This window comes from Hydractinia symbiolongicarpus, chromosome 11 (genome assembly GCF_029227915.1).
Source record: "Hydractinia symbiolongicarpus strain clone_291-10 chromosome 11, HSymV2.1, whole genome shotgun sequence".
Classification (NCBI taxonomy): domain Eukaryota; kingdom Metazoa; phylum Cnidaria; class Hydrozoa; order Anthoathecata; family Hydractiniidae; genus Hydractinia; species Hydractinia symbiolongicarpus.
In genome coordinates, this window is record NC_079885.1 from 6364560 (window position 1) to 6652917 (window position 288358).

At 34.2% G+C, this 288358-nt stretch overlaps 18 protein-coding genes and 1 long non-coding RNA gene across 26 annotated transcripts; 5 read left to right on the forward strand and 14 right to left on the reverse strand.

The window, feature by feature from the left end:
- The first annotated feature begins 19286 nt into the window (after positions 1 to 19286).
- LOC130614653 (uncharacterized) lies at positions 19287 to 35483 on the forward strand. 2 transcript variants are annotated; one of them, XR_008975930.1, is made up of 5 exons: positions 19287 to 19521; positions 30947 to 31140; positions 31432 to 31618; positions 34597 to 34693; positions 34820 to 35483. It is a non-coding gene; the product is annotated as an uncharacterized LOC130614653 (long non-coding RNA). The 2 variants fall into 2 exon arrangements; XR_008975929.1 differs by having other exon boundaries at positions 19290 to 19521; positions 30963 to 31140.
- Positions 35484 to 35567: 84 nt separating this feature from the next.
- On the forward strand, positions 35568 to 86095 carry LOC130614650 (uncharacterized). Of its 3 annotated transcripts, none has more exons than XM_057436086.1 (5): positions 35568 to 37243; positions 37319 to 37452; positions 37876 to 37955; positions 81637 to 85239; positions 85312 to 86095. In XM_057436086.1, the coding sequence occupies exons 4-5, from the start codon at positions 81668 to 81670 to the stop codon at positions 85316 to 85318; spliced, it is 3579 nt and encodes a 1192-aa protein (XP_057292069.1). In that variant the 5' UTR covers positions 35568 to 37243; positions 37319 to 37452; positions 37876 to 37955; positions 81637 to 81667; the 3' UTR covers positions 85319 to 86095. The 3 variants fall into 3 exon arrangements, with proteins under 3 accessions (XP_057292069.1, XP_057292068.1, XP_057292070.1); XM_057436085.1 differs by having other exon boundaries at positions 35569 to 37243; positions 37788 to 37955; XM_057436087.1 differs by lacking the exons at positions 35568 to 37243; positions 37319 to 37452; positions 37876 to 37955 and adding an exon at positions 72927 to 73189.
- Positions 46632 to 47138, reverse strand: LOC130613381 (uncharacterized). The gene has a single exon (XM_057434736.1). The coding sequence runs from the start codon at positions 47136 to 47138 to the stop codon at positions 46632 to 46634; it is 507 nt and encodes a 168-aa protein (XP_057290719.1).
- Positions 56533 to 59342, reverse strand: LOC130613382 (uncharacterized). The gene is made up of 6 exons (XM_057434737.1): positions 59295 to 59342; positions 58489 to 58597; positions 57718 to 57723; positions 57091 to 57140; positions 56738 to 57034; positions 56533 to 56628 (listed from the first exon to the last, which is right to left on the reverse strand). The coding sequence occupies exons 1-6, from the start codon at positions 59340 to 59342 to the stop codon at positions 56533 to 56535; spliced, it is 606 nt and encodes a 201-aa protein (XP_057290720.1).
- Positions 57731 to 64395, reverse strand: LOC130614651 (tigger transposable element-derived protein 4-like). The gene is made up of 2 exons (XM_057436088.1): positions 61770 to 64395; positions 57731 to 61037 (listed from the first exon to the last, which is right to left on the reverse strand). Exons 1-2 carry the CDS (start codon positions 62249 to 62251, stop codon positions 60389 to 60391), a joined length of 1131 nt encoding a protein of 376 aa, XP_057292071.1. The 5' UTR covers positions 62252 to 64395; the 3' UTR covers positions 57731 to 60388.
- Positions 86096 to 95899: 9804 nt separating the features above from the next.
- Positions 95900 to 108698, reverse strand: LOC130614073 (RNA-binding protein 28-like). The gene is made up of 7 exons (XM_057435471.1): positions 108503 to 108698; positions 101056 to 101214; positions 99953 to 100678; positions 99645 to 99704; positions 99032 to 99271; positions 97962 to 98430; positions 95900 to 97030 (listed from the first exon to the last, which is right to left on the reverse strand). Exons 1-7 carry the CDS (start codon positions 108651 to 108653, stop codon positions 96283 to 96285), a joined length of 2553 nt encoding a protein of 850 aa, XP_057291454.1. The 5' UTR covers positions 108654 to 108698; the 3' UTR covers positions 95900 to 96282.
- A 5897-nt stretch (positions 108699 to 114595) lies between these two features.
- On the forward strand, positions 114596 to 119524 carry LOC130614189 (60S ribosomal protein L13-like). Its single transcript, XM_057435602.1, has 3 exons — positions 114596 to 114729; positions 114869 to 115284; positions 119279 to 119524. The coding sequence occupies exons 2-3, from the start codon at positions 114871 to 114873 to the stop codon at positions 119498 to 119500; spliced, it is 636 nt and encodes a 211-aa protein (XP_057291585.1). The 5' UTR covers positions 114596 to 114729; positions 114869 to 114870; the 3' UTR covers positions 119501 to 119524.
- A 2771-nt stretch (positions 119525 to 122295) lies between these two features.
- On the reverse strand, positions 122296 to 124894 carry LOC130614513 (transcription factor Sox-18A-like). The gene has a single exon (XM_057435941.1). The coding sequence runs from the start codon at positions 123685 to 123687 to the stop codon at positions 122575 to 122577; it is 1113 nt and encodes a 370-aa protein (XP_057291924.1). The 5' UTR covers positions 123688 to 124894; the 3' UTR covers positions 122296 to 122574.
- Positions 124895 to 125036: 142 nt separating this feature from the next.
- LOC130614514 (uncharacterized) lies at positions 125037 to 129138 on the reverse strand. The gene is made up of 6 exons (XM_057435942.1): positions 128981 to 129138; positions 128499 to 128557; positions 127131 to 127226; positions 126570 to 126618; positions 125549 to 125643; positions 125037 to 125265 (listed from the first exon to the last, which is right to left on the reverse strand). The coding sequence occupies exons 1-6, from the start codon at positions 129063 to 129065 to the stop codon at positions 125137 to 125139; spliced, it is 513 nt and encodes a 170-aa protein (XP_057291925.1). The 5' UTR covers positions 129066 to 129138; the 3' UTR covers positions 125037 to 125136.
- A 7244-nt stretch (positions 129139 to 136382) lies between these two features.
- On the reverse strand, positions 136383 to 137463 carry LOC130613647 (coiled-coil domain-containing protein 103-like). The gene has a single exon (XM_057434959.1). The coding sequence runs from the start codon at positions 137157 to 137159 to the stop codon at positions 136515 to 136517; it is 645 nt and encodes a 214-aa protein (XP_057290942.1). The 5' UTR covers positions 137160 to 137463; the 3' UTR covers positions 136383 to 136514.
- A 415-nt stretch (positions 137464 to 137878) lies between these two features.
- LOC130613650 (N-acetylglucosamine-1-phosphodiester alpha-N-acetylglucosaminidase-like) lies at positions 137879 to 149775 on the reverse strand. Of its 3 annotated transcripts, XM_057434962.1 has the most exons (7): positions 147943 to 148136; positions 147467 to 147543; positions 143989 to 144781; positions 143671 to 143799; positions 142425 to 142504; positions 142047 to 142077; positions 137879 to 138149 (listed from the first exon to the last, which is right to left on the reverse strand). In XM_057434962.1, exons 3-7 carry the CDS (start codon positions 144750 to 144752, stop codon positions 137945 to 137947), a joined length of 1209 nt encoding a protein of 402 aa, XP_057290945.1. In that variant the 5' UTR covers positions 144753 to 144781; positions 147467 to 147543; positions 147943 to 148136; the 3' UTR covers positions 137879 to 137944. The 3 variants fall into 3 exon arrangements, with proteins under 3 accessions (XP_057290945.1, XP_057290947.1, XP_057290946.1); XM_057434964.1 differs by lacking the exons at positions 137879 to 138149; positions 142047 to 142077; positions 142425 to 142504; positions 143671 to 143799 and adding an exon at positions 148143 to 149775 and having other exon boundaries at positions 144656 to 144781; positions 147943 to 148071; XM_057434963.1 differs by lacking the exons at positions 137879 to 138149; positions 142047 to 142077; positions 142425 to 142504; positions 143671 to 143799; positions 143989 to 144781 and adding exons at positions 145340 to 147057; positions 148143 to 149771 and having other exon boundaries at positions 147943 to 148071.
- Positions 149776 to 149906: 131 nt separating this feature from the next.
- On the reverse strand, positions 149907 to 155985 carry LOC130613649 (N-acetylglucosamine-1-phosphodiester alpha-N-acetylglucosaminidase-like). The gene is made up of 5 exons (XM_057434961.1): positions 155152 to 155985; positions 154880 to 155008; positions 152704 to 152867; positions 152475 to 152496; positions 149907 to 150529 (listed from the first exon to the last, which is right to left on the reverse strand). The coding sequence occupies exons 1-5, from the start codon at positions 155895 to 155897 to the stop codon at positions 150328 to 150330; spliced, it is 1263 nt and encodes a 420-aa protein (XP_057290944.1). The 5' UTR covers positions 155898 to 155985; the 3' UTR covers positions 149907 to 150327.
- A 1763-nt stretch (positions 155986 to 157748) lies between these two features.
- LOC130613648 (U3 small nucleolar RNA-associated protein 4 homolog) lies at positions 157749 to 161706 on the reverse strand. Its single transcript, XM_057434960.1, has 2 exons — positions 161630 to 161706; positions 157749 to 159759 (listed from the first exon to the last, which is right to left on the reverse strand). The coding sequence occupies exon 2, from the start codon at positions 159749 to 159751 to the stop codon at positions 157793 to 157795; it is 1959 nt and encodes a 652-aa protein (XP_057290943.1). The 5' UTR covers positions 159752 to 159759; positions 161630 to 161706; the 3' UTR covers positions 157749 to 157792.
- A 1858-nt stretch (positions 161707 to 163564) lies between these two features.
- On the forward strand, positions 163565 to 174432 carry LOC130613902 (glyceraldehyde-3-phosphate dehydrogenase-like). The gene is made up of 6 exons (XM_057435261.1): positions 163565 to 163686; positions 170932 to 171160; positions 172939 to 173159; positions 173344 to 173482; positions 173595 to 173953; positions 174228 to 174432. Exons 2-6 carry the CDS (start codon positions 170939 to 170941, stop codon positions 174295 to 174297), a joined length of 1011 nt encoding a protein of 336 aa, XP_057291244.1. The 5' UTR covers positions 163565 to 163686; positions 170932 to 170938; the 3' UTR covers positions 174298 to 174432.
- Positions 174433 to 175811: 1379 nt separating this feature from the next.
- LOC130614485 (cytosolic iron-sulfur assembly component 2B-like) lies at positions 175812 to 180246 on the reverse strand. The gene is made up of 4 exons (XM_057435915.1): positions 180090 to 180246; positions 179299 to 179500; positions 177455 to 177500; positions 175812 to 176449 (listed from the first exon to the last, which is right to left on the reverse strand). Exons 1-4 carry the CDS (start codon positions 180206 to 180208, stop codon positions 176349 to 176351), a joined length of 468 nt encoding a protein of 155 aa, XP_057291898.1. The 5' UTR covers positions 180209 to 180246; the 3' UTR covers positions 175812 to 176348.
- Positions 180247 to 192533: 12287 nt separating this feature from the next.
- On the reverse strand, positions 192534 to 193815 carry LOC130613761 (uncharacterized). The gene is made up of 2 exons (XM_057435101.1): positions 193143 to 193815; positions 192534 to 192931 (listed from the first exon to the last, which is right to left on the reverse strand). The coding sequence occupies exons 1-2, from the start codon at positions 193286 to 193288 to the stop codon at positions 192757 to 192759; spliced, it is 321 nt and encodes a 106-aa protein (XP_057291084.1). The 5' UTR covers positions 193289 to 193815; the 3' UTR covers positions 192534 to 192756.
- Positions 193816 to 219028: 25213 nt separating this feature from the next.
- On the reverse strand, positions 219029 to 222361 carry LOC130614436 (uncharacterized). The gene is made up of 3 exons (XM_057435865.1): positions 221333 to 222361; positions 219630 to 219689; positions 219029 to 219370 (listed from the first exon to the last, which is right to left on the reverse strand). The coding sequence occupies exons 1-3, from the start codon at positions 222074 to 222076 to the stop codon at positions 219314 to 219316; spliced, it is 861 nt and encodes a 286-aa protein (XP_057291848.1). The 5' UTR covers positions 222077 to 222361; the 3' UTR covers positions 219029 to 219313.
- Positions 222362 to 225692: 3331 nt separating this feature from the next.
- LOC130614013 (uncharacterized protein KIAA0513-like) lies at positions 225693 to 241702 on the reverse strand. 3 transcript variants are annotated; one of them, XM_057435395.1, is made up of 12 exons: positions 241606 to 241702; positions 239626 to 239694; positions 234310 to 234403; positions 234138 to 234186; positions 233828 to 233872; positions 233247 to 233320; positions 232975 to 233060; positions 232708 to 232762; positions 232186 to 232263; positions 231589 to 231666; positions 226435 to 226529; positions 225693 to 226265 (listed from the first exon to the last, which is right to left on the reverse strand). In XM_057435395.1, the coding sequence occupies exons 2-12, from the start codon at positions 239681 to 239683 to the stop codon at positions 226222 to 226224; spliced, it is 756 nt and encodes a 251-aa protein (XP_057291378.1). In that variant the 5' UTR covers positions 239684 to 239694; positions 241606 to 241702; the 3' UTR covers positions 225693 to 226221. The 3 variants fall into 3 exon arrangements, 2 of the variants coding, with proteins under 2 accessions (XP_057291378.1, XP_057291377.1); XM_057435394.1 differs by lacking the exons at positions 239626 to 239694; positions 241606 to 241702 and adding an exon at positions 236585 to 236723; XR_008975795.1 differs by lacking the exons at positions 225693 to 226265; positions 239626 to 239694; positions 241606 to 241702 and adding exons at positions 230862 to 230962; positions 236585 to 236726.
- A 4687-nt stretch (positions 241703 to 246389) lies between these two features.
- On the forward strand, positions 246390 to 250219 carry LOC130614561 (probable serine/threonine-protein kinase DDB_G0267514). Its single transcript, XM_057435985.1, has 2 exons — positions 246390 to 247710; positions 248887 to 250219. Exons 1-2 carry the CDS (start codon positions 246535 to 246537, stop codon positions 249937 to 249939), a joined length of 2229 nt encoding a protein of 742 aa, XP_057291968.1. The 5' UTR covers positions 246390 to 246534; the 3' UTR covers positions 249940 to 250219.
- The last annotated feature ends 38139 nt before the right edge of the window (positions 250220 to 288358 follow it).

Below are 288358 nucleotides of genomic sequence, written 5' to 3' on the forward strand. Positions count from 1 at the left end.
TCCTTGATATCAAGTTTTGCCAGATACATGTCCTTTTGGATTAATCGAAGAATGGACGTTAAGGTTTGCATCTTAAACTTTCTTTTCTCAATGTGTACATTGAGTTTTTTGAGGTTTAGGATGAGCCTGAACCCACCGTCTGATTTCTCGGTGACGAATATGGGTGAGATAAAGTCGCCTGGTTCGCGACTGCTCAACCTTATTACACCTTTCCCCAAAAGGCTTTGTATTTCTTCGTCAATGAAGAGTTTCTTTTTTCTATCTAGGGGGTATGTCCGATATGGGGTTTGGGGCATCTCGTTTACTGGAATTTGCAAACCAGACACTGTCTGGAGGATCTCCCCATCGGTAGTTATGTCTTTCCACTGATCAAAATGAAACCTGAGAGAACCGGGTTTAATATATTTGACTTTTGACCTTAGAAAAGCTTTTAGGGTCTCAGTATCGCTTACCTCAGGGATTAATTTTTCCTGTTGGTGTGCTTGGAAAAGTTGCTGTTGTGGCTGCGGTACGGTTTCTTTGATTGGGATTGCCCATTGTGGTAGTTGGCCCTCTTTTGGGGCTTGTAAGAGGGCCCTTTGTTTGATGAAGGCTCGAATCTTCTTTTTTGGCCTCTTTCCAGGAGTGATTTGAGCTGGTTCTCCTTTTTCAGCTTCTCAAGCCTTTCGCAGACGGAGGAACCAAACAGCCATTCGGAATCCTCTTCCACTTCTGTAGCTAAGGCTACGTACTCTTTTGGCAAGGAAGGCTTAATTAAGTCTCGCCTGACCTGATTTAGCAGCTGGGAGGTCTTACCAGCGAGGGTCATGGCGTCCTTAAGGTCGTTTAACGGACCCTTTGTGTCTGCGTTGGCATCACCGGATTTCTCCACCAACGTGGATGAAGCTTTCAGAAGCATAGCAACCGACGCTGAGTGCATGTTTTGGATGTCCTGCATCTTAACGTCAGTGGACCTGTGAAAATTGGAAAGTGTTTTCCAAATTTCGGTGTTTGTTCTCTTTGGGAGTAGAAAGTTGCAGTTTGATGGAATTGCTGCCGTTTCTAACTTCCGCTTGAGAACATCGGCCTTGAGCCTTTTTTGCCAAAACACTTTGGCGGCACATGCCACTGATGACGTGACTTCTGGTCCCGAGGCCTTGCTGTCCTCTTCATAGTCATCAGTGGACTGTTGCCAGTACTCTTGGGCTGGCTCTTTGGTACCCTTTTTAGAATGCTCTGGTGCTTCATCTTTGGAAGAAGGCGATTCTGAGCGCGTGGATCTAAACCAGAGGTTTGAACCAGTGATAGATATTCTTTCTTCCTCCTGTTGGGTACTGGATTTGCTAGCCAGAGTTCCATCTGGAACATTGGGGCTAGGATTAAGACTAGACCGGGTCCCCTCTGGGACAATAGGGTCTGACAGGTGGCTAAGTCTTGCCATAAAGGTGTTCATGCTGGCCAGTGTGTCGTGTATTCGACTTAGTTCGGCCTCTTGTCGCTCGGATACGATGGATACGACTTGGTCTACGATACCTGTGCAGTCCACGGGGATAGGAACAGGGTGTTCGGGGTCCTGTAAGGTGAAGTCATGGTCGCCATTTTTGCTGTGCTGTGGGAGCATGGGATCGTCGCTTTCGTGTTGCATTATTCTTAAACCGAATAATTAGTAAAAAGAATAAACACTAGAGGAATTATCCTAACCTAACACCAGCACTATAAACTCATTTAGTTTATATCACTTAGCTATGTATCAATACAAAAGATACCTAAACGTGTCTACTCGAGAGCACTTGGCACTTCGCGTCCGTTCACATTTGTTTACGAAATCGAAAGAGGAAATTTACGGAAGCCGAATCTCATTTGAATACTTACGATCAGAGGCTAAATTATTATTTGCAAACACAATTTCTGTTACTTTGTGCTAGAACTTCATTTAACAAACCACACAAAACTCGCGGCTTTTCACGACAAAGAAAGACATATTTGTTTCGGCGACTTCAAAGATTTTTTCGGCAACATCAAAGGAAAATGACGATATCAACTTTGCCTGTCACAGAGACACGGAACTGGCTTATTATTATATAGATAGAAGACACACCTAGCGTATTATTATAGAGATTAAATTAATGAAGCCATTACAGTGCATCTAAAACTTGAAAACGAGTTGGTGACGTCAATGTTTTTTCACCGCGTGGGTAACCAGGGACCAATTTGGGTAATTTTCCAAACCTGGGTCGACAAATCCGTTTCGTAATGGACGTCTTCAAAAAACCTTTAAACCACAATATTTCCGTAACCGTTGGTCAAAAGTACATGATCCTATATATTTTCTTGATCAGCGTTTCAAGAGCTATAACATGAAGGCAACTGGTATACAAATTTCAAAAAAATTTTCTGTACATATAATAGGGACTTTGCTGACGTCAGCAAAATTTTTAAACCCGTAAATCTCAATAACCATTCATCAAAAGCACGTGATTACATACATTTTCTTGATCAGCGCTTTAAAGTCTACACAATAAAGGCAACGTAAGAACAAGGTTCTAATTTTTTTGCAGATGGGTTGCTGACGTCATCAAAATTCATATGACGCTTATTTTTCAATTTTATCCTGCTTCAGTGGATTTTTCCACGGGCTTTATCGACTAGTTGAATATAATTCAAACGATCGTAACGTAACAGATGTAAACATTGATTTAAGTTTAGGTTTTAGGTTTAGGTTTTTTATAACGACATCTACACTGAATCACACAGTCTGTAGTGTTAAAAACAGTAACAACGGAAAAATTACTTTTTATAGTTTATGTAAATTCTTTTCTAGGACATACACGCTGTTTTTATAAGAATAGTGTGATTTAGTTTCAGCCTCTATGTTTTTAACTTTTTTGACAAATGGTATCCTTATTACTCTCTATGTAATTGCCAAAGTTATGTTCTTAACATAACTATGGCAATTTTGTGCGTCATACAAATGTTCATATTTAAACTATCAAGCTCAGACATATTCTTAGCATATTCTAAACTTCTGACCCATTTTTCAGAGTATATACTTACAAAATAAGTGCTTAAAGAACACATTTTCCGGCTCAAAACACAACAAGAAACTTAATATTTAAGGAAAAATTTAGCTATGGAAGAAACGGCTAAGAAATCGTTATACACCCAAATTCAATTCTCTATCAAATAATTTAGAGAACACACCTGCTTTTCCTTTTGCTTTTTCAGTAGTTCAATCAGTTTTTTACTTCGATTACTAAATTTCGCTTCATCCCAAAGAGAATTGAAAATGTATAGCTACAACTGTTTGATGCATTTCCAATTAATTCTTTTTGTGATGCTATATCATCGAACGTTTTTCTTTCGTTTTAAAAAATATTTCTGACAACAACATTATTAACTTCGTTCGACAACAACAATTTGTTTTTTGCATTTTAAATTCGAATTACAGTCATACTCGAATGCGATACAACCTTGGTTCTAGAACACAAAAATGTAAAATATGGAAAAACATATAAGCCTAATGAGTAAACATTGGCATGCTTTGTTTGAAGTAACTTTTTTCAGGATTACCTTGAAAAGCAGGCAACCTTTTTCGCTTCGGTTTCTTTTTCAGTTGATAACTTGTTTCCATGAGATACGACGCGCACATGGTAAACCGGGGGTAAAATGAACATATTTCAATCGTAACGACCGAGAACGGCGCTATAGCATAAATGACAAATGGACCCCCTGTTTTCTCATTGAGCGGCTTACTTATTTTTATAGTACATTTTAGCGCACAACCACGCCATAAGAAAGTGACCCGTGAGTTGCATGTCGTGGACTCGCAGTTTTACTCACATAAGGGAATTAGATTTAGGCTGACATTAGGCTGGGATCATAGTAACACTATATTAAGCTTAGCAAAATTTACGAAAAGAAAGCAACGTAGGGTGACCTCGCTTTTTTGCAAAAGACATATATGTAAGAATAATGATCGCATTTTTACAGCCATATCTGGGTTAAAAACTAAAAGCTGTAAACAGATTTCGAAAATTTAAATTTGACACTCTCTTACGCTTTTAAAGATAAATAAAAGAAAAATAATAATAGAAAAAAATTCAGCAAAAATTAGTACACTCAGCTTCAGCGATTTTATAAAAAAAATATATGGTGAGATCAAACAAAATTCACGAAGGAATAAATTCGAAATTATACTGAGTAAATATAAATTCTTTTTTAGAATTTATTGTACTATAAGTATTATAAATACTTTATTAAAAATAAAATAGTCAACAAACAAATAATCCACTTACAAAACGCCTTTAAATAAATTTGTTAATTTCTTAAAAGAAGCGCGAATTAAAACGTCTTTAATGAAATAGACAACCAAAGGTAATTGTCTGCAACTTTGACCGTGTAGTTATTTATAACAAGGAAACTGCATCAAAGGCACAATTAAGTTAATTACCCAATTTTGTATAAATAATTTTTAAATTAAACGACGGCTATTATTAAAGAGACTGGCCGGGTAAAACCGGCGTCGAACCGCTGGGTTAAGCCATAAGTCAAGGTGTGATCCGGCATTGGACACTCTGTGGAGCGCTTAATAATAACCGCAAACTGTGCCACACGATTAGGTGGACCGCTTCAGTACAAGTATACAGTGTGTTGTAAATCAAGTGAAGCGCATGCACCGTTTTACTGTCGCAACTGTAACATATTTTTTATAAAATAACTTCCCGCAACGATAGCTGAAATAAAAGCAGAGCTTACAAACCGTTGTTACTCCATAATTGGTCAATGTTATCTTATTTTGCTGGATAAGTTTTTGTAAAAGTTAAAAAATTAATCGTGACACCGGGCTCAGCGCTTACTACATTTAAACGGTGTTGTACAGGCGTATAGGGATAATACCTTTTTGAAAAAGACTTTCTCGCAGACTCTGTTTAAATAAAAACATAAGAAACTGTCCATTGCTAAAACAGGGTTGAGCAGTTAGTCCAGGTAAGCAGTGCTGCACATTCGTACAGACAAATTCCCAAGAAAGTTTAAAAATTGTCACAGTTGGCTGCTCATTTATTACAGATAGCTAAACAATGTTGCACATGCGCATAGGCGATACAGCTATTTCAAAAAACAGTCCACTGTTAACAGTGGGCAAAGCGCTTAGCACAATTAAACAGAGTTAAACAGGCGTATAGGCGTAATATATACCCTTTTCCAAAAAACTTCACTGCAACTACGGTTCAAATAAAAACACACGGAACAGCCTGTCAGTTACCCGGCCAGCTACAACTATCGCTCAGCCATTTCATAAAAAGTTTTCAGGAAAGTAATAAAAGATGTAACTACCTAGCTAAATGCATTTAGCATAAGAACTTTTTAAGGAGCTAGCTAAATAGCCACAGCCTAAACATAAAAATAAATGTTGGCAAGGATAAAAAAGGTCTAATAACAAACAGAATAACAGTAAGTTAGGTTCTAGCTAAGCTAGCTAACCTTCAAAATCTTTGTTTCTAGCCAAACATCCTAAAACTGGTACGTTTAAGATCTGTACGTGGCTAAAAAACGTGACAATATATTTATCCTAACATTGAAAACAAACAGAAAACAAATAATACAAAAATATAAAGCTTTCAGAAGATGAAAAAGTTAAACGAATCTTATAGCCTGACCATACACGACCATTTTTAAAATCAAAATGGCCTTCGTTCATTCAGCGGCAAAAATCTTGGATAGTTTTGTTAAGAATCAAAATAACCTTTGTTCAGTCAGCTGCGAAAATATATTGAATTGTTTTTTAAGCGAAAATCTTGGATTCTTTCTGGTCGCAAAAATCTTGGATTGTTTTTTTTAAAGAGTCAGGCGTCGTGATTAGTATACTACTCGCGAGCGGTGAAAACAAAGTCGGCAAAAATATATCGCATTTGGTATTGGTGTGCATTTTAAAAATTTTGTATTTCCGCCACGGGACGCGGTTTTCGCGGACACGCAGACAAAATAAGGCTATTATTAAAGAGACTAGCCGGGTTAAGTCACAAGTCAAGGTGTGAGCCGGCGATGAACACTTTGTGGAGCGCTTAATAACAGCTGTAAACTGCGCCACACAATCAGGTGAATTGCTTTAGTACAGGTATACAGTATGTTATAAATCAAGTAAAGCGCATACACCATTATAGTGTTGCGACTGTAACATATTTTAAAAAAAATAACTAATAGTAATAATACCTGACATAAAAATAGAGTTTACAAACCGTTATTACCTGGTCATTGCAAAAATATTCGGTCAATATTATTTTATTTTTGAGGAATAAGTTTTTCTGAAAGTTAAAAATTTAATCGTGACACTGGGCTTACTGCTTAGAACAGTTAAACAATGTTGCACAGGCGTGTAGGGATAGTACCCTTTTGAAAAAAACTTTCTTGCAGACTCTTTTTATAAAAAACACAAGAAACAGTCCATTGTTAACACAGAGCTGAACAGTCAGTCCAGGTAAACCGTGGTGCACATTCGGACAGGCGTAATACACTTTTCAAAAATATATATAAAAGCTTCGGTGTAAGTAGAAACACAGAAAACAGTCTGTTGGGGGATCCGGCGTTGAAATGCACAGTAAACACCAACTAACTGTGTTACACAGCATTGAACGCCCTATGGAGCGATTAATAAGAGCCAAAAACAGTGCCACACATTCAGGTAAAGTGATTTAGTACAGCCATATAGTATGTAGTATATCAAGTGTAGTCCACACAACTTTATGGTGTTTCTGGTGTCATATATTTTTCAAAAATAAACTTAGATAAAAAAAAATACTCAGCAATTTTATTTGACAGGAAAACTTTTCATAACAGTATTAAAAGTGGTAGCTGCCTAACTGCATTTATATGCTACTTTCACTTTTTAGCCAGAGGTAGCTAAAAAAAGCTAGCTAGGTAGACCCAACTTCAACATAAAAATAATAAACAATATAGCAAACAGAATAAAAACTATAGCTAACTGCCTTAAAAGCAGGATGCTTCCTTAAAATCTACGTTTATAGCTTGCTAGCAAAAACTTAAAATTGGTTTGTTTAAGATTTATACATGGATAGAAAACGTAATAAAATATTTACCTTTACAGGTGAAAACATACAGAAACTAAATAAAACTAATAGGATAGAAAGTACTTAAAAGAAAAAAGGATTGAAAGCAGATCTACAAACAAAACCAAACCAAAATGGCCTTTGTAAGGGTAGCATGTTCCCTCCGTCGGTATGTTGAAACCGCGAAGCACTTGGATTGGTCTATAGTGAAAATCCAGCCCCGTGATTGGTCTATTATGCGTGAGCGGTCCAAGGGCGGTAAAAAGAACGGGGTCTGCCGGGATGCAAAATAAAGCTACAGGGCCGTGGAGATTTTCCGCGGTTCCCGCCACTTAGGACGCCATATTCCGCGCAGAGACTGACAAAATACGGCTATTATAATAGAGACTAGCCGGGAGACCCGGCGTTAACTGTTGTTGAACCCTCTGAGGAGCGCTTAATAAAAGGTGTAAACTGTGTTACACGATCAGGTGGAGCGCTTTAGTACAGGTATAGAGTATGTCGCAAATCAAGTGAACCGCAAACGCCATTGTAGTGTTGCAACTGTCACATATTTTTTACAAGCCGTTGTTACTCCGTCATTGCAAAAAAAGTAGTCAATATTATTTTATTTTGCGGAATAAGTTTCAGTAAAAAAATAATCGTGACATCGGGCCAAGCGCTTAGTACAGTTACACAGAGTTGAACAGTCGTGTAGGGACAATATCCTTTTGAAAAAACTTTCTTGCAGACTCTGTTTAAATAAAAACACAAGAAACAGTCCATTACCAACACGGGGTTGAGCGGTTAGTCCAGGTAAACAGTGTTGCACACCCGTGCAGACATGATTCCCGAGAAAGATTAAAAAGTAATTGTCACATTGGGCTGACCCCTTAGTACAGGTAAACCACATCGCACATGCTCTAGGCGTAACAGCCTTTTCCAAAATTGTTAACACTGAGCTTAGCACTTAGTACAGGTAAAATGTGTCGCACATGCCTATAAGCTTAATAGCCTTTTTCAAAATACCTCAGTTTAAATAAAAACACAGGACACAGACCGTCGTTTAACAATACGGGATAGGCACATAGCACAGGTACTCTGTGTCTCATTAATAAACTTTTGACTTTTGCTAAATTTTATATTACAGTAAAGTGGTAGCTAACTACTTAATTGCATTTAGTATGAAAAAGATTACTTAAAAATTCTGTTTCAGCCAACGGTATTTGGTTACTTTTACATTTTATCTAGAGGTACCTAACCCCAGTTCACAACCAAGTAAAAATCAGATTGGCAAAGTTAGCACAAAAATCAGAAATGTTAGCTAACATCTACGTTCGTAGCCAGAATCTTAAAATTGATTTTGTTTAACATTAATATATGGCTAGAGAACGTGACAGTAAGAGGCAAATAAAACTAATACAAATCTTTAGGTGGCTGAATAGGTAGCTTAGCTCGTAGCTAGCTAGCTAACTATAAAATATAGGTAAATAAACATGTAAACAAATAAAATAAAAATACCCGAAAGTAAAAGAAACTGCAATCTTGTTAGAATACAAATAGAAGTATCAGAAAGAAAAATTAAATTAAACAGTTAAGAAACTTTTCTTTCTCCAGCAATGAATTGGTTCAATTTGCTTGCCAAATTTCGGACCGATAACTTAAAAATCGTTGCTAAGAAATATAAAGAGCTTTAGTTTCTGATTGGTCATTTATATAAAACTCCGCTCCGATTGGACCTTTATTTTAGCGGCATTTGTCCCTGTGCCGGTGGGGGCCCGACGGGTTTCTTGTCCCTGCGTATTTTGTATTTCGTGCGTGGTTAAAACAAGTCGCTTTTGATGCACGAACAGACAGACGGAATACGGCTATTATTATAGAGATAGCCGGGAAACGCCGGGGTAAGCCACAAGTGAAGGTGTGACTCGGCGTTGAACATTCTGTGGAGCGCTTAATAAGAGTCGCAAACAGTGCCACATGATGAGATGGAGCGCTTTAGTACAGGTATACAGTATGTCCTAAATTAAGTGAAGAGCATACACCATTGTAGTGTTGCGACTGTAACATATTTTTCAAAAAATAACTTTCCTGCAACAAAAGCTGAAATAAAAACAGAGCTTACAAACCGTTGTTACACTGTCATAGCAAAAACAAGCGGTCGATATTATTTTATTTTGCGGAATAATTGTCTGTGAGAAGTTAAACGATTAATCGTGACACCGAGCTGAGCGCTTAGTACAGGTAAACCGTGTCGCACATGCGTTTAGGCTTAATACCCTTTTTTAAAGAACTGAATATATTGCAGCTTTGGTTTACAAAACACAGGTTAAGCCACAAGTAACTGTGTTACCCGGTGTTGAACACCCGAGTTATTAATTTTAAAAATATTAGAACCCGAATTAATGATTAATAACCGTCAACTGTGCAACACATTCAGACAAGTATGTAGTAAATCAAGTGAAGCGCACACAATTTATGGTGTTTCCGGTGTAATAAATTTTGCAAAAAATAACTAAAAACATTTTAAGCTGAAATAAAAACACAGATTAAAATCTGTTGTTATCCCGTCACAGCAAAAACAATTATATATTCGACATAATTTTTTAAAAACACACGAAACAGCCCGTTATTTACACTGGACTGAGCGCTTTGTACAGATACACTGTGTCGCACAGGAGTATAGACGTAACACCATTTTTCAAAAAACTTTATCGCAACTTTGGTTTTAAAAGAAATCGGTGAACCGCCTGGCGTTAACCCAGGGGTTAGTTAAAAAAAATACTCAGCAAATTATACTTTGCAGAATAATTTTTTATAACAGTAGCTGTAGCCACCTGACTGTATTTAGCCTAATTATTATTATGAATTTTGTTGGTAGCCAAACTGTATTTGGCTACTTTCATTTTTTAGTTAGAGGTAGCTAAAGAGGTAATTAGATAGCCACAACACCAAATACGAATGAATAAAAGTATCCCAAACTGAATAAAAACGTCAAAAGAATAGCAATAAGTAAAGATAAGCTAGTTAGCCAAGCCGAATCAAAATCTACGTTCCTTGCCAAACTCTTAAAATCGATGATTTAAGATTTGTACGTGGTTAAAAAAACGTAAAAGTATATGTGCCTTAACATGCTAAAAATTAAAAAGCTTAGGGAAGATAAAAAGATCAAAAAGATCTGCAAACTTGACACCCCCACTTTCAAACTTAAATGGCCTTCGTAGCATGTTGTTTATCCGGTTCTGGCGTGATTCCAAAATAATCCGAAATTAAGCTGCGTCCAACCGAGAAAAGGAGGTCCGTAAAAATTGGACCACGCGCTATTTTTCCGAAAAGCATGCGCGAAACCATTTTGAACAGACAGAATACGGCTATTATTAAAGAGACTAGTCGTTAGCCCGTGGAAAAATCCACGGGTTCGCCCGTCCTTTATATTTACTCGTCACAACAAAGTGGAAAAAAATATATCGCATTTGATATTTGTGAGCAATTTAAAAATTTCGTGTTTCCGTTACGGGACGTCGCTTTCGCAGACACACAGACAGAAAAAATACGGCTATTATTAAAGAGACTAGTCGATAAGGCCCGTGGAAGAATCCACTGAGGTAGTATAAAAATGAAAAAGAAGCAAAAAGGTAACGTATAGGTCCTTAAACGCTGATCAAGAAAATGTATAGGATCATGTACTTTTGACAAACGGTTGCAGAGGTATTAGGGTTTCAAGGCTTTTTGATGACGTCATCAGCCCGTTTATTCCAAAACGGACTAGGGGACCCAGGTTTGGGAAAATAACCCAAATTGGTCCTAGGTGGTCCCTAGTTACCCACGCGGTGAAAAATCATTGACGTCACCACCTCGTTTCCTAGTTATTTGGCCTCAAAGTTTTAGGTGCACTGTGATGGCTTCATTAATTTATTATAGGATATTGACGTTAAAGTAGTGTTATTTTCGTCGCGCCGTAACGTCAGAAAATTTGACATATTAGAGTTGCATTTTTCGGCAACATCAAAGGAAAATAAAGACATTCACTTTGCCTGTCACAGAAACACAGACACACTTAGCGTATTATTATATAGACTAGCTGTTTCCCGTGGAAGAATCCACTGTATTCTATTTAATTTATGTAGCAGATATATGTCCATCAAAAAACAAACAATACAGCAGTGCGCATCTTACATCTGCATTATTATATAAATGACCAAAAAAATTAAAGGTTTTCAACAACTGCAGTATTTATGTGACATTTAAAATCTAAATCTACTAAAATTACTTGCTCTGACCATCTGACAAATGCGAAAATTATTCGGAAAGAAGTTTCCAAAAGCATTTCAACATACATCTCACCCATAAAATTTAAATCACTTAAAACGCCACATATATACAAAAAAGCTGATCAATGTCAAACACAAATCTCTCTCATTGTATATGTTAAAATCAGTTAGTTTATTGCAAACCCTGCCAAAGGTTGACACACAATGTGAAAAATAAACAATAAATTGTGCCTCTGACAGAATTTTTTATCTAAGGTGTAAAAAAAGGGATTTGCAAGGACAAATTATAATGCAATAAAACATTATTTGATATATTGCATACAGTCCCTCCTCACCAAACTTTAGACAAAATGCCAACAAAATAACGGTGTTTAAACCTAAAATTAATAAAGTCCTTTTAGCAATTTGCATGCTGTTTTACCATCAATAAAGTAAACAAAATTTCAAATCTCACATAGTATTCTGTCACAAATTTTCATAAAATATATATATAAGTCATAATGAGTCATGTTAAACAACAGCAATCAATCTGTATATAAGTTCATTTTATGTCAATTTTTGCACCAATTTTGCAACACAAAATACAAATTCTAAATAATACTAAAATCTCTTATTTTGGTCCTTCGCATACCGACGGTCTCCCACAAAAGTTTAATCAAAATGTAAAAAATGAGAGGTAACGACAAAATCAAAGTTTGCAAAATTTAACTATTTCAGTACATATATCTACTGCATATGCCCTCTAAAACAATATTTTAATCCAAAATGTCAAAGAAAAACAGTTTGCAACAAAAATCAGTTATTTCGATAATATTGCATACACTCTTTCCTCACAAAAGCTTCACAAACTGTAAAAAAAAGAATGGTTGTAGGGAGTGCTTCTGATTCAACAAAAAAAGTTTTTTTGACATATTGCATCTAGCCCTTACCCATTAAATCTTACACAAAATTTCCAAAACTATATACGATTTAGAACACATCAAATTTAAATCGAGAAGGATCAGTCATTTCGATATATTGCACGGAGTCCTCCCCAGTAAGAATTTATACAAAATATAGAAAAACAAAGCTTGCAAGGTGTAAAATTGAATTCTTCTGTGTATATATATATGGTCCTTCCTCGCAAAATTAACATAAAATGTCAAAAAGGTTCAGATATAACATCTAACACAACAAAAATCAGTTCTATCAGTATATGTCATGCCATTGTCTTCCACCAAATGTTCCCCTTAAAGTTTCACAGACACAGCCTGTAAATTAAAAACAACTAAGATCAGGTATTTTGGTCTATTTCATACCATTCTGTTCCAAATAACTTATAAAATGTAAAAATTGAGTGGTAAAACAGAAATCTCAAAAAGAAGAAAAAAATAGCTTACAAAGAGTATAAAATTGAAATCAACAAAGTAGCTCTTTTGGTGTATTAAATATAAGCCATACGCACAAAAGTTTACACTAATTGTAAGAAAATGGTTGTGTTTAGTAATTCTAAATTAAGAAAAGTCAGTTCTTTTAGCATGCTGATTAAGGTTTTTGCCCACAATTTGAAACAAATTAAATTTACATTTTAAAAATAAGTAATTTCTGAACTTTATTTTCAGAATATTTGGAGGAAAAGAACTTCGCAACCAAAAAAAAACCCAGGAAAATGTTTAAAATTTTCAGGGTTAATAACGTTTGATGTGTTTTGTGGGAATATATATATACTGGGAATCTTTAGTTTAAAGCTAGCATTAGCTAGCTACAGCAGCTAATAGCTAGTCACTTAAATATAAACTGGAGACTTAGCTAGGTATAAAGAACATGGCTACATATATATATATATATATTCCTAGCTAGCTAGCTAGTTGTTGGTGGTATGTATGTATGTATCAGCTGTCTTCGCTTCTATCATCTACTGTAAGGTTTTCTTCAGTATAAGTAGTTGCTTCAGCTGCAATATATATATGTGTCTTGAAAGGGACTTCCATGTACTTCGATCTTCAGCGATTACCCTTAAGACCTTTAGGTCATGTTTCGAAATCAATTGCGAGACGCCAAATTTTATTGCAAAACTGTTATCAGATTCCACTGCTCTTCTTATATCATTGTTTAAACTGATTGGTAACGTAATTCGTTGACGACCTTTGAATTTTGATACTTGCGATTGTTCAAAATAGTGATTTATAGCCAGTTGAGCGGGTGTGTCTTTCTGTAATCTGAGAACATGCCCAAATAACCTCCATCGAGCTTGGATTATATCCAATGTAATAGGTCTTGTTTTTGATATTTCGTACAACTTCTTGTTCCTTATTGTTACTGGGTATTTGATGTTTAATACTTGACGAAGTTGTCGACGATGGAAGGAATTCATGTTCTTTTCTTCATTTTTGTTCAAACCCCATGTGCCACAGTTGTATAATAATATGGATTTGACTACAGTTTGATAGATTCTGATTTTTAGCTGAGTACTGATTTTATCTTTCTTAATCCACACATCACTTATTTTCTGTAGGGCAGCTGTTGACAGTGCTTTTCTGTTAGCTATATCTTCATGGATACCTTTTTATGATGCTAGGTATAAAACATGTCTGGCAACAATAATATAATCAAAACTGAAAATAAAACATGAAAAAACCTTACAGAACCTTGCTATGATTAATTTATAAAACCATGCTCTTCTTCAAGTGTTTTTTTAAAGATTTATTTTGAATGAAAGAGTAGAGAATACTCAAAAAGAACAGCCATCTTTTTCGTAAACACAATTTCCGTTTTATGCTAGGAACTTCATTTAACAGTCCGTATGCTTTGTGAATATCTAATACCGTTTCATATGTAGTGATACCTATATATATATGCTAACATAGAGTTTTTTGGCATAAGGGTATATATATTTATATCGTTATTAGCAGCGAGTTATATATTTACACCTTATGTGCGATTTCTATGCAGTACTTCCCTAATTTTTTTAGTTAAATTTTAGCGTACGGCCACGTCATAAAAAAGTGACCCGTAATTTCCGTGTCGTGGACTCACAGTTTTACTCACGCAAGGGAATTAATATATAAGATTACAATCTTCACAGTAATCATCTGAATATTTACTATCCATTCTATGTAACTGCGCAATAGAAAATATAAATGTTTTAAAACAGACTATTTAAAACGAATACGAAAAGATTTAATTAGCTAAAGTCAGCTGGCTAATTGTTGTTTTGATTGAATAAATTTTTGTCATTGTGGAGGAGATCATTGTCAATTAGTATTTGTGTTCTTACTAGAAGCAAGAACTTGACATCTAGATAAGTAAGGTCTGATTGTTCAACATAGGAACCCTTCTCACTTGTCTGCGTTATGTTGACTCAAATTTAGATGTGCATGAAGTTTTTAAGGTTTTCTTTTTGTGAAAAGGGTTTAACTGGAGAAAAATTGGCCCCCACAATTTTTAAGTGCATTGTCAATGACCTTAAATTGGACATACAAAACTGTAAAGGTCAAGGCTATGATAGTGCAGGGCCAGTGGCAGGCCACATAAATGGTGAGGCTGCACACATTACTGCAAAACATTACTTTCAAAAGGTAAAGCTGTTTATGTGCATTGTAAAATTCACAGACTAAACATTTGTGTTGCAGAAATCCTGCGCAATTGATTTTGTTCACAAAGCTTTGGAACGTGTGCAAAATATATCATTTTCAATTATTCACCTCCTCGTTTAAAGATGCTATTTTGTGGGTTACAAAATGCTGGAACAGATGGACCAGAATTTACATAAACAAATAGGTATTAACACCCAATTAAAGCTGGACCATAACTTCTCTCTCGTAAGTAATTTAAATTAAGAATCAAATAAAAGAACAAGTATCGATTACACATTTTTGCTGAATTTCACATAAAGGATTTACCAAATCCAAGAGGACGAAATAAAGTTATGGCGGCAATATTAATCTGATTATGATCGTTGCTTACCAGACAATGTTATTAAAACGTTTAAATACGTCAAATTTGTTGGCGTTGAAAACATCAAGGTTACTTTATCCGTTACTTTACCTGTTAATGTAAACGTTCCTTTTCTTCTTTAAGTAGACTTTAAGACTACACCAGGAGTACCATGGTTTAGGATCGTTTAAATGGAATTGCACTCATGTACAACCATAAAGAAATCCTGCCAAACATAGATGCTGTTATTGATCAGTATGCAATGAGAAACTAAAGGCTAAGTTTTTGATAACCCTATTTTTCCATGTAATTGGCCAAGCTTTTTCTTTTTCTTATTCCTTTTAAATAAAATGAATAACAAAGTATCGTTGAGTAAGTCCCTAATATAGTGATTAACATACATTCTTTATCATACTTTATCCGCCTTCTTATTATATACAGCTAGTTCCAGTGTATCTCAACAAATACATGGGTTAAGGTATGTATCATATCACTTGTATGTACATTTCATCTTCATTATCCTGATCTTCCCATATTCTTACTGTTTTTATTATGATTGTGTTTTATTTTGCTTTCCATGGTTGGTGTGATTATTTGATTCACCTAGTCATGCTGATGAAGCTTGATATTGGCAGAAACACCAAGAGTTTATAAATTTGAAATATATTCACATTTGTCTCACTTTATTGTAGTCAATCCCTGTTAATCTCTGTTGTTGTTGTTTTTTATTGATAAACAGTTTAAGTTGTACATGTTAGCACAGTTCTTTGTGAGATTAGTGCTTTTGTCTATCCAAAATATGACATATAAGACAGAGATTTGTTTCTTATAAAAAATGTTCTTAGGAGATTTTCTTATAGCTTAGCGTTTCTTTGCGTCAATTTTAATGACACTAGATAATTTGGAAGACAATTTTCTGCGATTTTTATACCCGTAAAGCTCAAATTGGCGAAAGTTTAAGATCCCCAGCTGCTAAACTCAAGCCTTAGTCTAAATATTGCTGGATCCACCCCTAATATACATATGGTGGAGAAAATATATAATTATTTGTTCTTCCTAGTCATGACGTATGTATAGATTAAAACACCCATGCCTGTAAGAAGTGTCCATACATTTTTTGATAGCAATCCGACAACATCTTTTGCTCTCTTTAGTAACCATGCGACTACTGATCCTATAATTCCATGTAATACTGCTGTTGCTGATTTTCTTGCTAATTTACTCAATAGGCCGGCAAGTGCTTTCAATTTGTTCTTTATCCATCCTTTGGCACCACCGGGTGCAGCACTTCCTATTTATGCTGCTGTAGATCCACCACCTGGTAATAATGCTACAACAAAAGCATTAATTTTTTCAGCTATTATATTAATCTCACGTAATAATATTTTACCCTCTTTGCCTTCAAATCTATTAGATCTAGCCGATTCTTCTATATCATCCATTGTTTAATTAATTTTATCAATAGTTTTTTATTGATCATTTTTTTTGCTTTACTAAGATTATCCATAAGTTTTTTCATTTGTGTTTCCTTTTTATACGTATAGCTGATATTAATCTTCCTACGAATACTGAGATAATTAAAAAAATCCATTTTTAGGTGTAGCAGCTGAACGATATTCTTTGGTTTGATGATTGAGAATATTAAACAGATTACCATTTTCATTTTTAATATAAACATTATCATGTGTAACAATCAAACACTCATAAAATTCTTTTGGCAACCTCGTTACCATTCACCTATCATATATTTTTAATTTTTTCATATTTTGATATTACTATGTTGGTGATAATCTTTGATATTGTACTTTTGTATCTTCCTATTTTATCCAATGTTTCCATATATTTTTCACTCAAATCAGAAATTTGGGCCTTTGCTTCTGGAGTTTCTAATCCATTTAAATTTCTAAATCTTACTGCTACTTCATTTTGTGTTTTAAGTGTATTGATTAATTAATCACTATCGACATCAACATCAATATCACCACCATAATATTTATTTACATAATCTGGTACATCTGGTAATTCTACTAATTTTTTATAATCTATATATATCTGACCGAAAAAATATACCCTACATCAGCTATCGCTCCGTCAATGAATTCACCTGATCTATTTCACCATGACACTGTGAGAAAGTATCATGAAGACTTGATAAATTCAAAAAACAAGTATGAGAACAAGCAAGCCAAATATTCAAGAGAACGTGAAAGGTTAAGGCCTTTAATTTGCAAACGAGGTGGTGACGTCAGTCATTTTTCACCGCATGAGTAACTAGGGACCACCTGGACCAACTTGTATAAGTTTACTAAGCCTGGGTTCCTGAATCTGTTTCGGAATGGACGGTTTGATGAAGTCATCAAAAAACCTTTAAATCACAAATCACTGCAACTGTTTGTCAAAGATACATGATCTTATACATTTCTACATCAGCATTTCAAGATCTATGCAATGAAGGCAGCAGGTATACAAATTTCTAAAAAAAAATTGTGTTTTGACGGGTCCATGCTGACGTCAACAAAATTTTTAAGCCCTTATATATTTATTCATCAAAAGTTTATGATCCCATACATTCTCTTGATTTGCGCTTTAAGTTCCACACAACAGAGGCAACGTAAAAACTAGGTTCTAACTCTTTGTGGATGGGTTTCTGACGTCATCAAAATTCAAATAACGCCTCTATCATTTTTATCCTGCCTCAGTGGATTGAGGTCGTGCCGTAACGTCTAGGCAGTTTTTTTTTGAGTTAAAGGTGAAATGAAATACTCCACCTGTACTGAGTATCAGCCCGGACTGAAATTCTTCAAATAATCACGACCTAAAAGGGTGATCATATAAAGCAAGCAAGCCGGTTTTTCCGCCTGTTCAGCTACTTTATTAAACCTTCACGCCCGTCTTGCCGAGTCCTACGTAGGCAAGATGGTTTTTATGTTGACATAGTTAATTTCTCTAGTTTGTTGTTATCTCTATATGTTATTTCTCTTCTGCATTGTTTGGGTAGGTTTTTTGTTTATAAACACACAACAATACGAAAACATTATTCCTATGCTTTTTGTCAACCTCGTTTCCAGGGCATTTTACCTCAATGATGAACGAAATGGCTGCGCCGTCATGAAGGCTCAGGGGCGATACTAAAGACAAGGTGGGCTTTTTGTATTAATTTTTGTTGATTCTTGATCAGTTTTAAGGCTCGTCAAAGTATATTTTGGCTTCATTGACGGCAATCTTGGCGCTTATCATTTGAAGGAAACGACAGATATCATTATGCTTTATCGCGATTGTTAGTGCGTGCGGCGTCTTCTTCATTATGCTTTATCGCGATTGTTAGTGCGTGCGGCGTCTTCTTGTTTTTGTTTTTTTACTCTTATTTCTTTCTTGTTTTTTTTTTTTTTAATTTTTAAAATTGGATAAAAATAGAAAAACTATTCAGAACTTCGATTAAAGTTATAATCGATTAAAGAAGTCGCGGCTAATCCTTTTGTACCTGACATATGGATCGATTACATATTTTTGGCGATTGGTGAATAAAGGTTCATATAAAATCATCGTTATAAGAACAACCATATAAGGATATTAGGCTTGGGCATGCTTTATAACGAAAACATTGTGTGGTCGCGGTAATATGCTGATGTTTTAAAAATTTTCTTGCAGTGAGATCTTTAAAAGTGACCACCATCAAGACTTTTAAAACTGTTCGCTATCGAAAGATTACTGCTCCATAAAAATTAGCTTATTAAATGAGCTTGACTGTAATTGTATTGAAATTGACTGTAAAGTGAGTCAAGAGAATGGTGTTGGGAGACGAAGGAACAAAATCTTGTTGAGTGAATTTTAGTTACGTGACTTTACCATGGCTAAACCTTTTATTCATCGCGTAAATGTTTGAATAGCAGCCAAAGAGGATACGTTCTTTTTCTTTAAAATACCTCCGGTTCCAGGAAGTTCTTGGGTCTTTTTATAGGGCTTTTTTTAATTAAATGACCCACAGTTTAATATACTGTGGGTCATTTAATTAACCAAGCTTTATCAAGTTATTTAATCTTGTTGTCTTAGAGACTAAGCCGCGTTGAATTTTATATTTAAGAAAAGTAATTAAAAACGAAAAACAAAGAAGGAGAGTGTATGATGTAGTCTACTGTTTGGATACTCAACGACAAAAACATGTTAAGCGAAAAAATGACGCCGAAGAAAGAGTTGTTGTTCTTTCCATCACAACAACAACAACGACCAACTTAAGAGGAATATGATGTAAGATATCTCTATTAAGAGTCATGGAGGTAGAAATAGAGAGCGAAGTCCTTTCTTTTAAACATTTAAAAGTAAGTAAAATTTTAACTTTTATTTTTGTTTTTTGGAAACTTCGACACCCTTTTAACGTTGAATCCAGGATTGTTTTAGAACGATGACACACAAACCACAAAACGCATTGTAATGTCATTTAAGATTTTAGAGTTATAGTTTTTGTTAAAGTTAAAACATTGTTAAAACGTTAAAGTAAAAACATTGTTAAAGTTAAAACATATTATTGATATTTTAAACCGATGTTAAAGGCGCGTAATCACCCTTATCAAAAATATGCAATGTCTGTTCTTGAAAATTTGAAGATCTAAAAGTCACTAGAACTGGAGATAATGGTAGCTTCATTTTTAAAGTTTCTATTTGTTGTTTTTTCCAGTCGCCATATTTAACATAAATAATTGTTTTTGGTCGTGGATAAACAGACGGCCTTGTCTTTTATGAGCACTGAGGCTTATCGACACTATTTGTGATAAATAATGTTTGTCATGAGCTCTTCCATTTATTAAAATGTTCCAAGCAGTGTATAGATTTATTAATTATATCTCTAATTTTTTTATTAGAAATTTGTATACCTGCTGCCTTCATTGTATAGGTCTTGAAACGCGGATCAATAAAATGTCCATTCCCGAAACGGATTCGGGGACCCAGGTTTGGGAAACTTACCCAAATTGGTACCAGGTGGTCCCTAGTTACCTACGCAGGAGATGACGTCAGTTATTTCCACCCGTTTCCAAGTTATTTAGCCTTAAATTTAAAAGTGCAATGCAATGGCTTAACTAATCTTAATATACTTTCCTTTGACGTCAATATTGCTTTAACGTCAAAGTTTGCTGATTTAAAGAACAAGTTTATAGACGATGTTTTATAGACTTTATCAAAGAAATTTTATCCACTTTGCAAAAGTCACAGACAGACAGACAGAACTGGCGTATTATTATATAGACTAGCCGGGAGACCCGGCGTCGAAACGCAGGGTTAAGCCACAAGTAACTGTTGTTGAACGCCTTGAGGAGCGCTTAATAAGAACCGCAAACTGTGCAACCCGGTGAGGTGGAGCGCTTTAGTACAGGTATGCAGTATGTCGTAAATCAAGTGGAGGGCACACACCATTGCATTGTTGCGACTGTAAGATATTTAAAAAACAATAATTTCCCGCAACAAAAGCTGAATTAAGACAGTTTACAAACCATTGTTACTCCACCATAGCAAAAACAATCGGCCAATATTATTTTATTTTGCGGAATAAGTTTCCATAAAAGTTCAAAACTTAATCATGACAGTGGGCCGAGAACACATAATACCCTTTTCATAAAAAACTTTACTGCAATTTCGGTTTAACTTAAAACACAGGAAAAATCCAGTCGTTACCCCATAAAAAAACTAAAAAAACTCCATAATTGGAGTGCTCTAGTACAGGTATGCAGAATATGTCGTGAATTGAGTAAAGCTTACACAACATTATAGTGTTTCGGTTGTAATGTACTTTTTAAAATATATGTATATATATATATACCTTTACTGCAACTTCAACCGAAATAAAAACACAGTTTACAACCTGTTGTTACCCCGTCATAAGAAAAGAAAATAGTCAATATTATTTTATTTTGCGGAGTACGTTTCAGTAAACCTTAACAAATTAATCATGACACCGCACTGAGCACTTAGTACAGGTAAATGGTGTCACACATGCGTTATAGCCATAATAGCCTTTTCCCAAAAAAACTTATCGCAACTTCAATTTAAATAAAAAACACACAAAACACCCTGTTGTTAACACCAGGTTGAATGTTTATTGCAGGTAAAAAAACTTTATCACAACGGATTAAATAAAAACACGGAAAAAGCACGTCATTAACACCAGGCTGAGCACTTAACATGTAAATTGTGTCATACATGAGTAACAGGCGTAATAAAATTTTCCAAATAAAATTTATCATAACGGTTTAAATAAAAACACAGGAAACAGCCCGTCGTTAACACCAGGCTGAGCGCTTAACAGGTGAATCGTGTCATACATGAGCATAGGGGTAATACCATTTTCCAAAAATCCTTATCGCTTCGGTTTTAAAAGAAATCAGTGAACAGCCTGGCATTAACCCGGTTCAGTTTAAAAAATTACTCAGCAAATTTATTTTGCATAATAAATTTTTAAATCAGTAATAAAAGTGGCCACTGCCAACTGCATTTAGCATAAGAATTGTTAAGAATTGTGTTGCAGCCAAACTGCATTTGGCTACTTTCACTTGCAGCCAAACTGCATTTGGCTACTTTCACTTTTTAGCAGGATGTAGCTAAAAGAGGAGCTAGCTAGGTAGACCCAACTTCAACATAAAAATAAATAATAATATACCAAACTGAATAAAAACTTTAAAAGTATAGGAATAAATAAAGCTAGCTATAGCTTAGCTGCCTCAAAATGTACGTTTTGTAGCTAGCCAAAAACTTAAAATTGGTTTGTTTAAGATTTATACGTAGCTAGAAAACGTGATGAAATATTCACCTTAACATGTGAAAACAAACTAAATAATCCTATAGGATAAAAAGTACTCAGAAGAAATAAGGAGGATTGAAAGGAAACCTACAAACTTCACACCATCACTTCCAAACCAAAATGGCCTTCGTAGGGGTAGCATGTTTCCTCCCGTCGGCATGTTGAGGCCGCGAAGCACTTGGATTGGTCATTAGTGAAATTGGAGCCTCGTGATTGGTTTATTACAATGAGCGGCAAAGCAAGGCCGGTAAAAAAACGGGGTCTGCCGGGGATTCGAAATAAAGCTGCAGGGCCGCGGGGATTTTCGGCGGGTCTCGCTACTTGCTCCGCCATGTTGCGCAGAGACAGACAGACGGAATACGGCTATTATTAAAGAGACTAGTCGATTAGGCCCGTGGAAAAATCCACTTAGGCAGAAAAACAATTGAAAAGTTCTGTCATTTGAATTTTGATGACATCAGCAAATATTTCAGTATATTGAATATGCCTTTTACTAAAAAAAATAATCTGAAAATGCATAAAAAGAAAGTATATAAGTCATAATTTAACAAAAAAGTTCTTAAAATCTAACACAAAATATCAAATGTCAAATCGCATGAAATCCTCCCAACAAAACTTCAGACAAAATATGAAAAACAACGGCGTGCAAGGTGTAAAATGTAGTTAGTAGAAAGTTACAACATTGACAGTCACAACCCAGACAGTTACGACAACAATAAAAATAATGTCAGAAATAACACATCTAAAATATGTATACATGTTATTATGTGATTATGTTGAAAACCTTCAATATTTTAATCTGAAGTGTCGAAAAGAAAGGCTTGCAACAGTAAGCACAGATCTATGAAATAAGTTCTTTACGCATTTTAAACATTGTCTTTTCCCTAAATGCTTATACAACTATACAACCTGAACAATATCAAAAAGCCAAACTTAAACAAACACAAAACACCTAAAAACAAAAAGTTAAACTTTGAAAAATCATTTATTCGGTTGCATACCAACCTCTCCCGCAAAAATATGCACAAAATGTAAAAATTAACCGGTTAACAAAACAATTTTTTGTCTAATGATCCGTACTGACTTTACCAAACATTTTAACCTGAAATGTCGAAAAAGCAATGAGCAAGGAGTAAATTTCAAATCAACAAAAATCTTTATTTTGAAAACATTGTATATATATATATGGTCCTTCCTCACAAAAGTTTACAATAAATGTAGAACACAAAGGTTTATGAGGAGCAAATCAAAATATGAACAAAAATCAGTTCAATTGGCATGTTCTATATTGTCTTCAGCCATAAAATCTTCCACAAAATTGATATGAAACCCATCAAATTCAACTCAGAAAAAGCAGTCATTTAAGTGCATACAAAAATACAACTTGTAGAATATCAAATTATTATTATTGTTAGTATATATAATTGCATATGGTCCTCCCTCACAAAAGTTAAATTTTTGCACTAAATTTGCAACACAAAATACAAATTCTAAATAATTCCTATGGTTTTCCTCAAAAGTTTAATCAAAATATAAAAGATGAGAGGTGAACGACAAAATCAAAGTTTGCAGAATTTAATTATTTTGGTATATATATGTCTATTGATATATGCCCTTTATAACAATATTTCAATCCAAAATGTGAAAAAGAAAAACAGTTTGCAACAAAATCAGTTATTCTGATGATATTGCATACACTTTTTCTCCACAAAAGTGTAAAAAAAGAATGGTTGTAGGAAATACTTCTGATTCAACAAAAATCAGTATTTGCATCTTGTACTCATTAAATATTACCCAAAATTTCAAAAAACTGTGATTTGGAACGCATTAAATTTATAAATAGAGAGGGATCAGTCATTTCGGTATGTGTACAGAGTCCTGCCCGGTAAGAATTTATACAAAATATTAAAAAAAAACAAGTTTTTTCGGTGTTGTACTCCCTCAAAAAAGTTGAAACTTTTCTTAATTGAGACAAAATGCCATAAACAAAAACGTTTTAGTCAGAACATCTAGAACAACAAAAATCACTACACTTAAGGTACCAGAATTACTACATGTTAAATAAAAATCGTTTCGTCATATTGCATGTAACCGATGTATATAAGTTTAGTTACACAAAATGTGAAAAATACATTATTTGCATACACAAATTGTGAAAAATACGTTATTTGCTTAAAAGCAGTCCTTAAACTCTTCCTAAATATTATGTAATACTTTTTTAAAAGTTGTTGTGGCTTGTTAATTTAAGCTTAAAATGTCAATTAAAATAAGTTACAGTCACATTCTTAGCAAAGACCACTAAGATTAGCTTACATGTAAAAAGCAACATAAAACTGAAGCTAACATAAGGTAGCTACAGCAGCTAATAGCTGGTCACTTAAATATAAACTGGAGACTTAGCTAGGTATAAAGAACATGGCTACATATTTATAAATTCCTAGCTACCTAGCTAGTTGTTGTTGGTGTGGTTGATGCTAGCTAACAAACATGTCTCGCATCAATAATATCATCAAAACTTTAAAAAACATAAACAAACCTTACAGAAACCTTTCTATGCTTCATTTATATACCATGCCCCTTCTTAAATGCTTTTGTAAAGATTTATTTTGAAGGCAAGAGAAGACAAATGCTTAAAAAGGACAGCCATCTTTTTTGCAAACACAATTTCCGTTACTTTGTGCTAGAACTTCATTTAACAAACCACACAAAACTCGCGGCTTTTCACGACAAAGAAGACATATTTTTTTCGGCAACATCAAAGATTTTTTTTCGGCAACATCAAAGGAAAATGACGATGTCAACTTTGCCTGTCACAGACACACGGACACACTTAGCGTATTATTATATAGACTAGTCGATAAAGCCCGTGGAAAAATCCACTGAGGCAGAATATAAATTTTGATGTCGTCAGCAACCCATCCGCACAAAAAAATTAGAATCTTTTTTTTACGTTGCCTCTATTGTGTAGAGATTAAACTGCTGATCAACAAAATGTATAGGAACATGTACTTTTGATAAACAATTGCAGAGATATTAGGGTTTGAAGGTTTTTTATGACATCATCAACCCGTCCACTCCGAAACAGATTTGGCGACCCAGATTTGGGAAAATTACCCAAATTGGTCCTAGGTGGACCCTAGTTACCCACGCGGTGAAAGATCATTGACGTCACCACCTTGTTTCCAAGATTTTGACTGAAAGTTGTAAGTGCATTTTAATGGCTTCATTAATAATGAAAGTTATTGACGTTAAAGTAGTGTTACTGACGTCGCGCCGTCACATCAGAAAACTTAACATATTAGACATGCATTTTTCGGCACCATCAAAGGAAAATGAAGACATCCACTTTGCCTGTCACAGAGACACGGAACTGGCGTATTATTATATAGATTAGCTTAAAAAATATTGGTTCGAGCAAACAGCCTGATGGTAAACAATACTAGAAATTAAAAAAAAGGTTGCGAAGCATTTCGCAAGTTGCAAGCAAAATTAAACTATCCAATACTTTGTCCCTAGCGCTTCTTGTTTCTTTGGCGCTTACATCTTCCCAAATACATCAAAATTGAATATCATATAGAAGAACCTTGGGGAGGAGGTAGGAAAATGAACGCTCTGCAGAACAATTCGTTGCGCAAAAACAGTTTTTTTTTTGCGAATAGGCTGCTCGAGTATTTGATGTGTGTGGGATACTCTTTTCAAAATGTGCGAGAAAATTAGATTACGCGAAACTAACAAAAACGAATAACGCATGTTAAAATTTTGTACCGCCTTTTCCCACAGAATGATAAAATAAAAATAAAAAAATAAAAAATAAAATAAAAAATTACACTTTTAATGTATAACATAGATGTGTAATACATCGAGTTGTACAACCCGCAGAAGTTAGTCCTAACGTTAACGATTTCGAAAATGACCTTACAACAAAGCAGTATTTTTTTCACGTAAAAATACCGGCACTAAAAGTCACAGAATCTGCTGGAACGAATTTCGAAAACTCACGGGAAACAATTAAATCAAAAACAAACAAATCAAAACAGTTTTTTTAACTTTATCAATATTTATTAAATAGCTTCAATTTTGGGCAGAAAAACAATAACGGTTTCGCCTTCTTTTTACCACACGCATTGGAAGATTACATCACTCACTCCCATTGTACACAATCTAAAAGAAAAAGAAAACATTTTCATATAGTGAAGCTTCCAGTGCTTTTAAGGGATGACCAAGTCAATGGAATTAAAAGTGCTGTTTTTCATCTCATAAATAATTAAGGCTAATTCGGAAAAGTGTAAAAGAAAAAAACTAAACAATTTGGCAACTTTACTAATTTTTTATGCAAAGTTCCAACCATACCAACAGTTTCCAAATCTGACAAAATCATTTTAGAAGTGTTTATTTTTTCAGAATTTGATTAATGCAAGGCCAAGGGAAATTAAACAAGTTTATTGTCCTAAGACCCATTCAAAAACACATGCTTCTCATCATTCAGGTTTTTTTTCAACCAACATTAATGTAATCACCCAGAGGAAATTATAATGTCTTTTGTCTGTGTTTTAGAAGCTGAGTACACAAATACACAAATATTACAAGTGCTGAACTTTGGCAATCATATTTTGCAATCGACCCTTTTAAAAACTATGCTGAATCATGTCAATTATTAAATTCAGCACTAATAGAAAAGCACCTTGGATAGGATTCTTTGTTGGATGAATAAAATGACTGACAAATGGTTTATCGTGAATGAAATAGTAATTTTTACACAAATAATTTAAAAAATAATGAACTTTTTTATGTGGGTTGTTCTCAAACACACGTGGGCGGTGGACAAGAAACTGTGATGTAATTTCTCTTGGTCTATTATTCCTGAGAATATTCTAAAATACGACGGTATCAATAAGCTGCAAACGGCCACATATATAAGGCCGAGTTTGGACAACTTTTCGAATTAAATTAGTGGTTGTCTTCCAAAACTGCCCGCACTTTCCCGAACTTGCCTGGCGCATTTCCAAAATTCAATTCCTTGTAACATACCTTGTGGACAATAGTTGGAAAAAGGTGCTTTAAGAGAAAGGAGTTAATAAAGTTTAAAAGTTATTTATCAAGTAAATTTTATCAAAAACCATCAAAAACAGTTCTTTTAAGAACTTTGCTACCACAGTTTATTTTATGGTCTACGCTGGTTTTTTTGGGTGAATACTTCAATTTTTTTGCAAAACGCTAAACTTGCCCAAAAACGCCTGCACGTTTTACAGCATATGCAGCTTATCCGCACCCTTGTTCTAAAATTACAAGCAGTTTTGAAGATGCCCACGCCATTTAGAGGGCGTGTGCGGCTTGGGCATCCTTGGAGTTCTGTTTAATGACAGTTTAATGTTGTTTTAAACCTTGTTCTCAGGGAGGGTGTACGGACAACTAATTCCTATTGACAATTACATTGCTGTTGGTTTGATAGCAAAAGTGGATATTTGTTTCAGAGCTATTTGTTTTGTCTGCGCACTAGCTACAGGTTTTCCTATATCTGGCTATCAGTTAGGTAGTAATACAGCTTCTCCATATGTATTCTACAAATTACTTTCAATTCTTTTATACAAAACAGAGCTCTACCTTGATTTGGATAAAACCAATTAAAATTGATAATATTGTATTCTTACATCTTCTTCAATAAAATAAAACACAGCTCGGTGCGTTATAATTGTACAAATTACTTCAATATTTCTTTAGAAAAGCGTACCTTACAGAGGAGCTTTCCAATCCAACTCAAATCTCCAGAAAAAGCACAGATACAAAAAAGCTTAAAATACACAAGTAAAGTCGATTAGAAACAGGACTAGCAATAAATTATTTCAAAAGAAGAAAACCGTTTTAATACTATTACTTTTCCTTAAAATACAACTATAATAGTATTAGAAGCAAAATTGCAAAATAATTAATTAATTATTTATACAATAATTAGCTATAATAGAAAGAAATAAGCATATTTTAGGTCTGTAAAATATACGTGTCTAAAATGCCGACTACCGTTTCTTGTTCACGGCATATTCCTCTTTGTGCGTTCAAGTTCGGCGGACGTATAATCTGGCTCAAAAGACGGGGGGGTCAAAATCCGGGGGTGGATGGCTACGAGCCGTACTTATTGCATTTTTTACTAGACTTATACTTTAACCCCTCGGTCCAAACTTATTTGTTTTATTAGAAAAAAAATACCCTAGCTTTATGTGCAAAAATATCAGTCCTATTTCTTTACGCTGATTTTATATGATTTTTTTTCTATTGAAATTTTGAGAATCTCAATAATTCTCTTGGTATACCTCGCGTGTAGCAAACGTGCTCCACATTACAAACATTACACAATCTCCTTCTACTAATAAGCCATCCATCGATAAAAACGTTCACCAGAAAATAGTATTCTTAACGCCTTTTAAAGTAAACCATTCTTTTAAGCTAAGATCGTTGATTTAAAAAGAGCAGCTTATTTCACTTCACATCTACTTTTAATTCGAAAATTCGCAGTGCGAGGCACAACAACTTTCTTTATGCAAAACACTGTTATCAATGTGGGTCCTTTGTTCGGAATGTATACACTAAATATAAACCGGCATTCCTTACCCAATTTCCCTCACATGGCATGGGTTGACCCGTAGCTGTGGTAAAGACATTTCCTAAACATTCTTAATGAATAGCCCTTAATGAATATTCTCGACGCACTTCGACGTATTCATGTCAAAATTACGGGGGTTGTCTATGCTTTTTACGGTCACGTGTTAGCATTATTTATATTTTTCACTCCCTAATATAACAAGTAAGTCGAAGTACGCCGAGAATAAATTAGGGGGTATATGCTACAATTTTTACAATGAATTAAACCAAATAAGTGAATTTTGTGCCCCTAATTAAACAACATGCGAAGTTAGTCGCAGGATAATTAAGCAATTTCTTACGTATTGCACCATATCATTGATGAATATGCACTCAACAATATAACACATGTATGTGTGTATTATGTGTGGATATTCTATAAAAATTCAGCCGAGAGCATATTACGAAAGTAACCTTGGAAAATTTTTGTGCTTAAGCGAAATACTTTTTTGAAATTGCAACAACAAGGTTTTGACGAAAGTTAAGTACGCCCAGCCCGACTAGCTTGTCATAACTAAAAACCACTACTGAGAGCAGGCAAGGTCAGCTAATAGCAACAGTGGCTTACATGGTACAGGAAAGACAAGTTTAGCTTAATATTGTTTTTATGAGTACGGGGAGGTGTACGATAATAACGTTGTATGGATTCATGCAGATACCTTAGAATCATTAAAAGCATCGTTTTTTAGGCTTGCCCAGTGTTTAAAGATAATGGATGAAGGGAATTGTGAAAGATAAGTAGGTGTGACGTTGTTAATTACTAAAGTATTTAAATTCTTTGTAGACAAAACATGTCTTTTTGTATTAGATAACGTAACAGATTCGCAATTCATCTAAATAATAAAGTGTTTTTTTTATTATTAGTTATAGATCTGTATATTTTTTGAATAAAGGATGGATGACCCACGTGTAAAATTGTGAATTAAAATATACACGTGTCCACGGGTTAACGACATCTCTTTCAGATAACCTTAAACTTAATATAACTTACTGAAGAAGAACTATTTTGTTCATCACTAACATACTGCCAAGCAGTGAGCTGGATTCGATCCGCGGTCCCCAGAACTGGGAGCCGCACCCACTACACTACGTGCGGCAATATGTTAGTGATGAAATCAGATAGTTTATCCGGATGGTGTGTATACATATAGGTGAATATTTATCATAGCACATCCGTATTTCATTCTCAACAGAGAATGGTATGACTTACACAATATTGACTTTAAAAATACTTTAGGTTTGCTCTTGATACGTGTACATAAGAATCAAGTTTACTCTGTGTGGACATTTATGTATTAAGTTTCTAATGTTGAAGATTTCTTGCTCTGCTTATGTTTCTTAAAATTTGGAGGGTAATTGAAAACATAGATAATTGAAGTAGTGTTTTGGGTTGGCTCAATTTGAAGTTCAAAGTGTCTTTTTTAAAAAAAAAAAAGGCAATACAGATTGTATTTTATTGCAACACCATAGAAACACCTTTATCATTCCTTCTTAAAAGTGTAGCCCTGCAATTTTTAGATTTTAGACCAGATTAATTTGCAGACCAGCTCCCCCGTGCCACTTCACTTCGGAAACTTAGGCGCTGTGCAAAATTAACAACTTTGTGTAAAATAGGCAAAGTTGTATGAAAATGAACCTATAAGAAGGTTTCTATATATAATTTATTATAGCCTCATTTCGATGTTTGCTTGACAACTATATAGGGAGAAAAATATAGTGGTATAATCTCGCTTACAAGTTATTTACATTTAAAGGTATCACTAATAGAAACCATCCAGTGCAACCGCTATTGGACGGTTACCACTAGCCTAATAAACAGTTTTTAGTGTAATCATTTTTTTCTTTTTGTCCAAAAAAATTACGTGCAACTATTTCAAAATTACAGATGAAAGTTCTACATACACAGAAGTAGAAACACAAATCGTTCTTGTAAAATGGCCGTTATTTGACTTATCGGGTGACTTATTGTTGCCACGTTGCGTCTATTGTTGTAGAGCTTAAACTGGTGATCAAGGAGATGTGTATGATGATGTGCTTTTAATTAACAGTTAATGAGACATAACACAGTTTAAAAATTTTGCTGATTTTTTTTAAAAATAGTGTTATTTGTTACTTCTGCAGGGGCACACATGTGTATATTAAAACCTTTTTAACTTGAATAGATACTTTTTGGTTGTTGGTGTGAAATTCATGTGGGACTTAAAATTGGACTGATAAATTCAGACTAATTTTTTATATATTTCACATGCTTTTATATTGTGCTTTTTTATACCCTGAGTAACATCCATGCATATTAGACACTGTGAATTGTGAATTTTTAGGTGTGTTAATTTTCAGGTACACTTGCTACTTTGGAAAAACTGTTACCTTCCAAGCTCAATAAACACTAAACTCCAAGAACGTTTGAATATAGACGATCCTCGAATACAAGCAAAAGGATATACAAACTGAAAGTTCAACCAAGAAAGAAACATAAAAAAAACGACTGGAAACTTGCATATTTCATCAACAAAAGGTATATATACATTATATATATAAATAATTTAAAGTTAATGCATAAAATGAAAATTCATTTCATGAACAGATGTGAAAATGACTGTACTAAGATTTTCTTCCTTTCTTTCTGTCTGATGATGAAAATTCTTTATTATGAGAAGCGGAAACTGATGGAAATATAGATTATTTAGTTTCAATCGATAATAATAAAAAATTGGTGAAAGATAATGGTATGTATCAGAATTGAAGTATACACCGACTTCTTTTGCATGTTCTTCTGCATGTATTTATGTATATTTTCTTCCTTTAGCTAAACTTAAATCTGTGCACTAATGTTTAAAGACGTTAAAAAGACTTCTTCCTGTACAAAAAAGCGTCATAAGAAATCATGGTTTCATCGTGTAATCACAACAGCAAGGATTCGTCCAGTGATTAAGGATGTAATACTATCTAGGGACGTCCCAAAAGGTGTTTGCAACATCTGCAAGGAGCAAAAGGTAGTTATCAAATGCAATATGTGCTTAGAAAGTTTCCTTTGTTACGTATGTGATAATATTATTCGCACATCCAATCCTGTGCATGACAGATCATTTGTTAGCAAGGGAATTACAACTACTTTATCGCCGTTAGAGAAATTGTAGATGACAACTTCGAAATCGTGCAAACATATTAATTTATATATTTTTTAATTTTCTTATGCACATAATTGGTTGTGTGGCGGAATTCACATTTTTATTTATTGCAAAAAATGGAATGAAATAAGTTATTAGATATACACATTATAGGAATACACCAAAATGTCTATAAGTCCTGAATTTTGGCATATTAAAATTATTCATATTTCTGCTCTACATGTTAATCATTCTAGAAAGATTCCCAAAAATAAAGTTTTCCACTTGTTTTAGTTGTGGCAGTAAAAACGTGGTAAAAAATGCAGTAAAGCATGGTACATATAGTCTATCACTTTCTCGCTTATCATGGCAGCGTACACACTCCAACACATTTGAGTTATAAGAAATTTGTTAGAGCAAAACTTCCAGTTATTACTTATAATATAAGAAAAATTGCGCGGGTATAAAGTTGCAATTACAATCAGAAATTTTTATACATATATACTTAAAGAGATTCCTTATTTAATTTCAGGAAGGTTTGATTTATTCAAGTTTTCCCAATTCTGTGAAGATTGCAGAAATATCATGGATCCATTCCATATTGAGTGCCTGCTCAAATGTGGTTACTGGCCTAGAACACCTCTGCCATCACCAATGGATTTATTGTCTGGGATTCTTTTCGAAAACACATGCCAGGCATTTCTGAAAAATGTTTCCTCGTGTGCTTATCTGATCCATCGGTAGAAAATGGTCGGGTGAGAAAGTTCTAGCGGTAGTTATTGCACCATTTATTTACACATTTCGATTCCTTCATTGTTGTTTTAGTTCAGATTGTGTTAAATTCCAAGTTATATATAGAGTGGTGTCATTAGCCACACCACTTTTTTAATGTGTTTCAAACAGTGAAGCTTTTGGATTGACGAGAGAGATATTATAGAAGGAAAAACTGGGTTGAGTGTCCATCTTGTGAAGTGAATCAACATAGCTGCCATGTAGATGGCAATGCAAAATTGTACAGATACAGTTTGTGGCGTAACGAACTATTTTCAATTTCAAACCTTTTATACTAACAGAAGAAAAAAGCCGTCGTTCTATGTCGATGGATTGGGCTCATCTAATGACAAAGTTGAGAAGTACATACGAAAAACATATGGCAAAAAAAGAGGCACAAATGAGGCAATTTTGGTTCACATTTTCAGTATTATATATTTACTAGCCGGGAAACCCGGCGTCGAATCGCCGGGATGAGCCACAAGTAACTGTTGTTGAACGCCTTAAGGAGCGCTTAAAAAGAACTGCAAACTGTGCGACACAGTCAGGTGGAGCGCTTTAGTGCAGGTATGCAGTATGTCGTAAATCAAGTGAAGCGCATACACCATTATAGTGTTGCGACAGTAACTTATTTTCAAAAAATAACTTTCCCGCAACAAAGGCTGAGATAAAAACACAGTTTACAACCGTTGTGACTCCGTCATAGCAAAAACAATCGGTCAATATTATTTTATTTTGCGGAATAAGTTTTTGTAAAAGTTAAAAAATTAATCGTGACACTGGACTGAGCGCTTAGTACAGTTAAATGGTGTTACACAGGTGTATAGGGATAATACCCTTTTGAAAAAAACTTTCTTGCAGACTCTATTTAAATAAAAACACAAGAAACAGTCCTTCGCTTCTTGCACAGGTCTAAGCTGTTAGTCCAGGTAACCATTGTTGGACTTTCGTACAGGCGTGATTCCCAAGAAAGTTTAAAAGTTAATTGTCACAGTGGGCTGACCCGCATAGGCGTAACAACCTTTTCCAAAAAAACAGGCTATTGTTAACACTGAGCTGACCGCTTAGTACAGTTAAACAGACTTGAACAGTACCCTTCTCCAAAAAAACTTTATCATAACTTCAGTTTAAACGACAAAACAGGAAACAGCCTGTCGTTACCCCTACCTAGCTAAACTGCATTTAGCATAAGATTTATTGCTGAGAATATTGCGATATTGATAGCCAAACTGAATTTTTATACTATCACTTTTTAGGTAAATATATGAGATAGCTAAATGGTTATATCCTCGACATAAAAATAAATGTTGGATTGGAGAAAAACCTCTTATACCAAACAAAATTAGTAAAAAGTAAGGCTATTAGCTAGTAGCCTTCAAAATAGTCTTTCCTAGCCAAAAATCCTAAAACTGGTGCGTTTAAGATCTGCATGTAGCTAAAAAACGTGACAATATATTTATCTACACATTTTAGAACATAAAAAAACAAATATTACAAATATGAAAAGCTTATAGAAGACAAAAAGGTGAAACAGACTTAGAAACAACACTGACCACCATTACTTTTTAAAAACTAAAATGGCCATCATGTTTCTTCGTTGGCATGTCTAGGCCGCAAAAGTCTGGATTGGTTCTTCAAAGAATCAGGCGTTTTGATTGGTATACACGTGCGAGCGGTCAAAACAAAGTCAGTTAAACTGTCAGTAAAACCATCCTATTTGTTTTCTGTGGCTCCTGGGCGGAATCGGCGATTAAGGTCACGGGGGTAAATTATTATTAAAAACGGCGCAATAATGAATTCATTTTAATCACTTAATTTTTTTTTTCAAATTAGAGGTTTATCAATTAAATTAATTTAATTATGTAAGGAAATAAATTAATTTTTGTAGTTTATTTTGATAAATCATAAGATTTCCAATTAAACAACCCCCTGGTTTCTAAAAATTCGCGGAAAGATCAAAGGAATATCGGTATACCTTTTGAACAGACAAAAGACGGGTATTATTATAGAGAAGATTTATTATTTTATGGACATAAAAATTGATTTCAGGATCTTTATTTTTATTTTAATCCTCTGTTCTTATATTTCCATAGATTGAAACTGATTACCATTGTGGTGGTGTTTGAAATGCAGCAAAAAAATACGAAAAAGAAAGACCAGCCTTATCAGATATGCATGCGAAGGGTCATGGTATGGCCAGATAATTTTTAATGAAAATTCATGTTTTCAATTTACTACTGTTATGTTAAAATATCGTTGGCATTAGCAATGTTAAATTACTAGTTGTGAAGTTAAAGTAAAAATATTTGTAAATAGATACTGTGAAGTGGTAAATGGTTAGAAAGCACCGAAAAGTCGGCTGGAGAAGAAATTGAACAAGTGTTTGGTTATCTGTCAAGACGCTAGATCAGGGGCGGATACAGGATTTTTTTCTTCTTAGCTTAGGAGCCGCTGTTACCCTCCCCCTTTCCCCAAGTGTGGTCTGGGGCGAAGTCTAAGAACCTATAACTTATTTACTTATTTCAGCACTTTAAAATGCAGCAGACAGGACCTTTAAAACTCCATTTCTTGCATGTTATTTGAAAAAAAAGCAATCATAAAATTCTTAAGTGAAAGCCACAAAATGATTTCAGACGAATTAAGGCTAAAATTAACTAGATAGCAAAACTTCTTCTTTCTTTCACATCCAGAAAAACATGTTATGGGTGAATATGATAACTTTTGAGGTTATAAATTTTCGGAAACTAGATTGAGTAAAAAAGACATAGATAATTCTTATATTTTGGTAATGCAAAACAGTATATATTGCTTATAAAAATTTTCATATTTAATCTATTCAAAACATTCAATAACATGAAAAAGGAGACCCTGGAAGAAAAATAAGCAACAAACAACAACACAAAAATGCATATGTAAATACACTTTATTTGCATTATTAGATCATAGTTACAAAAACATAGACAACAACAGATAAATACAATAAAATAAAAATGGCAAGATCATATTGCTAATTAAAAACAACTTTACAACACAACCACCTACAAAAGTCACTGTTTTTCTTTCGTTTTGTAGGTGGTTGTGTTGTAAACTTGTTTTTAATTAGCAATAAAATCTTGCCATTTTTATTTTATTGTATTTATCTGTTGTTGTCTATGTTTTTGTAACTATGATCATTTAAGAACAGATATCTTTACTACATTATTACACATTTTTGTGTCCATCTGGATAGGGTTGTAATAAGTATATATGGTAAATCATTTTTGCCTAGTTGAAAGAACCACAAACATTTTCCATGTCTATCAGCATGACAACTTCTTCAGTGAAAATGTAAAAAACTTTTGTTATTTCACCCATTAAATAAAACCATGCCTTCTTGTTATTCGAACTGTATGTAATTAGCACCATTTCCAGGAATTATTTTGATACGAGGCTAGAACTTTTAAACCAAAACATCATCAAGTCTTGTCAAAATCTTCCTCTCAAGACTAGTGTTCTCTTCCTTGGCCTTGTGGCATGTTAAAAAATCGTTTGGAAAGTGTCTATTGCTAGCTATTGCTTAGACGCTTTAAATCTACAAAAGTAAGGTCAACAAATTGTTACATACATTTACTAGCTACAAAAAGCAACCAGTTGACTAGCTATTTGACTTACTGTGTTGCTATAAAATGTATTGTTACTTAAATAAAAAAGAAATCCCAGACAACATAAAGCTCTTTTGAATTTAACACAAACGTCTTTCAAATTCGTTAAAAGTGAAACTATAAACAGTCTCATGTTCACACTTGCTAGCACAGCAATACAAAGCAATGCAAACAGATGTACCTGAAAGCGTAGTCATTGAGTTAATGCTATTATTCTTGTTAAATCAAAGGCTGCTTTTCTGTCAATCAGCATTTCTTTTGCAATCACAGGCAACACAACAAACAAATGTTTCCAGTGATGTTTCTTCTCAGTAACATTACTCAACTTCATTCTGCAATCATATATTCAAAACTTCCCTTTACTTGCTGCAAGTCAATACAAAACAATTCCTTAGGCTTTTTTCAATAGACATGTTGAATTAAAAGCAAGCTTCGAAATTGCAGCTCGCTGAAGTTGGCTGAACCTATAAAACAGAGCGGCTACCGCAAGGCAATAAAATTGGTAGAGTAAATTATTCCTACGCACCCATCCCCTACTATATCAAACTTTCTTTTACCGTAAATTTCGACGACTTCGGCGACATTCTTCTTGACGTCACAGATTCTTTTGTTTTAAGGAGAATCCAAAAGTCCACACTTCGGCGAGATTTGTCTTGACGTCATAATTCTTTTTTTTTTTTTTTTTTAATAGGGTCCAAAAGTCCACACTGTTTTAAGGCAGAAAACAAAGGAATAGAGAGTAACACAATCAGCGAAATGCGGCAAAATGTAGTTCCGTTACCCTGAAAACCATGGTACTTCGGTAAAGCACATCGAAGGAGAGTCGAGCCTTGGCAAACACTCCTGAGTGGAGTTAAAATTTATTAACTCGGATCCTGGGCGCAAAATGATCTTATTAAACGCTTACAATAAAAATTATGCGTTGCTTTAAATCGACAACTACATTTAGATACACATGATTTTCTCATTGGAAAAATTTCTCCTTAGGCGAGTGCCGAAGTGGCCGAAGTCTAAATCCGCTCCTGCCGGGTTATATGAAGTGGAAAAAGAGGTGGATAAATGGATAAATTGATCAATGGCATGAAAGTATCAGCTTCTGGTAGCGTACTGTTGTATCGCGCGAATCAAACTGGTCAGTTTCTTTCAGAGAGTTAAACTGTTTTATCTCGTTTAGGTTTCTTATCAAATGCCGTTCACCGAAATCTAACCTCCAACGAAAAGTTTATTTTGTTGCTTTATGATTTGCCCGCTGCTGCTCCATTTCTTGTACTTCTTGATGGATTGCATTTTCCGAAGACCATAAAAAAGGTATATTACTATCGATTTCTTGAGTTTGAACTGCGAAAAAAAAGCTACAGAAACTTCAAAGTCTCCTGAATATATCAGCTTGTATAGAATCCATTCTGGAATTGTATTTACTACTTAAAAATGATATATTGAAGCCGATTTCAAAGAGAAATTGATAAAACTTTGATGGCTTCTTGGTGAATGCAATCAAAAAATTGCAGATTAATTAAACAAATTTATTGTTAGTATTATGTACACAAGAATTAGTGGATTTCTCTAAAAAATAGGAAAGTTCTTGTTCATATTAAGAACATATGGGGCTCTCTATTTAAAGTCACATGACAATTAATATTTAGACACGAGTAAAAAACGCTATGTTGTTACAGCGAAGTTTGGTATTGCTGATAAGGCATTGAAGGAATTAATCATCGATTACTGCCATAGAGAACGTGGAAAGGTTCTTAGATGTTGTGAAACTGGAGAATTTCCTTGAATTGGTATCTAATACAGAGGCGAACCTTCAGGTATTATCTGTTAAACTCAAAAATTTAAGTCAATTGACCTTTGCTTAATCGTACATTCTCAATTTATCGCCAACTGTGTTCGGAACTTACACAAAAAACACGTCGTCTTGTGAAAGAACATTACGACGTTTTGGTTGCATTGACTGTATTTCTTCCGTCAAAGACGCTTCCTGTTGTGGAAGCACGAAATTTTTAAAACGCGCACCAATACCAAATGCGATATATTTTTACCCTTAGTTGTGACGGGTAAATTTAAACGACTTTTCTTTATAATAATAGCCGTCGTCTGTCTGTATGTCCACGAAAAGCGCGTCCTGTCACGGAAACACGAAATGCGATATATAAAGGACGGACGAGTCCGTGGATATTTCAACGGGTTAATGACTAGTCTCTTTAATAATAGCCGTATTTCGTCTGTCTGTCTGTCCGCGAAAACCGCGTCCCATAACAGAAACACGAAATTTTTAAAATGCGCACCAATATCAAATGCAATATCCTTTTGTCCACTTTGTTGCGACAGGTAAATTTTAAGGATGGGCAACCTCGTAGATTTTTCCACGGGCTAACGACTAGTTTATATTATAATACCCGTATACGTCTGTCTGTCAGGCAAAATGGTAACCGCAGTAGCGAGACACGCAACATGTGGTATAAAAAGACAGCGAGCCCGTGGATTCTTCCACGGGCAACCGACTTGTTTTATATATAAACATATTGTATTTGCTACATGACTTAAAAAAAATAGAAGCAACAGGTCGTAAATTATTTCAGCTGTTCAGTAATTTGTTAAAAGTAACATCAACAACTTTTATGTTGTTATTATTGTTCTGGTTATCAATTATTCTGATTAGAATGTCCTACCTTTCGAGAGTAATACAAAAGCGTGTTACATATCAAAGCAATTCTAAAAATTTAAGTGATGACGTAAACAACTACGATCGTGGACAAAAATATTGAGACTAATGCAGTTTTTTACTAATTATCCAAATATGTACAAAAAAAAACAGTCAAATAGTCAATACTCTGCAGCTGGCAGGCTACAAAATCGCTACTTTGGCACACAAGTATGCCAGGCAGAGAGCGTTGAAAAGTTGCTAAGTCCACTCTGAACATTGACAAGTTCAAGATGTGTGAATCTAATATAGAATAAGCCTACGCAATTACTTGTGGTGGCAAACTTTGAAATTTGTTGTCTTGTCCCAACATATTGTGACCAGGATTGTAGATAAAAATGTTATGTACGCAATTAACACCTCAGAGTTATTCCCTAAAGAGACATCATCCTAATCAGGACAATTGGGAAGAAATCACAATTTGATATCTTCGAAGTGAAGTCGAAAATTTAAGTGGTGACGTAAATAACTAGATAAGAATTTTATGAACGGAATTATCGTTTATTGATTGCAGATTTGTCATCTATTTTCTTACTTTAAAGTCAACTTTGGTCTGTGTGTGACTTTTGGCATGCAAATCACATTTTAGAATAAATGAATATCGCAACACTTACACACCATCAGCCTTAAGTTCCAAACATTAAAGACAATTAATTCTAATATCACAACCAAATCTCGGTATAGGTTACGGCAAATAGCAAAGCATTACGGAGTTTCATACCGCGCAAGTCTGGGCACTAGCAAAGCGCTTGTAGGGACAAATTTTTATATCCCCCGCGGAGCGTAAGGCATTTGTTAAGAAAAACATGCAGTACGAAGATTCACTTTTTCCTTTGTATTTTTACTTTTTAAACTGGTGCGATATATTGATTTTACAATTATTTAAAGAAAGGTTACTCAGTGTTGACATAAGATTGTATATTATAAAGGTTCAAGACCTAAACTTGATTATTAATTTAATTGCTTCAAGTTGTGGGGTACACTCATCATGAAAAGTTGGCAGTCAAAAGAGAAAGACCTTATTTTGGTAGTTAGTTACATCACAAGTTTTAATATTGTCTTAAAAATATCACAGTGGTGATCAAAGAGGGATTGCTAGCATGTCATTCAAGATTTATATAGCTACTAGTACAACCAAAATAATGTAGCTGAATAAACACAGTAAAGAAAACAATGGGTTTTTTTCTAAACTAATAGTTTCATGCTCATTAAACAGATACCTAGCTAGCTATAATATTAAAAAACAATTCCAAAATTTCTTATTTTGTGTTTGCTAGAAACTTTGTTTAACTAACCAGGCCGGAGCTACCTACATTTTTTATAAGCCAAATTAAAAATTGTCAAAAAGCTGGCTGTATCTGTCTCGTTGTAGTTTTTGTTAGCTAGGGGTCACACTGGGCCACTCATATATATCGTAGCCTTATTCATAAAGTAATCAGATATATAGGTGGGTAAGTGCCCAGATGCTAAAAATGGGATCATAAAAACTCATTTCTAATATCACTCAACTTAACAGTGGAGTTCAAACACCAACTTAGCCTTAAAAATTGCTACGACTCAATTTTGCATAGGAATAATTTTAATCTGTAGCTAAAGTACAAAGTTTCGACCGCTGCAAAATATAAAATAAAATAACATACTGTGGTTAAAATAAACAAATTTAATGGAAAATAACTTTTTAAACAAATTTAGTGACTTTAACTGTTTTCGTCAAATATTTTCGGTTGCCAAATTTTTCTTATGTCAATGTACCAAAATTACTATAGCTATCACAAAATTGTAAAAGTAGACCTTGCCTAAATTTATTCTTGCATTTTACCAAAATTAAGAACACAGTAATACAGTGCAACATGCTATTATATATATCCCTTCCTAGCTAGTTATGTAATATTTATATACAATAATTTTTTAACGAAAAGTCAAAGCCAGTCATTATATCATTGAAGTGTGTATTTTATTTTTAGTCGATTTCATCTGTGCTCTTTTTTATATTAACTAGTTAGCTATACTTTGCAAATAAATCCTTTATTAAATGCTCTTCCACGTTAATCCATGTCAAACTTGCAGATCCATATATAGCTAGCTAGCTATAACTTACTGTAAAAAACTTCCTTTAAGTCTTTCTATAGCTAGCTGTAATTTTTATTTCTTCTTGCCAAAATGCAGTGATAATGATAGAATAGCGTTTCTTTTTAACCATTACTTTATTCCTCACAACACAAAATGTATGGTCTATGTAGCTTGCAACTTCAGGAAGCTAATCCCTAAAACAAACATCAACAATATGTCTTCTCTTGCCTCTCTATAAAAGTCAGTAATTTAAGTTTTCTTCGATTCCAACATCTTACCCATGTCAATATACCACAAAGAGGGTTAGCAACACCATTTAAGCGTGTTATTAAAAACAAAACGTCAGTTAAAGTAAAAAATTAGTTGAAGAAACATCAGGCAGGATTTTGCATTTCTGCCTCTTTTCGCAGCACTAACCAGAAATAGTTGTGAAAAACTGACCATGAAAATTATTTGGGCTATCAAGACAAATGAAAACAAGCCAAAAATTTGTCCCTACAAAGCGCTTCGCTAGCGCCCAGACCTGCGCGGTATGGTTTTTCCGTATGGTTTTTCCTTTGTTACGTCGTGTCACTCGTAAAGAGTGAGCCAATGACATAAATTTTTAGGATTTACGTACAGGGCACTTTGGTTACACTCATAAGCGCAAGAAATACACACATAAAATTTGGTACTTATTACAAAAATACCACTGGGTTTGTTTACAAAAGAGAACAGCCTCGATGTCGTTTGATGTTGCTCTTACAGGTAGCTTAGCTTAGATTTAGGATTGAACTAGCATTTATTACTTAATACTCAGTAAAATAGGTCAAGTTTGAATATTAAACTATTTCGCTATAACTAACTAGACTAAGTATGAAAGGACAAGTCTGAGCTTTTTAGCTGGGTTAAAAGTCAAAGCTTAAAGAGGAAAATTACATCACATTTTTTAAGATTATACTACACATATTTGAGAACACCTGCGGGAAAATTCATTGTTCATCAAGTTATGGCTAATATGGAAGATTTCTTCATGTGGATTACTTTTACATTAACAAAAATTAAAAATTTGAAGATAAACTTTTGTGATTTTGTCATTCATTAGTTTTCAAATTTCTCGCTGGAAATTTTTAAGGTTTAAAACCAATGTCCCACAATAACTTTTTCATCCTTATCCTAATGTTAATACATAATCTATGCAACAGCTTTTGCAGTAAAATTAAAACACATAAAGAAAAAAGGGTTGTTATTAAAATAATATAAATAAATTTCAAACCGATCAGTCCCTGCAGCCATTTTGGTGTCAGCGGTATGAGAAACTATGCTAAAACTATACTGAGTAAAAGTCGTATTACTTCAGTAAAAATTGAAATAATGACTTGAAACTTAGTATTACATGTTTTTAGACCAGTTTGATAAAATGAACCCAAAAAATTTTAATACTATCGTAGTTTTTGAGTTCCTGAATTTAGCCATTTTTGGAGACGCCGATAAACTTTTTCTAACAGCATATCAATTTTGACAAGCCATGTGTACAGAAAACATTCAAAGTGATTCTCAGAATTTAAAATAATTCAAACAGATAAAATGTGGTATAGGTTTAGGACCAAATACCTTATCTAGCTCAGAGAAAGTAGGAATGTGCTTCTAAAGCACAGTGCCAAATACATAATCTAAATTTTATGCCGTATAAATACAAAGTGGTTAGTAGGTTATTTTTTGTCCACCTGTATCTGCAACACGTTTACTTGCACTAATTGCTCAGCCTGGTGCCACTCACAATTTTTGAATATCCACAGGAACTTTTTATGCAAAATGAAAAGTGCTAAACTGTATTTGCTTTGCAGAAGTAACAATAGGCTTTATCTTTATCATAAGTTCTGTAAATGTTGGTTTATGAAAAATATATTATGCCTTTAATGCTATAAGCGCTCCACTGGATTTGTAACACATTACACTAAGTGTCCTCCGTGTGAAACAGTTTACGCTTACTAAGTCTTAACCTGGAGACAAATATTACTTCTGGCTATACTTTCCCAAATTTTGTTATTTCATAAAATAAACCTGAATATCTACCAAATTATTTATGAAGAATAGGTTCCCGTTCGATAAAAAAACCTGAGGATTTGCAGAAATTTATTTATGAAATATAGGTTTCAGTTTGTCGTGAAAACATGTTTACCAACATGCAATGCCTTGCATACCTATCTAGCTATATACTCAATTCTTGACTGTTCACTGTTATGGGAGGTCCAAATAACTAGCTAGCTATTTTTATTTAAAATGACAGAATGCCTTGAAAAATCTTTTGTGCAGCTAGCTACATAAAAATAATATATTTAGCTCTTGTACTTTATCACTTAATAATTTAATAACACATGTGCCCTGGAGTGCTGGCATGGTAATGGCTAGGTAGCTGAAATTCACAAAATAAATATTATCCAGATGTGACCATCCGTCATCATTGTTGTGTTCAGTAACAAGTAGCATTGCTTACAGAGAGTATCTATTCTTGATATAGCATCCCATATATATATATACATTCAGACATTATGGATAACTGAGACAATGTTACAGAGATAAATGAGACAACAAGCACTGATGTGAACAAAGATGGTGGACAACACAGTGAGACAAGATGGTAGACATGAAACATAAACAAACTTTTACAATCATAACATTCCCACACTATAATAAATTGTAATTTTTTTTTTTTTTTTTTTTTTTTTACATATATAATCTATTCAATCAGAGTTCAATCAGTCTTTTCGAAATCGCTCTGGTTTTCTAACTTGTCGACCACTTCGAGTTCTATATGGTTCGGTCATTGACACAGTATCTTTGAATTCCATTTTTTCGTTGTTTCTTCTCTCTTCTTTTCCGTTTTCTTCATCAAGTCGACCTTCGTTTTCTTCACCACGTTGGCATTCGTTTTCTTCACCATGTTGGCATTCTTGCATGGTGCCTGATTCTTTGTCGTCATGATTCTCATTGACCAATTTGAATTCAGATTTCGATGGAAGTAAATCACGACGGTTACGACGGATCGTTGTATCCTTGTCAGTTCGAAGTATATATGACCGTGGAGTTTTATGTGTCTGCATGACTTGGCAAAGATGATCCCAATTCTTTCCTTGATGAAATCTTACAGTTTGACCAATGTGCAATGCTGGTAAATCTCGAGCATGTTTGTCATATTGACTTTTTGTTGAATTCACAGTTGGAATCAATGTTTGTAGGTTCCGTTTCATGAGTGAGTAAGCAGCAGACGAGTTAGCACCATTGACTGAGGTACGCAATGCCAATAGCGCGAGGTGAGGATCAGAACCATCAGATTTGCATTTTCGAAATGTTCCTTTTATTGTTTGTATCGTCCTTTCCACCAGGCCGTTGCTTTGTGGGAACTTAGGGCTGGAAGTTGTATGCTTGAAATCCCATTGTCTTGCAAAACGTTTGAATTCGAATGACGAGTATTGTGGCCCATTATCGCTAACAACTTCGGCTGGAATTCCATGACGGGAAAATATGCCTTTCGTAAAATTGATGACGGTTGATGCTTTGCTATTAGGAAGTTGAACCACTTCAAAATATTTGCTAGTGTAATCTACGATGACAAGAAAGAGTTTATTAAAGAGAGTAAAGAGATCAGTACCCACCTTCACCCAGGCCTCACTAGGAACCTCATGCTGAATCAAAGTCTATTTGCATTGTTTATTTCGAAATATTTGGCATGTGTCACAACTACTAATCATGTCTTCTATTTCTTCATTAAGATGAGGCCAAAAGAGGGCTGTGCGTGCATTGATTTTTTTTCGCTCTATTCCAAGATGTCCAATGTAAAGAATGCGCTTCATTTCAGGTCTGAGTGAGAGAGGAATGACAATACGAGTTCCTTTCATTATGATACCATTGACAACACTAAGTTCATGGCGATGGTTGAAATATGGTTTGAGTTCATTCGTTACACATGACCGATTAGATGGCCAACCATTAAATATGGTCCGACAAAGTTCTTGCATTGTGTTGTCAGCAGATGTTTCCTCTTGAATGAGTTTTAATTTGTTGTCACTAATTGGTAGACTTGAGATAACAGAATCAACTTGAGCGATGATTTCATGTTCGCAAATCTCAGCAACTTGAATTTTCGATGGTGCACGACTAAGAGTGTGTGAAATTATTAATCTGTGAAATCGTAATTCTGCAGCTGCAACAAAAATCTTTGTATGCGAGGTGGTGCACTGTTAATGTTGTATTTGAAAATGCTTTTTAATGATCTATGATCGCTGTCAACTGAAAATGTTCGACCATACAAATATTCATGGAATGTAGTACATCCAAACACTATTGCAAGTGTTTCTCTTTCCAGTGTACTATAGTGTTGTTCGGCATTCGTGCATGATCGTGACTTGAATGCTATGGGTTGCCAACCATTGTGATGCTGCTGTTCAAGGGTTGCACCCAATCCATATTTTGAAGAATCGCATGTGATTTTTGTAGGCAGTTTAGGGTCAAAGAATTTCAAAGAAATGTCTCTGCTTATTAAAGATTTGATATTATTAAATTGCTCAAGGTGATGGCTTGTGAAGTCCCATACTGTTTCATTTTTTAAAAGGTCTTGTAACATTGAAGTTTCGTTTGATAAATTGGGGATGAATTTAGCAAGATAAGCGGTCATACCAAGAAAACGTTGTAGATCTCCTTTACATGTTGGTTGTAGAATGTCATTGATGGCTTTTACCTTTGCAGGGTCTGGAGAAACACCGCTTGTAGAGATTTTGTGACCAAGGAATGTAACAGATTCAGCACCAATGATACACTTTGACTTGTTCAGTTTAAGTCCAGAATTTCTCACTTTCTCTAAAACTCTACGATCACTAGTTGGCTTACCCATTCTGTTGGTTCTGTGATTGGCTCTATAATGTCCAAGTGTATCATACGATCGAGTTCTACTTTGAGTTCGTCTCTCAACGCGATTGGAATCTTCCTTGCTGCATGGACAGTCGGAGTAACGTGTTTATCAACAGTGATGTGATGTACTTTTGGCAACGTGCCAATTTCATCAAAGCAGTCGTCAAACATTTCTAAAATGCCATTGTCGGGAATATAAATTTCATGAATTCGTAGGATTAAATTCAATCTTTCACTTGCTTTAAGTCCAAGTATTGAAGCAGAGTCAGTGCCGACAATAATAAATAACAATGGGTAGACCCTATCAGCATATCGAACATTTAGTAGACATTGTCCTGTTACAGGAATTTCAGATCCATTATATGCTGTCAGCTTGATTGTCGATTCTTTCATTGTTGGGCGTTTCAACAGCTGTTTGTACGTTTTATCAGATATCACATTCACCTGAGCCCCAGTGTCAATTTTGATTGCATATTTGTGTTGTTAGCCAATAGGTCGATGCTCCATGTGTCTGTTGATATGGTGTTGACAATAAAGGCTTTTGAGTCTGGTTTGGCATCTATTGTGCTGATGTGGAATGAATCATCTTCATTGTTATCTTGATGTTGTTGTTGATCTATAATGTTAACAGACTTTGACAAGCAAACAAAAGCAAAATGGTTAAGTTTGTTGCACTTTTTACACCTTTGACCATATGCTGGACACGCCCCTTTTTTATGTTGTCTGCCACAGTATCGACAATTACGAATGAATTCGACCTTAGGATTGTCCCTTAACAACTGAGGTCTTACTTTCTGTATTACGTTTATATCAGACTGTTCTTGTTTCAGTTCTTTGACATGGATTTTGTTTGTTCAGCAGAGTTCCCTAGTTGCAAAGCCTTGTCTAGGTTTAGGTCAGGTTCTCTCAACATTCTCTCTCTTAGTCGATCATCACTTACACCTACAATTATAACATCTCTCATTAGGGATTCTCTTAAGTCATTAAATTCACAATCTTTTGAGAGTTTTTTGAGTTGTATAACAAATTCAGCAAATGATTGTCCTTCTTTCTGTTTGTATGTGAAGAACTTGTGTCTTAATAGAGTAATATTCCTTTTTGGCAAGAAGTATTCATTAAATTTATTTATAATTAGGTCAAAGTCCATAGCCTCTTCATCATCGTTAAATGAAAATGTGTTATAAATTTCTCTTCCTTGTGGACCTATGCATGTTAACAAAATACTTGACTTAACTTTCATTGACTTGCTATCCTTTTCTGTAGCCACTAGATAGAATTCCAGTTCTTGTTTCCATTTCTTCCAGTGTTCCCTCAAGTTCCCATCAAAGGTCATATGTTCAGGTGGAGTGAATTCCATATTTGTATAAGTTAGGTTGATCCCACTTCTGACACCATGTTGTGTTCAGTAACAAGTAGCATTGCTTACATAGAGTATCTATTCTTGATATAACATCCCATATATATATACATTCAGACATTATGGATAACTGAGACAATGTTACAGAGATGAATGAGACAACAAGCATTGATGTGAACAAAGATGGTAGACAACACAGTGAGACAAGATGGTAGACATAAAACATAAACAAACTTTTACAATCATAACAATCATCAGACATCGGAAAGGCGTTTCTGTTCTTTACTACATTGTGGGGTACCTCAATCCAATGAAAAAAATTACTTAAGAATTCCTCTTCTTTCCCTTGTACTACTCATGGCATTTCTTTGCATGTCTTTAGTTCCAACCCACGATCCCTTAGCTTCCAACCGCGTCTCGGTCACAAGTGTCAGCGCTAGCTAAAATGATGGACAACGTCGAGGAACCCTGGGTAACTTTGAAAATATGTGGTTCTGCCTTATGATTCTCGGATATTTGCTGCTGATATCAGCATATTATAGCCCTCGAGTTCCACACCTTATATATAGGAGTTAATTATCTTTAATAAATATTAATTCTAGTCAAATAAAAAGTAATAAAGCATTAATTTTAAAATGTTGCAAAGGGTTTTTTGCGATATATGGGCCATTCCAATTGGGTCAACAAACAAACAGCTTGCTTTTTTAGAGTTTGGTTATAATTTAAAGCTAGCTTTTACAAAAAAGTTGCAGTTAGCTCGTGTAATAAATTAATTCTCCCCCTCCCTTCCCCTTCCCTCTCCTCCACACTTTCCTTTTTATACTCGCACATAAAAAACATAGACAGTTGTAATTTTATTACATGGTTTGTATCGTAACCATAAATCGCTCTTTTACGCGCTAGTACTAGCTTTCCAAAACTCGTCTGTGACAATAATATGATTTGATCAGTGCCTTTCTTTTTTTCTTCCTGCGGTTCTCTTTTTTGTTTGTGATTTCTAATATTTTTAACTGTGTTTATAATGGACATATAATAAATAATGTTTTTAAATTTGGATATGTATTAACAAACAGCACTTCATAGGAAGAGCAGTTTATTTTTAACTGATATTTAGAACCTGTAAAAATATTATTGAAATAAATAATAAAACGCAGCAAAAAGTATAAATCTAACAAAGCCCTCATGCTTTTTATGTCTGTATTATCGCGGTACTCCTCGATACTAGCCCTTCACTGAACATCTGTTTTTTACCAGCCACATAAATACACTTGTCAATAATGATGTTTGCACTTTTAGCTCTGCTTCCTGCGCAGATACATCCCTTTCTAATAAAAATTAAAAAATTGTTTATGTGAAGTAAAAGTCGAGGCCTGAATTTCCTCTCGTAAATATAATCTCAAACGAATTTTTAATTCCCAAGTTCATCATAATTAAAAAAAAGTGTTATTATTACCTTGCACTGCAAACCCAACACCTGGCTTTTAAAGGTTAACGAATCTCATTAGAAATCAAATATTTTCTTAAAAACTTTACTTGATCTTAACATATAATTGTAGAACTGTGATGTGATCCAAAGGGTTGGATTTTCAACACCTCTCTCTCTTAAATCCTTTTCCCTTTTCTTCTACATTATACCACGTATATACCTTGAAGTGGAAATCAGTTAGTTCTAATAGTTTATATGGACTGTTTACTTGAAAGTCGGACTCTTTGCATCTGGCGTCGTTGAAATTACATTTATTTTCAATAGATGAAAGCTTGTGTTTCAAGAATCTACATTTCGTTGATTCAAGTTCAGTAAACCAGCCTAAATTATTGTATTTGGCTTCATAATCGATAAAATGCATACGGTTCGTCGCAAATTGAATCTATAAACATATCGCTTATTTTCTCATTACAGATACAAAATCACCATCACCAGAGAATGGGCATCGAATTATTTTCTTATCTTCACAGCTTTCTTCATCTTGAAGCTGATCTAACGTTTGATAAACCAAATTATGAACATTTTGAATTGTTCTCAGCCTTGATCCAAAATAAACGAAACTGATAACAACTCTGTCAGCGCCTCTCTTTTTCTTCTGCCTTTTTTTCCCGGATATTGTAGTGACTTTGAAGTTACTTAAAACGGTTTTCCAATTGTAACAGATCTGTCAGAAATGTTTATACGATGTCTGTTGAAAGGTAAACAACGTTAGCACGTACAAATATACCCGTTGCTTTCATCGCATAGATCTTAACCCTAAATATACTGGACCACCCTGCACCTCTTTTTTTTAATAGCTTTTAATGGAACGGCAAACTTTATGACTTCTCCTAAACTTTATTTAGGGTGATACACCCAAAAAAAATTCATTAAATTGCCACCTGTTGATATGACAGCCAATTGTTTTTCAAGTGGTTAAGTAAAAAAAAAAATCTACATATTTTATATCATTTTTTAGCATTTTTTATGCTGAATGTGATTGTGCATATTATCTTATATCATTTGGCCACCTGTTATATTTTTAACTGCAAATTCCATCATTTAATATTTCGAAAACATTTTTAATGTATATGATATTCATGTTGTTACATACCTGATAAACTTTCAGTAACAAAACTTTTTGATTTTCTGTATATGTGTTGTTCCCTCAATTCGTTCAGGTAGGTTTTGTAAAATCTGTTCTAACAATTCTTCAGTAATCTTAATGCACGTTTTGAAATCGTGTCATTAAATTCATCCATTTCGACATTTTCCTTCACCATAACGTTGCGGCCATACATTAAATGAAATGGCGTAATCGCATGTTCTAACCCATTTCACTCGTATAAATTAGAGTTCGACTATTTATTGAGGCCTCAACTTCGCATAGCACTGTCTCTAGTTCTTCAAATGTCAATAAAGCTTTACTCAATACCTTTTTCAATGTTATTTTAACAGATTTAACTAATGGTTCATAGAAACCACCCCACCAAGGAGCAGCTGGCAATATAGGTTTCTGCTCAATTCGTTGTCAAACCATAAAATGCTTTACTTCTTCAGATTGGAATGTTTTAAAATGATCATTTACGATGCGATCAGGTATTCCTCTTCTAGATGTGAATCGTTTAAATGCTTACAAAAACGCGAAGGTGTTTATATTGGGTGTCTATTTGAGGTGAATGGTCCCGGTTTATGCACAACTATGTATTAAGACGTAAACTTTGAAATAAGAGTCTTTAATTTAACGGTCCTGCAAAGTTAAGTAACTTGAAATGAATATGAATTACGAACTCTAAAATCCCGCAAATTAGGACTTGGAGAGGGAACCACTGTTCTTGCTTGATATCTTTTACACGTCATACATGCTCTTAAAATATTTTTCACTGTTTTTCGGCCTTTTTATTATCCAAACTTTGTTCGAATATATAATTCAACGATGATTCAACACCATCATGTAACTCACGTTCGTGTGAATCCAATGCAATGAATTTTGTGAAATAACTTGGTAATATCAATGGAGACTTCTCTTAGTAGTCCAACGATCCATTATTAAATCTTTCTTTCATTCGTAGCATACCACTTTATTCTTCGAATACATTAAATGAAGACTGTAACTTCACAAATCGCTTTATCCATCTATTGAGGTTTTCGTCAATAAAAACACCTAAGTACTTCACAACAGTACTAGGATGGAGTTTCTTACCATGCATTTTAAGCTTTACTTCAAAATCAAGATACTTATGTTTATGCCTAAAAATAATATATTCTGTTTTAGCAGAACTTAATGATATTTTATTTGCGTTTATCCAATCAGATGAAAACTTTATATTACTGTTACTTCTGTTATTGTTACTGATTTGAGGGACTTGTTGCAGTATAAAAGTTTAGTATCATCAGCAAAAAGGTTAACTGTTGAATATATTATGGAGTTATTTAAGTCATTAATATATATAACAAAAAATTAAGTGGCCCCAGGACCGAACCTAGGGGTGTCCCATGTAATACCAAGATTAGAGGTGACATTATTTATTGTAACAAACTGCTTAGTTTCGGTTAAAAAAGACTTAAACCACGATAGGCCAACACCACGGATGTCATAAAGTTCAAGTTTATATAATAAAATTGAGTGGCCTACTGTGTCGAACGCTTTCTCCAAATTGATAAAAATTCAACAAGCAAATTTGGCGGAGTCAAGAGCTTTATAAATAGCTTAAATACTATTGATTAAGGCATTCGTAGTGGAATGTTTTTTGCGAAAACCAAATTGAAGGGGGAAATTCTGTTGATATCACAAAAGTTGGTTAAACGTTTGTACATTAATTTTTGGTATATCTTATCAACATTGGACAAAAGAGAAATTGGACGATAATTCTCAACTTTAAGTGGAGAGGCTATTTTTAAAAATTGAAACTTGAGCCGTCTTCAGTCGGATAAACACCTGTTTTAAGTGACAAATTTATTAGTTGGGAAACTTGGATTTTTAACGAGCTGTAGAATAGGAACAGGGATGCTGTTGGGTGCGTTGGACTTATTTCTACCCAGTGTCGTAATAGTTGAGCAAACCTCAGTGGTACAGGTTGCGAATATAAATCAAGAATTTGAAATTGTATTCCTTAGCCATTTAGAACAATAATACCAAGTAAAAGGAATTGTGCTCTTATTCTTTCTGCGATATTAGTAAAAAACTTATTAAAAGTTTCAGAAATGATTTTTGGATCGAAGAAAACCGATTTACCATTTTCCAATAAGATTTTGTGTTTGTTAAAAGAATTTATAGAATGAGGAATTTATATGCTGTTAGAATTATTAATAAAATAATTACAATAAGGATTTTTTTACTCTGCTTTAAAAGCGAAACAATTCGATTTCTATAAAATTTGTAACAGGCTAAAATAGTTCCCCTCATGTTTGATGTTTCAGCACGCTTTAAATTATTTAGAAGCTTATTTCTCACATTAAAAGACGACAAAATTCCTCTTGTTATGCAAGATTTAGTTTTCAGCTTAATTTGCTTTTTAGTTAGTTTTAGCACTGGGACATGTTTGTCAATCAAATGCATTAAAACAAAAGAGACTATTTTCTGGCATAGACGGTTTCATGTTTTTTAAACGAATGAATAATAAAATCATTGAGCAAAAGCAATTGGGAAGGGTTATCAGATAAACCAACCAATAAAGTTCCAAAAATACTTTGGTAGCGGGTTGGCAAAATAAATATGTCATCATTAAGAGTATTCGAGTGGTGTGTTATTCTAGTAGGAAGTGAGATATGTGGCACAATTTGATATAGTAAGTCTAAAAAATTGGCATGCGAACTAACTGCGTTGGATTTTAAAAGATTGATAATAAAGTCACCGAGCAGAGTAATAAATTTGTTTTCTTTTGAAATTTTTAAAAGCGAATGAGCTAAGTAATTGTCGTTCTCTATCAACACATAGCCAGTCACAATAACAGGTTTATTCAACGTACTTTATCTTGTCTAATCAATAACACTCAAACCAACCTTTTTTTCACTTCAGTTACATCCTCTGCAAAATTCACATGTTCAACAGTAATTCCTTCAACAACAATAATTTTTTCAACTTCGTTTCCAATCTCCTTATCGGCACTATCATTTACAACCAAACCAACTTCGGCACTAATCTTTCCATCAACAAATTCACCATTTTTATTCACCAACCCAACTTCGTTACCAATCTCCCCATCAACAACATCAACATTTTATTTGCGATCAATCCAACTTCGTTACCAATCTCCCCATCAACAACATCAACATTTATATTCACGACCAATCCAACTTTGTTATCAATCTCCCCATCTACAAAGCCTACATCTTTTTTACCTCGTTTCGACCTTTATTCTCTAGCTTCCAGTACAACATCCACCATTCTCAGCTTCCCCTAAGCAACAAATTCGTTTAACTAACCATTAGTGTTATGCATAAATTCAGGAGCTCTAAACCATCTTTAAAATTCACCAAACGTTCGTACCCTTGTCGGAAATTCAGTTGTATTTGCAGCTCCTGAAACGTGGTTCCAGCATTCTCTATCGACAAAATTTCTAACAGTAGTTACCCTATTTTCTGCCCTGGGCTTCCAACACTATTCCGTTCTCTTAATCTAACACAACGCAACGTCAGAATCAGTCAAACAAACTATTTTATCAACTGATGTGCGTTTATTAATTGCTAAACGAATATCTTTGAAAAGTTTCGACAACAGAGCACATCCTAACAATGCTAATCTCGCAATTGATAATTTTTTTAAGGGAGCAACTTTAGTTTTCGACGCTAAAAAACTTACTTTCACTTAAATATGCTACTCCACAATACACATGTTTAGAACTAGTAGTGAAATCATGAACGACTGTCTAAATAACATTTTCTTGTACAAATACAAATCTTTTTACTCCCATACTGTTCGATTTCTCTAGGTCACAAACGAATCTATCCCACACAGCAAAAATCTCAACACTCATGACAGCATCCCAGTCTAACTTATCTCTACATAAAAGCTGAAAAATAGTTTTAATTCTAGCAGAAACTACACAAATAAATCCTAAAGGATCATAAATGGATGCTGCCATTTTAATATGTTTCTTTTTGTCTTACATAAAGATCTGGCTATAGTAACAAATTCAGAGACCTGATAAACAAACTCATTCTTATTCAGTCGAGCAAACGCCAACAGAAATGACCGCGGGTGGCGCTTTGTTGTATATCTCTAATGGCTTCACTTATAAGCCTAGATCTGATCTGTCGAACTTCATGTACTCATCAAAGATTTTAGAGTCTCTTTTTGTTGAATTTCGTTTTTTCGCAAGTCAAATATTATTGTTGGTTGCATTTATGAGCATCCTGGTATGCATATTGATACTTTTAACAGTGATTTTTATCTCCCTTGTTACAATCTGTAAGCAGAGAGAATAAAACACTATTATATAGGGTGACTTTAATATTGATCTCTTGAAATCGAATGTAAAACAAGAGATACCATCATATCTTGACATTGTTGGTTTTCATTTGATTTTCCCGCAGGTCCTTTTTCCGTTAATAGAAACCTCACTCGTATTGACAACAACTTTTTTCTCTCACTGAATATGAATGTATTACTGGAAATTTATTACATTCAATTTCTGATCAATTACCTTAATTCTAGCTAATGTTATCAACAGACAAACTCAATGTGGATGAAAATATTCCTGCCTCTTACCAGAATTGGTCAAATTTCAAAAAAGAGAGTTTTCTTCGTTAATTCTCACTCACAAATTGGAGCGAGTTACTAAAACTTGATCAGAATAACGTTGATCCTTCTTTTGACTCTTTAATTCTATTACGAGTAGGCTTGTAGATCGACATTTACCCACAGTGAAATTGGGTAGTAGACAACTAAAATTGAGGTTTCAGAAACCTTGTACATCTACTGGGATTTTAAAGTCTGTCTCTAAACGTGATTTCTTTTTTCGAAAGTTTGTGAGATCTAAAACTCTGGACTTAAAGTCTTTCGATAAAACTCATTTTAAGCATTATAGAAACGTAATTGTTTCTCCATGTAGATGCAGCAAAACTAACCACTTTGCAAATTACTTTGAATTTCATTCAACAACGTTAAAATATTTGGCAAGGTGTCAGAGATATCATATCTCTTTAAGTCATCTAAAGCTACCCATCCCATATCCTCGAGAATAAACGGTGCTGTCAATTCTAACCCTGCTGATTTAGCAGATTCTTTTAATTTATACTTCTCTTCAATTGCAGAATCCATAAGGTCTATCGTTCCTCCTTCTTCTAAAAATTTCTCTTTTTCCCTTAAACGCTCCAACTATAATTTCCTGTTTCTTTCTCCAGTTACTCCTGAAGAGGTCTCAAAGACTATTCTCTTTTTGTCCATAAACAAATCGTCTGGTACCAACAGTATTCCAGTTAAAATTCTAAAGCTTGTTAACCATGATATTTCTTTTCCATTATCAGATATCATAATCTTTCACTAAAGGCCAATTTCCTTCAACTCTTAGACTTTCTAAAGTTATTCATGTCTTTAAAAAGGGATCACCCCTTGAAACTTCAAACTATCGTCCTATTTGGTTTCTCTCTAATGTTTAAAAAATATTTGAAAAGCCTACGTACTCTCGTTTAGTTTCTTCTCTTGACTCTCACAATATCATATATTCTCGTCAACACAGCTTTCACAAATCATATTCAACCACACATGCTCTAAATAATATTTTTGAGCGGATCAGGCGACATCTTGACAAGGGTGATGCCGCTGTTGGTGTATTTGTCAATCTACAAAAAGCATTTAACACCATAGACCACTCTATTTTGCTATCTAAACTTTCACACTAGGGTGTTGTTAAACGATGGTTTTATTTTTATCTCTCATCTCGTTCACAGTTTGTCTCTGTTGCCACTTGTAAGTCTGACGTCAAAACTGTTTTACACGGTGTAGTCACAAGGTAAAATGATGTTGAGCATGTATTTATATAATTGCAGAGGATCGAAATTAATTAAATTTTAATTTTTATGAATTTCGATCCTCTGCAATTATATAAATACATGCTCAACATCATTTCACTTTGCCCGATGATGGGAGAAGGATCTCCCGAAACGTTGCCTACTAAACTATCATGTTCAAGAAATGATAAACTTTCCACAGTAATATGAATACTGAACAGACAAACCGAAATAATATCTTCAATAATAGTATTTTTGTTCACCAGTTTCTTAACTCTAAATTTCCATCTGACCTTCATAACACTATCAATTTCACAAAGATTACACACATTTATAGTACCCAAAATAAAGCCTTGAGTATATTAAAAATTCCCAAATTAACTCTAAATTCTATGGTAGAAATTCGCTGTGTGCGCTGCCAATTTTTCAGCGGAACGTTTTTCAGCAACTCTTCCCCAACGCCCAATTATCAAATCTTACACTATGTAAATCGAAGTGCCTGGTTACATCCTACTTTCTCTACAAGTACACATAGAATTTTTATATTGACTAAATCCTTATTCAATAGCTTTTATTGAAATGATGACCTATATTTTTTTATGGTTATGTACTTTTTAAAAAACATTTCTTTTTTCTCCCCACGTTTATTTTATTTATTTTTCTGTTTATTGTTGTTTTCTCTTGTGTTAATGGTGGCCATCCTCACCTGTTTAGTTTTTAACTATTGGAATTTTCTCCTTGTCGATTAGATTAAATATTTGTTGTAACTTTTGGCTTTTTTGACAGAACATCTTTATCCCATTCTATTCCAAGCTTAAAAATACTATCGCTTTGTAAATTCATTTGAGATTCTAAAAATGTTATGTCATCATCTTTTTTGTTAACTTTACTCGTTTCTAAATTTTCTTTTTGGTCAAAATATTTTTGCATTTCTTTGTTGTTGCTAACCCATTCTTAAGCAGCAGATATGATTTCTCTCGCCCTTTCATAAAAATACATTCCCTTCATCCACAGTTTGTGTCCCGGAAGTAGTGTCATTAACGTAAAACTCTTAAATAAATCTTTCTACAAATTCTCTGTCAGACTCACTGCACTTATTCAAACGATGTCTTATGGTGCCACCCAATAAAAAAGGACTGCTAGTTATACCAAATAATACCCTAAGAAATCTGAAAATAATAACTTTCGCCTCTTTCTCACTCGTAACATCATCATACCATAAAAAACGTAAAAAATCTCTATATTTATCTGCAATTTCGACATTTAAGAACGCTTGTTTAATATCAGCTAATATTGCTATGTAATTAAACCTAAATTCCCATAAAATATCAAATATGTCGGATAACAGATTCTGTCCAGAATGTAAGCAGTCGTTAAGAAACGGTCCAGTAGTGGTACAAGAAGCATCAAACACAGCTCTTATTTTAGTCGTTTCCCTTTGTGTACGTACTAAAGTCTATGTGGGAGATAGTAAACATCACCTAACGGCTTATCTATTTCATCAGGTCTTACGCTTTTAATAATCTTGTTTTGTTCATAGTCCTCAAATATAGCGTCATAGTCTTTTATTAGTTTTATTAATTATTAATTATTATTAATTATTAATTATTATTAGAATGGAATGAACTTTCACTTTCATAATACCCGCACAAAATCCTCACTTTTAATACTCAAATAGTTATATATTTTATAAAAAAAACGAAAATTGTGGCAGTGAAACAATTCGTTTGAAAGTAGAATTGTAGAAAATGTTCAGCAAAATATAAAGCATATAATTATATTTTTTTCAAAAAGCTGGATTTAAGTCACTTTTAGAATGACTGTGCAACAATTATATAAATTTTAATGAAATAAAATTGAAGAGAACAAAACTTTAATAAAAAAAAAAAAAATTGACAAAATTAGAAAATCTGAGCAAACACTTAAATTGTGGCAAGACCGCTAATATTTTTAAATTATGATTTTAAGAATTTTATTAATGGATTCTTTAAGTTATATATAAAAGTTTATATCTTCAATATTTTCTTTATTTTGCTTTTTTACAAAAGTGTATACATTGTATATTTCATTACTTTTTATCATCCACAAAAGTAGAATTTTTTCAAATCTTTTGTCTTTTACAAAAATTTATGCTCTTACATAATACTAAAAACGTAAATAAAAACACATTTTCGGATAATGTTTTTTTTTTTGTTTTGATCTTTTTTTTTTCTTTTTTTTTTGCCGTTGAAGAATTTACAGTTTTCCGTAAAAATAAAATACAAATCTTAAGCTATTATATCGTATAATCTAAATATAGGATTGCATATGCTGAAAATATTAGCTAGAGAGGTAAAAAATGGCAGGAGCGAGAAGAAAATTTGCGGAAATAAATTCTACAAAACAAGATAAAAATTTTTGTGTGATATAAACATTCTATTACTGAAAAATTATATAAATAAAATAAAACATTTTTCTATCATCATTATTCAAACAGTAAATTTTTATCAAAATGCCTTTTGATTGCAAACTTTATCATTTTTATGGCATATTAATTACAAAAGTGTGCAACACAAAAATTGCGTTTGATTCCAAGAAATAAGAAAAAATTTTGCCCATCGATTATTAAATATATCTTTTCTGTGCTAACAAGTCCATTGTGTATCACAAATCTGATTATACGATGCAGTTCATATTGCTCAGTTGGCAGATCAACCTGGTTCAAAAATCATTTTTTATTCGAAAAGTCAACCCAGGAAATGATCTATATATAGTGTTCTGTTTTTAAAAATATAGGTGTAAACAAACCAGCAAAATACACATAGAATTGTCAATGAGTGTTTGATTCAGCTACCAATGGTTTCCTAATTCAAATCTAAGGTTTTTGTCTTTGATTTAATTAAAATCCCTTAATACAGAAAATACTCTTACTTTTTGGCAAAATAAAACTGATAAGAAATGTAAAACATAACATGGTTGTTTCTTTTTGTTTTAGCTTGCAATATGCATGTTTTTGCTTTTTCAACCTGACACTGGCTTGCTAAGTGATATTATATGAATCCAGTCAACTAACCGATTGAACTCATCCTGAGTTGGAGCCAACTGGCTTTAGGAGAGTTGGCCTGCTTTATATAATGTCAAAAAAAAAATTAGTAGTGGTCTATTTTATGCCAGCTGGTTAACTTAATTACAAATGGGTCAATCCATCTTATATAATAAAGCTCTAGGCTGGTGTAACAAAACAGTTTTCACAGAAAAAAAACTAGCTATTTCTATATAGCTAGAGATAGATAGATGGCACCTTTCTTTGAGTCTTGCAGTAGTAGAAGCCAATCTGGTTAAACGGCAATATACTGGATAAATAGTTAGCTAACCAGTGTGCTAAATTTGTATGTGCAGTGCGATTCTCACTTATTGCTAGCTATATAGCTATAGCTAAAACTACCAGCTAAGCTACAAAACAGAGACTTAACTAAGTTTCAGTTTTACATGTAGATTAAACATTAAAGAGTTTTTTAAAAATTTAAATAAGTGTTTTGGACTTGCAATAGAATTTCTTTTCAGGCTCTTCCCACTGTACTGTCAGATCCGCTTCTCAAGTTGTGCCTAATCACGTACCCAATTAGGTCCCGACAAGCGATAAGTCAAATTTAAAACGGCTAAAAAACAAACTGTCACAAAAATATGCCACATATAGTGGCATGTTTTCATCACGCAACCAGACAGGTCAGAGCTACCTTCCAGGTTTTAATCTCAAAGAGCTCTGGGGATGAGAATGAGTTCATTCGTATGGGAGAAAAACAACAACATGAACGTGTGTTTTAAATTTTGTTTGCAACTCTCCCTTTGATGTTAACGGCAACTTGTTTTAGTCAAAGCATGCTTTATTTTTATACTAAGCTTTCTTTATTCTAGTTCGAACCATCGTACGTTTTTCTTCTTTTTAAAAAATATTGTTGACAACAACATTAACTTTATATACTCGCTCGACAACAACAGTTTTTTTTACATTTTAGATTCCAATTAAGGGCGGGGCAAATCGAGGCAACTTTTTGAGCAACATTACCCGTCAACATTTGTTGATGAACATATTGAGTCGATTTGCTATGAGTATCAACATATTGATGAAGAAAAAAAACTGTTGATCAAAATTTATTAACTTTTTTATGAATGTTGATCAACATTGTTGATGAGTTTTGTATGTTGCTACGAATTGCTATAGCAATCAACATTTCTGGCAACATTTTTCAGTATTTTTGAATCATTTAATTACAAATTCGAATGTTCTAGCACGAATTCGAATGTTTTTATACGAGTGTATACACGAATTGCATGAAAATAAAATCAAAACATAGAGATACAGTAGAGTCTCCATAACTCGAACAGCCACGGGGAAAAGGAAATCGTTCGAGTTATGGAGACATTCGAGTTGTAGAGGTTTTCAACTTTTAGCGCAATATCCTCCCTTTACGTGAACCAGCTGGATAAAAACGTTATATTTAATCTTAAGTCTAACTTTAAGGGGGCTATTAGGTTAATGAAAGTCAAAACAATACATGAAATAATGAATTTTTTAATGTTTATTTAGAAAAGAAGTCGGTGATAACTGTTTGCTTACAACTCATTACAAAATCTTTGGCGATATTACGATTCAAGTCCCTTAGGGAAGCTATCATTTCTTCTCCAAAATGTGAAAAAATACTCAAGTCTTCGAGGACGTTGATAGCTGTACGCACTTGCTCGGCCGTCGGTCTTGTGATCTTATCTTCTTCCTCCTTGTCTTCTTCGTCGACCTCTTCTAATTCTTCGTCTTGAGTCCCAGTGATCTCAGCTATGATGTCATCGAGAACTTCGGAGTCGATTTTTCCTCGTCCAAGGCTTTTATCAATTTCCGCACTGCTAGCGATCGATATTTTGCTTTCAGGGCGCGGATAATTCCTTGGTCCATAGGTTGGGTTCGGGACGTGGTATTTGGAGGAAGAAAGATCAATTCTACCCATTCCAGGTTTTCAACATGAGGATGTGCGGTACAATTGTCAATAATCAAAGCAATTTTTCGCTTAGAGACAGAGAATTTTCGATCAAGCTCGCGTACCCACTCTTCGAACAGCTCTCCAGACATCCAACTCTTCTTTTGCGAACGGTATCGACAGGGTAGTGTTTTGACACCTTTAAAGCAACGAGGGTTGGCGGACTTGCCGATTACAAACATTGGCAATCGTTCCCCCAAGGCATTACCAGCAGCTAAACCAGTAAGTCTAACTTTGCTGTGTTTTCCTTCAGAACACTTATCACCTTTCATATGCAAAGTTTTATTGGGAAGGCATTGAAAGAAAAGCCCAAATTCGTCGGCGTTAAAAATGTCTTCCAGAGGATAGCGGGAGAGAATGGTTGGTAATGTTGTCTCCGACCATGGCGCTGTCATTTCCTCAGTGACGGACCGTGATTCTCCAGCGATGGTTTTGAAGGATACTCCATACCTGAAAGGAATGAATGAGAAAAACGTTTATCTCTGTAGTTGTGACTAGTGTAGATGGAGCTTTACATTTTGTTTGATTCGAATCATGGAATTCTAAATTTAGAATGCCATGGCCATGATTCGAATAGAAAACATTCGATTGTTACCATGTTTTGATTTGTGAAAGAATTCGAATAGAAAAAGATTCGATTTTTACCAAGTTTCGAAGTTTTGACGAGTGAAAGAAAGCATGGAAGCCATGAAAGTCCAACAAGTCAAAAGATTAACAGACATTATTTGTTGTATAGAACTTCCTATCATTAAACTTATTACGTACGAAATCGACGCTTTTGTCATGGGGTATCATGTTTATAAAAGTAATTGGACACCCTCTGTTGGAGATGAATTTTATGGTTTCATGGAACCAACAAATAAAATGGATAAATATGCAGTTACAGTCAAGAAAAATGATGGAGAAATCATTGGACATCTACCACTAGGAAAGTCAGGACGCTTTGCAAAAGTCATATTTTACTTTCTGAAGAATGACAGCTTCAATGTTTGCAAAATAACAATTACTGGAAAGTCATTGAATGCTGGTGATGGATTAGGGATGAAAGTCCCATACAAATTATCCTTCCTCTCTGAAAGAGAGTCTATTGATATTTTGAAAAAACAACTACCAAAGCTATTGTAACATTTTTTTAGATTTTATCTTCACGAAGATAAACAAACAAAATCTTAGTCAACTAACCTGGTTTTCCATTTAGCCATCCACCCCTGAGAAGCTTGAAATGACTCGACACCCAACGCTTCGGCAAACTCAAGAGCTTTCTCTTTCAGCATCGAGCCACTGATTGGGATATTCTCACTCCTCATCATAAGTAACCATTTATGAACAGCTTTGTTCACATCTTCAAATTTTTCTGGCTTTGATCTCTTCGATGTTTGCCCGTTGTTAAACTGCTTGTAAATCTTTTCTTTATTTTTTTTCCAAGTTGACAGGGTGCTTGGAGGAATTTTGAACTCTTTTGCCACATCCTTTGGCGCAGTACCCTTTTCCAACGCTTTAAGAGCTTTGTACTTGATTTTGCACGACTTATTGTCAATTCGACGCTTTGATCCTGCCACAGACGACATTGTTATGAGAGTGTCTTTCTTTTGAAATTCTTTAGATTTTCTCGAAAACGTTCGAAAAAGACGTTCGAAAGGTTTGGATGACGCATCATTAATCATTCGAATTAATAATAAGGCCTGCAAAACACGTATTAACAAGATTTTTAGACCCAATTTATCAGGAAAACTGTTCGAATTTTGATTATGATGTCAGAAAATTCGAGTTATGGAGAGAAAAGTCTCCAAGGGACAAAAAAATTTGTTCGAGTTAGGGGAAGATTCGAGTTATGGAGGTTCGAGTTGTAGAGGTTTTTTTATAAGAGTTTATTAGGAAATTTTCACGGTGCCAACGAATTTGTTCGAGTTAAGGAGAGGTTCGAGTTATAGAGGTTCGAGTTATGGAGACTCTACTGTATATTCAATTTGAAAATGGCGGAAGTCACTGCTTCAGCTGATCCTGCAACTACCACTGCTGGTAAACAAAAATTTAAATGGAACAATGAATTAGTGGAGGAACTCATTGACCTTCTTCCTCTTCCCTTCTTTGAATCCATTTTCTGTTAGGGCCTTGCTTTCTTTTTTCATCGTCATCTGTTACCAATGACAGCATTAAACATGTTGCAGCTTTCTTTTCCGCTATTTTGAAAAAAGAGAATGAATAGCCATGTTTCAGAAGAATGTAGTTGCTCAAAATGTTGACCGAGAATGTTGATCGATTTGCCCCGGGCTTAACATTCATATTTGAATACGACCTTTGCCAACCTCATGATGAGTAAACATTGGCATGCTTTGTTTAAAATAACTTCTTGCAGGATTAATTTGAAAAAGAGAGAACCATCTTCACTATGGTTTTCCTTTTTAAGTTGTTTAAGATCTTGTTTCTGTGAGATACGGCGCACACATGGTAAACCGGGGGTAAAATTACATTATTTTACCCATGACAACCCCGTACGGCTGATAGAACTCCCCTCACCCCGGAAAGAAATAAACCCCCATTTGGCAACTTTTTTAAGTTTAGTAAATTTTAGCGTAACGTCATGCTTTTCCACAAAAAAAATATAGAAAAAGTTATATTGTTGAAACAAAAACAACAACAATCCTATCTTTTAAAAAAGTGCATGAAGCTAGCTAACAAGTTTTTAATGTGCTTGGTACGTAATATTTCATCATCTTCTCTAATATCAAAAAGGCAACAAATTCCTTGGGACAAGGGTGGGAAAACCTTACTGATCATTTGCACCAATTCTTGCCTATTGCGCGAAACTACTCCTTAAAGTCTCTATGAAATCCCTAAAGTTGGGAAAGTATAAAAACTATTCGTTAACCCGTGGAAAAATCCACGGGATCGCCGTCCTTTATATATTGCATTTCGTGTTCCGTAACAAAAAGAGAAACAGACGCACAAACAAACAGACGGAATACTGGTATTATTAAAGACACTAGCCGTTAACCCGTGAAAAAATACACGGGGTCGCTCGTCTTTTAGATATCAAATTTCGTGTTTCCGTAACAGACAGACAAACAAACACAGAAACAGACAGACGGAATACGGCTTTTACTGAAGGAGTTTCGCATTGTTCTTGGAACATGAAACTTACAATATAACTTTATTTATCAAAATATTTCTGTATATTTTGAACACGTGGTTAATTTGATTTCTCGATTTTTCGTGTTTGCCCAAAAATCAAGTTTTCGGGCAATTTCTTACATTTTTTTCCATCCGAAGTGTGCAAAAACCTAAAAAGTGGGTAAAAAACTTTTATCTGTTAGAATCTTTAAACAGAATGTGAAAATTTTGCTCTAGAACCAAAGTAATTAAATTTGGCCAGTATCGTTTAACTTAAAAGAAAAAAGTTTGAATCAATAAATCAAATAAATTGATCTTTTCCTGTTTAGATTTTGTTAATATAAATAAAACTTATGAAAAGTGGTTTTTCCATAGCTAGCTATATAATTTACTTTGTGTTGTCTTTAAGAGAGCTAGCTAAAGCTATTAGGCATATCTTACTTGTATATTGTATATACTAGTTAATGTAAAAAGTAAAATAACCGACGTTGTACTTTTTACTACATAACACGTCTCGAATGTCAAAAAAAACAAAAAAAAATTGTCCTGGGAACTAGGTTGGTTTCGTAATCCATTTAATGAACGTTTTTATTTCTTTAAGTTACCTCATTAAAATAGCATAACATGCACAAGTGGTTTCCTGAGCAACGTGTTAAGTCAGCGAATCAAGTATATTAGAAACGGAAATTTTCAGACGGGAAAACTTTCGGATTTTATTTTGGACGAAAAATTTTTCGTGCGAAATTTATGTCTGCCAAAACTTTTTTTTAAAAAAGGACCACTGCACAGAAATCATAAAATAGGGTAATCAGAAAATCTATAAAAAATGCAGTTTGTGAACTTCTTATTTTCCTTATTTCCACCGTTGGCTGAGGCTCTATTTAAAGTTGGATCCTGAAGACCTTTTTTTAGATCTTGATTGAACATGTGTACACTATAAATGCTCCTAGCTATTTTGTGTGTCATTTATCTCATCTGCATTTTCTTTTTTATACTCGCACATAAAAAACATAGTTATAATTTTATATTGCGAGATCGATTACATGGTTTGTATCGTAACCATAAATCGCTCTTTTAAGCGCCAGTACTAGATTTCCAAAACTCGTCTGGGATAATAATATGATTTGATCACACTGTAGCAAAAAGTATAAATCTATCAGCCCTCATGCTTTTTATGTCTGTGTTACATTCTGTACTTTCTTTTAACATGATAACGGGTTGAAAAAAAAAATGAAAAATTGTTTCTGTGAAGTAAAAGTCGAGATCTAATCTCAAACGAATTTTTAATTCCCAAGTTTATTAGAACATAAAAAAATTGTTATTATTACCTTGCCTTGCAAATCCAACGGCTGACCTTTTAAGGTTAACGAATCTCATTAGAAATCAAATATTTTCTTAAAAACTTCACTTGATCTTAACATATAACTGTAGAACTGTGATGTGATCCAAAGGGTTGGATTTTCAACACCTCACTCTCTTAAATCCTCTTCCATTTTCTTTTACATTATGTATATACCTTGAAGTGGAAATCAGTTAGTTCTAATTGTTTATATGGACTGTTTACTTGAAAGTCGGACTCTTTGCACCTGGCGTCGTTGAAATTGCAATTATTTTCAATATATGAAAGCTTGTGTTTCAGGAAACTGCATTTCGTTGATTCAAGTTCAGTAAACCAAAAAAAATTATTGAATTTGGCTTCATAATCGATAAGATGCATGCGGTCGTCGCCAATTGAATCTATAAACATATCGCATATTTTCTCCTTACAGATGCAAAATTACCATCACCAGAGCATGGGCATCGAATTTTTTTTTCATCTTCACAGTTTTCTTCATCTTGAAGCTGATCTAACGTTTGATAAACCAAATTATGAACATTTTGAATTGTTCTCCGTTTTGATCCGAATAAAACGGAACAGATAACAACTCTATCAGGACGTCTCTTTTTTCTTCTACCTTCTTTTCGGATATTGTAGTGACTTTGAAGATACTTAAAACGGTTTTCCAATTGTAACAGATCTTCTCGTATGTACAAAGTAAAATGTTTTTACGATGTCTATTGAAAGGCAAACTACGCTAGCACGTATAAATATAGAAGAAATGACATTAATGCTATAATTCTTAATGCTGCCTTTATTTCCATCTTTTAAAGAAGATGGAAAGTATAACTCTACTACCGACTGTCGGTGATTTCCAATGCGTCTTGTTTAAACGCCTTCGTATTCATTAACTACGCACGTATTTGAATTGGCTGTAATTGTTTTTGTTTGTTTAATTACAATTTTAAAAGACTATTGATAAGCATTACAGCGAAATAAATACAAAAACTCCTAGAAACAGAAAAACTCTATAGCTATGAAATTTTAAAATAACAACAACATTGTTTTTATGGCAGCGAATTAAAAAAAAAGGGGAAAGTTATTATTTACTGTTAGTTTATGAATTTAGCTTCCAATGGCTCCCCAACAAGCAGTTGATTTTTGTGGCTGTTAGAAAGATTTGAAAAGAATTTATGAATCCATAACTTTTGTCTTTTATTGAACAGTTTATTTTATAGCTAACAGGTCTCTCTGTTCAACTAAACACCAAACACAGAAGAAATTGTTGTTGTTTCTAATATTTTTCTTGAATAACATGGATTGCGCAATTGTTTACATTTCCTTGAATTTCATTGGTTAAAAAGCTCGAGAGAACAATTATGCGCTGAAAATGTTTAATGATTTCAACTTTATGAGAAAAGCTCAGGAGCATCTTTTTACGTCGAGTCAGCGGTCATTCTACTTCATTGCGCATGCTTGTGGGGAAAGCTCTCGAGCATTTTCCGCTCCAGCGGTAAATGCAGTCGTATGGAGACATACCCTAAGAAGATATAAGAGTTTAAAGAGGCGTTAGCGTCAAAAAAAAGTATTTACTTGTTGACTTTATTGTGTCTATGACTATAAAAGTCAAGCAAATGTATAGGAAGGGTCATGTGTTTTCTTGAGTTATATTTGAAGCGAGACTTTAAGGTTTTTCGATGACGTTATTAATCCGTTTCTTCCGAAACACATGAGTTAACCCAGCTTTACGAAGTTAGTTCTAAGTTCCAGGTGGTCTCTAGTTACCAAAGGAGACATGATGTCCCTTAACCTGTTTCCAAGATATTAAGCCTTTAAACCTTGATGGATCAAACTTGGAAAAAAGGACATCTTGAAAAAAAAATTGTTAATAAAATGGAAAAAAAATATTTTGCCATCATCAATTTTTAGCAACTTGTTAAACTTTATACTGAACTTTAAACACTGTTGAAAGTTGAACATAAACATACAATATGGAATCAAGTGTTGTAATTAACCGCTTTCTTTTCCGATCCGGTGTATGAATTTTGATGATGGCAGCGATGTTTATGTTCTATTTTGAATGTCCCTGTTTTAAATGTCGCTATTTTAATGTCCTTCTTTTAATAATACGGCAAAAACAGTGCAACGGAATCCAACAAATTCTTCTCTCTACACCACCCGAGCCGTTTAAAGATGCATTGTGAAATAGGGAAATTTCAAATGATGTCGCTATCTATAAAAAGGTTAATTAATCCATTGATGTTAAATTAAAGTTACCGTGATGATTCATTTGTCGATAAACATTCGAGATATGCGTTGCTCGGCAACTTAAAAAAATAAATAAATAAACGCATTTTTGACCCCAGATCTCTTTGAGGTAAACGTTGAAAGGTTTCGAGGTATTAAAACTCAGAGAGCTCTGGGGACGGAAATGAAATGAACACATCCACTTTGCCTGTTAAGACGCACACAGTTAGCGAATCATTAAACTTGTGAATTGTGTCCATGCACTTAATTCAGAAAAAACAAAGGTTACAAAAATAAAACTTTCATGACATTGTCGGGGTCCATCCTCGTCCCCGGGGTTTGTTGCCTATGTCGAAACCGCTAGCGCTTACTCGACGGCTAAACAATTTCACCGCCCGCCCTGATGTCAAAAAGGCAAAAAAAACTGGGGACGGGGTTGTGTCGTGGTCCCGGGGTTGTTGGTTTGCTCGACCAAGACTATTTTGGGGAGACCACGTTTTTCGGTATCCCGTTTTTAGATATGAGAGTGCTCAAAGCCGCGAGGCATCACCCTTTTAAAAAGAACTGCTAAATCTTGTAACATTGTAATTTATCGGGGCTTATCTATTTTATAGCAACTTTTACCAGACAACTGATCCCTTTTTAGTTTTAAGACAAAGTTTACAACATCAGGAATAATCACGTTCTTATGTGAAGAAAAGCTTTTTGAGTAATATGTTAGCCGTCCCACTATTTTGTGCAGTTTGACAACAAAGGATCATATGATGCTTAAGAATTTTGATGAAATCAGCAAACGTTTTTTTCAAAAATTCGTTTATCCGTTGCCTCTATTGTATAGAGCTTAAAAAGTGCTGATCAAGAAAAGATATATCTTTTTTCATAAACTTGTTAAAAAAAGATGATCTTCTTAGGTTACCTGGATTAGTCTATTGATTGTATAAATATAAAAAGAGAATATTTGATGAAATTTCTTGGAGTGTTCCTGACCTGGAGAGAACATAATAAGTTAGTTGAGGACAAGATTTCTAAACGCTTAAGGATCTTATATAAAGTCAGTTTTGCTTTGAATAAAAACTGTTTAAGAAGCATATATTTTTCCTTTATACACTGCTATTTAAATTCTGCATACGTTGCATGGGGTGACACTAATATAACAAGATTAAAAAAATTGCACATTCAGCAAAAACATGCTAGTAGGATTATATTACGACAAAAAAATGTTTCCATTCTAGACCATTGTTAAAAGAACTGGGTATTCCCAATGTATGTCAGCTATACATTTTTCAAGTCCTTTTTTTCATGTATAAGATTGGAAATTTATTAGCACCAAATATATTCATCATATTGTTTAAGAAAGTTCAACGTAAATATCCAACTAGATCTTCAGGTAACGATTTTTCAATATCAAACTGAGGTCCAAAACTTTGGATCGAGCTTCTAAATGACGAGATAAAAAATACCCTGGTATTGTCAGGCGTTTATGGCCAATATATGGCCAGATTATGCAAACACGTCATACGTAATACCTTAATTTATTCGACGAACAATGGCAATGGCAATGGCTACGAAGCACGCCATTAAGTGCGGCTGGGTGAAAACTATTAGGCTGCAATTTAAGGCGGGAGCAAACCATGCTACAAAGTCGGATAATTCAGAGTCCGAGTGTTAATGTTTTCCTTTATATAGTGAGGGTGGGGCTCGAGAGCTAGAATATTCTGATATCAGCAGCAAAAATCATAAGGATCATAATAACCACAATTTTTTCACAATTATCTCAAGGTTCCTCGAAGTTGTCCATCGTGAATTTACTTTATTCGGAGAAACTTTGTCTCGCGAAACTTTCAAATCTGTGCATTCATGAAAGTTGAATCACTGAAAATTTTTTAAAAAAATTCTGGTTTTAAAAGTTATTTCTTGACTCGCCATCACTTAGCTTGTCCTCCCGATATAAATAAGATACAACTAGCGCTGGGTACGAGGTTGGAATAAACTTGAAATAAAAAAGCAATGATGTTTACGTATGTATTTTACAAAAACTAATCAAGGACAACAGTCTCTGGGCTTTTATAAATTTCCAGTTGGTTTCTTACTGAGTGTAAATAAGAAACAATTTTCCAACAGCAAGAAGTCCGTAAATTTCTTAAAACAAATAATTACACCACCATACGTCGAAAGCGTATGCGAATAGAAAAACCTCGGCGGTGATGGATGGATGGATGGATCTCACATTGAGAACCTTTTGATATAACATATCATGCTGTTGCTACGAAGACGCTTATATATAAAAGTATGCATGAAAAAGAGAATTAAAATAACCTACGTAAAAAAAGGTAAATATATATAACGAAAGATGAATAAAGATTTAAAAGTATAGAACTTCATTGTTCAATATGTGTAATATAAATGTTTTTTTTTTGTTTTGAAAACATTTAAAGGATTGCTCATTGTCAAGTACAAATCTATCAATTTTGTGTATGCTATTCCAGATATACTGACCACGATATGGAGTTGAAAACTGACTGGCCTTAGTTTTTCTGTATGGTGGATAGTACTGACCAGACGACCTGGTTGAATATTTACTTTCTCTTACTGGAAACATGTTAGAAATTATGGGGGGTATAGATTTGTTTTTCATTTTATACATAAAGCATACGTTCTGAAAAATATTTATCTGGAAAATATTTCAAGCTTTTATAGACTGTAGTAGTGGTTTGCTATGCGTAAATTTGTCTTGAAAAAGAATAGTTCTTTCAGCGTGTTTTTGACGTTGATAAATCGATTCAAGTTTATACGGTATACGCTCTAGCTACTTAACTACCAGTACACCTCACATATATCAATTTAATTATCGAGATAAAGTTGCTGTGTATCATGTAGAACTGAAAATGGTATCTTTTTCTAACATATTTCTCGAACGAGTCTCCCTAAAGTTGATGCAGAACTTTAGAATGTCCTTTTATCCACGCTAAAAAGTATATCGACCGCCATATTTGTTGTATTCTTGTTTACATAAAACTCCTACGCGGGGCAGAAATAAATCTTTGCAGGGCAATAAATGTTCATAAACTATTTTTCGGTTATAATTATCATAATTTATAAGCGATCCTGTGACCAGCCTGTTCCAGGGCCTTTTCGCCGCTATCAACTTCATCATCAAGGCAAAATGTCCTGGGAACGAGGTTGGATACACAACGTGTTATTGTTGTTAGCTCAAAAAAGCTAATACTGAAATGGAGATTGATGTGGTGAAAAAGGTTTCATTAATGGAAATGTTAAGCTAGCTAATGTTTTGAAAGCATTATATGATTTAAAAACATTGAAATAAAAACTAAAGAACCTCTACTGTTTGTAGGAGCAATTCTTTTGCCAATGTTTTCATACATTTTTCATTCTTCACTAGGCCTTTAAACCAATCACAACCACAACTAAAGCTTTCTATTTGTGTTAAAAAGGACACAATAATTTTTTTAATTATGTTTGTCCCTTATTTAATTTAGATTTGCAAAAACAACTAACACAATAAACCGCGGTCGCTTCGAAATTACACTTATCAAAAAACATTTCATTGTACGCGTTCCGGTCAAGAATAGAAGAGTGTGTCGCTAGGATACCGCTCTGGATATTATAATGGAAAACATTATTTGCTGTATCCGATTAAATCTGTTGCATCAACCTTGTCCCCAGGACTTGTTAGCCTTCTTATATTCGGACGGCTTGAACAAGTCCAAATATAGAAAGCCTAGCAAGTCCTGAGGATAAATTAAATAATTTATGTCAAGCCAAATTGTTTAAAAAAATAATTAGAATATGGTGTGTCAAAGGAGAAGGTAAAACTAGGGAAAAATAAAGCCAAACTCTGGCATAAATTCCAAATAAGATTTTTAAGAAAGCCCCGTTTACGAGGTCGTCGAACTTCCTTTGATATTTCCAAATTTCGTACCTTAGTAATATTTTTTGCTCACATATCCGAATATGGCACTCATTCCACAAAGTTTTCTTGTTTCTCTGAAATTAACCTGGACTTGAAAATAGTATTCGGATTCTTAGCTAGTTTTAAGTTGTTGGTCTTCTGAGCATGAATTATGGAAGATTCATCTATCCATAAAGCGCATACAAAAGTGTCAATCTCTGAAATTTCGGACTCATCGCCGTCAAAATTAAGGTCATCAACTGCATGCCATTCAAACTCTTGAAACGCCATTTTGTAAACATTCGAATTCGAAACTGAAACACCATTTTCATTGCAAAGTATATAGAAAAGAATTGTGTCAAAACTAAGATAACCTCTGACGTAATTATCAAACGACCCCGAATAAATGGATCGAACTCACAACCTATTGGGCAGGAACTACCGATCCTCAAACCCCGCCGTAATAAATGACTAATTAGGACTCTACTTTCAGATAAACTCTACACGTATTATTTATAAAAAAAAACTAGTAAAGAACCCCACAACTCGATGTTTCTTAGTTTATTTGTGTTTTCAGAATTGAAAGTTTCTTATTGGGTTTCTAATTTTGATGTTAGGGCTACGAAACGGCTGTGGGTTTTCGACTTTAGTGACTTACACGAAAGTCGAGCTAATGGCGGCGGAAAATTTTATGTTAACTGAGGCAGAGAATTTCCCTACATATATTGGATTTCCATCATTTATTCCATAAAAGTGCTTACATTGCTTTAACTCAAACTTTCTAATAAAAAAAGCTTTAAAATTCTGCTTAGATAACATAAGTCTATTCTAGGAACAACAACGATTTTTAAAATATTTTTATTGAGGTATTAAATACCTTCATAAAGCTAGTAAAAAGGGCACTTTTGAACAAATGCAACTCATTGTGTTGTCTTTGTTCCCTCCTTAAAACAAACTTTCGATATACTGATATTTAATATATTTTACAGACCTTATTTTACCGTCAAAAAGAATACTGGCAAATTTATCATAAACTTTTTTCATAAACAGGTTGTCTAGACGTCTATGTGGTTCTAAAATGTGTATAATTTCTTCCACCTTGACCTTTTGAGTGGTCTGTTTTTTACACACCATTCTTCGGAAATTGAACTTGTTGAATCGTTTCGTAGCCCCTTTAAAAGAACTGTAGAAAATTTTTTAAGTTTGTAATAACATAAATAATGGTATGCCCTGGGCACGAGGTTGGAAGCTACTTAGTGTTCAGTTTAGAATATAAAATATAGCTTCGTAAAAATAAGTAAAACATATATCACTGCAATGGTTTATTCAAGTTAGAAACAAAAAATAACTACTGGGAATTATCTAATTGAATTCTCAATTTCTCTAATATGCGAACGTCCTTTAAGGATGACCCAATGAATAAATCCGTTCTTTAGTTGAACTCTAACAAAACTAAATCTTTTTAATTATATATATATATATATATATATATATATATATATATATATATATATATATATATATATATATATATATATATATATATATATATATATATATATATATATATATATATATATATATATATATATATATATATATATATATATATATATATATATATATATATATATATATATATATATATATATATATATATATATATATATATATATATATATATATATATATATATATATATATATATATATATATATATATATATATATATAAACCAGATAAGAGCGTTGATCATTAAATCAACCAAGTCTTATCAACACGAAAGTAATTACTAACCGAAACAATAGAGGAGAGTGTACGCTATTATGTTGATACTCAGCGACAACAAACATTAAAGGGAAGGAATGACGCTGCTGCTTTCAACAAGTAGAGATGAACGAAACAACTGAAAAAAGAAAGAGTCGACAAAATGAAGAGAAAAGGATATAAGATATTTTTATGAACAGTCATAGAGGTAGAAATAGAGAGCGAAACTTTCCTCTGAAACATTAAAATGTAAGTAAAAATTTAACTTTTATTTGTTTTGTGAAAAATTTGACATCCTTTTAACGTTGATTCCAGGATTGTTTTAGAACGATAAAACACAAGCCACCATGTAATGTCATTTGAGACTTTAGAGTTAGTTTTTCCTTATACTTTAAAGTCTAAAACAAAACCTTAATTTTTTCTCACTGATGTTAAAGGCCTCTATCGAAAAAAGTTAACATTTTTTTATTTATTTTAAAGTCCAGAACAAGTTATGACTATCCCGAAATTTTGAAGATCTTAAAGTTACTAGAACTGGACATAATGGTACTTTAATTTCTTAGGTTTCCAGTTGTATTTTTTCAGTTGCCACATTTTAACGATTTCCTTGATCACTTTTACTCCCGGTCAAGAAGCGGGCCGTCGCAAAATAATCGTTTTTAATCGTAGGTAAACAAACGGCCTTGTCTTTTATGAGCGCTGAGGCGGAGTTTGCTGAATAGACCTATTTCCATACCCATTTGGTTCCGCGAAATATGCATGGGAAAATGCAGAATAACATGAAAACGAGATTAGTTTTGAGTAAATTTTTAACTGGCAATTTACATAATCGTAGTTAACACAGTTATAAAGAGGGTTTTGGTAATGGTAGTGTGACAAAGAAGTTAAAATATTGCAGATTTTAAGGGCGTATCTTTTGGTATAAGCTAGCTAGCTAGTTAGCTAGCTACTAAACCTTTAAAACCTGCCCACGTTTTTTAAATGTTGTGAATACATTTTTATCTTACTGTAAATTTAAAACTAAAACTCAATATACAGTTTACTAACGCTCAGCGGTACTTTATATTACTCTCATCAGTTCAAAAAATTAAAATTAGCTTCCTGGTAGCTAAGCCAAAATAGCCAGCAGCTAAGCTAAAATCTTGGAAAAACATATTGTGAATATCATTTTGAGTTTCCCATTCCCCCAAAATAAATATTGAATATGCTTGACTGTTGCTAACAGAAGTACTCCAGAAACCTGGAGTACTGCAGAAAAGTAACATTGACTTCGGGGAAATGGGAGGGGTCAGTAGAAAGATTTTAACATCAAGAGTAATGAAAAGGCTGGATTTTCTTATAGCATTTTCACAAGCAATTTTTCCAAGGTTGTAGCTATAGCTTAGCTGCATGAGTAATCAACAAATCATTTTAGAACATTTGTTGTGTAAAACGATATTTAAAATTATTATTTTGAAAATATTGGCTGTTGTGATTATGTAATTGTCACACTCCCTCTGTCACTACTCTCTCTCTTACTGACTGTCAATAATTTACATTTGTATCAAGCATTGTGATGGTTAACTTTAATAATTACAGTTTGTAAGTAAAAAAATTGATAAAACATAGAGCTTATTAATCTCCAGAAAATTTTTTTTTTTAATGGCACCCTATTTTTTAGGTTTTTTTCAACAAAAATGGAAATTAAAATATATATATCCTTTTTTATAAGAATGTCTGGATTTCAGCCGTAAACGTGCTTAATTTTTGTCAAATCTCAGTCTCAATGTTCTTATAAACCAGGTCCTTATGTATTTTGTTTTATTGCTTACATGAAATCTTGAAAATTAATCTTGCAAAATTGTTCAAATTGTTTATTTATATACAGAAAATAATCTTGATGAAATTTTTCCAAAGTGTCGATTTGTGAAAATATAAAACCAAAAATTTTGTTTTTGACCCAAATATTCACTTTGTTTTCACTTATTAAAGTAAAAGTTGAGATGACAAGCATTGTGTTGACAATGTCTTCATAAATTTATTTTCTTCTAGGCAGCATGTCAGGAAACATTTTGTTTTTTTCAAGCAACAATTTTTTAATTGTTTTGTAAAGTGATCCCCTGAAAGAAAAAATTGGTTGACCTAGAAAAATTACTGGACAATTTTATTTGCCTGAAAAAATGCTAAGATGGTAACTCTTTGAATACAAAACTGAAGAATTAGGATATTATCTCTTTTCTCAACCTTATATTTTGTAATTTTAAATAAATTTAATCCAAATACAATCTACGATAGAGGCTTAAAGTGTGACACAAATAAGAAGGAACATTTCAAGGAAAGTTTAAAGACCAACATTCCCCACCAAGTCAAATTAGTATCCTAATTCTGAATTCACAAATGTGTAAATTGTAAGTTAAAAATACTTCCAAAATTGCCCTCACTTGGACAAAAAATAAACGAGTTAAGGCACCCAAAACAAGGTCTACTCAACTGCATTATATAACCACAGTTAGCAAGCCTGGCTATATTATTTTTACAGATTTGTTTAAAAACTAAGGTGCACTAAATAACTGGAGACACAGGATATATACCAGCAACATCACCAATTTCAGTAAACAGCTTGAAATTTCAGGTTTGTTTGGAACAACTCAGGCAGCCAACTAGCTATTTACTCATATCATATTCAAAGCTAGCTATGTAGCTTATTTAACACCAAGAATAACAAGAACCTGTCGGTTTGAACACACAATCCAATCCTAATAAATCAATTAGAACATGGTTAAAATTTACTTATGCAAGAAGGTCTGTCAGTTGAAACAAGGTTTTCAACTATCTACGCATTTGTGGAAATGTTCTATTATAAGGGGTAGCAGCAGTACTTGCATATAGAGGGTGATTAAAAAACACTGCATGTAAAGAACTTTATATTTATTATATTTATTTTCTTTCAATAAATTGTTTTCAAAATCCATGAATAACAAAAGAATACACAATTAACAATATATATAAGTATATATATAATAAAAACAAAGATACAACACTGGGTATGCGGAAAATTGATTTCTGTAAAACGCAATAGACAAGTCCTGTTTGTACCATAAGCACATCATATTACTACAATTAACAAAATTGCAGTAATATGATGTGCTGATGGTGAGAGTATGGTGAGAGGATTTAATAAAGTTTATGTATATATAGGTTATTTATCAAATTTATTAAATCTTATTAAAAACCATCAAAAACAGTTCTTTTAAGCACATCGCTACCACATAGTTCATATTAATTTTTATACTTTTTAAAATAATTTGTGGTGAATCATTGAGTGTTTTTGTGTGAATATTTTTTTTTGTTTGGGCATTGTTCGGTTCTATGTGTGTTTTTTCAGGCGAATACCTGAATTTTTTTCCAAAAGCCAAACTCGCCAGAAAACGCCCGCACTTTTCACAATGTATGCGGCTTATCGGCACCCTTGTGGTTTTTATTCCATAAAATAACTTTAATGCAGGTAAACAAAGTGGACATTTTGTCTGTTTGAATAAAAGATGAGTTAGCTAAAACGTCCTAATTTCGTGATTAATGTAATAACGTGATTTCCGATGTGAGATACGTTAGGCTCTACATATACATACAAAATAATATAAAAGCTCCTACGCAGTTTGTTTCTCTTCGATTTAAAGAATCTCAGCAGCATAACAAATGGAAAATTCCTGACTTCATTGCCGATAAATTTGTCATGTAACCAATGATGTTGTTGTCTTTAATAAAGTGAAACCTTGTGTTTACAATTATATTTCATTGATGTCAAGACTTTTGGGGTGAAGAATCATCTAAAATGAGAAATTTCAAGATGATTGTATCATCATAATGGAGATACAAAATCATTAGCAACACTAGGAAAAACTTTAGAAATAGAATAAAATGGAATAAAAAATAGAATTAAAGTCTGCAGAATGAATTTCCAAAATGCACCTAATTTAGCTATAGCTAGTTATAACTTCCTTATAATTTATGCAATCAATATGTTTTAAGCTCCAAAATGATATTAAATCAATGTAAAACCATAGTTGAAAGACTAAGATAAGGACTAAATACATACATTAAAATCCACGACAAGTAACCAGTAACCATCCACCAAAAAATCAGTCAAACTTTTGTACGGAAAGAGAAATATGCGCCTTTTGCACAAAAATATGGTGGCCGACAAGGGCAACATATCTTCCCCGAAATACGACGAAACTTTCTCGAAATAGGACACATCTTTCCCGAAATATGTAAAATCTTCCCCGAAATACGACATATCTTTTCTGAACAATATGTCACATTTTTTCGAAATACGACACACATATATATATATATATATATATATATACTAGCCGTTAACCCGTTGAAAAATCCACGGGGTCGCCCGTCCTTTATGTACCGCATTTCGTGTTTCCGACACATATATATATATATATATATATATATATATATATATATATATATATATATATATATATATATATATATATATATATATATATATATATATATATATATATATATATATATATATATATATATACTGCTGCGAGTACCCTTAAAACACTTGTCAGATAATCAAAGTATTGGAATAAATCATTCTCTGATGGATAAGAAGGCATATTTGTATTTGTTCAATATAAGACATCATTTCTGTTAGGTCTTTGCTGTTGCATGTTTTCAAACAATCTGCTCGCTCGTATCTTACAGGGAAATGATACATAAGATCTGGTCGGCCAGACACTACTGAAAATCCCAGAGAAACCACTTGGGGCAGGTCATCATCGTCGTCATCATCTGTCTCACAAAGACTGTCATATTATAATAGATATAGGACCACACTGTTGTATCATACACCGAGATCTTCCTTATATGCTTTCACAGTGAAAAGAATCTTTGTCCCAGGAATATTTTTAACTACTTCTCCACTTTTGTACACTAACTTAACATCTTCTAATTCCACGTGTCTTATTACTTCATTATAACGACGAAATTTCTCATAAATAGCTCTTTTAACTTGAACATTACACCAATCAATATGAACTTTCACTGGTAAACGTTACCCTTTGTCCTGAACCAATTTTCCATTAACGTCTCTTAGAATAGGAGCATGAATAATGACTTCTTCACTCTCTCTGTTATCTCTTTACTTCTTAGTGGAAAAAAGGCTCGTACGTTCTTCGCTTTTGTAATTTTAGAACTCTAGGAAAGTTTTTGGTTTTTTATAAGGGGGCTGCTCTGTAGTCCCAGAGCCAGATGTCGAACTTTCCCCAGAACAAGAATGTAAATTATCACCAGAACAAGAATGTAAATTATCACCACAACTTGAACAAAACTTTGCATTTTCTTTCTGTTTCTTGCCACAAGATGGACAAAACATTGTAGGTTTGATACCACCACTTGCAGAAAGCGCGCTAAACTGGAAATTGGACAAAAATTACGGAAACGAAAATTCAAAATGGCGCATGTTTTAAAAACGTCATATATTTACGAAAAAATGTGACATATTTTTCAGAAAAGATGTGTCGTATTTCAGAAAAGATATGTCGTATTTCGGGGAAGATGTTACATATTTCGGGAAAGATATGTCCTATTTCGGGGAAAATGTGTCGTATTTCGGAAAAGATAGTACATATTTCGGGAAAGATATGTCGTATTTCAGGGAACATGCGTCGTATTTCGAGAAAGATGCGTCGTATTTCGGGGAAGATATGTTGCCCTTGTCGGCCACCGTACAAAAATGAACAAACGACGCGCCATTAAACAACTTTTCGTGTCTGAAATTTCGCTTCCAAACACTGGCTACCTAAGGTGTGAGTCGGTAACTTGTACAGTAATATGAAATACGTTTATGGGCACTAGATCTTAAAGCACTCTTTTAAAAACCAATTTCAACCCGCTTTATAAAAAAAAATTTACACCCTGGGCTAGTTTCTCATGTAATGTCGCACATGAATTGCCTCCGCGTAAAATATTCACTAATGTGTTCATTATTTATTCCGAGACGAAGAAAAGGTAAACCTTTGGTGAAAGGCTAAACCAAGCACACATTCCTGCGGATTGTGTGAATAAACCATCAAAAGGAAGGAATAAACCATCAAAAAGGAAGGCAAAAACGACGTAACTGGGTATTGCACAGAAAATTTATTTGAGAAGTTAAAACGTTTAATTTTTAGAGAATAACACAAAAACTTTGATAGTCTTATCATAGTCAGAACTTTGTTGATAAATTTATAAAAACATTACGATGGGAATGCGTGGTCTTCCTCATTAATTACATTTTGGTTGATGATATGTATGTACAATCGTGGACAAAAATATTGAGACTAAGTCAGTTTTTTACTCGTATGGACAAAACAGTCAAATAGTCAATAATCTGCAGCCGTCGCTACTTTTGCACACAGGTAGGCCAGGCAAAGAGGGTTGAAAATTTGCTAGTCACATTCTTTAGCACGCCTGCACACCGAAATAATTCACGTCGGGGACCACGAAGGCCCGAAATTTGTGATTAATAGCCTTGCTGACGTCAGCAACAATTAGCACACTTTAAGAATTTTGTATTTACGTAATAACCTAAGATCCGAAGTCCTAAGTCCACTCTGAACATTGACAAGCTCAAGATGTGTGAATCTAATATAGAATGAGGCTACGCAATTACTTGTGGTGGCGAACTTCGAAATTCGTTGTCTTTTGTATTGTAGCAAGCACGTGGTCGCATTGCAGCCAGAATTCAGTGCAATGGTCAGAGAGCGTATTTTAGATGGCAAAACCTGTAATTTTTTAATAGAACTAAGGTAGAGCACCGATTTAGAAAAATTCATTCTTGAACGCTGTAGTAAATCTCATAAATCAACAAAATATTCAAACGTGGAAAATCCTATGTTGTTACAAGCGACCAAACGCGCATGCGTCGGCAAAATGAAAACATTGGGTTTGTAAGTTGAGACAATTAACTCTTGAATAGTTGAAAGTCACAATCACTTTGTTAATCTCTATATAATAATAGCCGTCATCTGTCTGTTTGTGCGTCCAAAGCGACTTGTGTTAACCACGCACGAAATACAAAATACGCAGGGACGAGAAACCCGTCGGGCCCCCACCGGCACAGGGAAAATTGCCGCTAAAATAAAGGTCCAATCAGGAGCGGGGTTTTATATAAATGACCAATCAGAAACTAAAGCTCTTTATATTTCTTAGCAACGATTTTTACGTTATCGGTCCGAAATTTGGCAAGCAGATTGAACCAACTCATTGCAGGAGAAAGAAAAGTTTCTTAACTGTTTGCTTTAATTTTTCTTTCTGATACTTCTATTTGTATTCTAACAAGATTGCAGTTTCTTTTACTTTCTGATATTTTTTTTATTTGTTTACATGTTTATTCACCTATGCTTTATAGTTAGCTAGCTAACTACTAGCTAAGCTACCTATTCAGCCACCTAAAGATTTGTATTAGTTTTATTTGCCTCTTACTGTCACGTTCTCTAGCCATATATTAATGTTAAACAAAACCAATTTTAAGATTCTGGCTACCAACGTAGATGTTAGCTTACATTTCTGATTTTCGTGTTAACTTTGCCAATCTGATTTTTACTTGGTTGTGAACTGGGGTTAGCTACCTCTACCTAAAATGTAAAAGTAACCAAACACAGTTGGCTGCAACAGAATTTATAAGTAATCTTTTTCATACTAAATGCAATTAAGTAGTTAGCTACCACTTTACTGTAATATAAAATTTAGCAAAAGTCAAAAGTTTATTAATGAGACACAGAGTACTTGTGCTATGTGCCTATCCCGTGTTGTTAAACGACGGTCTGTTTCCTGTGTTTTTATTTAAACTGAAGTATTTTGGAAAAGGCTATTAAGCTTATAGGCATGTGCAACACATTTTACCTGTACTAAGTGCTAAGCTCAGTGTTAACAATGGACTGTTTTTTGGAAAAGGCTGTTACGCCTAGAGCATGTGCGATGTGGTTTACCTGTACTAAGGGGTCAGCCCACTGTGACAATTACTTTTTAAACTTTCTCGGGAATCACGTCTGTACGGGTGTGCAACACTGTTTACATGGACTAACCGCTCAACCCCGTGTTGGTAATGGACTGTTTTTATTTTTATTTTGTGTTTTTATTTAAACAGAGTCTACGAGAAAGTTCTTTAAAAAGGGTATTGTCCCTACACGCCTCTTCAACTCTGTTTAACTGTACTAAACGCTTAGCCCGATGTCACGATTAATCTTTTAACGTTTACTGAAACTTATTCCGCAAAATAAAATAATATTGACTAATTGTTTTTGTTATGATGGAGTAACAACGGTTTGTAAACTCTGTTTTTATTTCAGCTCTTGTTGTGGGAAAGTTACTTTTTGAAAAATATGTGACAGTTGCAACACTATAATTGTGTATGCGCTTTGCTTGATTTACGGCATACTGCATACCTGTACTAAAGCACCCTGACCGTGTGGCACAGTTTACGACTCTTATTAAGCACTCCTCAGGGCGTTCAACGCATGGTCACACCTTGACTTGTGGCTTACCCCGGCGTTTCGACGCCGGGTTTTCCGGCTAGTCTTCAATACACGCTTTTACCACCTTATGACATTATCAGAATAAAATTTCGTCTGATACAAATAAACCCTTTTTAAAGATCTCGATAAAGATTTTTAAAAGGTATACTTCAATATGTTTTACTTCTTTTATAGTTTAGAAGTTCCCAACAACAATTGATCAACAATGAATTCGATCAGCAAAGAAGAAGAAAGAGGTTTAAGATTGATAAAGTTGCTGGACGAAGCCGTCAATGTATTGAGGCAATACCTTTTGGACCATTTTGCCAAGAGCACGATTAATCTTGAAGAGGCTTTGAAAGTCCATGAGTTAAAGTTAAGAAAAACTTTAAAAGCAGAACAATGCGAGCTATTGTATCCCGAAACTGGCCCAACAAATCCTGAAAGATACGATGTTAGTTTGATATATGTTCTACTGCGAGTGTTGGTGAAGATACCACGTCCAAAAACTGGTTGGTATAATGCTCCACTAACAACTGATCAATCCTTATCTGCGCACATTATTCGTATACATTTATCTCGAAATGATTTAATGCATGATAGGTTAAAAAAAACAGATGCAGATTTTCGAAAACATTTGGATTCTATTGGACGATCTATGGAAGCACTTGGTTGCGACAGAAGTTGCATCAACAATATTATTAACATGCGTCTAGATGAAAACACTGCATATTTGTTAGAACAGCGTATCGCGGATTTAACAGCATTAGAAGAAAGTCACAGGGAGTTGGCAATGAAGATGGAAGAACTGGAAAGTTGTTTTGGAAAGTCAGTTTGGTTTGATGTTTGTCCTTTGCTGCCATCTTTTACTGGAAGAAACGACATTGTAAAACACGTGCACAAAGCCATAGAACAGAGCAGACAAGGTCACCAATTAGCAACAGTAATCAGTGGCTTACCTGGTACAGGAAAGACAAGTTTAGCTCAATATTATTGTTATGAGTACGGGGAGGTGTACGATAATAACGTTGTATGGATTCATGCAGATACCTTAGAATCATTAAAAGCATCGTTTTTTAGGCTTGCCCAGTGTTTAAAGATAATGGATGAAGGGAATTGTGAAAGAGAAGTAGGTGTGACGTTGTTAATTACTAAAGTATTTAAATTCTTTGCAGACAAAACATGTCTTTTTGTATTAGATAACGTTACAGATTCGCAATTCATCTTAAACTACCTACCACAAAATCTTCCACCTAGCATTAAAAGACCAATAATTCTAGTGACATCAAAAAGGTCAATCTGGGGTGAAAGATTTTTTGAAATTAATATTGGAAAATTGACTGACTCAGAATCGAGGGAACTCATTGTCAAATCTTTACCACAAGATTTATTAGCAAATCAAGAGGAAACATCCTGTTTAATCGAATTGCTAGATGGTTATCCATTGGCACTGCAACAAGCGTTAGCTTACATTAAATACTCAATGATTACCATAACGGAGTACATTGAACAGTTTCAACAGGTTGGAGGTAGATTTCAACTATTGGATTTTCCTTCAAATGATACACTGTATTCTGGAAAAGTTGCTACATCCCTTCTCGTGATATTAAACACTATTGACAGTATCGATGACAAGCAAACAGCTGAAATATTAAACTTACTATCTTTATTGGACGGCGAGGGTATTGATCCGAATTTTTTTACGAAGAATCAGACTATTGACAATAAGTTGACAAGTACTATTATGACTTTGGAAAATTTTTCCTTAATTCACGTTGAAAGAAATTATTTACTTCGAAAACGATTCATCACCATCCATTCTGTTGTGCAACTAATCATTCAAGAAAGACTCATTGAGAAAGAACAGTTAGGACGGACCATAATCCATGCATTCTCTCTGATAGAATCTGCCATTAATTGTGAGAATCCAGATTACGCTTCTTTAAGTTGGCTGCACCATGTACTTCACATGTATGACAAGTTAAAAGCAAACAACATCTTCCTCGAAAAATTGGCGTTGATAAAATATGATCTGTTCAAAGCTTTAGAACAGACAGGAAATGAAGAGAAAGCGATCGATTTGTTAGTTGGTGTAAGAACGTATTACGAAGGGTGTCATGGTGTGTTCGCCAGTGAAATATACGATACGCTATATCTTATTTATCGAGCTTATGTTAACTTGAAAAGATGGGAAAATGCTTTATTAATTATGCAGACCATAGAATTATTATCCGGTGAGAAATTGAGCGAAAGTGACCATGAATATTGGATCATGCAACATAATAAAGCTCTATGTCTTTCTGAGTTAGGAAAGACTCAGGAAGCATTGTCTATTTACAACGAAATAATTAAGAAAGAAACAAAATACTTCGGTGACAATAACGTTTCAACCATCATAACGAAACTTAGCGCGTCTGTTGAAATGCGAAGAGCTGGAAGGTTGAATGAAGCCCTTAGCATTCAAAACGAATGCATAACACAACTCAATCAAAAGAAATATAGAACTAGCACTCATTATTATGATGCAATTCACTACAAAGTTCAAACTCTGCTACACTCAGGAAAGTACAACGAAGCAGAAGACATACTTAAAACTTCTGTACAGGAATGCATAGAATATCATGGTAAGAACCACAAATGTACCATAGCCCTCATAGGCGCCAGTGCGAAAGTACTTATGGGCAAAAATATGTTTGAGCAAGCTTTATTACTGTTAGAAGATCTTGAAAGTCACAAAAAAAGGAATTTTAACGCAAAACATCCAACACTTCTTGGCGTGACACAGAGTGCTGCAACTTGCTGTTTTCAAATGGGAAAAGTGCAAGAAGCACTTAACCTATATAAACAGATAAGAGTTGAGACAGTGATACCCATGAATATTTTTGGTATCGATCACCAAATTGCTGAATGCTATTTTAGACTCGGCAGGTATAAAGAGGCAATACAACTCGTTAAAGAAATTAAACTAAAAAAACAGGAGGTTTACGGTAATAAACACACAGAGGTTACATTAACCGAAATACGGCTTTGTTGGTTCATGTACCATATAGGATATTACCAGGATACCATAAATCTGATAGATGCTAATCTTTCATTTGTCAAGGAAATAATTGAAAACAAAGATATTATTGTAATTCGTCTGCTCCTCGTGTCTGCGCTTTGCTACGAAAAAATTGGAATGTTTAATTATGCTTTCTCGTTGTACAAGGAGTGCATGTTTACTTTAGAAAAACATTATGATGGAGACATGCCACTTTTACAAGTAGTTAAGTTTAATCAGGCCATTTGCTGGTTGGCTTCAGGATCGCACCACAAAGCGTTAGAATTCTTTTTGGAGGAATCCAGAAAGAAAAGAAAAGATCATTTAGGTCTTATGAGTCAATATTGTTTCGCTAAATGTTTAACTGATTTAGAACGTTATGACGAAGCTTTAGATGTTTTTACGGAAAATAAACAACTAGGTAAAATATTGTATCGTCCGAATCACGTGTTAAATCTTCGAATTTACCATCAAATAGCCAGATGTAAATTTCACAAAGGTAACATCAGTGAAGCGAAACAAGATTGTGTTTATGTCATTGAGCAATTGGCTGATGATATTAGAAGTTCACATGTGTTGGTAGTGGATGTAAAAATATTGTTATCTCGGTGTCTTCTTTCTGAATGCGCATATGATGGAGCACTTAAAACATGCAAAGACGCAATAGAAGGAGCCAAAGAGTTGGTCGATACACATCCATTGCTGGTTGAAGCAAGAAAAACGTTGGATGCTTGTGAAAAAGCAGTTAAACGAATAAAGTGAGACTTTAAAGAAGGGTACGATAGAGCGATTAAACAACTGTGTTATACGTATCGCATATATCTGTTTAGGGACTGAAGATTTGGGTAAAGACAACTCGATGAAATTATAGCAAGGAATTAATTATCTTTTCTTGATAAAATTTTCACGGTTAGTTATTTATTATGACTACAATTTGGAGCCTTAAAGGAAATGTAACTTCAACATCCGTTTCGGAATGGACGGGTTGATGACGTCATGAAAAACATTCAAACCTTAATATCTCTGCAACCGTTTAAAAAAAAATTTTTTTTCGGTTTTGAAAAGACTTTTATTTTTAAACCTTTATATCTCATTAACCGCTCATCAAAAGCACATCATGTCCATATACATTTTTCTTGATCAGCGCTTTAAGCTCTCCACAATAGCGGCAACATGAAAACAAATTGTTAATTCTTTTAAGTGGATGGGTTGCTGATTTTATCAACATTTTTATCCACCCCCTCCAGTGGATTTTTCCACGGGCTTTATCGACTAGTCTTATATGTTAATTTTAGGCTGTCTATTAACATATTATTTTTAGCAAATATACCATGTCATATACCATATATATATACCATTTATATACCATATCTATACCTATATATACCATATATAAAATTTCTTCTAACATTGGAAAAATTCACGATCTTTTTTTTAATAATAATTTCTTACCCCTACTTGTAATTGATACAACGAATAAAAAGACATTTTAAGCGCATACGCGGAACTTTATAATATGTAATAAATTGTTTTTTATATAAGTTAGAGAGAGACCTGTATATTTTTTGATTAAAGGATGAATGATCCGCGTGTAAAACTGTGGATTAAAATATACACATGTCTACTGATTTACACCATCTTTTCTTTCAGTTAAACTTAAGCTTGAAATAACATTTCAAAAAAGAACTAAGCTTGAACACTTTTATACACAAGAATATCAGATGACTTAAGCTGCGTTTACATGAGTTAATTCGTTAAAGCAGCTTAAGTTGTTTCAACTAGAAGTTGAAACAGGTACGTGTAAACGGGCTTTTAATTTAGTTGTAAAAATTCGATAAAGTTCTCTCAGTCAGGAAAGAAAAATAAACTCAGGAACACTGATATACCCACACCCCTCATATTCTATGCAATTTAAAAAGAAAGTGACAGAATATATCATGCAAAACTCCATTAGAAAAGCTGGTAAACAATTCAAAATCGACCGCAAGAGAATCCAAGTGAGGGATGGTTGCAAACGTTTATGAAAAGAAATAATCTTTCAGGTAGGTCAGTCGATTGAAATTTTCGTGATTTTTATTATTTTATTCTCTGCCATATTTTAAGAAAGCGTATCATGCCTCATAGGCAAAGCTATTTATTAAAAAATCTTTTAAAATGCATATGGCTTTTGAGAACTGATCAAATACAATTTTTCTTCTTTCATCTTAGGAGAAAGACAGCTACAGCACTAAAAGATCCGTCACATTTAGTCAACAAACTTGGTGCCTTCGTAATGCACATGAGACTTTTAACACAAACACAAAACTGCAGTGCTAGTGGTATTATTGCTATGGATGAAACTTCGGCATGGGCTGACGTTAGGCAACTTAAGTAAAAACGACGGGATGTTATGAACAACGCCATTTTGTTATGATGACACCATTCTTTCATCTGCGCATGCTCTGTTTTTGGAGATTCCCCATAATTTACAGTCCAAACTTTGTTCACGACTTTATTTAGCCATTTTAAAGTTTTCAGGAAGACGTGAGTACTTTAATTATGTACATGGTTATAATTCACTCAAAAAGAAAGGTTTATCTGTTGTTTTAAATCAAAACATATTTTAAGTTATACAGAGTTACTGTACGAAAAGCTGGTAAAATAGTTAATAAGTCAAAACGCCTATAACCTCTTAATCGCTTACCTAGGTTCTAGTATTCTCGGATCCGGGTTAACATGCTTGAATATTTCTCATCATTTTTAACAAAAATGACCAACATATTTAAATTCAGCACCAAAATTTTTGGAAACATGCAAATTTTGACGTTTTTACACTAAGTACAACTGCCTCTATTTGGTAGCCAAACATTTGATGATGTATAAAAAAAATGACCACACAAATTAACTATACAGTGAAAATTTTTCATTGCAGTTAGATATTATGGTCAAACTCTTATGAAATTTAAAAACTTTACAATAAATCCTGTTCTAATAATTTTGTAGTATTCTAAATTTCCTATGTTGTATAGTTTTTGCTGATAAATTTAAATATGCCCACTCATGTTTCTCAAAAGTCCCTTGTTTTCTTTTTCAAAATTTGATAATGTTAACCCGGGTCTGAGGATAAGCTTTCTTCATTCCTGCATTAATTTTTTGTGTAACACATATTCTGATTTTTTTTATTTTGACATTATAATTTTAGTTTAAGAATGGAAAAGTCACTGCAGAACAAGGCAAAAACAAAAAAAGATATGACCTTTCCTTCCTAGCTCTGAGCAGCTGGCTACAACAAATCAAATTTAATTCAAACCTTGACATGTAATTTTTTTGTTTAGAATTATGGTATGGAGCGGCAATAAGGATGAGATACTGTGTCGTGAAATTCTTCTGTCAGAGTATAACCTTAAACAACGTAGCCGTGAACGTAGCAATTTTTGGAAGCAAATTGCAGAGCATTTAAATTTAGCATCGAATGATAACACTTATTTCAGAGTTGATCACCGGGCAGTCAGAGATAGGTTTAATTTACTACTTGCTCACCATGAGTAAAAGTTAAAGGATGAAAAAAAAGCCACTGTTATAAATCCAGTTGACACCAAACTGGATGTTGCTTTAGAAAATACAATTGACTGCATGAAAATTTATGAGGAGGAGCTTAGTCAGTTGGATAAGAAGAATAATGAGAAAAATGTACAAGACAAAGAGAAAGCAGAAGAGAAGAGGAAAAAGCATTGGAGTCCTTTAAGGTGACAAAGGAAAGCAAAAATCTTGAGGAAAATGAAAGCCCACCTACAAAACGCTGTCGTAGCTCTGGCAGTAATACAATAAATTTTTACGAGAAAGGGCTGATGCTGGTAGAGAAATCCGAAAGCAAGAATTAGAAGTAAGACGTAATCAGCAAAATTCGCAGATGGAACAACAAACAAACATGTTTAATGCAATGATGCAGCAAAGTCAGCAGATGCTTGCATTGGTAGCTCAACTTTTGCAAAATAAGAACTGAATATCGGGAAAAACTGTACTTTTACAACACATTCTACTTTATAGAGAGAGAGAGATGTTTTTGTTAAAGATATATCATTGTAGACTTTTTTGTTTATTAAGGATTCTTCTAACAATGGTGCTTCAACATTTAAAAAGTCTGATGTCAATGACTGGTATAAACATGTACGTGCATTTGTTAAAAGAGCACAGACACAATAAATTTTTCCAACAGCACTTAATTGTATTTTTAAATTCTTTTTGAAATCTAAAAAAGCAAAATAATTCAGCATTTTTCCAAATACCTACTCAACAGATATCCTCACTTTACTCATTGCCTTGTTATATTCCTGTTGCAAAGGTGTGATATGAACATTACTTCTAATTGGAGCTTTTAACTGAATGCGCAAAGGGTATGCTGAATCTCCATGTAAACAAAAGGAGTTGCCATTTTGCTTGATACTGTGCTGAACCAGGGATGGATAAAGGTTGGACAGTGCCAACATTGAACTTTCATGTATTCGACCTTTAACTGGGCCAAAGAGATTAGCAATAATCCCATTTGGAGCAACTACTGACTGAACGTTATTGCATGCACCATTTTGTGCTCATTATATAAAACTCGTTGGTCTTGACCAGGTCTATACACTGACCTAACAGTTCCATCTATGAACCCCCAACAAAATTCTAGGGGTGACCCTTTATCATGAATTTTTTCGGCATATAACTCGAGCCTGTTAGGACAAGCCATTCTTGGTTAAACGAGCATACCAAGTGAGAGTATTTATTGTAAGTTCATTCAAAATACTATTCGACATCATGCACAACTCTGGAACTGGCCTCCCAAATCTTGAGATAAGATCTGAATAGCGACATGCTCTAATGGGTCGATATTTGATGGACTAGAATCGTTATGTGTATCTTTGAAACGACATGCTTGTCATTGTCATGTATGTCGTTTCGAAAATACACATAACGATGCCAGTCCATCAAATATCGACCCATTATAGCATTTAATTTCTTAAGGAATGGCGAAGACTTCAAAGAGGCGATAAATATCATTTCTGAAAAATCGAAATTCAGAAAAACACTCAGCGTCAGTCATCAAGTCTAGCTCAAAGTTATTATGTTTCCAAAATGGAAAATCTAAGTTTTTGCTATTATTTAAATCATACAGAATAGCGAACTCTTCATCTGAAATTAAATTATCGCTATATGCGATCAATAATGAATCCCTTGCTTCTCGAAATGATACCATATTTGTTTATGCTTTTTTCCCGCGTCATTTTGCTTTTTCTTAGAGTGATAACTTAGGACGGTACTTTAACGACGGAGCTTCGACAACGGCATTCATAATGTGGATGGAACGTCCATTGGTGCTATATTGTCGTCAGTGAATTTTCTTTCCAGAAGCGACTAATAGCATGGGATACCTTTGAGGCGCATATGACCGAGATATTGAAAAAACGCCTCAAAGAAATTAAAAGTTGATAGTGCGCTCATGCACCAAGTACATACGATCCCCAGACGTGTACTGGAATAAGCCTTTTAAAGGTTTTATTACAGAATTTTACGACGAGTGGCTGGCTAATATAGTTCATTTACTCACCGAAACTGGAAATATGAAGCCCGCCCCAAGATTTTGGTTGTAAAATGGAATCTCACTGCTTGGCAAAAATTAACTAGGGAGCAAATATAATCGAGTTATTCCAAGGATGTGCTCTAAATCTAAAAGTTCACGGGAATGATGATAGTTTAATTCACTGCTTCATAAAAAACAGCCATGCTTTGCTGGTAAACAGTTATCGAGAGATCAAATGACTGCTGAACGACCTGAGCCTCGATGAGGACCCACTCGCAGCAACGGACTTCGATATCGAAGAAATAAATTTTGAATTCAACATAATAGATCAAGACAAGGATGAGGATAATTTTGTAGAAATCTAAGATTTTTTGAAAGGTTTTCTTAAAGTCTTGTTTCTTATGTTCAGAGCTGATCACGCGGGACAGCCATTCTAGTTTGTATTTTTCTTGCCTTGTTGCATCAGACGAAAAAAAAAATTGTAAAAGAGATTACAACAAACAAAGAAGTTAACGACATGCAACATTTTTTCAAAATGATCTTACATATCAACTTTCTAAACATTCATGAAAGCATGTTCTGGCATTTATTATTACAAGCTCAAACGCAAATGTGTCCTACAAGAATGGAAATTTTCGCCTCTCTGAGCACCGACACAGGAGTAGTCGTGTGTTCGAATCTCATCTTGGTAACTATTTTTACTTTTTTTTTTCTTTTTACTATCTCGCCCGCGAGGACGTGTTTACAGACTGACCTAACGAAAATTGAAATTTTGAGAAATTTTCTATCAATATTATTGCCTATCCGAATAGCAAAATATGTCGTGTCTAACTTCAGACTTTATACACTTTTTTGGCGAGGTTGTTTGCGTATATCATACGTCTTGTTTGTTTTGAAGTTTCTTTGATACGTTCTCACTGTTGTGCAACAACCAATGATGAAACCCTTCGACACTATCATCAGAAGTCGACAATATCGAAGTAACATGCAGAAAATAGCGTTACCAATATATATTGCATTACGATTGATTGCACCAGGGTCGGATAGATCTGTTACAGATTTGGTCCTAGAAATTGAAACGTTAGAGAAAATATGTAATCAATTTGACAATAAGAGTGAAATTCAGTAAAATATAATCATATATTATCGTGTTTGTATTTGTTAAAACATTTTGTTTCTTATGTAATATTTTTTATATTTTCAGCTATACAATTTATTTTATTTTCAATAGCTTCGCAACTGTACTTTAATTTTGAACAACTGCTTTTCGATCTGCGAGTAAGTTATAGCTTAAAAAACTAACAACTAATTTCTCCTATTTAGGAGTTTTCATATGTACATGAAGCTACTTTTAATCATCAACGCAACACAAGCCAATAAAAAACTTTAATTTTGCTCGCCTAGCATTTGCATCAGATGGTGCTAGACAAATTACTAAAAATCGTTATTTTATTACTTTTCACAAACGCATGATTAAAATATAACGAATTAAAAAGTTACCTTCTTTTTTTAAGTAAATAAGGTTTCCAATGACAGTTGTCCCAGTAAAAGCATATTTTATTAAACAAAAATCCCTGCAGTTAGTTTACATCAATAAAGTATATTTTACATCAATAAAGTATATACAGCATCACGGAAACACTTCAGAGTCTGGAAGATAAGAAATTTATTAAAGTAACAAAAGGTTAGCGTTGCAGGTTAGAGGAGTGTCATTAAATGCAAACTTAAAAATTTCAAATCGATGCCGTTTTGTTTACCCCATTTTATTTTTATCTCGTTTTTTGTTTTTTATTTTCGTTTACAATTTCTTGTTGGCACTCCTCGGCCATCTATCGTTTACGTTACTGAAAAGCTGCAGAAGAAGTAGAAGAAGCAGTGTTTACCTAGATGAAGCAGCTTTGAGTTGCTTCCAAAAAATTAAAACCTGTAAACATAAAGTTAAAAGTAAAATTCTCAAGTTAATACCTGCTTTAGTCGTTGCTTAGCCTTTTTAACTGGTTGAAAGAATGGTCCTATTGTTCTCGGGTACCGTATATCTCTATTTGACGACCTGTGTGTTAATTTTTGAGATTATAGGATGGGCGTTAATTGGAGATGAGCGTTAATTAAAGAGTGGGCATTTATTAAGAATAATTGAAAGTCTCAAGTAATTGACTTTATTTTTTTAAAACAGGTTTAATTTTTTGTAAACAACCATCCGTATTCTCCAAATCAATTGCAATCAAGCATTGACCTTCAAAAGGTAACTGCTGAAACCTGTACAGATAAGCCAGGATATTTATCTTGTTAAGAATAACACCTCGCAACAAATAGCAAGTGTTTTATCTGATTAAGGAGGCTCGAAAGAACTTCCTTGGACTAGCAGGATGTTTCATTTAGCCACTGGAAAGTAGATTTGGATAGACTCCTGTCTTTAAATAAAGAACATTTGCAAAATATTACAAATTTTGACTTCGTTGGTTTCAATGAAAAGAGTATAGAAATATATATAATAGAAATCCAGCCTTACTTTATTATTGTCCAGCCGTACCTTATTTTAGCTAGCTGTACCAACTTAATTTTCTTTTCATTGGCCATATCTTACTTCATATAGATAACTCTTTTTGATTGAAACATATGTTGTATTGTAATTATCATATTTTCCTCTATTTTTCTTACCCCCGTGCCCTTTATTTTGCCTTATTTTATCAGTCATATTAAAGTTCGCCGCCCGTATTAACTACACGTGCTTGAATGGCCAGCGGTACTTAACTTCTCCATTGGGAATAACCTTTCCTCGTTCTTCCACGTTTGTTGTTTATAAAAGCAAGACGTTTCTCTAACATTTTTTGTATTTTGCGGGTTCATTAACGATTCAGAAACAGAAATTCAGTGTCAAAACAAGTTTACCACTATGAATACCACGGTCGTTTTCATTGAAATATATTACAGCCATCTTAGAAAGACAAGTGTAGTAACGTACGGCTAAGGTACGGCTTGTTTTACCTAAGCTCAGAAACAGTATAATGTTACTGAACTCTTCAAAGAGGATGGTGAAAACTCTATGTAGTAAGAAAACAAAGTGTGGTATAACTTCAGTCCTATAGTCAGATTACCACTTGTTTAACTAAGTTTCTAAAGGTTGGTTGGTATAAAAAGCATAAAGAAGCATCAGATATCTTGTAAAAATAGTTATGGCCATAGCTAGCTAGCTAGCTAGAGGAAGTTAGATAAAATTTTATTTTATTTGTTTAGGTGAATTTGTAGTAGTAAAAAAAAACATCACCTCTCTCATGCTTACTCTCACCAACATATGATAGCAGCAGTAACACAAAGTCATAAAGAACTGGTGCTAACGATACACAACGTGTTGTTATTGTTAGCTCAAAACTGAAATGAAAATTGGATGTGGTGAAAAAGATTCAAATTTTCTATTGACTGAAATATTAAGCTAGCTAATTTGTTTCTGGAAAGTATTATATGATTTAAAAACATCGAAATAGAATTAAAAGAAGCGTTACTGTTATTTGTCAATGTTTTCATACGTATTTAATTCTTCAATAGGTCTTTAAACCAATCAACACCACAACAAAAGCATCCTATTTGTTGTGAAAGGTCAGTAATAATTTTTTAATTATGTTAAATTATGTTTATCCTTAATGGCGCGTTGCATTGTTGTTATGGAGTTCGCTTCGCAATCACAAGGTTCGTGGTTTGGTCCACAGCGCGGGCATGTTTAGCAAGTGCCTTTACCACAGCTACGGGTCAACCCATGCTATATGAGGGAAATTGGGTAGCATATTACTAGTGTATACTTAATGTATACATTCCGAACACACGACCCACATTGATAACAGTGTTTCCTACACTGGAGTGGCTGTATCCTGTATAAATATTCGGAATAATAATAATAATAATTGAATTATTTCTTAGAAGCACCACTATTTTATGAAATTAGATCTGCAAAACCAACTAAAACAAGAAACCGCGGTCGAATTGAAATCACACTTATCAACGTACGCGTTCTGGCCAAGAGTAAAAGAATGTGTCGCTATGATTCTGACCTGGATATTACTGGAAAAAATAATTAGCTGTATCCAGTTGCATCAACCTTGTCTGCAGCAGGACGGCCTGAACAAGTCCAAATATAAAAAGCCTAACAAGACCTGTGACAAGGTTGCGGTTGCATGTTAATTCTGTATTAGGGGCGGATAAATTAAATTAAATAATTTAGTTCGAACCAAATTATTCAATAAAATAATTAGAATATTATTATTATTATTATTATTAACATTTATTTGGGTTCAATTTTGTACAAAATTGTTCTTCTCCCTAAAATGAAATATAAAAATGAAAAAAATTATAGATTAAGAATAAATAAGTGTTCAAAAAAAAAAAAAAAAAAAAAAATTTTTATATACATTAAATAAAAAGAAAACCGCGATGAGAAAAACTGAAAAGGCTAGAAAGAAATTGAAACGCTCGAATCGACGAGAAATTAAGAAACGATATATATGATGTGACAAAGGAAAAGGTAAAACTAAGGAAGAATAAAGCCAAACTCTGGCATACATTCTGAATGAGTATTTTAAAAATCCCTTACGAGGTCGTCAAAACTTCGTTTAACATTCCAAGTTTCATATGAAATTAACCTGGACCTACCTGAGAAGAGTAATATGATCCTTAGCTAGTTTTAAGCTTTTGGTCTTCTGAGCATGGATTATGGAAGACTAATCTATCCATAAAGCGCATACAAAAGTGTCAAGGACAAGTTGAGACACTTGCTATGCTCGGTATATAGCATTCTGGAGTAAGATATTTTTTTGAAAATTTGTGTAAACTTCTAAATAACTATGTTTATGTGATTAGCATCATCATTATCCAGGATTATACCTTGCCAGATGTTTCAAGGAAAAAACACTAAAGCGTTTCTTAAACCTTCCATTTAAGCTATACAGAAACCTTTGGAATTCTTACCCAACTAGAGGATGGTCTAATGTATGGATCGAATCCGCAACCTATTGGGCAGGAGCTACCGATCCCAAAAAAAATATGGTGATATATAAATGACCACCCTAACACCCTTCTTTCATATTAAACCCTACACCTATTATATATAAGAAACCAGTAAAGGACCCCAGTGCTTGATGTTTATTATTTTTTTTGTGTTTTCAGAATTGAAAGTTTCTCATTGTGTTCCTAATTTTGATATTCGACTCAATTTCAAATTTATTTAAACTGTGAAATTTGATTGTTCGAAATGGCTGTAGGTTTTCGACTTTAGTGACTTACACGAAAATCGAGCTAATGGCGGCGGAAAAGTTTATGATCACGAGGCAGAAAAGCTCCCTACATATATTGGATTTCTATCATTTATTCGATAATCAACAACCATGACTTTAAAATCTTTTTAGTTGAGGTATTAAATACCTTCAAAAAGCTAGTAAAACAGCATTTTTTAACAAATGCAGCTCATTGTGTTGTCTTTGTTCCCTCCTAAAACAAACTTTCGATTTACTGATATTTAACATACTTTACAGATCGTAGTTTATTTTACCGTCAAAAAGAATACTGGCAAATTTATCATAAATTAATTTTTCATAAACACGTTGCCTACACGTCTATATAGTTCTAAAGTGTGTAATTTTTTGCACCTTGACCTTTTGAGTGGTCCGTTTTTTACACACCATTCTTCGGATATTGAATTTTTTGAATCGTTTCGTAGCCCCTTTAAAAGAACTGCAGAAATTTTTTTAATTTTGTAATAACATAAATAATGGTATGCCCTGGGGACAAAGTTGGAAGCTTCTTAGTGTCATAGCTTTCCAAAAACAAGTAAAACATGTATCACTGCCAGAACTTATTTAGGTTAGAAGACAAAAAACAACTGCTGAGAATTCTTCATTTAAAATGCTTATCGGACACAAATGCTCTCTTCTTTCTAAAAAGATAAACTAAATGAACAAAAAATAGAAAAAAAATCTATGTGAAGGATGTCTGCTTACGGCCTATCACCCAAATTATATTTCATTTATTTTCTTGTGAGCAAAATTATTTCCATGATCGCAATGTTAAAAACCCATTTATTAACTATTTGACAGACTCGTCCTCGCCAATCCAGGATGGCACTTTTTTTTTGCTGTAAGACAACGAAAATCTCAAATCAAATTCTTCATTTAACAAAAAAGTACATAGTTATAAGAGGCATGTGAGAAAATAGTTCTGTCAAGATTGTCAAATGAAAAGCTGGTAGCCTGAAATATAAATAAATACATTTTCTTCATTCAAACCACCTAGAGTCTTTCTTTTTATTTTTCTGTATTTTTGAACCAGAAAGTTTATCCTTATATTGTTCCACCAGTGAATTAAACTTTTGCTCTTCTTTGGCATTGTGATTCTGACGCACCTTCCGCCCTCTTTTCACAGGCGTGTGAGATTCACTATTACTGATATTTTCCACAGGTGCATCGTAATGTTTTCGTTTTAATCTATTATCGCCGCCATTTTTAGCGGAATTTACAAAGTTGATATTATTTTGTTCAACATCATTCGACTTGTTTGTAAGGTTGTTTTTCTTTTTTTCTTCCCGCTTTTTTTTATATCGCACAAGTCGTTTCTCCCACTGAGATTTTTTCTTCTCCGTCGATGTCTTTTCAAGTTCTCCATTATTTTGTTCTTCTGAACTTTGTTCATTTTGCGTAAGTTTTTGTTGATTCTTTAGTTTCCGCTGCTCCAGTAACTTCAAGGCTTTCGTACTTTCAACAGAAAACTCGACAATCGGTCTTCTCTTCTCAGTAAACACATCCGGATTGTTATTCGTAGCCCGAAGTAACGCCAAAGCATGCTCATGTGTGTCAACGTTGACAAAAGCGTACCCGAGGGAGCGAGGAACGCCATTTTGATCTTTTCGATCTTTGCTTCGCATCACTTTCACATCTGTAATTTTCATTTCGTTGCTAGCATGTTTATGAAGCGCACTACGCAATTCGTTTGCGTCGGTTGTCAACGGAAGATTTCGAATACATAACCTGAAAGGAAATCACAACGTTGAAAAGCTGTACCGCTGTATTTTTCAGCGTGAAATTATTTTATTGATTAGCCAATGGCGTGGGCTCAGCTTTTAGCGAAGACATAGACTCGTAATTTTAAATTTTATTGTAAAATCGAAAACCGGGAAAATTTACTCCCGCGAGGTTTAGGAAGCACTCAAATCCGTAAAACTTTATTTTCGCCAAAATTTCTCAAAAGATGGGGATGCAAAATTAGGGGATTTACAATGCAAATTTGAAGAAGTCTCTTGCATAAATTACGCTGCACATGCACTGTATTAGACATTTGATTTGAGACTTCATCATATGTCTTCCACAATGCGGTATAGTTGTTTGATGAATATGTTTCCTGATCAGCAAAAACTTTTTTTAATATTCCCCTTCTCCGATTAGCGGGAATAACTACGCATGAATCAAACAGAATAGTAAATTGACATGCATGTGTTTAAACCACCTTAAAAAAAATCTTTAATTTTTTTTAAGTTTCTAGGTACTTGCTAGAAACAACAAGAATTGCAATGGTAGTCGGGCTAACTAGGTAAAAATATTTAGCAGACAAGAAAACGTGTAAATCAACTTCGCTATAGCTGTACAAGTTGTACAAGTTAAATTTCAACTCTATAGCACTTGTAAAAAACCACTGGACCACTGAGTAGAGTTTGATGTTGTACTACCTCCTGAGTTACAACCCGTTACAAATTAAAAAAAAAGAAGCCCAAATTTTTCGCTGCTACCATCTTTTGCCCACATACAGTTTTATTTTTTCCTCTTTTTTTATACCTCCCACTTTAAAAGGTTCTCTAAGGCCGCGAAATATTAAATTAACGCTTGGGCGTGTATTTTCGTCATTCATTTCCATTTGCTTGAACAATCCTTGTGCACACAACTTTTTAAATCAAAAAAGTATTACCTTGTAGTAGAAACAAAATAGTTCGGATCCTTCAGTTTTGTTTTCTTCTCTGCCAATGCTTTCTCTCTTTTCTTTAAATCCGCTTCTGATAAACTCTCAAACCTTGGAGAGCTTTTAGTAATTACTCCTTCATATGCCAAATACAAATTTCGTTTGTCTTTTTCTTTTTTGTTGTCAGCCTGCACGCGTTTGATCTCACCGAGCTTACCTTGACTTACAGCTAAGGACACACTCAGTGGTCGACCATCTATACGAAACGTCCCTCCGTCTTCAGAATTCTGTGGTTCTTCTAAACACTTCTCCGCAGATATTTTTTCTTTAAACTTTACAAAAGCCGAGCCTCTGCTTCGACCGGTTTCTTGATCGTAAACAATTTTACAATATTCTATTTCGCCGAATCTTTCGAAATGCGACACCACTGTCTCTTCATCTGTGTCGTATGAAAGATTGCGCAGAAAAACAGTTTTCCCTTTAAACAAAAAGTAGAAAAAATAATATTAATATACACGAAGCGATACTAACTTTACAGCACCGCAAACAAACTGTTGCGTCAGGCAGAATTAAAGGAAATTCATTGGTGCAGAGAGTTGTAATCCCCATAATGTATTCTCTTAGTGGGCACTTATTTTTGCGTCTCAACCTGATCCTTCGAGTTAAATTTGCTGAATCCGAGAAAGTTATTCCATGCAATTTACTTTTATCGATCACTCCTAATATTCATGCACATCACTTCCAATGTTTTTGCATAATATGTACGATACTAATTTTACTCTCACCACACACGACAAAATTAACAAGTTTTTCAATCTTTGAACCTGAAGATTCCATTTCAGGGAAGTTCATCACCCGTAAGAAAGAACGGGGTATCAGACTATAAAATTTCATGCTCCTTACTTGAAGCAGAATATTCGTCACATATTTAAATCAAATTGTGCATCTAAATCTGTAGATAAAAAAATGAAATTATAAAGTTGCTCAGTTTTTTGCAATTTTACTGACTTTTTAGCAAATAAAAAAATAACCATTGACGCTCCAACCTAAAAAACCAAGCTTTTAAAATAAAAATATACCTTCTTTAACGTCTTTACTTTTCTTCACTACTTTTGTAACTTTATTTTCGTCATCACTGTCTTCCATGTCTCCACTGACATCCTCTTCACTCCCATTCTCTTTGTTTTCTTCATCTTCATCTTCTCCTTCTTCATCTTCTTCTTCGTCACTATCACCTGTCACATCATCATCAGCATCACCACCATCAGTAGGAATTTTACTATTATCATTTTCAATGTCTTTGTCTTTCTTTACAGTTTCTAGATTTACAAAAAAATAACATTTAAAAATCCTTGTTATTTATCACAAGAAAACAATTCGAAAGTTGTCATCTATTGGTTTGGACTACCTCCGGAGTGTTAAACTAAGTTATCGGACAGAGTGGGATACCAACCCCAAGGATCCGGAGTGGCGATTCGTTCTGTGGAAGGATAGCCAAGCGGCGCCAGTTTTGTAAAACTGTCACTTGGAATCGGAAAGTTTGAAGTGTGTAAGTTCGAATCTCACTCTGTCCGAAAATTAATTAGCTCAAATTGGGCGGTAGCACACATTAAAAGATAACAAAGTTCCAACTCTTATTTTCAATATTTTATCAACAATATTTGATTTTCCTTCATCATTGCCATCACTCACCGCTGTTGTTGTTGACGCTTGTCAAATTCTCCTTCTTTTTGTTCACTTTGGAAATTGTTTCTATGAAAACAAACATGCAACCATGGCAACAAACACAAAAGTTAGGAATCCAATCAAAATAAAATCATCAAAACTACTGATCCAGGTGGTAGACTTTAAATTTGTTCTTAATTTCATACTTTATGCATTTTCCAGTTTCAATTGGGCAAAAGAATAAAATAAATAAATAAATAAAAAAAAACGGTTAAACAACATTATTCTTTTCATAGGTTTTGTCTCACTTTAAAATAAAAATAAAAAATTCTTACCAGTATTTTTATTTTCCTCATACTTTTCTTTGGAGACAGCCCAATCCACCACTACTGTTCTTCCCTTTATCTCTGTCATATTTAATGCATCCACAGCGGCTTTTGCTTGGGCTTGATTTTCAAACTGAACAAATGCACAACCAATTTTGATTTCTCTGTTTTTTACATGTTTGGTTGGGATGCTCACTTCAAGAATCTTTCCAAATTTTGAAAACGAAGAACGAATGTCATTTTCATCGCATTTAAAATTCAAATTTCGAACAATCAACCTTGACAGGCCTAGCATTTTCTTCGATGGATTTTTTCCCTCTTTTGTTAGCAAAACTGCTGATAATGCGTGGGACTTCTTCACTTTCCGGCCAGGAATTTTTTGTATTGCTCTGATAGTTGCTTTATACTCCTTGAAACGAATGAACGCTGTCACTTCAGATCTTTCGGGTACAGGGTAAACAATATTTTCAATCTCGCCAAATTGTTCACACATAACGCGAAAAGCTTTTCTTTTTACTTTGGATGTCAATCCAGTTAAAACAATAGTTCTTTGCAAGTCTGTCCTGTCAGTGATTCGTTGAACATGTGCACCACTTTTTGCTTTATCACTTTTCACACTTTTCTCTACTTGATGATTTTCACTATCACTTTTTTTCACTATTTTATTTTCTTTCACTATTTTATCTTCTTGTAACTTTACGTCATCAAGATCTTCATCATTATCAGCACTCTTACCTACATAGACAATAGTAAAAAAATGCTTACCTTATTTATTCAATTTTAGGACATTTATGGAATGTACTATTTAGTTTGTAAATAATTATAAAAGGAAACAGATCAAGCTGTGAAAGCCTCATATTTAAAATAAAATTATTTGAACATGCACACATGGCCCAGTGTTACAACATAAACAAAAATTAAAAAAAAGCAAAATTCTGTTAATGTAAAAAAAGCATATTAAGTTTTAACGAGATCAGCCAACTTTTTCTTTCAGTATAATTGATTGTTTCATTGGTTTGATTGACTTTGATTGTTAAAAAGAACAGAACTTAACACCTCGTTAAAGGTTGCTGGATTTTGTCACAGAAAGCAAAGCAATAAGTTATATATACCTTGTTTCTCTTTTCTTTTCTGGTGTTTAGGCTTTTTGTTTGCATAGCATATTTTAACTTTACGGCTGTTGATTGTTTTAACTGATTTAGCTGCGTTATCTGCGTCATCTTGCAATACAAACTGAACATATCCAAATCCTCTGCATTTAGAAGCATTATCTAAAAATTTGTTTGATCTTCTTTAAGTATATACACAACAGTTACATTTTAGTGCAATTCTATTTCTAAGAAATCTCTAATTTTAGTTTTAATTCTAAGAAATGATGTTTTGAAAAAGGGTTATTAGGAGGAAACTGTAAATTTTATTATTATTAAAAAACTGTTAAAATATTTGTTTGTTTCACAAGCAGTTGCAAAGTTTAAAAAAAGACCTATATCACAAAAAACTAATGTGTCAGATTTGTCCTGTACATATTATCTTCCAAAGCTTTTGCCTTGGTGTAGGTCACAGCTTTGGTAAATATGGAACTCACTGTAGCTCGGTCGGAAGAGCACTCAACACGCACATGAAAGGTTGCGTGACCAATGCCCACATAAAATCATTCTCTAGTAGGGCAGAAATTTCAGAGATTCATGTAGTTTAAATGGGAGCTTTAAACACTCTAGAACTGCCTTTGGTCCCTTCTGGAAACAATTGACGGAATATTACTCAAAAAAATTCCTGATTCATTTCAGCAACTTTTTTGAGCATGCCATTCTTCTCATGTAATTTGCTCTCTTATTTAAACTGATGAGGGTGGAAGGACCCTGGGCAAATGCCCCAAAGTCTTGGGTCTTCCGTTTCCTGCCAGGTTAGACCTTTATCCTGGACATTCATTTTTGTTTTGAGGTGGTTTCAATGGTTGTCTGGGGTACGTATTGATAACACCATGGGTAAATTGATTTAGCCACCTCAGAATATTTACTTGAAAAAGTAAGCAAGCCACTTAAACAACTGGTGCATATGGTGTAGACGCATGATTTAAATATCTGTGGACTGAACAAATGAAATATGGGGTCGTCAGTAAAAATTTAAAAGACCTGGATGAAGCAAGTGTCATTTTGGCCAAAAATTTTATGTTTATCAATTCACATTTATAATACCTATGCATTGATAAAGTTTAAATGGACATCCCTTAACAGGTCTAAAATTACTGATGACAGAAAAGAATAAAGCATATCAAATCTGAATTAAGGTGGATCTAGAAACGATTTTAAGTCAATAAAAAATTCATGAAGGAAACATGTGATTTACATGGAAACTTTCTCGTTTAAATAAGCTGTAGATGCATCTTGTTTTCATTCAACCGAAATCGCAAATTGGTGGCATGTCAATATTTTCGCTTACTTTAATTGTATACAATTTAATATGGCTGTTGGCTGTTGCATGTAAATTAAGATATACCTTGACTGAAAGCATGCTATCTTATAAACCCTTCGCTATATAAACATGGTTCTATCAATAAAGCGAAAGTTACTCCTTCTATTATACTACAAAAGACGATGTGACCAGCGAAAAATAAAAGCATGTATATTAGCATTTAAAATATAACAGCATAGTTACACTGTTATTCGCTTATTTAAGCTATATTGGGGGTTTAATTTGAAGGTGAATAACATATTTAAAAGTTTTCCCTGACATACACTTCATTGATGCAGTTAATAAAGTTATAATGGTCGCCTTTTTGTTGAAAACTTGACTACCAGCGATATGGCCCTAGAAATTTAAATATTGTATACACTGATCATTGTAACGTCTGACAATATGTGCAAGGTAAGTATATATCAAAATAAAGCGCATCTAACTTTAGCCTGGTAAGCTGTAATTTCTTTAAATACAAGTTAATATATATAAACCTTATCGGTATAAAATTTAAGGCGTATAAATTTTAGTGCTTTTTTCGCGCAAAATTCAAAAAATGCACTAAAATTTATTTGGCGATTCGGTTTGACGTCATACTTTTCATTGGAGGTGAAAAATTTCTGTATTTAAGGCTAAGAGAGTGCAGAGCTAGACACATTTTGGAGTTTTAAGAACAACGTTAAGAGGTTTAGCAACATCTAGATAGCTAAGTATTATTCTGCTCAATCTTGAAATGTAACCCGTCTTAAGACTGGACTGCCCAATCTACAGACATACATGTCCAATGTTAAAACAATTGTGGAAAACAAAGAGAACAGTGACAATTTTAGACTGTACCTCTTAAAAGGAACTTTAAATTGAAGCTTTTCTCAGCAAATCAAAAGGCAAAAAATTATACCATTTATATAAATATATGTGTATAAAAAAATTGAAACCATTTAACCATATATGGCTGACTATCGCTATAGCTATAGCTAGCTAAACTTCTCATTCAAAATGTCAAAATGAAGTTAACAGCTAACGATTTATCTGATTCTTTATATATAAACCTTTTTTAAAAAACATTTGGTCACTATGAGCTGTATATAAATACCAAATGTATAATACGTGCTAGCTATAGCTAGCTACGATTTTTACTATTTCCAAAAATTGGCCTGGTCAATTCAACAGTTTTTCGTTTTTTGTTTATCATTATACCCTAAATATGTTGTTTTAATGTGCCTGAGAATGGTTGTTGGGTCTTGCAAACAACAGAGCTTGTGTGGCACATCCCTTCTTTAAAATTTAAAAGGCGTCTAAAGATTAGCCTAACATGGTCTCCTGCCCAATCTTGTGACACCTTGCCCAGTCTTAAGACTGGCTGAACAGTCTTAAAGTCTAACCAGTCTTAAATCCTGAGATTGGGCAGAACAGTATCATTTCCAGACAGATTTTTATTGTGATTACCTTTCATTACCTAATTATTCTTCCACTTCCACATTTTTTAGCATTCTATTCCTTACAAACTAGTTTGTTTCACCCAGCAAAATAGCGGATGTAGCTAGCACAAATGCTATTCATCAATTAGGCAAAATGCCAATCATCACTACCGCAGCAATGCTGAATTGAATCGCCTTATACCATTACTATGCTTATATGGTATGTGCGCCAAAATTAGTATGCGCGAAATTGGGATTTTTTTCTTCAATATTTTATGCCATTTATTTAGTGAAAATTGTCCATATTTGTTCATGTTTGATGTTGTAAAAAGTTGTCCACCAGACAAAGGACCCTAATTAGGTCTGCACGCTCTTGCTGTTGTTTCTTGTTGCATTCAGTTATCACACACTGAAACTAAAAAACGTCTGGTAGAAAAAACTGTAAATATACTTTAGTTAAGAAAAATACACCTTAATTGTATTGATAGATACCTCGATTATGCGTTATCCCTCTGAATGTTGTTTGAGGAGTCAAATGCTCTATTTTATTGAGCTACCCTTTGTACAAAGTGGAGTACGTTGGTGGGAAAATTTCCTATCGTGCAAAAAAGAAAGATATGAAAGTGTGGCTAGGTACACTTAGGGAAACAAAAGGATACTGTAATGGTATAAATATAATTTTTTTACAAATAAAATTTTTTTTCAAATATTTGTGGAGTTTGTTATTCTCTACCAACTTCTATATTTATATATTTTTCAAAAATGTTGATTGGTAGTAGTATAAAAAAGGATTTACTTCTTTTGGTCGGCAAACTTCAAACACAGTTTCTTTTGAAAAGCGAACAAATAAATATATGTGTGAATCTCACTTTGAACATTCTAGTCTTTTATACCAACTGACATTCAGCACAACAGATTTTTCTTTTAACAGAGTTTAAATATTTAATAAGTTGTCTGTAGTTCGCTTAACACCTTCTGCACATCTTTGAATAGGCTATTGTTGTAAAGGTCAGGTTGCGAAAAAATCTTTTCAAGGAATTTTAGATGTTTGTTTTTCACGATGTATATATACATATGACTTAAAGCTAAACCTCCCACTTCAAAAAAAGTTCATCTTATTCTGTTTATATTATGTTGAGAATTTGTAATTTAACATTTATTAAGTAAAATTTGAAATAATAAAGCTAATATAAAGCCACAGTTTTTTGTGTATAAATATTTTTTCGGATTAAACCCAGTTTGACGTCATCTCCCGGATGGCAAAAAAGGCCCCCTGAACATGTTGCCGCAAAACGATAACTCAGAGAAAAAGAAGAAGAGTAAATTATTGCAACTAAGATTAATTTTGTTAATAATTATAAAATATGGCTTTTTGTAATAAGAATAATAGAAGTATAGCGCTGAAAAGCATTCCTTTGCCAGTCTTCAAACAGGCAAGAAAAGCGAGCTGCGTGTACTCATTAACAGAGTCAATACCGTTTCAAAGTTGAGTTTTAATCACTAGAATGTTTTGATTAACGTTGGCAAAAAAAGCTTTGGCAATTCTAAATCTCTGTCTACTTTTTTTTGCATTAGGCCATATGAAAATTCTGGTATAGGTGCTCGCTCTTCTACGTTGCGTCTAAGACTTTTCTATTATATTGTGGTACACCAGGCAGGGGATTTACGGGATTTTATTTTGTTCTGCGCACGTTGTTGATTTTTCTTTCTTTTTTTTTTCTTTTTTCCTTTCTTATATTAATCTATCGCGTTTCATTCTTATACCAAAGAACGCTATAGACCCTGGGATCGTGGTTGCTCGAATTGTTATTATAATAAGCCCAGGGTTGTGTTTTTGCACCCGTTCTTTCTATGTTTACTTCCACATGGTCGTGATTATTAACGCTGCCAATAGTGTAGTCATAAAATGAACTTTTCTGCAAATCTTCTAAATTAAAAATGCTTTCGGAGTCTAACTCTTCTAACCAACACAAACTCTTAGGGATCACAGCGCAGCATTTTTCGAAAGAGTAAAATAAAATGTCACCCGCCATGGTTTGCTCTGATAGCTCTAAATAGCTTCTTTTTACTTTAACATATACTTTCCGGCACCGCGACCCGTCTCCTGTGGGCATTGAAGTCTCTACACAAGTCGGAAAGAGCCAATCTCATTCTGAGAGCATCGGAACAGCTAAAAAGGCCATAGTTCACTACTAGGCTATTGCTTCCACTTCCATTCTCATCCTCATGTCAGCTTTCCCAGCTAGAATCTGATTCACTGTCAGGTTTTGTAGACTTTTTACTGGCCAAAATTAAGAAAGCCCGCAACTTACAAGTGTATACTTATGCTCAGTATATACCTGTTACAAACCCATCTTTAGTACCCATTACAAATGTTGAAAAAACAACAACCGCTTTGTCATATATAAAACGGCTTTGTATATAAAAAACATGGGCCAACGGCAGAGTCAGCAAAATTATCATCCAGGAGTTGACGTCACAAGACCTCCCGCGAAGGAATTTATTTACAATCAGGACACAAGAAGGCGACTGGCATGAAGCTTCTTCTCCAGCTAATATTTTACAACTTCAACAACAAATATCTTGCAAACAAATCAAAATAAGTCCAAAAGAAATTTTTTCGTAATTAGTACAATATTATGAGTTGATTTTCGAATACTTTTTTTAAAGTGGGAGGTAAGCTTTAAAATGTCCGAAACTCCCCTCCACGATGGAGAAATTCAACAAAACTTTGCACTTGTGTGCTCATCGATACCTGCTGACTTTGTCACAATTATTGTATATTTTGATTATTTAAAGAAAGAGACAGGTTAAAACACAAAAAAGCGAGCAAAAATTCATTTTTTCACAAAATTTCAAATAAAAAACGAATGACACGCTTTTTCGAAAAAATGTGACAAAGTATTGTTGCTATGGTAATGATAAAGTGATTGATAAATATAACGCAAAAAAAAAATAAAACGGAGGGGAGTTTCAGACGTTTTTGTGAAAAACAAGGATGTGGATTTATGGCTAGTTGGAAAAAAAATTTTATATTTACATTATCCTATCAGTACGGGATCTTTCCCCGATCGGGTGACTGTCCCCCAATCGGGGTAAATAACCTGATCGAGTGAGTGCGCAACCACCCAATCGGGAGAGACTTACCTGAATCAGGTAAGTATGTTTCTTGCTTAAAATTGCTTTTTAAAAAGGCAAGCCGCTGCCAAAAGTGCAATATAATTCTTGTTTACATTAAGTCAAACTTATTTTGCACCGTTTCAACAATTTAAAAAAATTCACCGTGTCATTCCAATGCTATTGATGATTTCTTGAGTTGGATTGACTATATGGTGCATATTTTCAGTCTATAGGTTGCACATTTTGTGCCTCTGAAGCTCATTTTAGTTGTCTTATAGACATGTGCTTGGAATTAGTTTAGTAAAAAGCCAGTATATAGCAAGCTATGTAGAGAAAAATGTGCATATTTTTTATCATATCTGACATAAAGTATAGTAGAGAAATATTATTATCTTTAACATAGCTAGTTAGCTGTCTCTAGAGTTTAAGCTGACTAGATGCTAAGCAAGAACTAAGTCTCTCCCAAGCACGTTCGGTTTGTTTGTGTATTTAGCTAGCTAAAAATTTACCGCTTGTTATGACTCACTCAATCGGGTGGTCGTAAAAAATTGCCACCAGTGCCGACTCACTCGATCAAGTGATTAACTCAATAGGATCGGGGAAAGATACCGTACTGCCTATAGACAATTTAATTTGCTTTTATATTTAACAAATAATTTTGAAGAAAAAAACATTATTTTTGAGAAATAATGAATATATATACTGACAATGTGTCTATACCCTTACAGTATCCTGAAGGTGGCAGTAACCCTTTTAAAAATCAATAAAAAATTTTTTACATTATATATAAGTTGCAAAAGATTAATTTTATATATCCATATTTTTTCTGTAATAACACACTTTTTTATAGCTAAAATACTATTATCTTTCACCAAAAATATTCAGCTTCAACAATTACTCTTTAAAATGAAATTTATGAATAATTGATTACTTCTGATTAAGTCTACGAGCCTGCGAAATTGTACAGAAAGAACTTACATAATTATTAAAGAGAAACGTTAATAACAACAAAGATGGCGCATTATGTAAAAATTTAAGACAATTTTCATTATGCTACACTGCATGAGCTTTAACTTTTGATAGCTATTTAGTTTTACTTTAAAATTTTCAGACATGTGAACCATGCAGTCATGATACGGTGTGCAGAAATCTTTTTATTCAGAGCATTTTTCTTTTAACAGCGGGATGTTTGCACAGAATAATTTGAAAAAAAACAAGAGGCTATTGTTCAAAAAATATGAATGAACAAAAAAAAAACTCAGCACACTGTTTTAACCCAAGGTTCATTTAAAAACAGAAGCTGACGATAGCAAGATTGTAAAAAGTTGGAGCTCGTAGAAGCCAAATTTTTTGGTGTTAAAATTTGGTATTAAAGTAACATCATGTCATTATGAATTAAGGCCTATATTTTTAGGAAATAGTAAAAAAATGGTATAAATAAAACACTGAGTAAATAATTCAGCTATTTGGACAGCTAAAAAAGGGTTACTACCACCTTAACTAAGATAATTGTTCTTTCTCTCTTTTGTTTGGTAAAGTAAGCTAGCTAGCACAACAAGAAACTCACCCTGATCTTTTACAACAAACGCCTTTTTAATAGGTCCAAATTCGGAAAATGCTTCTTCTAATTGTGTACTGGTGGTATCAAATGATAGATTCCTCACAAACACTGTTTTTCTAGGAGCAGCGTTTGCATCGTCCTCGTGCTTGTCAGCCATATTGAAATGCTGTAACAGGGCGGTTTTTTACTTCTTCCCTCCCTGTTTTATCAGAACACCCACGCGCAGAGGCGCAAATGAGGCGGATAGGTAGATAGATAGATAGCTAGATGTGCAAATTTTACATGGCTAGCCTCACAAATATCGAGGGATATATTACTTCCAGGAGGTGCCATGGCTTAGATGGAGAGTCTCCTAGAGTATTTAATGCTCATTTTGAGCCTACGCAGACCCAATTAGGGCCCGCGCTCTACTAGACAACTCCGGCAACATCCCAACGGCCCATACAGCGAGCCATCTCCCCTATTTCCCTCACATGGCTTGGGTTAACCCGGGGCTATGGTAACATTCTAGGGAATAATAGACAATAACCATGGACAATAACATTGTATATATTATTTATGTTTCAGATCAACATTGCATAATTATGACGCAAATGGTTTGATTCCTATCTATGTTGATCAATTTGTTTAATCTTACTGAGTAGAGCTTCATACAATATGCCGTCTGTTGATTGCCCAGTCCCCGACTGCTCATACGCTACACCAGATCTGGACCCCGTCATTGTTGCTGCTTTGCTAACTACCCACGCCACCACCCACTCTAATGGTAGTTTCTCCGCCTCATCCTCCGCTAAAATCGAGCGCGTGAAGCGCCCAACCATCACATTAGCCGGATCATCAGAAGACTGGACATACTTTCTTACCCGATGGAGGGAATACAAAACAGCTACAAAGATCACAGGCAGGGACGCTGTCTTGCAGTTATTAGAATGCTGTGATGAACAGTTACGCAGGGATTTGACACGATCAACTGCTGGTATGCTGGCAGATAAAAGTGAAGATGTTATCCTCTCGTCAATGAAATCCCTCGCCGTTCGAGAAGAAAACGTAATGGTCGCTCGCGTAGCCCTCAACAACATGTGTCAAGAACCTGAAGAATCGATACGATCCTTTGGTGCGAGATCAAAAGGACAGGCTGGCGTTTGCAAATACACCGTATCGTGCCCTGAGTGTAACTATGACGTTGACTATACAGAGCATATTCTGCGAGACGTACTTAGTCGAGGCATTGCAGATCCAGATATCCAGCTGGAACTCCTCGGCCACACCAACCAGGAGATGCCCCTGGAGCAGGTTATGAAATTCGTCGAAACAAAAGAAGCTGGTAAGCGATCTGCCACGCGTTTACTTGACAGTCATCAGGCTAGTGTCATACACAGTCAATACCGAAAGGGAAAGCGAGACTCGTTTACCAAGCCCAAAAATGATGTCGACTCCAAACGAGACACTTCGTCACAGAAATGCGGATATTGCGGAACACATTGTCATAGTGGTAATTCATTACAGTCCAGAAAATCTTCCTGCCCCGCATTCAGTCACTCATGTGGACACTGTCAGCGCCTACATCATTTCGATCATGTGCGTCGCAACAAGGACAAGAAAAACAAGGATAAGAAAGCTGATCAGACCGCTCTTGTTGAAGAATCCGTTAACACCTTCAACTCACTCTGTTCTATGAATCTTAAGCAGAGTAGAACCAACCCAGCAGACCATCACTGTCACGACAAGCGTAAGAACATGTGGAAGAAAACTCCATCTCAATCGCAGCCATTCCTTAATCTAGCTGTCCGAATCGCTGATACTGATTACGAGGAGTTGGGGTTTACAATCCCTCACGGAACTAGAGAATCGCCCATATCCATCCCAGCAATGGCAGACACTGGATGTCAGAGTTGCCTCATCGGTTTCAAATGGGTGCAACGTTTTCACCTTAATATAAAAGATCTTATTCCGGTCCGCATGAAAATGGATGCAGCTAATGGACAAGCCATCAAGATACTAGGTGCTATCATTCTCCGCATCTCTGGCATTAGTCAGGACGGTTCTCTTCAGGAGACCAAGCAGTTTACCTATGTCACCAATGATTCAGATAAGTTCTACCTTAGTCGGAGTGCATGTGTTGACCTTGGCATTATACCTGCAGAGTTTCCATCTATCGGTGCCAATACTATCACTGGTCCACTACAACACAACGAATGTGCCTGTCCAAAACGAACGGTACCACCTCCCATTCCCAAGGAGTTGCCATTTCCACCCACAGAACAGAATCGTGAAAAGTTTGAACAGTGGATTCTAAATTATTACAAAGACAGCACTTTCAACACATGTGAGCACCAACCGTTACCGTTGATGTCTGGACCACCTGTTAGACTGATGATCGACCAGGATGCTGAACCGACTGCACATCATTCTCCCATACCGGTTCCCATCCACTGGCAGGAGCAGGTCAAAGCCGATTTGGACCGGGACGTCAACCTCGGAGTTATTGAGCCTGTACCCATTGGTGAACCTGTGACCTGGTGTCACAGAATGGTCGTGTGCCCCAAGAAGAATGGAAAACCTAGACGTTGTGTTGATTTTCAAGCACTCAACAAACATGCTACACGGGAAACACATCACACACCATCCCCGTTTCATCAGGTGCGTACAGTTCCTCAGCACACAAAGAAAACAGTATCGGATGCCTGGAACGGTTATCATAGCGTCCCACTGCGCGAAGAGGATCGCCATTTAACAACGTACATCACGCCCTGGGGTCGATACAGATACTGCACCCTACCACAAGGTTACATCACCTCAGGCGACGGATATTCAAGGCGATTCGATGCTATAGTATCCGATTTTCCGAACAAAATTAAGGTGACTGATGACTCTTTATTATGGGCAAGTGACATTGGTGAATGTTTTTTCCATACCTTTCGTTGGTTAGATACATGTGGGCGAAACGGCATTATCCAGAACCCATCTAAATTCAAATTTGCCCACGATACTGTTGAATTTGCTGGTTTTGAGATCACCCCGACCAATGTCCGTCCATCATCCACCACCCTACGCGCTATCACCGATTTTCCGGTTCCCAAGAACATAACAGATGTGCGATCTTGGTTTGGCTTAGTCAACCAGGTGTCATATACGTTCAGCATGGCCGACAACATGGCACCCTTCCGTGACCTACTAAAGCCACAATCCGAATTTTATTGGGACGATCGATTAGATGAACTCTTTGCTACGTCTAAGGCGAAAATCGTCGATGAAATAGAAGAGGGAGTAACAATTTTTGATGGATCCAGACGCACTTGTATTGCGACCGACTGGTCTAAAACCGGGGTGGGCTTTTGGCTGTACCAGAAACATTGTTCCTGCATGGCCGAAACCCTGTTTTGTTGTCATACGGGGTGGAAAGTTGTTCTCGTGGGTAGCCGATTTACCCACCCAGCTGAATCACGTTACTCGCCAATTGAAGGTGAAGCGTTAGCTGTAGCGTACGCCTTGGATAAATGTAGACATTTTGTTTTAGGATGCCAGGACCTGATCATCGCTGTCGACCACAAGCCCTTGCTTGGACTGTTCACCAACCGGTCTCTCGACAATATCCCTAACAATCGATTGCGGAATTTGAAGGAACGTACACTACGTTATTGATTCTCCATGCAACACATCTCAGGATTGAAAAATCGAGTTCCAGACGCACTGTCACGCCACCCGGCAGGTGATCCGACTCCTGAAAAGTTAGTACTGCCTGATGATATCTCCTGTATTGCTGCATCCACTGCATTGTCTTCATTGAAATCTACAACTTGGGAGGACGTCCGTTCAGCAACAACCGCGGACGAGGAAATGAGGATACTGGTAGATCTAATTGAATCTGGCATTACCGGAAATCGGGAAGACTTACCACCTCATCTTCAGATTTACCACCAGTATCGCGACCATCTCTCAACAGTTGACGGTGTCGCTCTCTACAAGGACAGGGTTATTGTTCCGAAATGCCTACGCTCCAATATTTTATCAAGCCTGCATGCTGCACATCACGGAGTCACATCCATGACCTTGAGAGCAGAATCTTCCGTCTTCTGGCCTGGCCTTACTTCTGACATCATCAAACTAAGACAAGGGTGTAAAAGCTGCGACCACATCGCACCATCACAACAATCAGCTCCACCGACCCCTCTCAATTATCCTGATTATCCATTTCAACAACTATGTGGTGACTTCTTCCACTATGCCGGTCACAATTATCTTGTTTGTGTTGATAGGTATTCGAATTGGCCTATCGTGGAAGAAGCCAGGAATGGGGCCAGTGGCCTGATTGATTGTCTACGCCGCACCTTTGTCACGTATGGCATACCCGACGAATTCGCATCGGATGGGGGGCCAGAGTTATGTGCATCATCTACATCAACCTTCCTTCGAAACTGGGGTGTCCACCATCGTGTTTCATCGGTCGCGTACCCACATAGCAACTGCAGAGCTGAAGTTGGTGTTAAGACTGTTAAACGGATGCTAATGGATAATGTCGGCCCCAGTGGCAACCTCGATACAGACTCATTCCAACGTGCCATGCTGCAATATCGCAACACACCCAACCAAACCACAAAACTGTCACCTGCCATTTGTTTATTCGGACGCCCCATCAAGGACTTTATCCCGATTCTTCCTGGTAAATACCTTCCCCATCCGACATGGGTAAGCATGCTTGAGGATCGTGAGAAGGCCCTTAGACGCCGGCACATGGCCATCGCTGAGAGGTTATCTCGATACTCAAAGCGATTGACACCCCTCTGTGTTGGAGACAATGTTCGAGTTCAAAACCAAACTGGCCCATACCCGCGTAGGTGGGATAGAACCGGATCGGTGATTGAAGTTCGTCAACACAATCAGTACGTTGTACGCATTGATGGATCTCGGAGAGTGACATTACGCAATCGTCAGTTTCTTCGGAAATTTACACCCATCCAGCCTAACATACCATTTGGAGCGGCTTGCAGATGCTTGGCGCACCATATCACCGACTACCTCGCCAATGATACCAGCCAAACCGTCGGATCGCGATATAGATGACAGCAGCCACTCTGCAGACCAGCCTCGATTGTCAAAATCTCCGCCTCCACCAGCTGAACATGTTGCAACCCGGAAACCCGTATTTGAGGAGGGCACTTCTACCGCACTCCAGTCCGATAAAAGTCCTCGCATTGATTCACCTTTGCCAACGTCACCACTACCTTCGATTCGTCGCTCTACGAGAGAGCACCGTCAACCAGCATATCTTCAGGACTTTATCATGAATTAGTTGTCGTAAATCACATCTCTATCGTCATTTGATCCCCAATGACTGGGGGGAGATAGGGAATAATAGACAATAACCATGGACAATAACATTGTATATATTATTTATGTTTCAGATCAACATTGCATAATTATGACGCAAATGGTTTGATTCCTATCTACATTCACTCGCCCATGTTGAATCGCCGTCAAGAGGAATCGAGCCCCGGTCTCCTGCAACAAAACACGAGAGTTTTAACCACTAATCTACTGCGCCACAGTAGTAGTAGGCAAGGTACGAAGCTAGGTAGGCAACCTCGTCACCAAAGTTTTTTGTTTGCCTTTTTTTTACTGTGGGTTTTTGTCCTTAAGTGAAAAGGGGTCCTGAAGACGACGTTGATTGGCTGGTTTATTACTAACTACTAACTATCATAATTTCTGCGAGAGGAGTTCTTAAGTGACTCTTTTTTCCGGAATTTTCCATAGCTACAACTAGTTGTTTGGAGAAATTGTAGGATTGATATTTTGGATTATTTTTCTGATTTCAATATAAGTCCAGCAATCTTGAGCTTTTTTTTCGATTTTTGATATGTGCTATTCGCGCTGGGTAGAGCTACATACAACCACGTATAAAAAAATGACGACGTAAAAACAAGTTTGCGAGCGGCAAATTGCATTTCATATTGGCAATTTTTTGACATGAAACAAACTTAATTAAAAAGGCTAAAATAAAACTAAAGGGCAAACATGATTGGAGATGAGATGATGACACATCAAACTAGGAAAAAAGACTAGAAACCATAAATTTAACAAATTTTACAGTCCTTTTATCTCAATATCATTGAAGTAAGCTCAGGACCTGAAAGTTCTTTATCGTTACCGTATAATTTTACGGCCGTATGAAAAACATACGGCCCAGGTAAATGGTAGCTTGCCCTTTTCCATCTCGTTACTGATTGTGCTCTGCAGTAAGATTTATAACACTTTGTAACTCTTCGTAAATCTTTATAATCTTGATAGTTTTCATTAAATATTTGTTCAAGGAGCAATTATTGTCTTTAGATCGTTTGTTTATCCCAATATTTTTTAGTTATTTCTTTAACATAGAAATGAAGCACAACAACATCTTACCTAACGGGCATTTCCACAAAGACTGGCAGAACTATGTGAGAACTTGGTTTAATCAACCAGGACGTAAGAAGAGAAGAAGAGTAGCTCGTCAAAAGAAGGCTCTTGCAATTGCCCCAAGGCCTGTCGCTGGTTCGCTGAAACCAGTTGTCCGTTGCCCAACTTTCAAATATAACACAAAATTAAGAAGTGGTAGAGGTTTTTCTTTTGAAGAACTAAAGACAGCTGGAATATCAGTAAAGACTGCTAGAACAATTGGTATTAGTGTTGATCACAGAAGAAAAAACAGATCTACTGAATCTTTGCAATCCAATGTGCAACGCTTAAAAGAATATAAGAGCAAGTTAATTATATTCCCACGCAAACAAAGCAAACCAAAACAAGGTGATAGTGAGGTAAGATAATCATTATGCCTAATGTCTGTATAACTTTATTTACATAATCAAGGGTGCTGACTGCAAAAACGCTACATATAGTAGCTAGTTATCCTATTGTTTTGGTGTCGAAAACAATGGACATCTACATACATTCCTGTATAGGCAAAATTTGCAACAGGCACTGCAGTGAAAGAATTTTTTTCCAATAAATTAATTTTTTATAAGTACCTATATAAGGTAAATTTTTTCCCTTATAACCATAATTTTTTAAGAGGTTGCTGATAAGCCACAAACGCCCGCATATACACAGGCAATTCAGGCAACTTTTTAAATTGAATTGACGGTCGTCCGCGGAAACCGCCCGCACTTTCCCGAATTCGCCCGGAACATTCCTGAAATGCAACACCTTTTAACATAAACATGGCGGACGACAGTTAAAAGAATGCGTTTAAACAGAAAGGAGTTAATAGAGTTTATATATAAGTTATTCATTAAGTAAATCTTATCAAAAATCATAAAAAACAGTTTAAGAACTTCACTACCACATAGTTTGTTCATTTTAATTTTTATACTTTTTTAAATAATTCTTCGAGAGTCATTTGTCGTGAATCTTTTTTTTTTTTTTCGGGCATTGTTTGGGACTATGCGAGTTTTTTTGGCAAACTCGCACAAAAACGCTCATTTTTACGGCATATGCGGCTAATCGGCACCCTTGTTTTTTTTGTGTGTACTTACAGAGGGTATGTACTAATTACATATAAGTTCATAACTTACAGATAGTGTTGCTCTGTTCACATTTTTTGTAATTGGGTAATCTTATTTGAGAAAATGGGATATGTTTATTCCAATTTAAGATCTACTGGATTTTCTTCTGAGCCATTTTAGATAGAATGATTACAATACTTTCCAACTTGTCTCAGATATAACTAATGGTCAGTAAGTTGGTAATATGGTAGATCCTACACTTAAAAAGAACTAACGATTGATAACAAGTTGTGCTTGAATGTTCATTATAATTTGAATATGAACTGAATCTTTTTATTTGTAAACTATGGTTCCCATCATCATCATCATTCTTGGCTTAACGTCAGTTTTCCATGCTAGCATGGGTTGGACGGGGTATATTAATGACCCTCTTCCAATCTGATCTAGACTGTGTTAAATCTAAACTCAACTTTCTTTGTATCAAGTCTGTCCTTATAACCTCCTGCCAAGTCTTTTTCGGTCTTCCTCTGGCCATTGCCCCAGCAACTATCAAGTCTCTACACTTTCTTACCCAATTATCCTCCTCCATTCTTCAAGTCCTCAAGATTTTAAGATCAAAGTATAGTCCTACGGTTGCTGCCACAACAGTGTTGATTAGGCCTTTCTATTTGGTAAAATGCTAATAGTGTGAAATAAGTTTGCAGAGATGTCAACAAATACATTCTAATTGTTTAGAGCAGTTTTATTTTATGATTTAAAATAAATATCTTTATCAGAACAAATGTTCTATAAATATAGTTTTTGGTTTTTGAAAATAGTATTGTGTATTCAACTAAATTTTTTCTTGTATTATTTTCAACGATGCTTCATTTAATTTCCTAGACTTTAAAGCAAAACTTATGATTAGCAAAACAAACAGTTTCAAAGTTCTTCTTTGTTAAATTTTTGAAAGGCAAATAGTATCATGTCATAGCCAAACATAATTAATTTGTGCTCATTTCCATTGTTTTTTATGCAAAAATCAAAACACTGGTCATATCACCTCATATGCTAAATATAATTCACATTGGTTTTTATTTGTTTGTGTTGAGAAGTTCGCACATTCTCAATTCGCTTGCACATTGACAGTGTTTTACTGTTCATGTGTTAGTTCACAGTTTAATGAAAACCATATATAAAGATGTGTTTCATAGTGCATTAATTTGCTCCAAGCCAGATTTCTGTCTCCAAGAACACAAATAACTTTATGTAATTAAATGTTAGATTTGTCCACATGAACTGCTGAATATTTGCTTGTGTCTTAACTCTGAACCTCTTGCCCACATCCTGCTTAAGCTTCATTTGTGTAGGAATGAACAACTTGAGGTATAAAAAATTACATAAACACTACACCGAATACACTACAAACTAGTGAATTTATGTATGTCTGTGTATACAGTGTTTTTTGTTAATGACCTTGTACAAGGAAGAATTTATTTTGAGCAATGATGAAATAATGTCTCGTTCGTATGAAGCACTAATGCTTATAAAATATTTTACTGAGCTCAATACTTTTTCCCCGGGTTTTGCAACACCGTTTATTTTACACTGCCTATTTTTACATCCTTATATTATGAAATTGAAAATAGTCTACGAAACAAAGTTTAAACTTACTGAAACTTTTAATACCCGGTAAGTGGTGCTCAAATCAAGTTCGTGCTAGAAACAAGAGTAAGTCCTTAAAAGGGCTCAGTTTTGTTTGTGTTGAGAAGTAATCTCAATTTGCCATTTATGAAGATGTGTTTCATAGTGCATTAGATTGCTTGAAGCCAGATTTCTGTCTCCAGCCGTGCAATAAAATGTTTAATCAAGCCTTCAATTTGCTCATGTGCTAAATGCAAAAATATAGTTTTTGCCTCTTGACATCTACTGTCCTGCTTACACTGTTGTTAATTATACGTTTACCTTTGCCAGAATGTACTCTTATCTTTGCCATGTGAATGCAGGTTTTCCTTAAAGGTATCAAATAGTACCAAATGGTATTAGTTTTTTGATTTGTATGCATAAAATACCTTAAACTTGTTTTTTCATGGCTTATAGTATTTACAAAATGTGTGTTAAAACGTACTCCTCTTGCCCACATCCTGCTTAAACTTTATTTGTGTAGGAATGAACAACTTGAGGTATAACAAATTACATAAACTCAACATTGAATACACTGGAAAAATAGTGAATTTATGCATGTTTGTGTATACAATGCGTTTTTTATTAGTTATATTGTACAAAGAAGAATTTAATAATTTTGAGCAATGATGAAATAACGTCTCGTTCGTATGAAACACTAATGCTTATAAAATATTTTACTGAGCTCAAATACCTTTTAAGCTACTGTTATTCTCCACAGTCCGTATTTTGTATTTCAATGAACTCATAAATAGGTGCAGTTGAAAAAAAATATGCCTAGAACTTAATGTCAGAAACGTTACTGCCAATAGACATTCAGATGAGAGATTACAGGGCATAATTTGTTAACTTTATCAAAAACATTCTTTTTTCTGATGTGTGAGTGTAAATCCTGAAATGTGTTAAATAACTTATCAACTTATGTCATTTAAGGGCCTATAAAAACCAAATATTAAATTTAGTGACTTTTCAGTAACCATGTGTGTACAAATGTTTTTTCGTTAGTGACAAATTACATGAATTGACAAATTACAAGGATTGACAATAATTTATTCGTTTGCAACAATTTTTCTGTCTGCTTAATTTTCGTTCTATCGATTTTTTCTCGCTTTATCGATTTTTTCTCGCTTTATCGATTTTTTTCTTGCTTTATCGATTTTTTTCTCGCTTTATTGTTTTTCATATCATTTGTTGAAAATCCTCTTAATATTTTTTTTTATTATTATCACCAGGAGATTTTGAACCAGTCCAATTTTCCATAAAACAAACCAATTTATGGCTTAGTAATAAACAAATTAATTTTGCATGCACAATTTCGTGTATTTTGCAAGGAGTGTTTAGCCTAACTGACAGGGTCATGACCTGTCACATTTTTAAATTACTTGAACTGAGCTTTTATCTGATGAGAAATCATGACTTTAAAGTATTTGTTTTCTTGAGAATATAAGTTCAAAAACATTTTTTACTTTTTATTTCTAAATAAGTTTGTATATTGGGCAATGATGAGATAATAGTCTCGTTCGTATGATAGAATCGTGCTTACACATATACTATGCTGAGCTCAGTTAAATTTTATTTATTGTTCCGTTATACTTTTAAAAGGGAGTGAGTGAAATGTTTATTCGTTTATTTATTGTTTTTTTAGCCATCTGAACTTGCTGTTGCTGCCCAACTTCAAGGACCTGTTTTGCCTGTGATTCAAAGAAAGCCAGAAACAAAAGCACGTGCTATCACTGACGAAGAACGTAAAATCAGCGTTTTTCGCACAATGCGTGTTGCTCGTGCCAATGCTCGTTTGGTTGGTATTCGCGCGAAACGCGCTCGAGAGGCGGAAGCTGATGCTACTATGAAGGCTTCTAAAAAGTAAATAAATATCGCTAATCAGCAAAAACTTGTTTTCTTTGTCTTTACCTTTTTTGTTTCGAGAATTGCTGGGTAAAAACGATCAAGAACTTTTGTGTTAAAATTCGCCACTTTTTTAGCACTTCAAATTTTCGCGCACCCGATAGTAACCAAATCTTTAAAAAAATAAAATTTATGTCGTTTGTATCGATAAGACTTAACTTCATGATTGTGTGACATGTGTTCCGGTAATTGAAATCTCCTTTTATTTTTTATAATATGGCGTCGCGTCTCTATAAACAAGAAACCGAACTGTTTTTAACATTCACACCAAGGCAGTAAATAAATTACTTAAAAAAAATAAATAACCATCAAAAAATCGGTATAGACGGATACAGCGAATATTGATCGATACGGCGCCCTAATTAAATTTGTTGTTACTACTGCGGAACTCTCACTGCATTTTAAACAATGTTACCCACGGGGTGAGTGAATTAAGATTCTTGATGCATTAATCGATAAGCAACCCTTTTAAAAAAATTTTTTTTTGCATAATTATATAACCCTGACCCTAAAAACATTGATAACTATCATTACCCGGAGAAAAACCCTGAAACACTCCCCATAAGCTCAGAATTTAAAAACGCTGTATTATATCTAAATAAATGTTGAAAAAATTAATCCTTAATTTTCATTATCCGGGCTGTTTTAGCCCATTAAAGTTCCGAGCAGAATTATGACGTGCGTGAAAGTCAAAATCGTTGCTAGCCACCAATGGGCTAGTGATAGATACAACCAAGAAAGTTTGTAAGGGATGTAATGATAATGAGACAATTAAATATATAAATAAAAATACTAATTATCAAGAAAGCGTTCAATTAATTATCCGTACTGTAATTTCAGATGTGTTCGGTGATAAGGCAAAATTACTTTCTTTCCAGCCCCGGTCTTACATTTTTTCGAATTAATACGAAAAAATTTAAGACTGACTGGGACCAGACCTGCGCGGTATGAAACTCCGTAATGGTTTAAGATCTTTATTTTATTAGCTCATGTATGTATATACTTTCTATATACTTTTAAACGATAGGAACTTGTATATATAAACGAACTTGTATATATAAACGAAAAAAATACACACTACTACTACTACCATTTACTTTTAACAGCTATGAAATGCTTATCATCCGATCATTCAGAAGCATGCTTTATAATTTTAGACCTCGGGTTGATATTTAAAATTTTATATATCTATAAGTTTATATAATTTATACATTCGCTTTTGCGTCTAAGGAATTTCCAAAACCTGGAAATTTGATCACATATGTAATTAATAGTCAAGGATACCTTCAAATTCGAAATTCTGTCATTTTATCTAAATCTAAATGTGTCCTTTTTTAATCATCTACTACAATAACATTTGGTGTTTTTATTGTTCTTTGGTGCTACAAACATTTCTGGGAGATTCGATTCCTTGAAACAGTAATGAATGCTGATTTTTGATTACTATTAATAAGAAAAAAGAAGAAAAAAAATTAGAATTGTTGCCATTTGCAGAGGATTTTTTCCTCGCAAACGAAGTGAGTTATGATTTACGCGAAATTCAAATCAAAATTGCAATTCGCGAATTTTTTGTTGCGTAAATTTCGCGAAAATTTCTGCCCGCGAAAGTTCCGGTCCGCGAAAGTTTTTGTCCGGACTAATTTGTCTTAATAATAATAAGCACATCGCTCGAGTGATATGCTTATCTTTATAAACAAAACTTTTAACTAATTATGTTTAAACATTCCAAAACAGAATTTTGAACTTTTTAGCATCTTAAAATTTAGTAGTTCTAAGTTGTTGCTAATTTATAGAGGGATTTTCAATGCTTAGACCTTCCGTGGACACCAGTGTGTGTGTGTGTCTCAGGGTTAAATAACAAAAATCATCAAAATTAAATGCAGTAACACAGAAAATTAGCCCAAAGCCAGCATGGAAGTTGGTTAAATTCGATTTATCTTCACTTTCCGTTCTCTCTGTATGTTTTTGTTCAATAAACTCTCAGTGACTGTCACTTAAACTTTTAAAGGATCAGTTTCTAGTGTGTTCAAACATTTTCTTCTATAGACTATGATTCATATTGCCCAATGTTTAGGAAGCGCTTCTGGCCGTGCTGTACGTTTGAGAAGTTTGCCGAAGCATTTTTAAAGTTGTTATGGGTGCATGGCCGGGCAACGCTGGATATGCGACTGAAGTGAAGTTCCGCCTTCAATAGCATCATTGAGTCCCCACGAATGAAAAAAAAAAATCGGGAAACTAAAGAAAAAAATAAGGATATCCGGTCCGCCAAAGGAAATTCTGTTTGCCTGTCTGACATTGAGAAATGGAGTTTATTTATTCTAGACGAAGGTATTGTTGGATTTAAACATATCTTTTGTGTCTGTCAGATACTCTCCACAGATAAAAAAAATCAGGGGGTGGGGGTGAGGTTAGGTAATCAGGGGTTGGAAAAGGTATTGAAAGCAATAATTAGGAGGGGGGTTTGGGGTGGAATATAACAAAACATGGATAATTCGAGGAAAAATCTCTTTTGGTTCCTTTCATCAGTAAAATGACACGTCACTTATTTTTTAAGGATCCTTATCTCTGTACTTCTGAAGCTGAAAGTGAATTAATTAAATGTATTAAATGACTTTAAATACCAGGCAAGTTAATAATTTACCCTTACATGACAAACCACCCTTGCTTGGAGCTGACACGCAGCAGGGGTATATTCTGGGATTTTAACACCCCCCCTGGATTGCCTCAAAACGCAACCTCTTTAATAAATGTTCTAAAAAGATTTTTCCAGTGTTCTCAAAAAATTTTGCTTTGGATAAACTTAATGGCACCCTGATAACGATGATGGTCCTGTAACTATTCGAAAACAATTTATCATTGTAATCTTAGGAGAATTAAACCATGGGCTTTTAACCATTAGAGGCTATTCATTGGAGTGTGATAGTGTACAACCAATCATAACGCTAACAATTTTTAATTAGTGGAAGGAAAAAGTTATGCATTGTCAGTAAGTTTATTGATAAAAAAATATTCCGTTCAAAAAAAATTTATTAAGTGCTATGAGCATGTTACTGATTCATCTCCACTACCTATGACGTCCGCTATATCTGCCCATAACGTTGATGTATCCCTCGCTTCGTCACATGACAAATGAAGAGGACTGTCAATTAATTGTTGAAGAAATTCAGGAAGCTCTTCGTCCAAAGTATGCTTTGAATAATCGTCTTTAGCACACAATGGTGGAGAGTACTGAAGTTCTATTGCGTCTTCTGAAAATGCTTCTAGAGTGTTCGTATTTGAGTCGTTACTATTCATGTTGGTCAGCATGGCTAACTCGTCTTCTAAAAACCTAAAGTTCTGCGGTAAAGGAGCGTCCTGCTCATTTGGTGGTGTTGTCTGAAAATTTGTCTCGATTGTTTTATAAAAATCAACTGATTCGTGACTATTCGAGACTGGATAATAATGGAAGGTCATACGCTCAATGTTTTTTCGCTGTTCTGTTTTTCCTTGGTAAATATGTTGTGACGTCATAGCGCTTTCCAGTGTTTTGTTGGTTGAGTTTCTCCGCAAATCTTTTTTCATGAAGTATTGAGTGGCTTGTGTGCACTCTTTTTCGGTCTCCTCTTGTTCATTGAACGGATAAACTGCGTCGTCGGGATTCTTTGTATTTTCACAAGCGTTTCTCAAATAACCAAAGCTTTTCAAATCGCCTGCAAAAGGATGCGCTTGGCTTAACTGTCCAGATAGTATATTTTTCACATCAAAAAATGAACTGTGTAGTGCAGCAGCCACTTCTGGTGAGATAGTTCGGTGACATTTTTTATCTCTTCTTTTCTTTGGAGCGTATCTATAATTCGGATATGTACGCATGTGGACGACTCTTAGCTTCTCAGCTCGTTCGACATACGGACGTTTGTCGAACGTGCTCATTGAATTCCAAGTCTTTCCAAGCAACTTACTGATTTCAGCATTATGCAAATGAGGATTTTCACTTGCGTATTTCCTCCTCATAATTTTTGCCCACAACAAAAACGAATTCATCGGCCTTTTTACATCATCTTCATCTTCCATTTCGCATAAATATTGACTCGCTGCACCAGATGTGTTGGGGTGATTAAGTCCATATGAAGCTGGATAGTAGTGTAATACTTCGGAGAAGTTTCCTGCCATTTTCGATATGACTCGTACTTATGATGTCCAATCAAAAATGAGATTCTAAATATAGCTAGTTGCGTTTTATTTCAGTCGATTTAATCCCAGCATGCAATGCAGAAGAATTTATTTTTACATTACGCTCGCCAAGTACATTACCGTAAAGTAAACACGAAAGATCAACTGCCGAACGCTAGAAGAACAGTTTGTCTCCTTTCTATTGACACAAGAAGAGAACAAAGGGAAGCTTTTAACACGCTATTGTGTTGTGATTTTCATTTATTCCTGACGAGGGTTAAGTCAGCTTTTAACAACATTATTGACATTGTTTCGCCAACTAGATGCTTTTGTGAGACCGACATTTTTAAAGTGCAATAACTACTCAACAGATTTTCCACTTTAATACTTACTAATATGTGAACTAAATTACACGTTCTTGAGTTAGTCAACCTATTCTTAATACACGCGCGCAAAAAATTTACGTTTGTCAACTTTTGAATCGCGCTTTTATATGGTAATAAACATAGGAAGCTCTACCAAAGTTGGCACATTATACTGTACTGTCAATACCGTTATTAAAATAATGATGAACCAAATATGATTTGTTTATTTTTGCCATGGCTTATACACACAAGAATGTTTATGGAGAAGAATGACTTTCAGACAAATAACATGTCAACATTTCATCATTACAAGCTTATACGATGTGAGAATAAACGACTCAAAAATAGAAATAATTATAAAAAGTTTTTCCACTTCACGAGATGTTTGTTTTCTTATTTGACGTCAGTTCTTTACACATGTTTCAACTGTAAAAAGCGCCATATTTCTTTTTGATAAGCACTCGATCGTAGCAGATGTACGTTAGTTATCCGGATGGGTATTTTTTCGTCTACCGCACGCACGGTGAAATTCGCGTTGATGGTTAATACGCGTATGCTGATTTTGCGTGTTTCGTTTTTGCGCACCACAAGTGGAACTATCTGTACAGTTTTAAGTTTCTTATAGGAAAATAACTGAAATGAAAAATAACTTGCAAAATCTTTTTTAAACAACTAATATATGGTTTCAACGCATAAGCACCTTATTAAAAAAAAACATGCTTTTTTTGCGCGCAAACTTTTAACCACTTGAAAATGGTTATTTAAGAAAAAATTGCAAATTGTGTTATAATTTTTAATAAAATTATTTCCCGCAGGCTTTAAATTCTTGCAGAAAAATTTCGCGCAAACAAGATATTTGCGCAAATTTCGCTATGAGTTAGGACTATTTTTTCACATGAGCATAATTTGTTTTTCTACTGATAATTGGTTCGTTTATAAACATCAACATGAGAACAGGACGTGCGAAAATAAGAACTAAAAAAATGAAAACTTTGTTCGGATGTTAAAGTTGATGACGTAACTTGTTTTTATAAAAATAACAATAGGAAAGACTGCCATGTTTTCGTGATGAGTAAAAAAATTACTAATTCTTCTCAAGGAAGTCTATATATGCGCCACATACGAGATTCGATTGTTTTACGTGAAGTTGTTGCATCAAATTCTTCCCAATTAGTTCTCCTTCTTCTAAAGATTGATCGTCCCTTAAACACACCTATAACGAGTAGGTTTATTATACAACGCCAGACATGTGTGTAGTGGATGTAGGTGGAAACTAAAAGTACAATGGTCATTAAAAACACATTTCCTAATCAAATATTAACTCAAATATTGACAATACAATTTTTTACTTCAAGCACGAAAGCGAACGATCATACCAGAAGTAGATCGTAACATACATTTTTACCGCAAAAAGGAAAAGTTTGGTGTTAGTCAAACAAAAATAAATAAAGACGGATTTCCTCTCTTCTTGACACTTGATACCTTAACGGTATTACCTCGAGTTCCATAAAATGACCAAGATCTTTTACTTCATCTACATGTATCCTCGTTTGACCAGACATATATAAAGTACGTTTCTTTTCTACTGTGCCTAAAAAAGAGTTAACAAACTACCGTTGCACAGAGGTATGCAGCAGACATGCAATCAGGACTACACATTTTTTACAAGAAACAGTAAAATCTAATCTGAGACAAGATGTTCTTATTTTGTTTTTTATAGTAAGAACACAACTTCAGAACTCACTCTTCATTATTTTGTTTTTTATAGTAAGAACACAACTTCAGAACTCACTCTTCATTATTTTGTTCTTATTTATACCTTTTCTTTCCTCGAAATTTCTATGAATTTTATGTTTGTTGCTAATGGAGCTTTATAATTGTGTTCATGAACAATTAAGGCAGAGAAAACATGAACAATTAGGCAAAGAAAAAAAAACCCCGACCACAAGCAAACGTTAGCTTATGATCAGGTTTTTCTAAGTTGTGAAAACTATTTCCTAAGACTTAAGCAGTTCTTATTTTTCAGTAAAATCAGAGGCTCATAAATAAAATTCTTTTTTTGGGCTAAAAATTATTTTTCGCTGTCTTTGATAATATAACAGACGTTTTTAGCTAACATGTACTTAGAAAATTCGCAACAGAAAAATATTGCTCAATCCCTGTCTTCTTATTTACTTAAAATGAGTTACGTTTAGCTAACTTTTTTGTTGGCCACAACCTCGTCTCCAGGGCTATTCTAGGCTTTTGATAAGGTGATACTTAAACAACATATATTTACTGGTTGAAGATCAATCAAGACCGTGTCAAAGGATCAAAGAAGTAGAAAGGCCCTGAGGGATTAAGTGGGCCAATTACTTCGCTAAAGCTTTTTGAATTCACAACTTTACAACTTTTGGTCTAATTTCGTCCCCGGAGCTTCTTTCTAATTTCCGATATGCGTGATATTGTTAAGAAAAAAATCAATCCTGGGAACAGGGTTGATTTTACTTGTGACGTCATCGGAAGTAAATGGAATACCTCTAAGACTGTACGCTTGACTTAAAACTTCTCTCAAACTGTCCGGATTCTGTTAAAAGAAAAAACACATTATGATATTACCCAAATTTGCGCGAGTTTCGACGTTTTAATGTTTTCGTTGTTCGCAATATCGTGATGGTTTTCAGATCAAAATTATAAAAAAAATTACAAGCGTAAGGAAAAAGAGGTCCTCTCTCTGTATCACTGGGAAGCGCTCAAAAAACAGAAATGATCGTTTCTCAAACATTTTAAGGTCTACAACAGACAACCAACTGTAAATAACAAAATATTATAAAATAATGCAAAATTACTAAGCAACATTTTGAATAATTAAATCAATCCATTCGGTACGAGCTGTAGGATAAACTTGTCCTGGCTTGAACTCAATAGTTTGATACGTGGCCAAACTCAATAGTTTGATACGTGGCCAAACTCAATAACTTGATACGTGGCCAAACTCAATAGTTTGATACACAACCAAATTCAATAGTCTGATGCGTGGCCAACCTCAATAGTTGGATACGCGGCCACACAAGTTAACATAGAATTAAAAAAACTCACGTCAGTCCAGTAGTGTGCATATTGTGATAGTTTAGGTCCTTCTTTGTCGGAGCGTTTGTAACTGATCAAGCGATTTTGTCCAGACTGTTTACGAAGCTAGAACGATATTTTTTAAAACTGGCAATTGATATAAAAAGAAGATCTTGTTAATTGATAACTACGCTACCATTAAGCTTGATTTCCATACATTTTAAGAGTAGGACAATATCTCTGGGCCCAGGCACTTATTAAATATTTTATCCTTCAAAAGTGGTGCGTTTTTGAGAGAACGCTTATTCGAAAGGGGCGCATATTTAAGAAGACGAGTCATTGAAGAAAAGTGTCCATTCAAGGAGGGATCAGGGGTGAGAAGTGGAGTGATTTATTCGACGAGCGGATGGCGATTTTCCCAGTATGCAACAACGACAAATGATTTGTTGAAGACTTTGAAAGTTAAAATTAAAGGTGAAAACATCATTATAATACGATATTAGAACATGAATGGGAAAAATGTCCAATTATAGAAACTTATAACACCAGCCCCCCACCCCCTCCCCCCCCCCTCCCCCCCTACAATTAGATAACTAAGAGTAACAAATGTTTTAAGATTAAAAATAACGAAAAAGAAACGGCTAAAAGTTTAGTGTATTATACAAAGAAAGTATCGTGTAGCTTGAGACACAGCCAAGTGGAGTAATCTCTTCAAAGAGATGACAAGGGTGTCTTGTTTCACAGAGAGAATATTTTTGTTATCAATGAGCAAGTAGAATGGCGAGTTAACTCACTACACAGCAGTAAAAACTGAATCTTTTATGTCCTGTTGCTAAATTATCTGGCTATTATTTTGTAGAGAGAAAGGTTTTTTTTAATGTATTTAAAGGCTTTCACAGTTGTCACGAAAACTATAAAAACAACTCACTGGCAACTAAAAAGCAACTTAAATGAGGCGAGTAAAAACAACTTAAGTGAAGTGAGTAAAAAAGAGCTCAGCGGAGATAAAACACTTTTTGATCACTCTGGCGTCACATGATTTCGCACTTTAAGCTAAAACTATTTCTTTATAACAATAAGTCGTCAAACCCAAAACAACGAAACAATTTAAACAATGCACTCAATTATTACAGCGCAAACCAACCTCATCCTCAGCCTTTTTCAGGCCGTCTAAATATATAAAGCTTAACAAGTCCTGGGGACGAGGTTGAGCACGAACAAAAATAAAAATCTATGTTTACTGTGAAGCTAAATATTGGGTCGCATGACGAGCTAAAATTTCGCCTAAAGTAACTGCTATGCTTTTACGAGAATGTTTTCTACGATTAAAGGTTGTTATCCACTTCAAGATTTCCCGCAGAACGGAAAGAAAGTCCTCATAACTACGGAAATACATACCTTCAAACGATATTCGCCATCTGTTTTAAAGAAGGTATCATGTTGATGTATGATTTCCGCTAAAAACAAATCGGTATGAGAAAAGAAAAGAAATTACAAATTAAAGTAGCCGACTGTGTGTGGTTAAGCGCAGATGACTTGCTTTTAAAAGTGAAGGGGCGATATATTGACTAAGGAAGACATGCCATAAAAAAATTTCAGTATTTAACATCATCAGATTAGCTAAAACGTTATTAAGATTTGGGAGAAAAATGATAATATTAACAAAATAATAAAAATATTAAAAAATCGACATTTGGCTCAGTAATTCTATAAGGGTTGTATTTTATACCATATCATATGTCATAGAAAACCGACCCCCATCACTTTTGAAAACAAATCAATCAATTTAGTAGTTGTTTCAACAAATGACTTTAAGAAAAATAGAACGCAGTCTTGTCTCTGCAATCATATATAAAACAACGTCAAAAGACGCAACAAACCTTTTGTATCACTGATACTTTCCGCTAACTTTTTAAATGATTCCAAATCATCCAATCTAGCTTTTACTTCGACGTTTCGCGGCATTTTCTTTCAAACATATAAAATTATCATTAAAAATTTTTATTTATAAAACATAAAACAAAACAGTTGTAAGATGATCTTTAAAAACAAAATCAATCCTCTTTGTTCTCTAGTTCCGCATGAAAATGTCACCTTTGAGCGGGATAAAAATTTATTTATTTATTCGGTTCCCATTACATACATGATTTTTCTTGCAAGACCAAAAAAAAATACATAAACATCCCGTAAAATTTATTTAATAAGTTAAAATTTTAAAATAAATCTCAAGTAAAACTTGCTGTAAGTAAGAAAGAAATATAGTTCTGAAATGTTACGAAGAATCATATTGTATTATTAAAGATATTATTTTGGTTTGTCTGTTCAGTATTCATATTACTGTGGAAAGTTTATCATTTCTTGAACATGATAGTTTAGTAGGCGACGTTTCGGGAGATCCTTCTCCCATCATCGGGCAAAGTAAAATGATGTTGAGCATGTATTTATATAATTGCAGAGGATCGAAATTCATAAAAATTAACCAATCAGAAACGAGCTGATGATTACAGTTAATTAACTACTTCTTCTGTAGGGCTGGTAACCAAATCTCTTATGTGTTTGTTACGTTCTACACTGTTGATGGTTTCTTTAATCTTCCTGGCCGTTGTTCTGGATTCTCTGTTAATGATTTTCTTCTCATCCCAATTAAACTGATGACTTCTGCTCCAGCTCTGGTCCGCAATTTCATTTTTCTTCACATCTCCGTTTCTCACTGCGCGCATATGTTCTTGTACTCGTTGCTTAAACTTTCTTTTTGTTTCGCCTATATACACTGCATCACAATCTTTACACGAGATTTCGTAAACAACATCGCTTTGTTCTTCCAGGTTTACTTTGTCTTTTGGTTTAGACAAAGTGCTTCTTAGGGTGTCTTTAGAGTTAAGAATGCATTTGATCTTGTGTTGCCTTAAAACTCGACGAAGGATCTCGCTAGTACCTGGTACAAAGGGTAGTAATGCTGATGCGATGAAAACCTCTGATGTTTCCTTGTTGTCTCCGTTGCATCTTCTCTTCATTTTACTTTCTACTTGCGTGATGACTTTATGACTGTATTCATTTGCGATTAATGCATTTCTTACACGTCGAATTTCTTCTTTCCTCTCCTGTTTGTCACTGACTACGCTGTTGGCACGATTCAGTAATGAAGATATGACACTTTCTTTGCAAGATTTCTGATGGTTTGATTCGAAGTTAAGGTACTGGTCAGTGTGTGTTGGTTTACGATACACTGAAACTGAAATGGAACCATTCTTGCGTTTGACCAAAGTGTCCAGGAAAGCGATACTTCCATCGCGTTCAAGCTCAACAGTGAATTTGATTTGTCGATGTAGGCCGTTGATGTGTTCATGGAACTCTTCTAGATGAGATCTTTTGATTATGGCGAATACGTCGTCAACAAATCTTTTCTAAACCTTTGGACGTCTGTCGCTATTGTCTCGTATTTCTGTGACTACTGATGATGCAGGGCCTCCCATGGCTACTCCGTCTGTTTGAGTGTAGAAGTTCTTATTAAACAGATATCATGTTTTGGTTAGAAAAAGTTCGACCAAACGCAGAAAATCCGGTACTGGAATCTTCGTCTTTTTACCGAATGATGTTTAATGTGTCTTTGGGGACGTTTGTGTAGAGTGATGTGACATCAAATTATTATTACGCTATTGTATGATTTCAAATAGCACATTACCTTTAAGTGGAATCACTGCAGTCCAGTTATCTTAGGTTTGCTCACATGCTCTATGCTAAAGGTTGATTGTCGTCATGGGACTACGCTGCTGGGCAAATTGCTGCGTATTTTATGACGTATAGTACAGTACAATGAAAATAAAGGTGGCAGAACTATAAGATACCAATTTTTCTCTACCCCGCAATTATCTCTACCCCACATCATCATTAGGTAGTTACTCTAGATTTCAGAATAGTCGACTCCCTTTCCTGGTTATTATTTTATTGAAATAAAAAGTAAGCATTCAACTCATTTGCTTGTAATCAAATTGAAACAGTAGTGTACGAATCCAAATGGTCTGAAGAAAAGAATTAAGAACAATGTTGCTTTGCAGCGGCTTCATTTGAAAGAATAAAGCAACGGACAGGACTTTTTCATGAATCCATTTTCCACCAACTCCCCCTCCCCCCCCCACCCTTCCCGTAATTATTATTTTTAAACGCATTTCCTAACGCCCCGCTATTTGACACTCAACACCTCTTTCAACCCCCTGTTATTTGACACTCAACACATTTCCCAACGCCCTGTTATTCGACACTCAACACATTTTCCAACGTCCTGTTTATTTGACACCCAACACATTTCACAATGTCCTGTTTATTCGATACTCTGGAGTACACCGTTTGCACATATTACAGCAACTTTGACGAACAACACACGTCCGAGCAAAAGTGGAATCCGCAGCAACACTATACGTCTTATTTCTCAACAGCCAAAAGCAACTAATATTACATAACACGTATATAATAAAAATATTTTATTCTCTACGAATCTTTTCGTTACAGAGTTATATCTTCAGGTAAAATTAACATTATCCACTTTCTATACATCATTAAAATACCATAATTATCAAAATAAAAACGCATGCGAGAATAAATCTTCCCTCAAGAGATAGAAAAACTTAAAACTAATAATGATCGTATAGCTAAAGTGTTTCACGTAACACCATACCTGAAAAAACTTAAAAGAAGTGTTATTAAAGGAGATATGAACAGATCTTTCAGTTAAAGAAAACCAAATTATGCCTTCTTAGTTATTCAGGGTTCAGACAAAGGCTGACAAAGTAAATTCCCGAGTTTCCCTAGGTTTTTGGTCGTTTTGAAGGCATTTTTTTCCTGAAGCTGACATGGTTTGGTACCTTTTCTCCCTGAGCAAATAATAGAAGGCAATATATAAAGGGAGGGGGCTAATAATAATAATAATAATAAATATTTAAAGTGGCTAGCCCAGAAAATCACAAAAACCTATAGTTAGTGGATTGTTTCCACTGGGGCCCACTAGGACAAAAAAGAAACAAAAAATGATAAACCTTAGACTGCCTCAGCTCAATCAAACATAGTAACATTTATAATCTGTGAAAATTGAAAAGAAAAAGAATAAAAAACAAAAATTAAAAAGTTTAAAAGTGATCTCCATTAGAATTTGCCAAATACATTAGAGATGGAAGTCTTAAACGAAAGCAGACTTCCATCACAGTACACTTGGTCTGGAAGATTATTCCACACTTTTTCAGCTTTAAATGGGAAGGCTTTTTTGCCAAATTCCGTGTTGACCAAGGGAAGTGTGAACCTGTTTTTTGAAGCTCCTCTTGTTTGATGATTATGACAGTTTTTTGTCAAAAGGAATTTTGAGCGCATGTAATCAGGAGCAATGTGATTCATGGCTTTGAAAACTAATATGGCATCGTTTTTGATGAGTAAATTATTCATTGAATATTCCCTCTCTTTCCCAAGAAAGGTACGGACACATTTTAATCGTTTTTCAAGTTTTCCCAATCTACCTTGGGTGGCACAAGCCCATGCCGAGGAGCAGTAGTTGAAATATGGCATGACAAGTGCATTAATTAAAAGGTTTTTTGTGTGAGGTGTTAAACAGGATGCAATGGTTCTAATTTTAGAATATTTAATTAGTATTTTTCTATTTATGTCATTAATGTGCTTTTCCCATTGTATTTTTTGATCAAATGTTACCCCAAGATATTTAACTTTTTCGCTCCTCTTCAAAGGAATACCCATATAGTTGATAGTTTGTTCTCAACTTTTTTTAACTGGCTGTGGTTGCCGAAAAAGATTGTTTCAGTTTTGTCCGTATTAATAGTCATTTTGTTATTATTCAGCCAGAGGTCGACTTGCGAAAGTTCTAACTCGACCTGGGAGACAAGGGTATCCAAGTATTTATGAGACGAAATAATTATTGTATCATCTGCATATAGATGGTGGTAGTTTGAATTGATGACAGATTTTAAGTCATCAATATACAAAAGAAAGAGCAGGGGCCCCAACACAGATCCCTGCGGCACCCCAAAAGCGTCTTCATGAAGCAGATCTGATCCTGTGTCGTTTACAAGAGTCAGCTGCATTCGGCCCGTTAAGTAGGACTCGAACCAGTCAAAGGCAGCATCTCTGATGCCAAAACACCATAGTTTTTTTAACAAAATTTTATGATCAACAGTGTCAAAAGCTTTTTTAAGGTCAATGAGCATAGCACAAACAAAGTTATGTTGGTCGAGCTCAGTAAGAATAAAATCAGAGACATCGACTACTGCAGTTTCTGTGGAAAAGAGTTTTCGAAATCCGGACTGTCTGTCATTCAGGAAGTTGTGCTCAGAAATAAAATGAGACATTTGCTCATGCACTAACTTTTCAAAAATTTTCATAGGAATTGGCAAAATGGAGATAGGCCGATAATTAGTAGGATCTGTTTTATTGCCACTTTTAAAAATAGGCGAGACCCTTTTAGTCTTCCAACATTTAGGTACATAACAAGTAAATAAAGATTTGTTGAAAAGAATTGATAAATAAATACTTAAAACTGACGAACCTGCTTTTAGCAGTCGTGAACCAATTCCGTCCAAGCCTGTAGCTTTATTAAGTTTTAGTGAACTAATTATTTTTTCGACACTTTTGGTCTCAATACGAGCCCACCGAAAGTCGTGTCCGCTAACAGGTGGATTAACATTAGTAGTGTCAGAAGAAAATTTAGAGGCTAGTTTGGCACCAACACTGACAAAAAATGAATTGAATGTGTTGGAAATTTCTTTTGGGTGAGAAGTTTCTGTACCATCGTTTTGGACTACTCGTTTTATCGAGGTAGTATTGCCTGACTTATCAGGAACCAGTTTTTTTAGGGTTTTCCAAAGTTGTTTTGGCCGTTTTTGAAAGTCCTGCAAAACGTCATTATAGTACTCGTTTTTAAGTCGATTTTTGAGACCTATTACCTGGTTCCTTTTTTGTTTGAAAGCTTCCCAGTCTATGATGGATTTTGTTTTTGATGCTTTCCGTTTCAAGAAGTCTCTTTCTTTGATGGCTATTATTAATTCATCAGTGACCCATGCCTCAACACGGCCAGAAAATCTATGTGTTTTGAAAGGGGCATGTTTGTCAGCCACTGTTTTAACATTTTTATTCAGTTTCTCACATGCTTCATCAAGGTCATCATAATTATTAAAATATGACCAGTCTAAATTCCTGAGGTCCTTCAGAAAAGCCTCTTTACTGAAGTTCTTGTAGCTACGAACCTTGCATGTTTTAGGTTCAAATTTTGGCCTTTTGAATTTTCTGATCACATAAACTAAATTGTGATCACTGATGCCTAAATCCATGACACCAGTTTTAGAAATACAAGAACTGTTAGAAAGTATCAAGTCTATAAGAGTGCTACTATTTTCAGTAACACGAGTTGGCTCCATAATATGTTGTTTTAGGAAAAGAGTGGAGCATAATTCCTTTATTTTGGAGGAAAGAGCATATTTTGAAAGCATGTTACAGTTAAAATCTCCCAAGATAAACACTTCTTTTTCTTTTGAGAGCTTGTTAAAACACTGTTTAAAATGAGTACACAGGTTTTCGGTACTCTGCAAATCACTACCTCCAGGTGGCCTGTAAACCCCACACACGTAAATAGGTTTAGTTTTTTTCAGGCACACTTTCACCCATAGTGATTCAACATTTTCGAAGTAAAGGTGTTTCAAAAGGTGGCTATCCAAATTTTCATTAACAAAAATTAGAACACCCCCACCTCGTCTATTCCGATCATTCCTATAACAAACATAGCCATCAATTTTAACGTCATTGTCAGTGATGATGTCATCAATTTTGGTTTCACAGATGGAGAATACATCAAGTTTTGTTTGATGTAGCAGAAGTTTAACATAGTCTAGTTTGGATGACAGACCATTAATGTTGAGATGGGCCATTTTTAAGCCCTTCCCATTTCTGATTGCCTCAAAATCAAAGTTTTCATCAATAGTAATATTGATGTTGTCCGGAATTTCGTCACCAAATGACTCTTGTAGGCTAAATAATTAATAGAATTTTAAACACAATATCTATTTTTCAAATTAATACATATGTTAACTTCATCTGTTTCATCATCATCTTCATCTAACAGAAGAAGTTCTACGTCTTCCATGCACCGCTCACCTTCTGGGACGTCTAGAACTGGTCACAGAAAATTGGAAGATGCACTTATTAGAACGTAAAGAGAGGGGGCTAAGTAAAGAGAGGGGGCTAAAAAGAGGAATTACGGTATTTGTTGAAAACAGTGCATAACTTGCCATAACCAAAACATTAGAGCTGCGGATCATCAATAGGTAAAATTAAAACCCATTTAAGAATTTTAAGGATCAGTTAGATTTAAACAGATTTAGGGCGTAAAAAGGTGGTAAAGCTGACTAAAAAATTCCAACTTCTCCCTTAATTGGAAAAAAAAAATTTTTTCCCAGGGTTTCCCTGAAATTTTCTAGGGTCTGTCTGAACCAGGAGGTGAAATGTTTAAATTACGTTTTTGCATGAAAAAATGAAAAAGAAGTAAGCAAACTGGAAACAAATCATCAGATTTGTTTCCAACTTTAAAGTTGATGTTGTATATTTCCCTAAAGATAATGGAAAACAAGGCTTTGAGAACTTTTGATGAATATTTTCAACCTGCATGGAAGATGACGGTATTTTCATAAAAAAGTGAGGACATTTGAGGTCGTTTTTAATTTTCTTAACCTAATTTTAATCAGGAAATTTTTTTATGAATGAAATTGTTGAAATTTGGTGACTTTTCATAACTTCTGTTACAGATTCCGGAGAAGAAATAATTTGGGTGAAGAAAAATTCGATTTCGTAGAATTCTTTTTTTAGCAAGTCAATATAAACAGCTTTGTTGCGTTCTGTTTTTAAAATAGTGTTATGTTAATGAATGTTTTTGTGTTACCAAGGATACCTACCACAACGTGTATAACGCAGACCAGAATTTTTAAATTATCAAAACCAGAAAATTTTATTTTGCAGAACATCTCATGATGTCATTTCTGATCACTATGACGTCATTAAATTAGTTTTCACCTAGAATGAGTTTTGACTAAGAAGTTCTACAACTGTGCAACGTTTACTCACTATTGAAAAGATTTGCGAATTTTTTTTAAAAAGAACAAATTGTTGCAGTAACCATGTAAATTTTTTAAGGTTTAAGGGTAAAAAATTGTTCAAATCTATTTTCAGAAGAGATTTGAGGATGGGAGGCGCAGCAAGCCTGCACCTAACTTAAATAAAATGTAGAAACAAAAATGGATACGACAAGATGTGTCTTTGGCAACAATTATATTACTTCTGAAAAACCATAAATTTACAACGAACAAATTAATATTTACACGTACTTACAATCAATAATTTTCTTCGTAAGGTTCTGCTTACACGTAAGCATTCTTAACATAAGTAAAGTTTTTTTAACTCATCTGTACGGCAGCCGAAATGTTCAAGCTTGTTTAACAAACTGCATATTGTTTCCTTCTCTCGCTTACTAAAGAACTTCAGGGTTAAATTAAACCTCTGAGAGTTTGTGAAAGAGAGCAAAATACGGGAAATATGCGAGTAGTTCGTATCCGTTACGTGTTCATTAAATATTTTTATACAATATTCCAGCACATTCGATGGGATATCCACGAAAAATACACGCTTGAACACATCCGCTTCATAACTTAGCATAAACTCGTATTTATCTTCATCACTTTTTAAAGTCTTCCACCTTTTCATGAATTGGTCACATAAATCTATTGCCTCCACCGCAGGTGTTTTAACATCAACTAAAACTGGTGTAACGCCAGCGATGTTGCTAGAATACAGTGGATTCCACGTTTGTTTCACTGTGTCCGTTCCTAATATGTCTTTCCTATCCAGTGGTTTTAAATGAGAGGCTGCAACGATATCTCGAAACTCTTCGTAACTTCCTACTTTTTGATGGACAGCTCGAAATTTGGCATCGTTTTCACGTGAATATGCTGCGTCAGCATTTTTAGCAGTAATGAATTCTTTCTCCAATTTTTTGAAGTTAATGTTTACATCACTATCCATTAGGAAACCTAAAAATAGAAATAAAGTTTATTATGTGAATCGACCGACCGACCGACTGCCTGGGGCGATCGACCGGAAACCGCGCGAAAAAAAGAAAAAAAGATGAGCAGCAGTTCCAAGCGAATACTTTTCACATCTATTACAACTATACTAAAATATTCTCAAATGATAGTAACATCGGTATTTATATACAAAGTGCAAAAAATATTAATTCCTAAACTTTAAAAAATATTTCAGGAGAAATTACCTTACTTTAGAGTATCAAATTATCGCCTTTTGTAATATTCATGTCCCCCTCCCCCTCCCCCTCCCCCTCCCCCTCCCCCTCCCCCTTTAATTGTTCCAACCCCAAATAATTAATATTTTAAACATTACTCAGACTCACTTCCCCTGGAACGGAAACCCTGGAGTATTTATTCCACAGAAGTCCAGAAGAATACAACAACACTAACATACAAATGTTGCTAAAAAGCGTTTACAAGGGTTCGTTGGCTACAGAAAGAGAAATTCAGCTTAGTAAGAATGAGTGGTTTTTAGTTTAATCAATATTTTAAAGAAACTAGTCGTTAGCCCGTGGAAAAATCCACGGGTTCGCCCGTCGCAGCTAAGCTACCATTTTGCGTGACAGACAGACGGACGGACGGACAGACGTGTACGGGTATTATAATATAGATAAACTCAACTATTGAGAAAAAGTTCACAAAAAAAAATCACTATCAAAGAATGTAAAAAAATGTCATAAATAAATTAAGAAAAATTATAAAATTGCTACTTAAATACTAAATTTACAATTCATCTTCGTCACTCTCCGGCGGAGATGATGGAGCGTTTTCTTCCAATAAGCTTCTCAACGCTTCTTTCTGCTGTTTACCACTGGTGAGAAATTTCACTTTGTCGCGATACATCAAATACGAATTACATAAAAACACGTTCGACAACAACAGGAAACCGATAATCACAGCACAGAATATCACCATGACATAATTACGACTGAAAAATAAAATAGCGAGGCTGCAATTCAACATGTACACAAGTGTTACTTCGCCCTCTCAGTCTCGAGCGTGAGTAACATGGTCAAAGGTTCTGGAGAATATTGTGTTACTTAGCATATGGATGGCAGGCTAATTATGTTTATTCGCGTGATTAATTGCTGACGTAAGCAAAAAATAGAAAAGTTGCAATATTTTGACTACTTTAGGGGCAGAAACTTTCGCGGGCATTAACTTTCGCGTGTTAAAAACAAAGCGGAGTATTTGACAAAAACTTTCCCGTTTGGCGATTTTTGAAACAAATTTCGCGGAAAAAACTTTCGCGAATGGGCAAAATTCAAGAAAAAAATTTATTCGTTAAATCACATCTAATGTCTTCACCGTAATCAAAAATGTACAAAATATACAAAGTTAGGCTAAGTAAATTCCCATTCTGAGTCAGTATCGTCGTCACTTTCTTGAATCTTGCACATAACACCTCAAATTCCTCAACTGTGACATCACAAATTGCTAAGAGATGGCTATCATCAGATTGTCCAACATCATTACTCAGCATCGGATCTATATCTTGGAAAGGATCAATCGATGGCATTTTGCTTGAACCGATTTCTAAGGCATCAAAAATACCAGCACTTTTCCATCCACTATCAATAATTTTCTTTTCCTTTCGGCGTGCTCATGTGGTTGTAGAATTCCACAATCCAACCGGCGTGAACAGGTTTAAGTTTGGACAACTGTAACCCTACTGTAACATCAATCTCAACACCATTATCTAGCTGCGCTTTTACTTGGTCTGAGCACCATTCGTTAAATTTACGTTTGAGAAATCGTTTGCAGAAACCATTGACCGTCAGATCAAGTGGCTACAGTCGTTACACCGCAAGCCCCCGCAAAAGGAAGAAAAAGTCTGCATCCACTAGCACTACTGTTTAAAATAATTGGGACATCCGAGAAATGCTCGCAGCTCCAAAGAAGAAAAAACAAGTGTTGTAGTTGTAGTTGACGACGAATAAAGTAGAAATGAATCATTACTTTTAAAAATTGCCCCGTTTTTATGATTTTTTTTATGGTGAAAAAACTTTCGCGTTTTTAAAAATATCCATGATTTCGCGTGAAAAAACTTTCGCGTTTTGATAATTTAGAATTTCCAAAGGCATAAACTTTCGCGAAAAAGACCAAAAAACGCGAAAAAATTTTAAATTAAAATATTTTACATTGGAAGGAGCAAAAAAATATTTTTTTAGAAACATACACGCCCTTCAGCATGAACATATATACCAAAAAAATATACGAAATATAAGAAAATAAACTAAATATGCGCATATCATGTATCATGCGTAAAATGGCGCATTTAGGCGTGGATTTTACGTGCGTACAAATTTTTTGATATTAAAAAATTAGTTTGACGTCATCAGTATCACCTTTGGTCAAAAAATAACAAACACAATAAAAAGAAGACGATATTGGTTCTCCTGATAAAAAATTATCACAACACAACGGTCCAATCTCCTAATGACCATATTTTGTCATTTTAAAATGGTTAGGCGAGCTTAAGACCTTTCTCTTGTGTGACTGAGTTGATGGATACGGCAAAAAGCGACAGAATCCGAACAATTTTCATGCAATGTGATTGGCTTGCCGGCCGAAATAACGTATTCTGATTGGTTTACAAAAAATTGACGACTTTGACCCATATTTAGGGCATTCGAAATGTAACACAGCATCAATAATCATTGGATTTTTTTGTAACCGATGCCGTGTAATTTGAATTTCCGACCAAACGAAAGCAATTAGGAGGGTTTTTTCGGACCAAACGAAAGCAATATATTATAGTATTCTTGTTATCTTAAACACTTGTAATATATAGCTAATAAAAGCATGCACCACCTAACTTTCATATGAAAAATCCTTTTTATACTTAATTTTTAATTTTCACGAAATAGGCCCAGAGCACACGTAGACTGATAATAACTTCCTGCAGATGTAAATAGCTTACTACTAGGATATATCATCTGAGGAATTTTAATATCAGTACAAGTCTGTGAATTTAGAAAAAATATATATAAATAATAATTCCTAACCAATTAGTCAAAGTGGCAACTTTATGTGGGTAGTATAAAAAAGCATACTTTTCGCTAATGGTAAAAGTCCAATAACTTGTGCAAAAATTAAAACAATGGCTTAAAACTTGATATGGTATAATTTTAGACCAGATCGATGAAAGAGAGCCCAATATACATTGACCTATCATTGTAGTTTTTAAGTTTTTTAATTTAGGCATTTTTGGGTACGCCGATAAGGCATTTTTTACAGCATATCTGTTCTAACACAAATACAAGTAAAAAACCATTAAAAGCAATTATTCTGATTGAAATAAGTCAGATAGGAATTGATAAAACTAGTTTAAGCCCAAATTTTTTAACCAGTCCAAAGAAGTTGTAAAGTACTGGAATGTTCAACTTAAATTATGTTGATACAAAAGCTTAATCATGATTACGACTACGGTTTAAGTGATAAAATTTTTGTTTGTCTTTTATTTATTATGTTATCAATTGAATAATATTTGAGCAAACGCATTTTGCAGAATAGGCAGTGACCAAGCAAAAGGGTGCATAAATGTTTTATTCTGTAGTGCTACATCCAACATGTTGTATAATACAGAAGTTAGTTTCGACAATTTACTTATTTCCTGGGATAATTATTTTAAGCTCTTAAAGTCACTGGAGATTTGTTTGTACAGCTACATGTCCTAGCTACATGTTGGTGACAATAAACTGGTTGACGTGCTGCAACATTTCATCATTAGGGTTTTTCCTTTTCCCTGAGGTATATATATAGTAAGAATTCTGTTTTACTTTCTTGCTAAGAAGAACATCAAGGTAAGTCATTTATGTATTCCATCTTACATATGATGATGACGCTTTTGTGCAATTAAACTGGTGTAACGCAATAGAATTTGTGGGGAATGAAGCTGTTTTTACTTGTACTATCAGGCTTGGTTTAGTTTGTTTTGGTAGACTAATTGCGGTAGCATGGTTTGTACTCTGAACACAGAAAATTTTTGCCACCCTTCGCCAAATACTTTAACTTCCCAGTGGTAAGAAAAATTATGCTGTGCCTTCAGACTGTACAGATACATCAAAAACCAAAAACTAAATTTCCTATTACCTCTACCTGTGGTGCAAAGCGCAAAGTTAAACCTGTATTTACATCATTAAATGCTAAAAATACTTATGCTCAAGCTCATATTCTGTTTTGTCTGCAAGGTGTTGATGAAGGATGTGATGATAATTTTAAAGCCAACCATTTTTGTAATTCTGGTTAAAACAATTCAGCTTCGCCTAGTTAAGCCTACTTTAGCATATAGCAGACTGTCCATGTCTGGAATAGCTAACATTACGTTATTAGCCATTTCCTAGACATGCTGACGAGCCCTGATATTTGGCGAAACAGTCTTAAAATATTTGAATTTAAACTGTCGTTTTTAATTTTCATACTTTTTTGAAACCCTTTAAAAGATGGTTTGTTATTTTCTTGTCCATTCAAAACTTTAGAGCAAAAAACGTCTCTAAATAAAGCTAATAATTTAGACATTATTTAGGCCGTTTATAATGCGTAGAGGCTTAAAATAGCAAAAGTTTCCGGGGTTGCGCCCAAAATCCGCCATGGGAGGCTTACAGCGCCCCCATGACCCCCAGTTGTTCTGGACGCAGCAAATTGCTGCGCTGTTTTTGCTTTGCAAAAAATGTGACTGACATGTTAAAAATGTTGGATCCGCACCTGAATTTGTTGTACTTGTAATTGTGATGATTATTATGGGTTGAAAGATTGGTATTTGCAAGGTATACTTTGTTTTATTTTGTATACATCAGAAGAAAAATATTAAGTGGAACCTTACTTTGAATTGTATTTCAAACTTTGCAGCGAATCTAAACGATTAACAATTATAAGAGATTATAAAAATAACTAGAAAATCATATAACTAAATTTCCCAGGATTAAATTTTGAGTATTACGCAAGGATTCGTAGGAGCCAATTTTCAAATTTTCACGAACTTCATCGATGTTTTAATATATAATTCGATAAAGTAACAAAAAATGGCATTGTGGGAGAATTAAGTTTAAAATTTACACACATGCTAATTTAGTTGTGTGAAATCTAAAAAATTACAAATCTGAAGTTTGAAAAATACTTTATTCTGGTGTCTATTGAATCCTCTCGAAATTTACTCCTCTTAAAATATCAGGACACAAACACAGGATGTAAGACAACTTACTGATTTCATTTTCTTCATCTTCATTATGTACACATAGGATTGTGCTAACCTTCTTTGGACAAAGTAGATTTGCATCAGCACTGTAAAACAACAAAATATGAAACACATATTAATTAACAGTTAAACAAGTCTGCAGCTTCAATCAATCTTCTAGGGGTATTACCATAGTACGTGGGGAATATAATCCATAAAATTTGACCTCTCATTCTCTCTTGTACTCTCTCTACCACCCCTCATTTACCACACACACACACACCACTCCACACGTACCTTCAATTATCTTTACTTGCCCATCCTTTAACTAGCTTTTATTGAAAATAAACGAAACGTTTGCGAATAAAGAAATACTGCAAACTTTTCAAAATTGGCTTTTTTCACACAAATTGTTTTAGATATGTGTCATAAAAAATATACGGACCTTCTGACCTTGACACACCAATCTCCTCCTCTCCCAACTACACAAGAAAATTTCTTAGCATGACAATGTGTCCTCTGCCCTTTGCCCAACCTGTGCCTGCCTTCACAGCTTTACATAGAGCCTCCTAAGTTTAACTATGCCCAAAAAAATAAAATTAGTAATATGCTATGTTTCACAAACCGAGTGACAATTTTATTACAAAAAATTGACTGATAGACTTGAATGACGAAATGTTTTTTTTTTGTTACCTAATTGTGGGAGAATACCAACTTTAATGTCTTGTGTATAATCGTGTGTTTATTTGTATAGACAGTTACCTTATCAGTAAAAAAAAGTCAGCAAAAAAATTAGTCAGCAAAAATAAAAAGTCGGCAAAAATATTTGTAATTTGGACAAAATTAAGTCACTTTTTGCCGACTAAATTTTTGAATTTAGTCACTTTTTGCCGACTAAATTTTAGAATTTAGTTACTTTTTGCCGACGAATTTCCGGACAAAAATGATAAGGAAAGTTTAGTTTTTAAATTTCAATAAAAAAAAAAACAGCAACAAAAATGGTTATATAAAAAGATTAAGTTTAGTCAATTTTAAGAATACTTAAAAAAAATTAAAAATTAAAAAAGAATAATAAGAATAATAAGAATAATTGCATACAATAAATAATAAAAAGTAGCAACAAGGAAGAAAAAAGGCAAAAAAGGTGGTCGGAAAAAAAAGTTTAATCCATAAAAAATTAGCAAAAAAGAGGGGGGAAATCGATTTTATTTACGTCCCTGGAGGCTTTATCTTTATTTTCTTTAAAGTTATAAGAACAGAAGAATGCTCTTACCACGGGTTACTTGGATAATTAATGATTGCTGATTGATACACAAATGTGGCTGATCCACCACCGTCAAAATTGATAGCATTAATAACTCCAACGGACTGTAAATAAGTTGCAGCCTCCCACAAATTAACGCTAGAATATGGACAGATGACAAAAAAAATTATATACTCAAAGATTTTATCGATGTTTAAGTTTAAAAAAGAAAAGTTTCTTAAAAAAACATGAATTTTCTGACTTATTCGAGCGTAAATGTCACTTAGAAAATGAACTGCATTGATTTCAATAAACAAAAAAAAAATTTGGTGAGAAAAAAGCTTATACCCTCTTTCATCTGTTTTACCATCAAATTGAACAAGATGCACATGGCCAAGCTTATCATATCCTATTAACGTTCGTGCTGATTTTACACCAAAAAATCTTTTTAAACTTCCTGTTGTTTCTAAATTCTTGCATTCAGCTTTCTCACTTTGGTTTAAATATATTTCACCTTTTCTTATAACCCAACCTACTCCTGATATCAGCTGAACAAAGGGGTTTGTTTTGTCTAAAACTTCTTCTTCTGATAAATACCCTATTACTACAGTACCATCTTTACGTATTCCAAAGTTCGCATTTTGCACACCATCTGCATCTTGCACCAATCTACCATTACTTATAATATTTCCAAGACAAGCTCCTTTCTTTTGTCCATCTATACCAAAGAAGCCGGCATTGGTAGCAATTATACAATTTCGTTGTTGTGCGGAATCTGTTACATAGCTAAGTGTTTGTTTCGAACAAGAACCGGGTTGCAATGGTTCTAATACTGAGATCATGTTTAAAGGATCTCTAACTATAGTGTGATGGCCATACTGCATATGGTAATTGATATAATTAAGTTCGTATGTTCGAGATATATTCTTTGGTTTCATAAACTCTTTTGTTAGGTTACCATGTTTTTTTTCTTGACAATCTCGAACATAACGATGTGTTCTTTTTCTGTCAGTGTGTTCAGTATGTGGGTAAGGAATTAGGTCATCAGATGTGACACAGATATTTGAGGTAAGTTGTAGACAGAGTGTAAGTAAGGACCACCATTTTGACATTCTTGTATTGCAACGATTTTTACCTTAATCTAAGAAGAAAAGATGTTTACAAACGTTTTCTACCATTTATTGCCGGCATTTTCTTGATTAAATAAATATTATACGAAACATAGGCGTCAAAAGCTATACACCACGAAAACATGCATCCTGCTTTAAAAAAATCCATGTAACTCACGTCTTATCATAAAAATAAATACATTGTTTTAATGTCGTGAAAATCTAGGCATCATTAAACCAATGCAAATGGCCAATACTTTACTATTTTGACATTAACACAATATTTTATTAAAATTCAAAGTAGAACAATGATGATAATATGGAAGACATAATAAATGTTGGTAACGTTAAAAAAAGGCTAGCCATAATTTTTTTTCATCATTTTTTTGCAATTTACCATTCAACAAAATTCCAAGTGGCAAGTTATTATTTTACGATAACTTGGATTTATTAGCCCAGCTGTATTAACTCTAATGTCCAATAAAACACCCTGCTTGGCGTTTTTTAAAAATGTTGAATTTTTTTATCCTAGGCTTTTAATTGGGTAGGAGTGATTGTTTTGAAGTGTTGTTTAGTTTAGATGACGTATGTTGAGTGAATCTCTGATATTTCTTTTAAGAATTATGAGTCCTAAAAATTTAACGAATCATAGAAGATTTGGTGTGAAACTGATCTTGTGATGTAGAATGAGGTACGTGGTGAAATGTGATCTAGAAAGTGGTGAATATAAGCGATAAAAATGTAAAATACCCATATTCAAATAATTAAAAAGAGCGGTTACTAAATACAGGTTTTAAGCCTAATTTTAGATTCACCCCTTTTATTTATCTATTTTTAGCAGTATAGAGAGTGTAATCCAGCATTCTCAGTAGCTGTTAAACGGCTATAACCCAATTGAAATTTATCACAAATTTACCAATTTATTAGAGGAGCTATATATATTCATTACAAAAATACAGGACTTATAGCTCATTTCATGCATGTTGTAAAGAAATAAGATTTCATTAATACATAAAAACACCTTAATGAAATTCCCATTTAGGATTTAACAGCCTTTATATTACATTTCTGGATTGTACCCTGATACTGAGCATGGGCCATTATTTGAGCCTGAGCCATTGCCCCCTACCAAAGATCATCTTTGATAATAGTACCAAGTCTAGCCTTGGTTGAAAATCGTGATAATTAAATGAAATGAAATATTTCAACACCTATATTGCATAACGTCCAGCCATTTTATTTGGATGACGTGAATCATAACATATATCATACAATTGTAAAAACAGCAATAAAAATGATTCAATATATAAAAAGTAAAAATCACCTTTAAATATATAATAAATTTATTTAAAAACTATCCAGTTATATAATTCAAAATATTTCATAAAATTTAATTTGCATAGAATTATAACTTAATCAATACCTACCCTAAGAATTAATAATTTTATTTGCAACAACAAAATAAAAACAAACAATGCTAGAAAAAAGTTATTCTTCAACAGCAATTTTTATGACCACATTGGTTTACCTTCACTATTAACATATGAAGTGGTGACGTCTTGGAGACATAAGAAAAGGAACACCAAATGCCTTCAGTGCTATATATGTGAAGAAGACCTTTAGCAAATTTTTATTTGCAGAGCTTATTTTTTGTGGATTAGGCCCAAATTTTGCAGACTTAGCCACAAAATTTTAGGAATCAGTCAACCGTAAAATATTTTATATTTTCTACAAAGCAATTTCTACTATAATTTTTTTTAATTCTTCGTATTTTCAGAAGGAACAAAGCCATTATTGGCTCATATAAAGTTACATTAATTTCTGAAAGCTATATTAGGCACAATACTGATTTTGCCTTTACTAAAATTACTAGCTTTGTCATCATCCACATAAATATATTGTGCAAGTGAAGCATTTCGGAACCACTTCATCCACAAAAATAAGTTCTGCAAAAAATTCGTACCCTGCAATGCGTCTAATAGGCAGCACATTGATAACTATGGCTACGATATTAAAATTTTTGTCCACTCAGCAAAAACAAATTTGTTCAGAATTGAAGGCTCTTACATTATATCCTCATATTAGATGCTTTAGCTTGTGACAAAATAGATACAAATGCTGTGGAGTTTATATATGATGACAAATTTTCACATTGTTTACTTACCAACATCGCTTAGAGTAGAGCTATTCGATATAATTAACTGAAAATAAACACCTGTTTGTTACCACAACATAAAAAACAACACAACATCAATGCTCATAACAATAGTACTGTATGAAAAACTAGCCGATGACGAGGAAGATTTGTCTATAAGAGAGAATATTAGTCTTAGTCTGACGTGACATTTGTTACTTTATTTGTAAATCTTTGTGTAAATTAATTTTTACGCTGTAAAAGAATCTATTTTGTGCATACTAATTTTCACGCAATAGCAATATGAGTGTATTTTTTGAGTTCAGTTTTATGCATGTGGAAAGTCTTTCAAAGAACAAGAAAAAAGAGTAAGATTATGGCTTCAGAGAAAGTATATATGGGTTTAAATTATCTCTATAACCAGTGTTGTTTCTTGAATACAAGTAACATGGGTATTAATTTTCATGCAAAACATTTTACACATAATTTCTGTAACAATATTCCAGCATTAAGAATTTTTTTGCACAAATGCATGAAAATTAGTATAAGGTAGTAAAAAATTATATAAAAAAAATAAATTCACCTGTTCTTTCACCTTCATGTATACAAATGATAGTGCTCACTTTTCTTGCACACAACATAGAAGGTTCATCTTCATCACTACAATAAGAGAAATAATAAAAAAAAACCATAGAAATAAATATTAATTTGCAGGGGATAACATTAAATTTGGGAAATTCTGAACCATTTTTTTTCTCTCTTTCTCTAGCTCCTTTCGTTCTCAAGATATTCATGTTTAAAGATTTTGATGTTTAATCTGCGTATATATTATCATATTGCCTGCAAATAAATTGTTGATATTTTGTAATTTTAAGATATTTTAAGATTACAATAGTATGTCCATTGATATTAAATTTTCATTTTAATTATTCCTACAGAAACTTTAACACATTAAACAGTAATATGACCCAATTTTTCTGAATATAAAGCTAACAGTGTAAATCAAAACAATAAGGTAAGCTGCTGTCTAAAATCAAACATTTTTAAACAGAACATTACCACAAATCACTTGGATAGTTGATGACGGTTGAGTTTGCCGTGTAAGTAGCTGACCCACCACCATCAAAATTTATTGCATTGATGACTCCTGCAGACTTGAGGTACGAAGCTGCTTCATAAAGACTCACACTTCAAAACAAGAAAGTAAAAACAAGTTTTTATATAACCTTCATTATCAAATAAAAAAAATATCCTCCTACCCTCTTTCATGTGTTTTACCATCAAATTGAATGAGATGCACATGACCAAGTTTATCGTAGCCTAGCAGAGTACGTGCAGCTTTCACAGTAAAAAAGAAGCGCAAAGTACCAGTTGTCTGTGTATCTCTGCATTCCGCTTTTTCACTTTGGTTTAAATATATTTCACCATTTCTTATAACCCAACCCACTCCTGATACCAGTTGAACAAAGGGGTTTGTTTTGTCTAAAACTTCTTCTTCTGATAAATACCCTATTACTACAGTACCATCTTTTCGTATTCCAAAGTTAGCATTTTGCACACCGTCTGCATCTTGCACCAATCTACCATTACTTATAATATTTCCAAGACAAGCTCCTTTCTTTCTTCCATCTATACCAAAGAAGCCAGCATTGGTAGCAATTATACAATTTCGTTGTTGTGCAGAATCTGTTACATAACTAAGTGTTTTTGTTGAACAAGAACCAGGTTTCATAGGTTCTAATACTGAGATCATGTTTAAAGGATCTCTAACTATAGTGTGATGGCCATACTGAAGGGTGCTTGTACGATATTTGATATAAAAAAGCTTAAATGTTTTGGATATATTCTTTGGTTTCATAAACTCTTTTGTTAGGTTACCATGTTTTTTTTCTTGACAATCTCGAACATAACGATGCGTTCTTTTTCTGTCTGTGTGTTCAGCATGTGGGTAGGGGATTAGGTTGTCGGGTACAATCACCAGAAAAATCAGTTTTACTTGCATTAGAAGTAACATCAAAAACACTTTTGACATTTTCAGATGATTATACTGAAATTGAATTAGCATGTATATGCACATTTGCATATAGTAATATATAAACCTTACACATATGTAATATGCATAGAAAATCAAAAACTAGTCAGTGAAATCCACAAGTTTGCCCATTCTTTTTATACCGCATTATGTGCGTCTCGCTACTCAGGGTACTATTTTGCATGACAGACAGGCGTATACAGGTATTATAATATAGATACTTAGTAAGTAAATTAAAAAACTTAATCACTGAAAGTGACGGACCTGTACACATTTTATTATAAAGCAATATCTAAATATCCTGAATCAAATCTTAGCCATAGATAAGGTTTTTATATTGTTGTTTTTTAAATAATAAAAATGATCAGAGTGCTACAATATGCAATATTAATTGTAGAAACTGACTTTAAACACTGCGATATATGGAAGATACTATATCTGTTTTGAACCAAAATGCTTAAATATGAAAAAAGAAGGTATTTTATACTTTTAAAATTAATTTAATAAAGAACTCGTTACCAGTTCCTTGCAATCAAACTGACTTGACTTAAAAACAACATGTAAACTTTAAAGTCATAATCCATTATATGCTGTGCTTTCAACTTTACAATATAAAAATAGACAAAATCATTTCTTTACTATTTTGAATATCACCTAACTGATAAAAAAGAATTTAAAACAATTTTCTATGAAATTAACACCAAATATGTGTACAGAGTTACATTAATACAGCACATGAAAAAACAAAGTTTTTGACTTTTAAAAAAATATTTTAGATACAATTTACTCTAAAGGACTAAGTAAACTTTATTACCTTTATTGGGGCGTTTGTTAGAAAAGGAGGGAAACGGTTAAAATGGAGTCGTTTACTACATACATTTTCATTTCATGCGTTTTCACAAAATTAGGAGAAGTAAAAGAAGAGGCTGTTTAACAAAACATTGCAGTAAAAAAGTCCTTTTGAAGAAATTTGAAGAAATGAATTTTGAAGAAATGTTATTGTAGGTTATCATAGGCATATTTAAAAGTAAATATTTCAGTGTGAATTTTTTTTATGAAAATTGTAAAAATAAATTTAAAATTCATTATTACAAGCTAAATTATTATATAAATATATAACATAAAAATACATAACATAGAAATAAATAACGCTCCATTAAACATTGAAGATTACAAAAAATATAAAATTGATGATACAAAATTGCTCTTTAAAAAAATAATATATATTATATAAAAGTTTTATTGAAATTCAATACATGCACCACTGTCAACCACCTCCCGTTCCCCCCCCCCAAAAAAAAAATATCCTGCAACTGAAAATCACCACAAAGTTTTAGTGTTTTATAGTGTCACTGAGCAGCAAGACAACCCTAAAAAACGTAAAAAAATAGACAAAGTATTATAAAATACTTTTAATAATCACTTTCGTTTTCAGTTGATGATAATGCTCTTCGACTTCGTAGGTAATGTCGTAGTTGGTCTTTTTCTTTTGAAGAATTAACTAAACTTTTGTAGCGGGAGTAATAAAGAAAAGCAAGATTACACGTGAAGATGTTTAGGACCAGCAACACACCAATTGTAACGGTTAGACCAATTATAAATTTATAATTTTTCCTGTAAAACAAAAAATTTACTTATAAATTAAGGCCGGCTTCCAATTAGCCCGCTTGGCCCGAGCAGATGGAGCGAACGCAGCGCAACAAGCAGGAAAGCAAAGTCCAATACATTTAGGCAAGAATTTAAGCTTGTAAACAAACATGGTCGCTTTTAATCGAAGGAAATGACTTTTAATTATCATTATCGGCAGTTATATAAAGAACACAAACAAAAGGGAGAATTTCATCATTTGGTACGAGAGGCTCTTTGACCACGAAATATTCTTTAAAATGTTTAGAATGCTTCCTTACAAATTTAAGGAACTTTTACGGTTAGTTGGCCCAAGCCTGGTGAAAACATCTAGACGTGAGTCAATACAACCAAAAGAAAGATTAGCTGTCACCTTCTGCTACCTAGTTACTGGTGATGCTTTTACTACAATTTCTGCTAGTTACAGAATGAGTGACGTATCAGTTGGCCGAATAGTCAAGGAAACATCAGAAGTAATCTGGCAACGGTTGACAGAAGAAGGATTAATGAAATGTCCTTCTACCCAACATGAATGGAAAAAAATAGCGACAGAGTTTAAACACTTGTGGAAATTGTTTAGGTGCTATTGATGGAAAACATGTGACAATACAGTGCCCACTACGAGGCGGTTCAATGTTTTACAATTATAAAAAGTTCCACAGTATTGTTCATATGGCAGTGTCGATGCCATGTATCAATTTACCATGGTAGATGTTGGAGATTATGGCACACTTAGTGATGGAAGTGTTTTCCTTAACAGTAACTTAGGTTTTTTAATCTGCAACGATCATTTAGATGTGCCTCAGCCAAGATTGCTACAAGGAACAGACAAACACTTCCCTTATGTGTTTGTAGGAGACGAAGCGTTCCCTTTCGGGTGAATTGTCGGGTTAAGAGGTTACATACATTTCTGACTGCATTTCTGGAGTGACGTCAACACTTTGTTTGGTGGACGACATGGAGTTTGGAGCAGATACGTTACTACATGTCGGTCTATTTATTATTGTATCCTTTAAAAACAATAACTTGTTATACAATTTACACTTTGGTGTATTTGAAGAACCTCTTCCGCTTCGATAAGAGTCATTTATTCGTTTTAAGCATCTAGTTATGCCATTCCGCAAGTTTTTCCGCCTTCGTTTGAGGTCATCAACTATAAAGATAGAAGTAAATAATTAATATATATTTCTCATTATAGCTATAGCCTTAAATGAGGCATCAGCTAAAAGCTAGCTAGCTTAACTTAAACCAATGTGTGTATGTAGCTATTAGCTGCTAGGGCATAAGCAAGGGAAATTAAAGGTTAGTCAGTTTGCTGAGGTATATCATATTAGCCAATATCTAATAAACCATGCCTTCGTGACTACAAATAAGGAGCTTACCATTTTTGTGAAGTCTTGAAGAAATTTCCTTCCATGCCTGATTCTTAAGGTCTTCGTAACCTCGACATGAAGTACGCACAATATCCTCATTTGTTTTATTTCTTCTACAAGAAGTTCATCATCTATTTCGTCATCATCATCAAAGCTAGGCAAGTCATTATTGTTGAATTGACTGATTTGACTTGCATCTGTATACAAAACCTCTGAGTTAAATTCCACCATTTTTTATTAGTTTTGAAATGCTGCTGGGGCATGAATGAAATATATTTGATTGATTGACTGAACTTTCTGTGTGTTCTGATTGGTCAAAATAAACTTATTGCACAAGAGTTCGCTACGTCTGCAAAGAAAGTTGAATACATTTCAATTTCGTTGGCGGACCAAGGAAGTCCTCCGGCGGATCGCATGAATTTATTCTGAGCTTGCGCGCCGTAGTTCGCTCCGTCTGCTCTGGTCAGGCAGGCTAATTGGAAGCCGGCCTTTAGTGTGGTATACTTGGAATAATGAAAATCAATATGTAAAAATTTTTAACAACAATTGGACACACTTACCATGATGAAGAAAACTCAAGAACTAAAAAGAAAAAAATTAATAAAGAGATTGTCTAAACACAAGAAAGGAAATTTTGCCTTTGGTCTTTGGATGGATTCTCTGAGGAGAAATTCAGATTGAAGGAAATCCTCCTAAAACTTTATTACTAAGTTGATTGAACGTTTTATTGTTTAACTATTATTATAAATTTCTTTTACGTTTGGGTAAACACAGCACAAAAATTAATACCATTTTTGTCACATTCTATTCCAAACCAACCAGCTTGACATCTGCATCTTCCTTTTCCACACACACCATTGTTGGAGCAATTGTTGGAGCATTTGTCACTTTCGTGGATGCATAAAACTGTTGTCACATTAGCTGGACAGAGAGACTCAGTTCCATCCTTAAAGCTATATTAATGCGTAAAGTATAATTTAAATAAAGTATAATTGAAATAACAGCATAAAAAAAAATTGTAGTAAAAATTATGGAGGAAAAACCTGATTGACAACAAAACCCACAAAAAGGTGTTAGGAAATGTAGGAAAAACATTTCACAATTTCTTAAGAGACCAAATTCCATCAGAAATTTTAATTTTGCTAAGTTTTTTAATAGCTCTAAGAGACAATGGAATAGATAAAAATTATAAAATAATAAAAGGTGAACCCAATTATTTGTTCTACAGTCCCAATCACAAGTAACTATACACAAGTATTAAACTACGGGTACGAGTAAGTTCTTCTGTGGGTATTCCACGAGTACGCGACGAGTAAAACGATAAAAAAAAAACGATATTCATATGCTGTACTACAAGTTTTTCTGTATATTCTTTATTATCAATAGCTAAACACACAATATAACTTTTTATTGATTAGTTTCTCCTAGAAAAAAAAATTTCTTAAGATACTTGTTACTACATGTTTCGCATTTTGAATAAAATTATGAAAGCCAACCGTCCGAAACATTACACTTTTAAAATCCATCAATTTGCTATTCACACCTTTTGAATACCGTAGATAACACAAGTGAAGACGCAGATCCTTGATACACATTATTTTTGAAAAAAAAAATGTTTATATAAGAACATAAAGCTCCATAGAAAAAAAATTAGTGCTGAAATGCTCCTTTAAACTTTTAAAATGGCGAAATGCTGATAGGTTAATTCGTGATAACCCGTTTTAAAGTAATAAGTAGGGCCTGATACTCAAAATTTGGTGCATATCGTTATCACTGGATCTAAGACTCCCTTTCAGGCACGTTTTTCCATTTGGTTACTTAGATAACAATAGAATTAAATGCGATTGGCTTAATTTAGTTCCCTGGGTTCATTGTTTATATCGTGTTTGCAAAGAAAAAAAACATTAAGTTTTAATAAAGCAAAAAACATTTAGCTAGGAGAAAAAAGCATTTAGTTAGCAGATGTAGTTAATTAGCAAAGGGTTTCCTCGTCGGTGAGAAATTGAATGCAAAGTTATAAAAAGCCATTACAGAAAAGTATACATTTTTATGTGAACTAAAGAGAATTTGTCGCAACATAAAAAATTAAAGTAAAATAAAATGTTGTTTCTTACGACGCGTATACGAATTTTTTTATCTTATACTCACACACGTACTCACAAATCATTCACTTATTGTACTCGCATGCGCAAGAGCCTATACTCGAGTAGTATACTCGCCGATTACTCGTACTCGTCTTGCACTGTACTCGGCATTTAAAGTGCCCGTACTTGTGTATAGTTACTCCCGATCGGTACTGTATAGGATATGAAAATACTATTCTTGGTTGGTTGATCCGACTAAATATAGGATTGGATTTTTTTTCTGTGCATACGATCTAAAACATTTAAAATTGTGAAGCAGAATGATATGAAATAACAAAATACTTTTAACCCTGTACACCACACATAGGATTCTTTTACACCATAGGCAACAGCACTATTTAATACAAACGTCCTTTACGCTCTGATAATGTCAATGCCCTTGATAAAGTTTATCCCACAAAAATTTGATTTACCTAAGAAAATATTTGTATCATAGCTAGACTACCTATAGACCAGCTGCGCTTTACAGTGCTTGCTTGGGTTTTTATTTCTTGAATTAAGTTTTGAAGATGTTCAATCTCCTTAAGATGCGTTGTTTTTTGGGGGGTTGTAAACAAAAACATCAGCCACAATTTTCTAGCCTTAATCTCAAGAACGTTTGCCTCTTTTTGGAATGGCATGGAATGAGATTCACAATTTCCAGTAGGACAATCATTAATGCTGATATGTGGAAATTAACCGGGATGGCAAAGTAAGACGCTTATGTTTTGGTGTTTAAATAGGACTATTAGAAACTACTACTGTGTGGGAACCGAAAATTGTCTTCTGAAGCACAGATGGTCAGGAAAAAAGTATTCTTGTTCTGTATAAAAAAAACCTACCAGATGTTTGAAGGGTAATTTACAACAGACCCATTAGTAATAAAGGTTGAAGCTCCACCACCATCCAAATTGATAGCATTGGTTATACCAAATGATTGCAACAAAGAGGCAGCATCGTGCAAATTTATTCTAAATAATATAAATATAAAAATTTTAGCTTTATAAATATAAATAAAAAATTATATCTTTATTTCCAAATTCTTAGAGGAAAGATAACCCATAAATAACAGGTTTTGGATGATAATAATTTTAGTACACACTACTGCACTAACCCCGAATCACTGGTTTTCCCATCAACTTGAATAATATGAACACATCCTTCCTCGTCAAAACCAACAAATGATCTTGCAGATTTCGTATTAGCAAACTGAGATAAACTGTCACTTGAGCATTGCTGTAATTTTAAACTTTCATTGACATAGTTTTCGCCATTTCTTAAAATCCAACCAATACCAGAAACCAGTTGGATGAATGGGTTTTTTAAAGTTAGAAGTCTTTGAGGGATATATCCCACTGCAATGCTACCATCTTTTTTCACACCAAAGTTAACAGCTTTTACTAATAATGAGTTTGTTTTTTGCACTAAATGCCCATCACTTACAACATTACCATAGCAACCTAATGTTTCAGGATGGGCAAAACCTCCATTAATAGCCACAACACATTTTCTTTGTTTCGCTGTTTCAAGAACGGTGGCTTTTACTTTGTCTCTACATCCACCTGGTCTTAATGGTTCCAAAACAGAAAACATATTTTTTGCATCGTAAACAATAGCTTGATGACCATATATTTTTTGGTTGTTGATTTTTTTATAAAAGGTGTGCACAAAATGTTTCTGATAAGTTTTTTTCGGTTTAACAATACTAAAACTTTTGACACTTTGTCTGTTTTTCCTATTCGTGTCTATAGTTTCTTTCTGTTCAAAAGGTGATAGCTGATCAACTTGTTGAAACATACAAAAGCATTTGCAAATGTACAACATGCTGACAAGAATACATACGAAATAAGTACTGTTCATTATATAAATGATACATTTCCCTGTGTTAATTCTCACCTCATTGGTTCAGCTTTTTATTTATAATACTAAGACAAAAAGAACAGATTCATACATTGACTTTTAGTTTAAAGATGAAATGTAGCCTATTTACATGATTATAGTGAAGTTGGTTTTTTATCATTACAAAATAAAGTCACTCACATTCACCTACTATTTGTTAAACATGCTTTGGTTTACTTAAAATAGGGTTGCATGAAGAAGTGAAATTAATTAAGAAAAGAGATTGTCACAAACATTGCACCTGGTCACAAATTGAAAAATTAAAGGAATGCAGTAATAAAAAATATTATAGATATAAAAGAATGTAAAACATAAATAAAAACTATTTTGGAATTAACGTTTTCTCACAGTAAAAGTGAACTTGTAAAAGTTAAATTCTCTTGCATGTCTGTAAAAAATATTTTGGTACTTTTTTAAGCAGTTACTACGCATCAGTGAAAAGCAGATATTTTGAGAGCTGATACTAACATGGAAAAATATACTTTAATCAGGAAAAACATTTGGGATAAACTTTTGCAAATCTAAATATTTCACGACTAAAATTGGTAAACTTTTACGGTCTGAGATTAAATTTTTTTGAATTGTTCCCTGAAAAAAAAAAAAGATTCTGTTTGGTGTCAAACAATTTTTTTTACAGAAGTTAAACATTATATCTTTGCAACAGTTTTTAAAACAGAAAAAAATATTTCCAGAGATTGTTGTTACTTTTTTAGTATGGGAACGTTTGAAGCATCATCACTTTGTTTTTATAAACAGGACTTTCACATGTAAGAATACTCATGAACAGATACATGTAAGAACATCGATAAACAAATAATTCAAACAATAGGTATATTTGTGCATTTTTTATACTTTTTTTGAATAATCCAACAGCATACATGGAGTAATAAAAAAAAATTAAAAAAGACTAATATTCTTCTTGAACATTCTTACGTGTAAGTCTACCTTAGAACAACAAATGGAAAAACATAGCTTTTAAAAGCAGAAGTTTTTTTTGAATTTTATTTTAGACTTTCACGATTTAATCAGTTAGAAAATCTGTGCTGAATAAACTTTCACAAAAAACATTTTTAAGTTTTTCAAAAAAGCCTAAAAGTCACAAAATTCATGACGTTTCTCTGATTAAAGAATATATTTATGCATAGAGTGAACAAAATATTTCCTGATTTGAATTAAAAATAATAAGTCAGCTCTCAAAAATTTGCTGACTGTAGAAACTCTTTGCAATTGTCAGGGAGCACTTGCCATTGATCCCTTGATAATGGTTATTTTGTCGCAACAACCATTATGCAATAAAGTTTAATGAAGAAATAGGATTCTCAGTATTAACATTTACTTTCTAGAATGAATCGCAAAAATGGGAATTCGTTTTGCAAATTGCAAACTGCAACCTGTTATTTCGAACCATGTTCCCAAAAGAGTTTGTTACACAAAAAATGTTTAATTTTTCTTGGCTTTCTTTCTGCAAAAAGGTAGACAGTAGCTAGAAACATGACTGTTTTACTGTGCCAAATACTAATTGGGATGTGCATACAAAGATTATCTATTTTTAAATCTCAGCCTTCAAAAATGCAAGTCAAATGTTGACAATCCAAAGACTACATGTATTATATATTTGGGCAGGGTGCAATCCAGACTTCTCAGTATGTTACATATAACTATTCTCAAAATTTCCCAATTTAATAGGCTAATGAAGTCATGTCTTATTAGGACGTGAATATAAAATTCTTCTCTGGGAGATCCTTCATAACAACTGTGAAATTTTTGGATTACAACCTAGGGGAAAGACTTTGTATATAAAAAGAAATCAGATATGGCAGATACTTTTCATCTTTTTACTACAAACAAGCGAATAATTAACTTCCAAACTTTTTTATTTTCAACGTAGATGGCAAATTCTCTAAAACAATAGACATTGGTCGCTCAACAATGACAAGATCGCCAGCCACATTTATATCAAAGAACATTATGTTACTAAATTGTCCATTAGTTTTAAGCACTTTTCCACCTTTTTTACGTTTCAAACTTTTCTTCTGCATACCACTGTCAGGCAGTAAACTATCATAAATGATTTTGCCAAAAACTTCTTTTGTTTGAACAAACATTTCATTTTCAACTTTTGGATTAAACACAATTGCGTTTATTTTGTCTTTTAACCGTCCCATGTTTGTTATTATTTGAGACTTATTGACATCAAATAACCATGGCTTAAATTTCTTATCTGGTATGTCAAATTCATACATGAATTTCTCACTTGTTGCAAAAAATACATTATTGGTGTGCGGTTGGAAAGAGCAAAAGGTAACCTGACCATTCATTTTAGGCAGCTCCAATGCAAAGCCTTCATCAACAATGGAGAAAATATAACATTGAGAATCTGCATCAACAACACAAATATAGTTGCTGTCATGATCAACTCTGATGAAGCGAAAAGGAAGCTGCACCAAAGTCTCATCAGGAAATTTAAGCTTGCCATTTCTTCCACTTTGCAAATGATATAAACTGATCACAGCTTCAAATCCAACAGTAACAATATATTCTTCACTTGGAGTGAAACACATTTCTGTGGATGGTTGCATTTTAACATGATTAAGCTTTTTTACAGAAGGTGGATCCAAATGAAGTTCAAGAGCTCTGCATTTGGCAGTGCTTGAATAGGCAAGATATTTTCCATTACTCGAAATGGCAGAGCAGATTAAATGATCTGCATTATCATTGCAAATTTCAAACAGCTTTCGTCTTTGTGTTGCATCATCCTCTGGATTTTTTAATGACCAAACATGTAACTTCTGTTGCTCCCGAAAACAAAGCAGATTACGATGATGAGACAGTTGTAGCGCATTGGGAAGTGGTAAACATGAATACCTAACAAACGATTGTGAAGAAAAATTTTCTAACGGATAGACAACAAAGCGTGGATCTAACCCTCCTGATAAAAGGCTTTCATTATAAACAGCAAGAGTTCTTGTGTCATGGTTTGTTGCTCGAACAGCTTTTGACTGTATCCACTTCAGTCTTTGCTCTACTTGGACTAAGTTGAATTGAACCACTTTGCTATCCACACCAGTAGAATACACAGTCTGTTCTTGATTACAGACAACAACAGCTAACACATCAGCTTGGTGAGAATGATAGGATTGAAGCAAGGTACCACTATTTCCATCCCAAAATTGTGTATTTCCCAAAGAATCTCCTGCAACTATTGTCATATCTTTTAAAATTTCAACTGACCAAATCATTGTGTTTCCCTCTTTAAGGTTGTCTGATGTCATACGAGATATAATAGCACCTGTTTTTACACTGTACATTCTTAAAGTACAATCAAAACCACCAGACACAATGAAGTTATTATCATAACTCCAACCTAACGACAAAATCCTGTGCTCTTGTTTATGTAAGCTACGTTCATATAATATACTGGAATCACAAACTTCAAACACTCTGATGCTACCATCTTCACAGCCAGCAGCTAAATACTTTCCAGAAAAACTGAACTTTAAACACCACACAGGACCACCATAAGAATCTTGGGTGTAAAGTGGTTGTAATCTTTTTAAGTCCCATTCAATGATTTCACCATTTAACCCACCAGTAAATAAGCGTTGGTTCAGCCAAACAACATGCTCAACGGTACGTCCCTCTTGGCCTGGAATAACCCGGTCAATAATCCAATCATTTGTTGGATCTCTGATTTCAATCGAGCCATCTTCCCGAGAAAGAGCTACGCGTGCTAATTTCTCACTTACTGCTGCAGAGTTTATTGCTTTTGGCAAAAATTCCACAAACTGAACACGATGGACTTTATAATCAGTCATTTTAAGATCTAGAAAATAAATAAAGGGAAAGTTTTATTAACATACAGCATACAGATATCACTAAAAAACTCACAAATTCAAAACTGCAAAAAAACAGGACTGGAAGTGTAAGGAAAAGGTCTATAAAAATAAACTTTAAAATAAACTAAACAACATCATTTTGGCTATTGGAGACAAGAAAGTTAAAACTGAGAGAGGCGCTAGTTCAGATGTTCAGTTCTAGTGTTTGGGGTTCACCAGTTTATGTCCCCCCCCCTTGTCTCCAACAAAAAAATGATAAGGCAGGAAAAAGTAAAGTTCACAGGTAACAAAAAACACAAATTCTCGTCGAAAAACAAATAGTTACTAATGAAAAAGCCAATGGTAATCGGCTTAAGGTGTTTTTAGACCACATCTAGATGGGGATTTACTTCGTTACAGAGTGCCAAAATCAGGTGGACAGGTGTGGTATACTTGAAGTGTTAGAACTTAAATCTGTTGATATATGTGTTCAGGAAGTCAGGTGGAAAGAGATATCTAAAAGGTATAGGTGGGTAAGGTAATAACCTTTCTTGGATTTTTTATAGTGATGGATATGGAGGAGTTAGCATATTTCTTACAGAGAAGTGGTTGGAAAGTTAAATAAAGTTTTCATATTATTGAAGATATTATTTCGGTTTGTCTGTTCAGTATTCATATTACTGTGGAAAGTTTATCATTTCTTGAAAATGATAGTTTAGTAGGCGACGTTTTGGGAGATCCTTCTCCCAACATCGGGCAAAGTAAAATGATGTTGAGCATGTATTTATATAATTGCAGAGGATCAAAATTCATAAAAATTAACCAATCAGAAACGAGCTGATAATTACAGTTAATTACTGTAATTAATATTTATTCAGTTCTTTAGTATTGTGGTTAATATACATTAGGTTTACCTTAGTCATTGAACATGTCATGTAGAGTCTGGCACAGTGGCGGTGGTTTCTACCTATAGACCTAATCTTAAAAATTGCCAGGGTTATTAGTCTCACTTGCCTGTAAAAGAACTGGACCCTACCCAGGTCTTGATTATTATGGTTGCATATAAGAACCCAACATCCCACACTGCACAAGTTCTTCAGATGTACCTTATTTTCTTCACCTATTTTTTTATTTTATGTCATCAACATGCCTACTAATGGTGGATCCAATTCAATTAATCATCATGGTACAATGGACTCGAGTCGAAATCGAAATATTATGAATGTCTCCAATGCGACTAAAGACAACCGCATCACAACTGTTATGTGAGCACGCAGTGCAACACAACCAGACAAACTGCTTCTGCCTAAAGGTTTCCCTGACATTATTTTTGGCTCATGTTATGTCAGGGTTAACAAGTTTGTAGGAAGCCTCTAATTTAATTGGTGGGTGTGTTGGGCCTTCTTCGTCAGCCGTTTAGGCAAGTAATGTGATGATAAAAGTCATTGTAGAAACATTGTAGAATAAGAACACCATCCTAATGCTCAGGTTATGCATTATATATTTGTGCATATGATGAAGCACGAAGGAGGCACCTTTATTCCTACCCATTCCCCAAAAATTTCCATAAATAGTCTACACATACTGAATTTGTTGTATCTATTCATTCCAACAGAAATACATTGTTTCTTCAATTTTTTTACTTGGTTGTTGGAGTACAAAAACCAAGAATAATTCTAGGAACGGCCTGGCCTGGAATCCCTATGGAAATCTTCATTAATTGCCCACAGCACAGTCAAAAAACATGGATAATCTTTTTTATTATTATTTATTTTATATTTTATTTTAATGCAGAAAATGCTAGCTAAACTATGACAGGTGCACGAATGAAATATGAAATAACGTTATGAAAATGAAAGTTTGGGTCATAAGACAAACCTGAATGGTAAAAAGATCATCACGAAACGAACACGATTTACAATACAGTTAAGTACAGGTTGATAACAGATCACTCCCTCCACTCCACGGGCGTCAAAAAGTTTTGCTCATAGTCTCTACGCCCTTCTTACACGGGGGAAAGAGAGAGATTACCGTACACAAAACCCTCGTCGAATTTGTCAGGATATCAGAAAAGGATTAAAAATATTAATAAAATAAAATTATATTTCACAATTTTACAATATATAAGAAAACACATATTTTACAATATATAAGAAAATAATGTTAAGGACATTTATACGCTGTGAAAGGTAACAGCAGTTGAAATATAAAGTTGATACTACTGAAGAACATAACGAACACCTTGGAGAAAAAAATACGGAAATAACTTTCTCCTTTCGTAATTTCTCCTCTAAGTGAACACAGAAAACCTCTCGTTGACAAGTCGGCGTTAAAAAAAAAACATGCTTTTTTTTTACTACTGTAACTACCTTTATTACGAAAAAATATCTATCTTTTTTTTCTTGACATTGAGGAGGGAGCCGTCGTTAACAAGGCGCAATAGCGGTTTTAATGTCAGGCAACAAAACCTTGGGGCTTTTTATATTTGGACGTCCAAATATAAAAAGCCTAACAAGTCCTAGGACGAGGTTGTCTGCCTTTATATCTTTATTCTTATTAAAATTATTTACCCAGCATAGCCTTTTCAATTCCTATTGGTATTTCTACCAACGAGGGGCCCGCGATGGGGTCTTAGTGCATTTAAAGCTGCCATTTAAGTTACGAAAGTCGTGCAAGCACAGCAATCTCCCAACTAGACAACCGCTTAAGATATCAATCCTATTCTCGTGCTGAGCGCTAAGCAGAAAGGATAGATTTACACTTTTATAGTCTCAGGCATGACACAGTCGGGGTTATAACCCAAGATCTTCCGCACTGAAAGTGAACGCTCTACCATAAAGCTACAAGTCGGATACAGGCAAAAATTCAACTGTTATATTCGCACTATACCTGGTATTTTGGAGAAGACGTAATTCGCACAAAATTGATTCCATCCATATCGTGAGGAAGGACGGGAGAGTTCATGTCCTTTCCGTTGAAAATGGGAGATCTTGGTTTGATAAACATTGTCGAGATTTTGCAAATGAAATGTGGATTTGTGTTAAAACAAAATGTTGCCAAAAAGAAATACATTTTATTTGACCAAGCTAAAAGATGTGATGACACAGTTATCCTAAGATAAACCACAACCAAAATTAAACGTGTTTTCAGCTTGCTAACATACAACTCTACCAAGGACATGGTTTTGCCTGAATAAGACTAAGTTTGTCGACAGTATTTATCCACGCTACGAGTTAAGCGATTTTAATTAGCTTTTTGCAGGATACCTCCTGCGTAGATATACGATGTGACCCTCCCCTGATTTCACTGACCACTGAAGCAAATGATATTCTACGTTTTGCAGTTACAGACACTGAAGCAAGACCAGCTATCAATGCAAGAAGTTTTTGGCTGAGATGACAACGAGCATGCTTTAGAGACGTAGGTTCTATAATCCCATCGACGCTAAACAATGTCATCGCTTTTTGCGTCTGAACAAAAAGAGAGGTAAAAGATCTTACAACAGACGCGTCATAGATATCGAACATTAATTGATATTCAGCATTAGCGATGGATGATGAGTCAGAAAAAAGTATTTTTGTTGCGGCGCAAGGATTTTTTTGGTTTTTGGCGACGATGACCCTGTTGAATTAAATTAAACCGTTAAATCGTTATTCTAATTTATGCTGTGTCGTTATAGTAATGCCGACTCTTCAATATTTTGTTATCTTTCGACGTACAAAACACCAGCCTAGGTACGAAAGATGTTAAAAAAATTTAAAAGAACGCCCTTTAGGGCGGATATATATACGGTCGCTTATTCATTTTCCGTCCGAAATATTTATTCTGCAAAGTATCTAGAAACCAATATAAATTACTTCAAAGCGTCGTGCAGTTGTGCAGTTTCTGTTTGGGTCGAAGATCAGACGCTTTAAAAAGACTCTTCATTATTTCTAGTAAGTAAATTGACACACCCTTTTTATTACTTGTGCCTATCGCTTATTGGACTTTTCAATATTTCGAAAACTTTTTAACAAGGTTGCAATGTAAAAATAAAACAATGCTTTGTATTTTTAGAACACCTGAACCGTGTATTTCTTTCCCTATATGCCCCCTACAGCAAATGATTCTCGTTTTTTATTAACATATTACTGTTTTGTAATATCAAAAAATTAAAAATATTACAAACTTAGATAATTTCACAATCAATAGACAATTTTTTCATTGTGATGCATGTTGTTTATATTCCCCAGACCTCTTATCTTATTGACAGGCAAAGTAATGCAGCCAATAAGCCATCGACCAGGCCCTTCCAAATGTTATTTTCAACGCATCTTTTGATCTTGAAATTCGATAGTTTTCGATAGTTCTTACTTTCTTCGCCTAAAGTCAGCATTTTATTATATACCTCATTTTTTGCATTTTTTCTGCAAATGCATAAAAATGCTAACAAATCATATCAAAACTTATATTCTTTACCAAGAGTAATAGTAGAAAATAAAACCTAGCTTCTTCAGTGCTCAGAGTTTCATGTATTTATAACAATCTTCAGCTGTATAATTTTTTTACCAAAAAAAAGAATTTTGAGCAAAATGCAGCAATATATCACTAAAACACATTGTTTATGAATATGGTGTCAAAGCTTTTTTAGTCTGATTCACGCCAAGGAAGACCATCCTCAAAAATTGTTTCTGAATCTGCAGTGTACGGCCGTTGTGAAAAGTTAAAATAGATCCTACTTGTGTGATTGTAGAAATTGACCAATCAACGCAAAGAAAATGTAAACAAGACTTAATTTTTTGGCTTTTTTCAAAAACTATCTGTTAAAAATACACAGGAATAACATTAATTATTATATTCTAGTCATTAGCCTATGAAAAATTCTATAGGAGATCGCCCATACCGTATTTTTCGGTATTTAACCCACAGGTTGTAAGTTGATTTTGATTTTTATGACTTCCACTGTTAGTGCGGGTTATATTGTGGTGTGGATTATAATGTGGTGCGGGTTATGTGATTCTGTCATTTATTGTGAAATTTAAAGTTTATACATTCAACGAAGAAAATAGTACCAACGGGATACAATGCGTACATTAATATAACTGCATGCGCGATCCTATATCTATGTAATCTTACTTCAACTACATGATTTAATTCTTTTCACACAGTGAAATTGCTTTAATCTCTATTGGTTGCCAGTGCTAATATTACGAGCTCTCTTTGAAACACAATTCTGGAGATCATTTTTCTTTTGTGTTGAATGTAATTCTAATCTATTTATATCTTTGCAATTGTGAGATATATTAGTTGTAAAACCTTGTTCCTCTTTCTTGTAGCTGGATACCATTTTGTTTTGGGTTAAGTCTACACCAGTTGAGTCTGGTACCCAGCTTTCCCCAGTTCCTATCAAGTGCATTTTAGTATACTGTGCCTAATTGAGCTCACATCAGGGAGGCTAGGCCCAAGTAAGGAAACCTATAAGTAGAGGCACAGTAGGGAGTGCAGGCTGGTTGGTTGTAACAAAGAAATGTGTGCTAAGAAAGTATAGATGACAAGAAAGTAGTCTTTTATATGGACACACCCTCTAACATTTGGTGCCCTGTGTGAGGATTAAGAAGAAGAGGGTGTCGACAGAACAGAAGATTACTAAGTGATGGCTGGATTGGTTTGATGTAGGATGGCTGCTGCTCCACATGAATTTGTAACATTTGAAGATGCTGTGCAAATTGAGGATGGAGAAGAAAAAATGGTATCAGAAGTATTTGGAATGCTGTCTGTTTTGGAGGAAAAAGACCTTGAGTCAGTTATGATAAGACTGGGATTGGATAGAAGAAAACAAGGTAAAACATTCTATTTACGAACTATCCTCAGATATCTAAACTCGGAAAAGGTAGAAAATTTGAATGACCACGGCATGAGCCTGTTTGAAGATTTGCATGAGTCTATCAGCCGTATTCTAAAACCAGTCAGACTAAGTAGGGAAACTTTCTCAAGTGGCCACATGGACACAACTAAAGGTGTGCCACAGGATCCCTTTCGTACCTTTACTCTCAAAAGTTCGACTCCTAGTCATGGTGCCACCCTGGAGAAATCGTTGTATAATCCACACAATCCTTTTTCACCCCCAAGGAACAATTATCCATGTGATACCTTAATTCAACCTGATGATGTTTTCAAACCATTAGAGCACCCATCTAAAACTTTTGTCACATCATGGAACCAGCCCCAACTTTTGTCAAATTCGAAAATCAGAGAATTCAAAATCAACGGATCAATTGGCAGTCCAGGTCAAAAGGACAAACTAACCTACCAAAGTTTGGCTTTCCAAATAAAAAATGGGTTAGACCAAGGATATAGGGAAAGGGATATCCTGGCAGCCGTGATAAAATCGATCAACCCAGATAACCCATTGAGATCCTACCTAGAGTCGAGGTCCGGGTTGGGAATAAAACCACTACTTAAAATACTCAGAAGCCATTTTCTCGAAAAAAACGCAACTACTCTCCCCTTCAACACCTTTAGTTCCTATCCAGTCGACACGACCGTTTGAGATTGTATCGCTAGACTATCTACACTTGGACAAATGCAAAGGGGGTTTTGAATATGTTTTGGTAGTGTGTGATCACTTTACATGCTTTACTCAGGCATATGCTACAAAAAACAAGTCTGGACGCAGTGCTGCAGAAAAAATATTTAATGACCTGGTAATGAAGTATGGATTTCCAACAAGACTTCATCACGACAGAGGAAAAGAATTTAACAACACGCAAGAGATTGAACGAGCTGTCTGGGATCAAGTCATCAAAAACAACCCCATATCATCCTATGGGTGATGGAATGGTGGAAAGGATGAATAGGACATTCATAAACATGCTAAAGACTCTACCATCAAAGTTCAAAAACAATTGGAAGCAAGCACTACCAAAATTAGCTTTTGCCTATAATAGCACTATATCAAAGTCTACTGGGTAATCACCGTTCTATTTAATGTTCGGACGTCATTCAAGACTACCAATTGATTCAATGTTTGGCTTAGATAACATCCAGAAAGGTAAAACTCATGCAGCCTTCGTGCAAGAGTGGAAAGAATCCCTGGCTGCAGCAACAAAAATTGCATTAAAGAGTGCTATGGACGGAAAACATCAATACGACAAGAAAGTTCAAGGTTTGGAGTTGAAAGAAGGAGACAGAGTCCTGGTGCGAAATCTAAGTGAGCGAGGCGGCACTGGTAAACTTCGTTCCCATTGGGAAGCAGATGTACATGTGGTTCTACGAAAAGTAGAGGACCTACCTGTGTACGTGATCAGGAGAGAAAGTGGTAAGGGAGAGCCCAGATCCTTGCATCGTAACCTCATGTTAAAATGTGATTTTTTACCATTAGAGTTATCAGAGAACCTGAGTAGAACACCAAAGACTGCTGATCCAGAGATCGATGAAGAAATTGACTTTCATAAGAGAGCTGAAGACCGTCAAGAAATTGCCAACTTAGACAACACTGCTCTTGTTGAAGGGGAGAGTAGTGCAGATGACACAAATTGTGCAGATGTTGCTGATGTGGATGTTCCTGTTGAAGAGGATGATGACTCCATTGACAGGGATGCTGCTGGTCCTGCTTTAAGTATTGCAGATGATGTTGATGATGTAAATCCTGAGGTCCCTGAGACTTCTGACCTCCCCAAGAATCCAGATGCAGACAATGATGCAGCAGATGAAACTATCCCATATCAGGTTGATGAAGTTTGGATGAGTGGAGAAAAGTCTACAAAACCTGAAGACACAACAGCACAACACAAACAAAATGAAATCCGAAGTTCAGGTCGAAATCGAAGACCTCCTCGGCGATTGACTTATGATTGAACGTATGTATGTATTACTGTATATAATGTTGTGTTGCAATCTATATGCTTAGAAGACTGCAAAAAGTTCTGCATGGGACAGGATAAACAAGAAATGCTGAACAAGAAAAGCAAAGTAAAAACATGAACAACGAAAAAGACATGAAGAGGCATAAGAAGCATCAGGAAGAATCAATCCGTAGTTTGGGTGGAAGATTATGTTGTGGTGCTTAAAGCTAGCTGGGGAGGCTAAGTATTAATTAAATTATGAAATTTGTATGGCAAAGAAGTGCCCTGCACTGGATATGGCAGGCTGATCACTTGTCAACAGACATCCAACTGTTGCAGATGTTGCTGAAATTAACTTTGAAATTATTGTTCAGCACAATTTCTAATGATTTTTTCTTATCTACATAAAAGATTCTCCTCCTCGAAAAAGAAAATCGACGATTTCAAAGTTCGACGAGCCTACGAGTGGCCACGATTCCATCAACGTGAAGACAAAATGCAACAAGCAAGAAGTCCATGTCAAGCAACGACTAACTTGAACCCTACTACGAAGTAATAAATTACACGTAAAAAGGCTGACTTCTAACTAAACAATGCGTTATATGAAGCAACAACGAAAAGGTGATAACTGAGAACGAATTCTCAAGATATACTGCTCCGACAAAACGTACAGAACCTTTAAAAAAGCAGGGGCGAGTGTGAGATATATTGGTTGTAAAACCTTGTTCCTCTTTCTTGTAGCTGGATACCATTTTGTTTTGGGTTAAGTCTACACCAGTTGAGTCTGGTACCCAGCTTTCCCCAGTTCCTATCAAGTGCATTTTAGTATACTGTACCTAATTGAGCTCACATCAGGGAGGATAGGCCCAAGTAAGGAAACCTATAAGTAGAGGCACAGTAGGGAGTGCAGGCTGGTTGGTTGTAACAAAGAAATGTGTGCTAAGAAAGTATAGATGACAAGAAAGTAGTCTTTTATATGGACACACCCTCTAACACAATCACATTAAGCACAATGAAATGATTTGATTCTGGTAATAGACCAATAAAACAGGTATCATTTTTTAATTGACACGTATTTCACAACCTAGTTCCCCGGACTTAATTATTAATTACTGTTAAAAATATATAAAAAATGTTAAAATTAAAGTATAGATAAAAATTTTCTTTTTTATCTCCGCTACCTTCGAGTAACAGGTTGCCACTGAAAATATTAAAAATAAATATAAAATACAATTGATAAGACACATGAACTATCTCCTCCTCATTGCCGCCATTTATTTTATTATGCACACTGTGATTGCTGGGATATAAACAGATAACAAAATTCTATAAACATTAAAAAGAACGTTTCGTACATCGCTGTTACAGACAATCTGATAATTATTATGTTTATTTTTATGCCAAAAAAACTTAAATATACATAAAAATAAATAGATTTTACTTTAGATTTATAACCTGATCTCATGGTTTTTTTTTGTTTGTTTGTTTAATCTCAGGAAGTATGAGTTATTATTGGCTGAAACTAATGTTTACAAATGAAAGAAAAACAGCATTGTCAAATTATTTTTAATTCATTATTATTTCGGCAATGAGAGACAAGGAAGTTAAGACTGAGAGAGTCACTAGTTCACACACTCGGTTCTCGTGTTTGGAGTTCACAAGTTTAAACGTTCCCCAATTGTCTCCATCATGAAAAAAAAAACAGAACACACACATGTTTATAAAATGAATAGGGTAAGTAAAAATACATTGAATTTTTTTCTTAACACGATGCGGGTTATGCAAAGGTGCGGCTAAGGAAAACATCAATTGAGATTTGATGCAGGTTATACAAAGGTGCGGGCTATCTGATAGCATGTGCAGGTTATATACTGGAAAATACGGTAAAACATTTTTCCTGTGACACTAATTTGTGCATCATTGTTCGCCTGTCAGCATGAAGTCATAAAATTTACTTAAGAAATATTATGACTAAAGCTGTAATTATTATAGGGTTTTTAATTTGAGAACCACCAGTTTAAATTGGTTCAAAAATACCCAGTGAGTATTATCATTTAGATTCAACAGAACAAACTGCAGCAAATGGGTTTTAATGAATACACAGGTGAATTAAAATAGTGGAAATTAATGAGAGCATTTTGAGGCCAGAATATTGATATTAAAAATAATAGGCAAAGCCATGGAGGCCTCAACAAGCTGATGTCAGCAGCAAGGATCACTTAATGCCCATAGTCACATGATTATTAGCGATAGTTCAAAAACTAGCAGCTATGATGTAAATAAACTTTGAAAAGTACCATTACTTGCTTTAAAGTTTTACATGTTTTAAATTAATGTAGGAAGTTAGTTTACCTGTTAAAATTATGCAGCAAATAATCTTAGTTTGCCTATGAGTAAATAAATATTTTCTGGCAGGTTAGAATTTCCTTATAAACAAAGCTAGCCATGGTGTGTAGCCTACTGAAGCAAAACATTTTGTTTGTTTTAATTCCTGTGAGGTTGTGTCTAACATTTTGTTTTTTCTAAAGGGAGATTTCTGGGAAATTCCTGTGTGGTTGTTGTAGCATGCATTCTTGTAGTAAAGAAATTTGTACAAACTCCCTGAAAAAAGAAACAGTTATTATTAGCCACTATAATAATCGCATTTTACTTTTAGAAAATACATTCTGGCCTAGAAATAGTGTAAATGGAAATTCACATTGTTTTTTAATGTGTATGCTAATTATAACTTTTGGAGACGAAAATATCAAAATGTTTTGTCTAATTCTGCTTGTGGCAGACAGAACAGTAATAGACAGAAGTAAAAACAAACTTGTTTGTATTATATTCTTTACCGGATATTTACTGTTCATGGTTTTATATAGTATTTAGAAGTCCATTTCTCCGAATATGGTGTTTTAATTTGCTATGGTTATAGTCACTTGTCTTGTTTAAACATGTTAACTTGGTTTTCTTTATTGTAAAAATTGACCCTTAAAATACTTTACATTTAGTCCTTAACTATGTGCACTATATTTGTTTAAGACTTGGTCTTAAATTTTTTTGTTTAAAAACATAGCTTTTCATGTATACTCACCAACTAAAATTTATATCATGACAATCGTGCATAATTTGTCAAGCCTATTTGTTGCTTTGTTGTGTCACTAAACATTTACCGAACAGTATGGTACAACATTCTGGACCGAATTGATGAAGAGAAAGAACAATATTTCACATAAAATATTGTACTTCACATAAAATATTGTACTTCACAAATGTGCAACAAAGTGTCTTGTTACCTTCTTTTCACATGCTTTACATTTGCTTTATTATTTTGAATATTACTAAAATTTTATGCGACTTCACATGTGTTTTTAGTGCAACAATGACTGTCAAAGTAGGAATCAATGGATTTGGTCGAATTGGACGTCTTGTGTGCCGGACTGCTTTTGAGCATGAGGAACTTGAAGTAGTTGCCGTCAATGATCCATTTATTGATTTGGACTACATGGTATATATGTTTCAATATGATTCAACACATGGTCGTTTTAAGGGCACAGTTGGAAAAGAGGATGGAAAACTTGTGATTAACGGAAAGAAAATAACGGTATGTGTATATTTCCTTATGTAAAAACTTGCTCGATGTCTTAATATCTGTCACATGACAGAGAATTCCATGATTTTTACTTAATCTAAGAAAAAATACATATTTGAAATAAATAAATATATAATAGTATGCAATAAAACATTAAGTTAATAAATAATGTTTAACCAATAATTTCATTCAACCACAGGCATAAAAAATGTCATTTATTTAAATACAATTTTACAACTTTATTCAAATACATTTTACCCTTTTTCCAAAAAAGTAAATTAACTACAACAGGTTAACTACAACTGTTTTTAATTATGCAGAAGAAGCTCAAAATGTTTTACATGGATTTTTCAAACAGATCTTTAATGTACTGTCTGATTAAAAATCAACAAAAATTTTGACAAAAAATTCTTATTTGTAACTAATTTCTATAAAAGAATTAAATAATTATTTGTTTTCTTTCCTAACACCAACTGAACAGCATCTCATTCTTGTAAAAAACAAAAAAAAGCATGCGGTCTCTTCACTTTATATGGATGGGCCACAGAGAGATTAGACTCAAATTGCACATTCAGTAAGGCTGAGAGGCAGAATAATGTTGCGGTGCGCTGTTGTGAATTGCACTAACAAAAGTCGAAATAACCAGGATAAATTTTTTTTTGGATGCTCAAGGATCTTAAAAAAATCTTAAGGAAAAACAAAAGTCAGAACTGTCTGAACGGAAGAAAGAAAAGGATGTTAGGAGGTAAGTAAGGGCTGGTAACTAAGTGGTTGTTCAAACCTTAAGTGCCACCATAGATGTTCACAGTGTACTCTTACAAAAAACCACTGCTTGGAAATCTTCGTGTTCCGTAATACATTTTTAATCTGAAAAATATTCAATATTACTCACACACTTGCATCTAAGAATTACTCGTGAAGGAGTAGAAAATTTTATACCATGTAATTGGAAATATTTAATAGATTCTGAGTCTGTCTGACAGCGAAAACATTCTACTTCAGAGGCATCATCTCACATTTTTTTTCAAGTAAAATGGCAGTCGTTGCACATGAGTGGGAGTGGAGAGAGTGTCTGCCACACATGGTATTCATGGGGGTTTAGAATTCGTCAAAAAATTCACACATCAAAGTTAACTCAGTAATCTATGTTAATCTATAATGGAAGCAAAACTTTTAAGTTTTTTCTCACTATGGGCTAACAATGATCTAACTATAGTGCACATATGTGTAGCAGCCGATTTCAACTTTTACGCTGCGAGTACCTGATGTATTTGTTTCAAGTTCACACTATGGTGCATCATTAGCTCTTTTGTAGCCAGATCTAAACGAGAAAGATTGAAAAAAGAAAAATAGAAAGAAATTCTTGTTATTATTAACACTTTGAAGAAAACGACTAGCCTGGAAAGAAAGGAATTAACAAACTTCGGGTCAGAAAGGCAGGGAAAATCTTTCACCATGAATGCTAACTCTTCTTCTTTTTTAAACGTCTTTTTTTTGTTTGTCAGCCATTTTAGTTTTAAAATGACCTTTCACAATGAAACATACTACTATTTTAAAAAACTTAAATCGTTTGAGCATGATTTATGTCAGCTTCCTTTTAAGATTGTTGACAGTGAGCTTATCTCACTGTTACCCGAAAAAATATTTATGAAATATCAAAAATAGTTAGCTCATCTTTCGTTAACCCGTGTGAGAATCAAGCTTTAGTGTTGTGTCTTAACCTAATTAAAAAAAACCTTGCCAAAATGACATTGCTGGAAATGCAATTTTTCTAAATAAAAATATTTTAGGTTTCATCGTTGCGGGATCCAGCAGAAATCAAATGGAGTGAAGCTGGAGCGGAGTATGTTGTTGAGTCATCAGGAGTCTTCACAACCGTCGACAAAGCTAATGCACATATAAAGGGAGGTGCTAAAAAAGTGATCATTTCTGCGCCCTCAGCAGATGCCCCGATGTTTGTTATGGGTGTCAATGAAGATAAATATGATCCAAAAACCATGAGCATTGTCAGGTAAGAAGTTATTTTTGTTCATGCTGTTTTGTCATGCCATGACAGGGTTTTCACATCTCATATTTTGTTTTCCTTTTTTGTATACACCCGTAATAAATTCTCCTTAAGATTTTGTTATCTCTTCTCAAATCCTTATTATCAATGCAGTATTACATGTATAAACCAGAACGTTTTGTTTTTTCAGTAATGCATCATGCACAACAAACTGCTTAGCACCACTAGCAAAAATCATGCACGACAATTTCGGCATTGAGGAAGGATTGATGACAACTGTCCATGCTACAACTGCCACACAGAAAACAGTTGATGGTCCTTCCATGAAGGTAATGTTTATATTAAGTAAGATGTTGCAACACTACATCCTAAATAAAAAAAAATCCTGGGTTGTCTATACCCATGACCCCATAATATAAATTGTACCTTACCTTTTTATAGAAATGGAGAGACGGTCGTGGTGCCGGCCAAAATATTATCCCCGCCTCCACAGGTGCAGCAAAGGCTGTTGGAAAGGTTATCCCAGAATTAAATGGCAAACTAACAGGAATGGCATTCCGAGTGCCAGTTCCTGATGTTTCGGTTGTTGATTTGACAGTGCGTTTGAAGAAAGCTGCCAGTTATGACGAGATAAAAGCAGTGATCAAGAAAGCATCTGAATGTCCAACTCTGGGACGCTACATGGGATACACAGAGGATGAAGTTGTATCTACTGATTTCTTAGGAGACACGAGATCTTCAATCTTTGATGCAAAAGCTGGAATTGCACTTTCTCCAACATTTGTTAAACTTGTTTCATGGTGAGTAGCGCGTGCAATGTTACTTCATTTAACGCGGTGTGCTATGATGTTACTTGATTACTTAAAAGAGCACAAACGCAAATTTGAGTCTTTTCGCAAAAGTTTATGCATTTTTGCGTTCCTTCATTTACGAGTTATTAAACCAAAAACGATTATTTCAAGACATTTTTTCCGTGTATGCCTGACCAAAAATTTCACGTTAGTTTTTCCCAGCGAAATTGTGCTCTAATAATGTGCTATTTCAAAAAGAAACTTATCGTCGTATTCTCTTTAGGTATGATAATGAATATGGTTACAGTCACAGAGTGTGCGACCTGATCAAATACATGGCGACAAAACAATGACTTCAATCGAAGATGTGAACACCGTAAAATTGATCTAAAAAAAAAAACTTAAATAATTAGATGTGCATGTCAGTAATCTTGAAATCTCGTGTGATTAACGCACTTCAGTTCAGTTTGAAATAGATTTATCTTTTACATCGAGTTATCTTTTTCATACTATCACCATTATTTTTTTTATTGAAATTATTTACCCCGGATAGCATCTTCAGTTCCTTTTTGGTCCTGCTATCAACGAGGGTCCTGCTAGGGGGGACCTAGTGCATTAAAGCTCCCCTTTGAGCTAGCAAAGTGCCAGCACAGCAATCGCTCAACTAGATAACCGCCAAAGATATCAATCCTATTCCCATGCTGAGCGCGAAAGGATAGATTCAAACTTTTAAATTCTCTGGCATGACTCAGTTTGAACGCAAAACCTCCCTCACTACCATAAATCCATAGACCAGATCTCTGAAGTGTGCCTTAGTCCCAAACAAATTAAGAAGCGCGTGCGGGTAAAAACAATTATCCCTCCCCTAATTTTCTACAGGTAAAGTTTGAAAACGGCGCTTCTTTTTACATAACATTTTACACGTATCGCTAGCACATGCCAACACAGAATGTGTATGATGACCATCCGTAACCAGTCCATCGGGAATGCAATTATTAGCTGATGTGTTCTTAAAGAAGGTATGCCAAATGTCCCTTAATTTAGAACACTAGCTAAATAAACACGGCTGATTCGCGAAATGCTTTTTTTTTGACCCTCGCAAAAACAATTTCTCTGAGCTGATTAGTTGTCAATTTATGATAACATCTCAATTAAATTATGGTGAATTTGGAGTTTTACTAGTTTACTCGAAAATATCATACCATACATCCCCGAGATGATAGGCTGCTTTTGGTGCTGATTTCTTGAATTTTGTAAACGACACTTTTAGCTTTTCCAAAAGCTAATTTGACAAAGCTGCATTTTGTCCACAATAAAATTTACATCAAAGTCTAAATCATTGTATATGCAAACAAAAAATGGATCCGCTGTGCAGTGTTGGTCCTCTAAAATTTTTTCGTTTATTTGTGCATAGTCAAAAACAACTGCGGTATATTTGCCGCTTTGGGCAGCCTCGTTTTGGATTTTATCGAATTTTTCCAAATATGCTAAAATGGGTACACTCTGAAAACAAGAATACAGACAAAAATGATTCAGTGCTTTCGATAGTTATGCATTTACGACAAGATAATGCTCGATTCTTATGCCCATATCTGGAACGAAATTTAAGGGTCTTCCGCATTTTTCTTTATTTAATCGCAAAAGTTCTTTTACGTTAAAATAATTTTATTTTCTAAATTTGGCGGGGTTTTTTTTCTCCCGCGAAACTTTCTACCTAAGGCATTGGTCATGACGTGGCGAAGTGAAGCTGGTGTATAGAGGTACATAACGTAACGTAAAGCAATATTTTTTTATATATTTACGTTTTACATCTTCAAAATTGTAAAAATTCATAGAATATTTATTTGAAACTCACAATATATTTTGAAAAAATAAAAGAAGCCTTGAAACGCAAAAACAATTGAAAAATCGCTTTTAATTAAACAAAAGAACTATGAAGATAATATAGAAAAATATACGGAATGTACGGATGTAATTCTCAAAGCTAAGATGCAACCATTTTATTGGTGTTTATTTTTGGAAACACTTTACTACAAAGAATTTAAAATAAGTATTATGTTTGTAATACCCCAAGGATGTTGACCTCATCATTTATTTCTTGTGTTGTGGTGATCGAAATATGTTTTGCAGCTAATTAACCAGCGCACTCGCAATTCACGATATCCGCTTCCAAAAACATGCGTAACAATTCCAGACATAATTATTATCCAAAAAAAAGTTAAGTTATTGCAAAAAATAGTCTGCAAATTAGTATCAAGGTTCGCAGGTCCTGTTTTTACATTTTAAGTATGATGATGTGTATAATCTTCTTTCTTAACTAACGCTCATCTTTGGAAATGTCTTTGATGTAGCAGCTTCCCTCTAACTTTGCTATCGCTGTTCCGCAATAAACACTTTTGGAGTTCTAGTGATGTTTAACTGCTAGACATTGATTTATCACTGTTAATAAGTGAATGTTTTCCAACGCCGCTGCAACTCGTTCTTTGTCTGCTAACTGTTTGTTTACTAAATAAAAGAAGTGTAGATAATTTAAATAATTGTTTAATGGAACTAAAATTAAATTTAGTGTAAGTTTGAAAATGTTTTGAGATGTGGTGTTAAAACATATCGGGCTCTGCGTTCAAAATTTGTATTTAAATATAAGTGCAATTGGTTACAATGTTACGGTAAGACTATGCGACATTTGAAAGTAAGAGCCTGTAAACCTGTGTGTTTTTTACTTGACTGGAGAAACCGGTAAGGCTCAAAATTATGGAGCATAAAAATGTCTGTAAAAATAGACCTACTTTAAAGAACATTCCTACACTCTCCACCACTACTAATATTTTTAATTTGGAGTTAAAGGAGAGTCTAATGATCCGTCTCAATAGAAATATTGCGTCCATGCCATTAATTTAATTAATTTAATTTCCACATAACTGACTTCCTCCTTAGAAAAGTTTAAAATGGTACGATACGATCGTACCATATTATTGTATGTATACTAGTGCAGTGCAAGACACGTGGGTAGGCGACCGCCAGCGGGCTGTACACGAGATTCTGAATGTATGCATTTATCATATGCGAGATTTTTCGAGTGCAAATTATTTAAACCTCCAAAATTTTTCCGCGAAAATGCGTGAGAATGTCTACCTGACAAGTTTTAACTTTCTCGGTTACAAATTTTCGCGTAGAAAGCCTTATTTTACATTTCGCGACCAAGCGTACGCGTGACTAATGGAGATAATGCTTCCTTTTATGGAGTTAATTAACTCCGTCATTCTTCGCCAGTCAATTCAAAAATGGTAGACTTTTACCACCAGTGGCAATCAGCGAAAATGTATTTACCCAACCGCAATACTAAATATAGGTGAAAAATTGTCAGGCTTTTTATGACAGTTTGGATAAAACAATGATTGAAAGTGTGATAATCTTCATGTTTTCTTTTCTTGTGCGTTTATTGAAGGGTAGCGTTAAATGAGGAGTTGAAGAAATGGCACTAATATCTAAACATTGTTCAATGAGACAAACCTGCTAGTTCTGACACATGAGTTCCAGGAGAAATACGAACATCGACCTGCATACAAAGAAAAAGAATTTAATTACCTAGACCCAACAGGACTGCTTAAAGCTATTTATTTTTACTACACACATAGACCTTCAATACCCCTATTATTGCTGACTATAAATATAAAAATAGTTTGCAAAATAATATTCCTGGGTTTTTAATATAAACGAAAAAAGAAATTTTTTGTTGTTCCTAATCCGAACATCCTGTCTAGCGGACACCTCTCTACAACGGACACTTTCCTTGGGAACGGATGAAACTACGGTCAAACTCTCATAACAAAACCTCCATGAAGCGGACACTTCATAGCGGACACCTCTATAGCTAACGGACATCATTTCAAGGTCCCGATTGACATATCCCCATGGAACTGACCTCTCTAAAGCGGACAGGCTTAAGAATGGGTCATACAAAACAAATTTTTGTAAAACATTTGTTTATATTTACTCAAGACAATGTTTCACATTATTATTTAATAATTCTTTAATCTTTTGTATGTTATCTTACAGCAAGTTTATGGCTTTAAAAAAAAATGCAGGGATTTCCAGGCCGTAGCCACTTCCGCGGTTAACGCGTTTCCCAGTCACTATGATTTTTATAGAGCAATAAGGAAGGAAAAGAAACATAAACACGACTTTAGATATATTTTTAGGGCACATGACCAACCACCACTTCTTTAGTACAATGAGAATTTGTACGAACCACAGCAACGAATTGATGAAAGTAAGAACGCCTCAGAATTAATACAAAACGTCAATATTGAAAAAGCAATTCATTGGTTACAAGTAGCTTGGAAAAATGTGTCTGCAGAGGTCATACTACATTGCTTCCAAAAGTGTGGGTTTAAAAAACCAGATATTTGCTGCATTTTAGAGGATAGCGAAAATGATGAAGAATTTGAGAGTCTTTTTAATCGGCTGCGTGAAGACAATGACATCACTGTCGAAGACTATATTAGGTTTGATGACGATCTGACGACATTAATCGGTCAAATAAATACTGACTTGATAGACTGGCGACAACAAGCATGATGTTTTACCAAATCCATCTGACAGTAGTCATACTGCAAACAGAGAAATTGCCTCAGAAGACAACGAAGAAGAAAACATTCCTCAGCAACTTTCTCCATCAAAAACGTTTCAACATTTAGACAAATTGCTAAATTTTCCAATGAATCAAAATGATGAAACTCTAACTTTCCTATTTTCAGAATTCATTGAAAAAGATGGAAGATATTAAATTGTCTTCGCAAAGACAAAGCAATGTCTCAATGTTTTTTCTTGAGCTTGTTCTAGCTTTGAAAGAAAAGTAGCAGAACTTCAATATATTGTCTTCACTGCCTTTCTTCTCCCCAAAACCAGTCTCTTGATACACCTTACGGTAGATTTCAATACACCCTAATAGCCCCAGGATGGTTTTTGAAGAAATTTGATCTAATTTGGGGAAGAACCTCTATGTAGCGGACACCTCCCTTTAGCGGACACTTTTTTGAGGTCCCGGTGGTGTCTGCTATAGAGGTTTTACTGTATATGCTAATTTTTTCATGTTACATGGCAATTGATTTTCATTACAGGAAGTAGCACAAAACTAAGTATCTCAGTTTTTTACTCAATTTTTCAACTTTTAAGATCAGCGTTGTTGTTTGTTTGTTTGAAAGTTTCTACTACTATCAGGTTATAGTCAAGTCATGGTGGTGAAGCTATTTTGAAAGTAAAACAATTACTAACCGAAAATAACTAGCTCATTTACTCCTACCAATCCTTAAAAGTGAGGAAAATGACGTTAATAGAAGCAAGCATACACATACCTTGTATCGTGCAGGAAGAGATCTCAGAAGAAGTACTCTTATAGAAAGTCCAATTAGCGTTGCCATACTACAGTGTGGAATAGTTGGTGTGAAGTGGATTTGCAGCAAGCTTTTTGCATCATCAACACTTATGTTCTTTTCCTCAATGACATTTAGCTGCTCTAGAGTAAGCGGATGTTCAGGATCATTTATAGAGCGAACCATATGTAAAAAAAGTTAAGGAGATATTTTGAACTTTTGATATAAACAGAGCATGGATAGTGGGAAACTTATTGTTAGTAGCATTTATATTTTGGACATATTTGCTTGCACATTAAACACAGCATTTTTCATTCGCATAAGAGTAAGAATACCTTCAACACCTGCTACCTTACTGTTTCTTTTTTCTGTTTAAAGGCATGAAAATTTTATACTTAAGGGAAAAATCATAGCTTTTTTTTAATACATCTAAAATTTTGCAAATTGAACTTATTTCATGCAGTATAACATTTTAGTGGTGTTAAAAAAATCTGTATACATATTATAAAATTCAATGTATTTGAAAAAAGTTAAAAGTATACAACTGTCAGTTTCACGCTGAACAAATATCAAATGTTTTGACTTTTGATAAAACATTTGATAATCGTTCAGCGTGAAACTGACAGTTATTTACTTTTAACTTATTTTCAATTACATTGAATTTTAACATTGCTCTTCTTCATCGTTGTTGGTATTGAGCACTTTCTCAACAGAAATAACTTTTGAAAACTATATATACTATAAAGAATTTTTTCTTTCTCACATGGAAAAGGATATCAAATATTTCTCTCGCATCAATCTCATCATACACATTTTCATCTCCATCTCTTTCAGTTATATCTCTTTCTTTCGATTTCTCATATATTGTTGGGTTTGCGTTTTGTAAATCCATGTTTTGATTTTCTAAAAAAAAGACATACTAACTATTTACATTCCACAAAGTCATAAAAAATACTTTAATTAAATAATAAAGTTCTCTCATTTCGCTTCACATGCTTTTTATCTTGTCTCCAGAGAGCCAGACACCAGAAATAAGCCCTCAAAATTTGCCTAAAATGCATCAGCATGATAATTCTGTTTAGCTTATGGTTGGGAAAGAAAATCAGGGACTTCGGTGGATTAAATTGGAGCTTTAATAATTGCCTTTATTGTCCCTAAAAACTGTAAGTTAAAGCTAACTGCATAGAATATAATTCGCTGCTGTGCCCTTTTTAGAAACAAGTTACACTTTCTTAGTATATATATATATACATATTCGAATTTTTTAAAAAAGGAGTAATTTTGCAAAATGATCACAATTTTCTCATAAATGACTCTAGTTGGTTAAATGATATATTTTTTATAAGTTTTATCTTATTAAAAAAAATACAAGAACTGGAGAAACTTGCCAAATTTTTTTATTGCTTAACCCGGGTTATTTTAATTGCTCAACCAGGGTTACTTTTTTTAATTGTATTTATATATTACAATATATATTATATTATATTACAAAGAAAAATTAACATAAATCAACTTTATATTATATTATATTACAAAGAAAAATTAACATAAATCAACTTTTTTATATTTTAAAAGTAGCATTGCTGATTAACTAACGTTGCAAATTTTAACTTCATTTTGCAATTTTTTTCATGAAGTTATGCACAAATAAAGGTTTGTATTGGCTTCAATAAAATTATAATTTTTATGTCATGCTTACATTTATTAGATATTAACAACAACAACCTTGCTTAAATATGTCACAGAAGTGTGCATGGATGCTTAGCCTTGTCTGAGAGATAAAGATAGAGGCAGTCAAAATCCCCAGTTTTTGTTAATTTAAGAGGCCTGGGACAATTGTAATTTTGGTAAAAAAAATTATGTTAATTAATTGACCTGTAAAATAGCTATGCATTGAGAAAGTTTGAATGAACATCCCTTAACAGGTCTAAAATTACTGATGACTGAAAATACTTAAATATGACATCATAAACTATGCAGCATAATTAAATCTAAAATTCTTTAAATGTGAATATATTGAGAACAAAAAGAGTTTTTAAAAAAATTTAAAAAGACTTATTAACAACTTTTAAGCTCTATAAAAGAAGTCCAACAATATAAAGTTAAAAAACATCAGTTAAATAGATGAAACGAAATAAACGCAACTACCGCTTCGAATGTGACACATTTTATAATGTACACAACAGTTCATGAACCATTTTGCTTCGAATGTGACACATTTTATAATGTACACAACAGTTCATGAACCATTTTTCTAAAATGTTTATGTCTGGCGTGACTCAGGCTTTATGTAACATTTGAGACAGAAGGCTTTTAAAACCACACGCGAGAATTAACAAAAGCAAAATTAATATCTTTAAATAACGAACTAAAATCTGAATTGTAAACCAAATATAACAAAAAACATTATACGGAGGAGAGTCCAAAACAAGACATTGTTCTCTTGTGGTAGACGTTGAAGTTCAAATGAATTGAATGAATTAATAAACTGCAGAATTTGAAGTCATTTTATTTTGCAATTCGTGCATTGTAAAACAAATATAACATTATAGGGAGGAGAAACCAAAACGAGACATTTTTTTCTTTTGGTAGACAATACGTGGAGTTTGGCAGAAACAATACGTTTGTTTTTCTCACATGGTTTTTGTTCAAGTAAAAAAATTATGCTTTCGATATAAACGTTTTTTCCTTGAAACAAGTTAACTTGGTTAATTATCACGAATTCCGCGAATATTATTCATATTTTAGAAAATTAATTTTTGCAGAATCCATTTATTGGACCTCGTGAAAACTAAAAGTAGCTAGTTAGCAAAAGCATAAGTATCAGAAAAAAAGCCCTGGGAACTAGGTGCTCTTTTATTTATCATAATTGGTAGTTTTAAGGTCATGAAGTGTTGTGCATAAAAATCACAACACTTTTGCGCTGCTGTTGCTGCCTTATCTAGGGTAAATTAATAATATATAACTGCTGGTTCTCTTGTGGTTACTTAAAAAACAGCTGGTTCTCTGGTGGTTACTTTATAATACTGGTGGTTCTCTGGTGGTTACTTCGAAGTACTGCTGGTTACTGCTGGTTCCTACTTTTAGTATCTATGTGTGACCAGGCTGTTTTATGCTCGTTAGTTGATTGTAATTCAGGGTTTACTGCGGGGTGGATTTAAATTTTAGGGATTTGCTGCAACATTTGTTTGTGTCTCTGGTTTGAGAGAAACTGAATTGATATCCTGGAAGAAAGCTTAGTTAACTAGGTTAGACGAAAAAAAGTTTTTTTTACAAACAGTAAAGTTTCTGCATGATTACAGTATAAGATTAAGATTAGCTAGAAAACAGAATACTTATGATCACATCCACCAGCCTATTTAAAATTTCACGAAGTCACCAAGACTGAGGGTGCTGATAACCCGCATAAGCAGTTAAAAGTGCAGGTGTTTGCAGGGTTTTAAAAAAATTAAGTATTCTCCTAAAAAAACTAGTCAGACACTGATCAATGTTCCAAAAAAGGTAATGTTTAACTTGATAATTTGCTACTTTTAAAAAAGCAGGCCAACTAAACATTATTTCAGAGTAAAAATAACGATTTAAATTTTTAATCAAGGACCACTTTCTGTTGATGCACACCAAAAAGAGTTAGAAATCTAGAATTAAATGTGGTACTATAGTTCGCTAGCTAGCTAGCTAGCTATCCCTTTCGTGGCAAATCCTTTGAATAAAATGAGAAATAACGTAGCTATTATTCAAACAGCAGTAAAATGAAGACAGAAAGAATTATCAGTCATTAGCGTGATGCAACTGTAGTTGAATTGATGGGTAGAGTGATGTCATATTACACAGGAAGCACAGTCTCAGGCATGTTGTTGTACTAGCCTGTTGATACACATTCTACGAAATAGCCTGGATTCTTTTTCCCGATTGATTAGCCCTCGGTCAATCTAGTTCCCAGGGATTTTTTCGCTTCAATGTTAAAGAGGCCAGAGCTCACGCGTATTCATATCCAATATCGAAAAGGAAGCTCTAGGGTGGCTACCCTTGGTAACAAACCCCTTTTTCCAATGTTGGTCATTAGATAACTTACTAATCATTGACAGGCTCATCCCCACGACGGACAAAAATATTATTGTTACTTTTTTCAATACGAGGGTTCGGGTGCCAGGCCCAAAAAACAAAGTTGTTGTTCTCCCTTCACCTTGAAAAGAGTCAAAGCTTATTGGCAAAACAAAAAAATATTTGTTAACAGGAGGGGTAAAGAAGTCAGTACAAGTTTTAAAAGCACACAGAAAAGCTAATATAAGTTTTCTCTCTCTAAGTTTTATGTGTTAAAGGGATGTCTGTCAGTTTCTTTGTTAGTTACGCATTCTTTACAGTTTCAAATTTTTTTTTTTTCACGTTTTTGCTTTTATTTAGATTTAAAAATCAATTTTTATCATACGACGAACATTCATAAAAAGTAAGGGCTCTTTTTTCGTAAACCTAGTTTATTTCGCGACGCAAAAATATTGACAATACCGTAATATACCGATTAAACTCCCTGGGTGTTTACACTCTTTTTTTAATAAACATTGATCTTTCCCACCAAACTTTTCTCTAAAGGGGGATTTTCACGAAGCGAATTGAGCGGCGACTGAGCATGTGCAGTTCGATGCAAAATAAAAACAAACAAAACTGCGCATGCTCAGATACAATTCGCTATTGAATTCGCCGCTCAATTCACTTCGTGAAAATCCCCCTTAAGTTCAGCTCCTTAGGAAAAAGCCACAAAAATGTTTAGTCATCATTGTTTACAGCAGGTAAATCTATAAGGTCTTTTTCTTCATTCATTCATTCATTCATTCATTCATTCATTCATTCATTCATTCATTCAGTCAGTCATTCAGTCAGTCATTCAGTCAGTCAGTCAGTCAGTCAGTCAGTCAGTCAGTCAGTCAGTCAGTCAGTCAGTCAGTCAGTCAGTCAGTCAGTCAGTCAGTCAGTCAGTCAGTCAGTCAGTCAGTCAGTCAGTCAGTCAGTCAGTCAGTCAGTCAGTCAGTCAGTCAGTCAGTCAGTCAGTCAGTCAGTCAGTCAGTCAGTCAGTCAGTCAGTCAGTCAGTCAGTCAGTCAGTCAGTCAGTCAGTCAGTCAGTCAGTCAGTCAGTCAGTCAGTCAGTCAGTCAGTCAGTCAGTCAGTCAGTCAGTCAGTCAGTCAGTCAGTCAGTCAGTCAGTCAGTCAGTCAGTCAGTCAGTCAGTCAGTCAGTCAGTCAGTCAGTCAGTCAGTCAGTCAGTCAGTCAGTCAGTCAGTCAGTCAGTCAGTCAGTCAGTCAGTCAGTCAGTCAGTCAGTCAGTCAGTCAGTCAGTCAGTCAGTCAGTCAGTCAGTCAGTCAGTCAGTCAGTCAGTCAGTCAGTCAGTCAGTCAGTCAGTCAGTCAGTCAGTCAGTCAGTCAGTCAGTCAGTCAGTCAGTCAGTCAGTCAGTCAGTCAGTCAGTCAGTCAGTCAGTCAGTCAGTCAGTCAGTCAGTCAGTCAGTCAGTCAGTCAGTCAGTCAGTCAGTCAGTCAGTCAGTCAGTCAGTCAGTCAGTCAGTCAGTCAGTCAGTCAGTCAGTCAGTCAGTCAGTCAGTCAGTCAGTCAGTCAGTCAGTCAGTCAGTCAGTCAGTCAGTCAGTCAGTCAGTCAGTCAGTCAGTCAGTCAGTCAGTCAGTCAGTCAGTCAGTCAGTCAGTCAGTCAGTCAGTCAGTCAGTCAGTCAGTCAGTCAGTCAGTCAGTCAGTCAGTCAGTCAGTCAGTCAGTCAGTCAGTCAGTCAGTCAGTCAGTCAGTCAGTCAGTCAGTCAGTCAGTCAGTCAGTCAGTCAGTCAGTCAGTCAGTCAGTCAGTCAGTCAGTCAGTCAGTCAGTCAGTCAGTCAGTCAGTCAGTCAGTCAGTCAGTCAGTCAGTCAGTCAGTCAGTCAGTCAGTCAGTCAGTCAGTCAGTCAGTCAGTCAGTCAGTCAGTCAGTCAGTCAGTCAGTCAGTCAGTCAGTCAGTCAGTCAGTCAGTCAGTCAGTCAGTCAGTCAGTCAGTCAGTCAGTCAGTCAGTCAGTCAGTCAGTCAGTCAGTCAGTCAGTCAGTCAGTCAGTCAGTCAGTCAGTCAGTCAGTCAGTCAGTCAGTCAGTCAGTCAGTCAGTCAGTCAGTCAGTCAGTCAGTCAGTCAGTCAGTCAGTCAGTCAGTCAGTCAGTCAGTCAGTCAGTCAGTCAGTCAGTCAGTCAGTCAGTCAGTCAGTCAGTCAGTCAGTCAGTCAGTCAGTCAGTCAGTCAGTCAGTCAGTCAGTCAGTCAGTCAGTCAGTCAGTCAGTCAGTCAGTCAGTCAGTCAGTCAGTCAGTCAGTCAGTCAGTCAGTCAGTCAGTCAGTCAGTCAGTCAGTCAGTCAGTCAGTCAGTCAGTCAGTCAGTCAGTCAGTCAGTCAGTCAGTCAGTCAGTCAGTCAGTCAGTCAGTCAGTCAGTCAGTCAGTCAGTCAGTCAGTCAGTCAGTCAGTCAGTCAGTCAGTCAGTCAGTCAGTCAGTCAGTCAGTCAGTCAGTCAGTCAGTCAGTCAGTCAGTCAGTCAGTCAGTCAGTCAGTCAGTCAGTCAGTCAGTCAGTCAGTCAGTCAGTCAGTCAGTCAGTCAGTCAGTCAGTCAGTCAGTCAGTCAGTCAGTCAGTCAGTCAGTCAGTCAGTCAGTCAGTCAGTCAGTCAGTCAGTCAGTCAGTCAGTCAGTCAGTCAGTCAGTCAGTCAGTCAGTCAGTCAGTCAGTCAGTCAGTCAGTCAGTCAGTCAGTCAGTCAGTCAGTCAGTCAGTCAGTCAGTCAGTCAGTCAGTCAGTCAGTCAGTCAGTCAGTCAGTCAGTCAGTCAGTCAGTCAGTCAGTCAGTCAGTCAGTCAGTCAGTCAGTCAGTCAGTCAGTCAGTCAGTCAGTCAGTCAGTCAGTCAGTCAGTCAGTCAGTCAGTCAGTCAGTCAGTCAGTCAGTCAGTCAGTCAGTCAGTCAGTCAGTCAGTCAGTCAGTCAGTCAGTCAGTCAGTCAGTCAGTCAGTCAGTCAGTCAGTCAGTCAGTCAGTCAGTCAGTCAGTCAGTCAGTCAGTCAGTCAGTCAGTCAGTCAGTCAGTCAGTCAGTCAGTCAGTCAGTCAGTCAGTCAGTCAGTCAGTCAGTCAGTCAGTCAGTCAGTCAGTCAGTCAGTCAGTCAGTCAGTCAGTCAGTCAGTCAGTCAGTCAGTCAGTCAGTCAGTCAGTCAGTCAGTCAGTCAGTCAGTCAGTCAGTCAGTCAGTCAGTCAGTCAGTCAGTCAGTCAGTCAGTCAGTCAGTCAGTCAGTCAGTCAGTCAGTCAGTCAGTCAGTCAGTCAGTCAGTCAGTCAGTCAGTCAGTCAGTCAGTCAGTCAGTCAGTCAGTCAGTCAGTCAGTCAGTCAGTCAGTCAGTCAGTCAGTCAGTCAGTCAGTCAGTCAGTCAGTCAGTCAGTCAGTCAGTCAGTCAGTCAGTCAGTCAGTCAGTCAGTCAGTCAGTCAGTCAGTCAGTCAGTCAGTCAGTCAGTCAGTCAGTCAGTCAGTCAGTCAGTCAGTCAGTCAGTCAGTCAGTCAGTCAGTCAGTCAGTCAGTCAGTCAGTCAGTCAGTCAGTCAGTCAGTCAGTCAGTCAGTCAGTCAGTCAGTCAGTCAGTCAGTCAGTCAGTCAGTCAGTCAGTCAGTCAGTCAGTCAGTCAGTCACTTTTTTTTCAATCAAAAACAAAAACAAAAAAGAACTTTTATAAAAGTGTAAGAAAAACCATTGTTAAAAATTAAATAACAGGGATTACAGTACTACAATAAAGTGAGAGAGAATTCATCGGCATGACGATCAGTGGGATCAAATATCAAACCAGCAAAAAACAGCACAAAATAAGAAAACACAAACACCACACATCACAACAATATGTAATGGCCAGAACAACAAAGATAAATGCACAGTACTGACGATCGATATGCGATAACTTATCGGACAAACAAATGTCGGCCAAAAGTGACGAAATTTTCTGAGAAAAGATATTACTACGCCTGAAAGTGGGTATTGCTGTAAGGTCTTGAAATGTATGTGCGGGAAAGAGTTAAGAAGAGTATTCAATGGCTGATGTTTTTCTAACCGTGTGTTTATCGGTGAACTTAAAAAAAAAGAAAGTCATCAAATTTCAACCTCCGAAACGGTATTAGTAAATAAAGCCCTGGCACAGCACAAAAATGTTATACGTTCTGTAAAAAAGTTTTACTTTATTACAAATACAAGACAAGTTTTGAAATGAACCCACGTATTTTTGTTGTTGTATTAATGTGTGTTTTATAAAGCACATAATCCTAATATTGAAGTCTGAAACGGCCTTAACCCTATTTGGTATGGGGGGCATAAAGTGCCCGCAGCATTTTCAAAGTCTAATAACTTTTTAAATACTGGATGAAATTACCTGAAATTTTGTGACTTTTCCTAACTTTTATTGGACACGGAAAATAAACTTTGTACTTTTTGACAGGTGGTCATATTAACTTTTTAATTGTGGCACTAAAAATAAATGCTTTCTAAACTAACCAGTTGTATGAATATGGGATTATGTATGTGATAGTGACCAAAAGTCATCATACAATATTGACATGCATACTGTGTAATTTGCAGACCGGAATATTGGTAAATTACAGACCAGAATGTTTGTATTTTTCTATTTCTCTATTTCTACTGTCATATGATAACGTCATAGGTCATTTTGTCCCATGTCAATCCAAATTGTCTTTATTGAGTAGCTACTGACGTAAGTGCTAATAGATATACCAAGTTTTATTCCATGACAGCTACTACCACTAAGGTTCTCAAATAAAGTTTTTTTAAAAAAAATTCTTGAAGATTTGAATTCTGATCGATTTCCATTTTCTCCTTAGAGAAATCCTTTGTTTTTATACCACCTGTTAATGTTGCTAATAATATCTTAAATTCTTATATTACTTTTTTAATGACTAGCACTGTAAATAGTTTTTAAAAAGATAAAAAAAACAAGAATTTCCAAGAAAGACATTATGTCGTCATCACTTCCTGTGATGACATGTTAACCTAAATATTTTGTCACTAGTTAAGTCACAACATATTGATGCTTCTTCGTGCCACGTTTTGTCACTTAAAACCAAACTGAACAAAAGTTACAGCCCGCGGGCACTTTATGCTCCCCCCATACTTACAAGGGTCAAAAAAGCCCATACCAAATAGGGTTAAAAGAGCGGAAACAAAAAAACGCCAGTCATATAGAGAAAAAGAACTTTTGCGAACTAGGCATTAAAAAACAACAACAAAATAAATGTATAACCTGATGCCAAGTAGTGATATACATAAAAATAAATAAATTATACCAGCTTGCGTAAAAAAAATACAACAATGGTTAAAGCATGTGTGTTGCAACCTCGTTCCCAGGGCTTTTGTCTCTCATCGGCGCTGCGCTTATTGATATCTCGCCGTCCGATATGCAAAAAGAGACAACATGTCCTGGGATCGAGGTTGTGTGTGTTAAAAATTACATAACATTTTAAAAAATTATTAAAAATGCATGAAAGCCAAATTTACTTTGTGAAGCAAATTGTTTTTCCTTTGGATATCTTTTCCTCTTGCGAAGTAAATAAAAAGAATTTACAATACTGCTTTTGGAATGTATTTATTGCTATAAAACGCTTCCACTCCTGTTGTAATAATTATTTAAACTAATGATATTTAATGATGTACATAATCTGTGTGGCATGCGAAAAAAAGGCTACAGATATATCGTTAGGTCTTTAAATAAATGTATATAAAGGAGACGACCATGCGAAAGGGCAGGTTTTGGCGACTTTTTAAATAAATTTCAACATTTTTCAACCTCATTTTACCCTTTTGATGAATTAGCAGTCAGGGGTACGAGACCTTTTCTTGAACTCTCTCTTAAATGCAAAAAAGCGATTTTAACTCCGTTGACCTAGCTACACAAAAAGATAAACCTCAAATTGAACCTCGTTGTGTGATTTATTAATTGTAATTAATTTATCGAGCAAATTGCATTATCAGCCCCATAGGAAACTCTACACCAAAAAACTTTTATTGCAGCATTTCTGCCATTATGTTTTTTATTAGTTATTATGCAGGATGTTTTTAGATACAAGGCTTAATGTGCTACTGTTGATAAACACTTCTGTCACTAGAAAGAGCATATGTGTGGTCCACGTAGTTCTTGTTGTGGTAAGTTATTAGTTTTGTATTTCAACTTATTTGTTTCCTTAATTTTCCAAGATGAGATGCTTAAACGCAATCATAATTTACGTTTTGTTGTTGTTTTTGATACTTAAAATCCGGAGGTCAGTTTCTTTCGGCGAAATCTTTAGTTTTTTTAAACTCCGAATTGCCAACAGTTTTCGCGCCTTTCCGCAAAACCTAGCTAGCTACGTCTTGTTAAATAGTTAAAACCCTAAAAGAAGTTTATGTGACACAAAATCTCTACATAGCATTCCCTGGCATCTGTTTGCTTGCCACAGATATGTAAGAATTAAAAGAGCTTACGACTCAAGCACACAAACCGTTTCAAGCAGCTAAAATACTTCCGTCTGTGAAGGAAAATGGTTTACGTCTAACATAGTTTTTATATGAAACAAGTCGGTGGCCTGTGGAAAAATCTACAGGTTTGCCCGTCCTTTTTTATACTGCATTGCATGCGTCTCGTTACTTGCTTTACCATCTTGCGCTAGCCCACGGAAAAATCCTTGGGTTTACCTGTCCTTCGAATTTACCCATCAAAACAAAGTGGATAAAAATATATCGCATTTGATATTCATGTTTCCGTAGCACGTTTTTTTATTTCAGCGGGGTTTTCGCGCAGAGACAGACAAAATACGGCTATTATTAAAGAGACTAGTTGGTGGCCCGTGAATAAATACACGGGTTTGCCCGTCCTTAAAATATCATTTTTCGTGTTTTCGTAACACGACTTATTTCTCGTGCACAAACTGACACACAGAATACGGCTATTATTAAAGAGATTTTGCTATTCAACACGAGGTTCAATATCAAAAAATAGAAGTAATGCGCGAAGACGTGACTAATTGTAAAACCTATAGCTGGCTATTTTTTAAAATTCCCCTTATATGTAGTAACATTGAAATGGGAAGCATTTTCCAAATTTTATTAATTGCTAAAAAAGTAATGTTTGGGTACATAGGAACAAAGTACATGTGTTACAGACAAAAAAATGTCCAGTGCAAATACCACACGTTGGAAACTGCTGCTAAATACGCATTAATAGAGAGCAGTCTTAATGTATTGCTTTTAAGGCGTTTGCGTAAATTACGTAAATACGTTAACCCTGTTCGACTAGGGTGAGTACTGACAAAATTTTTTTTTCTTAAAATGTGTTATCAACACTTCCAAACTCATACTTTATCCTTTTCATGCTTCAATTAACTGAATTGGGGATCTGAAACGTTTAAAAGCGTTTCTTTAATTCCAAAGTTTACGTTAAACCGTTTTGGCCTGTTTTTGTGTTTAGAAATGTATGATGGCGTAATATTTGCTTTGTTTTATCCCGAATGTCCTTCAATATGCTAACAAACGTTGAGACAAGTTTTGTGATAATTTGTCTGCTCCCTCTTCCCCCAGATTCGCAGAATCCCAATAAGCACGGCCTGTGAATTTGTGGTGTTATCAGCTGCCTCTTTTTCTTGGCGTTATTACTTCAAATACAAAAACGTTTCAAATAGCTGAAATTATTTATAGGTTTAATTCTTAAACAAGAAACTAATGTTGACGAAAATTTTGGATGACAAAGCTTAAGCTAATCAGGAATTCAGCAACGATTGCTGTATCTTTTGGCGTTTTCTTTCGTATCAAAAAAGGAAGAAGCTCTGCTTTTTAACGAGGTTCATAAACAAAAGTAGGAAGGAATTTAGCAAATATTTATAAATCTGGATGTGTCAACAACACTGCAAACTACAGAAAACATCACAGAATAACAAATCACCAAAAACTCTGATTCTTCGTCTCCAAAGCAAAACTTCTTGTTGCGTATCCAACTTTAAATATATTTATTTGATGTTACAGTTTTTATAGTGAATAAGCAAAAAATAAAGCGATAAAATGCCTGTGCCAATGACAAACTTTTCATTTGTTTACAGCCTTTTTGTAATTCAAAATTCGTGTTGTTTTTTAGATTCACTGTTACTTTTTGATATTATATTTGACATTCCCTGCTATTTCATCAACAGTTGTATTCACATCTTTATCTAAGAATAGTCACCTGTATTAAAGCATTAGAATAATAATTTTGTCAATATGTTGTTTTGTTGTCGTAACTACTATTAGAAGAATAAATTCCCACATTTTTACTATTCAAATTAATTTCCTTCCATTAAAAAATAAGTACTGCTACTGGCTATTCTTATTAACTGTACCATTTTAAAAATATTTACAACTTCGCCCAAATAATTCTTATGAAAACATTACTTAATTGAAACAAAGGTAAAGATTTAAACGAAAACGATACACCTATTTTTAGAAAATGACGTCATCGACCGGTCACGTAAAAAAATATCAATTTTTTTCGCCCAAATTTTTCTTATTGGATTTCAATTTCATTTAATGCGACAACCATTTACGAAAAAGGTACTTCTGGGAAAATATCAAGAATAATGCACTTATGTGCGATAACTCAAAAAAAAAGTTATAGTTGTTTCATGCACCCTAAAGTAAACTTTATTTAGGGAAAGAGCAATAACACTTTTCCTCCCCCCTTCCCCAAGCTCAAAGTCAAAAGCCCATAGTTAATAGGATTAATCCATATTGGTTACAACAGCAATTTTGCACATTGGACAAACAGATTAAAGCTATTTTTATGGAGATGAATTATTGGCCAACTTAATTTCTAATTCGCCTCGCTCAACCGAAAATAACCTTGTTTATTTTCTTATTTTTGCGACAGGGAAGACTCAAAGAACTTCGACTAGTAGTAGTAGTTAGTAGTAGTGTCATCTTAGTTAGGAACCGTGTGCTATCGGTAGTCATAACACAATATAATACATCTATATCTCCTACGAACGAAATTACAACCACTAATTTACATTCGAAACGTTACTGAAATCTTGGCTAAGCCGGATGCGAAAAACCCCATTCTATGGGGAAACACTTCAAGGTTAAGGGTATCATTAAAAAATTACACTGCTATTAACAACAACAATATAAAACATTATAAACAACATTATAAACTAAATAAAACTGCTTATCTTATAGGTAATCAAACAGTTTTAACGTGTACGGTTCAAGAACTAATTGACATGTGAGCGCTTCCATGCCTTGTACGCCCTTTAAACACTTAAAAAACCACGTGGCCGGCCTTGGCCATACATACGAAAATAAATTCAAATATCAAACAAATAATTGATTTAATTATGATATGTTAAAAATACAGTAAAATCCTCCTCAGCCTTCGGTTTCTTTTTATTTTCTTTCTTTTTACTTCCCCCCCCCTGCAAGATGGGTATTCACCTTCCCATACTCTCGCATTTTTGTACTGGATTTGTAATCAGTATTTCCATAGTTAAGACCCATCTTCTTGTTGATAGTCAACTCCAACACTTCAGCTCCGAATCCTTTGTTCACGCCAATGTTTGTTTCATAATTCTCGAAACTAAAATCATAAAATATTTTTTATAGCAATAAGAATTGTATTGATTTGAAGTTAGAGACCAATTTGACACCTTTTAAGGTAGGGCGATGACAAACAGAATTTAGGCATATATAAATATGTACATACCAAAGGATGTAACTTTTACTAAAAAGTAATGTTTATAAATACAAAGGTTTTTTAAAAGTAAAAAAAATAAAAAAATAAAATTCACCTATCGACGTCATTAATGTAACCAACTGTCAAATCTTCAAAAGCTGGTATTTCACCAGGCCAGTTCTTTTCATGACTTATATCGTTTAATTTCACAGTAATTTTCCCAGCTGTGAGTCTCACAGACGCTGTGTTCCAACCTTCCATTAAAACATGGCCGGCATGAATTTTTTTTATCTTTAGACCTATTCAGAAAGTGAAATAATAGTATAAAAATAGTTAAACTAATCATTTTTCTAGGAAATATAAAATAAATAAATACAATAAAAATACGTTATTTAAACAGTTGAAATATGCTTTAAATTTGGATTCAATTGCAACAGGTGAAGAAAGACTTGCATATAATCGAATTAACAACGCGTAACCACGCGAAAGTTATCTGACTTATAAACTTATTAATGATGTGTGGAGGTTATTGTGACCTTTAACCCCCCCTTGCTAAGTCATGATCTCTAAAAATTGACTTTTGTCTTTAATAAATAGGTTAAAAATTGTCTCTTTATTTAAGACTCACCCAACACGAAGAGTGTCATCCCTTAAAATCGCCAATGATATGTATATCGTATTGTCACCAAGTACCACCAATGTCGATTAACTAATTTCTGGCTTGAAAACAATTTAAATGATAACGAATCCTCAACGTACAGCTCATCTGTACTTGGAACCAAATTTGAACCACCGCCAAAAAAGGGAGCATTGTCTAAAAAAATATAACAAAAAATAGAAACTTTATGAACATTTTACAGAGAAGCTTAGTCATATTTAACAGTATATTAAGTTTAAATTACTAAACGTTATTTGTTTACAGCTACCTAATTAATTTGAACAGTGAAGTTAAATGTTGGCAAAACTTTTGCATAAGTTTCTTCCAAAATCTCCGTGCTTACCTGTAATTGCAATTGAATCAAATTTCATGGATTGTTGATACTTTCAAATAGATCGATATTACCAATTCCTCTTTGTGTCAAATCCAAAACAGTCGTTCTCATGTCATTTGTAATCCTATCAACATCCGTTAAAGAGATCCGCTTTTCATTATTACCGGTTGATAAAATAATAAAAGGAATTAGTGAAGTAGTGTCAAACTCCATTGACACCTCATAGTCCACATCACTTTCAGCTCCATTTTCAAAGTCTTTTTCCACACCAATGTCACAAGTCTCGATAAAAGACTTAGCTCTAATGACAACCGTATCTTTAGATCCTTCTCCGAGATCAATAGATATGTCTTGATCATTTTCTAAGTCGCTTTTTGAACCACAAACAAGTTTGACTTCATCATTTTGTGGAGAGCCAGCAGTAGTTGCTGTATTCATGTTTACTTCTATTATTCTTCCATCTGTGTAAGACACGGGTAGACTACTGAGCGAGACTCCTCTACCATTCACCTTTAGATGAAAAGTGGTTTTCAGATCTAATATCTTCATGATGAAGATTTGTTTTCTTGCTCCATCCTCATCATCTCCATAAAGCATTAGTACTTTGTCATTCTTCAACGCTAACTTGTTTCTGTATTCACCTGGTAAAGTCAATTCAACTTGAGGCTTGTCATCACTTTTATCGATAATGACATATTTTCTGATGTAACCGTCGTTATCAGATTCTCTGATTGTTAATGTGGAGCGGTTATAGCCACGATGATTATTTACAGCAAAATGTTCGACATTCTTATTATCTTTGTCAAAATTTTCTCCTAAATCCAAGCTGATTAAATCGTCAAACGAACTTGAATCAAACAATTTAACTCCTTCTACATTTCCAACGTACCTTCTCATATGTTGCAAAGTATCTGACCAACTTATGGTTCCACGTCATTACGTATAAACATAGAGCATATTTTGCGATAATAATATCGATATCCCAGTTTCCCATCAGTTGCTCGATAATAAATTCCGTTGAAGTACAATTTTCCACTCTTGTCTAGTTTGTAAATCATTTTTGCTAGGTGGCCAATACTATGGGACATGCCTGCAAACGACAGAACCATAGCCAGTCCCAAGATCAGCCTCAAGCAACGCAGATGTACGATGCCCAAGATTTTGTGTGTCTCTTGCTTCTTTTGGAAACAAAAAGTGTGTAATTTCAAGAACTTTTCCTCCCCCAGTCAAAATTTTAATCTTTTTTCCTGACTGCAATTTGCGCATGTCGTTTAACATAACTACGTCATTTCCGTTTCGGTAAGCTGTAGGCGTCCTTGATGTTACTGACCTTACATCAAGCCCACGGTACTTTTCAGAAACTTCTTGAACGTAGTTAGTAAGGAAAGCACAATCAATCCTTTTTTATGTTCTTCTGTTCTGGTGTTCTTTAAGCCGACAAAATCGAAGCCAATTTTTTCCATGTAGATTAAACTAAAAACACGATTTTTATCTATTTTACAACTGTAGGCACTTCTAGGTAATTTCTGTGTTGCATACTATAGAACACCATTTACATTTTCCTGTCCTTTGTAAGGTAGAAAATTAAGATACTGGTTATTTTTGTTATGAGCGCAGGGATTTCGAACTACATCTGAATCACAGTGATCAAACACTGGATTAAAGTCATCAAATTTCATATTGTTCAGATCCTTTTGGTATGAGTTTATTTCTATCACCCTATGTGGTCTGTTGGACAAGAGCAGCGGAATAACCATCAGCGGAAGTCTTCCAGCGGACGATGTTAGTTTGTGACATCACATAACAGAAACCGCAGTCGTGAGCTTCAGTCTTCTTAAGAAAATCAGTAGCACTTTGAGACATTTCGACAGCTTTTTCCCTGTAAGTTACAACATCTCTGAATTTGTCCTCTAGCGTCATTTGTTTTGTATATTTCGGTGTAGACATCATGTATGGTACTAAGGTTGCTACAATACCAAGAATGGTCCCAGTAATAGCAGCCACTGTTCAAATGATTGGTGCTCCAAGCGCTAATGCTAATAAGACGATTGCAGTTTTGACTTTTCTTTATAGGTTTTCGGTTGCATGTGATTTCTGAACCTAGCAGCTTCCTGTGCTGAGTAACATTTTTGTATTGTAATTGCGAACGGCCTCTCTTGTAGCTGAAAATGCCTTAGATTTGACAAACCTTTCCACAATATCTTTAGTTGAGATTTGAATAAGAGAGCCTATATCTAAAATAGTCAAAGTAGTCAACGCTTGCGCTAATGCAGTTTTGATAGCATCGTTTTCCCCTCGAATTAATTTTCCATAAGCTTCAGTTGCAGCTTAGGCTCTATGATAACCACCAAATATGGGATCTCCTGCCCCGATCAATTTTTCCACTTTGTTAATCATACTTGCTGTGACATAATAATTGACATGTTGTAAAATAGCAACTATGAACAAAAACAACATCTTTCTTCTTTGAAATGAAGTTCATTTACAAACACTCACTGCGTGAACTGTTAAAAAAATAAAATTTATGCATCCTCGTCCCCAGGGTCTTGTGGCCCCTGAGCCGTTATTACGGAGTGGCCAACAATTTTCGCCGCTATCAACTTCATCAACGAGGCAAAATGCCCTGGGAATAGGGTTGAAATTTATGTAGATTTTTATTTTCACCTTCTGCATAAACTTTTTACGCAACATTGTCTTTCTTTAAAATGAAAATGAATGTGATCGCGAAAAACCTATCAACATAATCGCGTGTGGTTTTTTAAGCATCCCGTAACCATAACGCTTTTAAAAAGTGTGAAAACACACATTACCACCCCTGCAAATATTACCACCCATACATATATTGCCACCCTGCAAAAATATTGCCACACTGAGAATTTTAGAGGTGTTAAAGTGACGCTCTCAAGGTCATCATTAATGCATGAATCCCTAGAAGAGTCAAAGGATTTTAGTTATTGCCAAGACAGTTAAACTTCCTTTTTGCAGGATGCTTTCCAGACCAGTATAAAAACATGACCATGGATGATTATAAAATTATATTATCACACAAATATTATAATACCAGTATACGTCTGTCCGTCTGTCTGTCACGCAAAATGGTAGCTTAGCTGCGAAAGTAGCGGACGCACGCAATGCGGCAGCAAAAGGGCGGGCAAACCCGTGGATTTTTCGACGGGCCAACAATTATACAAAAAAGCACATATGCATCAAATTGCTGTTGAGAAGCAAAAAATAACAGATGAACTAGGTCAAGCAATCAACTTTTATTTTCCCTTTTGTTAACAAAAATATATGAAAAAATGTTGATCTTTAGCTAACGATAGTTTTTATTTTGTGTTTCTTAAGAGAAATAAACCACCGATTCGGCAGGAAGTTCTACGGCGTATTACGAAATGATTCTAACCTCTACGGAGGAGTATTTGCTTTAGTTCTCCAATTGTGCAGAAAAAGTGCTCACGATATCAAGAGTTAATTATTTTCAACAGGAACAGCGAAAGACAAAAAAAATAATATGAAATTGGGAAAATGAGCTCAAGTTTGTAAACAGTAATTTTATGAAACCTAGATGAAACGTAAAAATCCATAAAACTATTTTTACTTAAAAATAATTTTAGTCTGTTGAAACTCCTGGTGAGCAAATAGTTCTTAACACTGAAAAACTTACGTAGCGCTTCACTAGTCTGGTTGATAATAACGGCGACAAAAAAAGGAGCCCATTTTAAAGTTCTATCGGCTAGAGCCGTAGAACAACAAGTTGTTGGGCTTTTAAAAAAAATCTAATTTAAATTCCTGTCAAATAAAGCTTTTTTCGATAGCCACCAAAGTTTTCTTAACGAAAGGTTTATATAAACCTAGCTTAGGGTGCTTCAAAATAAATTTCAGGTGTCATTAACGGTATATTGCCATTAAGAGTAAAAAAATAGCAACGTATTATGTATATACTCACCAAGGTGAAGAGTAAACCAAACGAACATGTTTAATGCAACAAGCAAATGTTTATCCATACAACAGAAAACGAACAGTCATCAAAACAGCTTTGGACAAAACTTTTTCATTGCGTCGAGCTGAAATACTCAATATGTCAAAAAGTGTTGCTAATATATTTGATGAATATCCAATTCTGGTTGATCCTGTACAGGTAAACGTCATTATGATGTTACTGTTTGTTTGAAAGTAATCAAAACAGTAGATCATAGCTGGTAGATATGATCCATAGTATTCTAATTGTAGAGATAATGCTTTATCAAAATTCATTCTCCTTCTATACTTTAGCTAATATATGAATTCAACCGTCTTACTTACCTCGATCTACCAGTTTTTGTGGTCTGAGTATTTATCGGAAACAAAGGTTGAAATAATTTTGAAATTATCACCACCAAAGACATTCCGGGTTAATTCGTTATTGTCAGCAATTGATACAATCACTGAGGAAACTGATAAAAGTAAAGGTCTTTGTTTGTCATCAAATTTTTCAACTTGTAGTGTCGCGAATATTTAATCCAAAAGTATTTGTTGGTTTTTTGGACCAGCAAAAGTTTCTTTTCCTAAAGTTTCTCTGAATAAAGTATTTGTGAATTTTTTTTACTTCATACGTTATTTATTTATGTATATGTCACTCATCTCCTTTTAGCTTGTTTAGCATCGTTGGCAACCTCGTCCCCAGGGCATCTTGTATCTTTTCTGACCCCGGGACGACGATACGAACATGGCCCTGGAGGTGGCCTCGTCACGTGACCCTCCAATACACAGTATTTCTGTGTGTAATATTTAATGAGATTTGTCTCAATGTACCAAAGTTTTATATATAACCTTGCAGAGCTAAGCGAGATCGGCGTTTTACGTCACAGATACGTGCGGCGACTTTGTTTTGATTCCTCTCATCGCAACACACAAACTTCTCACATTGCCCTTGATTGTTTTGTGTAAATGTATAAATATACAATAATGTTATTTAGGCTGCTGTTTTCTTGAAGAAATTCAAGCAATTTGGTTATGTGTATTTCACTGAATTGGTTGACTAGCAAGCACTGGGTTGCAAACTTGTAGCTAGGGGAAACTTGGAAATTAGTAAATAATTTGCCCATCTGAACATAGCACTTCGTTGGTTCTCTAAGGTGCAAATATGGCTACATAATATTCAAATGTTCGTATCATTCTAGGTGCCTGACTGACAGTAGCTAGGCAGAAATTTAACCTCATATTAACATTTACATTTTTTATTCATTTTGCCTGAACTTTAGAATTCTCATTTACCGTGAGTTCATATCTGTGTCTGCATTACTGCTTTTATATGATGACAAAGATTTTGCTGTATTTAAACAATGGGTGAAAAAGGCTTCAGAAAAGTATTTACTTCAGAAGTATTCTTTTCTTTTACATTTGTGGCCCTAACATTTCTAAAAAGCCACCCATTAGTGATAAATTCTGCTTTTTCTTTTTTTAATGACATGTTTTTAAAACGCCTTGCGGCTTTTTTATTTTTTACTTAACAAGCTCACATTTAATCACACACAGATATACAAAAACAAGGTTTTTTATGTTTAAAACATAAATAATCCAAAAATTTTATCAAAAGCATTATGCTGGTTTGAAAATTGAAATCGACAAGTCTACGTGTGATCTGTTTTCTCGATTTAATGTATCACTGCCTTAATAGTTTAGAAAGAATTGGTATACGACTTTACCAACAGCAAAGTATTGCTACCTTGAGAAAAAAATGTTTCAGGAATAATTTTTTGAGGAAGTTATTTTGGGGATTTTTGACCAAAATTAGTTTCATAAATTCGCACTTTTTAGAGCTCATCAAAATTCTGCTGCTGTTCAAAAATCGATTTTTTATTGATATATACATCTATTTATTTTTATCATTCTGCTTGGAAAATATTTAAAATGCCAAACTTGCTAACCGTGAAGATTAATTCAGTATTCTCATAAGAGCATCCTATCACAAAACGATATCAGCAAAGAGATATTCCTTGCAACTAAAATTTTTGTTTACTGGCATAATTTTAGGTTGAATCTTATCTGACCTATTTCTGAGGTTGGAATAGTTTTTAAAATGTTCTGAATCTGTATCTTGGTCAAAATTGATATGCTGTCAAAACGGCTTATCGGCGTCTCTGAAAAGGGCTAAATTCTGAAACTCAGAAAGTATGATGATAATAGTACTATTTTTTGGCTCAATCAAACCAATCTAAAACCATATCATACCAAATCTCAAGTCAATATTTTAATTTTTACTGAAGTTATGGGACGCTATATAAACTATATACTCGGTTTAGACTTTTTTTGTTATTTATGTTCACTGCTTTGTAATTTGTATTAAAACTCTTGAGATAATATATCACAGTGGTGAGCTGTAAATATCTACCACCATCTTCAGTACATCCTGGATTTAACCATATGCCTGATTGGGCGCTCAATCAAATTTGATTGAGTTCGATTTTCTGAAATTTCTTCATAGCGTGTTAAAAAAGGCCTAGCAAGAATCAGTTTAAGAAAATCTTCCTACCTTTTTCTCTTCCTCAAAATGGCTTTGTAAATTTTTTATGCCTCGTGTAAAATTATATTTTATCAGATTGGTTTAAAAGTACTCCTTAACAAGTTTCAAGTCAATAACTTTATTTTTTTACTGAAGCTATTGCACTTTGAATTTTCTTGAATTAGGCCGGGTAAATGTGCATTCAATGATAAAATGGCTCCGACGGTTAACCTACTGGCTTTCTATATTTCTTATTGTAACCAAAGAATATAAAGTAATAAAACATGCCCACTAATAACAACCTGATATAATTTAAAACGTAATGTATATATATTTTGTAAAAAAAAACATTTTCGATATTTTGTGCAAAATTATTTTGTCTATAAAGGACATGGGCGACAGTTTTATGCAACGTCATTCTTTGCAAAAAGCTGCAAATTAAACCTGGCCAGTTGGAAACAAGTTGAGTTTCTTTCTTTTGTTCTTATCTTGATAGTTTGCTAGGTATAGTGTGCTAGCTAGTTACTTTTCTAGCTTTATTAAACATTCCCAGCTATTGAAATATCGTCATGTAAGCAGTATTACTTTATGATGTCTTATTTTATACTCTCATTGCTTAGTAATGCTTTTTAATAAATTTTTCACTTTGAAAAAAACTTGATACTGCTGATACACCTCCTCCGCCATTTTAATACGAACAGCTTCCTCCTGTTGGTCACAGACTCGCCGCCTCGCCAAAATGTTTTGTATGACGTAATAATTATTTGACATATCCGCGCCAATCAGGTGTCATATCGGACCAGCCTCCTCCAGGGCCATGTTCGTATCGCCGTCCCGGGGTCAGAAAAGATACAAGATGCCCTGGGGACGAGGTTGCATCGTTGGCAATTATCATTGTACCGGCAATACTGAGGGACGATGGTAAGTCATTGTTTTCCACAATCGTTGAAGCCGCTTCGGACAAACCGTTCAAGGTTGTCGTAGAATGGATGCATGTAGCAGAGTGTTCGGAATTCATTTCGGTCTTTCAAGTTTATCTGGCATCTCTTTATCTTTTTAACTTATGTTATCCTAAGAACCTGACTGCCACATTGACATTTTTTTAAAAAGATGTCCTGAATTTGCATGATGCTTCAAAAGTGAACAGCAGAGTAATGTCATTAATCAATAGGCTCAAGTGGAATTAATTATATTTTTTGTACTTTATATTTATTTAAAAAAGATTTTGCTACAAAAAGATTTTTTATAAAAAAAAAACTTGGATCCAACATTGATGTTTATCAGTTGTGATTGTGATTTTTTTTTGTTAATAATTTTAGTACTAAAAGTTGCTTTACAGTACAATCCGCATCGGGGCTATCAAGGGCCGTGGAATTACTCTAAATTCCTTTTTGAAATTTGTCATCAAAGGCGTAATTCTCCAAGCCGCATAGGATTCTTGTTTCTACTACTACAGATTGTTACATTTCAAACACTAACCAACATAACCGGCACCGATTAAACTTAAACACATCGCGTCCTTTCTAAGGCGAAGTATATGGATCGAAAATAGGACAATCCTTCAAAATGAAAACCTGCGTAGTGAGTATGACCAGACATGAATAGGATTAATGTATGTTTCGAATCAAACCATTTTTGAAAATAATACTTGAACATTTTGCGATGACATTTTTATTGAAAATATAGTGCAACAGAATTTTACCAAACACAGCAATCAAAAGTCTCTGTTATTGTTTTTTTTTTTGCATTATTTTATTCTGATTTTTTCATTATATTACCATGTGTAGAATTTTTCACATCCCACTTGTCCATCACTTCCTATTTTTCCTTTTATAAATGACGCCTTCATGATCTTCATTGTTAATACAAGCAACGTCTCCTTATTGGTAATCAAAAAAGATTGGACAACTTAATACAAAGAACGTAACAAACTCTTGGGACGAGGTTGCATATTTATGAAGCTGTTGGACGTTATCACGATATCTTGACATTTCATCAAGCCAAACCCGTCACCAGCGCCTTTTGCCTCTTTTTTTTACAAAAGAGACAAAATGCGCTGAGAACGAGTTTGTTCATCAAGCTATAAAACATAACGATTTAATAATTATTGCTATGGAAACAACTGGTTAAAGTCAAAGAATTTCTTTTTCCAATAGTATCGTCTGAGTGATTACACAATTTAAAAAATTGCGTTCTATATACATTTCTACATCCTTTTAAACCTTTGTAATTAACAACACATTCCAAAGACATTTTATTTATTTAAATGTATTATTATTTATTCAATATGGCTACTTTGTTGACATTATATCTTCGTTTTTTAATTAGTTGCGAAATCTTTCAGCATTCCTAAGTCTTAATTTTCAAAAATATTTTTGTTATTTCTTTTTTAGCTATAACTATTGCTTTGTTTACAAAGTGTTTCCAAGGTGATATGTTTATAATACGCAAAAGCGGTTTTACTCGTATGTTTGCATGCTTCTCCGTTTACTGCAATTAAAATACGCATTGCATTGTACGTTCAGCTTAAATTCCATTTCACGATTTATTGTGGCCACTCATTTGCTTTTAATTTTTTTTTTATATACTTCGCCTACAGTATACTCGCGTTCAAAAAGTATCGAAAAAATCAAACCCACTCGTCATATAACCCAGTTAACTGAACCTTATTGATACGCGAATTGTGGAAATTCGCGTTAATTAAATGCTTCTTATTAAAGTGTAGCGTAAATATTTCAGGTGTTAAGAAATTACTTGTTAGTTTAGAACCTGTAATTAAAGTTTAGAAATGTATCTATCTTTTAAGCGCAATTTAAAAGTCACACACAGGCGTGGTCACACACAGGCGTGGTCACACACAGGCGTGGTCACACACAGGCGTGGTCACACACAGGCGTGCAAAGCATTCTCCTAATTTGGTTGACGCAAAAATATTAGTATGTTCTTGATGCAGTTCACTCACCAAATGTAATTAAGGAAGAATGAAGAACATCTAATTTTGTAAACCTCAATCTATGCTCAAAATTGAAGCATGCCGCCAAATTTCGTCATTTCAATTTTCTGATACACCTTATTTCATGCTTATGGTGAGACAGTTGAGCTAAATTGAAAACAATATTGTTTATAAGTTCTAATGGGCATTTGCCTTAAATTTGATCTTTTAATTTTGTGATATAATCTCTATTAGAGTACGTTATCAAAAAACTGTAAAGAAGGAGTGAACTTAGTTGAACTTAAACTCTATATACTTTGTTTTTGTACATATAAACAATCTTGTATAAAGAAGATCGTTTTTAAAAGTTCTTTTTGATTTTAAGCTGAAAAAAGGCATTTTAATACCTGACATTATTAGCCCTGTCAAACCTGCCTAAAGTCACCACTACCTCTTTTGTGACAGTATTAATTAGCGCTAATTTGAATGAGGATCGGTTTCTATTAGGCGCCTAACTGGCGTCAATATTGGTATGATTGATAAGCGTCCTGTCGCCTAGGGTGAACGTAAAAACTAAATGTGACGCGAGATGGATGCCAATTACGTGGCATTTAAATGTCTGCTGAAATTTTCATGTCAGTTTCGGTATGTTGACTTGCAAATTCTTACGTTATTTTGGTCCGGCTTTAAAGTGGCCAATAAAGTATTTAATTCCACGCTCTGCTGATGCAGTTAGAATGTTGGCTGTAACAGATTGTCCTCCAAATACTATTAAAAAATAATTAATTTCCCCCAATATTATGGTCAACGAACAAAGAGAAAAAAGTCCCTTTTACAGCTTGTTAAGAAGTTATATTTTTAAACATTTCTTGCGTGTAGAGTAAGCGATGATGAATAAGAAAAGTTTGCCAAAATCAACTCTGTTTCAAGTTTTGCACTTCAACAGCAGTTGCTACATCTTGGTCTTTGTTTACTGTTGCACTGCTACAGTAAACATAAATACAGCATGGTTGGCACCCAGAACCCACTTGACCTGCAGACATATACTATGTCTTCAATTGGTGTGTAAAGGAACAAACAAAGCTAGCTTTTTTCCATCTGATATCACTTTTGAAACCTTTATTCCATTATTGAATTAGTAGTAACTCACGAAACTTTAAGACAATAATGTCAGAGACAAGTAAAGTATGACAAAAATTTATTATGCTTCCAAACAACTAGAATGCGTAAATCAACAAGTATCAAACTTGGCATTGAGTAAGTCTACATACAATATTAGAAACTAAAACTGGTATTTCGAGGACGATATTTGGCTTTTAATTCTGGTAAGCCTGCGTCATTTCAGAATTCCTTATTGCCTTCCATCGCCTTTCTTACAAGACGGGAGTTTTCGACACCATGTAGCAAGTATATTTATTTTCCCTATTGACTAAGATGTCAAAGAATTTTGAAAAACATAGATACCTACGACGAGAAAATAAACTAAAAGGTGCAATTTATGATTTAGTGTACAATATTTCCGGATTTGTCACTCAATATTTCTATATATTTGCATAAATAACAAAGATTAAAGTACTACAAAAGTATAAAATATTTTAGATGCATATAATTATCAAGACGAAAAATTAATGGTTCAAAATAACGAAAAATATAATTTTAAAGAATAAGTAAGTGCAAGTCAGCATTTTTATAATTTTGATGAAGTCCTCTCTTAGCAGTCCATAAAGAAAATATTTTTTCTTTTTTAACATCACTTACGTCATCCTGTCTGGATTTTTTGTGCATCTAAATAGAACTTGCACGCAAGTTAGAAAGACTAGGACAATACACTTTCAGTTTAAACGAAAGATTTAGTACATGTAAATTGCTTTGATGTAAGAGTCACCAATTCGTTTTTAACTTTTGGTCGATCGAGATTTGCGTTGAGAACTTGAGAGATTTTTGATTTTTAAAAGTAAAAAAGCAGCAATGCAGGTTAAAAGTAGCAGTCAATTGGTTTTTGTAAAATAAGGAAACTATAACATATAATTAAAATGACATAAAATTCTAAGATAAAATTCTGGTACTTATTTCTGAAATCTTCTGTACACTGTGCCAAACGTATCTAGGAAAACCTCCTCTCGATGTGCTTCTTTCTATGAGCTGGTGAGAAGAAGCATAGTAAGAGAAGAGTTTTCCTGGCTATTCTAGATGCAGTCTTTACGTCTAAATACTTTGTGCTTTCTTTAGGATAGTGTTACCTATATTTCTAGACATTACCACAAAAAAATATTATGATATTCAGATGACGTAACAATTACAAAAAAGAGATACAAAATATTTGTTTTTCGCTTTTGTCGCATGACAAAGAACAACAGGGACTGAAAGATCTTTTTTAATAATGTTTTAAAAAGTTTTTTTACGTCATCTAGTTTTATAGGATTTATGAGTCGTTATTTGCCAGGAAGAAATTGAATGGCTGAGTCATAAACTCACATAACTTATACTTACTTATAATCATTTAAGAAACATACAGAACAATTTTTTATAATAATCCAAGTATAACCTAAATATATTTATTCTTAAGAAACAATAATATGGATACCCGCCTTTTTTTATGCTTTACCATTTTTGGTTTTTAACAATTCTCACTTTCAATACTATATCAATACTATATCTAACTATTATATTTTCATTAGAAAAAGTTTTTTTTTCTTTATTAAAGGACGGGTCCTGCAAATATCGGGCAAAATCAGGCCCTTTGTTATGTAACAGAGATTTTTTATATATTACGGATATTTTTATTTTTTTTAGTGTATAATCTACATCTTTAATTTGTTTCTTGCCTCTGAACTTACACAAAAGTACCAACAATGTCACCTTGCGTGCTAAATAAATGTCCTTGTTATATCTTTTTCTCATATTAGAGCACTAGTTTGCCTGACTATTTGTTACAAAAAGGTTTCGGGTAGTACAGGAAATAAATAGATCAGGTTTTAAGATTCAAGATATTACGAAACGAGAGGGGGCAGGGTAATTGGGTGTTACTAGATGTGTTGTAATGGGTTACAAGGGGTGGTAAAGAATGGAGAATCTGAAAACAATGTTCACCTAATCACATGGAAGCGTGACCATCTACATTGAAACCTTTAAAATTTTGCAAGTCCTTTATCTCATTACATTTTTTTATAAGAACCATAAAATTCAGCTGCATGCTGAGTTGTCCTTCCTTCCTTGTATCACATACAAAAGTTGCTTTTGTTTTGTCCTCATGAGTTAGACATTTTTTACATACTTTACACAACAATATTTGTCTTGTTTCTGTGTTGTTCTTCTGGGGAAAAGCAGAAAGCTCCGCGCGGTGGACGTTACCCTTACCAACGATATATAATTTAAATACCTTTGGGTTTGCCGTTATGTGTTATATGTTTTGTTAAGTATTGTTTTATACGTCCTCTGTGTATTATGTAGTTGTTGAAAATTATATTTAAAAAACTTGTAAGATAATTGTAACAATTTACGTTGATAATGTCTTGTACGAATCATCATCATCAATCAAACTTCTCGTACTTATTTTTATTGAGAATATCAGTACAATTTGAACCTTGTTGTTGTTCTAGAAAACAGTGTAGTGTTTTCCAATCAATTCATTCCCACATGAAAAACCATTCCATTGCTTGGTTCAAGTCTAAAATAAGGATTAGACCTTGGTGCATTAATGGTTTCTAAACACAGAAGTAGAATATTTAGAAAGAAACAAGCAGCAAAGATCATGTGAGAGGCAAAGTAGCCAAAACACGTGTTGGCTTTGTTAAAACTGCTTAATAAGTTATATGTTTTAGTAGGTGCTCAGAAAGTGTTTTATGGAGTTTAAAAATCCATCTGTCTATCAACCATCTGTTCCTCTTTATATCTCTTGCTCTTCAAACAATAAATAGATTATATTTTATAGAGGATACCACTATTTTGACTTTTATTTGAGTGATTGGAAATTTTTTTTGCCATTTTTAATATTTGTTATATAAAGGCGAATTTGGTCCCTAGAACGTTTTGCCCTTTCCAAAAAAAAACTGTTTTACCGGGAATAAATTTTTCCGTTTCATACCAATTTCTCCCGGACTGAAACCATATGTCAAAAATTATTACAGTTTTAAATTTTTTATGCAATTAAGGTTTATAGTTTTCCATAAGTGATCTCATGCTTGCCCTGACGCATTTTGGTAGTAGCAACGTCAGTTTCAACTAAGGGAACATCCTACCGGAAGGCTGTGATAAAAAGTAAAACAAGAACAACAACATGTATTCGCTCATATGTATTTGTCCAAGTCGAAAAAACTAGCATATAATACAACTTTTTTATTAAAACATTTCTATGAACAAAATACTTGTCTCTCTATGTATTCACAAGATAAAAGATGTCGTCTTCATTTACAATATTATTTACACATGAAAAAGAACTTTTCAAAAAATAACAGTGATACAGTAAATAATTATTAATTGAAATCATAACAAAGACAAGAAATAGGGATGAGAGGTTGCAAAAAGAAAAACACAAATATGAATCGTGACTTTGATAAAAAGCACGAACGCACAAAAGGTTATAAAATCAATCAGATTTGGCTAGTCTATTGAAAAAAAGAAACGACCACACAGAGACACTTATATACATATAGAAAACTAAATCCTGAATTACAAGAAGAAAACAATAAAATAAACAATATATTAAATTTACTTCATCTATCGATTCACCATATTTGATTTTCTTCTCATTTCGTTTAGTTTTAAAAAAAAGCCCGCGAAAAAAAAAATGAAAAATTAAATCAATTTCATGTTAACGTTGTCATGGTAATAATAAGAGCAATAAACTTTCATCTCTAAAAAGTAAGATATGATTGAAGAGTACTTAACATTTTTATTTCCTGAGCTGTTGCACATGAATGAAACAGGATACAGATACTTATGAGTGGTAAAAAAGACTCGTGCGTAGTGTTGTTGTTGAAATGAAGAATCTCTTTCACAACCACCTCCACTTACTGTCAACGGTTTTGTTTTGTTTTCTGCATTTGTAATTTTATAGTAAAGTAGTTGCAAAAAAAATGATACAAATGAAATTAAAAAAAAAGGTTCCTAAAACACTTTTTTGATGGATTATATATTTGTAAAATCTACAAAACGTCTAAATATTTATTCGCGAAAGTATTAACCTAAACATAATTGCATAAAAAATAAAAACAAGAAAACGTAAAAAAGTTCTATTTAAGAGTCGATCTTAAAACTCAAAATGGTCTCACTTCGCTTTGCGTCATTTTTAGTGAAAAAACATCGTTATTACACTAAAGATTGCGATTGTGGAGATGCCGTTATCTAGACATGTCACTTATTGGTGTCACTGCTTTCGAGCATAACGCGATGTTGAACTTTCCATAACGTATTGAAATTTCAATCCTTCTTGATCAAGTTTACGGATTCGATTGGAACTACATCCCGTTTTGTACGGCTTCAGCACTTGCACCATGTGATATTAACAGCGCTGCAATATCAAAGTCATGTTCTTCCACAGCGTATCTCAAAGCTGAAACTCCATAACTATCTTTGCAATTAACTGCTGCTCCAGATGCTATCAGAAGCTTTACAACGTCAACTAGTCCTAACGACACAGCATAAATTAACGGGGTTTGCCCAAAATTGTTTTTTTGCTCTATATTAAGATTTTCATTTTTTAACAAATATATTGCTAAATCTTTTATATTGTGTTTCTCAATGGCAACATGTATCGGAAATTCCTCGTCGTCATGGTGATCGATAGTAATATGTGAGTGATCGAATGTATCTAAGTCCACATCATGTATGTTCGCTACATATTGTTTGAACAGTTCCCTTGAACTTTTTGGTTGTATTTGTAGATGTTCACCCTGATGAAAACTACGACTTCTTCTTAATCTGCACACTGGTTTGTCTGTTACTTCGAGATTCTCTACGCCCCCGCTTAAATCACACATAGACTGGCGCAGTTCTTTATTCTGAGGGCGTGTCCCATTCTTCTTTCTTCTTATCACACTACTTTGCCTCTTTTCTGTGTTCGTTTTTCGCTCAACTTTCTGCTGTTCGCCTTTCATTTCGTCACTACTCATATACGACGTGTTCACGAAAATTTTTTTATTAATTTTAATTCTAAAAAACTCTTTCCACAGTAACAAATTTAACGCCTTTTTGTGTCTCTTTGTAGTATACCTTCCTCTATGCGTAAAAACAAATCAAGTGACACGAATCAACTGCGCATTCCGATTTTAATAGTTTAAACGCCAGACATAATACACATGCTGTTTTCTTTTCGACCCCACACGTCTCTATTATTAGCTTAAGGTTGACAGCTCTCCGTGGTAGAGGCAAATTTTTAACATGACGGCGTCATGAAAAATAGTTGAAACAGGAACGAAAACATTGCTGCCAAAATAGACGTTGCGATTTTTCATTTGTAGCCGTTTAGAGTAATAGATTAGTGTTTTCTTCGATTTTAGAATGACTTTTCAAGAAAAAAAATTCCATGCTTTTTCAGGAGTGTTTTTATCATTCCATGACAACCACGAATTTTGTATTTTTTAACAAACGTCTATCATGATCTACAAAATAGGACAAAATTAGCTTTATATTTCTTAACCAGGAAACTTCTGGTTAGTGAATAGTGAAAAAAACACCTAGAATATATTTAACGAATGTGCTGCCAAGAGAAGTGACTTTGTTACGTGAGATCGCAACGTCGGTGCAGGTGACAGTAAAGAAAACGTGTCAAAATGAAATAAAGAATACATGTTTATATTTTCAACATTTACAGGAACGATATTATTCTTCCAGTGGAGAGCAATATAACTGAAGTCGAGTTTCATAACTGCAAACAATATCAAATTGTGTTTGAGATATAGCTGAGTTTCTCTCATTGGTCAGGGGAATTTAAGAAAAAATTGTTGTTGTTTTAAGCATACAAAAACTCAAAGTGATATTCAGAAATATAAAAGAAGGCCCCAGTATACTATTTTTAAACTTTTCAGCGTTCATCCCTCATGAAATCTTTTATCTAATAAATGAGAAAATATCGTTGTTACTTAAAACTGCATCATCAAGACCAAGAATTGCACGAGGAATATGTACGACAAAAACACCTGCAAGCAAGGCCCTTCCTGATCACGACATCAACGATGCGCGATAAATACTTTCGTTACAATTTTGTAGTATATATATTTTCTTCACCATTGATTCTTTTTTTGTTAAATGAAACGTGCCTTGTCTTAAATTGTTTACGTTTCCGAAGGGTTCGGAAAGTTTAAAATTCAAAATGGACGGAAGAAGAAAAATAAATAAAATTCGAGTTTGTTTAAGCTAACCATGACAGGAAGAAGGTTTCACAATGTTTATTCAACAAATATAATTTTTACAAATTTGTCTTTAACGAAATTTGTTTGTGCCGCGGAACTTATTTTTGTTGTTGTTGAAATTATTGTTTCTCTGTATATTATGTTTTCTATATTAGCAATACCAGTATTCTGTCTGTTTGTGCGCAAGAAGGGAGTCGTACTGTGAAGACACAAAATGCGATATACAAAGGACGAGCAAACTCGTCAAATCGGGTTACAGACTTGTGTATATAAACCTTCAATCCAATGCCTTTTCCTGCTAACTGCACTGTCCTCCCACCTTCCACTCCTCCCCTTTATTCGCATGTTGTATATATCTCAAGCTAGTAATATTTTAACTATGACATCACTAACTCAACTCAAAGAGACAAAATAAATACGTAAAAACGCGGACGTTAACTTTTCAATTTCTCATGACATGCGTGGTATTTAAACCTCTGCGGTAGATCGTACTCTTTTATGCATGTTTACATATGCTGATCTTTAGAAGTACCAATAATCTTAAACTTTGATCCCCTCTCCCCGCGTAAACATTATTCTTTAAGTCGAAAAAAATTGTATTGTTTTTTAAAAAAGGAAATCAAAATCGCCATTTTTCTTCTTCTGATCTTAATCATGTTTGCACACATAATATTGGAATTTGAACTAAAAAACATAATCTTAAAGCACTTAAAAATTGAACTGCTAGATACGCACACGTATATAAAATTCATTAAATGTTTCTCAGATTACAGCGTATCTGAGAGAAGATAGATCACATGACGAAATGTATGTTAGAAAATATTCCTTTTTTGTTGTGCTTGTGTATTAGAAGTAAGTCGTCAGCCCGTGTCGTCAGCCCGTAAAAAAATCAACGACTTCGCCCGATCCTGAAAATTATTATACATTGTATATATTCCGAGTACTCTATTTCGTGGTGACTTAACATAAAAGAAGCAATTCTGCTACCATTTTGAAAAAATTAAGGAGATATATATGTAGTATTTCATGCTTCATGCTACATAAAAACAGTCGGTCAATTTTGTGACTTGTTAAATTTATTTACCAGAATAGAGTAAAAGGGACAATTGCTTTGTAAAAATATTGCATTTAAAGATTTGCTAAAATGGTTCCCTGTCGCTGTAATCATGAATACAAACGTGTTGAACTGAAGAGCAATCTATAATGTTTCCTACCATGTAAATTGTACAATTCACATTAAGCGCTGCATTTTAACATGGTAAGTGTGAACTCAACTGTCCGAAACACAGACCCCTCTATGTTCTTGTTGATACAATCATCAGTCTCTAACAAGTAACTTTTTGACAGATAACTTCACGGAGATTGCTTTAGTAACTTGATTATTGATCCTCTTCACTCATTGTAACATGAGAATCAGTGACCACATTTAAGATAGTTTAACATTTTCAACTTATGTAATACTGGGATTGCTTAACAATTTAGAATGCATCAGCAACCTTCTTTCCAGGACTCATACTCGACCCAGACCTTTTGGCTTGGAGTACTCATCGGCTTATATGCGTGCTGCACAAAAGATTTGGGTTTAAGGTTTGATCAAACACATACAGGAGTACATATACTCAGCAGGGCTACCACAATTATAGGATCAACGTGTTATGTTAAAGATTTAGAAAAAAAGAGAGCTTGAAGTAATGTTTAACAAACATAAATACACAATAATCAACAAAACAGACCGTTATCATTAATCCTTGTTTTGATCTTTTAGAAAGAAAATCTAATCGCTTTAAGAGAATTAATATTCGTTTTTTTTGCATGTTCCTAGATGGTGGCGGTTTGCTTGTTTTAGGTTGGAAGAAACAATACGTACTTTTCCTTTTTTGTTGTTATACCTGAATAGAGACACTGACAAGACCCGAAGATAGAGTTATAGTCATGCATTGGGGAAATCTTGTTTCCAACTACAGAAATGAGAAAAAGATAGTAGCTAAACAAAAAAAGGAATGCATGGACGAAGAAAAGTCAAAGCGTGATAGATTTGTTCTTGTCTCATATATAATAAGCAAATCATTCCGTACAGAAAACTATTTTGCGACCTTATTCTCAGACTTCCACGGTGTTTTGCACACCCGAGAAATGTTACAAACTAAGAAGCCCCGGGAAGGAAGTTGCTAATGGTCGTTATGGTAGCATGCATTACGAAATTGGATCAACATCTGTTTCGACGCGTTTCGGGTGTCAACACAAACATTTCCTGTCAACTACACTCTCCTTCCACTTCCCCTTCATCCAATAGCGGCATAGGACTTATGTTTTTATTTAAAATGGTTATATCACGCATGATGATCAGGCTATCTTTTAATCCATTATTCAACAAAACATAATTTTGCAATTAATGTATTTTTCCTCTTTTGTTTTCATTAGATGAAATTTAGTCTCAAAATCTTAATGACGTCATTGACGCCAGTGACAATAAATAAAATATAGAAAAACAACAACAAGTTCTCGTTAAAAATTGTGTATTTACATCAATCACATGTGCACATCAAAATGGATTGTCCAAACATGTCAGTTGTGTGCTATCTCCAACAGTGAGAATTGTTTATGGACAAAAACATCCGAAATCTTGCAAGCAAACAAATTCCTTTGACAATTTCGTAACTGTTTAATGAAATCATAAAAAATACGTCAACGGGAAGGCAATATGAGAAAATATTCATTTGTAAGGATTTTTTTATAATTGATTATATTTTTTCTTTATTTATGTTGTATATTATTTCATAAAATGCATATAATAACAATAAAAATAGAGAGTAAACATCATTGACAATTAAACAGATTATGGTATTCCTTCCAGCAAATACACATTTTATATGTTGAAATTAATTATGTTAATTATGTCAAATATTTCCTTATAAAAATCTCATTTGGTTTGGTTGCTTTGGCTGGAAAGAGCGAAATCATTTGAAAAAGTGAATTAAAATTCAGAACGCTCCACTATTAAAACCATTAACTAAAATTATTCAATTTTATTAAGCAACTTTAATTTTTCACTGGGCTAAAATTTGAAAGCCCAAGCATTATTACCCAAATAATACCTGGATTACTTGTATTTACAATAGGCGAATACCCAGAGTCTTCTCTCCTTCCCTAAATTCTAACGTGAACTGAAAATTAATTAATAAATTAACTCCAAATATTTCACCCAGGAAGTTAGGAAAAATTAGGACAAATTAAATTAATATAACCTGGTGATTGCAACGAAGTTTTAACTTCAAGATGTATATCCTTATTGTGCGTGTTTAAATGCACATACTTTAGAAAATTGTTTCCAACCCCCTTTTTTTATTAATTCCATCTGCTCTAATTTTTTCTTTATATTCTTTTAATGCTAAAAATAAAGGTAATTTTACAAAGGACAATAACATAGAACCATTACGCAAAAAATTCCACACACTAACCAACCCACAACATTATGCAGCAAAAATACTGCCGTGCCACGAACAGCCGTGGTACAGCTGCTGATTGAAAATTCGTGATGCCTGAGATAATTTCAAAGAACAGATCCGCTGGTCTGGAATATCCCGTAAAATCTTAACAATTGTTTAGTTTTTGTAATATTTAGTTAGCATTAAATCAGGTATAAGGTTTGCTAAAAGATTTACTGTTTTTATATTAAGGGGTAATAATTTGAAGCTGCTTGTTTAAAAAAGGTGAATTTGCGGCTTAAAACTTTATACTCACATTATACCCAGAAAATCTCTTCATTAGAAGTTTATTACAAAATACCAGTTTTTACTTTTGTCCTTGAATCATTCATTTTATGTTCAGTATTTTTACACATTTGCCAAACTGGTGGTTATTCAGAAACAATATTAGATCTTTCTCTACAGTGATAGCCACGCTTCGACCACACTGCTTTTTTAAAAACAATACACAAGTTAAAGATCAAAATAGCAAATATGCTATTAGTTGAATAGCATGACGAAAATATTTTTATTTTTATTACTGAACTTAGTAAACTATTTCATGAGTAAAGATAAAGAAAATAAAGATTTGTAAACAAAGCTGAAACCGCCCTATTGCACGTTCGATTTGTTGGTGAAAGTCTCCGGTCTGTGTAGCTATTTATCAAATTTGACGCCATCTCATCACAACAAACTTTATCGTTCGAAGTTGGATGTATGTTGTGAAAAAGCGAACCAAATTACGAAAAGAATATTATTATTGGCTGTGAAAGATGTTTATAAAGTTCCAAGAAGTATTAACGAAGGTTATAAAATGCTGGCACTACGATTGTATGTAAAATATTCTTGGTTCTCTTGAGTTAAAGGTTTTATTCTTAATTTTTATTGGTAAGTACATCTCAAACTTGCTTCTTTTTTTACCCACACAGCCATAAAAACTTTGTATAAATGTTGCTAGGAAGGAATATGGATATTTATTTATAAAACATAGTTATTTGTGTGTCGTTACAGTAGTTATTTTAGTAGATTTTGTGACGTTCCTTAATTTTGCTACCTCGCCGAAAACTTATTTTAGGGCTGCCACAAAAAAGTTTTTGTTCGCCTCTACTTTAAATGGTGTTGTCATGTGAGTGTTATTGGTTTTTCATTTCAAACAAAACCAAAACGAAGAGAAGGGAAATATTTTTGCTACAAAACGCTATATTTTGCATGTGTGGGATGACATAGCGTTGTTAAACCCATTATTTTGATTCTAATTTTTAAATGGTATCAAGTCATGGTTTTAAATTCAACGTGATGAGAACACCAACAAAACTCATTGAAGGGGAAAAGTTTGGATAGAATGGACAGACAATGTCATATTGTATTGACGGTTTGTTTAAGTCAGCGATAAACATTTATCCAGGAATTAACGATGGATTTTTTATTGACTTTTTGAAACAAAAAAACAATACTCCACATAACTTTTATATGACATAAATCACAGTGTCAAACTGTTGCTAGATGGCACGCACGTTCAGAGTGTGGTAACGGTACTAGCACATTTTCAACCTCTTATCCAAGACTCTTCTAAGCCTTTTAAATAACCGTTGTTATCACAATGCATGCAAGGCAAATTCTGGGTCATTGTTGAGTCACACTTAACTTAGATAGAAGGTACCATGCACTTCAAACCTGCTGACAATAATAAACATTTGGAAAGACCGTTGCATCAGGACTTTCACTTGTTAGTTAGCATTGGAAATCTATAAGTAGGCAATACTACTTAACTTGGACATAATTTGACTGTTTTGTGAAGCAATAAAATTTAAGTTGTGCAATTTTGCCAGGGCGTTGATAAATTAAAATCTTGCTAAACACAGCTGTGTTATAAACGGTGATAATTCCTTGTGAAACTCAACCCTAGCGGTCCAATTCACCCTGACGATATTTTTTGTTATGTTGCGTGGTTATAATACTTTTTGATTTTCATATTTATATATCAGGCGTATGCGAAATTTTCAGGTCCCGTACCTCTCAAAGCCTCAGATATTGGCCATTAATCGAGACTACCCCTAAAAATCTCCATGAAATTCTTATAGTCAAGAAAATATAATAACTTTCTTTAGGATCATCCTTCGAACTTTAAAGTTACTAAACAACTTAATTTCATCGTGGGTAATCATTCGGTAAATTTGGATACGTGATCAATCCAATTTTTCGATTTATCGGACCTTATTCGAAAATTGGGTGAAGTCCGAAAAACCCTGGACTGAATAGGGTTAAACCCCAATGCCGATGTAAAATGTTTCGTCGTACTTGGTATTCCATTTTGTATTTTTCATCCCCTGCAAATATTTTCCTTACACCAAGCTTATTTTGTATATTACGCCCTATCTATTCTTTTCAAATCCATGATATTGCAGTGGGACGAATACTCTTTGTTCTGAATTAAACAGAGTAGATGGTGGATGGATGGAAGAATATTTCTTATAGATTTATCTTCCATTAGCACCACTACTGTTGCGTAAGATGAATTTTATTAATAATACGTGATTGTCGTAAAAGTATAAAGGCACATGCGTCATTTTGTAATCTTTATATACTCAAGTATTTTGATATGTAGATTAATTCCAAATCAAACATTAAAAAAATCGATTAATCTCTTGCGAGCCCTTGTCATTCTAATGCGTGCTTTATTTTTACCATTAAAATGCAACAAACAAACTCGTCCCTAGCGCTTTTTGCCTCTTTTTAGGGCGCTGGGGACGAGTATGCAAAAAAAGACTTGAAAACGAAATAAAGGCCATTGTATTTTTATATATTGACTGTACGTTTTTCCGAGCTTTTCATGTTGTTATCGATAATATTGTTGAAAAGTTGATGGTAAGTCCTCACATTTGAGCCGCAACAGAGCAACTGCACCACAACCACAACTCCACCTACTGAAGCCGCAACTGCGCCACAACCGTAACCGTAACCATAACGCAACTGCACCGGGATAAAAGATGTCATCAGAAGTTCTAATCGTTACAATGATCGGTTGACATTATTATGCATATGACTGATCCCACAACCATTAAGAATCCAACTTCTATCACTAAGCTATCAGTTGTCGCTATGGGAATGACCAGACATACTTTAATTAAAAGACTAAGTAAGACTTCTTTCTTTTCGTTTTGCTGACATATTTGTTTTGTTAATAGGTGTCTAGACACAATCAAGCTGTAGTCTCGACATATTAAAACTTTTTATCGTACGTGTAAAACGAGCCTTATAATAATGCTTATTTTGAGACTTTACCCTGGAGCGCTAAAGTTCGTATCTCAGAAAATAATAGTAACTTTAATACTTCGTTATAAATACCAGTATTCTTTCCCCATGATAATTTGATCACCGATAACAAAATTTTTTCTTTTTCAGTGTTAAGTACACTTTAGTTACCTTACTCGTATTAATTTTCTGGATACTAATTATCACACATTCACGCGAAAATTTAATTGCGCAGTTTAATTAAAAAACGCATCGATTTTTTGTCTCAAACCCTGAATTTTGTAATTGTAATTGTAAAACAAATAAAGTACCGTAAAATTAAGTTACTCTTTGTTTTAACGATTAGATTTTTTGCGCAAAATATACAAATAAAATATCCGTATTTCTTAATTTCATTTGAGAGAAAGTACAAAAACACACGAAACGAATGCGATAAACACGATAATATGTATAGTAATATGTAAGTTAAAATACAGTGAATTTTCTATATTTCAAACTAGCAAGGGGCTGAAAGATTTGTTCAAGACAGAAAGAATTCGCGACAGAATGGAGCAGAAGGGAGAGAAAAAGGCAAAATAGTTTGTTGGAAAAAGAGAAATGTTGGAGAAAACGAGAGCTTACTATCTATATCAGTAATATTGTATGATTACTGATACAAGTCTAGATTTGCAGTAACTAAACACGTAAGTAAGTAACAGGAAGCTTAATGTCATTGGGGATTCCATCCTAATGGCTGGCTTTTCCTTCCCTCTGACCGTAACTATGGTACATAACCGTCAGAGATACGTATAGCATTGCTCTAACTTGCTCGCGATTAGCGTTCAGCAGATTGCACCAAATGAACCAAAAACACTACATTTCAAGTGCGCCGATGTGGGGATTCGAACCTGACACCTTGTGATTACAAATCGAATGCGCTACCACTACACCATCTCCACAATTCAAGCATTTGCAATAACTAATCAACTACAAATTTGACAAATTGAAACAATGCTTTCGTAGCTAGAAGTGCGAGCCGCGTACTTTCGTGTTGAACAATTCCGGGGTGAACCATTCAAAAATGGACACGCAGATGTACGATGATAAACCTCAGGGACGGCGCCACTAGGGGAGCTGCCCCCTTTTTGCTGAGTAATAATTTTTTTTATTTTCTGCCCATAAAAAAATTGACGTTATCCAACCAGAGAACCTGCAGGCTATCTCAGTTACAGCGCCATCTGGACCCCAAAGTATAGCCGTTTTGCGTGTTTTAGGACTCTTAAAATGCGTTGGCTTCCAGGACCCCAGTTGTTTCGGCAACTCGCTTCGCTCGTTGGTTGTTACTAAAATCTCAAAATCTCCCACTATGCCTAAGCTCCCCTCCACTTTGGAAATTGTGGCGCCGCCCCTGAACCTTCATCCACACACAAATTATATCTTGGGAAATAGATGGCGATTCTTATAGTCAGGGAAGTTGCAATCAACCTATTATATTTTTCTTACTATAAACGTAAACAAATACCCAGGTTGTCTATTTTTTAGTTTCTTTAAACTCGTTTAGAAGGCTTTTGTCTTTATGACAAATTTTCTCGTGATAACGGCTTAGCGCACGATAACCTGGAAACTAGGATATTCTTTACTAAATTAATCTCACGTTATCAACCAAACTTTGTCTGGTCAACCAAGACCAAGGTTATATTATCCAGGTAAACGTAGCTCGAGAGTACAGTCGTTACGTTTTTTAAATAAATGTCTTCCTCTTGAGGTATTTTAATAGCGATTATCTTGTTCTTTACTGACACTCTGTTTCCAAGCCCGTTCAACCTAGCTTTGTGATTTATGGTATATCTTCATCTTCACCTTCATCGATCGTGAAACATCTTCTTCTGGCAAACTAGAAAAAAGTCATTTTCTTAAAATTTCATAAAAATGTGTAAAGAATCCTTAAAAGGTTGAAGGGGGTACGAAACGAGATGACGCTTTCGCCTGCAGTGACTTACACGTAATTCGATTAATAAAATTATTCATAAGTTAATTTACGGCTGCTATTTGTAGCAGTAGTACTTCTTTTTCAACATAATTTATCTCCTTTGTGCCATCTCCATCAGAGAAGAACCAAAATGCTTCATTATGAAATATTGAAATTTCCAAACCTGTTCAACTGTATTAATTTGTGATTCGTTGCAATCACCTGATATAGATGGAACTCTTTGCTAAAACGGCGAGAAAAAAATGTGATTCAGAGCTAAAAGTAATATGTCAAAATATGTTAAAAATCTAAAGACAATGAAATACGGAGGAGTAAAAAGTGAAGGAAACGATTTCATAAAAAAAAGACTTTCCTCTACTCCAATTTAACACTATTGAAATTAAAGGGGAGACCCTACCCCCGGGCTCCAATGTAAAGGCCTTTCAGTAAGATTACTATAATTGCAAAATTTCCTAAAAAGTCTTTATTTTTATGGAACCGAAGATAAAATAAATGTAGTTTATTATGGTTTAAAAAAATGTACGTAGAATTTTTTTTATAACTACGAAATTAAGAAAAAATGTAAAAACACAAAGCCGGTTCCAGTCAACCTCGCCCCAAGGGTTTTTGCATTTTTGACATCGAGCGCTAGCGGTCCTGGCATAGGCAACAAACCTGGGGACGAGGGTAGGTTCCAGTAATACCCTTTGTTCAGCACAGTTTCGCCTAAAGTATGCTACCACGTTTTTTATGATAAAAAACATATTTGGTAACTTCGGAACAAAAAAATACTAAAAAAATGTGGTACAATATTTTAGCCTTGGGTGTCAGCAACACCATGATGTAACTCTCTTCAGCAGAGCTTTAATACCTTTGGCACATGAACTAAAGTCGGGGAGAAACGTAAATAAACATTTTTAACAACTTTCGCACTTTTTACACCTGCCATGTCTACTAACTCACTTGAAGCCTGGTTCACATTATGATTATATTTTCACTACCATACTCAACATTATTTTCAAATTGTTGTTAAAGATGGCAGCGAATGAAATTAGTCAAGAGAAAATAATGGATAAAATGTTCCAAGAAATGAGAGATTATAAGATAATGAGATTAATTTTTTCAACTGTGTTAAAAAAGTGTGTGATTGCGGAATAACACATGGTGTGCCTGCTATGAGAAAAGGACATTTTCCTAATTTTAAACCATTTATAAAAATGACGCGTAGGTTGTTATATTTCTAGAAAGCTAAGATTTTGTTTCAAATAGCTGTGTGAAGCTTCGGCACAGACGCAGAGTAATACTATGCTGACAGCCGATCCCCAATTTCTGCTACAGATGGACAAAACAGCGATTTAGGCTATTTGTAACCTCGCTTCCAGGGCATTTTGCCTCTTGTTGATAAAGTAAATGTAATCAAAGGTCACAAGACCCAGGGGACGAGGTTGAGCTAATATGTACAACGGGCAATTACCTAATAAATAGAAAACCCTGTGGATTCTTGCACGGGCTAACAACCAGTTAATATTACTCTGTACCGTATTTTGTTCAAAATGGTCAAAACTTTGTGCCCGAAATATGTGCGAAGGGCGAAAACCTGATGATAGGAATATTGAAAAACGGACGATCTCTTGTTTTTTTTCCACGGTCTAAACTTGTTTTTAAAACAATGTTTTTACTTTTGCATAAGAAGCAAAAAGAATTACGATTTTACATAAAACATTCGGTTAATTTATACTTATCATTTCTTAAGATTGCTTATATAAAATTTTATGAATTCAAGTGTACTGCTACTTACATACACAAAAATTTGTACCTTTTCAATTTATTAGCCTTAACAGACACAGGGACCTAATCTGCGTATCTATTACATAAAATTAAACTTACGTTTTCTGTTCCCCCATTTCCGCGCTTCCGAAACTTCACAACACAGTATACAGAAAAGATAACTACCACAAGACCAATAAAAGATACCAAACATATTTTTGTTATGAAGATTCTCCTTCTTCCTTTTTCTTTTAGCTTATATTCGTTCTCTTTGTTTGGATAAGCAAGACATGATTCATATTCTAAAGTACCAAACTGTTTCCACGTAAGAGATTCACAGGGATATATGTGATATGTGAAATTTTTCTTGAGACAAACATTGAATTCAGTGATTTGTTTTCTTCCACAACAGTTGAGGTCTTTTTTGTTATTCACACTGATAGTCATGACGAACACTGGATACTTGCAAAACACTTGGATTCTTGTGCCCAAATTAATGGTCACACGTTCCAGATTACTACATGAACAGCTGAGAAGGTTATTGCTCAAAACTATTGATAAATTCTTAGTAACTCTGTCCATAGATGGAAGTTTTCTTATTAAATTGTTATCCAGAAATATTCTTTTCAACTTGGGTAAAACTGTTATTGTTGCTATGGGAACTTCTGTAAATAGATTAGCTGACAAATCAAGCTCCTTTAACTCTGTAAAGTTTTCCAATCTCTCTTTCAGAACGAGGTCATTGTATATATTTTGATTACTCAAATTTAGCTTTAAGATTCGGACAGTATGTTGACTATAGTTTACGTACATGCCATGTCCAACATTTATAAGTAAAGTTACCAATGCTACTACAAGCTTCATTTTTTTTGGTGAGCGATTCTTTTATTTTTTTTTCATTTTATATTTACGAAACTTAATGCCGACGAAAAAGGGGGAGATTTAGTTATTAATAGTTTTAAAAATAGTTCCAAAATAAATTTTTATCTTCTTAGTTTTTTTAAAAGGCGGGTTGTTTTTCTTTTGTTTTTATTCTAAAGACATACAAGAATTATCGTATCATTTTGAAATATACTTATATTTCCAAAACATTCACACCAGGTGTTCTTTTATACGTAAATATGGATTTGCTTCTTATCGTTTTTTTCTTCCGTGTGATACATAAATCAAACAGCGAGCTACATGAAATTTTTTGAAAATTTTAACGTGTCACCATCACGTATGTTGGATACATAGTTACTATCAACCTTGTCTCCAGGGCTTTGTCTCCCTTCTTTATTATAGACTTGTCTTTTCAACGGTACTTTGTGTCATATCCAAACATCATTGATACTCTACCATCCTTGTTCTTGAAAAAAAATCCCCTTTTCGCTGTTCATTTGCATTTCGCATGGCTTCTTTTGACTGGGGTCTTTAAAACAAGTCCTAAGTACGAGGTTTATGTTCGACGTAAAACTACTTTGTTACTTGTGGCATGGTGAGAGTGACGAAAGCAAACTAAATACTCAAGTTGTGCTGACGTTAGCAACAATACATAAACAAGTGAATTTTCGCAGATTAATTTTGTTAATCCAATATAGAAAATATCTCTATAATAAAACGCTAATTCTGTCTGTCTGTCACTTGCAAAGTGGATAAAATTTCTTTGATAAAGTCTATAAAACATCGCCTATAAATTTGTTCTGTACATTACCAAACTTTGGCGTTAAGCAATATTGACGTCAAAGAAGAGTATATTAATATTAGTGAAGCCATTGCATTGCACTTTTAAATTTAAGGCTAAATAACTTGGAAACGGGTGAAAATAATTGGCGTCATCTCCTGCGTGGGTAACTAGGGACTACCTGAGACCTATTTGGGTAAGTTTTCCAAACCTGGGTCCCCAAATCCGTTTCGGAATGCACGGGTTGATGACGTCATCAAAAAACATTCAAACCCTAATATCTTTGCAACAGGCATACAAATTTCTGAAAAAAAAATTTTTGTGTTCTGACAGGTCTCTGCTGACGTCAGCAAACTTTAAATGACGGTTGTTTTTCTCTGTTATCCTGCCTAAGTGGATTTTTCCACGGGCCTAATCGACTAGTCTATATTATAATACAGTAGACTCCCGGTTATTCGAAGCCTAAAGGGGGATAAGAATTTACTTCGAATAACCGGGAGTTCGAATAACTGAAAAATTCGTTTTCCCGCCAGATTTTCAACTTAACCTTAATGGGATGGACTTTTCTTAAGTAATTGAGGCATTGTGGTTCAGTTGAGCGTGTAAACACAAAGAATTTTTACTTTTTGAAGGAAGAATAAATTTGAACAAATTGTTAACAGGTTTTAAAATATGAAAGTTATAAAGAAAATGTATCTAGTAAATACAAGGAGTTCAACTCTTAAAAAAATCTTTAATGCTACATTGTTTTTTACTATCGATGTAGTGTTTTTGACATGTACGTGTTATCATGTTTAACTGCTTTCTGATTTCAAGACCATTCTCGTCAAACAAAGACCATCTTTCCAACAATTCTAAGGCCTCTTCCAACTCTGACTGCTTTGGCTTCTTCGGGGGGATGTCATGTGCCTCAATTTCATCATCATCGTCATCTTCGAGATTCGGCGCGTTTTGATCTTTGTCCTCATTAAGTACGATTTCCACGATTTCCTCATCAGTCAATTCAATTGATTTACTCGTGCATACCTCAAAATCAATATCCACAAAATCATCTGCGTTAAAGATGTCGCCGTCAACTTCTCTTTTTTTTTATCAAGTATTATGAGAGTAACTCAACCGTTATGGGATATCATGAGTATCAAAAGAAATGGAACGCTGTTATTGGTGAAGTCCTAGAAGCTAAAATGGAACCAACAAACGACATAGACAAATATGCAGTGGCGGTCTGCAAAAAAGGAGATATTGTTGGTCATTTGCCTAAAGGAAAAACAGGAAAATTTGCCAAAACGATATTTTACTTTCTGAAGTCAGAGATGTTGTGTACTTGCAAAGTAAAAGTGACAGGGAAAAGAACTAACTTTGGAGATGATAAGGGATTGAGGATCCCTTGTTTGCTTCAATTCTCTGGATTGAAGGAGAAAAAGAACTTTTGAAGAAATTGCTTGAAGAGTGTAAATAGCCATGAATATTGAAACCTGATTTTTTGAAGAAAAAAAGTGTTTTAATCGCAGAAAATCAATGTTCTCACTCGACGATCTCCCAATAAGAAAAATTCGAATAACTGAGGGTGACTTAGCCTATAATTGGCCCCAAGGGGAATAAAAATCACTTCGAATAACCGAATTATTCGAATAACTGAAGATCGAATAACCGAGAGTGTTTTTGCCTGAGTTGGGTAAGCAGATCCAAGGGGAACGCCACCTCACTTCGAATAACCGAATTATTCGAATAAGTGCAGGTTCGAATAACCGGGAGTCTACTGTACCCGTATACGTCTGTCTGTCACGCAAAATGGTAGCTTAGCTGCGCAATAGCGAGAAGAACGCAATGCGGTATAAAAAGGACGGGCGAACCCGTGGATTTTCCACGGGCTAACTACTAGTTCCATTTGTAAAGGCTAACATTGAAATTTTTCACCTTGTCTCACTTGTGGAGGATTGTAGCTGTGAAGTTTCTTAACTCTATTCGGTCCGGGTTTTTTCGAACATACTATGACCTGGGAAGGGGGGGGGGCGAATCAATAACTTTTCATAGGGTTGTTCAAATTGAATCAAACTTGGCACACTTATGGTACGTCATAAAAGGAACAAAATGCAAGCAATAAATTTTTGCTTGCGTCAGCACATTTTCAGTGACGTCATCAGAAGCTTTAAATTTGTTAATAATGCCACTATCTGCTTAAAATTTAATTACTTTTGTTCCAGCGCAAATTTTTGCATTCTGTTTTAAGTTTCTGAAGGCTAAATAAAAGTTAATTAACATATTTTTCGGTTTTTACGTGGATCACATAAAAATATGCCAAAAATTGGCCGAAAATCCGGTTTTCCGATTTTGGGTAAAATCCGACAAAATCGAGAAATCGGAATAATCACGTGTCTAAATTATCCAAAATGATTCTTCTTAATAAAATAAAAAAAAATGTTGCAAGTTTCAAGTTCTAAAGATAATTCTAACAGGAGTTATTAAATTTTCCCCATTATAAGGATTTCATAGAGATTTTGAGGGGTAGTTTCGAGTAATGGCCAATATCAAGACCTCTGAAAGGTATGGGACCTAAAAATTTGGTATACAGGTGTCTAATAGATAAATATTTAAACTCAGTAAGTTTCGTAGCCATATAATACAGCAATAAGGAGTTATTGAAAAAAAACCCGTCAGGGGGGCGGAATCCACCCCCTCTTGACCGAATAGGGTTAAAGAGATAAATATTTGGCCAGAAAAATGTTTCGCGAAAATCAATTTAAGTAAAATTCCTTTTTTTTCATTTATAATTTCTCGAAACACTGATTTTTACTCATATTACTGCACCAAATGATAGCCTGTTGTTTCTTCTTCTTCTTCAAAAAAAAAATTACACACAAAAATAATTTATGGACTAAAGAACTATACAAATTTGTTTAGTATTTTATATACAAATTAAAAAAATAGTGTTGAAAGACACCAATAAGACGCTTGTTTAACAAAACTCATTTTAACAAGTTTGAAATAAACTTTTCTTTTTTAATTGGTAAACGTCCAAAGCGAAAAGGAAAAATTTAAGAAACCGTCCCAATTTTTAATTATTTTTTGAAAAAAGCAGTTTGATGAAAAATGGCAATCCAAAATCTATGGAGCACAGTGCTATAATTTACAGCAATGACTTTACGCATGCTGGACACATTCCGACACAGCATTGTCGTGTCAATATCGTTTTTGTTTTATCTAACCAGAGGAATCAATGGAAGCATCTTTTTTTTCGCTGTGACTCGTTCAAACCATTTGACAAGCAACACAATTATCTTCATCTTAATTAAGGTTGCAGATACTCAGAATTCATTGTAAGAAATTTCTGCGACTGCTAACACTCCTATTGCAGAATCTCCACGCTTTCTTCCAGTTCCGATATTTGTTCTAAAAACAAAAATTAAAAGTGAAGAAAAAACCCCTAAAAATAGGGTTTTTCAGGTTAGATAGTGTTCAATTTTTCAAGAAATCAGTGAAAAGAAGGAATATGACGAGTTTACCAAGACTTATCTGGCACGTTTAACCGCTTTGAAGGGAAAACTCTTAAACTCTTTACCTTGCCGAAGATTAGCGATGATGCTCATTTTGTTAAGAAAATCATCCCTCTCTTTTCTTCCAACGTCCAAGGACTTCATCATGTACAGAAATGAACTGAAAGTAAAAAGAAAAAAATACTTAACATAGAACACTTTCGAGATATGATTGGATAGTCTGCTAAAAAAATTGAAATCCATAGACCGCAATAAAATTATACCTCCGTGGCTGAAATATCGTTACATAAGCACTGATAAAACTTAAAATATGAAATAAATATTCTGTAGATTTCATGTTACCTTGTTAATGGAGGCAGTGCCCTTACTAAACTGATAATAGCGAAATGCGCAGTTGACAGAAAAATGAAAAACTGCAACTAAATATAATGGCTGTAAATGTTAAATATATAATTTAAGATATTATTTCGGTTTGTCTGTTCAGTATTCATATTACTGTGGAAAGTTTATCATTTCTTGAACATAGTTTAGTAGGCGACGTTTCGGGAGACCCTTATCCCATCATCGGGCAAAGTAAAATGATGTTGAGCATGTATTTATATAATTGCAGAAGATCGAAATTCACAAAAATTAACCAATTAACCTACAGAAAAGCAAAACACCAAAGGACAATTTGCAAAAATCTGAAAGACTGTCATTGAAGAATCTAAAGAAGGACAAAGATATCATAATCCTACCGGCAGACAAGGGGAGAACAACGGTTATCTTGAATACACCTGACTACATCGACAAGTGCAACGAACACATCAACAACGGGCCTTACAAACTTCTCAAGAAAGATCCTACAGAAGTCATCAAACGAGAAGGGAGGAACAGGGAAATCATAAACAGGGAAATCTAATTCGACCAATAGTCTCTTGCACTGGAACACCGTTATACAACCTATCAAAATTTGTTGCTTCTATCCTCAGCAAATTTACAACAAGCGACCACAGCGAAAACTCAAAAGAATTTTCAGAATACATCAGAGGAATAAAGATAGCAGACGACGAATGCATGGTATGTCACATCACTCTACACAAATGTTCCCATAAAAGACACCCTAAACATCATTAAAGACCTTATCGAAAACGATGCTGCATTCGGTGAAAAGACGAAGATTCCAGTACCGGATTTTCTGCGTTTGGTCGAACTTGTTCTAACCAAAACATGGTATCTGTTTAACAAAAACTTCTACACTCAAACAGACGGAGTTGCCATGGGAGGCCCTGCATCATCAGTAGTCGTAGAAATATACATGCAAGCACACGAGACAACAGCATTAGTCACATCAGACAGACGTCCTAAGGTTTGGAAAAGATTTGTTGACGACGTATTCGCCATAATCAAAAGATCTCATCTAGAAAAGTTCCATGAACACATCAACGGCCTACATCGACAAATCAAATTCACTGTTGAGCTTGAACACGATGGAAGTATCGCTTTCCTGTGGTTCCATTTCAGTTTCAGTGTATCGTAAACCAACACACACTGACCAGTACCATCAGAAATCTTGCAAAGAAAGTGTCATATCTTCATTACTGAATCGTGCCAACAGCGTAGTCAGCGACAAACAGGAGAGGAAAGAAAAAATTCGACGTGTAAGAAATGCATTAATCGCAAATGGATACAGTCATAAAGTCATCACGCAAGTAAAAAATAAAATGAAGAGAAGATGCAACGGAGACAACAAGGAAACATCAGAGGAATTCATCGCACCAGCCCTACAGAAGAAGTAGTTACTTACATCTAGGTCCGAAAATGTTAATTACCGTAATTAACTGTAATTATCAGCTCGTTTCTGATTGGTTAATTTTTGTGAATTTCGATCCTCTGCAATTATATAAATACATGCTCAACATCATTTTACTTTGCCCGATGATAGGAAAAGGATCTCCCGAAACGTCGCCTACTAAACTATCATGTTCAAGAAATGATAAACTTTCCACAGTAATATAATTTAAGGTTTAAATTTTAATGACTTTTTGTGATGTCTTTATTTAGTCTTTTAACCTTAATATTACTCTTTATTTCTTGTCATTCTTGATGGATTTGTACACATCTAAAGTTCAAGACAAATGAAAATACAAGGCAACATGGTTGATATTTTACTAACGTCAATGTCAAAAAATGCTGCTAAAGTTCAAGACAAATGAAAATACAAGGCAACATGGTTGATATTTTACTAACGTCACTGTCAAAAAAATGCTGCTAAAGTTCAAGACAAATGAAAATACAAGGCAACATGGTTGATATTTTACTAACGTCACTGTCAAAAAATGCTGCTAAAGTTCAAGACAAATGAAAATACAAGGCAACATGGTTGATATTTTACTAACGTCACTGTCAAAAAAATGCTGCTAAAGTTCAAGACAAATGAAAATACAAGGCAACATGGTTGATATTTTACTAACGTCACTGTCAAAAAATGCTGCTAAAGTTCAAGACAAATGAAAATACAAGGCAACATGGTTGATATTTTACTAACGTCACTGTCAAAAAAATGCTGCTAAAGTTCAAGACAAATGAAAATACAAGGCAACATGGTTGATATTTTACTAACGTCACTGTCAAAAAATGCTGCTAAAGTTCAAGACAAATGAAAATACACCCAAAATGAACCCAAGGCAACATGGTTGATATTTTACTAACGTCACTGTCAAAAAATGCTGCTAAAGTTCAAGACAAATGAAAATACAAGGCAACATGGTTGATATTTTACTAACGTCACTGTCAAAAAATGCTGCTAAAGTTCAAGACAAATGAAAATACAAGGCAACATGGTTGATATTTTACTAACGTCACTGTCAAAAAAATGCTGCTAAAGTTCAAGACAAATGAAAATACAAGGCAACATGGTTGATATTTTACTAACGTCACTGTCAAAAAAATGCTGCTAAAGTTCAAGACAAATGAAAATACAAGGCAACATGGTTGATATTTTACTAACGTCACTGTCAAAAAAATGCTGCTAAAGTTCAAGACAAATGAAAATACAAGGCAACATGGTTGATATTTTACTAACGTCACTGTCAGAAAAATGCTGCTAAAGTTCAAGACAAATGAAAATACAAGGCAACATGGTTGATATTTTACTAACGTCACTGTCAAAAAAATGCTGCTAAAGTTCAAGACAAATGAAAATACAAGGCAACATGGTTGATATTTTACTAACGTCACTGTCAAAAAAATGCTGCTAAAGTTCAAGACAAATGAAAATACAAGGCAACATGGTTGATATTTTACTAACGTCACTGTCAAAAAATGCTGCTAAAGTTCAAGACAAATGAAAATACAAGGCAACATGGTTGATATTTTACTAACGTCACTGTCAAAAAAATGCTGCTAAAGTTCAAGACAAATGAAAATACAAGGCAACATGGTTGATATTTTACTAACGTCACTGTCAAAAAAATGCTGCTAAAGTTCAAGACAAATGAAAATACAAGGCAACATGGTTGATATTTTACTAACGTCACTGTCAAAAAATGCTGCTAAAGTTCAAGACAAATGAAAATACAAGGCAACATGGTTGATATTTTACTAACGTCACTGTCAAAAAATGCTGCTAAAGTTCAAGACAAATGAAAATACAAGGCAACATGGTTGATATTTTACTAACGTCACTGTCAAAAAAATGCTGCTAAAGTTCAAGACAAATGAAAATACAAGGCAACATGGTTGATATTTTACTAACGTCACTGTCAAAAAAATGCTGCTAAAGTTCAAGACAAATGAAAATACAAGGCAACATGGTTGATATTTTACTAACGTCACTGTCAAAAAAATGCTGCTAAAGTTCAAGACAAATGAAAATACAAGGCAACATGGTTGATATTTTACTAACGTCACTGTCAAAAAATGCTGCTAAAGTTCAAGACAAATGAAAATACAAGGCAACATGGTTGATATTTTACTAACGTCACTGTCAAAAAATGCTGCTAAAGTTCAAGACAAATGAAAATACAAGGCAACATGGTTGATATTTTACTAACGTCACTGTCAAAAAATGCTGCTAAAGTTCAAGACAAATGAAAATACAAGGCAACATGGTTGATATTTTACTAACGTCACTGTCAAAAAAATGCTGCTAGCCCTGACCTATTTCTAATACTTCGAAAAGATTTTTAAAATTTCCAATAGAATGGACACCCTAATGTCACCTGTTGCAAGAATGCTAATAAATGCCATTCCACCTATATGTAACTTAGGAATAAGTTGGTTACTACCTATTAAAAATGGTTCATACCAGTCTATTGATGGTCCATACCAGTACAATTCTCAATATTATTTGTATAAACGTTACTTGCTATAATACATTGTGTCAAATGCTTAGATATTTCTCACTGGAGAAAAACGAGCGTCAAAATAATCACACTGGTGTGAATCTAACTTAAAAGATGCTATTTACATATTTATGTAAAAAATTATTTTTAATTTATATTATTCTTACCTGTATTTTACGTAAGATGGATAGTTACACATAACAAGTTTAAAATGTTTAGATGTTTCTCGTTCATCGTTTAAGCAGTAAACTCGATGATTTATAAACTCCTATAAAATGAACGCGACATTATCAGCTTTATTGTAGCGTTTTAGAGCCCGTATACACGATGCCAAACCTTTTCGCCGCTTACAGAGCTCTTGATCTAAAGATTATATCCCATGAGTTTACGTACCGTGAGTTTTCGTAACACATGAATGTGAAGGGCCACACACGCACAAAAAAATAAATGTAAGTGAATATTTAGCTGGCACAACTCGAGCTGGCCCAACTGATAACGACACCGTCCATGACGAAGAAAGGTAGCGAAGGAAGGTAGCGAATAAGGGTGTCGAATTAGCGTGGCGAATAAGGGTGTCGAATAAGGGTGGCAAATGAGGGTGTCGAATAAGGGTGGCAAATGAGGGTAGCGAAGGGAGGTAGCGAAGGAAAGTGGCGAATGAGAGGGGCGGATGAAGGTAGCGAAGGAAAGTGGCGAACGAGGGTGGCAAATGAGTGTGGCAAATGAGGATGGCCAAGAAAGGTAGCGAAGGAAAATGGCGAAAAAGGGGTCGAATAAAGGTAGCGAAGGGAAATGGCGAACGAGGGTGGCAAATAAGGGTGGCGAAGGAAGGTAGCGAAGGAAAGTGGCGAATGAGGGTGGCGAATGAAGGTGGCGAATAAATATACTACTTACGCTAAGTGTGCAAAGGAGGAATTTTCTTCGCCAATTTCGAAATCTTTTTTCTGTTCACTATCCCACGTACTCCATCCTCTAAAAATTAAAAATGGCGTTTATAACGAAGTGAATACTTGCTGACCTCTGAAAAGTGCAAACCAGAGGACAAAAAAAATAAATAAATAAATCGTGCAACGTATAAAAGGTTATATAAACATTTAAACTGACTGAAAAGAAAAGATTTGCAGCTACAAGTGAGATGACACGCAGTATTTGCAAGATGAAACGTCATAAGAAGTAATGCCAAAATTTGATAAAATAAGAAACATCAGTTCTGGAATTTATTTGAAATTAGAAATACCCTCTCTCAAGGTTTCGGAAAACTTTTTGTCATGATATTGCCTGCCCTTCGATCTTTTTCTATGCAAATGTGCTTATATCAATATATATATGAGCCAAACCAGCTCATTAAAACAACATTGTTTGGTGATAGAGAGTTATCTAGTGTTGACAAAAAAAAAAAGAAATCTCAAGGCTCGAGGCTTCTTGTAACATAACATAAAAAAGCATCTCGTTTTCATGCTACACGATGATGGAAATGGAGAAGAAACATACTGAATATCACCGGTGCGTTTCTTTCGGTCAGCATGTATAGCGACAAGAAAAGCCGCATTCCAAAATCGTAAAGATTTCCTAAAAAATAAAACCAGGTATTAAAAACTAATTACGGGTATGGTTCATTAGATGCGCCGTTAATGGCTGATTCCGTCATAATGGCATTATTATTTTAAGAAATACTTTCATTTTCTCTTTTTTTGTTACAGAAAAATTCTATAAGGTATAGTTACAGCAGACTCTACCATTCGAGCGCCTACAAAAAAGTTCGTTTAATTATAGAGTTCGTATTATAGGAACCTTTCCAATAAATTTCAAAAAGTAAAGACAGCCTTGAATTATCTAAATACATGCAACAGTATTAAAGCCATGAATCGATAAATGCCTATGTAGGGTGGTCTGAGCAGACTCAAAGTGGGTAGCGTCACAGAAGTAATATATGACTAGTATTTCCACAGTTTCAAGTTCGTACAAAGTGTGAATGAAAAAATATATCTTGTAATAATAATAATAATATTTTACCAGATAGCCTGATCTTTCAAATATTCGTAAACATATTGTTTTGAAGATTTTCGTCCTATAGAATAACAGAGATTGATAATAAGAGATTAATTTCTTTTAACTTCTACAAAAAACATCAGATCACGAGAACCTGAAGAAGCATGCTTTCCAGCAAAGACAATAGCCATGCAAAAACTTTCAAAATACTATGATTTATACGTAAATGCTCGTCTCATCGAAAAAACTATCACAAACACTTCTTACACGATACACAACAATGCTACGTACCTATGATTGCAGTCGAGGTATAGTGATAGGTGAAACACATGTTCATAATTGAAGTAGCTGGACCAAAATCATCAGACACATTGCACCTAAAAATAAATCAAACGATAAGAAAAAAGCAGTTTCTCCTCCTTTCAAACTTTGCGTTTATAGGATGATTACCCTACGGTATGCATGCACCATAGTGTTTTTAATATAAGGCAGTCATTCCAATTACCAACGTTAGACAACGAATAAAAAAATCATCTCCAGACAAAATTCAGACGTTCTCTTACTCGAAAAGTGCTACAGCGAAATATTGAACCAATCTGTAAAACGTGAACTCGTCTACTTCTTTGTTGTAAACACGCTGGAAAAATAAAAAAATAAAATGTATATGAGTGACATTCTGTTGAAGGTACAAGTTTACAGCTGAAAGAACATGTTTATAATTCAAAGAAGACATTCACAACTAAAGTAAGTAAAGTGCTAATTAGAATGCTGGTATACAAACGAAGCCATTCAGTTTTGAATAAGAATCAGGTTGTTTTTCACTCCTATTTTTGATATATTTGTTTACTTGGCACGCGAAAAGCATAAAGAACGCTTATTTTGTATTATATATTTAAATAAATAGAAAAAAAAGGGTAACACCAAGTTAAAACGATGAAGCGTTTTAAAGTTTTACTTTGAAAAACCCATGTTATCCGCAGTGTGTATAGATAAATAAGCCGCAAACCCTGACTGTGGGTATATAGCCTCGATTTTAAAATGCATGCAATTGGATATAAACTAAGGAAAAACACACCACGGGTGAATGAAACCAAAAAAACATAAATAAAACGAACACGTCACGAATAAAGTGATCACAGTATACCTGAGTGTCAATAAATTTTCCAAACCATTCTCTTCCCTCTGGATGCTAAAACAAGGATTGTCATTTAACAATTTCTTTCTTCCAATGTGCGTACCTGACCACAAAACTATACTGTGAATAGGAACTTGACAGAGTAACGAATAATGAACCACTGGCTTTATCATTAACCCCCAAAAAAACCCACACAAACGAAGGTTACAAAGATGAGCGTTCAAACATATACATGCAGGATTCCTACAAAAAGATGTTCTACAAAATGTACCTAAAAAAATTGTTTTTACACAAATCATTACAAACATTATTTTTGTACCTGCACAAGCAATCCGAATTTAGCTTTTTCTTCCTGAGCAATATATCCACTACAATAAAAAGAACAACAATGAAAAAGAAAAAAGAAAAAAATAGGATGAAAATCATTCAAATTTTTAAATAAAAATTCAACATTCCAATCTAATGAAGTCTTAAACAATTTTATTGCTTACTCAGCGGTAAATACTGTTTCCACAAATTTGCTCATAAACTGTTTGCATTCTTTTTCAAACAACTTTGTTTCTCCATCGTAATCGATAACAAGATCTAAAAATAAATTGCAAAGCTTGAGATCACGCAATACAAATGTAGCAAACAGAAATCAAAGATAATAAATACAAATGTAGCAAACAGAAATCAAAGATATTAACAGCAATGACTCCACCTAAACATTTCACTTGAACATACTGTCCAACCACATAGACAGATTTCTTTTGTTTGCATTTAAAATTGTAAGCTGCTTTGGCTCATGGCAGGCCAAAAATACTGACACCAGGTGAAGCAACTTCTGCTTCAGTGCATTTCTTCTCACTAGGGTATCGTGAAGACTTGACAAATTATGAATCAGATGGTATTAATCTATACATTTGATGATAGTTTAAAGCCTAAATAGCATTTACGCGAGAAAAGTCAGCTAAAATTGTCTCTTTTTAGCATGCCCTAGCATCTCTTAGCCCTTGATGTATAGATGTTGTTAAAATAATGTTAAATGTTAAAATACCTGTCTGCAGCATGGTATTTTAACATTTACATTCTTTAATAAGCAAGCAAGACTTCACAACGTTTTCTCTTTTCCTTAAAATTAAAAATGTTGACTGAGACCTGTGTATGTACTTTATTTCATTGAAATTCATTATTCAGGAGTATTCGTTAATCAAATAAAAATCAAAAGGGCTTTGGCTGTTGCTGCTTGCAGCAACCAAATTTAGCTTACAGGAACACACCTGACACAATAGTGTGGATAAACATAGTGCATTTGTTATTTTGTGTGCTTGTAGCGCAACTTTTTTTGTCCCACGCAAACACAGACACACGCATACACAAAAATGTCTAAGGTAATTCGACAGAGAAAAAAATAAAAAGATTGTAAAAAAACAACAAATGATGCTAAAACCCTTATGTATACATGCGTTTACACCAGCATTGCCTGCCCAATTTTCTTCACATCAACCGTAGCTGCGGTAAAGACAGATGTGGTAAAGACACTTTCTAAGCATACTTGCGCTGTGGACTGAACCACAGACCTTGTGATTACGAAACAAATACTAACTTTTTCATAATAATAGAATGTTGTGCAATTCAAATATATTCCACAAACTTGTTAAAAATAACAGGTACCATTATTACTCCAGATTCTATACATTTGAAGGGTTTAACATCATAAAACTTTCAAGAAAATACATATATATATAGGGTGTTAGCTAAAAATTCAAAATTAAGGCTGTTAGACCTTGGATAAAGTGTATCTAATTTATTCTTAAAATAAATAAAACTGTTAAACCTTATATCGTATACCTAAAAAATCTGTAACCCAACATTTGAACATTAACCCTTGCTCCTGTACACTTTGTGATGCGCTGTTGTTGAGTGCAACAAAGTTTTTGTTCTCTAAAACCTTTGTATTGTGCTTTTTATATGTTTTGCATGTAAGATTTTCTCTACAAATATATACTTTGATCAAATAAAGATCCTGCTTTTTTTATTAGTCGAAGTTACAATAAAGTTTTCCGGAAAACGGTATAACGCATATACGGATATGCAACATGGTTTACTTGTACTAAGCACTCAGCCCAGTGTCAAGATTAATTTTTGAACTTTCACTGGAACTTTTTCCTGCAAAATAATGTTGCAGGTTTGTTTTTGCTTTAACAGGGTAAAAATAAGTTGAAAACGGTGCTTTTACCCTTGAATTTTTTTTTTATACATAAAATATAATTACTGAGTTTTTGGGAAAAGGGTAATATGTGCGACAAGGTATACTTGTACTAAGTGCTCAGCCCAGTGTTAACAATAAGGTAACTGTTTTTTGTGTCTCTATTTAATTTGAGATAAAGTTTTTTTTGGAAATGGGTACATTGATGGATGTCAGACATTGTTTATCTTTACTAATCACTCAGCCCGGGGTAACATTCCTTTTTGAACTTTTACCTGTAACAAAGGTTTGCAAACTTTGTTTTTATATCAGCTATATCAGCTAAAGTTATTTTTTGAAAAAAACATTCTCTGGAAAAACCATAATGTTGCGTACACTTCACTCGATTTACGAAAAACAGCATGCCTGTAATAAAGCGGTTTATCAGAATGTGTGTCACAGTTTATGGATCTTATTAACCGTTCCACCTGGTGTTGGTGCATTTAATTTATGAACAATCTGAACCTGGGTGAAATTTAGAACATTAAAAATAAGTAAAAAATAAATATAAACTAAATTGAGACTAATAAGTTTACCTGGATCAAAAAACACCTCCATTTGAGCACTACTGCCATCAATATCTGTTTGCTGTATCTTAACAATTGAATTTTGTATTGGTTCAGTTGAAAGTGCTCTCACAAATAATCTCATTCCTATTTATATCCTTTTGATGAAATTTAAACAATAAGCTTTGTGGATGTATTTAAACTTGGTACACATGTCATAAATAAATAAAACTTTACAATCGCAAAAATTTATATTAAAAAAAATTAAAAAACCTTAATTTTAAGTTTACACACACAACATAATTAGAACAACTTTATGAATTGGGCAAACTCACGCTTACAGTTAACATTTTTTAATTTGAAATTTTTTTAATTTTTAATTTTAAGCATTAAAGGTTAACAAATCACACATAATCAAGCACTTGCACTTTATTAATGAAGTATTCAGAGTGGAACTCAAAATTAATGAAAATTCATCAACTACATTAAATTGCAAAAGTTGCAATGTCACAGATAATTGAAATTAATATAAAAAATAAATTTTTAACTTCAGCAAGCAATTGTTACCTGTCTGTATAGAGTATACTTTAAGCAAAACTACATATTATTAGGACACTAAATCCTGTAAGCTTCTGGTGTCTTCACCACAGGATCTACCCTTGTGTGTTCCCAGTGTTACTTAAAGAAACCTATTTAAATACCAGACAGTGAGAAAACATCATTAAAATAATGTAATCCTTAGAATCAGCTTAACATGAAAAACTGGGAAAGATACGCACCTACAGAAAATGAATTTAAAAAAATTTCTTTTTTTAGCTATACCCTTTTCAGCTTATTTTCTTTTGCTACTCGCTTGCAAACTCCCTGTATATGAAGAAGAAAAAAGATTTTACTTTTTCTCCTATATTTTAGATTCTAAAATTTCATTCTTATTGGAATGGTGTTTTTCCAATAAGAATGAAATTTTAGAAACTAAAAAAGTGTTTGTGCAATGTAAACATTAACAAATCACAATGCTCAGTGTGTTCTAAGCTAACAAACATATAATCAGTTCAACAAGAAATCTCAGCTGCTGAAACTTTGTTTACTCAACTAATGAAATAAAAATGTATGAAGCAATACTCTCTTGTTGATAACTTTATTTTAGTTTTCAATGAATAAATTTGTCTGCTTAATGACCTAAGTGCCTATAGCAATTAAGTGGAGCATGAAAAAGCAGTGTTGTAATAATTAGTATCTAGTGTATTTATATAATTTATTGTAACCTAGCTGTTAATGATAATATCCTTGAGGGATGAAGTAAATAAAAAATGTTTTTACAAAGTTGATAAAAATGCAATCTGTCTGTTTATTATATTGGTTGTTGTTTTATTATCTCATTGTTGTTGTTGTACCATTTAATCACTGATGTGAAAGAATTTAAATTACAAGAGCTGTAACCAAACACAGCTTCTTTGACAATTAATAACTAAAATTATGGTACTTTTTCTAACTTAAAGGCATTTAATAAAAATTAAAAGAAAAAAAATTATATAGGCAACATTTAAAGGGAACATAATGAATGTTCCCTTTAAAATGTGGGAACTGAATGATGTGATTTATTAGTCCAATGAGCATTATAATATTTTCATATTTTCTGACATTGTACTTGTTTATGCAATATTCTTTTAATGAAATGTGCACTATAATTTAAGAAATAATATTATCATAGTATCTAATTGTTAAAACAAGAAACATTTTACGATATATCATTAAAATTACATTTTTGTGTATAAAATACACTTTCGCCAACCCAACTGACAAGTTTGCTAAGAAACTAGGTCAGAGCATAAGTAAACACAGGGCAAAAAATATAAAATTAGTCATTAACCAGTGGAAGAATACAGATAAAAAAAATTTATCATAATCAAAGAATCACATGCAGGTTTCAGTTAATGCATAGGTTTTTATGCATGTCTTAAGGTTACTGTACAGGAAAAAAATCATTATATGTGTAGTCTCAGAAAAACCCTTATAATTTATGAATACTTTTATATTTTTTCTTATTTTTTTGTTTGTTTCTAAATGCTTGATGAAAGACTTTTTTTGATGATGTTATTTTCCTGAGATGTTAATTTTCCAAAAAGAAAATATTATGAAATAAACACACACCATTTTTTTTCACCATACGTTTTAAAATGGCTTCTTTTTCCAAACGCGTGGTTTTTGCACCATTATATTATGCACAATGTTTACAAAAAATATGCTCAACTCATTTTTGCACATATTTTGTCGAAGGTGTGAAGGATACACCTCTGAAAAGCCTTTTTTCCAGAAAAATGGGATGTTCCAAATATTTTCATGAACTATAAAATATGTCATTCGAAAGAGAATTTCTTTTTCTATATGTCATAAATTTTTTGCAAAAAACCTAAAAAAAAAAATGTTTCCTTTACAGTAACCTTAATGACTTTCTTCAATTAATAATTTTAACAAATTGTAAAGCAAATCTGAAGGTAACTTTGTGACTTTCTGACAATGTAAAATGCTGGATAGATATATAAACCATACATAAATAACTGAAACCTTCAGAGAGAATGCATGTGTGAAGGTTCTAAATTTTTTCAATGATCATAAAACGAAAAACAACAAAACAATGTTTAAGTGTCAGTTCTGTTTCATCCAGTATAAGGTTTATTCAAATCTTATCCATGTTCTTTACCGAGCTTCCATTCTTGTCCAGGGAGTTTATTATTTAATTATTTTTATTTTCTGGGTGTTTTTTTTTTGTTTTTTTTTTATCTATTTATTATGAGCTGACCCTAGAGGTTGTTGTAACCTGAAATTATTGTCAGAATACACTATACTACTATAAGCAGCAAATAATATTGGAGAATAAAGCACAGCCTTTGTATAGTATTATTGAATTTTTTCGTCTTCATTAAAACAATTTCCACTCACAAAAGCCCAAAGAAATTTATCTTTATATTTGCAAAAGTGCTCATATAAGGTCATCACAGTCAGAAATTTGAAATTGTGTTTCCCCATACATTCCACAGTATTGAGTGCTAATAATATAAAAAATAAATTACCTTTTATTTTGTCCAACTCTTTCTGCCAGCTATTTTTCTTATTTCTGGATTTATTCATTACAGTTTTGACTACAAACATAAAATAGAATCACATTTGATCACAGGTGAACATATACCTTTTTACTGGGCATGAGGTTGACTCAATAATTTGCTTTGTTCTATGGGATATAAACTTAATTCTTAACTCCTCTGTTTCTTATTGGTGTATATATTTTGTAGTTTTTTTCACTTTAAATAAAAAAGTTTATTAGAATACGTGTTTTCTAAATTTAATCTAACACTAAGGTTTAAGTGGCGTACACAAGTCTATTAAAAAAAATAAAGGAGAACATGTTGATTTTTAGCCTAATTATTAGGACCCGAGTTCCCAGCGGTCTTCTAATGTCACTATCAAAAAATAAAAAACAGCAGTTATAATGTGATCAGTCATCAACAACGGAAAAGGCTCTAAACGCGTTAATTCTCTAAAGAACCCAAGGACTGACTAAGTTTGTTAATAGACTAACAGTAGCGTAAGGTGTTTACATGCAGCTTATTATACATACATTCTAATCTGAATTATATAATAAGGCGGTTCTTTTGACAAGTGTTAAAGACTGCAAAGAGTGTTAAAAATTCTCTGTGTTGCATATTTTGCAATGGTCCTGCATCACAAAACTGGAAATGGATAATTTTTTTTGCAATGTCATAATTTAAAACATTTTAAAATTTCCGACCTGTTACCTGTGTGACCTGTGGAATACACTACCCGTAGACAGATTTTTTTCTTTTACTTGTTGTATACAAGTAACAATCTGGTCATTTGCTACAATAATGATACTTTTCCATATCAGGATAAAAAGTTTATCAAGTTTTGGGGAATTTTTAAAAATCTTTCTCATTACAGTAACTTCAGAGATTTCCATCTGACCTTATGACACCAAAATGTAAACAGGCTTACTACCTGTACATAAATGATGATGTGCATATTTAACATTGCTAGCCTCACAAATTTTGAGAGAAGTACAACCTATTATTTCCAGAAGCGGACATATATACCTATTATTTTCAGAAAGGGTCCATGGCTTAGATGGAAAGTCCTAGCGTTTTTAATGCTCATGTTGAGCTATATGCTCACCCAACCACCAGATATCTTCCCAAACATCCAACAACCCAAACAGTGTGCCATGTTTCCTCACATTGTTGATGGTAACATTTACATAGACCTTTAATCTCCTGCACAAAGTGCAAGAGTATAACAACTAACCTACAATGCTACATACTCCGAATATGTTGCAAACTTAATATTAAAACTTTTAAACAGGGTGGACTAAACTCTGATAATATCTTGACATACATATGTACTTACTTTCGATAGTAAAAAGGTAAATAAAACCATTGATGTTGAATTAATGTTATTAATGTTACGTTTAATTTGTCAATTAACATTTAAGACTGAATTTTTGCGCCACTTTAAAAGGAAAATGAATGGATTTACTTTGCATGTTACAGACAGACATAGTCTTTGTATTATTATAGAGAAAATGTCAGAATCTTTTAAAACTTACTAATGAAATCATAATTTCCCAGATTTCAGAAATTTAAACAAAAAAAAAATTCAATGCAAAACCCCTTTATTATGACAGGACAGAAGAAGTTTTGAAAATAGCAATGTTCTTCCAGTTTTGGTTAAAATTTAATATTGCTTGCCAATCCTAATATACCAACCGTAAAGGAACATAGCATTTGCTCTGATTGGTAGGAAAGCACTGAAGGAGAGCATCCCGACTACGAGAATAGTTAAACATGGTGATGGTATTTTCGTGTTTTCACAATGAAAAGTTAACTGTGGTTTATGATTTGATTCCTTAGAATATTCTTCTCTCCCCCACCCCATGGTCAAGTCATTATGATTTATTGTAACTTGATTTAATTGAACACCAAATTAAAATATACTACCGTTATCAAATTAACCAAAAAACAATCAAGCTAGCTAGCTACCTTTACTTCCGCTCTGTTTGCGCTGCTGATCTTTTTGCCTGTTTGTTCTTGTTTACTCAAGGGACGAGGGCTGGCCGCGGACACTATCACCCCGAACGCACCTTTTCAACAAAAGCAGAAACGGACACGGCACCACTAACGGAGAATTAGAAGTTGCAGATAGATAGATGTGAATATTCAACATGGCTAGCTTCACACATATCGAGGGATATACCATGTCTATTATTTCCAGGAAGGGTCATGGCTTAGGGTCCGCGCCCTACCAGGCAATGTTCCCTTACTTGGTTTGGGTTAACCCGGGGCTATGATTTTTTATCTATTTATTCGAAGAATGAAAACAATAATGTTTCCTCATTATTTACGTACTTTCACAATGACTTGTCATGTAATTTTTAAATAGAAACGAGATGTTCAATAAAAAGAAAATAAGAGTTGGAGAAGAGACAACAGACACTGGGAACGAGGTAGCTTTGTATTATCTGAATAAGCGGCTCTTGTGTCTTTGTTAATTTCCCTCCGATAGGCTGATGGACTCCGATATATACTTTCTTTTAACTTTTCTAACCTAACGTTTTATTACAAATACTAAGTATGTCGTGCATAAAACAGAGAAATTTCTATTCTATTGATATCCATGTATTTTCGTGTCATACATTTATAACACTTTTGAAACTCAACTTGATATGATATTCTTTTAATTACATGTTTTTTCTTTTCCATCTTTTAACATTAAGATGTGTTACTCATGGTTCTGTGACGAAGAAGTCTATCTGGAAGTTTCTTCTGATAAATAGTCTTTGTGCAATAAATAAGATATAAATAAATCGAACATTGTGTTCGTTGCTGATTTGTTATGAACAGGAAATGTAGCATGCATGGTTTTTTCATGTCAACGTTGTTTTTCCATTTATAGCGACCTTTTTGTGTATTGTGACTACTGAAGTACGCGTTGTGTTATCAATAATGAAACGTGTACAAACCAATCGCTTGAATTTTTCGGATGAAAAGAGCTTTCCCTTATATTGACCACGTAAGCAAAGAACAATTGGATGAGCCATTAAAAAGCACGGCCAGTTTCTGACCGCAGAAAAAAATGTTTGACACCCAGAGTAACTTTTCCCACTTTAACTACTCTGATTTGAAGACCGTTGACATTCAAATAGGATATTGTATTGGGTATATAAATATTTATTAGATGTATGTTTGTTACTAAGTGGTAACCAAGGTGTTGCTTAGGTGATATATGGTTGCTTAGGGACAAAAAACGGACCAGATTTGAAGGAAATATCGATTCAGCAAATTGACGTCATTTCGTATACCAATGACGTCATAATATTGTTTTCCTTGCCTCGATTATCTTTAAATGCCCTGTTCTACATATATACCTAGTTTAAAGACATGAGGATCAATATTTCTGGTAGAACGGGTCTTTTTATATTACTGTGGTTTATTATTTCTTGAACATGATAGTTTAGCAGGCGACGTTTCGGGAAATCCTTCTTCCATCATCGGGCAAAGTGAAATGATGTTGAGCATGTATTTATATAATTGCAGAGGATTGAAATTCATAAAAATTAACCAATCAGAAACGAGCTGATAATTGAATTTCCGCGCCCGAAGGCGTAGGAAATTCTTTAAAACCGTTGTTTTTTCTTTCGGAGCATTTTTTGAGAAAAAATCGACCCCGGGATTTCACGTTGGTCCGTCACAGATGTAAACTTCGTACTCAAGCTCCTTAACTACTGAGAAGTCTAGTATTGATGCTTCAGGCCAAAATTGGTATTTGTTTTCGACAAAATTTGACACAGTTAACAAAAAAAGTATGCTGAACATAATGGTGACATCAAAACTTTGATTTCTTGTTACCTAAATGTTATTTTAGGCCAAAATTGGTCCAAAAATTAGAACTACTTAATTTTCAACAAAATTTGGCACAGTAAACAAATAAAGTATGCTGAACATGATGGTGACATCAAAACTTTGATTTCTTGTTACCTAAATGTTATTTTAGGCCAAAATTGGTCTTAAAATTAAAACTACTTTATTTTTGACAAATTTTGGCACAATTAACAAAAAAAGTATGCTGAACATGATGGTGACATCAAAATTTTGATTTCTTCTTTACCTAAATGTCATTTCAGGCCAAAATTGGTCCAAAAATTAAAACTACTTTATTTTTAACAAAATTTGGCACAGTAAACAAATAAAGTATGCTAAACATGATGGTGACATCAAAATTTTGATTTCTTGTTACCTAAATGTCATTTTAGGCCAAAATTGGTCCAAAAATTAAAACTACTTCATTTTCAACAAAAATTGGCAAAGTTAACAAAAAAAGTATGCTGAACATAATGGTGACATCAAAATTTTGATTTTTGTCACCTAAATGCTATTTTAGGCTAAAATTGGTCCAAAAATTAAAACCACTTCTTTTTCGGCTAAATCTGGCACAGTTAACAAATAAAGTATGCTGAAAATGATGATGGTACAAAAGTTTGGTTTTTGTCACCTAAATGTCATTTCAGGCCAAAATTTATCCAAAAATTAAAACTGCTTTATTTTCGACAAAAATTGACACAGTTAATAAAAAAAGTATGCTGAAAATGATGGTCACATCAAAATTTTGATTTTTTGTCAACTAATGCCGTTTAAGACCATAAACGTTTTAATCGCAAGACTTTCAACCATGAATGATAGGCTGTATTTTTTGTTAGCAATTTCTTTTAAAATGTGAGTGTATTATGACACGTTTCGTTTTGTTTGCGTTTGTTCTAAGATATAATGTCACTGATGGACTTTATCTTCAGAGGTTCATGCACCAAACCCCTTCGAATGTTTGGCACAATAACAAAACGAATTAGCAGGTTTTCATCAAATATTTTGGTAGCGCTCGGAAATTCTTAGAGCCCCCAGGGCTTCTTGTTACAGTTAATTACGATAATTAACATTTTCGGACCTAGATGTAGGTAACTAGATGCTGTTTATGTGTTTGTTACGTGCTACACTGTTGATGGTTTCTTTAATCTTCCTGGCCGTTGTTCTGGATTCTCTGTCAATGATTTTCTCCTCATCCCAATTAAACTGATGACTTCTGCTCCAGCTGTGGTCCGCAATTTCATTTTTCTTCACATCTCCGTTTCTCACTTAGAAGCAATGATTAATTATCCTCATCGTTCAAATAGGAAATTTTCGTGCCGAAATGACGTCATAAAAAAATTATTTCTTCATGTGAAATATATTTCGGGGGTATTTAATCCACAAATCCAGCAAGAATCATTGGTAACACGCGAGAAATTAAAACGTACTAAAAAATTGGGAAAATGACCATTTTTCACATGCGTGACGTCATTTCTAATCCCTATGACGTCATCAAATTATTTTTTTACCTGGTTTGAGTTTGTATTAAGATTTTCTCCAAGTGAGCCAAGTTTCATCACTTTAAGCACAAGTGGTTCAGAATTTATGGCCGGGGCACTTTGTGCCGCCCTCAGGGATAAAAAGGGCCAAAAAATCTCAGGTATAATAGGATTAAAGGAAAGGCGAACAAGAAACTATGTTGTAGCAGCCAGAAAATAAATTTTAAGCGAGAGAAAAATATATATAGATTACTAAATCCTAAAATTTGCTAATATAACTACTATAATGTACCATATAAAAAACTATTTTACGACACTATCTATATATCTTTCTAACAACATTTTTACAGAAATTCCATGGCTGTATGGGGTGAAAATAAGTAGGTTTTAAATGTACTTTTTAGTAAGCATCAAAAATAACATCTTTTACTTGCCAAACGAGTGGCTAAATCAAAAAAACATTGAATATATTTCTCCTTATTGTAATGGTCACGGGTCAATACGCACAAAATAATGAATAAAAAAGGTTAAAGATCAAAACATCAAATTATGTCCAACAACTTGTGAACATTTTTGAATTTCCGCGCCCGAAGGCGTAGGAAATTCTTTAAAACCGTCGTTTTTTTCTTTCGGACCATTTTTTGAGAAAAGATCGACCCTGGGATTTCACGTTCCTCTGAGAGAAGGATTTGGTATAACTGACTAACTAACTAACCCTGTCCCAAATGGTCAATTGCAACGTCACAGATTCAAACTTCGTACCCAAGCTCCCTAAGTACTGGGAAGTCATCTAAATGACGTTTCAGGACAAAATTGGTATTTGTTTTCGACAAAATTTGGCACAGTTAACAAAAAAGTATGCTGAACATAATGGTGACATCAAAATTTTGATCTCTTGTTACCTAAATGTCATTTTACGCCAAAATTGGTCCAAAAGGTAAAACTACTTTATTTTTGACAAAATTTGGCACAGTCAGCAAAAAAAGTATGCTGAACATGATGGTGACATTAAAATTTTGGTTTTTGCTACCTTAAATGTCATTTTAGGCCAAAATTGGTCCAAAAATTAGAACTACTTTATTTTCACCAAAATGGTATTTGTATTATACAACCATGGTAAGGCCTTATTCTTCCAAGATGAGGCTTGGCAGTTTTACATAAGAGTTTCACTTTTCCCAGAGTGAAGTGAAATCTCTTCAGCGTTATCAAGAAGCCTATAGTACTCCAAGTTGAAAGTCATTTTAGACAGAATATCTCCTCTGTTTAAGAGATCACGTCACTTTGTTTATTTAAATAATCTTTTCCTACGTTGTTCTTAGAAGTAGTAAACAAATAAGAAATTATAAATTAAAAATCTCTATTGACGGCGCGCTCATTGTTGTAGTTTCAGCACAATTTACGTATTTCCAAGAAATGTATTGATATGCAATTAGTAAATCATTAACTAACCCAAGCACAAAGTTATTTTAGAAACGTAGGCTTTAAACTTTCTCTAGTAAAGGTGATATATATACACAGTGAGAAAGAAACATTAAAATGAAAGAAACTTTATTCGAATAAACATAAGAAAATTATGGAGAAATCATCAGAAGACCAAAAAGGTCACTCCGAAACACGTACGTATGTTGACAACTCTCAAAATAGAAGTTTAGGAAGGGTTGGCTTACCAGTTGGAAGTAAGACAGTCTCGAAGACTGGGAAAATTTCAGCAACATACGCTGATAATGCAAAAAATCGACATCATGGAAGAGTTGGGCTACCTTTGGGAAGTAAACCGATATCATCGGCCTTGAAACATGTGAGCAAAAACACTCCAGCAGAAGAACAATTACCGTCCACTTCTATGAGAAAGCGTAGTCCAGAGAGAAAGAAAAAAAATACTGCTTCTACTTCAAAACAATCTGACTTAACTGACAAACATATCATTTCCGTTAAGCATGAAAAACAAAAGAACCATGAAGACAGTGTCGCCATTAAAACCTTTCTTGATGACCCTTCATCCCTAAAGCCTGCTAATGGCAACGATGATGTCCTTCCAAACCCGGCAGTGACACGCACGTATGTTGACAACCCTCAAAATAGAAGATTAGGCAGGGTCGGTTTGCCTGTTGGAAGTAAAAAAGTTTCAAAGAATGGAACAGTTTCAGCAACATACGTTGATAGCTCATTTAATAGGTATCATGACAGAGTCGGCCTCCCTTTGGGCAGCAAACCAGTCTCAAAAGGTTTTCATCCAACTCGTGAAACAACTTCGTCAAAAGAAAAGACCTTCCACCCACAACACAATCAGCCCATTGCCCAAGAGCCTATTAATTCACCAGTGTTTGATAAGTCAAAAGAAAACATAAATGTTAGTAAAGTGGAATCAAAATCTTGTCCAAGCGACTGTAAAAGAGATGACACCTATCTTGATGTGTCCCTTGCAGCAGTAGAATCCTTTCCTCGAACACGTAGTTCGCCTACAACTCAACAACCAGTGAGGGATGATCAACAGTTAGAAGAACCTAGCAGAAGGTCAAACCGGTACAGACGAGATACCCCTTCATCTACAAGTCAATCTTCTGAATCACTTCCCACTTCTGTAGCTGCCAGGAAATACAGACAAAGTCATGCTGACAATCCACAGCACAGTAATGCTTGCAAAGAAGAAACTAGCTTTCCTGACGAAGGTCACAATCACAACTACTCCTTTAACCAGCAGGAGAAGAAGTGGGTTAAAAGTCATTATCAACAACTGAAAAATGGCGCAGTAAGTGACTTTAATCACCTTTCTAAATTTTTATGAATCACTGAACTGGTGTACGAAATTCAATTACAACAATGTCACATATGCATGCAATTTCTAAGAATAATAACATGAACTTCAAACCTTTTGAGCTAGCTAACTAGCTATACACTTCGAAATTTTGCATAGAAACATACAAGTTTTGTTGCACATGGCTTTATGTCAAAGATTTTAAAGTCAAAGCAACAGCAATATTGAATCGTTCTGTAGCCCCTTTTATTTAAAAATAACTTTTTTTTTTTGCATAAACGTGTAAAATCTGAAACCTAAGAACGAAAACATTCTGGCTTTCTTCTTTGGATGAAGGGAGATGGTGGGGGGTGGTGGAAGATCGCGGGAGCTCGTGGCAGATCGTGGGAAGTGGGGGGAGGGCAATGATATAATGTCTACCTGGCACCATATCATTTCTTTTCTAATTTCATTGCTCATAATGCTCATAATTACCAAAAAGGAGTCTTTTTTTAAATATTTTTAAAAATTATTGAGAAGCTCAACCCGCAATCAAATGCGAAATACGTTGCCTGTAAAATCGTGGGAAGATCGAGCAGAAACAGTCTGGCAGTTGGGCTGGGTTAAGCCTGATGATTATGTTTTTTAAAAAAAAAGCGCTCTACATGTTCTACAAAGAGAATGGATTCTGCTACCAAAGGTAACATATCGCCCTCAGTCATTGCACCAACGTTGCAAGCTTGGTCGGCACGTAGACCTCGGGCGATATTTTGCGGTACAGCCGGGGATAATCGGTTATTATTGTATTTGTATAAGCCGTTAAAATAACAATTTTAGACTATACTGTTCAAATATTTCGGAAAATCATACTGAACATCATAATTTCTTATTGAAGTAAGAGTGTAAATTCTGAATTTCCTGACTATCGGTGACAACAGTGCATGTCTTTTTTTAAATAAATTTGCCTTTGTATTTTTCCGCGTTGTCTGCAATTATTAGCGACTAATTCATAATATTTATCGTTATCATTCGTTGTATTTTTTAAGGCTGCGCTGCATGTTGTTAGACTTCATAACGTTAGATTAACTTCATCACCTTGACTAATTTTCTCCAACATAGCTAAGCACTGAAGTTATTTCTTAATTCCCATGTATTTTTGAATTTCTTGTATTTGTATTTACTTTTATTTAGCAAGAAAATTCTGATTCAGCTTTGTATGAATTTGGTAAGCAACTTTGTAAATCACAACAAAATACAATGGAGACTGTAATGGACTCTGTCAATCGTGCAAACCTGTGGAAAGAAAAATGCGATCTCGAAGACAACGGTGTTCCTGAATCGTTCATGTCAACTGCAAGGCAGATAGCTGTTACCAGAACAACAGAACCAATAAAGTCCGAAGAAACCCGTTATATTCGTTTTAATGATATTGTCATTGGCCAAAAAATTGGTCAAGGTAAATTTGGCAAAATATATGCAGGAAAGTGGGCCAGCAAAAAGACATTTGCAATAAAAAAAATTTCATTTCAGAGCGACAGTATATCTATCTCTGCACAATTTCGACAGTTAATGTCAAGTGTGTTGAATTTTTCACATGAAAACGTAGTAAAACTTTACTGCGCATGCGTCGAGTCCCCTAATTTGTGTTTCCTAATGGAGTTTATGGAAGGAAGTCTGTACGATCACTTATATATAATGGAAACCCAATTCAATGATATAGAGAAAACATTTATTATCAGAGAAATATCATGTGGTTTGGCGTACTTACATTCAAACGATATAGCTCACGGGTATGTGAATTTAAAAAACGTATTATTGAATACTTATATGGATGATATAACGGGCGTCAAAATATCCGATTTTGGTTTATACAACCTTGAAAACTTCAGGTGGTGTGGTACAAATCGAAAACAAAAAACTCATCGCCTCACCATTACAAATTACTCAGCACCAGAAGTTTTACTTGGGAAAGATCTTGACCTAGATGGCGTTAAAAGGGCCGACATTTATTCTTTTGGCTTGATCATGTATGAAATATTTCACGAAGTTGAACCGTTTGAGAACTTAACTACACGTGAACTTAAAACACTAGCCGAAAATGGAAGTTTGCTGCCAGAATTTAAAGGCTTTTCGATTGATAATCGATCAATATATATCATGAAATATTGTTTCGATCGGCAACCAAGCAAGAGGCCTAGTTCTCACGAGTGTTACAATTTACTTGAAAAAAAAATAACTCCTTAAAGTGTGACGTATATACATAAGTGATATTAAAACAAAACTTGATCGGAAACAACAGAGACATTCTCCTTGACTGAAATCCAATAAGACAATAGACGAATGTAATATCAACGAGTTGTTTGACAAAGCAGGAGATAAAAGATCTTCTTTATAGAGAATATTTTGAATACTTATTAGTTATGTAATACCGCAGGAGATAAAACTTATTTTTTAGAGAAATAAATTAATGTATTTAGTTTGCAGTAGGATAAAAATGTTGGAAGAGTTATTAGGATGGTTGCTATTCATCTCTTATTTCATTTTGTATGTTATGTGTATTAAGGTCGACGCAAACCAGTCCGACTTTTCATCCGACTTTAGATTTTCCCAATATCGGATGAGAAGTCAGATCGGTTTGAAAAAAAAGTGAAAAACCGAGTCGGATGAGGTTGGATGAAAGTTTGTTCCGGAACAGAATTTCCATCCGACTTCATCCAACAAAAATGAACAAATGGTTTTGTGTACCATTTTATTCGACTTCTGGAGTGTTTTTTCTTTACAAAATCAAATAATTGGTGTTTCGAACGAATTGATTGATTTTCGAATGCGTGAATTTGAAATAAAACTCTCTCATTCTCTCTCATTCAACGTGAAAAAAGCAAGATGTCTGATAGTGATGTGAAATTGAGTTTGAGTATCTGTGTTAAGTTTTTAAACTACATGAGAGTGAAGAACAAGTGCAAAAAGCAAAAAAGCCAGAAAGAGAAAAAATCAAACCCAACTTCTGGTTTTCGCTCTGTATTTTTTTTTGTCATCAGAATCTGCAAGCTCGTTTAACACAATTACTGTTGCGAGCAAAGTGCTGTCCTCAATGTTGAAAATTCAAATTACTAAACTCACGTGTCTGAGGAAAACTGTGTCACAAACGAGAAATTATTTAATTTTCATTCCGTACATACTAAAAAGGGTAACACCCTAGAGCAAGCTAGAACAACCTGGAACGATCTAGAACAACCTAGAACAACCTGAGAGCAAGCTAGAACAAGCTAGAACAAGCTAGAACAAGCTAGAACAAGCTAGAACAACCTAAGAAATATAACAACCAAAAATATAAAACTATCTCGATTCTGTAAATAAATCTGGGTTTCTAGCAAGAATATTTCCGCCATGTTTCCCGCTTGCCAAGTTATGGGGGATTCCCTTAGTTTAGTACAACAACAGCATTAACCGTCCCGGTATTTTTACGCCTAAAGTGCGTCCAATATCAGCATTTAGCTAGAACAATAGCTAGTTATTGCATTTCTTTATTATATTGAATTTTACCATTTTTTGTGAACCCCCGGTCTTACGACGATACAGTTCGCTGCATCAAGGAAATCGACTTCTTTCTGTCTCGCCACATTCGAAATGTTTGAAATGAATGGAAAGGAATAATATTATATTTTTTTCTTCATTCAAATCAGTTTTCAGAACACAGAGTGGTTACGCTATTCCGCACAGAATTCTCATTTCATTCGCTGCCGGTTCTCCGGTTGTTCTCTTCGTTTACTGTCAGCTCTCTCATTGTTCTGTGAAACTGGTGGTTATACCACCTGGTTTTGTCTTTGGGTAAAAAAACCTTCAAAAACGCCTGTCGTTTAAAAACAACAACAATGAATGGAAACTAGGTCACCCATTTTGTAGCGAGATGTCGAAAACACACATTCGATACCCATTTCATTACTAAGCATCCAAGAAGGTTTTTTAAAACAGTTTTAGTTAAATGGCGTCTTCTGATGATGAAGATTTCAAGCACGTATCATCAACCAAAAGCAAATCTCTAGCCACGTTGCTATTACGACTATTCCTCGTCATTAGTGACCCTGTCATTCCAGGCTATTAATCGCTGCCTTCTGGCTCCGCGAAACAAAGGAGGTCGCGTTTAAATTCTTTGTCGAAGAGCTATATACAGGAGCCAAACTACCTCGATGGTCCAACTGACGTATCTTTTCGTTATTCATTCAGCAGATGTTACAATCACGGCGCTTCTTACGCTTGAATTTTTTTTTGTACACGCTTATAACCTCAATCGTTCACAAAACACGCAAAGGGATTACCCGAATTTTACTCTATCGGCATGATCTTTTAGCATGTTTTCAGACAGGTCTCGCTTGTCTTTAGCTTGTTCTAGCTTGTTCCAGGTTGTTCTTAGGTTGTTCTAGCTTGTTCTTAGGTTGTTCCAGATTGTTCCAGGTTGTTCTAGCTTGTTCTAGGGTGTTACCCTTTTTAGTATGTACGATTTTCATTCAACATTCTATCCCACCGTCTATTTCCAAGTCGGATGTAAAGCTGTTCGGTTTGCGTTGAGCTTTACTGTGTGAGAGTTTTTGTCTTAACGAGAGCGGTGAAAAAGTATATACCAAATCCGATTTTCTCCATCTTAATCAGCCTGAAAAACTTAAACTTAAAATCCTAAAAAGACGTTTCTGAGAAAATGATAAACTGATGGAAAAACATTACACAATAACAAAAAGAGGGAAGTTTCCGATATTTTAATGAATAAAAAATTTGTAGACAAGTTCGTCCAGGGAGAACTGGCAGCTAAAATGACGAGTCTACAGAATTTTATCAGGCAAAGAAATGTTTTCATATAATGCTTCTATAACATTTGTGGAATGTATTTACCTTGGTCGGCTTGCTTGTATCTGCTTAACCTGGTTGTATTTAACAAAAGTATTGGGCGAAGTAGAGATTCTACAACGTCGAGGTTAACGACGCCATCTTTTGCATCTTTACGAACAAAGTTTAATTCATTTGCATATAACAAGTGCTGGAAGTCATTGCAATGAGGCAGGGTTTTTTAGTTAAAAATCTTCCTTATAATAAATAAAGAACTCAAACCACAACAATTATTTTTGTCAGTATTATTCAAAAATGTTATTTTATTTAATGCTGCATGACGAACTTTTAAAAATACATTATTTTAATTCTAAAGTGATGTTTTGATCCTACTTCAAACCCTGTCTTAAATTTGCTACTTCGTGGAGCAATCAACCGAGTTCGTATGTAAACAAACAGTTTTAGCGGGAGAATTTGAAATTCGATCCATGCTCGATTTAACATAAGAAATAAAAACAAGATGGATTTGAAGAAGTTAAATTTAACGCCTGTTAAAAAAGTAAAAAGTACATGTTTAATACATAGCTCGCGGAAAAGTAATGACGCAAAACTACATAAATTTACAAAACACTCCTGGGACAAGGTCAAACTTGCAAGATTTAGTCAAGAGAGAGATGATGCTGACGTTGTTAAAGTGATTTTAGACAATGAAAATATTTTCAGTGCTTTCCACTACCACAAACAATGTCATGTTAACTGTACTCATTCAAAAACTTTGCGATTTATACGAGATCGTGATAAAGAAATTGATTGAGAAAATACGTGTTTTTTTTTTATAAGAAACCTGGCGATGGACCTAGTTTTAAAAGTGTCTTATTTGTAGGCTGGAATTCCATGTTCTTAGTTCCAAAAGTTTCTTATTTAGTTTCTTAATTTTTTCCTAGTAAAGTAAGTGTTTTCTATATCGAACTAGTCGTTAGCCCGTGGAAAAATCCACGGGTTCGCCCGTTCTTTTTATACCACATTGCGTGCGTCTCGCTACCTGCGCAGCTAAGCTACCATTTTGCGTGACAGACAGACGGACGGACGGACGGACGGACAGACGGACAGACGTATACGTTTATTATAATATAGAAGTCGTTGCCTGTGGAAAAATCCACGGGTTCGCCCGCCCTTTATATTTACCCGTCGCAACAAAGCGGATAAAAATATATCGCATTTGATATTCGTGTTTCCGTAACATCATTTTCTAACTCAGTGGGGGGTCCGCGCAGAGACAGACAGACGACGGCTATTATTATAGAGATAAATAGCTAGCTCTAAAAGTCTCTTGAATTTTTGGATTTGATGGTTTCAAAATAAAAAAATAAAGCATTTTTCGTTTTAAAGTCTCTTTTATTAAAAGTTCTCAACAACACAAAACCACAAAATATAAACAAAAAAGAAAAACATAAAGTTCTGTTCCAGCAAAATTTGCATTCCTGGTCCACAAAGACTACCACCTACACGAGATGTGCTGTTGTGTCATTGTAAGCGTATTTCACATGTATGGGAATCATAAAACGGTCGTTGCAGTGGATGCCTGAGATTCCGTCTCCAAACAATCATTGATGGAATGTCACAGAAGATGGCACATTGAACGTACTTTAAGGGCAGAAATTTTCGCGATTTTCGCCATCTTAGCCCCTTATCGCGAAAATTTCTGCCCAGTAAAAAATTTAACCTTAAATTCGCGAAAGTTATTTTCGCGAAAAATCAACTTTTTCTAAAAATCGCGAAAGTTTCTTCCAAGTTTTAAAAGCCAAAAACTTTTAAATAACGAGGGTTCCGAGGACAAGGGTAGAAATAATAGAAAGACTCTAATTGTAAAAATGGCTCCTAAGCCCGACTCAATGTAAGAAAATCAGCTAAAAATCGAAAAACGGTAAGGGTTGAATATCTTCGTATCAGAAATGCCATCAATCTTGGTTTATCACAGCTGCCTTCGATCGACCTATTTAACGACATTGACTCTACACTTGAGGGGAGTCTGCAGGAGTTCGAAATTTTATGCGGAATAAGGTCAGTTACATTGGCCAGCGTTAGTAATGACGAAGATTAACCCTATTCGGTCCGGGGGGGGGGGGGGGGGGGGTGGATTCCGCCCTCCCCCCTGACGGCTTTTTTTTAATAACTCCTGATTGCTTTCTTATATGGCTATGATACTTACTGAGTTTCAACATTTATCTATTACACACCTGCATGCTAAATTTTTAGGTCCCATACCTTTTAGAGGCTTTGATATTGGCCATTACTCGAAACTACCCCTATAATCTCTATGAAATCCTTATAATGGGGAAAATATAATAGCTCCTGTTAGGATTATCCTTAAAACTTGAAACTTGCAACACAACTGTTTCATCAAGAAGAATCATTTTGAACAATTTTGACATGAGACTAATCCGATTTCCCGATTTTGTCGGATTTTACCCGAAAATCGAAAAAAAACGGATTTTCGGGCAATTTTTGGCAATTTTTTATCCGATCCATGTAAAAACCGGAAGATATGTTAAAAAAATTTTATTTAGCTTTCAGAAACTTCAAACAGAATGTAAAAATTCGCTCTGGAACAAAAGTAATTATATTTTAAGCAGATAGTGGCATTTTTAACAATTTTCAAGCTTCTGATGACGTCACAGAAAATGTATTGACTTAAGCAAAAATTTATTGCCGCCATTTTGTTCCTATTATGACGTACTATAAGTGTGCCAAGTTTGATTCAATTTGAACAATCCTATGAAAATTTATTGAGGGGGGGGGGGGGGGGCGAATCCGCCCCCCCCCCGGTCATAGTATGTTCGAAAAACCCCGGACCGAATAGGGTTAAGCATGGGTGGAAAAAAAGGAAAACGAGTAAATTGTATATTTTCATATATTATATATACATTAGTATTATTATTTCATTGGAAAGATAATCGATTTAAAATCTTCTCTTTTTTTTCATTGATATTCATTGTCACTTGCAAAAGTTTTTGTTCATAAAAATGCAGATTTTGGAAAATTCGCAAAAAAAATTTTTGTAAAATTTCTTCCAGAAGTAGAATTCGCGAAAATTAACTTTGCGAAATTTCGCGGTTTTCTATCCTCACGAAAATTTCTGCCCGCGAAAATTTCTGCCCAGTAGTCCAGATGTTGAGAAAACCTGCTCCAGACTTTCAAGACGTGGTTTCATGCGCTTGTTAAATAAAAAAGTACAGTACCAACATTTGTCAGTGTTTTGCACACGGCATAAAATGCACTGACCTTTGTAGCTGTAAGAAATGCGATAATACACACGAAAGTGACGAAAGCAGTGACGACGATGACAATGATGGTACCGATGAAGAAGATGGTGACCAAGAAAAACAGGAAGATGAAGGTTTTAAAGATATACAATTAATGGACGAAAGCGCAAGCAATTCCTTGAGCGACACTGATAGTGATGATACCTTTTGTTAGCGTTAATTACAACCTCCTCCCAGGCCAGTGCAATTTTGTATTCTTTCAGCACAATGACGGCACGACACAAAAAATCTAATCACGTTGCCGCTGTTTCCTATCTTTCCTACATTTCCTACATTTACCTTTTCATTTTGAATTGATTGATGAATGACACATTATAAATGTAGCTGCCTTATGACGTCATCAGCACCTAATTTGAAGTTTTTTAGGCCTGTTAAGCACTTTTTTCTTAGCCGAACAAGTGATATTGTAGAATAGATATTGTAGAATAGATTGCTCACTTTATTCCCAACTTCCAAGTACCCAATTCTCCCTGACTATATGGCTGTTACCCGAAGAAAAATTTAATTTCATATGTATATTGCCTTATCATACGACTTAATTTTCTTCCACATTAAATAAATTATGTTTTTAAAAACTAGAATTTTTAAGGAATAATACATATACTGAATATATGTCTGAGTCATTACAGTATCCTTAAAGCCAGGTCTCTACCTAAGAATATCTTGTTATCGCGAAAAATTGCGTTTTTGTCCATTAAAAAAAAGAAAGGTTGTCGTGAAAAAAAGAAAGGTTGTCGTGAAAAGTATTCACTTTTTAATCAACATTTCCCACTACTCGCCTTAGCACACAAACATTTTTTTACTTCTGCTGAATTTCATTCTCAGCAAAGTTATTCCAGCTTCGTTTCCTTCATGTTTTAATTTTGACCCTGCAAGCCACGTAATATTAGCTAGCACAAAATACACGATCAGATCAAACGGGATAGTATAAACTGTATTTTTCATCCTGCTGTCGTATTACCAGCAGTAAAAAAAAAACTTTGATTACGACGTGAAAGCTTAATCACACATTGTTAAGCGAGTTAAGATTCAATTTACAATGTTTAAAAACACCAGTTGTCCCGAAATAAAATATCGCAATAAGAAAGACAAAGTTGTCGTTCTCCATAGACTAAAAATTTTGCGACTTAATTTATATGTGTCCACTTGTAATCCGAAGATTTATTAAGATGCGATTTCGCGATTACCATTTTTAACGCATGTGGGCATAAATAAGGCTTGTAAAATATGTTAGTTGCTTATATTTTGTAGAACACAAATAAATGCAACATATTTAACTAGATGTTCTGTACTAGTGGTAAAGGTTCCATGATTATTTATCACGAAATAAGACTGTTTTTCTGTAAGCAACACCTGATAAGCACCATCTTAAAAACAACACGAGTCTTAAATCATTTGAAAAACGAAGCAACCTGTAAAAATAGCCAGCTACAGGTACATGCATTTTGTTTCTGAGATTTCCCATTGTGATAAGAAGTTACTCATATTTTTAACAAGTTAAATATACACTACTGTAATTTAATCGAAGCTTTGAAGATTTCAAAAAGTTCGTGCAGTGCAGACGCATTCTTAAAATTGCGTGGTAAAAACCAAATCACCAAAACAAAACAAATTTAATATTTTTAAGCAGAACTGCACAACAGTCTCGTTATGTTTGCTATAAATTTTATTCCAATTTTCAGATTCTCAAAAATTCAGTCAAGAACTTGGGTCAAAATTTAAGAAATAAAAAAATAAATGAAGTCAATATTTATAACAGAAATCGCAAATATTGTGAAAAAAATTACTACATGAAAAGTCCGAGAAAAGGACAATGTTTGAATGTAGAAAAAGGAAAGGATTAATTCTAGCGGGAAATTAATTGCTGAGATAGGCGTTCATCTACCAAGAGGGTTATTACATGTGCTAGTTCTTTCTAGAAAGAAGGAGAGAATTCTGAAATTATTTAAAAAGAGACATTAGAAACTTACGAAACAAGAACGGGGTCATATACTATAAGAAAATATTGATATTTTTCCAATGCAAATGTGTGTGTAGATCAGGGTAAATCCTCCAAAAACAAAGTTGTCTTTCTCCTTTTGACTCGAAAAGAACCAACCTCGATCCCAGGGCCTGTAGCATTTTTTGATACGCGGATGAAACGTGTACGAGGCCCTGGTACAACAGACTTAATCAACAAATGAGATTGCGTGTACGGCTTTTTTAAATTATGTTAAAAAGATAATTAATGCAGAACTATTTTTGCAAACACTGCATTTTCTTTGTCAGACGAGCATTACGAAGATTTTTATGGTTATTTGTTTATGAAGAAAATATTTTTATTAACGTTATTTTTGACTTATCTTGCACCGTTTACAAATTTATCAAAGCTGTTAAAAATTTCTAAACTATACTTTTGTTTCCTCACTGATGGTGAAAAAGGCAGCTAACAACTCAAATGGAATGGTGCGACGAACATCCTGTCCTGCCAACGAAAGTAACGGGTACTCTCATCTTTTGTTGGGACACAAAATTGTATTTTTGTTTTCATATGCTAAAAAGAAAAGAAAAACTTCGTTCAAATGCAACTGTAGTGTGTATGCTGACTAACTGGCTAGATTCTGTTGGCTGATGCACAAACAATTACATCGATGACAAATAGTTTTTCTTAAAATACCACACGTGTCAAGAGATATCTTTTAACAAACGTTTGGGACAAAATACTAGCTAAAATATTGGAAAATGCATGTAAATAAATTAGGTAAAAAAGCAGTATAAATAAAAAGAAATGTATACAAAAAATCACAATTTACTAATAGATTATTGTTTTTAGGCAACGAAAAAAAAAATACAACACATAAAGTTTATGGTGAGTGTGCTGAAGTATGAAGGCTGTGTGCTGAAACAAACTTAAAACGGTGTAGTGAAATTTTCAGAAGTATTGGAACCTCAAAACAACTTTAAGAAGAAATGAAAAATAATTGTGGGTATCGCAATTATGCTAGCTAATATCGTCCTAAATGTGAAAGACAATTCAAGATTTTCTGCCGGAATGCACAAATAAGCTTTTAGAAATTGCAGTGTGGAGATTTTTATATCATCACCTTTGTTTCAAACACCTAGTGCTGATATTATGTCCAGTATATGCATGCAAATTGCTGCATGTACATATTCAATGATCTTCGGTATTTGGTGGACTTGGTAGACTTGTTTGATATATCGTGCATAAACTCCTATACCAAGAGCAGAGGTTGCTATAATGATGCAAACATTTAGATCTTCTTTTTGTAAATTCAAGAAGAATTTGGTTTTGGATGGTCTTTGTTTGTGGTGTGTGAAATTGCGCAATTAAACAATTCTTAGGTATTATGTTTTATTATGTATATATTTATTTTAATACATTATTTTTTATAACCTTAATCTGCAAAATTTCTTCCTTACCAACTTTCTCTTCTTTCTGCGGTATACATTTTTTCTGTTTGGATCATGAGATTATTGTTAAGGTTCTTATTCCAGATATAAAATGTTTTATTCTAGTCACTGCTTTTCCTGTTATTCGGTTGTTATAGATATTTGTAAGTATAAGTATTGGCATATAGCTATATATAAAGTAAAAAACAGGTGCTGTAGGAAGTATGCCTCATCAATAACACAGCTCAGGGGCAGATCTAGGATTTTTTTCTGGTTAGGCAAAATTTCACCGATTTTTTGGCAAAGTAATATCAAGGGTAGTGGTGTTGTACGAGGTAAAGCGGGCGTTTTGTGTTTTTATTATACAAAGAGCTAAAATCTTTCTAAAAGTGAGGATTTTAGTTATTGAAAATCTAGATTAGAAACGAAAGTGTCTTTATAGCCCAATAAATAAAAGTAACCTCCGTAGTTTAACACTGGTATCCTCGCTAAAACATGCGGATGGAAAACTCCGTTTGGTAAATTAGACTCAAAACAGGGTTAGAGTTGCCACAGTTCCTTTGAATGACATACCACACTGGTATCATCTAAGCATCTTTTTTACTTTTTACGCATTTAATACGAATACAAGTAATCGCCAAGTTACAAATTTGGGGAGTTATTTTATTTCAAAATATGCAAGAAGTCTAATAGCTAATAATACAACAAACAGTTACATTTACAAGACAATTTTAGGAATAGATAGTCAACAGCAGTGCAACGTAGAATTATTGTTTGGAAAATTACAGCCTGTGTTAACAACCAGCAAATGCAAAAACAAAAGCAGCATGTGTAAGGTAGCAACGCATAATAAACGTCTACAAAAAATATATAGTTACCCCTTTATGAAGTTAATATAGTTTAATATTAAGGTTACTGGTGTAGTTTTGCACCAATTTCTATTAAGCATTAATTTTATTGTTAAAAAATTTCCACAAAAGTTAAGTAGTTTATTAAGCCAGAAAAGAGTTAAAAATCAGAAAAATAACATCAAAACATTTAACATGTCTCCATATTATTTACCCTCACATGCCCCTGTCCACTATGTTTAAAAGTATTTTAATACTTTGAAATTTTTAAGAAAGTTATAGTAACTAGGACAATTCTGAAGATTCTCATATAAAAAGCAACATATATATATACAAATTCTACTCATATGCATAAGTTAATATGACATTTTTATTGGCTTGAGTCTGTAGCAGAACGTTCTTTAACACGCAATTCTTGTTTCGATCTGTATCATTTCACGTGAAAATCATTTCTATCAGTACAAGTTATTTTGATATCATATCCATCCATTTGATATATAGATATATATATCCATTGTTTACAGTTTTCCAATATTATAAGGATTCATAATGAATCTGCTGTGTTCTTTAATTGATGGTGATTTTCATTGTCAGAAGAATATTCATCATGGCTGACATCAATGTATCTATTCCTAAAACAAAATTATATATGTTGTATTGCTCAACAAAAAAGAAGAAATATTATACAACAAACTTGGACTATTCTTAGATTAGGTATTGTTTCATTCTTTTATTTTTAGCAATTTTATCACAATTAAAAGCAGCATGGGAAAGTTAAGAATCTTCTCGTGTTCTTAAAAGTTTTTAAAATGAGCAGTGGGATGTTGTATATAAAATCTACTAGGGACACTCACAATCGAAAACTATATGCTAAACGTAAATTTGACCTTGGGACGAGGTCGAATCCTTTGACGTTTAAGTATATCTCATACTGTAAACATCGATTTTTAAAGAACAGAAAGTATTTTGAACTTGTTGTCGTCTACCTGCTTAACAGGAGCACATATCCGAGTGCGTATGATTTCAGGGACTGACAACATTCGAATATTACCTATCTGTAAATCCCCAGGGAAAGGAGATCTACAGACCTATCTACATTTAGCTTACACCTTTGTGTTTATGAAAAAGCTGTCCCTTAGTTATCTTACAAGAATTATTCCTTTTCCACACGGAGACAAAGATACACAGTTGCATAAACGGCTACAAGAAGCCTGTGACCTTAAGACAATAAACAAAAAACTAACAAAATTCCAACTAATACATGCAGCTTAGCAATACTCTATACCAAACTTAACATAGACCTCAACATACACCAAACATTTTTTGACCGCCAAGACAGTGTTTACTTAAATTGCCTCAGTTATCTCGTTTAGCATTGGTTTAGCATCATGTTAAAACCTTTTGTTTTGATAAGAAAAAGATTTTTTAAATCACACGTTTTGTAGGAACATCTGGTGGTTTACCACTTTTAAGAATAGTTCTTGACACAAAAGTGCCTTAAATCCAGCAGCAGTAAAAACTAAAATATATGAAGTATTACTTACTTTAAAGCAATGTATTTATTGTCTTTTGCAGAGGCAGGATGAAGGTTTGGTTTAAGACAAAAACATGCCACACGTGGCAACAATACTTCCTTCCAGCATTTCCAATCCTTTTAATATCTGAAAGGGTTTCCAAATTTAAAACTTTTTCATTTAACTTAGCTAGCATACAGTTGCTTTGATTTTTTCTAGCCACTTGAGGTGTTTCCTGCAATTGGACCTGACCCAGCTAAACCATGTTGAAAAAAAAGCATCCACTTCTCGTCCATATAACCATACCCGTGGTCGTTTTAGGCGTTGGACTTAAAAACCCACGGACGTTTTAGGCGTTTTTTCTTCTCATTTCAAAATTTCATTCATTGGAACTTGAAAACCCTGCGTTTTTTCTTCCATCTGTGATTTTTATTCATTCGAAACTTTAAAACGCGGACGTTTTAGGCGAATCGACATTTTTGCCTAAGATTGCCTCGGGTTTGCTTTTGAGTAAAATATCAATGATAAAAAAATTGATAAAACGCCGCATCGTCATGGTGTCGAAATGAGCCGGATGCCAAAAACAAATTTACAAAAATAATTCTGTTTTTTTTGGATTATTCTATCTATAGAATGTTTTTTCTACGGCCACAAAATTAGGCTTATGCAATTGCCTAGGCTGCCTAACCCTAGATCCGCCACTGCAGCTTTGACATTTTTTGATAAATTTCTATTTTATTAAATTTCTTTCTTTTTCACACAAAATTGCCTCGATGACCATCCAATACAAATGATGGCAACACATCTTCTCTTTTATCGTTAAGACAGAGATCCTCAAACAACATCTGTACAGCATTCTGCTCAAAATTTAAATCACGTAAAATGTAGCAAGTCATTCCTACTTCTTCAAGAAAATTCATTTGATATTTAATAATTGCATTTAAACAAGTTACTACAATGACAATACACCTCTTTAACAATTAAGTTGTCACTCATTTTCTGCATTGAAAAAAAGAGGAAGTAAACAGAGTGAATCTAATAAGGCTTTAACCATGGGCATTATAAATATTTCTCATTTTCTAAAGAAATAATTAGTCTTACGACATGAAAATTTGGTATGTTATTGCCAGTAACCCTATACTTAAAACATATGTAAATGATTTGTAACTTTTCTTTTTAAAATATTTCACAAAAAAAACTTATTTCAATTCTTTCTTCATGATCTTCTTAATTCATAACAGTTTTCACAACTACCTTTTTTCAAGTCTCACTAAGAGAGATTTATTAAAACAATGTTTAACTGAATCTGTGAACTCGTGCATTAAAAAATTTTCGTCTTTTTTCTGATGACATCTGGTAGCTAGCTAACAGTTGAAAAATTAAGTAGATTTTTTAGATCCTTTTGATAAAACCCCAATGACGTCCCTGTCGTCATACTATTAACTTTAAGCATTTGACTTGTTAAGGTCAGAAAAATTTCGGCCCTTTATATATTTCTGAATTTTCTTCAACATTGCCAATGGTCCACCCTTTCATCTGTTATTTTGCAGCTGATGTAAATTACTCTATAATATTTATAAGTGCTGCAGTTTTTAATATATGTTTGATACACCACAAAAAGACTAGAAAGCCACTAAAGGTTGTATTTATACTGGAATTTTACGGTGCAGCTATAGGCAGCTGTAGTTAGCTACAAAAATCCAATAAATAGTTTGTAAAGTGTTTACTGGATCCGCCACTAAAACACCATCTTTGATGGAAACGTCACGCATACATTACTTTTCTCTGCATGCTTAATTTTGGGCAAATTTAAGTCTGTTGTACCAGGGCCTCGTACACGTTTCATTTTTATATATAAAAAATGCTACAGACCCTGGGTTTGAAGTTGGAAAAGAGCCATTTTGAAACTATGCGTAGAAAATCAGAATTTTAACGAAGTAAAGATGCCGTAAAGAAATACTACTAATGAAAACGCGCAGAAAAAGCGAATATAAGTTTTATTTTTTCTAAAGTTTGGGAGTTGATAGCTCATTTTTTTTTATTTTTTTTTGCACGTTGTGGCTTTGTTAAGATCTTATTAATAATGCCAAACATTTTTGAGCTTATTCAAAAGTAATTTCAAAAGCGATAGACCATTAATCATATTTATTTATATGAAAAAGACAATGACGTAATTTTGCCTAAATAAAAAACTAAGAAATTTAAAACAAGTACTATTTTACTTTAGAATAATAAATCACTAACTTTTAAAAAACAATGCATATTTTCCGTGTTGTGATAATTTCTCTATTTTTTGAGCCTTTAGGCAAGGAAAATAAAAACAACAAATATGTGAATGTGTACGGGGCTTCACCATGATAATTGTTTTATCATTAGCTCTAAAAATCTTAAAACGAAAATAACTGCATTAATTATTCTTACATATAACATGATATATAGTATTTACGTCTCTTCCCTTAGCCAATCACGTTAGAGACATTTACGTCATAATGATAAGGAATCATCAAAAAATATTGCATCCAACACTGTTCACGTAAAAATTGAAAGAATAGAAGAAACTCTTTGTAAGAACTTTACTCTGAATAAACCATGAAATAATGTCAATCAAAGATACACTTATGCTGTACATTCATGCATCTGTAACTAAAGAAACCATTGTTAAACAATGCAGAAACTAGCTACTCCTGTTAGCTACAGTTTTCCATCGTATACTGCTTTAAATGTATCCCTATATACAGAAATCATATCAAACATCTCGCTTGTAAACAACCTGTGCGCGAGGACTCTCATTCTTCTCCAATTGTCTCTATTCCATGGCCAAGCTTTGAAGACATGGGCATCAACGATACAATCAGACGTCAAATTGACGCGTTTGTCCCAATTTCCAGTTGCAATGCGTGTGCATCCTAAAAAACCTTTGTAAAAATGATGGGAGCTATTATCTACCTTCTTTACATAATCCGTAATCTTAACAGTAGCATAAAATTGGTCAAGGTACCATAATGGACCACCGTGTCGAGCTGGTTCGTTGATGTCCTGACCTTTAGTGTAATCTCCTAAGACCTTTAAAAAATGACCAATCTCTTTATACCTTATTATATTTTGATTTTTTGGCTTCATTTGAATGTCTTTCCCAAAAATTCGCCTCCACAATTTTACTGTCATTTCCATGTGACTTAAGGGAAACATTTGGTATCGACTGCCAGAGTAATTAAACCATCCGCAACAACCTGTCATCGTCAGCATCATAGTTTTGCCAAACGGAACATGGTACTGCGGCGTGTTTATTGGCCATAAGTCAGCATCACCTGTGATTATATAATCATGATCGTTGAATTGATCCAATACAGCTGGTGCTAAACGCAGTACCTGTCCAAGCCGTACCTTCATGTGTGACGGCACATCAAAGTAAATAATGGTAGCGCCCACCTGTTTTAAAGTTTCTTCTACTATTCGTAGCAATCGGTACGCCTCTGGTTGTATGTTTTCAAAATCCACCATGATAAGTGTTATCGTTTCGAAACCTACTCTTCTCCAAGCGAGCGCAGTAAACGGTAGCAGATATAAATATCCCCATGCTCGATTTGTTGCAAAACCTTTTCCACGGTAAAAGAAATTCGTATCGTTTGGATAATTAGGTACAGAGGCTGATATGACTGAGTAGTTTCTCGGTTTTTGATACGCATTTGTGTTTGATTTCTGTTCGCACTGACACGTTCTGCTTCTACGTTGATTAATTTGTGTGTTCCTTGTTCCAGTATCATAGATGAACGTTAACAACAAGATAGTTAATATTGCTGAATAAGCTGCGAGAAGCTTGGATATATAAAGTGGAATAATCATCTTGCTAAAAAGACAACACTCAATGAAAAAAAAAAATTTAAACACCTTCTCCTGATTATTTTCTTTTCTGGTGACAACTTTGTTACACGTGGGTTTTTTTTTTCAATAACAATGTATTGAGAATACAATTTCTAAGTAGGAAATTATTTTTATTTTTTTATGAAGGCGTTCACTCGGGGGTAACCATTACTAAGTGCTACCGATAAGAGAGTAATAATTGCATCGTGATTGAAATCAGAGTTTAAAGGAGATAATTTTTGAACACGTTAATTAATTCTATGCATTGTTTGATGTTACTTTTTAAATTATGTGAGCACTCACAAAAACATTTCGCATGTTCTTTGATGATTTAATACATATAAGACACCGAATCATACTAATAACAAAATTAGTCAGTTTTTTTATACCTATGATATTGCAAATTATCGGCAATGATAACGCCCTGTTAGCATAAATACTCTTATTAACTCGACATAAATTTATTCATAATTTAATTCATTTATTTATTTTTTCAAAATAAATAAATGATTCAAAATAGAATCTCGTTCACTCATCCGACTCTCTTTTGATAAAAAATGATGAAAGTTTCGCCTAACACGTAGACAGGATACCTATCTCACTTTCTACTCTCGCACTTCGATGTCTGTCTTGAATTTGCGACCCTGCTTTTTTTAGCGCGCTAAAGCGGAAATGAGAGACAGTAATAAATGACAGGAATGCAACTGCTAATTTCTGATTGGCTAATTTTTGCAACGCGGTTCCGCAACAATTTTGTTGATCGGTGGCCGTATTAACTAAACTAATAAAAAAGCCACACTTTTTTAATTATGTTATAGTGAGGCTGAGGATTAAAATTATGTATTTAATTTATTTCATTCACTATTTCGGTTTTGAAATCCAACTCAAACATTTTAGTTCAACGTTATTTTTCGATTAAACCTAAACAATTAAAAATTATAGTTAAAAAAATTCAAATGTAGTTGATACCTTGTGTATTCTTATGGTAAAGGTTTAATCTACCAACTTCTAGCCAGTGCGTGTTTAAAGTGTACATGCGCGCTTCATGTGTTTCCTGAAATTTTGCGCTTGAACTTTAAGGACATTAGGCTACTTACTCAGGGTGCTTAAAACCATGTTACAGTATGCAGTTGTATACTTATAATAGAAGGAGAGTGTGGATGCATTTTCCATGCTCAACACGGATAAGATACCATTCTTTCTTGTTCAGAAAAGACAACAAGGTAACTGTAAACAACGTTCATCTAGATGCCATTGCTTAAAAGGTGTTGTAAATGACGGTATATCAAGCTGGCAGCAGCATTAGCGTTGGCCGATTACTTGACCAAAGACGACAAAGACATTCTCCTTGACAGAAATGTACTATCAACGAGTTGTTTGACACAGCAGGAGATAAAAACAACTAATTTATAGAGAATATTTTAAATAGTTATTAGCTATGTCATACAGCAGGAGATAAAAATTTTTTTAGGGAAATAAATTGATGTATTTAATTTGCAGTAGGATAAAAATGTTGGAAGAATTATTAGGATAGTTGCTACCCATCCTTTTCTTATTTCCTCTTGTATGCAGCGTGTATTATCGTGTAAGAGTTTTTGTGTTAACGAGAGCGGTGTAAAAGAATATACCAAATCCGGTTTTCTTGATCTTATCTCTGTAAAATTTTAAACTGATTTAGAAATATTACGCAATGAAAAAATAAAACGAAGAGGAGTTTCGGATATATTAATGAGAAAAAATCGCGGATTCGCCCGCCTTTTTTATACCGCATTGCATGCGTCTCGCTACTTGCGGTACTATTTTGCGTGACAGACAGAAATATACGGGAATTTTAACATAGATTATAGAATTCAAATTGCGTCCGTATCTAATAAATAATTTTTTGAAAAACTAGAAGTTTTAAGGAATAAGACATATACAGAATATGTGCCTGAGTCATTACAATATCCTTAAAGCCAGGTGTCCACCTAAGAATATCTTGTTATCGCAAAAAATCGCGGTTTTGGTAATACAAAAACTCGTGCTGAGCGCTTATTACAGGTAAACGATGTCGCACATCGAGATAGGTATAATACTTTTTTTTAAAAAAAACTTTATCACAACTTCGATTAAACCGTTTAGTACAGGTATAACATGTCGCACATTCATATACGCATATTACCCTGTACTAAAAATTATATCCTCAGTCAGTTTAAATAAAAACACAGCTAAAACAATCACTCAAACTTCATTTTGTGGAAAAGTTTTTGTACAATTTTAAACTAAAAACACAATTTACAACCGGTTTTTACCCTGTTAAAGAAAAAGGAATCGTGCAACATTTTATTTTGTGGGAAACTTCCTGTGTAAGTTCAAAAATTAATCGTGACAATGGGCTGAGCGCTTAGTACAAGGTAAACTATTTTGCATTTTAATATAGTAATATAGTTCAGTTTAAATAAAAATAGAGGAAATACCGCACTGTTACCCCATCCGGCCAAAACAATAACTCAGCAATTTTATTTGTAAAATAAGTCTTTATGATAGTAATAATACTGCATTTAGCATGAGAGTCATTGATTAAGAATTTTGGTGCAGCTAAACTGCATTTGGGTATTTCATTTTTGAGCCAGATATAAATAAGCAGCCAGCTACAAACTGAGATATAACAAGAAAATCGTCCGGTTTGATCACACATTCGTATTGTACCTAAAATTTGTATTGATTATGTTTATATATCTTGTATCTATGGCAACGTTCTTGTTTATATAGACCTGTTGTATAATTTTTATTTTACTTGAAAATGGGTGTGTAAACCCCGAAACGTCGTAAAATGATGTTTTAATTTGTACACATACACACCAAGTTTTAACATAAAATATTGTCAATCGAATTTCTAATGTCTCATATGAAAACAACAAGAACTGAACCGGTTTGAACACTCACACAGCACTATGATGATAAATAATGAAAATGTATTTATTAAAATATAAAATATACAATGATAAAATTTGGTATAAAATATTAATTCACAACCTTAGAGAAAGTGATGATGGTAAATTGAATCATATTAAAAGTTGTAACTATTTTTCGATAACAGAGATATGGCTGGAGAGCACACAACTCGAGTCAATTTCGAACATTATAACATTGTCAACATACAGTAAATTAAAACAATCATTTCAAGACAATCTGTCACGCAAAGTGGTAGCTTAGCTGCGCAAAAGCGAGAGCACGCAATGCGGTATAAAAAGGACGGGCGAACCCGTGGTCAAACAGACCAACAAACACCAACCACGACCACTTTGAAAACCAAAGTGGCCTTCATTACCAAGTTCCTTCGTTGGCATCTTCAGGCCGCGAAAATCTTGGCTTGGTTTTCTTAAAAATTTTCTTAAAAATCAAGTGTTTTGAATGGTATACGGCTTGCTAGCAGTCAAAACAAAGTAAGTAAAACTGTCCTATTTGTTTTCTGGGGGTCCTAAGCGGAATCGACAATTGAGATCACGGGGGTAATTATTATTAGAAATGGCGTATTTAAATAATGCATTCATTTTAATCACTTAATTTATTTTTTCAATTAACGTTATTAAGTTAAATTAATTAAAATTTTTAAGAACATAAATTAATTTCTTAAATATATTTTAATCAATAATAAGATTTTCGATTAAACAACCCCCTGGTTTATAAAAATCCCGGAAAGATCAAAGCGATATCGGTAACCATTTTGCGTGACATACAGACAGACGCACACGGGCATTATAATATAGATAAAAAACGGTTGTCGTGAAAGTTATTCACTTTGTTGGTCAACTTTTCCTAACAGCATGCAAAAAATTCTCTTTCTCTTTTCGTTTTCGCTTTTGTAAACACTACTTGCCTATCATACAAATAATTTTTTTACTTCTGCTAAACTTTCATTCTCAGCTAAGTTGTTCTAGATTCGTTTCCTCGAAGTTTTAATTTTGACCCTGCAGGCCATTTAATTTTAGTCAACTATAATACACGATCAGTTCAAACCGAACAGTATAAACTGTATTTCTTTTTGATCAATCTAAGCGGATAAAATGCAGCTGTTTCCACGATTCCGTGGCTGTCGCATTAACAGCATTAACAAAAAAAAAAAAAAACGAACTATCTGCACAAAACTTTAATTACAACGTGCAAGCTCATCACACATTGTTAAAGGAGGTTTATTTTACAATAGGTTACCGGCATTATTTTCATGTTTAAAAACACTAGTTGCCACGAAAAATATTTTTCCGATAAGAAAGACGATCTTTACAGTCTAATACTTACGTATTTTGTTGCGGAATGTGTCCACTTGTAGTTATCGCAAAATTTATGACATATCATTTTAAATCATTTAAAAAACAAAGCAACTTGTAAAAACAGTCAATTTGAGTTACATTTTGTTTCTGAGACTTCCCTTTGTGATAAAAAGTGACTCATATTTTTGATAAGTTAAAATTATACCACCGTATTTTGATCGAAGTTTTGAAAATTCAAAAAAGTTCGTACCATATCAATAACAGTGCAGACGCTTTCTTAAAGTTGTGTGGCAAAAAATCAAACAAAACAAAATCAATTTATTATTTTCAAGGAGAACTGCACAACAGTTTCGTAATGTTTGCTATAAATAATTTATTGATTTTCAGATTCACAAAATCATTTTTCAGTCATTTTTTGAGTCAATATTTTTCAATTAAAAAGAGGAGTAACCAAATGGAAACAATTTTTAAAACAGAAATCGCATGTCGCATGTCGCATGTCGAAAAAATAGCTACATGGAAAAGTCCGAAAAGAGGACAATGTTTAAGTGGAAAAAAAGGTAAGTTTATATTTTAACGGAAAAGTAATTGTTGAGGTTGACTGTTGTCTATGAAAAGAGATATTACGTGTGCTGATTCTTTTTTAAAAGGAGAAACAAAACTCTGAAATTTTCTTAAGAGAGGTATTAGGGACTTACAAAACAAGAACGAGGTCATATACATTGAGAAAATATTATTATTTTTCCAATGCACATGTGTGTGTAGGCGAAGAACAAAGTTGTCGTTCTCCCTTTGACACGTAAAGAACCATGTTGAGGTTTTAACGAAATTTTAACGAAATAAAAATGTCATATAGAAATACCACCCATAAAAACACGCAAAATAAATATAAATATAAAGTTAATTATTTCTAAATTTGGTGAGTTTAACAGATTGTGTCAATTTTTTTGACAGTTTTGCATTTTTTTGCAACTTTGACATATCCATTTTTTTATTTATTTTTTTATTTTATTGCACATTGTGGCTTACGTCTAATTTTTCGTGATGCGCATTTTATATGACCAGCTTTTATGAAAAGTGGTCATTATTAATGCCAAACAATTTTGAGCTTATTCACAAAATTGTAAAAAGTAATTTGAAAAGCCATATGCCATCATCAGTTTATCTTTGGTTCCAAAAACTAAAATATAATTTTCGGAAAGTACGTGTATTATTTTTTTATGTAAGATATGAGATATTGTATTTACGTCTCTCCTCATAGCCAATCACGTTGGAGATATTTTTCGCCCTAATTACAAGAAATTATTAAAAATATTGCATGCAACAATGTTCACGCACAAAGTAAAAAAATGCTCTGAATGAACAATGAAATAATGTTAAACAAAGATACACTTTGCTGTCTGTAACATATCTATCTGTAACTAAAGAGAACATTGTTAAACAATGCAGAAACTAGCTACTGGAATGATGTTTAAAAAAATAAAAAAATAGTGTGCTTCGCAGACTGTGACTTTGTATTTTGATGTGTGTCACGTAATATAAATATTCCTAGCAGTTTGGGGTGTATGATTAAATAAATTTTGTAAATGTGATTTCATACTACGTCAATTAGGATTGCCAAGGTTCATCTGAAGAAAGATTTTATAGCTATTCTCTATCGCAGATTATTTGTAACCAATTAGCTACAATTTTCCATCGTATACTGCTTTAAAGGTATCCCTATACACAGAAATCATATCAAACATCTCGATTGTAAACAACCTGTGCGCAAGGACTCTCATTCTTCTCCAATTGTCTCTATTCCATGGCAAAGCCTTGAAGACATGGGCATCAACGATACAATCAGACGTCAAATTAACGCGTTTGTCCCAATTTCCAGTTGCAATGCGAGTGCATCCTAAAAAACCTTTGTAAAAATGATGGGAGCTATTATCTACCTTCTTTACATAATCCATAATCTTAACAGTAGCATAAAATTGGTCAAGGTACCATAATGGACCACCGTGTCGAGCTGGTTCGTTGATGTCCTGACCTTCAGTGTAATCTCCTAAGACCTTTACAAAATGACCAATCTCTTTATATCTTATTATACTTTGATTTTTTGGCTTCATTTGAATGTCTTTCCCAAAAATTCGCCTCCACAATTTTACTGTCATTTCCATGTGACTTAAGGGAAACATTTGGTATCGACTGCCAGAATAATTAAACCATCCGCAGCAAGCTGTCATCGTCAGCATCATAGTTTTGCCAAACGGTACATGGTACTGCGGCGTGTTTATTGGCCATAAATCAGCATCACCTGTGATTATATAATCATGATCGTTGAATTGATCCAATACAGCTGGTGCTAAACGCAATACCTGTCCAAGCCGTACCTTCATGTGTGACGGCACATCAAAGTAAATAATGGTAGCGCCCACCTGTTTTAAAGTTTCTTCTACTATTCGTAGCAATCGGTACGCCTCTGGTTGTATGTTTTCAAAATCCACCATGATAAGTGTTATCGTTTCGAAACCTACTCTTCTCCAAGCGAGCGCAGTAAGCGGTAAGAGATATAAATATCCCCATGCTCGATTTGTTGCAAAACCTTTTCCACGGTAAAAGAAATTCGTATCGTTTGGATAATTAGGTACAGAGGCTGATATGACTGAGTAGTTTCTCGGTTTTTGATACGCATTTGTGTTTGATTTCTGTTCGCACTGACACGTTCTGCTTCTACGTTGAATAATTTGTGTGTTCCTTGTTCCAGTATCATAGATGAACGTGAACAACAAGATAGTTACTATCGCTGAATAAACTGCGAGAAGCTTGGATATATAAAGTGGAATAATCATCTTGCTAAAAAGACAACACTCAATGAAAAAAAAATTTAAACACCTTCTCCTGATTTTTTTCCTCGTGACAACTTTCTACGTGTCATTTTTTTTAATAACAATGTAAGAAATTATTTTTATTTGTTCTATCAATGTGTTTACTCGGGTTTGAACATTACTAATAGCCACCAATAAGAGATTAATAGCTGTTATCATCATGATTTAAAAATTTTTAATACGTTAATACAATTAATGCATTGCTCGATAGTTATTAACGTTAAAAAATTACAGATATAAAATTAAAGATAGCTATTAAAATTAAAGATAGCTATTAAAATTAGGTTTAAAAGACATGTTAAGGCGGGTTTTCACTCAAACAAATGTGGTCGAATCGATCGATATATTACATTTAAAAGTATGTGATCAGTAACGTATGTTGTTTGGTGATGTATTATATGTGAAACATCGAATCATGCTAATAACCAAATTAGTCAGTTTTTTTATACCTATGGTATTGCAAATTATCGCCAATGACATCGCCCTGTGAAGATAAAAAAGAAAAAGAGACACACCTCTTTTTAACGCGACATAAATTTATTTGTTATTTAATTCATTTATTTATTTTTTCAAAAGAATCAGAAGCTGGTCCACTCATCCAAGTCTATTTTGATAAAAAATGATGAAAGTTTCTCCAACACTCTACTACGCAATATGATCCTCTATAGCATGACTTTTATCCAGTACATGACTCCATAAAAACTGCTTATTGATACTGCTTTACTCATCACGATTTACATCTTTTATCGGTCAAAGTCTTGTTATGCTTCCCACATAGCAGTGCAAAAAATAAAAAAAAATTGTTTTAAATCAGCAGATAAATTGAGTTTTGCCAATATTCGCCGATCGTCAAAATGTTTTTCATCGATTAGCTCAGAGCATAAAAGATTTTTAGGCTTGTACCTTGCAGGTTGGATATGAGAAAAGTTAATATTTTCAGCAGCTTTTTTATAAAATAATAAGGAGATATCTCTGCAAGATGTCATAAATCTCACAGCAACATTCCCATGCAGAATATTTCTGCATATTATTTTTCTTTAATAATTTTTTTAAAAGTAACTAATAATAGCAATGTGAAAGCATAGTTTATCGACATATGTTTTCATGTTTAAAGGCTGGAATACACAATCTGTTTAAACGGAAGGTTAAAAACAGACGGAAATCATATAGGGGAAACTTTGTGAAATGTTTCTTGTCTACACGTAATCCATTTAAATGTTAAACTCATGGTACGAAAGTCTTTCGAATCATGACGAACAAAATGAAAAGACGTGTCGCCACGGCTGCTGCCACCGCGGTTATCATAGCGACCGTTTAAAAAAAGAGAAAGAAAAAAGGAAGAGATTTATATGGGCAAAACCTTGGCTAAAACGAAGAGCAATTCTTTTTTCTTTTGTGTTTCACCTGGATGGGTATGATTTAATGATATTTTCTTTGAGAGAAAAAAGCACCATTCGCTACAATAAGAATACAATAATAACCAATTACCCCGGGAGGTCTAATACCGACCGAGCTTGCGAGGTTGGTGCAATGACCGAGGGCGATATCTTCGGTATTTGTTAACCGTCTAAGTTAGATAAAAATAAAAATAAGAATTTTAGTTTAGTGTTCTTATAACAATATAATTGACTAGCACTACTTTTGTTAACACTCGAGGTCAAAATTCGAAACAGTCCTGTCTAAAAACAAACATTCTATTTAGAATTCGGAAGTCCCTGTAGAATAAAACTTTGTAAACAAAACATTACGATGTTCGACACGTACAGAATAATGTGTAAAGTCGAATGCGCAGATGAAATATAGTTACAACGAATATTGAAGTAATTTTTTTAACTACCTAGCTAGCCAAGAATAACATGGGCTTCAACGGGTTTTATATTGACTCGGTAACGACAAACCTGAAGGAACGAATCGGAAAATGAGAGAAGATGTATGTTATGATTTCGTCGTCCAGTATTTAGTATATTTGATAAAAATGAATATCAGATCATCGTTTCTTATGGACAATGTAGCTAGTTAACTAGCCAGGTTGAAGAAGCATCCAGACGGAATGTTGCTGAATCTGGTTATTTTAACTGTTAAACTTGACATTGTTGTTGTTTCTATCCTATGAAAATGTTTTTATCGATAGAAATTGTAGGAGTTACATGTATAATCATTTCCAATACTTTTTAAAACTTTTTTATCGTGCTTATTTAAATTTTAAGCTACCATTTTTCTTGACGACGGGCAATACCGTAAAATATCGGCCCGTCGTCAAGAGCGCTAAGCCAATCAGAATGCCAAAAAACCCGTATTGCCCTCTTGAAATCCAGACTGTTAACAACGTAGGGTAGCAACAGCTCTCCAATATATCTCAGCAACAGGAGATCCAATATGTTCCTTTCTATATCTTAAGAAAGTGAGGAATTACGAAATACTCCACCGTCGCTGACTCTGACGTTGTAGCCAACGTCAACATATAAGAACTTTTAACTAGCATTAACTAGTGCTAAAAATTCTACGCTGAAAGTACCTTTAGAATTAAAAAATAAGAGCCATAATTTTTTGTTTTTTTTTGATAACGGTATTTTACCGTCCATGGAACCAATGCAGTTCGGAAAGTTCCGAGTTCCAAATGTTTCAGCAACTTCTTTCCATTTTTTGTTATTGGTTGGTGTCTGAAATTTAAAACAAACTTTTTATTACAATTTATAGGAATATTCAGACGATGAAACGTCAGACGTGGCGGAAACCCATCAAGATACCGACTAAGAAAGAGGAACTTGGAGTGGAGTCATCAGAACACGGAAATACTATTGGTGAAGTGGAAAATGGGGACGCAGAAAAACACGGGAAACAAAACAATAGATCAACAAAACGTCCGACAACAAGGAAGATCGCTTATTTGAAGCCCTAGCAACTGTTTTAAGTAACGTGGCGTCAATGTCTAAAAACAACGAGGATGACACATATGCATATGGACAGAAAGTAGCACAAAATTGATGCGTATTACAGACAAGAAAAATAACGCTTACATGAAAATTTAAATACAAGAGATATTATTTCAGAACAATTTTGAAAACTAGCTTCTTAGTTCTTATATCCCAACATTGTTCACAAAAGCATACTGCTATGCCTGTTAAACGATCTGGTTTTCCGCCACAGCTGTTTGAATGTGAGTCTATTAGGTCGGGTTGCTCGGAATACAATTTAAAACTGCGATGGGATGGCAAGTTCAGTTATTCAAACTGAAAGAAAATATTTTAAGATTTAGCTTTAAAATTTTACAAACGTTTCACAAAATAGATTGAAATATCTCTTTAATAATAGCCGTCCTCTGTCTGTCTGTCTGTGTTTCCGCGAAAGCCGTGTCCCGTGACGGAAACACGAAATTTTTAAAATGCACAACAACAAAAACAACAATCATACTTCAAACGGGAGTCTTCTCATTGTTTCTACCCAATCTTAGACGATTTGGTAAAAAAAAGATCCATAGGTTCACAGTTGGAAACTATGTTACCCAAAGCTAGTGGTAAATTATTGATGTTGTTAGAAAACTCTGCTGAAATAGTCTCCCATTGCATGATAGATAATCTTCTATTGGTCAACAAAATTTCTAGCGACTTTTTCCATTCTCTTATCTTTCTGTCGACTGCAATTAATGTTACGACCTTCTACTGGACACAATTCATAATCAACTGATACATCCTTGTGTAATTTGTGTTTGATGTAAACATAATTAAGCTCCATTAAATAAAATGTTTTCACAGGTTAACTTGCTTTGTCAGAGAACAACAATTTTGGATAGCCATTTTCTCAAGAAAATGGCACAAACGCCTGATGAATAATTCTCCATTGTCTTGATTGCTGTAGAAGAAGTTGTGTTACAGCAAAACACAACCAACCAATATTTCATAGTTGCTTTTTTGTGATGATGTGAGTATGCTCTAAATGGTCCACACAGATCAACTTGAGAAATATAAAAGGTGTACTAGTAATATTATACCTTGATGTTGGTCCAACATTTTTCCTTTGAAGATAACGAGACCTTTGACATTATTCTCGAAATTCATTTAACAATACTTCTTTCTTCGATTATAAATGCTTTCTTAGGCACAAATCTCCATACAGATCAACTTGAGAAACTGTAACTGCATATTATCTGCGTATCTTTTCTATATTTTATCATTTTTCGTGCATTTCTGATTACTGAACATAACCATTTTGCTTGTATGGTAATTAAAAGAATATGTATTTACGAAAAAGAAAAAAAAAAGAATGTTGCAATTCGGAATAACTAGCGCACGTGCTAAAAATCGAATTGTTGCAGCAAGCTTTATGCCAGGACTAATCGCAGACCGCATTACTGTGTCTTGTTTTTGTATGGATGACTCTATAATTGCAAGCAACTCTTTAAAAACATCTGGACTCATTATCAAAAACTTGTCGTATTCAAACTGGTTTTCTTTGCGAAATTCGAGTAGTAAAGTGGATGTTACACTCAGATTTTCTCTTCGTTCTAGCCAAAGTTTTAACCATAGATCTCTTCTTTTAAATGCATTATGTGTAGACAAGAAACCTTTCACGAAGTTTCCGTTACAGGTTATCCGTCAGGTTTTGACCTTCCGTTTAAACGGATCGTGTATTTCAGCCTTTACATAGCTGTAATCATTTAATTGTCTTAAAATAAATACAAATACTTTGGAATGTTCTGTTGTTAGACAAATTGTTAAGATTGTATGGGAAATATTTTGATAAACAACATTTTCTGCTAAGTCATGTTTGGCTTATAAAAAGGAATTAAAGTATGTTATGGATGAAAACGGTAAACAGACATAATTAAATGGAAGACATATTTAATCTATGATGCTGTAAAATGATTAGCGTTATCATAAAAGAATAGGTATTTGTGCTACTCGCTTGACAAGATTCTGCTAATACCTTAACATTAAGTTAACAACCAAGTAAACGGGAACCAGTTTTATTTTTAAGTAAAAGTAAACTCTTTTAAAAAAACTAATTTGCGTCACTTATACTGATCCTTTTTACCCTGATCTTTTTTTTAATCCCAGTATTCTGTCTTGTGATAACACGAAATGCGATACAAAAAAGCGGACAGACACGTGAACTTATTGACGGGGCTACCGACTGGTCTTCTAAAATAATAATAAGAACAAGAACAATTATAATAATTATAATAATTATAATAATTATAATAATTATAATAATTATAATAATTATAATAATTATAATAATTATAATAATTATAATAATTATAATAATTATAATAATTATAATAATTATAATAATTATAATAATTATAATAATTATAATAATTATAATAATTATAATAATTATAATAATTATAATAATTATAATAATTATAATAATTATAATAATTATAATAATTATAATAATTATAATAATTATAATTTCTGCCTAGCCAGGCACCTGGAATCACATGACCAATTTCACCTTATAGAACCAACGAAGTGGTATAGTCAGGTGGGCAAACCATTTACCAATTTCAAAGTTTCCCCTAGCTAAAGTTTTGCAACTCAATGCTTGCTAGCCAACCAATTTAGTAATGATAGCCTAAATAATATGATTGTATATTTATGCATTTGGAAAACAATCTAGAGGATGCGAGCAGTTTGTCTGCTGCGTATAAGAGAAATGAAAAAAGACCGCACATATCTGTGACGTAAAACCTCAACCTCGCTTAAGGTGGTTACTATAGAAACAAATTGCCGAATTTCAATAATTTTGTTTTACCCGCTTTTAGACAGCAAATTCATCTAAGAATACCATGGCGAGTAGTGCTTATGACAAATTTCGGTTTTTATTGCGAAATCTGGCACTTTTTGCAACCAACTGCAAATATAACTGCATAGCAACCCTTGTAGCAACCATTTTCGCATTTTTAGATAGCTTTTCTACCCCTCCGTCGATGTTTAATGCTTTCCAATTGCTAGATGATACTTTAGTGCCTCCTAAGACAATATATGACAGTTCTGAATATTAAATGTGGTGTTCCACAAACATTCAGAAACCTGTTTTAACGACGTGAGCTCGTCGAGTTTACTGGTCATCCATTGGACTTAACTGACTGGTGCTTTTCAAGTTAAAACAGTGCTGGCGTACACCTTTTCTCAATCCACAAGTGAAGAACGATATACTTATCAAATAACTTTAGAAAAGACAGTCCATTGCGATATAGTTTATTCCTGTAGTACTAACCTTAACTCTGCAAGGTTACATATCAGGGTCACGTGACGAGGTCTCAACAATAGACAACAGGCGCTAGGAACGAGGTTGCTCTATGCTAGAATTCAGACGTTCTTATGAAAAAGTCCGTTTTATTTTCCTCTTTACTGGATTTACTGGAGCGTGATTTAAAAAAAGCCATTTCGAATTCTATCACTTAAAAAGGTTGTTATCCTTTATTGCAAATCTGACTTAAAGGAAAACTAACGAAAAAACACTACATATATGTTTTTTATAAATAAAACATTCTTATATATCACGAAACAAACATGGCATAAAAAATTTTAAATATTTTTGTGTTGTCCCTAAAAGTCGATAATTACATTAACAGTCGCCGCCATTGTCAAACAAAAGTCAACTTGGTTCTTACTTCTCGTTGATTTGTGACGTCACACGGCGTGCATAGCTCAACAGGATTTATAAGAGAATGAAAGTTCCATTCACCTCTTCGTCAGAGGAATTTAATTTTATGCCGAGATTTGAGCGATGAAGAAGACAAGCTAAAATCTAGCAGAAAAATATCCTTGTAAAAAAATAATTTCAAAGAATTTGACATGCGAAAACAGGTAAAGAAATAAAACTCGGAGACTGTTTTTGTTTTGCTTTCAATTAAGTGTACTGGAAGTGCTTCCAGTACACTTAATTGCCCACAATCACTAGCAAATTAAAGCACCTGAGGTCTTTCAAGATGTTTTAATACAAATATATAACACAAGAAAATTTCATAATAAATTCGAATGCATGTAATACTTATATTTTTTCAAGTGATAACTGATGTCCAAAATATAAATATATATTTATGACAGTGAAAATTATTTTATTCTGTGTAAGATGTTTATTCTTAACATGTTGAATAAAATTACTTTTCATTTAGAAAGAACAAAAGCTCACAAAAATAACATAGTTTACACAGTTCATACTCACACTATAATAAAAAAAAATTAAGCACAACTTAATCAATCGTTAGTTCTCCTTTAATGAAGCAAGTAATTGGAATGAATTGTTCTTATTCATATTAAACTAGTATTAAGTCCCATGGAAGAATCCACTATATATACCGAATAAAATAACAGCAAAATAGTGAGCGAAATTAACCATAAAATTCATTGTTCTTTTCGTCAAAACGTTTTGTTGTTAATTCCATCCAAGCGGGAATAATAAAACCAAAATGTTTTTCATGTAACAGTAGACAATAGACACGTGCTAAAGGGAATAACAAAAATTAATTACCCATGACTTTTGTGTAATTAAGTCATTAGATAAAGGTTTTTATAAGAACAATAAAGTAAATTAACCGTGACTTTTTTTAAAAGAAAAATTTTAAATCAGTTTGAAAAATCACACAAAAGACAGAATAAAAATAAAAGTTTAGCAAAAGTGACATGTTACCGCGTCTGTTTCTTTATAAAAAACAACACATCCACTTTGCCTGTTACAGACACACGGAACTGGCTTATTATTATATAGACTAGTATTTAGTCCCGTGGAAAAATCCACTATAGATACCAAATAAAAAAACAGCGAAATTAACCATAAAATTCATTGTTCTTTTCGTGAAAACGTTTTGTTGTTAATTCCATTCAAGCGGGAATAAATAAATCCAATATGTTTTTCATAAACAATAGACACGTGCTGAAGGGAATAATAAGAATTTAATTACCCGTGACTTGTGTAATAAAGTTTACATTATTACACAAAGGTTTTTATGAGAACAATAAAATAAATTAACCGTGACTTTTTTAAACTAAAAATTTTAAATCAATTTGAAAAAGCACACAAAAGACAATAAATAATAAAAGTTAGCAAAGGTGACATGTTACCGCGGCTGTTTCTTTATAAAAACCAACACATCCACTTTGCCTGTTACAGACACACGGAACTGGCGTATTATTATATAGATCCAACACATTATAAATTTGAGCAGCTTTTGGACAAAATCCAGATAACATTTCACAGCAGCAAGACAAGAATGATTGCAATAAACTATGACAATTTAAAGAGACAGGACCGTGGGAAGTTGAGAAAATTATATGAAGAACGAGATCAAATGTTCAATCTAAGACTCCCTCAAGCCGATGACCACGCCCGAGAGGAACCGGATGTAGAAATGTCATATAAAGGAAACAAAACGAATGATAATCAAAGATTTTTCACAGCGCGTGACGAATCACGTCAAGCTATGTTACGTGCCAGATTCTTTGATGAAAGAGAGAAAAGGGATCGAGAAATGCGGAAACGCATGTACAGCAAACGCGAATTCAACTAATAAAAGCTGGTAAATTCACGAATATGAGTTCGAGATTTTAATAACATGTCCTTTGCATTCGATTTCTTATTTTAATGTTGAAGTTCTTACCATGTCATCAGGGTCTTAAGTGAGTTTGATGCTGGATATCGCAGAAAGATGCTTGGCAACTCTAAGATCTCTTATTTGGCAATCAGTGTAACCCTAAACCTTGCTTTTCGTTTTTGTTTAAAGCTTATTTCGCTGGTGCGAATTACTTAGTCAGTGGCTGATTTTGCCTATAAAACTTTGGCTTTGCATTTCTGCATTATATAAAATGGTTTTATCTAATATAAGAGTTCAAATTAAAATAAGTAAAGATCATATGCCTGTTAAACTCACTTATAAAATTAGGGAGAATCAATGTTGACTAAATATTCACTAATTAATTTGTAAACTGTGGGTTTTTTATACAACGCTTAGCGCCAGATATATAATCATTTTTATTAACATGATCTTCTCAGGAAAAGTTTGTTTTGTGTACTTGAATCACGCAGTTACGAACCAACAACGCTGGCGCCAGAATTCTTTGTTTCCTTAGCCAACCAAATATCACAAAATACAATACAAAGTTTTGCTTGCGTCAGCAAATTCCTCGATGTATTTTTAAAACTCGTCCAAATCTCCAAAAGACGAGTCAGATGTATTAAGCTTAGAGGTGTTTTATCGATAATTTATAAAGAAAAATTATTACGTCCAAATCTTCTAGCGTTTTCAAACTTTTATCAAATATTGTAGTAGCCATGATGGGTTTTTACAGGAAATTTCCTGAAAACCTCTTTTCTTGGCTGTGTTTCCTAGCGAGTGTTTTTTATAACTGTATTTGCTCTTTAAAGGCTACTTCCGAAGTTGCTAGCGAAGATTTAGGCTTTACAAACATAAAAAAATAAATGTCCAGTCCCAGAAATCTACAATAATGATTACTGCAAATCGAGAATATAGCAACTTTGCTACCTGCTTTATTTTGAGAATTTTTTTTTATGCAAAACTTAGCTTTCAACTACCGTAAGTGCTCGCTTATTTAAAATTTTAAATTTTAGGGTGGGTGCTTATTCGAGAGGGGCGGTATACCGAGAGGGGTGTTTCTACAGAAATTCTATTTTGGGGTTATGGAAAGCTTTCTTCTTAGGAAACTAACAGATGGTATATATGTAACAGGTACAAATAATATGTCTGTGAGCGCATAAGTAGGTATAAAGAAATGAAGAAGTGTTCTGCATTAAGAAATAAAGAATTGTTTTTTATATTGAACTGCTTAAGTTTCCAAAATATCTGCATAAGTGAGCTCTAGTAATAAAACGGACATTCTCTAAAGCGGACACCTCTATAAGACGAACAAAAAATGTTTCCCCGGACAAGTCTTATAGGAAACTCTCATAACGAAACCTCCCAAAAGCGGACACCTCTAAAGCGGCACTCCATAAAACGGACACTCCATAAAGCGGACACTTTTTTCAAGTCCTGCGTTTGATTCTATTCACATTTCCTTCGTAACCATTTATTTACAGCAAGCGATTGTTCCTGTAAAAAAGTGGTCACTTTTCTTTTTTTATCCACTCCACGACTTTTTTTTGACCAGAGATGTAATATCAACAGAGTACTTCTAACCAATACCCTCCATCTCCATCAACTCTTTTTCCAGGGACTTTAGTTTCTAAAACGGATCCTGGTAGAGACAAAAGCATAAATACACTTTGATATCGCCCGAGGAATGCAACCCTTTATATTTGTTAATAACTGCAACTGCGTGACAGTCTGTTTCATTATCAGGTTCTCGAATGCAGCGATAGATCCCTCCTTCTACGGGGATCCAGATGAATGATTCATTGAAAGTAGCAAATAAAAAGTTCCAGAACATAGTAATCCGCCCCTGAGCGCTTTTTTTTGACAGAGGCGTTTACAAAACTAATTACAAAAATGGATGGACGCTTTTTTGAGAGGGGCGCTTATACGAATGTGGGTGTTTAATCACGCATTTAGGTAATTAAATGCAAATTAAAACCTTTTTTAATTAAAAACATTTAAAATGTTTTTAATCAAAAATAGATTACAGAAGATTTCTTACATCATACCCATCCAATTACATCTACCACTGAACCTCACGCAACACAAAAGTACGCTCTTTTCATGAAATTTACCGACACTGTCTTAATAGGGGCACAGGGCGATAATGAAATTTTTTATAAAAACCGTGTTAAAACTAAAAAACAAAAAACACCGGCTACGATTAGCAAAAATAAAACACAAAGTAAAACATCTAAAGGAAAGCCTAAATTAATTGAAACCGGAACATGTGATGCTATAAAAACCTACTGTTTTCCTGGTGTTTAAGGGCTTTATGTAAGTCGGTATGTAGCGATGTGTAAGGTTATACATGAACGACAAACGTCAAAACAAAAGTAAACAGGGTTGGAAAATGCACGCCAAGGAAACAGAGAAGGGCTGGTCACACTCACCGCAACTAGTTCTGATCAGCCCAAAAAGCAGGCGTGGTAAGATGGCTGACCAAAGAGAAAAAACTATAGCTTAAGTGTGACCAGAAGAAATGCAATCAAAAAGAAACCAGTATTTAGAGAGTGTGATACAAAACAAAATAACTAACAAGTATCATATATATAAAAAATCACTGGTAAAGTTTATGCTTTAACTTGCAGTGCAGAAACAAGAGTAAACAAAGACTTGGTCAATAGTGAGACAGAGTATGAGAAATAACTTGGTCAACAAACACCGAATACTCATGTAAATCTGCTGATTTTGAATTCAAAGAAAAACATTAAAAGCATTTGGCCCACATGTCTTGTTAATAAAAAGACTAAATTGTCAACTAACTGCAAATAAATACAAAAATATGAACACAAACACGCACAGGATGTTGTTATTGATTACATGTTTTCCTATTCCTTCAAATAAAAAGTAAAATTTCATGGCACCCATCTACCTCACAAATTCTTGGTGGCGTCAAGGATATTTTTAGGTTTTCCCAAATGCTAACTCTACGGGTTAAGAAAATCTCCAATGGGTACAAAGCTTAACAATACTTTAGCGCTCCCAGACTTTATGGAACGGTTAGCTAAAATCTTTGTTAAGCGTCAACGTCCAGCATTTGTTTTAATAAAATTTACCTTGACAATACTATTTTACTTATAGACGCGGCTGTCACAGCCCGAGCCGAACCACTCCAAATGCAAACTGCGTATCTATAACTTGCGATTGATTCACAAGAAGCCCATATACAGTAGGTTCAATTCCACGGGTTCTTATGAAACTGGTGTCGAAGAAAGAGGCCTGAAGAGAAATGTCAGCGAAAGCTTCGTCGAAGTTATTATTGAGCTGGGCCCAAGCATTTGAGATGAGACTGTGATCGAACCTGAATGTTGCTGTAGAGAACACGTTAGCGATGCTTGCATCTACATTTATGTCGTATCTTTCATAGTCACTGACATCAACCAGATGCGGCAAAAACTCTTCGTAAACATTTCGCTGATAGATGGCAATGTTTATTTTCTTTGCAGTATCAAAAAGTAAATCGTCAGTTCAAATACCAGGTTGATTTTTGAGTTTTCCGGCTATGTAGTTGAGGTTTCTAAAGAAGATAGTATGCAAAGAATGTAATGCAATGTTTTCGTCTCCTCTCTCATCACCAACCAATGAACAACCCCCTGGTATGTCACAGTTAGGATTTGTAGCTGGAATTTTTATTTCCAACAATTGCAAACTTGTAAGCTTCATGAATCCAGTCCCTGAAATGATTTAAAATAACTATTAATTCAAAAGGATTTGATACGCACAGCTTCTAACTGAAGAAACCATTTTAGTCTTAATATAAAAGGTTCCTTCGTGAAAGTACTTACCATCTAGCCTTCTTAAAGTCAAATGTTTTCCAAACTCGCTGCTATAAACTTGTGAAAGATCGAGATAGGATGTCAATACATTAATTTGTTGTCTTGTCGTGCGTGGGGGCGCACTATTGAACGTGCAAATGATGTGCAGCTATTTCCGCCCTGTTCAAGTTGGATTGGAAAACAAGGATATTTAAATGCAGTGTTGGATGCACATCTAAAAGAAAGGAATGCTGTTCTTAGTCCTGTTTTACTGATAGGTAATTAAAACAAGATATTTTGAATAGCTGTCCTAAGTTCGTTAGAACGATTGTTAAGAGATTGGTAAAGTCAGAGCTCGATATCTTGATCAGTAAACTTCTATAAAGCAGACACTGCGGCACAAACATACTTGCTCGCTTTCCACTGGCAAAATGTTAACTGAGAAGAGGGTCGAATTTCTGGAACAGTCAGAAGAAAACCATTTTCCCATAAAAAAAAGGAAATTATTAATATTCTAAATAAACACACAATTTTGCGAAAATATTGAAAAAAGCAATTGATAGGAAAGTGTCTGCTGTGTCGTCTTTATGAAGGTTGATTTCGACCAAAGTTTTTACATGGGATCGAAAAGAGTATTCGTTTTATGGAGTGTGAGCTTTATAGAGGTACTGCTTTAGATGATGTTTGCCTAAAGGAAAGGTTCAGCATATTGCACCCTTTTTGAGACATCGTAGTTCAGAAGTAAAATTGATTACGTTACTTATCCAGAGGAAACGTCACATGACGGGTGAAATGTCAATCCAACATCATGGTCTATGACTTTTCCTAACGCCATGTACATTGCTGTCAATGTTGATGTTTGTCTGTTAACAAGCTGGGCGGAGATTACAGTTCCAGCCATTTGATGTGGTGTAGGAAGAGAGGGTGCAGTTCCAGGAAATCCGAGCGGAGTGTCAAGATTGGCTGCGTCAGTATAACTAGCAGCTAAAATAGTAATGTTATGTGATATCACGCAGAATATGTTTTGTTGTTGAATAGGATATTATTTTATTATTTTTTTTATATTTTCTTTGAAGATGCCAAAAATTTGACTGCATCTCAGACAACTATTGCTTTAGAAGTCATTCAATATATTATGTGAATGATAAGAAATAATTCGAAAGAAAGACGCGACAATTTTGATGATTTGGGTCATAGAAAATCGCATCATTTTTCTGATTATATAAACTGGAAAAACAAATGAAACGCTATCAATGCTCACGTTGTAGAATTACTCTTATCAATCTTGATAATGGCGTATTTGCAGCACCTTGTGTTCTTCTTATTTGCTTATTGCACGTTCCATCAATTGCTCAAAATCCAGATTGTGAGCTAAATTTTGTGGCACGGGTACTACATCGACGCAATTGCTCAACGTGTCTCTAGGATTAAAAGGTGTGCCTAAAAGAGATTAAGTAATTTTATACACAGGTTGAGTACAAGGTTGTTATTAGGACATTTTTTGGTATTAGAAGGTGGAGGCATGGAAACGGGATGTCTCAATCCGGTTTGTACGTTATCTTGTAGTATTTGTATAGTCAACGGTCCAACAAAGGGGGTCGTGGTACATTTAATGCTCCTATTTAAGCTACGAAAGTCGTGGATTAGACAACTGCATAATAATTCATTTCTTTTCTCATGCTGAACGATTAGCAAAAAGGATCGACACACACTTTTTTAGTCATTGACATGACTTGTTCAGGGATTGAATAATCTTTTACACTGGAAGCCAACGTCCCACCACAAGGCTACCAGCTGCTTACAAGTTCAATAAACTTCCTTATAAAAATTGTGTTTTTTTAACAATACGTATAGTTTTTAATGAAGAAAGAATTCACTCTCTACTGTAATTTTAATTTTTTAAATGAAAATATTTTTCCTTTTAACAAAATAGGTAATAAAGATATAGGTAATAATCTCTGGTAAATTCAACAAAATCTCCATTCCAGCTTCAGTAATATTACAAACAAGTTGCCGAAAATAGACAAACATCACGCAGTTCAGTATTTTATCATATCTAACTATGTATACTGCATCTCGTGACGGCGTGGGCACATTCACCAATTTTAATAAAGTAGAAAATAACAATTACCTTGATTTGCCACTCTCTGAGCTAACGTCAACAAGATTGGTAATGTAAACAAGATTTGTATTCCCTTTTTCATGATTATCAATTCTTCGTGTTTGTTGTTGTTGTTGTTGTTATTGTTGTTGGTAAAAACTACTCTTCTTGTGTTTAATTCACTCAAGAAATGTAAGAGTTGACTAACGAATGGAATCCACCAGACCTATTTATACCCTTACATGTCTCTGCTATAACTATAGTTGTTGATTACCCCTATCAGTTAATTGCATCGAAAGAGGTACATAAAGCTTCTTTGTCATTGCTTAGATAATGATTTTGTCACTTTCCAAAGCAGTGTGGTGCAACCTTCGTGTGGTATGACGTTTATTGTTGTATTCTTAGCATAGGTAGAATTACACAGAATCGATTTCCTTTCGTGATCAAGGAACCAATTCGACATTTTCCGCCAACATACCAATGCCAACATGTAAATTCATTTTTATTTGTTACTATCTTATTTCTATATTAGGAAAAATAGCACAAAAATGCGGAGAAAAATAAGAAAACAAATATTGACTGAGGGACTAGAATTTAATAAAGTAGTTGAACGGTTGGAGGTATATACTCCATGCAAAAGTCTGGGTATCTAAGGTGAAGGGATTGGTTATTAAAAAAAAATATCTTGACAACGAGATATTCTTACTTTTCCAAATGGAATTTTAAATTGTAAAGGTTTAACGCAATCTAAATTTACCTAAACAGTTTTAATTGACCTAAAATTTCCCAAACAATTAATGATCAACACGTGTGCTTAGATTGGTAATTTACTATTGCAAGTTTCTGCTAAAACGTTATATGGATGGAGTTAAATTCGAGCACATTAAATAATGACTCATGAGAACGGATGGGTGCGTATCATAAGATTTCTAATCTTATGCTTCAGTTCCCAGGTCAGCAAAATCTTACCACAAAACAAATAAGTTTGCTGAAGGTAAGGTGACATTTCCCAATATAGCATTACAAGAACAACTTAGCAACTTAGAACAACTCAGCAACTTAACAACTTAGAACAACTCAGCAACTTAACAACTTAGAACAACTCAGCAACTTAACAACTTAGAACAACTCAGAATAACTAATAAAATTGCAGCATTATTTTTGTTTTTGTTGCGCTTTTTCCCTTTTTGAGTTTGAAAATGCGCCTTAGCCTTTAAGGTTCCCTCGCATAAAAGAAAGATACGTGGGTAATGAACTTGAATGTGTTGTTTTTCGATACATCAATAAATTATAGGATGAAAATAAATTACAAACGGACCCGAAACTGAACTCGC

What these genes read in the sequence shown, in the direction of transcription:
- LOC130614189 (XM_057435602.1), top strand. Translation starts at nt 114,871, where the DNA reads ATGAAGCACAACAACATCTTACCTAACGGGCATTTCCACAAAGACTGG. An exon ending in CAAAACAAGGTGATAGTGAG is followed by an intron (nt 115,285 to 119,278) that starts GTAAGATAATCA and finishes TTGTTTTTTTAG; the next exon opens with CCATCTGAACTTGCTGTTGC.
- LOC130614436 (XM_057435865.1), bottom strand. Translation starts at nt 222,076, where the DNA reads ATGAAGCTTGTAGTAGCATTGGTAACTTTACTTATAAATGTTGGACAT. An exon ending in GAAATGGGGGAACAGAAAAC is followed by an intron (nt 219,690 to 221,332) that starts GTAAGTTTAATT and finishes TCGCCGTTTTAG; the next exon opens with CAAAGAGTTCCATCTATATC. An exon ending in AAATTAATACAGTTGAACAG is followed by an intron (nt 219,371 to 219,629) that starts GTTTGGAAATTT and finishes ACTTTTTTCTAG; the next exon opens with TTTGCCAGAAGAAGATGTTT.
- LOC130613381 (XM_057434736.1), bottom strand. Translation starts at nt 47,138, where the DNA reads ATGACCTTTGATGGGAACTTGAGGGAACACTGGAAGAAATGGAAACAA.
- LOC130614561 (XM_057435985.1), top strand. Translation starts at nt 246,535, where the DNA reads ATGGAGAAATCATCAGAAGACCAAAAAGGTCACTCCGAAACACGTACG. An exon ending in AACAACTGAAAAATGGCGCA is followed by an intron (nt 247,711 to 248,886) that starts GTAAGTGACTTT and finishes ACTTTTATTTAG; the next exon opens with CAAGAAAATTCTGATTCAGC.
- LOC130613650 (XM_057434962.1), bottom strand. Translation starts at nt 144,752, where the DNA reads ATGTCAAAATGGTGGTCCTTACTTACACTCTGTCTACAACTTACCTCA. An exon ending in AGATGAAGAAAATGAAATCA is followed by an intron (nt 142,078 to 142,424) that starts GTAAGTTGTCTT and finishes TTAATCGTTTAG; the next exon opens with ATTCGCTGCAAAGTTTGAAA. An exon ending in AGTTTGAAATACAATTCAAA is followed by an intron (nt 138,150 to 142,046) that starts GTAAGGTTCCAC and finishes TTTATTTTTCAG; the next exon opens with TCGTAATTATGTCATGGTGA.
- LOC130613902 (XM_057435261.1), top strand. Translation starts at nt 170,939, where the DNA reads ATGACTGTCAAAGTAGGAATCAATGGATTTGGTCGAATTGGACGTCTT. An exon ending in TTAACGGAAAGAAAATAACG is followed by an intron (nt 171,161 to 172,938) that starts GTATGTGTATAT and finishes AAAATATTTTAG; the next exon opens with GTTTCATCGTTGCGGGATCC. An exon ending in AAAACCATGAGCATTGTCAG is followed by an intron (nt 173,160 to 173,343) that starts GTAAGAAGTTAT and finishes TTGTTTTTTCAG; the next exon opens with TAATGCATCATGCACAACAA.
- LOC130614651 (XM_057436088.1), bottom strand. Translation starts at nt 62,251, where the DNA reads ATGATTAATGATGCGTCATCCAAACCTTTCGAACGTCTTTTTCGAACG. An exon ending in ATGGCTAAATGGAAAACCAG is followed by an intron (nt 61,038 to 61,769) that starts GTTAGTTGACTA and finishes CATTCCTTTCAG; the next exon opens with GTATGGAGTATCCTTCAAAA.
- LOC130614514 (XM_057435942.1), bottom strand. Translation starts at nt 129,065, where the DNA reads ATGCCGCGAAACGTCGAAGTAAAAGCTAGATTGGATGATTTGGAATCA. An exon ending in AAGTATCAGTGATACAAAAG is followed by an intron (nt 128,558 to 128,980) that starts GTTTGTTGCGTC and finishes ATTTGTTTTTAG; the next exon opens with CGGAAATCATACATCAACAT. An exon ending in GTCATTTTATGGAACTCGAG is followed by an intron (nt 125,266 to 125,548) that starts GTAATACCGTTA and finishes TACTCGTTATAG; the next exon opens with GTGTGTTTAAGGGACGATCA.
- LOC130614650 (XM_057436086.1), top strand. Translation starts at nt 81,668, where the DNA reads ATGAATTCGATCAGCAAAGAAGAAGAAAGAGGTTTAAGATTGATAAAG.
- LOC130613647 (XM_057434959.1), bottom strand. Translation starts at nt 137,159, where the DNA reads ATGGATAGTGATGTAAACATTAACTTCAAAAAATTGGAGAAAGAATTC.
- LOC130613648 (XM_057434960.1), bottom strand. Translation starts at nt 159,751, where the DNA reads ATGACTGATTATAAAGTCCATCGTGTTCAGTTTGTGGAATTTTTGCCA.
- LOC130613649 (XM_057434961.1), bottom strand. Translation starts at nt 155,897, where the DNA reads ATGAACAGTACTTATTTCGTATGTATTCTTGTCAGCATGTTGTACATT. An exon ending in AATAGAATGTGACAAAAATG is followed by an intron (nt 152,497 to 152,703) that starts GTATTAATTTTT and finishes TTTTCTTTTTAG; the next exon opens with TTCTTGAGTTTTCTTCATCA. An exon ending in CTTGAGTTTTCTTCATCATG is followed by an intron (nt 150,530 to 152,474) that starts GTAAGTGTGTCC and finishes TTTGTTTTACAG; the next exon opens with GAAAAATTATAAATTTATAA.
- LOC130613761 (XM_057435101.1), bottom strand. Translation starts at nt 193,288, where the DNA reads ATGGAAGGTTGGAACACAGCGTCTGTGAGACTCACAGCTGGGAAAATT. An exon ending in TACATTAATGACGTCGATAG is followed by an intron (nt 192,932 to 193,142) that starts GTGAATTTTATT and finishes TTATGATTTTAG; the next exon opens with TTTCGAGAATTATGAAACAA.
- LOC130614485 (XM_057435915.1), bottom strand. Translation starts at nt 180,208, where the DNA reads ATGGATTTACAAAACGCAAACCCAACAATATATGAGAAATCGAAAGAA. An exon ending in GCGAGAGAAATATTTGATAT is followed by an intron (nt 179,501 to 180,089) that starts CCTTTTCCATGT and finishes TTTTTTACATAT; the next exon opens with GGTTCGCTCTATAAATGATC. An exon ending in CTCTTCCTGCACGATACAAG is followed by an intron (nt 177,501 to 179,298) that starts GTATGTGTATGC and finishes CTTTGTATGCAG; the next exon opens with GTCGATGTTCGTATTTCTCC.
- LOC130613382 (XM_057434737.1), bottom strand. Translation starts at nt 59,342, where the DNA reads ATGAACTCATTCTCATCCCCAGAGCTCTTTGAGATTAAAACCTGGAAG. An exon ending in TTGAGATTAAAACCTGGAAG is followed by an intron (nt 58,598 to 59,294) that starts GTAGCTCTGACC and finishes AATATCACTTAG; the next exon opens with CAAGCCAGTGTCAGGTTGAA. An exon ending in TTATTTTCAGATTTCTTAGG is followed by an intron (nt 56,629 to 56,737) that starts GTATTATTTGGT and finishes GATTTATTTAAG; the next exon opens with AGTTTTACGTTAATGACACT.
- LOC130614513 (XM_057435941.1), bottom strand. Translation starts at nt 123,687, where the DNA reads ATGGCAGGAAACTTCTCCGAAGTATTACACTACTATCCAGCTTCATAT.
- LOC130614073 (XM_057435471.1), bottom strand. Translation starts at nt 108,653, where the DNA reads ATGGCTGACAAGCACGAGGACGATGCAAACGCTGCTCCTAGAAAAACA. An exon ending in AAGTAAAGACGTTAAAGAAG is followed by an intron (nt 98,431 to 99,031) that starts GTATATTTTTAT and finishes TTTTGTTTAAAG; the next exon opens with GGAAAACTGTTTTTCTGCGC. An exon ending in TATTTTGTTTCTACTACAAG is followed by an intron (nt 97,031 to 97,961) that starts GTAATACTTTTT and finishes ATTTCCTTTCAG; the next exon opens with GTTATGTATTCGAAATCTTC.
- LOC130614013 (XM_057435394.1), bottom strand. Translation starts at nt 236,699, where the DNA reads ATGAGATTATTTGTGAGAGCACTTTCAACTGAACCAATACAAAATTCA. An exon ending in GGAGGTGTTTTTTGATCCAG is followed by an intron (nt 234,404 to 236,584) that starts GTAAACTTATTA and finishes ATTTATTTTTAG; the next exon opens with ATCTTGTTATCGATTACGAT. An exon ending in GAAAATTTATTGACACTCAG is followed by an intron (nt 233,321 to 233,827) that starts GTATACTGTGAT and finishes TTATTTTTCCAG; the next exon opens with CGTGTTTACAACAAAGAAGT.